At 41.5% G+C, this 241,107-nt stretch overlaps 7 protein-coding genes and 4 non-coding genes across 14 annotated transcripts; 7 read left to right on the forward strand and 4 right to left on the reverse strand.

Moving 5' to 3' along the window:
- Positions 1-2,658: 2,658 nt before the first annotated feature.
- whrna (whirlin a) lies at positions 2,659-137,531 on the forward strand. 2 transcript variants are annotated; one of them, XM_028417797.1, is made up of 13 exons: positions 2,659-3,402; positions 59,605-59,823; positions 70,987-71,112; positions 101,310-101,518; positions 103,927-103,963; positions 119,732-119,944; positions 123,381-123,602; positions 123,964-123,996; positions 127,539-127,613; positions 128,799-129,375; positions 129,708-129,874; positions 132,100-132,222; positions 137,034-137,531. In XM_028417797.1, exons 1-13 carry the CDS (start codon positions 2,659-2,661, stop codon positions 137,214-137,216), a joined length of 2,928 nt encoding a protein of 975 aa, XP_028273598.1. In that variant the 3' UTR covers positions 137,217-137,531. The 2 variants fall into 2 exon arrangements, with proteins under 2 accessions (XP_028273598.1, XP_028273599.1); XM_028417798.1 differs by lacking the exon at positions 123,964-123,996 and having other exon boundaries at positions 137,034-137,216.
- A 7,592-nt stretch (positions 137,532-145,123) lies between these two features.
- On the forward strand, positions 145,124-158,892 carry akna (AT-hook transcription factor). 2 transcript variants are annotated; one of them, XM_028418668.1, is made up of 24 exons: positions 145,124-145,163; positions 145,738-145,823; positions 149,733-150,339; positions 150,424-150,904; positions 150,993-151,296; positions 151,472-151,546; positions 152,849-153,005; positions 153,092-153,192; positions 153,280-153,339; positions 153,420-153,538; positions 153,627-153,798; positions 153,910-154,076; positions 154,152-154,265; positions 154,428-154,578; positions 155,110-155,216; positions 155,379-155,605; positions 155,746-155,896; positions 156,354-156,500; positions 156,604-156,728; positions 156,870-156,989; positions 157,078-157,164; positions 157,316-157,414; positions 157,527-157,671; positions 157,936-158,892. In XM_028418668.1, exons 3-24 carry the CDS (start codon positions 149,976-149,978, stop codon positions 158,180-158,182), a joined length of 3,720 nt encoding a protein of 1,239 aa, XP_028274469.1. In that variant the 5' UTR covers positions 145,124-145,163; positions 145,738-145,823; positions 149,733-149,975; the 3' UTR covers positions 158,183-158,892. The 2 variants fall into 2 exon arrangements, with proteins under 2 accessions (XP_028274469.1, XP_028274468.1); XM_028418667.1 differs by lacking the exon at positions 145,124-145,163 and adding an exon at positions 145,300-145,439.
- Positions 158,893-160,121: 1,229 nt separating this feature from the next.
- stxbp1a (syntaxin binding protein 1a) lies at positions 160,122-183,124 on the reverse strand. Of its 2 annotated transcripts, XM_028418331.1 has the most exons (20): positions 183,020-183,124; positions 173,812-173,861; positions 173,057-173,138; positions 172,900-172,976; positions 172,662-172,740; positions 172,052-172,155; positions 170,981-171,129; positions 170,820-170,904; positions 170,619-170,749; positions 170,432-170,539; positions 170,279-170,339; positions 170,114-170,179; positions 169,948-170,028; positions 169,721-169,859; positions 168,742-168,851; positions 168,524-168,625; positions 168,178-168,263; positions 167,351-167,505; positions 165,938-166,092; positions 160,122-162,059 (listed from the first exon to the last, which is right to left on the reverse strand). In XM_028418331.1, the coding sequence occupies exons 1-19, from the start codon at positions 183,054-183,056 to the stop codon at positions 165,986-165,988; spliced, it is 1,809 nt and encodes a 602-aa protein (XP_028274132.1). In that variant the 5' UTR covers positions 183,057-183,124; the 3' UTR covers positions 160,122-162,059; positions 165,938-165,985. The 2 variants fall into 2 exon arrangements, with proteins under 2 accessions (XP_028274132.1, XP_028274133.1); XM_028418332.1 differs by lacking the exon at positions 165,938-166,092 and having other exon boundaries at positions 161,845-162,059.
- Positions 183,125-184,064: 940 nt separating this feature from the next.
- On the forward strand, positions 184,065-202,250 carry niban2a (niban apoptosis regulator 2a). Its single transcript, XM_028417875.1, has 14 exons — positions 184,065-184,345; positions 188,336-188,466; positions 189,989-190,117; positions 190,191-190,296; positions 190,378-190,545; positions 196,233-196,348; positions 197,550-197,654; positions 197,759-197,921; positions 198,951-199,138; positions 199,267-199,422; positions 199,633-199,746; positions 199,833-199,940; positions 200,058-200,169; positions 200,254-202,250. Exons 1-14 carry the CDS (start codon positions 184,291-184,293, stop codon positions 201,177-201,179), a joined length of 2,577 nt encoding a protein of 858 aa, XP_028273676.1. The 5' UTR covers positions 184,065-184,290; the 3' UTR covers positions 201,180-202,250.
- Positions 202,251-202,303: 53 nt separating this feature from the next.
- On the reverse strand, positions 202,304-207,062 carry slc31a2 (solute carrier family 31 member 2). The gene is made up of 4 exons (XM_028417876.1): positions 206,815-207,062; positions 205,043-205,109; positions 203,876-204,098; positions 202,304-203,781 (listed from the first exon to the last, which is right to left on the reverse strand). The coding sequence occupies exons 1-4, from the start codon at positions 206,821-206,823 to the stop codon at positions 203,616-203,618; spliced, it is 465 nt and encodes a 154-aa protein (XP_028273677.1). The 5' UTR covers positions 206,824-207,062; the 3' UTR covers positions 202,304-203,615.
- A 1,075-nt stretch (positions 207,063-208,137) lies between these two features.
- arrdc1b (arrestin domain containing 1b) lies at positions 208,138-231,164 on the reverse strand. Its single transcript, XM_028418077.1, has 8 exons — positions 230,996-231,164; positions 219,859-219,969; positions 216,277-216,327; positions 214,491-214,645; positions 214,005-214,187; positions 213,645-213,821; positions 210,562-211,018; positions 208,138-210,484 (listed from the first exon to the last, which is right to left on the reverse strand). Exons 1-8 carry the CDS (start codon positions 231,111-231,113, stop codon positions 210,420-210,422), a joined length of 1,317 nt encoding a protein of 438 aa, XP_028273878.1. The 5' UTR covers positions 231,114-231,164; the 3' UTR covers positions 208,138-210,419.
- On the forward strand, positions 211,736-211,807 carry trnag-ucc (transfer RNA glycine (anticodon UCC)). Its single transcript has one exon. It is a non-coding gene; the product is annotated as a tRNA-Gly (tRNA).
- trnas-aga (transfer RNA serine (anticodon AGA)) lies at positions 212,072-212,153 on the forward strand. The gene has a single exon. It is a non-coding gene; the product is annotated as a tRNA-Ser (tRNA).
- On the forward strand, positions 212,467-212,538 carry trnag-ucc (transfer RNA glycine (anticodon UCC)). Its single transcript has one exon. It is a non-coding gene; the product is annotated as a tRNA-Gly (tRNA).
- On the forward strand, positions 212,780-212,861 carry trnas-aga (transfer RNA serine (anticodon AGA)). The gene has a single exon. It is a non-coding gene; the product is annotated as a tRNA-Ser (tRNA).
- A 1,854-nt stretch (positions 231,165-233,018) lies between the features above and the next one.
- On the reverse strand, positions 233,019-237,169 carry LOC114443561 (glutamine synthetase-like). Its single transcript, XM_028417713.1, has 7 exons — positions 237,118-237,169; positions 235,990-236,164; positions 235,194-235,355; positions 234,955-235,101; positions 234,698-234,825; positions 234,417-234,616; positions 233,019-233,654 (listed from the first exon to the last, which is right to left on the reverse strand). The coding sequence occupies exons 2-7, from the start codon at positions 236,156-236,158 to the stop codon at positions 233,354-233,356; spliced, it is 1,107 nt and encodes a 368-aa protein (XP_028273514.1). The 5' UTR covers positions 236,159-236,164; positions 237,118-237,169; the 3' UTR covers positions 233,019-233,353.
- Positions 237,170-241,107: the final 3,938 nt, after the last annotated feature.

Raw genomic sequence — 241,107 nt, forward strand, 5'->3', positions numbered from 1 at the left:
AGTTCTGCTGTGTCACTTTGAGGAAGCAGAGCGCTGACTTCATCTGTGTGATTTCAGTCAGCACCGCTTTAACCTCATTTGCACCTCCTCAACGCATTCACTGTCGCATTGATTCATTTCTCAAAGACCATTTTCAATTTCCAAGTCAATTTTCATTTTCAAGTCTCTTTTTAAACTCGCTAATTGCTATGACATTTCATTCACCTTAGTGTATAATTTCAGATTAAAATGACCACAATAATCCAGGAGAGGAGCCCCGGGTTTTCCTCTGGTGTTGATACCGTCACCATTTTATGTTTGTGATTGGTTACCCTGGGATCTGAGCTCAAGTCCACTATGCTGTTTTTTCCCCAGCAGATACTTAAACTCAACCAAGAGACCTAAGGGCAAAGAGACCTGAAGGCAAAGATCAATGTCTGTCCAGGAGATGAGGAGACAGTGTAAAAAATCTGAGAGTGAAAGATTTAAGAGAATAATAGATAATAATAAAAATGTGCCTGTGCAGAGGTGCTGCTCTGCTCTGTAATTAGCCAGTACCTGTGTCATCATTGCAACCTTTAATTGTATGCTGTTAATGTTTCTATTTTGCCTTTTCAAACACAGACTGCCATTTGAAACTTCCATTCCCGTACTCTTAGTGTTACCATGTGCACCATCACATGTCAAAACTTCACCAAGTAAGCACACCCCTGAACTTTCAGCTTAGAAAAGTTAGGGTTCAAGATGTTCCTCAAAAGCATGAAGGAGGGTATAGTTACAGTATTTTGACAAAAATTGCCACACAGAGGAGGTATTATCGTGGTGCACCTACATTTAAATAAAAAACAAAATACATTATTTTGGATGCCTTCTAGATTTGACATGTGTTTGGGATGCACAATTCTGGATGTTTGCTGATATTATCCAGCTCCATTTGGCTTAAACTCAATATTTTGTAGTGTAGCTGTATACTCCTGAACTGCCCAGCCACCTGAGGGGTTTCAAACCCGGAACCTCTCGCTGTGAGGCAACGATTCTGTGAGGGAACTGTGATGGAAACACCAAATATATGGTGAAGGGTCTTGCCAGGGATGAGAGGTAGACACATTTATTAATACAACTTGATCAGGGAAACATAACTAACCAATCAAATTATGTATTATAATATTTAAATATAAACCAGTTTGGATGACCAATAATGAGCAATCAATGCAAATTCTGCTGTAAGATTTTTTTTTTTTTACATAATCACACAAATATTTGTTGTACAATAAATGCAGTTTGCACACACTGGGATCCGACTGTCATGTTTCATTTTGGTGCAATATCAGTCTTTTGCCAATATGTATTACAGTGTTTGCCCAGTGTGCGTCTTCACGACACTCATGACTTCAATTTGTTTCACTGCATCTTTTTTTGACAGTGGTGCCTGGAACACAGCATTTTTCTTTCAAAATATGTAACTTATCTTCCACCATTTACAGGATGGAATTTCGTGACCCTGCAATGCAGGACAAAGCAGGTTAAGATGATGGATGGATGGATATGGATTGTCTATTTATTAACAAAAATTAGTAATGTGAAATTCATAATTGGGCTGAAGTTTCAATATATTACTGGTCCACTTATTACCAACATTTGTATGAAAGCTGTTTTAAAACATCACAATGAGAGACACAGGCAGGATAATATCTAATGATGCTGAACCCTGGTTAGAGGGGGTCCCCTGTGAATTTTGTGCCCGGGGCTCCAACAGACTCTAGAATCGCCTCTGATAATGTCTAATTAAAGCCCTACTGAGTAACTTATTGGTCGCAGCTGTGTCGGTAACACGGGCGCTTGATGTTGGATACTAAGCAACGTATTAGCTGCGTCATTTCCTGATTGAGGACGGTCAGAGGCGAGAGAGGCGCCAGTCTTCACTCAGTCGCTGTAGTAACGTCTGGAAAGCACTGAGCCGCAGGTCAACCAGGCGGATCATAAAAACAACAAACAGACGGGGCTTGTGTTTTTTTTTACTGTACTCACTTGGAAATATATTTTTTGAGGAACGTTTGGAACGAAAACCTTGACAGGAGGTGTGGATATTGGGCTATAAACTCCTCGGGACGCAGAAAAGGAGCAGGCAAATAACTTTTTTTTTCCAATTCTGTGTTTTCATATTAACGAGGTTCGTGCCGTTTGTTGCGACATTGGATCGAATATGTGCGCGTAATTTTTAAGTTGCCGTGTTGTTTATCTTCCCCCGGTGTGGAGCTGTTGACGGTGAGGCGGACACCAGAGAAGCGGCAGCTCGGCAGCCACCTGACCTCCTGGAAAATAAGACGGCAGCTAATGACACGCAGGCTGGGAGCTTTACGTGGCGCATTACTAAGCTCTCTGTCAGAGCGGGACGACTTTTCCACGAGGCTGTTGCATGTACAGTGTTGACGCACTGTGTTTCGCAAGTTTGCACTTAATTCATTTGCGTCAAAAACTTAATTTCTCATTGAACTTTATACACCGAAGTGTGAGTAATAACCTGGTCTAATTGACAGCTGGACACCATGAGCACAACTAGAGTGCACCGTCTCCAGCGGCCGTGATGCCAAGCGCCGGTGTGATCCCGCGCCTCCAGTCCGTAATGCGCGCTCTCTAAACCGCACCGCTGTGGCGCCGTGTCCCGGTCACACCGCCAGGATGAGCAGCACCGACCTGGAGCGCATGTCGCTCAGCTCCTCGGCAAACTCAGTAGCCTCCAGCGCGCGGACGCTCTCCGCCAACGTGAGGAAGCTGCACAACGCGCTCAACCTCCTGCTCAACGACTTCGAGAGGGAGCAGTTCATCCACTGTCTCAACGTCTACCACTCCAAACGCAACGTGTACGACCTGGTGCAGACACTTAACGTGATCCTCAACGCGCCCAGCAAGCGACAACTTCTGCCCATGCTGCGGCTGGTGATCCCGCGCTCTGACCAGCTTCTCTTCGAGCAGTACACCTCGGAGGGTCTGTATTTAAAATCGGATTTAGTCGCAAGCAATGGCAACGCCGAGCCGCCACCGGGTGACTTCCCCAGCGCAAGCCCGACTCCTCCGGGCCACTACTCGCCAAACAACCCGCCCGAGTACCAGGTGGCGTTGCGGGGCTCTCCGGACAGCTTCAGCACCAGCAGCGACGGGACAGTTCCACTGGTGCCTCTGCTCGGGAGAAACTTCATCCACGAGCCGCCGGGTGAGCTGCGGCAGGTCACCATGAAGCGGCACAAGAGCAACGAGGGCCTGGGCTTCAGCATCCGCGGCGGCTCGGAACACGGGGTCGGTATCTACGTGTCCTTGGTGGAACCGGGGAGCCTGGCGGAGAAGGAGGGTCTCCGGGTCGGCGATCAGATCATGAAAGTCAACGACAAAGTCTTCGAAAAAGTCACCCACGCTGAAGCAGTAAAGGTAAGTGTTGCTTTATTTGCACATTTATACTTTAATCTGAGTGCACTAGAGCTTTGAGTCACAGTATCCTGCTTATTATGCCAACAATGATCCTGATGTGAATTACTTTATTCTGGATTCAGCTTCGGTTGTGTGTAATATCAGAGCTCAAGCAGCAATGGAGTGTAAACTACTACTTCGAGGAAGCTTGTAACTAGACACCTCCAAAGCAGGAGGTAACCATAGATGCGTGTGTGGCAGGAGGATGCCTCTCTCTCTCAGGCACAATACAGCACCATTGTCAATGCCAATGAATGTAAAGAAGGCCTATTAGCAAATGAGGTGATAAAGGAGCATGTCAGATTTGTGTACACTGAGAGATTGATTGTTGTGTTTTATGAGCCACGTGTGAGCTGTCCATGGTGCTGAAAAGCCACCTTTCCCCCCCTACTTCATCCCAATTTTACTCACTGCTGTCCTCTGTGCTTCAGTGATCGATTCTGTGATTGCACTCATTTACACCCATGCTGCTCTCCTATCACACGTCTTTAACAAGGTGCAAGTCAGTTTTTTTAGCAGACTTTTAGTGCACCTTGACAGTTAATAAAGCACCCAATGAGGCAAATATAGTAAAGCAAAGGTGCATTAACTAGTTTCTATACAGCTAAGTTGCTTTAAAATAGTGATTATTTGTCAGTATTGAAATGTCACGGGTATGTTTCCTCCATTGTCTGTGGATTATGGCTCAAATTGAGTCCTTTCTAACCTTCACCGATCTTTAAAAAGTCATCCTCATGTTATCTCCTCTAGTGTGGATTTTTGTAATTCATTTTATGCAGGGCTCAGCCATAAGGCAATCCTTCTACCTGCTTTTAATCCCACGTACTGCACATATAGGCCATTGTGTAATGCCTACAGATGAGAATGTGTTGTGTGTGTATATATATTTTTTTCTCTCTCCACTGGTTAGTTCAGGTGAAATTTCACAGTCAAGGTCCCTAAAAGATTTTGTTCTCCATCAGTTCTGGGTCCACTACTTGGACTGAGTGTGTGTGAGATTCAGTCATTGTGTGCTAAAAGGGTGCCATGTTTTGTCCTACGTTTTCTCTAAAGCTGCTCTGCAGTCTTAATAGTTTTACAAGTCTGCAGGAGAGAATCTCTCCACTTCATTTTGATCTCAGATGGAATACTAATGGCAGAATTGTCCATGTTTACCCAACCATGGCAAGTTGTCTCTCTGCTTTGGAGCTATTGATTGAGTGTTTGCTCATAGAGCGCGCGCTGTTTCTTAAATTAGTTACTGTGTTTCCAAGATGCAAGAAAACACATCCTTTCTGTGTGTTTTCTCCATGTGTCACTGTCATCCGATTTTCCAGAATCCCCTTAAATACTGACTAGACTATGCCTCTTACTTTGTCCACTACTACTTATTCTGCTGCCCGGCTTATTACCTTCATTAGCCTGATAGGGCAGCCAGCAGAGGAGAAGCCTCGTCTGGCCTAAAATCCCCATGGAGGTCATTAATGCTTGACTTTATTCTTTATTTATGCCTTCTCAGTTTATTAGAGGCTTCTTTTAACCTTTAAACTCTGCCTGACCCACCAGTGGGTACATCAACACAAACTCATGTCATGGGGCCACACTGGATAACATCCAAGGTGATGATGTTTTTATCTGCCGTAATGGCACCTTGATATAAGCATTGATTATTAAAACAATTGTCAGGGTACGTTTTGTTCTGAAAGTTTGCACTCACACACAAACTTTGCCAGCTGAGTCTGTAAAAAGCTCAGTTTGGCTAGTTTGACAGATGGAACGTCAGTGCAGAGTAAGCTGCTGTCTGACAACATTTCATTTCATCCAGTCTCCTCACCTTGAACTGAACCCTGCTCAGAATTTTTAATGTTAAAGCTACATAACCAGGACTTTTATTTGAACACCAAGGCTATTATAAAAATGTTACGTAATTATGTAATAAACAGGAGTTGCTCCAGTTCTTCACAGGGAGGCAATGGGCAAGCATATGCACCTATTAAAATCATCTTGTGCATCCTGGTTTTGGGTCCAACTATCTCTCCTCCCTCTTCCTCATTCATGTTGCATATGAATGGACAGTGGTGGAGGATGGAGCATTGTTTTATGCATACAAAGTTACTTACAGATGTCTTTTATATTTAATTCTGTGTGTTCCTGGTCTTATTGTTGCTGAGCAGGCTTGTCATTATAAGGTTGTGGTCTCCACCCCTAGAGTGTCATAATTGCTTTTACTGTCCATATTTCATATTGTTAACTTTGACAATATATGTAGAAAAGTATCCGGACACCCAGCATGTGTTGACTGGTGTCCGTTTTCATGTTCGTCTAGCCTATGAGGGAAGTCTGATGACGGGTGATGAGGCCACGACTGGCAAGTTCTTCCGCACCAGACTGGGAAGATTACTGCTTTGAGTTGTTTTGTGCCTTCTTAAGACAGAAGCTGAAATAGTTATTATCTAAATCCTCATTCTGTGGAACTGGAAGCAGAAACATGTCCATAAAATGTCAGAATACCATGACTGATTAATCATGTACAATCGGGTAGTGATACAAACAACAATCAGCTGCAGATCTAGTATGCTAAAATTTCTTTACTAGCTTGGCAGCTTTTTCCATTTTGTGACATTATAAACCAGTTGTGTGGACATGAAACTCTTCGTAAACATTCCTCTGTTTTCAGGAAATGTGGCTCCATCTGTCCTCACCACAAAAACATCTTATGTTAATATTAATCCTAACAGACAACCTCTGGCTCTATGAATAATAACTGAATTACAAATATGCCTCGGGAGTACAAGCAGAAGTTTTAGAGGAAGACCTAGAGGGAAGTTTAGAACAACTTCATTTCTGTCCTGCTTTAACATCCAATTAAAAAAAAAAGCAGGAACATTACAGAACTAATGATGGCATTACACCAAGTCCTTAAATTGAATCCTGACCCCTGCATAATAACATGCAGAGTAGGTTAAAGAACTGCAAAGCACCCCGCTACAGGTCTGCGTGTGGACAGACGGGCCTCTCTCACAGCCGTGGAATCGCATGCCTCCAAGCTATGAATCAATTAATAGCGTAACAAGATTTCTATCTGCCTCCCATCGTCTAATCAACAGAGCTGCCCTGGGCCACTCCCTTCCTCTAAACTTGTCGCCAAGTCTTTGAATGTCAGTGTCCCTGACAGCTGTTCACAGGTGTCCAACCGGTGAATTCAGACCGGCCAATTCTCTGCCTTGCAGAATGCTGATAGAACCAAGAAAGATAAAAAATATGTTGCAGTCATCCCTCGTCTCCTCACACTTCAACCAATCAAATTAAAAAAAGTCAGTGAGACAGGTGGACGGTGAGAGGACACCACCTGTCTTACTGTCGTGCCTGGCTCCAGAATGACACATTTACATCCTTATCTTTATCCTGTCACATCTCCTGATGGTCCGGAGGAGATGATAATAAAAAATGTAGTGCTGGCTAAATGCTGACTTGGTAGATAACCCTGGCAGTTAGTCCAGAGAGTGGAGCCAAAGCAGGCAGGCAGACGGAAAAGGACTTCAGCTGTAAGCCCTTGACATGTCATCTGGGTGAAATGACAGTGTAGCACTTTGAGACTCTGCAACACATGTTTGCATTACCCAAGTGACGACAAAATGAGACAAAGTGTTGTTGTTTGAGTGTAAATATTGATGCCATTTGTGTGCATGGTTATGGATAGGATTTAATTAGTTGAGCTGCAGCAAGTGCTGCTGATCATCAGTCCTTGATGAATCAGCAGGTGTACACACCTCTATAAAAACAGACGTTTTGGCAGTTTGCTGCTCTGAAGCATTCAGGCGTGTGTTAACACAATAACAAGAGGGAAAGACATACACTGACCCTGCAGGCCTAATTGAGCATGTTAATGTTCTTAAAAGCACAATTAGAAGACTTAACAATTTCAGTTTGTTTGGAAGGGCTTTTTTTTTTGGCACAGGACCTGTGCGCCTTGCAGTCATTGAGTCAACCCCGAACTCCTCTGTATACCAGATTATTCTAGAGACTGACGGATGAAAGAGCCTGACAGCAAGAGCCTGACAGGAAAAAGTTAGAGCATTACTGATTTGTGGGTAGAACTTTCCCAGCAGGACTTGTGTAGATGAGTTTTTTATCCTCTGTTCCCATAACTGTTTCCAGCTCTGACTGCTTGTCATAGTCAGCAGTGCAAAGACACAATGAACTTAAGCTGTTACAGCTGATTAAGAAGTGTACGAAGCAGCCTGGAATAAATGTATTTGAGTGCCTTTAGGCCCGGCCTGTGGCTTTGTATTTACATACTTGTGTATCAAATAGCTCCGAGCAACTCACCCTCCGAGTGCATCATCTTGCCTAAAGGCGCCCTGGAGATCGAGCGCGGTAAACAGCACAGCACAGCAGAGGTGAAACATTTCTCCCTGCACTCACTGCTTGTGACAACACACCCTTGAGCAAGACAATTAACCCCAGCTTGTCAAGCAGCATGCAGTAAAGGACATGCTGCTGTAATACGTGATGAATATAAAGAAGGGCATTACTCAACAAACCTTCGTGGAGGAAAAACATTATTCCTTTTTTTGGCCTCTTTTCGATGTGAATCCATTTATTTCCATCTTTGAAAGCCCATCAGTTTACATAACCGATTCGCTGAGCTTTCAGGTGCCATTTTACATCACAGGAGGCTCATTTGTTGGTGAATGTGTGCACTAATTTATATCCAAGCTTCACAAATTCTGTTGTGTATTTCTGTGATTTGTATGAAATGTGCACTGTTGTAAGTGGCTGGGAGAATGAAGTAGCCACGAGAGACCTCTAGTCACCTCTAACTTGAATATTTTTCACGTGTAAGCTACAGAAATTTTGTGTATGTGTGTGTTTATGGTACAATGGCAGCCTCTCAAAGGTTTCATGGTGAAAAGATTTAGTGAGTTACACAAGGGAATCTCGACATTTACTCAGGACAACTGAAGAACATTTGGTTATTAGTTCCCATTATACATATTATTTTGCTTAATTGAATTTCCCCCATGTATTATTTGTGGGTACTAATGAGTGAATCAGCACAGTGATGGAATTCACAGAAAACATTTTATATTATTTTTATGCTATTATTATTATTAGTTTGTTCAGAAGGGCTGATGTTAGGCAATGGTTCCGATACTCCCCATAATGAAACACAGTGTACTAATTAGCATGTGGAAATGTTATCAGGGACTTTAATAAGTGACAGACCTGGCTGGGATGCTGTATTGGAAGTAGCTACTCATCAACACTACAACTTAATTTCCCCACGGGGATTAATAAAGTAAATATCTATCTCTATCAGTGGGCTTGAAAAAAAACTAATTTTAGTATCTCCTTGGTTACATTATTTCTCAACTTTTTGCTCATTATTAGCCTGTCAATTAACATTAGCTGATGGAATCACACTTTTATAGAATCCTTTCATTATTTTCTTCAAAAACCGCATGTTATTTTAATGATTAGAAATAAATAAATAATAACCGCCATTTTCTTCACCCCTGATTGCTGCACTGATCGGTGTTGATTTAGAGTTGCTGTGTCAAGGTCAAAGACTATATTTTGAATACATAATGGGGCTGTTAAGGATTATTATATTTGGGCAACAGCTCCTGATTTAACAAAATGAATGAGTGCTACTCAAAAAGTACCCCTGTGGTGCCCTTCAGCTTGACACTCAGCACATAGCTGCTCCGCTGGCCAACACTTATTTAGTCTCTGGAATAAACTGGCCGGCTTCCAGCTGTGACTGAGCAGGCTTGTGTTTTCTTCTTCTCCTTCTCCTTCCTCTTCTGCTCCTCCTTCCTCCTGCTATATTTGTCTTTATTATTTTATTATTATTTATTTATTATTTATTTTTTTTGTTCCTCTACTTTACTCCTTCCTTCTCCACCTTCCCCTTCTTCCTAACTCTTCCTTCCTCCTCCTCCTAGTCTTCCATCTTGCTCTTTTTCTTTCATTCTATAATTCTTCTTCCTTCCTTCCCTCTTCTCCTGCCTCAGCATCTGCCCCAACAACAGAGCTAAACCTCAGTGGAACTCAGTCCTGCAGTTTGAGACACTTTACTTATTTACCTCCTCCATCATGTAAGCCAAACAACACTAAAGTTGGCTTTATCCCAAACAAAACCTCCTTTTTTGTTGTTTTTGGCCCATTTGAGAACAGACTGGCGAGGTTTTCTGCAATCTTTCAGAGAAACATTTGCTCAGCCCAGACAGTGAACAAATGTTTGCACGGTACAAAGTGGTTAAGTCCCCCACAACAACAGATGTTCAACTTTGTTAATCAAAACCTGGAGTATTTCCTTCCCTCCCACTAACAGTACCTCTGCATTTTGCTTGCTCACACAAAGGAAGAGAAAAGTGCTTTGTTCGCTTTAAGCTCGTGAGCAGCTACTTAAAGGAGTCTCGGATTTTAATCAAGAGTAGGAGAAGGTTGTATGCTTTGGCTGCTGTGGAAGGAGCTGGCAGAGGGAAAACAGAAATGGAGGGGAAGGAACATAACGGGTGAAAGGAACACTATGTATCCCATATTGTGATGAATATCAACAAACGGTGAAAACATCATTTATGTCAACCCTGTAGCAAAAAAAAAAAAAAATTCTTGTAGCTCTCAGTTCTGTTTGTCTCTATAATTATAATGTGAAATATTTATAAATTGCTTTAATTAAGGCGGGGACTGATCCTTTGTATTGCAGCATGCTGCACTGATGAATATTGAAAATGTTTACTGGCTTCTGAGACTTGATGGTGAAGACTGAGTGGGAGATGATGGAAACACACTGTGAGGGCTTCCTATTGCAAATTATATGCAGTGTAGGACATGATGTCACCTGCAGAAATCTTTTCTTAGAACACTGAACTCCAAACAAATAGATTGAAATGGTTTTATTGGTCTTTCCAGATTCATGTGCAGCAACAGTTGCTTCTCTAACACCATTGTTTATGTATTTCCCTGTTGTCATTGTGTTAACACACACCTGAATGTTCCAGAACAGCAAACTGCCAAAACATCTGTTTATAGAGGTCTGTACACCTGCTGATGATCAATACATCAAGGAGTGATGATCAGCAGCACCTTCTTGCATACCTGTCATACCTGTTGTTTTTGTTTAATACTAAGATCCACTATGATCAGATGATTTTCTATTTCTAAAAAACATAGACCTATGGGGGTATTTTTGAACATAACTGTGAATCAAAGTCTCCTCATCTCTCTCCTCTCTTTTGGTGTCTCATCATTTTTGTCATTCACGAATAGTCATTATATTCTTCCTCTTCTACTCTGGTTGGCCCACCTGGGGTCCCTCAAGACAGATTCCCTGCCAAAGAGACTCTATTGTAACGGTCTAATTGCTTTACAATGGAGCCACCAAATGCTTGAGTTCACAGCGAAGGTGTCCCTAATCCATCACCTGGAATCCGTGGCGCTAAATCACCGGAAGCAGCCATTAATATCCGGTCAATGAGCTGAATCCCTCTCTTTCTAGTCACTTTTGTCTGCTGGAAGGAAATGACTTATTCTATTAGTCCTCAGGGTGCTCTGAGATTTACAGAGATATGATTTTATTAAGGCCCAGCTGAGACCACCACAGTCAAGTACTTGTTTTAGGATTTATCCTGGAATGGTATGAGCTTCCTGGGGGACAGCAACAGGCAATGGAGGTCAAACAACCCAAAGAACATTCTTTTTTTTTTCTAGCCTACACAGAAATAATTCCCAGTTTATCATAGCATGCCGCTGGTAGACAAGCGAGAGTTTATGCGGAACATTTAATCAATAGGTGCAGACCACAATGCCCTTTATTGGACAGACGTCCAACCAATCAGCCATTATGAAAGCATTCTTCCTACAAACAAAACATATGTTCAGTCTAAACATTGTAGAATAAGGGCATTCAAATGCAAATAACAGTATAGGCTGGAAATTAGAGGTGGTGCCGCCTCTGTGCATTCTGATTTCAGGTTGGGTTTATGGCCGAATGGAGTTTGTTGGGTATGATTCTCTGAGGCTCCATGTCAGCCATCGTGGGAGTCATGAGCCTGCAGGAGGACTGCTTTGAATATCAATGAGGATTTGCAAGGTTCTATTGTTACTTTGGGTTTGTCTGTTGCTCTTTGACAGGTATAATTATAAGCTGGAAATAGAGTGTGTATAAATCTACCATACACACACACATACGCCCAGGTGATTATTATCCTGCTCAAAGACTGAATTAGAGGGGAAATACAGTGACCTTTCTTGAAATGACAACTCCATGATTAAAGAAAGATGTCTGTGAAGATTTTTTTTTTTTTTAGTGAGCCAGGCGTTCGTACATATGAAACAACTGGACTGCTTGAGTTTCTTGATTAAAGGAAGTTTTATAGTCCCAACAAATGGGCAGACTTTACCCAGGTGGAAAACTGCAGCTCCCTGCCAGCTGCCTGGAAAAGTGATCCAACCTTATAGCTCTTCATGTTAAAATGTCCAACTTTACAGCAGAAATAAAGATGTTTTCTTAGTTAGTTGTTAGTTAGCAGTGATCTCTTTGCCCTTATTCGGATTATGTGGAAGTTTAGGTGGACTACTAGCTCCCAAAATGTCAGCATAAGGTCAAAACAGACAACAGAATATCTCTAAGGTTGCAGGGTTTGTGTCCCAATTTTAGTCGTCACTATTGTGATTCTATCTGATGTTTGTCTAGAGTTAGGAAAGAAACATGGTTTATGTTTAAAACAGACCCTTTCACGTCATTACACTTATAGTTGCAAGCCACTCTTCTTCATCTCTAACAGGTGGGTGGTACCACAGAATAAAACAGACTTTACAGATTAAATTGCACACCCAGCTTTCCACCTCTTTGTACTTTGATTGACACATTCTGATATTTGCATATTTAATTGCTTGGAAGCTTGTTTCATAGGTTTTTGTAACTTTTTAGTCCCTTTTACTGAAGCTGTCTGGTTTTCTGTGCGGTTTGCGAGTCGTACTAGAATTTGTTTTAGAAACATGCACAGATGTTCTGGCAAGTTTTCCTTCACTGCCTGATGCAAATTGCTCCACTGGAGGAAAAAGGAGAGGAATTTAATAAAGTTATGTAAGCACAACAGAGGGCGCTTTTAATAATCTCCTCCTGAGAAAAGGACTTCCTGGGAGGTTGTGAAGTCCTCTGATGTTTGAGCTGTCAGAACAGAGAGTGGAGTAAAAACACACAGAGTACTGGTTCCTGTATATCACATGGTGGTGAAGATTTTAGTTTTAATCACAAACATACTGAGACCACCGGTGCAAAGCTAAATCCTCTTTTTGTGCATCTGTCAGATTACATTATTCCCTGCGCAGCACGCACTATGACGGCCAGCAGCGATCCGTTAGCTGGCCCAGATGTCTCTTTTATGTGTGGGACAGACGAGAGGAGCCCTGCTTGGTCATCTGATACCACGGAGCTGTCTTACCTATCTTATGCCCACACACACACACACACACACAAAAGACTTCATCCTCCATACCATCTGTTACCTGCCACTCTTTCAACACCTTGAAAAGAGGAGGAATAATAAAAAAAGAGGAGTTATAAACGTGGGAGGAAGTGTGAAGGAAACTCTTAAGCTCAGTTGCCGAAGCACATTTTAAGTGATCCGTGTAATTATGTGGTAAGGTGTAGAGCACAAGTGACACACATAATAGAGGCCGGACTTGTGCTAGTATCTGCTGGAGGCAGGCGAGTCTGACGAGGGTTCCTGAGCCTGAATAATTCAAGAGGGTGTTGTCTTGTTGTGTGTTGTCGATTGACGTCTGTTTTAGTGGTGCGGCTTCAGTCTCAGTGGTCACGTGAGTCATTTGCAGCAGCAGTTAGAATTAATGCAAAAGGCTTCACGCTGATGAGAGCATTTGACCTGCAGAGTTAGTACATAAAATCCTGTTTATTGAGTTGTTAATTCAACTGAATTGGAAAAAAATAGCTTAGTGTTAAGAGAAACAGTTGTGTACTTCTCAACACAATGTTACTGTTATACTAACAAAAAACATAGAGATATTGGCCACTGTCATCCGATCATAGGTTCTGATGTGGGTACAAATGTCTGTGTTAGGAGGTAGGTAGGGGATGGTGAGGCTACAGCCATCATGTTGACCTTTACTCAGAATTTGGGGATTTGTGTCCCCCAACACCATCAGCTGCTTTGTTTTCACTTGTGGTTGGGGTTAATGTTAGGCAGAAAAAAAAACCAACAGTGAACGTGTTTTAAAACACACGATTTCTATAGGGGAAATATACATACCGTATATATATTCTATTTTCAAGGGCTGAAATATTGACCCTATGTTAAGTTTTCCTGGTGAGGACAGGCTGATCACACACACACACACAGATTGATATTAGGTGTGATGACTTTGTAAAACAACCCAAAAATACAGATAATAGCAGCAAGCAAGCTAAGCTTATACGGTCCAACTCATTCTCTTTTCTCAGGCAGGATGCCATTAACACTGAAAGTTTTGAATAATGATAAAAGAAAAGAAAGAAAGAAAGACTTTTAGTGAATTGCTCTTGCTTCCTGCTTTGGCTCTTTGGCTCTGGTTACTCTCTTTGCTTTCTGTGTCTCTCTCCCTGTCAGTCACTGCTCATCTGAGCATGTAAACATGTACACGCACCTACAGAATACAAACAGGGGGATGCTACATGTGCTGCTGTCCTGCATGCAGAAGTACCACAACAGGGGGGATACAGCATGCATTGCAGGCAGAGAGGTTTGATCAGAGCGCTTGAGGGGCTGATGCACTGTAGGAATATTTGTAGCCGAAGGTCAACATTGAATTTTGAACATAGCTCCTTGTCTTAACTGAATGTGCAAATATAAAGGCTACCTTCTGCCATGCACTAATCATTCAGTTCATTCAGTTACATGCGTCTTCATTAGAGTCACCACAATCAACCACAATGGCTGCCACACAGCCGATACCGACCAAGAGTTTAGGTGATGCCAGGCTCATTTGGTTTATATGCTGTAAAAGCTAGTGCAAATACAATAATACATATATGTATATGTATACATATACATATATATATATACATATAATATAATCGCAATTTCCCCATTGTGGGACTAATAAAGGTATTCTTAATCTTAATCTTAAATTTTGTAGGCTGACTCAATCAACATTTTTTAAAATGTTTTTTTTTTAAATCTGCTTTTAAATGAGATTATATATAGAAGTAGATCTTTATTTAGAATAAATACCCTCTCCTGTCCAGACATCATCGACACTTATGTAATTGGATTTTGCATGAAGTAAAGTATGTGTTAAGTTATGTAAGGTAGTTAATTCATTCAAAAACTCCTTCCTTTTCAGACGTTTTAAAACTATAGTATCAGAGCCTGATCTCTGGCTGCACTCCGATACAGGGACAATTACCCCGAGAGAAGAGGATGACTGCAGGATTGAATACTGAAGGACAATACGGGTAGCTTCAAATAATAGACATTAATTCTCCTCTGATATTCCCAGGGTCAGACCAAGCAGCTGCGGGCACGATAAGTGCTGATTCGGCTCAGATTATGATTGCAGACAAGGTGGCATGTTAAAAGACTTAAAACCAGCTGCAGGCGGATAATTGACTCCATGTTGAGGGCGGATGATTATTTCATCTTTGGATTATTTCTGGGTGAGATGCAGTCTGTATTAAAGGATTGTGGCCGCACCGATGAAAAGGACGAGCGGAAAACAGAGAGAGAGATGAGAAGTGGAAGAGAGGGGAGAGACACCGGGAGATTGAGCTGGACCTTTTCATCCGTCCACAGCTGGTGTGTACTGTCAGAATCCAATAGACAATTATCACCGGTGTCCCGCTCAGTCCTCTGTGTGTCCTCTGCTGCGGTGATCTCTAAAGAGGAGAGAATTAAGTGTAAGGGAGAGAGACAGCAGAGAGTTACAGAGCATGCAGCACAAACACATCTCCATTAAACTGTTTATACACAACATTTCCTTTTAATTTAAAATCGGTGTTTCTGCCCCTGCCATTGTCACCTACCATGCCAATGAGCCTCATCTTCAACAATAACATAGGTTACCATGACATGCAGGCAGCAGATATGTGTGGATCCGTGTGAGCTCTGTGATGCTGTCGACTGTTTTCTATCCTTTTAAATTAGAGGTGATTATTATTTACCTTTTTTAATTTATAGAATGTGTATAAAGATGGATGACGGTGTGGCTGTTCCAAGCATTATACAAAAGTGAGACCAAAGTATCTTGCTTCCTTCTTGGAACCAGAGTCTGCACAGTTGAGGTTGAGAGATGAAGCCTCATTATCTCTCTTCCACCTAAACACACATCCACTTCCACTGCGAGCCAGATTTCTGTGTAGCCTGGCTGCCTTTTTTGGCTGCTGACCTAACGTTACTTCCTCCTTTTTAGCCAACAATAACTAATTAAATTAAAAAAAAAAACAAAGAAAACTTTTTTGAACACAGATCAGAATGCTAGCCAACAAGCCAAATATCATATCCAGCAAATTTATGCTTTTAGTTTTTATCTGGGCTCATGCCCTATCTGCTAACATGAATGATCTATCTAGGATTTGGTCCAATAAAAGGCTGCAATTGTTATTTTGTTCAGTGTTACAGACAGATGATGCTGTTGACCTGTTCCTGCTGTGTAACATGCAATTTTTCTGAAAATTGAAAATGAAATAGTTTTGAGAACATTCAAAATACCCATGTAGTCTAGACAGTTTTTTGTGTTTGATAAAAGTCTTTTCTCCGAAATTAGAAAAAAAATCCTCTTAAAATGCAGCTTTATTCTATAATCTAAAGATCAACAGCAAGCATTCATCTGTAATATATCTCAATCTAAGCCCCCTTTTTTCCTCACCTGTCAGTGCAGCACTCTGATCTATAGATCTTATCACAAGGGCTTTCTTCTTTAACAATCCCAGGATCACACTGCAAGTGCCTCTGCCTTTAGTCATTTCACACACAATAACGAGTTGTGTGTGCCACGCTAACATGGCGAGGAGCCCGGGTTGTAATGCAGGCCTTGCCCTCAGCTCGTCACCCCATTAACCTTAGCTAAGTGTGTGAGTCAAGCTTAGTCAGCAGGCTGGAGGGAACCTGCAGTTCTGGAAGGGTGTTATTTGTGTGGATTTTTGAACTGTGTGTGTGGAGGGGAGGAGAGGGGAGGGGAGGGGAGGAAGTCAAGTTAAGGTTCAGAACAGGTCAAGCGTTGGGGAGATGTAACTGTCTCTGTGCCTCCGTCTGAACCGGGTGAGTACTCTTATGCTTTATTACCTTCATTCCCCAAGCCCAAAGCCATCAGCACCCACAGAGTTATTACACCTTATCCAGGCAAGCACACACACGCTCACCATAAGCAATACATTTTGTTTTGAAACACTATTCTTCCTAAAAACTTCCATTTCCGGTCATTTTGCTTGTCTCTGTGGGACATTTTCTCATTTGCGTATGATGCATGGAGTCGGTGCCGTTATGAAAACAGCTGGATATCTGCCTCGCCTGTGGTTTTAATACATAAATGCTTGATATTCAGCTTTGACCTCCGCCGTCTGCCATTAGTGCCAGTGCTTGTCTGAAGAGCCCATCACACTGTGAGAGGCCGGGGCCCCTCTGTCAGCTCTCATTCTTTGCATGAGGAGTTAGAGAGGAGGTTTCATGGGAGCGATTGCTCTCACCGAGCCTCTGATAATAGCTCGGTGGACCTCCGATCATTGGCTCTCTCAGTGGAGCAATTACACTATTCACCGACCCGTTATGCCCTTTCTGCCCTGGCCCTGTATGAGCTGTGGTCTTACACACACACGCGAATATATATGGGCACGCACTGATAAAATCTATGTATGTATTTACAGTAACCTTCATAGTTATAACACCATATAATGCTGCTTATTTCTGTTCTCAGTTATTATCTCCTGTGAGATGTAAAAGTGATCACTTGAAAATGAAGGATGATGGTGTGTGTTTTTGTGTATATATATATATATATATATACATATATATAAAACAGTATTGGAGGTCACCCGTGCCCGCTGATGAGACGCCTGATGGCAGGGTGAACCAACGGCTGAACCGGCGGCACCAGACTGCTGACTGTGGTTTCGCCATCAACAGGAAGAGGGCAGACTTACCTATTATAGATAAGTCCATAGGTTGAGAGACAGGGACTCATTCGAACAGTGACACTCAGAGGTGGCAGTCATGATGGCTGACAGAACATTTTTTCGCCCTGCTAGATGGATCAAGGTTAAAGTTAGCATTGGAATTCAAGGCACTATTTTTGTTTTAACTTTTCTTTATTTCCATGGTAATGGACTGTGGGAAGAAGAGCATGTGAGAATAAGTCACACATCTACTGAAGAATATAACCAGACTTGCTTGGGTCAGCAAGCTAAAGAGCAGCAGAGCATCAACCTGGGCACTCAAGCTGATGCGCCTCTGCATATGGGGATTCGGACTGGGGAGTTCTGAGCATCCTGTGTCTGCTGGGGTACACCACCAATTTACCCCTGATCGTCTGGTTTATTCTGTATGGGAACCTCTTCCCCCAACCAACCCCGAGAGAATCACAGAGAGACTCTCCCGGTCAGGAGAGACAGAGGACAGCTAACGGCCAACGATGGACAAGGGGCATGGAACACATCTATGAGGAGGTCCAGTTCTGACTACACCTTGAGAAAGTACCTTGACGTTGTAAGAAGGAAGTCCCCCGCAACTGCATGCAAGCTTTTTGTCGGAAATAGGTTTTATATAGTTCTATGTTACCATATGTGGAAAAGAGGAAGTGGGCAGAGCGCCCCTCCCACCAGGGGAGGGACCAAGCTGGACTATAACTGAGAGAGCACAAGGGGAAGTGGTCAGTGCAGAGGAGAGAACACACTGCTAGGACGAGAAGAAAATGACGACTGACAACACCAGTGGTACTATGCCTGCAGTAACATCCACTACACCAATGATTATTGGAGTAAGTACAGTTCCTACTTACATCCACAATTGCTCTGAAACTGAGAAACCTGCCATTAACTTTACCCAATATGGCTTTTGGGTATTTGAGGGTACATGGTATCAATTAACTTCTCTCCTTCCTCCGCTGCTTCAGATCTTCAATATAGTCAACCCGCCTAGGTTGACTTTTCTCCACCCCTAGGGGCCACAGCTGTCTTATTGCCCACAGAATCCAGTCCTTTACATCACTCTTCTTTGCCCACGGATTAGGTGATGGCACAACACGGACCTTTATTCGGTTGAGTGTCACTGGGGTCAGGAACTCTCCATCTTCATAGCAGCCTTCATCCACTCTTTGGCCCACCTCCTGCTCAGGGATGGAGGTACAGCGCTCGATTACATGCTGCTGTATCTCTGATTCCCACGTCTCCCAGCCTTTGCCATGGGGGATGATATGGAGAACTGCCCCTGCAGAGATGTGGCCCTCACGGTAAGCCGCTGCTTCACCCTGGAGGTCCGTCGCCAGCTGCTCCCCGTCCGTGTTGCCCTTCTGATGTCCGGAGGGCGAGGAGTCGATATCCTCCTCTTGCCCTGAAGAGCTGGCTGCGCCGTGGTCCCCTGGTGGGTGTCCCGTCGCCATGTCGCTCCCTCGTGGCTCTGTAGGCGAGGGGTCGGTATCCCCCTCTTCCCTCAGAGGTTGGTCTGAGCCATTTTGCAAAATTTTGTGCAAAACAGAGATCCAAACTACAGCAATAACCCCTCCATCCACATCCAAAAAAGAGAGGCCAAAGCTACGGTGGTGGTGGTGAACCCTGGGCTTTCCTTTACAAGTTGGAGCCATCCACAACCAATGGACCTTTGCAGCTTTAAACCACGAAATGGCTGATTCTTGTATATGTGCACGAAAGCAACATCTAGCAAGGAAAATTGCCGATAGCTTGTTGACCTTTAATCAGCTCTAGTTTCCCAGCAGTCATACACGTCTTCCTGTCTAGAATTAATATACGCTTTATTGCTATTTTCCTGCCAATCAAATATTACTTAGGTATCTTGAGCATGATTTCAAGTTAATGTGTTTTTTGAGGTTGATGCACTGTTCCCAGTAAATTCCCTTCTGTGCTAGAACTCATCACAGCTTACTTTGTGTGGGGCTGCATTACCAGAGACCCCACTGTTACCACTGTCCACTACCAGTAACCATCCACAGTGAGCATGTGAGGGTAAAGGCTTGACAATGGGAGTGTGGAATAAGGTGGCCCGCTCTGAACAGTTTTGTGTGTGTGGAGATGGGACAGCAGCAGGGATGCACTATTCAGCCAGTCCTCCTCTGAATCATTCAGATGTTCAGTGGCAAACTTCAAACGGGCCTGTACATGTGCTTTCTTGAGCAGGGGGACCTTGCGGGCACTGCAGGAGTTCAGTCCTTCACTGCGTAGTGTGTTACCAACTGTTTTCTGGGTAACTGTGGTTCCAGCTGCCTTTGACATTATAGACTGATCATTTATTTGTTAGTGGGCCCTACCTGTATTTCAAGCATAAATATATTTTTTAAGGATGACACTTTTTGGCTTGATTTTGGCTTATCAAGTGTTTTATGTATTCAGAACAATCGTAAAACAAAAACAAACATGTACTGCCAATGTTGGTGTAAGAGCTGGCTCATTGGTGACACCGACAATGCATCCAGTTTACAACACAAGTGTTAGAATTAGAGCTCTTAATACCAATAAAAATATATTTAATTGTAATTTATTGCATGATTATTCATATTAACCTCACAGCTAATTGCAAATTAATGACACATTTTTCTAAAACCTTAAAGCCAGCTTATGCAGTTATGTTTTCGCAAGGACCACATAGACTTGTTTTTATTCATATAATTAATACAATAAATTGGAAACTACTAACAGCAGGATAGTATCCAACTTTTATAAACATATTCTTGTTACATTTTCATCACTTGCTGTCATTTACTGTTGTGTTCTTGCCTTTTACTTGTTGTTTGAGCATCTCCCCACACACACACAGTGCACAGCTGACACAAGTGAGGGGAAGATAATTTTTACTGAGGACAGCTCATTAAAGTCAAAACTCATTAAAAAACCAGTGTCTGAAAGTTGGGCCTGAAATGTGTTAGTTTAAGAGGAGGGAAACTACTGCAACACTGCAGTAACACCTGAATGCACCATGTGGGCACGCTTGACTACGTTTCGATGTAGTAGCGCACCCCATTGTTAAAGGTGTAGATAGTGTGGCAGCATCTTGTAGGCCAAGGGTCATAATTACAGAACATGCATCTGTTAATAGTGCATTTAAAAACTTCAACAGTGTGTCAACAAATTAACTTTGGCAGCTGTAGTTAGAGCTATTGAGGCTGAGCAGAGAAGCTTTAGATGAAGAGCTGCTGTGCATAACTAGGCAGCTTTCACAGTCTTCACAGATTTTGAGGAGTGCACGCTAACAGACTGACTTCAGCAGATTTTTGTGTGACAACTAAAAAACTTCGGGTCACACTCTTAACACTGTGCCAACAAACTCACAGAAGGAAGAGGAAAAAGATGAGGTAAACAATCAGTTCACAGATGCGTGGGTTTGGATCAAGTAGTGAAGGAGAAATCAGAAATCAGAATTCCTTTATTTATCCCAGAGGGGAAATTCTTTTTTGTTACAGACAAATAGAAATCAAAGATGCAATTGAAATATATAATAAATCTAAATACCTAGATAGCATTTAAATCCCTGAGTTGTATCTAAAGAAAAAAAAAATAAAGAAGAAGAACATATTTACTATTGTATAAAAAACCTTTACATAGTAAAGAGCATGACATGAATGTACCAGTATCAATGTACAGTGTCTGAGTGGCAGTTCGGAGTTCAGTAGTTTGATTGAGACAGGCAGGAATGACTTCCTGTGTCTCTCAGTGGTGCATCGTGGGAGTCGGAGTCTGTTGCTGAACGAGCTCCTGTTGATAGTTGTTTTGATATTCCTGCTGGTACTTCTTGTCATCTTCTGACTCGAAGCTTCAAACAAGTTTGACTGACTGTGTGAGGTCGGGCGGCTCTGTTCCCCTCAACACACTAGCAGATTAATTTCTTCACCCCCTCACACAATAACCAACAATGTACCCAACTGGTGCAGACTGGTGCAGACTTTGGCTGGCAGGCAAAGAAATCACATAGTGTGTCCCCAGGTACCTCATCAATGGGTGGCCTTGTGTTGCTCTTTGTAGTCTTGTATTGTGTTTCCTGTAGAGATGCTGCTGCTGACCTTTTGTGGGCATGACGAAGAAGACAGCTGTGAAACGAGTGGCAGGAGGACCAGGCAGGCAGCTTCGTATGTGTGTGCATGTGATGGCTGTGGATAGACAGCAGACACACACATACACAAGTCTGAATCACCTGCTGGGAGGCATTTGTAAATGACACCTCTGAGAGAAAGAAAGAGTGAGAGAGAGAGAGAGAGAGAGAGAGAGAGAGAGAGTGAGGGGATGAGGAAACATTTAGCCAGTTTCTCCGTGACATCTCTGGGTGGCTTTTCTTGACTCATAGCTGACCCTGATTACAATCTCTCTCCCTCTTAGTCACTCTTACTCATCCAGTCTGTGTTTTACACTCACCTCGCATTGTAAGACCGATAGCCAGGCAACAGCTTCTTGATGGATAAGGTCTTCAGGAGGGAGGGTGAGTGTAGGAGATGAAAAGAAATAGCCACAATTTCATACTGATCACAGCTCAGGGCTGTGCTGTGCTGTGTTGGGGGAAGAGATTTCGATCTTAGCGAGTGCTGCACGAAGGTTTTAAGCAGATAAAAGGCTGCTTCAAAGATTAGAACTTGTATGGAAGGCAACAGTTCTCTTCATAGTGCCTTGCTAATTAGCATGTAGTAGAGTGTCATCTGTCTATTTATGTAATCCCAGACTGCTCTGTGTGAGTCGTGCCATCTGTTGCGGGGACTCCGTGTGAATTTTCGTGGTTGCTGATGCATTCTTAGTGAATTCGGGGGGACGATCTGACGACACTGCATGATTAATATCAATCTTTGGGGAGTTTGCAGATCAAAAGATGCTAATTGGCATCTAGGTTAGATATAATCTATATAAATCCCATCCTGACATCAATACTTGGCAGCAAAGAGAAGCTAGGGTAAGGACACCCGAGGGCCAGTTTAGACACGCATCATCAGACAAAGAGCAGGGTTTGATCCACAGAGAAAACAATAAAAATATAACCAGAAAGATTTTGAATTAATTTTTTTTTTCATTTTACATGGAAGCTATTAAAGCTATTTCCGTAGCTGGGTGTTATGACATTTTCAATGCTACATCATCAGAAAAAAAACGGTGCTGATCCGCAGAAAGCTGTCGCTGTCTGAGGGATGTAATGCATGCAAAGCAATGCAGTCGTCAGGTTCATTATATCATAAAAGCTCCTTGTTGGCACTCAGCGCCGTCGTCACCCACTTCCAACACTTACTCACGGTGTCAGTCTGCATCCCAGCTATCATGTAACAGTATCACCGGCTTGAAGCTTTCACTGAGAGCGCTTACATGTGAGTCACTAGAGAGGAAGTTGTGGGTGTATTGGTGTCGTGTAAGAAAATGAGCAGCTTCAAGGTAAAAGCATGGATCTGATGGGTTATATTAGAGTGTGTCTTTGCCGGATAATCTGATAACACTGATATTTAAATGTGTGGATGAGTATAGTTTATATAACTGGATGATTGGGGGTTATATTGTGTCAGTATTTCTGGAAACTTTGCTAACACAATGCATGACTTTTAGTTCAGTCTGACAGGGTCACAGTACATCAGGTATTTGCAGCACCTGTACTGCACTGGTACATCAGTAGCTAGCTGTACACCGAAGCAACCGTAGTCATGGAGATATGTATATGTAATAGGTACACAGCTGTAGGGCAACACATCATGCTTGCTAACAGCATATGTCATTTTGACATGATTAGGGATGCACTAGTCTGATATTAATATTAGACATCAGCCCTGTTACTGAGTAAATAGCTAGATAGGCTGATCTATTCACTTAAATTCTATGTTTACAATATACATTAATTCATGCAACATGTGGTGGGATGAGGAGTCAGCTGCTTTACACCTCCTACACTGAGAACCTTCACAGCTATTTGCAATATTTAAACAGGAAAAGGTATTTTACACCCAAAGCCCAGTTATTGGTACTGGGACTACAAAGACCAGTGACATAATGTGTGAGACTACGTATAACACTACGTAGATTACTCAAATTCTGATGGAAAATCTGGAATGCTTAATTCTTCTGTCGGTTTGGTTAGCATTAGCTTAGCTTTTATCTCACAAGTGGAGCCACAAACCACTCCAGTATTACACTATACTGGAATCAAGTTCACATTGAGGCACACATCATAGGTATTTATTGACTGTGTTTATGTAATACCTCTCACTGCCAGAAGGGGAGACACATTTTCTGCATTGTAGCTTCAATCTGACACAAAAGCTCATCGGTTGCTTAAATATCTGATTGTTTGATGTACTGTATTTCTTTATGAAGAAATGATGACATTCTCTCGACCCAATGGTTACATGCTGTATGTACTGTCTGTTTATGAGTCCATTGATAGACAGGATGAGCAACTACAGTCTGTCTCCCTGTATTTCAGCGAAAGGAAGGATGTATATCCTGAGAATAAACTGAGCAGGGATGATGACAGTGATGCACAGGGGTCCTATATATACAGTTCATCGGAGTCTGTGTGTGCTTTTAGTGCATGGTCACTCAAAGTGATAGAGTATGAGACCTCCCTTTCTCTGGCTTCCTGTCTGAATTCCTTTTTGGTGCAGCTGCTCCTCTTCTGGCCAGCACATACACAGAATAGGGATTTGTTAACAGATGAAGAGCCGGCTTGCTGAATAGAGGAACAGAAGGAGCGTGTGGATGTGGAAATGACAGCCTACACATCTGTCTGTTTCTGCACTGCTCCTGCTGCGATAAAATGCTGCAGGACTCAAATTTAATTAAAGTGGATTAGGAACAAACCAGGGAACGGGCTGCTCCTTTATTTTTCTATTTCTGTCTTCTCCCCAAGTCATACACCTGCCCACCTTTTATTATTATGTTTTTTTTTCCCCACAATTTATTTTACTGTAGAAGCTTTTCAAGCTGCCGGATGCTGATAAATCCTGACTTTGTACGTCAATATTTCCTCTGATTTGCTATCTGTAATTACATCAGACTATTTATAGGAGAGTGCACTGAACTTTTCAAGATTTTATTGCTGATAATAAAGGACGTATCCACACTGTCATACACTAAACCACAGTAAATGCCTGCTTTCTTCTTACCTTGACCCTATAAGAGCCTTTTAAAGATCTTTCCCAAAGTGAGTACCAAACTGAAATATCCTTTTTTTCACAAATATCCTCACTCTTGAGATCTAAATCTGCAAATTGTCCTCACTAGGATAGAGTACATACACATGCATTAGTAGCAGCTGGTGGCTAATCAGCTTAACTCCTGAAAAACTGGCTGGAAGCAGCTTTGTCTGGAACAGATTTTGGTGTTTGTTTGTGCAATGATAACAGGAATAAAAATATGTACAAATTAAAAAAACATTTTTTTTACTCCTTTAAGGAATCATAAAGCAAAGACTTTTTAACAGACTTTGGCATCCTTCCTTAAAGATAGTATGTGCTTTATTTTTCACAGTGTGTAAGCATATGGAGACTTGGATTAATGGGATTAAGCCCTAATCCCATGTGCAAACACATGCATAATGTTCATATGGAGAATTCACAGATATCTGTGTATCTGTAATGTTGACCTCGCCCTGACTAATAAAAGCATCTGTTGGTGTGAAGTTTGTAACAAGTCCTCAAAGTCAGGGATGCTTCAGGACTTGATGGAGACCAAACAATGCAGGATTCACCTAGTAAACCCCACTAGAATAGAAATACATTTATTTTTAAGAAAAACATGAACAGGTTATTTCATTCTTTCTCAGATTTGCACTTTAAATGCCTTGAGTGAAGTCACTCTCAGAGACGACTGAAGAGTCATGTTTAGCATCACTGGGTGTCTCAGGTTTTTATCATAATGTGGCCTCAGCAGCCCGCTGTGACCCGGATGGTTCGTCCCTACACGGTCTCTTGGCAGCACAGGCACTATCTCCTCTTTTCAGCCACAGCTGCCACTGTCAAGTGCTTCCATTGCCTTCCCATGGGCCCACCCTCTGACTCCCACTGCCCTGCTGGGGTCTCCTGTGAAACTCACCTCCTGGATCCTCTGCTTCTGTTAGGAGGTCAGCATATTGCAGCTTTTATGTTAGTGTGCTCCACCCACAGCATCTCTCAGGGTGTTAGATCGGTCACAGGTTAGTCGATGTAGCTTTGGAAGAGACAGCGAGCTTCTGGCTTAGGTTGATACACATTTCCTGATCTAAATGTGAAGATTGTTCCCCAGATTGACTGTTTCCGGGTTCGTCACCCTTGTCTGGACTTTGAAACTCTACTTACTCTTCAGTTCTTGCAGTTTATTTTCAACTATATTTTAATTAGACTTACAATAGTTAAAAAACACAAATAAATCTTGTAAAGACCTGAGTATATGAAGTTTATTAATTTAAGGATTGCCTTCAATTTGGCAATTTAATTAGGCTCAGATCAAAATGGCCATCTATTTTAATACCTTTCCATAAACCAGTTTGAACAACAAAAAAATAATTACCACATTACATATTTTAATTATTTCATAAGATGTGTTTCATATTGTGCTGGATTTTTGTGTGCATAAAAGGACAGGTAATGAGCAGTGCCTGGTTTTCTCCACACATACTGCTTAGAATTAAGGCCAAAAAGGTTCTGTCTTTGTTCCCATCAGACCAGAGAATCTTATTTCTCACCATCTTGGAGTTTTTTTAGTAAACTCCATGTGGACTTTCATGTGTCTTGCACTGAGAAGCTTCCGATCAGGCCACTCTGCCATAAAGCCCCGACTGGTGGAGGCTGCAGTGATGGTTGACTTTCTACAACTTTCTCCCATCTCCTGACTGCATCTCTGGAGCTCAGCCACAGTGATGTTTGGGTTCTTCTTCACCTCTCTCACCAAGGCTCTTCCCCCCCAATAGCTCAGTTTGACCGGATGGCCCTCACCTCTAGGAACGGTTCTGGTTGTCCCAAACATCTTACATTAAGGGATTATGGAGGCCACTGTGCTCTTAGGAACCTTAGGTGTAGCAGAATGTCTTTGTAACCTTGGCCAGATCTGTGCCACAATTCTGTCTCTGAGCTCTTCAGGCAGTTCCTCTGACCTCATGATCCTCATGTGCTCTAACATGCACTGTGAGCTGTAAGGTCTTATACAGACAGGTGTGTGTCTTTCCTCATCAAGTCCAATCAGCATCATCAAACACAGCTGGACTCAGATGAAGGTGTAGAACCATCTGAAGGATGATCAGAAGAAATGGACGCACCTGAGTTCAATATATGACACACAGCAAAGGCTCTGATACTTAGGACCATGTCACATTTCACTATTTCTTTTTTAATACATCTGCAAAAATGTCAACAGTTCTGTGAAGAGTGAAACATTTAAGGGGGTCTGAATACTTTCCATAGCCACTGTATGTAACACCAATGAAGCTCTATGCTCCCTCTGGGGTTTGGTGGGAGTAGATTTTACCTTGTTGGCTCCACATCTACTACATCTTGACATTTGGACTGCTGATTTTTTTGTTTAGCTCTGCTGCGAGTCCATCACCTCCCCTGTTGCTATATTTGAGGTCACACCCCTGTGCTTTTTTCCATCCTTGCTTTGGCACATTTGTATTTCTCCACCAGGCAGACAAATTGGCAGCTAGTGACCCGAGTTCCTGTAAAAATCTTTTGCTTATGCTGAGGTATCTCCAAAACTTCACACTACTCAGGACCCAAATGTTAACGCCTTGCATATAAACTTGCAGCTGTGTGTCTGGAGGAGTGGTATTGTGTAGCAACGGCTTGTCCTGACAGACTTCGAGAACCGAGTGGAGGAATCTGGCACAAGTAGCTGCAATTATGTTGCATCTGTCCTCTTTGTACTAGTGCACTTTGCCTATTGACTTTCATCAAGGTCCCACTTCACTCCACCACTGAAGCACTCACTGTCCAGATCTGTGTCGCTTTACTGTCTTCTGCTTGACAAATATGGAATGCAGTATTATCTAAAAATTGTGTTCATCAATCAAAGTGCTGCTGTTTATTTTTTTTTCTCCTGACGGGGACAGTGACGTTGCGTCTGCTCTTGTGAATAAATTCCCGTCATGGGGATGGAGGAGGAACATATGGTGGCAGATAGCAAGCAGGAGTATTTAGAGCAGCTCAGTCACTGCATCAGTATGTATTTTAATCAGTGGAAAAGGTGCTGCAGCCAAGGCTCTTTAATGGAGATGCTGCGACTCTTTATTTTTAGTTCCGGACTTTAACATACAAATAGGTGTTTTTGAGATACTATTATTACAATGTTAATTAATAGATGATGAATTAATTTCCGATCTATAAAAAAAAAAAAAAAAGACAGCTACACATGTATATTAATGTGTGTTCGGCTCGGGCCCCCCTGCCCCCGAGCCTTTCTCTAAATGCACCCAGGAGATCTAGGCCATGCGCTGAGCCTGCACAGTCGATGAAGTCGATATCTGTGCTGGGCCGGGAACATGCCCCCCCCATCCTGGTCACCCACCCAGTGTTGGGCCATTAGGATCCACCAGCGCGGCGAGAAATGGATTAGGCTGTAGCAATGTGGGCCATAAAATCATCATCACCTCACCGTGCAGAGGCCCCCCCCACTGTCAATACGGACAAATGCTCACGTGTCCATGGGGGGCTGCGCGGAAAGGTCACGTTCATATATATAAATGTACACAGTCCTGTAAGATGTACTCTCATGCTCCATAAATGATTCTGTCTGGAGCTTTTTTCTTTGTGCCACTGAGCTGTTATATTGGGCTGCGGTGCAGTGTCAGTCAGTGGAGTGTGGTCAAAGCTTAATTAACTTTAGATAATCACTGTTACCAAACAGAATGGATGAGAGGGCAGCAGAGAGAGGAGCACACAGACAAGAGGGATCAATCGGATGCAGTTATTCTGATCAGATCTTGGTGGTGTCCTCATGCACTTTAATGTAAAAATAGCATTAGCACAACATTGAACGTGTCACTCATAAATAAATGAGAGATCCAGTACATGACGGTATTTTTGATTTCTCAGAGGACTCAACCTCTGTGTGTCTGTCCTTATCATCTTCATTACATGAATGAGCATCCAAAGCACTTGATGGTTTTTTTGTTGTTATTTCACACATTTCTTCGCAATCTGCCGAGCTAGTGTGATGTGCCCTCCTCGATCCCACCATGCAGGCAAGAAACCGATCTCACAAGGGGTCAGGAAACATACCTCTATTTTAACAGAACGTATCGGCTAAACGGACAAAACCTCAACTTCACATCCAGAATACAGCTGTTCCTTCTTGTACTGTAGATATATTTATTGAAGTGGCAGGCAAGACATCAAGCATGCTTATTTACCATCTGAGAAAATAGATGTTTATATAACATGGATCACTACGACACCCTTAATACACTGTACTTGCTTCATTTGTGAGGGTTTTATATAATGGTTTTAGGTATAAAAACACCTAGAGCAACAAGTAGCTCCCATTGTAATACTGTTGTTTTCCACTAGAGGGCACGCAGGAGAACTCAGATTATGAGGCAGGAGAGGGAATTTGATAGCCCAGGAGTCCCCTTTATGGCACCATCACTTTATTGTGGTAATGATTTATGTCATTTTACACAAAACAACACATTAAGTGATGTCGCTGTTGAACAGAAAAATTTGCGATGAAGGCATGAAACACTATTCAAATTCATTTTTACTTTGAATGTGTCCTACTTGTTATGTAAAAAAAAAAAGGAAAATGCTTGTCTTGTACTAAAGAATATGATGAAAACTACACATTTTATGTATGTATACAGCCCTAAATATCATCCACATAATGTGAAAGCAAGCTTCAGTGTAACTTCTTTGCCTTGTGACTCCCTCTGTATTACATATGTGTTGCAACATCTTGCAAGGCTCATGGTGATAATAGCCTTTTTCGGATTTTGGCCAGCCTGCTTTCCTCTTTATATGGGTCATTGAAGGTTTATTTTCTGGGTAAAAACTGCCAGATTGATACAGAAGACACATAGGTGGGACGACATAATATTACTGTATCACACACGTGACTTTTGAAGGTCTATAAAAACCTCTTTGTGGGAAGCTACATTGACATCTGTCAGACTGTTTTCAGTAAATTGTGCTGGTGTTCATGAGGTTTATTGATGTACAAATACAGACGTCTCTCTTCAGCTAATTAACATAACAATAAGCTCCAAGTTGATAAGAGAGCTGGGTTACAACACACAGAGTAACACAGGGATATGTTTATGTGTTTTGTTTTGGTTGGGGGGGGGGTCGTTTTATTTGCTTATTATTACATCATTTTGACCTAATTATTTTGCACTGAAATTAATTACACACTTGAGTTTTGCATCACGTGCATCTGCATATATAATATATAATATAATATACCCTCATCTTGTGATATCAGCACAAAACCTGTTGAGGGATATTTAGGCAATTGTTTTTCCATCCATTATCTGCAAGAAGTGTTTGCCAGCAATTAAGATGCTGTCGACATCTAAACAGTCCACGTCTAATTTGATGACGCATCCAAGGGTATTTAGCCTACACATCAACATCCACATTTAGACTATACAGCTGTGGAGGTGTTAGAGGCCTGTCTGTTAACTGCTGACCTCTCACTTCAGTAAAATGAGATACTGAAGTTCAGTCTGTGTTTTTATTATTGTGTTAGACTAAGTTAGGTAGGCTACTGCTGAATAGTTAACACTGCCACATTCTGACAGAAAAAGACAGAATTGTCGACATTTTTGCAGATGTATTAAAGAAGAAAAAGTGAAATATGGCATGGTCCTAAGTATCAGAGCCTTTGCTGTGACTCTCATATATTGAACTCAGGTGCGTCCATTTCTTCTGATCATCTTCAGATGGTTCTACTTCATCTGAGTCCAGCTGTGTTTGATGATACTGATTGGACTTGATTAGGAAAGACACACACCTGTCTGTATAAGACCTTACAGCTCACAGTGCATGTTAGAGCACATGAGGATCATGAGGTCAGAGGAACTGCCTGAAGAAGCAAAGACTTATTTATGTTTGGTGCTTTTATTGTTTAGTTCTCACTGCATGTTGTTATTATAATGCAGTGTTACAAGAAGCCCTAATATATTCCCATACATAAAGTACGTTTGAGCTCAAGATTTAACTGACAGACAGTACGGGCACCCTCAGCACCCCTCCTTCCCACGGCCTTGGATATATATATTGTATAAAAATAATAATATTAATGTTTTTTGTTTTCATTTTTAATCAAGCATTATACCAAATGATCTATCTTGATGTCCACACACTTATTATAGGCTATATTTGATATATTCTTTACAGACAGGTTTAAAAATTGTTGCAACCATATCTGCTGCCTTTAAAAAAATATAATATACCTGAGCAAGTTCTAAATTCTAGTGAAACAGGAAAAGCATGGAAGTGAATGGTAATGAGAATCAGGAGGATCTCTTGGTGTTGTGTAAGTTTGAGGTGTCAGCTCCATTGCAAATCACTGCAGTGAATCTGTGTCACATCACTGTGCTGCCCTGTGGTTTGTCTTGAAGAAGTTGTAGCATTGATCTGCAGGCAGGTGTGGTGATTCAATAAAAACCCTGCTGTCTGAAAGCCAGTCAATTAAGGGTGTCATTTGTTATTGAGAACACCTGAAATGTATTACATCACCTATATACTTTCTTTTTATATAAGATTTTTTGTTCCCCATTATTGCATATACAATAACACTGTCTGTAGTAAGCCAAGTGTGAATGAACTGATTTGCCTTTTTCACTCTATGAAATCAGCACACTATGGCTAGAAGCAAAGAAAACACTATACATTAGATTTTATTTATTTATTATGTGTCAGCCATGACTTTTTAATTTCCTGAAAAGTAGTATATTATATATATATATATATTATATTTCTTTTTGTATTTTACACATTTTTGTTAGTGAACTTTTATCTGGATAAAAAAAGTGGTTGAGATGAAATGTCATGATTTAAAGCTTGAAGCTGGGTTGTATTTTTGCCACTTAACACACATTGGGAATTCAAATGACAATTGGAAAACTCAAATTCTGTCAGTTCTGATTGTCTATTTATTAGGATGAATGATATCAATTTTTCGTATTCAAAGGGTTTTGGGGGTTCTATATAGAATACCTCATATTAATAATCCAAATAGATATGCAGTTACAGTAATGATTGCTGATATGTGAATTGGTTCTGGTCCTGCACATGTACCTTAGGGCTACGATAACTGTCATAGTTAAAACTGAGCCAGTATTTCATATAATGGGTTCTTCTTCTGCAGTTACACAGGTGTAGCTTTTACTAGCCTGGCCCACATGCTTATTGAATTTTAAAATGCCCATTGGAAACAGTTCGTTAAAATGGACATGAATGACGCCCAATTTGTAGACTCATAAAACTGCTGGGCCACTCTGCTCCACTCCGCTTTATTAGTTGATTAGAAGATCAACATAAAGACTGTAACGTGCGAGCCTGGTTTGTTGTATAAAGCAGTCATGTGGTTGTGTTTCCCCTTTAAGGAAAGGCTCTATCATTAAAAACACTGTCAGAAGCTTTTTTGCCAATTATTTCAAATGTTCACACTACATGGTCTAATGTTCTCATAAATGAAAATCAAACTGTCATATTCACACATTGATTTTCCACAGGATGGAGAGGATGCCCATTTTTCTCCCTCCAGTGAGCTAACGCTGGAATAAGCATTTCAGGAGATGTCAGGAAATAAATTGAAATGTCTGAAAGAGGCATTCAAGACTGCCACAGGGCATAAAAAGCAGCTTTGAACTAGCTTTATGTGTTCTATTATGCTTACTTAAATATTCTTGTTTTATTTGACTCACTTTTTTTGTCTCTTGGCTCCTTGTTTCTTTGTTCCAGTGGTCATATTCTCACATTCAAAGATAAATGTGTAAGAGTCACACTGCTGGCTGGTACGTTCTGTGATTTACAGATTACCTTAGAGAGTAATTGGGTTTTTGCAGAGGTGGCTGGGTGTGATTTGATTGGCTGTGATCATCCGTGTGGTGAGTCACACAGGATGACATGTGTCCTGTTGAGTCACATCAGTCTTTAAACTTATTTCAAAAGGCCACCGCTGACTGAGGAGCAGCTCTGAGGATAAAGTTAGGGTTTTGTATGGAGGCTCTGCTGAACTGCAGCACACACTGTACACGATCCTCAAGACCTAATTTCACACAGATTCAGTAAATATGAATATCTTAACTGTTACGAAAAACGTTTTTTGAACATCATCACACGTTGTCCTAGCCTAGGAAAGATATCATGACAACCCTGTCACAACCCTAATATAATAACCTTCATATCTTTTGTTTGATTTAAGTAAGTAGGTATTTCAACAGTATACTAGCCCAAACTCATAAAGGACAGAATGTGCATGCACCTTGTTACTGTTGTCCATCCATCAATCCATGCATCCATCTTCTGAACCCACTTTGTCCCCCTAGTACAGGGTCACAGGAGGCTGGATGTCACTGCCTTTTCTAATGATAATGTTCATGTACTTTTTTAAACATTTTGTACAGATGTGTACACTATAGTTAATACAGGGTAGCATGAAAGGAGTTTGCTCCTTCCTGGTACTGTAGGAGACTCTGAATTGGCTGTAGGTGTGAAGGCAAAAGGTTGCATGGCTCTGACCTATGCCATGTTGGCAGCATCATAGTCCGCCTAAACTCTTGGTTAATCCAAATACAGACAAAGAGATGAAGCATCAGCAGACCTCAGGTAGGCGGGAGCGTGTGTATTACATGTGTATTTCTGCTCTAAAGTTGGTATTGGATGTCACTGGGATCGATCCACTTATGGGCCCAGCCCAGGGAACCTGACTGTTACCTCATGTTCCGCCCTCGTCATTTACTGACCATTTGGGCTAACTTCATTTAGCCCACAGGCCGATCAGTTTTGACCAATCAGCAGTGGGCAGGCGCTAACAGCCCACTCAAATGGATTAAGTCTACGAAGTAAAATAGGACAGGACAGACTAAACACTCTGGGTATGCTGTTATCGAGTGGGAGTTCATCAGAACACCAGATTTTAATGACATGGTCATTAAAATCTTTGCCTCCCAGACTGGCCCGCAGGAGTGAGTTTCTTTTCAAATGAGGTAGGCCCAACTTAGAAACAGTTTAAAGGACAGAAACCATCCTGTCTGACCTCTGTTGTGCTGTTGTTCATTGTTTTATTCATTATATGCAGTCATATATGCAGTCATTCAACCAGTGGAAATTTGTCAAACAGGGTGTATGTGTGTGTACATACACGTGTGCATGCATGCAATATACTGTATATATGTATGGAGCAAGAGAGACAAAGAGTGAGAATGTTACTTTTACTTTAACTAGCTATTGTATGGCTAGAATCTATGTGTTATCCTAGCAATCGAATTCACCACAAGCTGTCACTGGCCATGGGTGTGAATGGTCTCCAAGGTGCTCCCTTTAGCACCTGCAAAAGTCTGTGTTAGAAGGTTGGATAGGCAATAACCATGCTTCGGACTCTCACCCAGGAGTTGGAGGCTCCTGTTTCTCCCTATACTGTTGCTTTCTTTACCAGCTTTTCTTAGCAACTATGGTGACAGGACCAGGACCCAATAACAGATTTGACATATACTACAGATTATTGGTATGACCACAAGTGGGTGGCAGACCCTCTCACCCAGTGGTTGTTTTGAAGGTCTGGACATGTCAACTTCATTGTCCTCACCCAATATACTGTTTGCATGGTGATGATGGTAGACCTGGCAACTGTCCTTAGTGACAGCTTGGACAGGCTTCAGCTTTCCCTGCATAGCTGTACAGGATAAAATGGGTAAAGAGAGGAGAGAATGGATGGTTGACAATTTTCATGTCAAGGTCATTGCTGATCTTTTCTTATCTTCTCTTTTTGTGCCAAACTGTTCTCAACATGTTCCTAAACAGAAACTTCTGTATAATTTCTGTGATGCTTATAATGTTAAATGACACCTGTAGCACACAGTACAATTTAGAAATCCATCAATGATGTAACTCTCTCAGTAAGTAGACTGTACACTGCCAGGACTTGAAACTGAAGCAGCTAAACGGAACTGAGCTATTGTAATAGTATTATCTTGGTACAATATCTGCTGTGAAAAGGGTCCACAAGGAGCTCTACGACTGCTTAATGCTTTGCAGTATTGAAGTGTAATGATCTGATTTAAATTAACCACACACACTGTGAATGTAATTAAATCTCTATAAACTGAGCTGAGTAGGTGATAGCCTTGCTTTGGTTTTCCCAAGGTTTTGGTCAAAATAAAAAAATATTTATTAAGTTTTAAACATGCCTGATGAAAGTCTGATCACTTTCCTTATGTGGTCTGTCTCATCACTGAATTAAGAGGAAATCGTAGAGAAGATTGAAGCAAGGCGTCTGGACTTGTAGAGTTTTTCTAGAAGACGTTTCGCTGCTCATCCAAGCAGCTTTGAGGTGGAGGTGAACAGCTGAGTCTTGTCCTGAGGAGGTGGCTCTCCTGTGCTGAGCCATTCTTCTGTGGAGTGGTTGTTTAGTTTCTAAACTTCTCTACGTATGATGACCTGGATGACTGAGAATCTTCATCAACATAAGAGGAAATCAAATATTTCATGTGAAGTGTTAAGAAACACAATCAGACGACGTAGCGCCCACATGATCCCGTTTGTTCACAGTAAACACTGTGATGATGAATGATGAATAAGAACATGAATCAGAAGATTTCTTAATCATACGAAATATCAATGTTTGGTTTATGATCCAGTGTCTTCTCCTCTGCTCTCCTCTTCTGTATTTCCTGCTGTATACTGTTGTTTTAGTTCTTTTAATTGTGCGTTGGTTAATTAGGCGTCCTCACTTGGTTGCATCCTCTGATCTCATGAAACAGTGTGTGTATATTTTGTATGTTTTATGTGTGGAGTTGTGTTAGGGTTTCTATTACTCTATTACTCTGTACTGTAATCAAAGGTAATTATATGACTGCTGCTGAAGGTGTGTGTGTGTGTAGAAGTTTACGAACTTACACAACTGCACACTCGAGGGCAGAGACTTCTGTAAATCACATTGAAGTTGTGCAGCAGTTCTGGCAGTCTGACTGTGTTTAGGCAACGGGACATTTCATTTCTAAATCCGTGTTTTCGCTCCTGGCCAGTTGAGCGGTATCAGCTCCAGATGGGACCTGTCCCTTTCCTGTCCCTCTTCGGGCCCATTACTGTCAAAGTCTGGGTTTTCAGGCTGGTGCCAGCACCCATCTGTTTCTACATCCCCTGTCCTCCTACGTCTTTTTAGGCTTGCCACTGCCACTTGTGTGTCTGTGTCTGTGTGTGTGTATGTGTGGAGGAGGAAAGAAGGAGCTCACAGCGACAGACACAGCCGACAGCAGAATGAATGTGTGTGCGCTGTGTGTATGTGTGTGTTTGCCCACTCTGTCAGTGAAGGCCCGCTGGCATCACTTCCACTGCTGAGGTAAACTGTATGAGAGATGATGTTCATGCTTTGGAAGAGATCCTGGTCCTGTGACCCAACTAACCGGCATGGTACCATGTTGAACGTGATGAGCTGGTGGTCTGTGTAATTATTTATTCCTATTTCCCATTTAATGAATACACCCTCTGTTGTACGAATTCAGATTTATTCATAGCTTCTGCCTCGTTACACCACAGCAGAAAAAAACTGCTCTCTATGTATTTGTAACACTTGTTTTTTCATTCATTCATGGCTGCTGGAGAGGTGACAAGAAAAGGGGTTCAACATGAAGTTCTCTGGACCAAAAATAGTCAAATAAGTTTTCATAAAAAACAATTAAGAATGCACAATATGCCAATATTTATATTTTTGATACCAGTATATTCACCTAATTATCCACAAAGAACATGAAGTTATGGAATCAATATATTGATCATTCAGTGTCAGGAGGACTTAAACCTTGGACTCACGAATGGAGGTCTGTGATGTTGCCTCCTATCATGCCGACATGACTTGTATGATATAGGCTAATATGTTCATGTGTTCTGTTGACATAAACATAACCATGTGTGTAACCTCGGACGCCTGCCATGTTGCACATACCCCCACCATCCCCGACCTACTGCGGTCCCATAATCGGATATGATCGTATGTTTGCATAAATGTGAAGTGAAGTGCATCCATACAAATATCTGATTAACAATGAACTTGTTTAAGAGAGGGAAAAGGATGATACTCAAGTTGCAGTATTGGACATGCAAATTGTTATGGAGCCATCCTAATTTCAAGCACCAAATTCACCTCTCCACCACATTCCAGACATACTTTACTGATCCCTGTTTTGCACTAATTGCCATGACTTTGTGTCGATATTGTTGTTTATCTCTACTCATTATAACATATTTCCATCTCCTCAGTGTCTTCTCACATTGCAAAACTTGCTGGAAGTAATGACGGTGTTTTCATTAGTCTTATTTTCTTTTAATTTATACGAGTAGAAGTGTGCATGTGCGTAGGTGCGTGTGTGTGTGGTACAAACTCGGTGTGGGTGTCTGGAAAGCACTTTGTGTTGCAACGTTATGTAGGAACGGTGCTATATAAGAGTTTGATTTGATTTGAGTTTTATACAAATATCTGGCAACTTTATGAATTTAGCATATTTAAAGCAATCGTAGTTGCCCAATTTGTTACTAAATGATTAAATGTAATGCATCCACACTGATAGAGCATAAGTGTGGGGCAAAGGTTCACAAAGGTTTGTACAGTTTTGTTCAGTGGACATTCAGTACTAGCAGATCTATAGTTACAATTCTAAGGTGTGCATCATACAAATGGTGCCATTCCATTTAACACCTTGAAAACCCACAGGCTTTTTATTGGGCAACAATCTGAACTGGAAAAAACATGGTCAAAACTAACCTGTAAGTGTGGTGTGTGGATAACTCCTGGGGGATACACAACTCTGCAGAATGGGGGCATCTTCCAGGCTCTCGCTGCCACAGTGTGATAAGCCTTTGGGTCTGAGGTTGCAGATCAGATGTTGTCAGTTTTCTCGGACAGTGTTTATATGCAGTCAGAGGACTTAAAGCACCACATATGTTTTTGACTCATTAAATTTATTAGTTATTACTCAAATTCATTTGGCTTAAATCTGCAGCATTGTTTAGGGAAATGAAAACAGTGAATTCCAGCTTAAAAACCTTATCCCATGTGTGAAACATGACAGTGGTAGTATCATGGTTTGACCCTGTGTTGTTGCATCTGGAACTAAGAATTCTGATCAATACCATCAAATTCTGAAGGACATCTGTCATTGATAGTATTAAATGATTGCTGTGTTGACGTGGTGATGAGGACAACAAAAAAGAAATATAGAGACATCATCTGAATTGGTGACATTTAAGGAGGCTTATGAATATTCAGAGAGAGACTGACTGCCACTGATGTGGAGGAAACATCATCCTGATCGTGTATGCGAGAGAGAAGGAGGGTGTGAGGTTGATAGTGAAATGGATAGAGGTAGAGGCTGTGTTTAGATTGGTTCGTGGGGATGTGCTGTAGCCGCTGGAGTTAATTTTCTGCATAGCTGAGCACTGAAAGCATGAAAAACAGCTGGGTAGATAGCCGCTCGTGTAAGACAGAGCGGCACCGCAGGATGCTGGGAGGGCTGTTTGATGGGGGTGTGGACGTCCTCAGGAGGTTACTGCAGTGAGGTCTCGGAGGGCTTTGAATGGGGTGCGCAGAGGTACAAAGCACAGTGAGAGGTGGAATTTTTTGAGTTTCACTCTGTGATTCCAATACGACAGAAAGTGTCCCACAGAGCATTAAATGTACAGTCTAATTCACAAAATAAATAGCTCGCAGGGTTTTGCAAGCACTGTCTTTGTAAACAAGCAAAAATACTGTGCCACATGTATTTCTCTCACAGCAGCTTGTTATGTGAATGCAGGGTACAGTGTTGATACTTGGCATCTTGGCTTTGACCTTGTCAACCCCCGTCAGAGTACAGTGAGCTGAGCTGAGCAGAGCAGAGCAGAGCAGAGCAGAGACGTGGGGTTTGAAAATAACTTCCCTCCCAGGGTAAGCCATTCTGAGAGCCTACAGGTGGATGCTGGGGTGCTAATGAAATGCAAAATGTGGCAGCAGTGAGAGTTCTCTGGAGTTCAGTGGGGTGTATTTCAGAGCACAGAAGGACGATGGCAGGCTGATATTCAGCCTCAAAGGAAAAGGTAACATGAGGTTGATATTTCAGACCTTTAAAACAAAGCATGTGTGCATATTTCTCCGGCCGCATCTCATGTGTTTATGGTCCCTCATGGACCTATGGACTCGTCACCTTGGTAACAGCAGAAGGTAAAAGTTTTAAACATTATGAATTTGTGTGTTTTTAATGCCTTAACCAATAGTTTCTGATATCATACACCAACCATGAGTGAAAACAAAACGTAACCAGGAGTAAAAATGAAATTAGACAGTGAGAACAAAATTAATTGCAGTGAGTTAAAACTCATATCTGATCAGTGACTTTTTAAACCACTTGCCTGCATCACTTAATTAGTATAAATTCAGGTGGTCTTCGAATGAATTACAAATTTGACAGCATTTGTTGGACTGTGATAGTAAAAAGAATCTGCAGCTGATGGAACAGTTTTGCCCGTATGAAATGAATCCTTCAGCTATTGGAGCCTTCTTACTGTAGTTAACCACCTTGCATCACAACTGATCACTGTGCCGAGTGCAGCAGGTGTGTAGAAAAACATTGGTGACAGGTCAAGGTAATATACTGCATGAATTTGGCTGCAATAGATGATAAAAGTGTATAATTTTTGGCTTTGAGAGAGGATTAATCAGACAGGAGGAGGTGGGTAAGAAATATTAAGTGCACTCCTCAGCATTTTAACTCATTACAGGCAGCGTTTCAAACCATGATCCTACTGGGAAAAAAAAAAACACCAACGTGGTGTGACCAAAGGCTCCAGTGTCATGTCAGAGAATTACACGTTTATTCGGGCTTAGTTTAGTTTAGACTTCAGTTGATAAGGACTGGGAAGAGACAGGAAATGAGACGATGATGGAACATCTCACATCTGAGAGTGCTGTGCTGGTTGCAGGGAGCATCACGCTCTCTGTTGTGCTTGATTGGCTGAGAGATAGAAGGCTTGCAGTCTAGATGGAACGGTTCAGATCAGAATTTGAAACCACTGAGGGCTTAAACAGCTCCTAATGGAAGGGCAGAGGAGTTAATTACTTCACAGTGACAAATGAGGAGCATGAAGGCAAAATCTCAAGCGCTCTCATATAGGTCTGTGTTGTATTCAGACATATTTGCAACAATGACAGATTGAGAGCTATTTCCTCTTTAATTAGGACGATACAGTGTAGCTGCTGATGTCCAACTCATTCCACATTCCTCTGAATAGTGACTATTCTTCCAAGAAAAAACAAAACAAAACAAAATGAAAAAACAACAAATCTGGTGATTTGTAATGAGTACAGCCAACATCAAGTTGAACACTGGTTGTGTAACAGGATGCAGGGCCTCTAGAAAAAAAATGTCCTTGGCCACAAGACCAGTACGGATGCTGGAAGGCCGACTCAAGCACTGCAAGGTGATGCACATAATGTCATCAGAGGGGTAGATGTCTGAATGTTGCATTTATTTGCTTTTTTTATGTGCTTGTCCAAAAATTTTTTTTGGTAACTACACTCAACAAAAATATAAACGCAACACTTTTGTTTTTGCTCCCATGTTTCATGAGATGGACTTGAAGATCTAAACTTCATTCCAGATACACAATATTACCATTCCTCTCAAACATTGTTCACAAATCTGTCTAAATGTGTGATAGTGAGCACTTGTGCTTTGCTGAGATAATCCATCCCACCTCACAGGTGTGCCACATCAAGATGCTGATCTGACATCATGATTAGTGCACAGGTGTACCTCAAACTGCCCACAATAAAAGGCCACCCTGAAATGTGCAGTTTTGTCTCACAGCAAAATGCCACAGATGCCACAAGCATTGAGGGAGCGTGCAATTGGCATGCTGACAGCAGGAATGTCAACCAGATCTGTTGCTCGTGCATTGAATGTTCATTTCTCCACCATAAGCCGTCTCCAAAGGCGTTTCAGAGAATATGGCAGTACATCCAACTGGCCTCACAACCGCAGACCACGAGTAACCACACCAGCCCAGGACCTCCACATCCAGCAGGTTCACCTCCGAGATCGTCTGAGACCAGCCACTCAGACAGCTGCTGAAACAATTGGTTTGCATAACCAAACAATTTCTGCACAAACTGTCAGAAACCGTCTCAGGGAAGCTCAACTGCATGCTCGTCGTCCTCATCGGGGTCTTAACCTGACTCCAGATCGTCGCCGTAACAGACTTGAGTGGGCAAATGCTCACATTCGATGGCGTCTAGCACGTTGGAGAGGTGTTCTCTTCACGGATGAATCTCGGTTTACATTGTTCAGGGCAGATGGCAGACAGCGTGTGTGGCGTCGTGTGGGTGAGCGCTTTGCTGATGTCAATGTTGTGGATCGAGTGGCCCATGGTGGTGGTGGGGTCATGGTATGGGCAGGCATCTGTTATGGACGAAGAACACAGGTGCATTTTATTGATGGCATTTTGAATGCACAGAGATACCGTGATGAGATCCTGAGGCCCATTGTTGTGCCATACATCCATGAACATCACCTCATGTTTCAGCAAGATAATGCACGGCCCCATGTTGCAAGGATCTGTACACAATTCTTGGAAGCTGAAAATGTCCCAGTTCTTGCATGGCCAGCATACTCACCGGACATGTCACCCATTGAACATGTTTGGGATGTGCTTGACCGGCGTATACGACAGCGTGCACCAGTTCCCACTAATATCCAGCAACTTCGCACAGCCATTGAAGAGGAGTGGACCAACATTCCACAGGCCACAATAGACAATCTGATAAACTCTATGCGAAGAAGATGTGTTGCACTGCATGAGGCAAATGGTGGTCACACCAGATACTGACTGGTTCTGAGTCCCCAGACCGCCAATAAAGCAGAAACAAAATGCACATTTCAGGGTGGCCTTTTATTGTGGGCAGTTTAAGGTACACCTGTGCACTAATCATGATGTCAGATCAGCATCTTGATGTGGCACACCTGTGAGGTGGGATGGATTATCTCAGCAAAGCACAAGTGCTCACTATCACACATTTAGACAGATTTGTGAACAATGTTTGAGAGGAATGGTAATATTGTGTATCTGGAATGAAGTTTAGATCTTCAAGTCCATCTCATGAAACATGGGAGCAAAAACAAAAGTGTTGCGTTTATATTTTTGTTGAGTGTATAATCCAACAGAATCTGTCACAGTTAATTTGAAGAGCAAATTAGAGTGCAGCCATTCAGAGGTGGACGTATCATTAACATGACTTTGTGGAATTGTAACAACAAAATAGATTTCTCTCTTGACACTTGATGTGAGGTGTTCTGTACAGAAGAATGGGCTAAGATCCCTCCAAGCTGTTGTGGATGACTGATAAACAGTTACAGACAGGTTTAGTAGTCCAATTTGCTTGATTGTGTCCTTTTTGTCTATTCTCAAAAATTGCATGAAAACTCTTAATGTTCCGGGCAATATTTATGCAGAAATGTAGAAAATTCTAAAGGATCCACTGTGGTTAATTTAGCGTTTGTGTCTGTGTGTACTTAATTATGAGTATATATTATGTATGCTTTTTGGATACACTCAAATTGCTTTGGAGCCACAACCAAATAGTGTTAGGACCAGCTGTAGTTGTACCAGCAAAATAATTGAGAATATGCACAGCTACTTTTGAAAAAAAAATAAAAAACTATATTTATAACTGTGCCTCTATCATCCTTTAATAAAAAGTCACTGACAGGGATGATCACTTGGTGTGTGTGCAGTCTATTTATCCCTACTGCAGCAGCTTTAAGAGTGCAGGTGAACACAGGTGGGAAACCTGTGCAAACTACTAAAAGATTCACTGGTTTGTGCAGCATTATTCATGACCACCTGTCCTGCTCAGCTGTACATTGTAATTGGCTGCGACCCTTAAGTGTCCACGGACCCGCGTGGCATCCTTTACCTCTCGGTCCCTGAGTGCTGCCTATTTATTAGTGCTGACTGCGGGATTCTTATTGCTTCCCTAGTCAACTAGTGGCTCCATTTAAAAAAAACACAGTCAGTATGTCCATAAAGTCATATTGAATAAAATCTCTAAATGGCTTTTAACTTGCAAGGCACGTGGGGAACAGGGGGAGCTCGTAAAGAAGGTGTGTTGAGAGGAGGAAGGTGCGGCTCTGCTTTAAAACGTTTTACCCAATGAGATTCGTCAGCTAGAAAATAAGCTGTGATTGCAGTTTTGGCCATGGATGATCTGGTTTATTACCTTGTGTAATGTTTTGCTGCACCTGCTTGTGTTTATCTTGAACTAAGTGATTCCTCTGGAAATGGGCTAAAACGATAAACATGGCGTTAGCTATCATTTTCCCATCAGTCACTGGGTATAGACAAACTGTTGCAGGGACGACTGACATTTCAATTTGTTACAGTGAGAGTCACGTGTGTTATGCCCACCACACACCAATGATTTTATGAAATCAATATACAAACAAATGTGATTTTTCCTGTGATTGACTACTTATACATACAGTTAAGCTCTTCTGCTGCGCAGCTTCTATCTGGAAACGATACAGAGGCTTACTGCTGTGAGTCCTCCGTGTGCCTTGTCATTTTTTTCCATAACAAAAGACATGCAAGACTTCATGGGAGTGCAGAATGAAGCTGTTTTCACCCCTCTTTCATCCCTCTGGTACTCATTTGCATCCCCTCAGTCTCCTTGCTCTTCCCTGCTGTATGGGCCTAAATCAAACACGCAGCAAAGCAGAACACTAAATCAAATACTCGAAGTACGAAGCTACAGAGGTTCGTGTGCCCTTGTGTTATGGTATGCTTTCTGAAATCATATTTGCTCAGTATGATGGCAACCAAGACTTTTGTATGTTATAGATATTGGTTTCACCTTTGTTTTATGAACCAGCTGCTACTGTAAACAGAAGCCTCGTGGTAAGGGTAACACATAATTTCACTTTAGGTCACAAAAAATGAAAAAAAAAGTTGTTTATTACACTGTAAAAAATGACATATTGCCAATTACTCTTTTTTTAGCAATTCCAATGTTCTGGTCTGTGTGAGATATATATTTTATGGTTCTAACTGGATGAATCCAACAGATGTTACAGCAGGGAAATATTGACTTTTACTAATACTAGAAATATATCTACCTTGCTTAAAAATGTACGACTTACAATTTTATCATTTTGAGTGTCATTTGCGTCACCTGTGAAAGTTCAAGTTGAAACATCTCTCCACATGCACACACACACAGGTACAGTGGTACAGGTTCAGTTTTGTTAAAAAAAGAAAAAAAAAAAAAGAAAAGCAAATCCCAAGTGTCTAAAAGCTATAGTGCAGATATTAACTTTACCATGGTGACAATTTAATAACTTTTCATGAGAATTGCAAGTATATATTTTATCTCATGTTTGTAACGCCACCTCATTATAAACTGTGAATGGACATTTCTCCATTGAGTTATCTCAGGTGTACAGAAGAACTGTCCATTACGTCACTGGTAGGTTTTTCCCTAAGGGAGACTCCAACCACTGTCATAGGCAGCCTGAACTCCTCTTTAGTCCAAATACAGAGTTTGTAAAGTTTTTGTGACAAACTGTCACAAAAAGGAACTAATCAAACCAATTCTGTTGGACATTTTAACATGGAGGTCTATGGGGTTTGACTCAAATTTTGGAGCAAGCCCCCAAAGGCCACAGTGGGAACTGCACTGGTCTAGTTCAACATCATTGGCACTTTGCATGTTAGCATGTTAGCATGCTTAAAATTGTGTCCTTGAGGGCAGCAGTGTGGTTACACTGACAAGTAGGGCAATCGCAGTGCACTATGAGTACCTGGGCTGTTTACTCATAAAAGTCTAAGTTCAACATGAATGATGGATGGACATAAAGTTATGTTGGTGGTGTAGTCACAATCAAACATGGGTCTCGGTGCTCCTACAAAAGTAGTAAACATTTGGGTTTACGTTATTTAGTAAGCTAGCCACCCATCCTTAAATATGATGCTCATGATAATAGTCCATATCCAGGACTGTCTGGTTATTTCATTGTTCAGTGGCTTGTTGCATTTTAGTAATTGTCTGTTGTGGTTTCATGTTTTCATTATGACATGGCAACACATCTGTGCACATCAAAGGTGACCTAGGACAAAGGCTGCATGAAGGATGTAGGAGTAGCGTGTGTGTGTGTGTTTGCATAAATGAATAATATGAAGCAGATCTTTTATGCTTGTGTGTAGTGTGTGTGTTTGTGACTCTCACTCTTCCCACTGATGTCAGACCTCAGGGACCTCCTTGGAGGAGGGGGGAGACAGACATGTTGATGAGAAGCCTGCAGCCGCTTATTTCCTCTCTGCTCTGCTGGATAAAGTTGACCCTTTGGCACCTGTTTGAAAATGAGAAAATTCATATCGTGCTGACTGAAGTTATAAAAGTAAAGTCTTCCTCTGGTCATCGATCATGAAAAACTGTTTTACTTAATGTTTAAAGATGCTTAAAAAAAGTACTCAATGCTCCAAGCTTTGACCTGCGATGGGCTGGCGAGTTGTCCAGGGTAGATACCATAGGCTCCAGCCGACCTGCGACTCTGTACTATACAGGACAAAGCAGGTTCAGAAGACGGATGGATGAACTCAAGCTGCTGAGAGGGTGGATTCCTACTTATTGGCAGCTGAGTTAGCAGGGGCACAGAAGCCCAATATTAACACTCTTGCATTGTACCTCAGAAGAAACAACAACACAACTGTTGTGTAACCAGTAGTATTGTAGAATTAGCACCACGTAAAGTGGAGGATGCTGACATTCTCAGACAAGCTGCTGATTGTGCTGCAGCTGAGCACTCATTCACTGCATTGATATACTGTATGCTCAGAGAGGGTGCAGGTTGGATTTAGTTGGTTGGGCACTTAAAAGCCTGTTTCTAGTTCCTGTTTTGCTTTCTCATCTGCGCCCATTATTTGCTGATGTTCACAGGATCAGACATATACATACACGCTTTTTGTTCCTTGAAAGATTGTTATTGTTACCCTTATGTGCTCTACTTTCTCAATTTTTCTCCCATATGTCGTTCTGGTTGGTATTTGTGATTTTGATTCCTTGTCTTTCTTGTACTTGTACCCGGGCCTGATAGTCACTGATTCTGGACTTTGGCCGGCTTTGATTGGATAAATGATTCTTTGCCTTGCCCCTGTCTTTGCCGTTTCCTACATTCATGTACTGTATTTTTGGTGTCTGAACCCTGCCTGTCCTCTGTATTGAAGTATCAGACTTTTACTTAGCCTTGTGTGTTTACACTCCCTGCAACTGTTAACAGTGTTAACTGTTAAAACAGGGTGAGGTTATGTTACACATTATAGTCTGGGTTGAAACACTAAAGACAGATTACAAGGCAAAAGATTCTTATCTGCAGATGCCATTTTGAGAAGTCCCATGTTTTTCTGGTAATGTCCAGCTGCAAGGTTCCTCTGAATTGTTTGATTTTAAATCAGCATACAGCTTCATTAGGAGCCTGATACCAGGATTTTAAAACTCCTGGTTTAATCAGTCAGAATCCTGCCAATCCTAATTTTTTTTTTTTGGATTTGAATGATTACTTGTTTTTGCATGTACGCTACTCTGTCTCTTTGGTAAAATTAAGGCTTACTTCTGACCATCCATTTTGCTGTTACACAACTGTGCCTCTTCTCTTTGGAGAATAAGTGTTGTTTAATTTGCCATGAATAAGGCAGACAGCCGATTATTATGCTCATCATATTTTCGTTTTATTCTTTACTTTTTTTTTCTACTTTTGATGCAGTAATTATCCTTCATCTTGGACTCATATTATATTGGTCATTAGGCTGAGAGCCAGCTCTAGACTCATATTTTGTAGCAGAAAGGAATAAAAAATTCTGTGAAGCAACATCGGTTCACAGTGCCAAAAGAAATCACAGAGAACATGCATGCATGCATACGATGCACAATGTGACTGCCTACACTTGTTAGTAATGCTCTTCAGGCATGAAAAAGTTCCTATCCCAGGTATCACGGTAGCAACTTTCCTTCCTTCGCAGCCTTTTGATCTTCCCACATGCCTGAAAACAAAGATAAACACACACAGGCTCAACTGCTCACGCACACTTGCAGACGCTCACAGTTTAGTGGTGCGTAATGAGACCACCTTATACTGTATTCAGACTAGCTGCAGCCTGTAGTCGCTGTTTTTCATAATTCATGGCTCTTGCCTGCAGACGTGTCTTTTAAGGAAATGAGGGCAGATGAATAAAACCTTCAGACTGACAAGATGTTGGTACATTTGTGGGCCTGCTGGTTAAAAACACCGCCCACTGACAGTGATGTCATTTGTTTGACCGCTGATGTGTGCGTTCATCGTCGGTGACAGCGTCGTCAATATGTCCTTCTTCTGATGCACAGCACAGTATTTTTTAACCTCATTACATCAACATTAATATACCTGCAGAAAAAAAAATCTACAAATATAGACACAGCCTGCCTCTGCAGGTAGATTCATCTTATGGATTTATATATATTTTTAAATAATAATGTGGTTCAGAAATGTCAGCCTGCATCTAAATCTAGAGGTGCATTAAAATACAGGTAATTATAATCATGCTGACTGGTTGCCATGGTGAGAGTGCCTGAGAATATTTGGGCTTAGCAAAGAGGGACTGTTAAATATTTCCAGCAACTCGGGCTCATGATCACCGAGGTACAGCCATTTGAATTCGTCATGCTGCTATTGTGACACCTGTAAAAATGTCACAGTGGATTGGGGTGCAAAGAAGTATGTTTAAAGGTTTGACATTGCATTCATACAAATGTGTGGCGATTAAAAGCTGTTTTATTACACAAGTGCGAAGAGGAAAAGCCATTTATCGGGCTGTTTTTTTTTTGTAATTTCTTTTCAAATCTGGCGTCGGCTGACACCTCAGCATATTAAGCTGATTAATAGGCAGGCACATCTGGAGGGAGCCTCATACTGAAAAACCTTGTTCTCTGATATATATATATATATATATATATCGCATTATGCACATCCTCTGTTTTACCAGTGATGATAGTGAAAAATGAAGAAGCGGGGATTGCACTGCTGTAAAGCAATAGGAATAAGTTTTGTGTGTGTCTTGATGATCTACACCTAACACCTTACCTTTTTTTTTTTTTTTAACCTTATCCAGTATTTTTTTATTTTTTTTATTTTTTTTCACATCAAATATAGCCATAGCACAGCTGGTAAAAACAACCCTTAACTACATGCCTCCTATATGTTAAGATGTTCCATTAGCATAACCATAAGCATGTGTCATATCTGGCCGACATTTAATCAACCAAATATTGCGTTTTTTCATAAGGACGTGTTGTTTAAAAATGGTGCTTTATTTTCTCATCCAAACAGACATTATTTGACAAATGTTAGGTTTTGATGACCTCAATTTCAAGTTTATTCATTATTTGTAATTAATAGGCCTAATATATAGGCTCGCCTCGCCTCCCTGTCTGATCCACAGGGAAGGTCATGTCAAATCAAGCTTATTTCAATTTATTACTGATTTCTAGAGCTGTATAATAAGCATGTTACTTGCAATGACCTGTCTATGGCTTATTATTTCATGTCCAATAATGTATGCTGAATTTAACCAAGTCGTCGTTGCACTTATGAAAAAGGCTATGCACCTCAACTCCATGCAAAGACAATTATGTTACATGAGCAGCTGCTACTTAGACTATTACTGTAAACATCTATATATATTTAAACAAAATGCCAAGACAGACGCTTTATATGTGTAAACACGCACGTATATGCCTTTTTCTGATTCTGATTGTCTGCTTTGGTACATGCCGCTCGACAAACACATTGAGCATCTTATGAGTCATTCTTCAGATGAGAAAATGAGGCATGACACCATATGCTTCACACGAAATGTTTATCATGTCCTCCATGTACACATTCTCACTCACTATCTCTAAATTCACTGCTGTAACTCCATTTGTCTTAGTAAGGCTCCTGGCTCAAGACGGTGATAATTATTCAGAAACATCCCATTTGATGTGTCAGACACTTTTCTGATGGCTGCGGGCGGAGTTCTCGTCTAAAGCGCGAACGGTACGTCGATGCGCCTGCGAGTGTTTTAATTGATTCAGTGGGAGCAGGCGGAAACAGAAGCAATTCACCTGCAGGCACAAAAGCAGCTTTTGTACGGCTCAGGACAAAAGAAGGTCCTTCAACATAACGCCAAGCTGGATGCAAAGAGTGGCACCTACTGAAATATCAGTAACAAACAGGCTGTTTTGTTTATGTTGATATTTCTGTGATGTCTATTGCTTTAGAAATCATTTATCCTGTTAATAATGTAACAGATGTATGAAAGCTGATACAGAAGGATGATGGATTCAGCCAGTCTTTGTTGTACAGTACGACACATGAAGAAATTCAAGAACACCGGCTGAGCATTGGATTGGCTGCTCTTGATAATCTGTCCTGTCTCTCTTTTCTTGCTCTACCTCTCAGTCTGTGTAAATATCATTGACAGATGTCGGTGGAGGCATCGTAAATAAAAGCCACTGAGAGATATGGCGCTCAATACAGGAGATATGAGAGGGAGGAGAGGAGCTATAGGTGGCGAGTTTGATTAATGAGGTGGTGTGGATGGGGCGTGGGTGGGGGGGTAGATTCACCCAGAGTCATTTTAGCCATTTTTTTTTCTCTTCAATTTCAAATTGAATTACATACAGAGGATGTAATAGTTCATTTATGCATCCTCACTTTTACAATTGACTTACTAGAAATAAGAGCAGCGGTTTGATCCGAGTGCATGTCTACCATGGGAATTTGTGTCGTCATAAGCAGAAACTGTGTGCATGTTGGACCTAAGCATCAACTTTCAGGGCTGAGAAATGAAGCCTATGAGGAAGTCGCCCTTTTGGAGATCAGTCCCCGACACAAAATTTCCTAACTGCCTGAGTTTCATAAATGGCAAAGAGTGTTTCTACTCCGAACTATGTGTGAATTTGTTTAAATCTTAATTCAGAAGATTGAAGCAAGGCGTCTGGACTTGTAGAGTTTTCTTTAAGACGTTTCGCTGCTCATCCAAGCAGCTTCATCAGTTCTAACTGTTTGGTGGGGAAACATGGTTTATATGTGGTTACAGACCTCAGTGGGTGGGTCTGGGTGAAACTTACAAAAAATAGCTCTAAAGGTTTCCATAATAACCTGTGTTGGTCTGACTGACTGTGTCGCGTGTGTCTAATGAATGGCTATGACTATGAGATTACAGAAGGGGGACAGGTTGACAACCCATTGTTCTTGAGGGACACATGTTGTAAGTAACTAAAGGTGAGCTCTATTCAAAAGCCAAGGTCAAAACTCAACACAAACTACAACAAAAGGCTAGAAACTAAGCTAAGACTGAGAATAAGACTTCGATGAAAGCACAAAAATAAAATGATGAAATAAATAACAAACCTAACAATGAATAAATCCAAAAGGAGGAACAGGAGGACGAAATGACAAGGAGGACACAACGACATGTAAACCACAAAGCAGGTAAGATAAACAATGATCCGACGAGGACAAAGGGGAGCACAGGACTTAAGGAGGGAGACAAGACACAGGTGGAAACAATCAGGAAGGAGCTTGTAATCAGGAGAGGCGGGAAACAGGAGGAAGTAAAGACACTGAGAACATACAGGGAGGACAGGACTACAAAATAAGACAGGAAGACGAGGGAACACTGAGGCAAAGCACAGGGAAAGGCAGGCAGAGAGAACAGACTGCAAAAGGAAGATGAACATATCAGGAGGGAGAGGAGAAGGAGGAACAAGTAGGTTGGAGGGCAAGGAAGGAAAAGGCTAATGAAAGAGGACAGGAGGAAGGAAGAAAGGCGAAGAGGAAGGGAGATACTAAATAATCTCAAAATAATAACAACAGGAAGGATAAACAATAAGAATACAAAACAAGGATCATGACACATGTGACTTGGAGGGAAACTTCCTGGGAATGGATGGAAGCTGCACTGTATGTGTTGGAAAGATGATGTCTGATTTTCCAGCTTAACATAGGTGGCTTCCTTGACTCCTCTTTCAAACCATCTGTCCTTCCTGTCTAAATTGTGTCCTTTCTCGTTGAGGTGAAGGTGAAGATTGGATGAGCAGCGAAACGTCTTCAAGAAAACTCCAGATGCCTCGCTTCAACCTTCTGAATAAATATGTCCTGGATGACTGAGAATCTTCATCAACATGTTTAAATCTTAATAGCATTTTAATGGGTAATTCATCTCAAGAGGTAATTCAAGAGTCCAAGATTTCATCGGTACACATGTTTATTTCTCCTGATATGTTGGGCTTTTTTTTTTTTTTTACCATTGATATCTATGGCTCGTTCTGTAGCTATTTTAGGAACTGCTTTTTTTTTTTTGGCATTTGCACATTAATTTTTCTGCCCTGAAGGCTGCTGTTGCCCACTAAATTCTTAAGCTTTTAAAACCCCTAGAATCCAGAACCCTGAGTCAAGTTGATTGTGCAGCTCATTATGCCTAAATGGCCCCAGCACAGACTTCATCAAGAGAAGGTACTCGGGAATAAAAACCATTAGCCCTAGAGTGCAAAATATAAAAAGAAACATTTACAGAGGCATGTTTTAGGTCCTCAGACGGCCTAGTAGGATTTAAATGTTATGACAGAAAAACGCTTGTTTTGAATTGAATCTTATTTCCCCACTTGCTAGCATTTTACAGCCATAACGATTATTTTTTTTTTATCCATACTGTTGTGTCTAAAGCACGCATCTATCTTTCACTCCTTTCACTTTAAAATGATAAACGGCAGTATTGTAGGCAGTATGATATATATTTTATAGCATGACATCCTGTGAGTGTGAGTGTGTGTGTGTGATGGAAGGACACGCTCCACAGCAGAATATGAGACAGGCAGAAAAAAAACGTAGTGTAGATACAGTGTTTACTGATCTTAACTGCTATATTTGGACTTTTTCCATGCATATTTACTGTCAGACTTGTTTTTGTCCTGTCCTTGTGTCCTACATGTACGCACACAAACTTGTGTTTGTTGCAGGTTGTCAAGGCCATTTATTTAAATTAAGAGACAAACAGGGAGTATGAGATAGATTGGGGGAATGGGAGGATTAGTGGAGATGGCTTGGGCAGAGCATTGTGGATGTTTTTCCTGTGCCTAATCCCTTTTGATTGATGATTCAGCTCCATTAAGTCTCTGTGTTTGTGGCCTTGTCAATTACTCATTAATCCTTCTGAGCATTTACTTCATTTGGGGCCTAAACTGCTCTACTACGTCCAACAAATGTGTGTGAGGAGGCTCACACGTGTGGCAAAAAAACTGTACTCAGAACAAAGACCTGTGTGTGTAAGTCATTATACTGTAGAGTTTTAAAGACATTTATTGTCTATCCTCTGTGTCCACTTGTTTTGGTGGTCACTTTTGTAGAAGATGGCGTACTTTAGAAAGTGTCCACAGCAGTGACGATGACAACTGAGCTCCTTCTACATGAAAAGGTAGTAAAATCAGGTGAATATGGCAGATGTTGGATGAGTTTAGATCCAAATGTTTGGATCACCTGTATAGTCATGTAAGCTGGAGCATTTTCCTTGTGAAAAGAGGTTAAATAGTGTAGTTAGTGTAGCAATGGTGAAAAGTTTAAAGCAAGCCAACTTGGACTTGTTCGTGTGGCTCACCATACAGCTGACTTGCTCAATTGTTGTTGCCTGATCTGTGTTTTGAAAGTCTACCAGCATGCTGTGTGTGCTGCAGATACCTAGTCTAAGCCATTAGTCTAGCCATCAGGGCCAAGCAGTGCATCCCTAGCTGAAAGAACTCACCAATTGTGTCCAAGCCCCCAAACCTTTAACCATGGTTACAAATTGATGGCGAAATCTCTCAGGCTCAGGACATTTGGATTTGGATTGATTTTGGATAACTGTATGGACACCTGCCTGGAAGATACCTGTCTCCATGGCAGTGCTGTACTTTTGTGCTATTCACTGATCTGTCAGGGATCTTGCCCATATGTGCCCTGTTTGTTGACAAGAACAACATTCTACTAGGACATTCTTAAATTATTAGTTCTTATATAATAGGATGGTTTTTGTGAACTTGCAAGGAACAGAAGCTAAGGTATGACCCTGGAGTTATTAGCTGTTACAGCAAACTCTGCTTTAGAATAAGCAGGAAAACATGTTGCATGTTTTCACTCCCTACCTGTTTTGGGTTCCTTTCTCCACACAGCTTTATATCTGTGACTACTGACCTGCTGCATCAGACTATGATTGATTGACTATGATAACTGAATTGCATTTTAGTCTTAGAATATAACAATAAAACTGAAGAAAATCATATTTTCATTATATATCTGACTCACTCGAGCCCTATAAAATAATAGTGTACTGTATACTGATTGCCCTGTGTGCCTTGACAATGACACATTGTGAGTTTTACCTGTCAGAGTGACACATGCACGCTCCGACTGATGTGGAAATGAGGGTGCGTTATTCCCGCGTTGGTTCTTTTGGCTCCTGCATGCTATTCGCCGGTCTCCTTTTCTCCCAAAGGCACAAACATGCGGATAGATGGATCGGACTTTGAAAATTGTGCCAACGCTGCACAGCTTCGATGGCTATGATCCATTCACGCCGCTGACACATCCGCTTTCCTCCCAGCTGCACTCAGATTTCCAACAAGCCATCAAACAAACACATTCCAGTTTTGTTACAGCTCGCTTGTTCTCTCTGCGGGCCTGCCATCGCTGCTGGTTGTTGTAATTGAACAAACACACTATGAACTCGCAACACAGCATTGCCAGCAAAGAGTAATCTGTCATTTTAATCTCCTAACCCTTTTCCAGGATAATATAAGAACCGAAATACTGATTTTGTTTGTCTTGTTTGTGTCAGGAGGATGTCACTGTTCTCTCATGTTTCCTGTACATCAAACTCAATCTCTCTCTGGCTGAGCTGCAGGATGCCTTTTTTTTAGTTTGTGAGTAGTGCCAGGCTGCACCACAGGTCTTCAAGGTTGAACTCACAATGAATTACATCCAGTAGCGTCTTCTGAATTTGACTCTGTACGTGTGAACAGGGAATTAGAAAATATGCATTTCAGCAGTATTCAGCGGTGACGGTAGCTGTCGGGGGTATCAGCATGTGTTTGTATGTTAGTAAGGATTTTTGCCACTTTGTGTGTGTGTGGGTTGTGTGGTCACAGCAAAATGTGGTCTTGGAGATATACTGTGAGTACTTCTGCAGGTGTCTTTTGATGGATTTTGTCAATGTGGTATCAATGTGTGAGTAAATGGCTGTAGTCTGAGGACTCACTGTGTACACATTGGTATGAATGTTGACAGGCAGACGGCCTCTAGTGTCAACTGTGCAAAATCCAAGCACAAGACATTTGACACAGCAGCACACCTCTATATTCACATTGTACACATGCTGTTTTGTGGACTGGCAGGCAGAGGGTAGGATATAGGATGTGTGTATATATGTCTGTGTGTATGTGCAGGTTCATCCTTAATACTAATCTAAAATAACTAGAAAAGTAAAAGCAGCCAGCAACTGAATATGAAACTTGTCATTTTGATTTTTCCTTTAACCAATTAGCAATAACATTCCTGATGGCTAGCAGGTGAAGTGACAACACTGATTATATGGTAACCATGGCAACCCTGTCAGTGGGTGGGACACATTAGGCAAGTAAGAGTAAAGAAAAGAGCTGAACTGGTAGCCAAGGCTCACTGATGCAATGGAAGGTGAAGTTAATGGTTGCAAGTTGTCATTGTCAGTTGTCAGTCCATTGCTGAAATTGACTAGAAGTGGATCATGCAGCTAAGGATGTTGACATCATGTTGACAGGATAGTAGGATGTGTCCACCTGGGGAACACATGGTACCAGGATGCACTATGGGAAGAGGTAGTGGTACGCTTTGGGAAAGATTCCGGTGTGACACCTACCTAAACTTTTATAGAAACAGTATTCCCTGATGGCAGTAGCCTCTGTGATAATGGCCCCTGTCATAATGCAACAGTGGTTCAGGAATGGTATAAGGAACACAAGTTCAAAATTCCCCAGATCATAATCAAGAGGAGCATCTGTGGAATGCCGTGTCTCGCAATTCATGGACATCCCCCTCCAAAACGTTTAAGACTTCAAGGATCTGCTAATATCAAATATGACAGCATACCTTCAGAGGTCTAGTGCAGTCTTTGTCTCCAGGGGTCAATTTTGATAGGAAAAGAGTGATATATGCACTATTAAACATTATATGGTCATAATGTTACAGCTGACAGTTTAAGTGTGTATGTGTAAATCAGATCCTGTATTGCTGACAGGTCTTCTCTGACTGCAGTAAATAAACATGGTGAAAGGCAATTTACCTTTCTGTGTGTTCTACCTGCACTGTCTGTATCACTTTCATGGATCTGATCATTTTGTGTTTACAGATTTGCGTTTTTTTGTTTGTTTGAGTGCATATTCTGATGGCACGCTTCGGTGCACTGGAGTTAGCCTGTGCTTGCGTTAGTGTGCATACACGACAAGTAATCAAACGTTTGAAATTATTAGGGACAATTAGCATTGAGTGGTTTCAGCTCTGCAGCCAAATTATCTGCCAGCACCAGAAGAAGAAATGCTTTTAACAGAGGACCTGTGGAGCAATTTCTTTAACTGTCATAAATCCACCTGTCCCAACCCGAAAACCTCATTTGAACTCCTGGACAGCCCTTGTGTTTTTGAAAAGGACACCAAGATGAGCAATGGGGCACAAAATTGCTAACTATGCTCATCAGGTTTTATCTAAATCATAATTAATGAATAATGTCAGATATTAACTTTATTATCAATAAATCGTTTTTATTATATAACATGAACTGTACTAAGGTAAAGTTAGGTGAGCCGTTGTTTTTTTGTCCGAAGTCTTTAATGTATTACTAATAGTTTTATACTCTTATACTCTGTACTTAACCGCATTTAATGAAACTTGATACCTCTGGCACAAGAATTTCCTTCGGGATTAATAAAGTTTTATCTTATCTTATCTTAAACTTTAATAGTATTAACAATTCTAAAATATTTTTATCCCCTTATTCCCTCCACTGGGGGACTTCCACATCACAACTTCCGCATCACAACATAACATATTTGGTATTTAGTGTAAAGAAATGCCTTAAATACTGCTATAAATATTGGGTTATTATTTCATGGGATCTACATTATTGTACGTCTGAAACAACTGTGTCAAGCCTCTTGTCTCAGATGGGCCTATGCAGCAGGTAGAAAAAAAAATAATTTATTTAAAAACTTTTTACTATCTGTACTATTTTCACCACACACTTTGATGTGCACTTTGCTTATGACAAAACTTAATTAATTCTGTATTTACTATAGTTTTGGAGCTTTAGGACTCCCAATTGAAAAGAAAAAAAAATTGCAATCCCTCCGTGGCAGTTTAATAGAGACTCTTTATATAACCAGGCTTTATGGTTTAATCCTTCAGGGCTCATAAGTAATTTCTTACTCTGTAATTTTCCTGACATCAGGTGCCTTTAAAGCTCTGCAGTATATGAGCGTGCATTTCTGATGTGATGGAATTGGATGGTGTTTTGGCTTTGTGCAGTCAGCTTTTGCGTACCAAATGGATTGCTTGGACTCTTTTCTTTCTATAGCATTGTCTGAAAGCAGTTTACCTGCCATTACTATTTACCATTATATTCCGCTGCATATTCCATTATTTTTTTCCTAGCACTGTTTGTTCTGCTTGTGGAGTCATGGTGAGCTTCATCTAACTCTGTGTCACAATCAGCACTTTCTCTCCCAGGGGTTGTGGTGTGTGTGTGTGTGTGTGGGGGGGGGGGGCATTTGGACCAGTGTACCACATCTGCTCTGTTGATTACTACTGTTTGTTATTCACAGGAATGGAAAGGAGGCGGCCTCAGCACCTCAACACCTCCATTACCTTCCATCTTTTCTTTTCTCCTCGTGTGTCACGTTGCCCGAACTCACTGTACTTCAGGTTGTTTCGCCTTCTACTTCCATTTCCTTTAAATGCAGTGAAGTTCCTTAGACCTGTTCCTTAGGCCTGTTTGGAGCTATGAATAAAAAAAAACTGTGATGCTCCAAAGAGAAAACGGTGTTCTTGGACCAAGCTTCAGATTGTGGGTGCTGTAGGGCATCTGGAAACCACAGTTTTGAATACTCATTGTCATTACATAGAATGTACCCTCCCTTAAAACAACTAATTTTGAACATAATTATAGCTGTATAGCTAGTATGTCCTACATATTCTGCCTTTCTTGTGTTTGACAATGGATGTCGAGAGCAATCTTAGAAGGCTGCAATTATTTTTTTCTTTTTTGTATTCTTCCTTATATTTTCCATCTTTAAAAAAACAAAAAAACAAATCCTGCCCCTTCTTTTTGGCTCTATCTTCTTTAACCACAGTAACTTATCAATGCAGGAGAAGGTGATGAGAGGTCTTTTGGCACAATCAGGGTTTTGTTGCCTCAGAATTGAAGTTGTTATCTTGCAGCACAAATCAAGATTGTGAAATTGATTCAGCCGGATCATTGCGTTCATTGAGATGGGCCTTCTTTTCAATCCGCTGCGCTCTGACAAGTAATAATTTTCGTTGTAGCTTGGAGCATATGTTAATAGGCTTTTCAACAGGAGCATTTAATGGTTGTTTGTAAGAGGGGTAAGGACTGCTTTGTTTATGGATTTGGTGACACATTTTTTTATTTTTTGGATTCTTGACATTTGAGGCTAAATTTGTTTTATGACACACGACTGCAGCACCATCCTGCATCCAGGGGAACTGTGGATACCACAAACATGTGGGTGTGTGAAAAAACAGGCGCAGTGAAAAGACGAAGAATACTATATTGTTCTCTATCTGGAGTTTAGCAAGTCTTAAAGTGAGGTAAACATATTACCTGTTACTGCTCGCGTTTGTTTTTGCATCTCTCTCTCTCTCTCTCTATGTGTGTGTGTCCCAAGAGGAGCGTTCGCCTCCGCACTGAAATGCATTGCCACAAAGTATAAATACTTCGTCCATCCCCAAACTGGGACATTTCACAAATGATCCTCCCGGTCTTGAACCCAGGACCTCTCACACCCAAAGCAACAATCATACACCTAGACAACACGCATTGTTGATAGCCCTAAATACATATATATTCGAGTACTGATCGGGAAGTAACGTCCGATTCTGATTCTGAGTCGGAATCCATGAAATTGGCCCGATTTCCAATCATGTGATCAGATCTGGACATCCCTGGTGAGTGGGGACTCACCATGATGGTAGCCAAAAATGGTGTCTACGCAACAGGGGTGGTTATCCTTACAAAATGTGTTTATTGTTATGAATCTGTGTCTTTTAAGAGGATTTTTTTACCCAGTTTTTAATGCCTAACTTTAACCAGCAGTTGTTTTTTATGCCAAATTCAACTGCTGTTAAGAACAAAGCCCACAAATCTCAGCAGTCCTTTGTTTCCCGATGCAAGGATTGGTGTTTGGCTGATGACTTGGGTTCCTCGCACTCACTGTGAGTCCACCATCAGTCGAATATGAGGCCGTCTGTCCCACAGAAGCTTGGCTGAAACTGGGTCATGCAGTAGTACAATGATCCCAAACACAGCAGCACATCTATGCAGCACAACAGAATGGCTGAAAAAGAAAAGAATCAAGGTGCTGCAGTGACACAGTCAGAGTCCAAACCTCAACCTGATTTGAAATGCTGTGTGAGAGCTGTGCATGAAGGAACGGCTGCAAACTTCAATGAACTGAAGCAATGCTGTAAAGAATACTGATAACGTCATACAGAAAATCATTACCAAACTTCCTGCTGCTAAAAGTGCTTCTACAAGCTCACATGCTTTGTTATGATCCAAACCATTTGATCAGCAGCACCTGGCTGCTACTTCCACTTTTAATTCCAACAAAAGGTGTAAGGGTGGGTTGAGTTTTTTTACACATGGCTTCTGTTTTTACAGCCTGTTCTTGCTAGAAAAAAGGAACATAAGATCAATATTTCAGTCTTTGAAAATCTAACGTTAGCTTGTATTTCTCCAGCTTCATCTTTACACATTAAAGGGGATGGTAGCTGAATATTACAACCATTTTGCCTTCTAAAATGTGTTTACTGTTATGAATGTGTGTGTTTTAACATGATATTTACCTGAACCCTTACCTAGTTTTTAATTTAGAATTTAAAGTAAGTCTACTTTCTTTTTACTATGACTCTAGTTGGCTTTCTGTTGGATTGTCTCAGGATACTCTCAAGATGAGATTCCTGCACACTCTAACCTCAGTCTATCTCAGTCAGAGGAAACCTGGAGACAGCCACAATATCTGCTTCCAAATCAGCAGTGTTAGTGATTATTTTTAGTCTGAAATGAAAGTAGCGAGTCCTGTTTGGGTTGGCGGTGCACAAGGGTAGTTTGATCATTAAGAGCTTCAAGCCTTTTTCGCTAGACCTCCAGGCACACGGGAATACATTGATCTGCAGAGGGACTGCAAGCTATCAGAGGGCAATGAGGCACAGCCTACAGCAATTTTCAGTAGAAATGTGTTAGAAATGTTGTGTGTGTGTGTCTCTGTGTGTGTGTATTCGTATATATATGTGGGATGGACGTAGAAAAAATTGGATGCCTCTTTCTGTAATTGTTAATTTTCTACCAAAAACCCCTTCTAGCCTGTCTCTAGACCGTATTTGTGTCCATGGATGTTAGCGTGTTGGTGTGTTATGGTCTTATTAAAACAAATTAAATTGACTGAATTGTTGCTGTGTGTGTGTATTTTTGTACTTTTGACTTGCACCCATGTAAGACATACTCATTTGTCCCTCTCCCCTCTTTCAGGTGCTGAAGGGCAGTAAGAAGCTCTCTCTCTCAGTGCGTTCAGTCGGGCGGATTCCAGGCGGCTATGTCACTAACCATGTTTACACCTGGGTCGACCCCCAGGGACGGAGCGTGTCGCCCCCTCCTGACCTCACCGAACATCGGAGCGCCACTCTGAGGAGAACCGACAGCCAGCGGCGCAGCAACATGCAGCTGCTGCAGGAAGGAGATGAGAAGAAGGTGAATGTTTTTTCTTTTTCATTTTCTTAAAAGTATAAAAAATATCAATATGTAAAAAGGCAAGTTAAATGAATATGAGCTAAAATAAGCAGTGTTTGATCTATAAACACTGTAACAAATATTTCCTCAAATCTAATCCCGTTTCCTCTGTTGGAGCATCGACTAATAATTTTGCTTTAGGAGTAGGCGTCACACTGTGAAACCAAACTTCAGACTAAGACAAGTCACATTCAGGAGAGTTTTTTTTTTTTTTTTGCTCCACTGATGAAGTTTTTGCAGCGCCCTGGCTCTGATCTCCACTCTGTTTCACTCCCTCTCTCATGTATCTCCTTGCACTCACAGCTCAGCTTGATGTTTTATTTTATAAAGAGAACTTCTTCTTCAATGAATTCAGCTTTGAATTTATTGGGAAACAGAACTTGTACCTGATTGGACAAGTTTTTTATTTAACATGGAGATGTATAAAGTTTTACTTACTTTTAGAGCAAGCCTCAAGTGGTCATGCAAGGAATTGCAGTTTTTCTCTCAGAACAGTAATTGACTCCCACAATACCTCACCCCGTCATCACCTTATGACCTGAAGGAGTCGTCAGAGCTGTTTAAAAGATTTATTACACTAGAACTTTCAATTTTTCATCAGCTGACAAAGTTGTACATTAATCTTTACTGCTTAACTGCAGTCAGTACAATGCAGATAAGATTTGGACATTTTGACAACTCATTATTGTAAGACCACTTCCTATTGGAATCGGCTCCATCAGCTCTGTGGTTTAGGGATGATTAATAGCTCTGCATTAAGCTAACTGGCACGCAGTGTTTTTAATACACAGCTGGTCTGGCAATGACAGAAGAGAGAGCCACAAAAGGAGGTTAATATTTTATTCAAGCCAACTGTTTACAAACTCACATTGTCTGTATTGGCGTTAATAAGAACTACAAAAGTAATTGTGAGATGTCTGTTAGTTGATAAATGTACTATGTGTTATGCTTTGTATTTTTCTCCAGACAAGTTCTCATTAATACACTTACATGCTGCAAAAATGTAAATCTATAGAATGTGTTGTCGCATTCAGGGTTGGGCTGATGGACATGACTGACATTATAATTGGGAGCCACCATCACCATGCCACACCTCCACCCTGACAGACATGCACTAACGATATAGTCTCTGCAATAGTTAACGTAAGAAAACTTTGCATGATTTGAGCACAGAACTGATGGATATGCAGGGTGCTTATCCAAAGACAGCCAGTGTCAGCCAGAGAGTGCAAAAATAAGGACGTAGTAGTCTATGTGAAACTGCCATCTTACACAGATAAGTCCTAATCATGTGTTGTGTGTGTGATGTGTCTCACAGTGTACTTGGTTTAAGCATAGTTTGTCCTAATCAGGATGACATAATAGAAGGTTGAGTATTGAGTCCTGGGAAACCCACATCACTCATTACATTACTTTCCAGCAGGGTAATGACAAATGGGGGTGGAAATTGTCACCATAGTACCCGAAAATAGCAGCAGCAGAAGAGAATATTTTTCTTAGAACATGTGTTTAATATCATAAATAATTTGTTTTTGTAACTTTAATCATGATGTTTACCTATATACTGACCTCCTTGTCTAAAGCCTAACTTTAACCAGTCATTTATAATGCCTAATTCCAACTGCAGCTGAAACACATTCAACTAGGAGTGTAAAGTAAACCAATGGTGTCAGCTGAGACTCTCCCCCACAGCGCTCTCTGATATCATCATGTTACAATCTTTTACTAAACACATCATCAAATATTATCATTCATCCACATACAGTAAAATATAGGCAGCTAAGAATACATCTTATCAAGTCTAAAGGGCTACAAAATCAGTGTAACATGAGAATGTGGTTTAATAATGTAAGCAAGGGTGCTGCTTAAAATTCAGGTTTATTCCTACTAATTCATGGGAAGTAATTGGTGGATTAGTATTAGTAGTATCAATCAAATGGTAGGCAGGCATGGTATTATATCAGTATCCGCAGATATTGGTAGCCAATAAGATAAAGATGTTTTTAAGTGTCACAAGTCACGAGTCACTAGTTTCAGCAGTTCTTATAAATAGAGCTGAGCACATTGGCAGTGTGTAGTTTACACTGAGCAACGTGCAGGTGCACAAGTGATTCAGTTTCCATACTTGTAGCAGTCAATTTATGTGTGCGGTGTAAGTCACAAATCCCTCCTTGGATTAAATTTTTTTTTGTGTCTGGAAGAAAGGCTGTATAAATGCTGCCTTATTTCCATTTCCTATAAAAGAGAGACGTTTACACCAATAGGACTCTTTACATATATTTCTTTAGAGAGTAACAGAATTGACAGCCCATGCCCGGAAATGCAGTAAGCCTTAAAGAGCTGCTATGCAGTGCCAATAAAAGTAGGATGCTGGTAATTAAACTATTCTCTATGTCCTGCATAAATGTCACAGAGAACAGGAATGCTTCCATATTCCTAAAGGTGAGCAAAGGTGTCTGGCTTACCTCCAATATGCAGACAATTGTTATTAAAGAACGGCTGGGAAATATGCAGTGAATAAAAGTAAGATTTCAGTGCCAGAGGCCAAGTCTACGCCAACGGGTGTATAAGAGGGATGAAGCTGACATTGTTTAATAGAGATATTTGCATATGTGCCATCATGTAGCTGCCAGAGTGCAACTGATTCCCCTTTTCAATCTTGGCAAGAGACAGCCGCATTAGGATCGAACCAAGTAATCAGGAGCCCTATTGTTATGGAGGAAAAGTACAACATTAAAGTCTGGCACAGCTAAGCCATTTGAAAACCTCTCAGAGTGGACAGTGTAAAATTTAACGGGCTCTATTTGCTTTCCAAATGTACATACAGTATTTTGGTGAATTGAGTTTGTTTGAGTAGCCAATAGTGAAAGATAACAGGAATTTTTATGTAGCCAATATATTACTGTCGCCATCTGGGTAAAAACAAAAGTTCCTGAAAATCTCGGACCAGACCCAAATATTGTCTGGATATTGGGTTTTCAATTTGCATACAAACATATACGAACAACAAATAGATTCAACTGCTGCAATAAAAGAGAAATGTCTGAAATACAAACCTGTTATGTGACGTGTGGGGTTTTAATAGGACCCAGGCGCAGACAAGAATAATGTTCAACAAAGGAGCTTTATTCAAAGCTAAATAACAAAAGCAGTCCAGAGGAGCAGGTAAACGAAAGGAGGGCTACTGGAAACAGTGCCAAACAAAAGGTAAAAAGTACAAAATAAACACAAAAGAATAAACCAAACCAAACCTGAAGATGATCGGGGAAACATGAGGAAACACGGAGGAAGAAGAAGGACGAAGAGGTGAATCACGAGGGAGTACACATGGGGGTGCACACGAGGAATCACAAGGGAAGAACTGACAAAGACAAAGGGAAGGCACAGGGCTTAAGAGGAGAGACGACACAGGTGAACACAATTAGGGAGGAGCTGATAATCAGGGAGGAGGCTAGAGGAGGAGAGAGGGAAGGACTGAGGAGCAGAGAACAGGAGGGAGGAGGAACAGAAGGAGAGAGGGAAGGACTGAGGAGGAGCAGAGAAAGAGGAGGGAGGAAGAGAAGAAGAGAGGGAAGGACTGAGGAGGAGCAGAGAAAGAGGACAAACACTGAAAACTAAATAACAAAATAAACAATATAATAAAAGACAAGGAGCCAAGACCCTGGCTCATGACAGTACCCCCCCCTCAAGGGACGGCTCCCAGACGTCCCTGAAGGAAAAATACAACAAGAGTCCAAAACTGAGCCGGGAGGGTGGGGGGAGGTCCGGAGGAGGGACCAAAACAAAATTACAAGGCCAGAGTTCAACACAAGGTGACCCAATGGGCAAAAGTTCGGGAAGAAGACAAAGTTCATAAATGGCCAGGGGGCCAAAACAGAGTCAAACTGGCCAGAGGGCCCAAACAGAGTCAAAAATGGCCAGGGGGCCAAAACAGTCAGGGGTTTGGGGCCTTCTGGGTCCTGGCAGCTGCCCAACAGAGGCAAGGAAAAGGGCAAAAGGGCCAGTGGGGGCAGAGTCACGGGCCCTCCAGGGTCCGGTCGGAAGCCCAGCATGGACAGGGGTGAGGACCCTCCGGGGTCCGGGTGGCAGCACAGCAGGGACATGGCTGAGGGCTCTCTGGGGTCCGGGCAGAAGACCGCCAGCGATGGAGACGCGGACCCTCCAGGGTCCGGGCGGAAGACCACCAGCGATGGAGACGCGGACCCTCCAGGGTCCGGGCGGAAGACCACCAGCGATGAAGGCGAGACGGACCCACCTGGGTCCAGGCTGAAGACCAGCAAGGACGAGACGACAAACCCTCCTGGGTCCGGGATGAAGACCAGCGAGGACGAGATGACGGACCCTCCTGGGTCCGGGCTGAAGACCAGCGAGGAAGGCGAGACGGACCCTCCTGGGTCCGGGCAGAAGACCAGCGAGGACGAGACGACAAACCCTCCTGGGTCCGGGCTGAAGACCAGCGAGGACGAGACGACAAACCCTCCTGGGTCCGGGCTGAAGACCAGCGGAGACGATGAGGCTGACCCACCAGGGTCAGGGCAGAAGGTCGGCGGAGACGATGAGGCTGACCCACCAGGGTCCGGGCAGAAGGTCGGCGGAGACGATGAGTCTGACCCACCAGGTTCAGGGCAGACAGTCAGCAGAGATGAGGAGGCTGACCCACCAGACGAGGAGGCTGACCCTCCAGGGTCAGGGCAGAAGGTTGGCAGAGACGAGGCTGCGGACCCTCCAGGGTCCCGGCAGAAGGTCAGCGTAGACGGTGAGGCTGACCCACCAGGGTCAGGGCAGAACACCAGCGAAGACGAGGCAGCGGACCCTCCAGGGTCCGGGCAGAACACCAGCGAAGTCGAGGCAGCGGACCCTCCAGGGTCCGGGCAGAACACCAGCGCCGAAGACGAAGCAGAAGACCCTCCAGGATCCCGACAGGAAGCCAGAGACGAAGACGAAGCAGAAGACCCTCCAGGGTCCGGACAGGAAGCCAAGGCAGGGGACCCTCCGGGGTCCGGACAGGAAGCCAAGGCAGGGGACCCTCCGGGGTCCGGACAGGAAGCCAAGGCAGGGGACCCTCCGGGGTCCGGACAGGAAGCCAGAACCGAAGACGAGGCAGGGGACCCTCCGGGGTCCGGACAGGAAGCCAAGGCAGGGGACCCTCCGGGGTCCGGACAGGAAGCCAAGGCAGGGGACCCTCCGGGGTCCGGACAGGAAGCCAAGGCAGGGGACCCTCCGGGGTCCGGACAGGAAGCCAAGGCAGGGGACCCTCCGGGGTCCGGACAGGAAACCAGAGACGGGGACCCTCCAGGGTCCCGACAGGAAACCAGAGACGAGAACCCTCCGGGGGCCGGACAGGAAACCAGAGACGAGGAAACTTCAGTGACTAGACCGGTCACAACGGCTGAAGGTTCTACTGGGTCAGGACTGTGACCCAGGACCGAACAGGAGGCTGAGGCTGAAAGTCCAACATAATCCGAATAGACTATCCCCAGAGTCAACGTCAAAGCCACAGCTGTTCCACAAAATAAAAAATCCATTGTCTCGTTAGACAGTTCACAAGGGGCAGCACAGGGAAGACCACCCTCGGGTGGCTCGGGAGGAAGTGACGTCGCCAGGAGTCCACCCTCTGAAGGAGCGGGGAGGAGCTCTGACGGAGCGGGGAGGAGCGACGTCATCTGGAGTCCGCCCTCTGAAGGAGCGGGGAGGAGCTCTGACGGAGCGGGGAGGAGCGACGTCGTCTGGAGTCCGCCCTCTGAAGGAGCGGGGAGGAGCTCTGACGGAGCGGGGAGGAGCGACGTCGTCTGGAGTCCGCCCTCTGAAGGAGCGGGGAGGAGCTCTGACGGAGCGGGGAGGAGCGACGTCGTCTGGAGTCCGCCCTCTGAAGGAGCGGGGAGGAGCTCTGACGGAGCGGGGAGGAGCGACGTCGTCTGGAGTCCGCCCTCTGACGGAGCGGGGAGGAGCGACGCCGTCTGGAGTCCGCCCTCTGACGGAGCGGGGAGGAGCGACGCCGTCTGGAGTCCGCCCTCTGACGGAGCGGGGAGGAGCGACGCCGAGCGGGGAGGAGCGACGCCGTCTGGAGTCCGCCCTCTGACGGAGCGGGGAGGAGCGACGCCGTCTGGAGTCCGCCCTCTGACGGAGCGGGGAGGAGCGACGCCGTCTGGAGTCCGCCCTCTGACGGAGCGGGGAGGAGCGACGCCGTCTGGAGTCCGCCCTCTGACGGAGCGGGGAGGAGCGACGTCGTCTGGAGTCCGCCCTCTGGCCGAGACGGGAGGAGCGACGACGTCTGGAGTCCGCCCTCTGACGGAGCGGGGAGGAGCGGCGTCGTCTGGAGTCCGCCCTCTGGCCGAGACGGGAGGAGCGACGACGTCTGGAGTCCGCCCTCTGACGGAGTGGGAAGGAGCGACGACGTCTGGAGTCCGCCCTCTGACGGAGTGGGGAGGAGCGACGTCGTCTGGAGTCCGCCCTCTGGCCGAGACGGGAGGAGCGACGTCGTCTGGAGTCCGCCCTCTGGCCGAGACGGGAGGAGCGACGACGTCTGGAGTCCGCCCTCTGACGGAGCGGGGAGGAGCGGCGTCGTCTGGAGTCCGCCCTCTGACGGAGCGGGGAGGAGCGACGACGTCTGGAGTCCGCCCTCTGACGGAGTGGGAAGGAGCGACGATGTCTGGAGTCCGCCCTCTGACGGAGCGGGGAGGAGCGATGTCCTCAGAAGCCCACCTCCGGGCGGAACCGGAAGTGGTGACGTCGTCGGGAGCCCGCCTCCGGGCGGAACCTGAGGTGATGACATCAACTGAACCCCACCTTCGGAAGGAAACTTGAAGGCCAGCCGAGTCCCTTCGAACAATGGCTCGAATTTAGATAGAAGGGCATAGTCCCATATAAACTCCCAATAATCCAGAAAAAACTGTCTACGCTCCTCTGCCCCCTTCAGGGCAGCAATGAAATCAAATAAAACGTCTGCTGGGTCCATTTTGGTCAGTTCTTCTGTTATGTGACGTGTGGGGTTTTAATAGGACCCAGGCGCAGACAAGAATAATGTTCAACAAAGGAGCTTTATTCAAAGCTAAATAACAAAAGCAGTCCAGAGGAGCAGGTAAACGAAAGGAGGGCTACTGGAAACAGTGCCAAACAAAAGGTAAAAAGTACAAAATAAACACAAAAGAATAAACCAAACCAAACCTGAAGATGATCGGGGAAACATGAGGAAACACGGAGGAAGAAGAAGGACGAAGAGGTGAATCACGAGGGAGTACACACGGGGGTGCACACGAGGAATCACAAGGGAAGAACTGACAAAGACAAAGGGAAGGCACAGGGCTTAAAAAGAGGAGAGACGACACAGGTGAACACAATTAGGGAGGAGCTGATAATCAGGGAGGAGGCTAGAGGAGGAGAGAGGGAAGGACTGAGGAGCAGAGAACAGGAGGGAGGAGGAACAGAAGGAGAGAGGGAAGGACTGAGGAGGAGCAGAGAAAGAGGAGGGAGGAAGAGAAGGAGAGAGGGAAGGACTGAGGAGGAGCAGAGAAAGAGGACAAACACTGAAAACTAAATAACAAAATAAACAATATAATAAAAGACAAGGAGCCAAGACCCTGGCTCATGACAAAACCTTTACAGTACAGAAAAAACACTTCATGCCTGTGATCAGCCTCTGAGTGTGGCCATGTTGGCATGTCACAGTCTGCCTAAACTTCTAATTCAGGCAAAGAGGTGGACACAAGCGTGGCTGAGGCAGTCGTAGAAGCAGTAAGCGCACTGCTGAGAGACAGCACCCAGCTGTCAGTCAAAGCAGCCATGCCCATAATTTTCTGCTATATTAAGTGCATGTATTCAAAACAAATTGTATATAAACATGTTTATTTCTCCTTTAAAGTAAAATTTGTAACTTGCAGGTCTATGGGGATTGATGAGGTGAACACTCACATGTGCTTTATAACAACATATATTTGTTATAGTCAGCACATAAAATGTGTTCGGCCCCCTTTTGTGTGTTTGTTTGGGTACCAGGGACAGATAATGCCACACAGTGGATTTTCCTGATGGTTTGTGGGAAGCCTGTGCCACTGTTGCTTGGTTTCCAGTTAGTGACTGTAGGACAAAAACACAAAATAAAAATGAACCCTTTCATGAAAGACAAAGTTTCAGTTTGAGCATCTATTTTTGGCATCAAACATTTTCCTGACTTTCGCCTAACAGGTGACACACACTGCTCTTACATGTCCTTAAAGGTTAATAACATAATGCCAAATGCCTCTTAAAGGTACAAACACACACAAATCTGACAGCTAATAATCAGTCCAAATAGGTGGCCATGACAAGGCATTTGAGTATTAAAAAAGAAGAAAACAAACTGACAGTAAAGGAGTACCATAGACCCGTGAGGGACATTTTCTTATTTATGTTTCTGACTCTTTTGGAAAATCATCAGCATGTATAATGTGTGTCGTGAAAAATAGGCTGTGACTTTCAATGATGACTTAATTAAGTGATCTAAAGGCTCATGGGGCAAAGCAAATAGCTGCAGAGTTAAGGGACACCCATGATGAGATGACCTACAGGCACCAAACAAAGAAAGCTGATTATGCTGCCACTGGGCCACTATAAAGCACTTTTATCAGACAAATGAACCTTTCATCAAACCGTGTAGCCTCCAGCACAGACTGCAAATAGGACCACCTCAGTCTTTCAAAGTCTCTCGTAGTTTAAGGCGTGGGGACTGCAGCTTAGAATTGACCTTTGGACAAGCAGATGGATGGTTTCCTAATGCACTGATCTGGTGTTTCAGGCCCAAAAAACTATACCTATAGCTGCGCTTTGCATCTCAGCCGATACTGATCCGCCACCATTTCATTTGTAGATACGAGGCTGACTCTTGGCTCACTCAGTAATGTGACTGCGTGAGTGCGTTTGTACGAGTCTTCTGAAATGCTCCTGGTACATGACATAGCATGCATTGCAAACATGAAGTTTCAGCTTCAGTTTTAGATACCTGATCTAGCTATTTAGCCAATATCTGATATTAATAATGGATGGTCGCATCCTTACTTTGATAGGCTTTAGTAGAAGTCTTGCATGTCTATGCTGGTAACCTCACTTTTAAGTTCGAAGGCTCCTGTCAGCTTGGCAACTGAGAAAAGGGAGAAGGTGTTTTGTAAAACACCAGGGATGATTTTTCCAGTAATAGCCTGCCTGTCTTAGTATAAATACAGTGCATGTAAATGTTTTGTTAAAAGACTCCATCACCATAGTAACTAAAAAATGGCAGATACGTTTATTCAGAGAATAAATAAGAATATTTCTAAGGGCACACAAACCCCAGCCTCCTAGGGAAAAATCTAGACCAGCCATCATCCACCTTCAATTACAGACTTATTCAGGCCAGATTTATCGCCCTCATGACTATCATGACTATTTGTTAGAGTAGATAGAGTAGTGCGACATCCTGTGACAGCCTGATCGTCCCCTAAACCTAACCAAGTATTTATGCTGCCTGGACCTCAGTGACTGCTCCAATCAATTAGCCTCTTTCTAAAGAAAGACATGAATATATGTTAATAATAATGGGCAGAGAGAGGAGCTCTGACGACCATGAAGAATTCTGAGGTGATTTATTTAGCCTGGGTCATTTCCACCTGTGCATGTCAAATACTGCTCCAGCTCCTTGTTAGAGAGATTCATGGTGAGATGTGTCAGGTCTGCGCTGCTGTGAAATGCATCATACTTAACTAGAGTTATGTCTAATTTGTGCAGGGGGAAGACTCACATGTGGGTGTGCTCATAATATCTTCACTTTTTAATCTAATAGATTGATTATCAAGTGATCTTGACCTTGCAGAGGTAACTAGTAGGCTACAGTATGGGATATATTATAGTGATTTAGAAATGGTGGAAAGGTTCTAAATCATGATATATAATCACTAATATTGGAATGTAGACTATGACCAGTGTTAGCGAATAACATGATCACATGTACCATTACGTAATAAGAATAATAATATCTCTATTGGTAGAATACAGTTACATTGGTGAAGTCAGTGGATTACACAGTGGTTCTTTCACACGTATTTTCACTCACCAGTTTCTCCTGATTGATTGCCTCATGTGTTTATGTTTGTGTGTATGAGGGTGAATAATCATTGGAATGAGAGCTCTAACTGTCAATACAAAATCTTTGATCAATGCTCAAATTTTCGAGCCATGTCAACAAACCTGACAGAAAGCTAAATTCTGCCAGCCGACCTTGTACGGTCCATGGGGCCGACAGTTAGGACTGTGCTGCCGGACTGCTTGTAGTTCAGAGTCTGAGGATGAGGATGAAGAGTGAATGTGTTGCGTTGCATACTTATAATGCCCCTCAATCATGATGCCGGTACACTGGCTTGTTAGCTTCACTTAAATGAATGAACTACTTAGCTATTAGCTGCTAACATAAGTCTATTCATTTAAAATGTGAACATTTCGCTTGCAGTCACAGGTAGTTTAAATACATGGTTCAACATTGACATTTTGGTTTTATTACTGCATGTCTCTGTTGTTACGTTACGTAAGGTAGTAAGGTTTGGTTGACAATGGAAAATATATTGATATTATATTGCACTTTATGGAACACTTGGGCCTAACACATTCAGAGGAAACATGAAACAGAAGAACACACCAGAATAATGTCTAGTAAGCAGAGGGTGATAGCTATATTCAATCACTTAAAATGCAATTCAATGTGTAGACAAGCCAAGTATTCAGATTATGTTGCTCAGATCAACTCGGGCAATGGGATACTTTTTAAAAGTATCCATCCCAACACCTTCTGTGTGATATTCATGCTGCTTATCTGGAAAATGACATGAATGATACTTAACAAACTGATTGACCAATTCATACAGTAATCCCTCCAATCTAAATATTCAGCCTTCCCATTACTGACCCCAACATCTAAGTAGCTCCTATAACTCTTTTATTTTGTCGCCAGCAAAACCCAGAGCAGGGCTGTTGTTCCCCTGTGCATTATGTTTGACCCATTTCTATGCAAGCAGCCTGACACCACAAGCAAATCCAGCAGCCTGTCAGGCGAAACAATCGAGACTCTAAAATGTCATTTAAAATGTTGCAGATGTTTATCTTTTCTCTGTCTGTCTTAAATAGGTCAACTTGGTTTTGGATGATGGCCGATCTCTGGGTCTGATGATCAGAGGGGGAGCAGAATATGCTTTGGGTATTTACATCACAGGAGTGGACCAAGGATCGGCAGCAGAGTGTGGAGGACTCAAGGTACCACTTTAATTTTACACATAGTATCCTACGTGTTTGTCATTTTCAGCAATAATATACCCATGTTTTGTTACATTGTCCGGTTGATGCTTTTTAGCATGCTCTATCAGCTCTCACTGTTTTCGTGCCAATGCACATTTCAAAGTCAATTTATTATATTGCTTCTGGCTGCATGTCACGGTATAACTAGCTTGTTTATTTTGGCCCCTGGATAACATTGCAAATCCAAAATGCACACAGTCATGTTCAGAGACATGTCACACAAGTCCAGAAGTTGAACTGAATTTTATATTTAGTCAGAAATAATAGTTTTGTGTTTGTTTGTTAGTTTTTCCTATTAACATCAGCAATGCAGACAATCTGCTGGAGGAAAGATAAACAATATTGTACCGTCAGCTACATGTTATGGGCAGGCAGTGTTTAGAGAGTAAGGAGCACAGCAGCTGTTTTGCAGTTTTAGTAGAAGATAACTTTCACTAAACCCAAAGGTACATTTAGGCTGTTGAAGTGTAACTTTTCTCAAGCTTGGATCCTAGGAGCTTCAGGGATCTGCGCAGTTTGTTGATTTTTCTAGTATTGCGCTCTTCTGGACTGAGAGATCTGATGTCTTTCCAGGGACTGTTGAGTGCCCCAATGAACACAGGCACCACTGTTGCCTTCACGCTTTCTAAAGTTCCTACCTTGGTATTTCTCTAGCTTCTCATGTTCCTTCTTGTAGTGGTGGATCTCTATTGCTCTGGTCTTCGGGGACCTGTTCCTGTGCTGCCATGATAAGTGCCTCAGGCTGTCTTTGAGCTCAGCCTTTGCTAGCCATTGGTAGGATTTCTCTATTTCAGACAATTCTGATATCTGTCGGTGGTACATCCCATGTAAAGGTTTGTCCTCCCATTGAAGGTTCGTCCTGGTCCCACCCGTCCGGTAGCTGGATAGGATAGGTCTGGAAGAGTGAAATCAATAATGAGTGGTCTAAAAGGGCAGGATTTTGAGACGAGATTAGCAGGTTCTCAGTTTGTAAGCCGTAGGTAAGAACCAGATGGAGGGTGTGTTCATGACAGTGTGTGGATTCATTTACTCGGAGAGAACACTACTGAATCTAAGAGTTAATCATTGTGAGAAATGTCATGTGTGGCGTGTGAGCATGTGAACTTGTTGAAATGCGTGTGTCTTGCTCAGTGCGTGAGATTTGAGTGCCCTGCTGTAAGCCAAATGCAATTATGTAAAGTATTATTGAACGCATGTCATTCAAACAAGTATGCCTCTCAAGGTAAAACACTAAATTAATTGAAAAAGGTCAAATAAAATGCAAACTTAGGTAACTAAGATTATCTCTTAAAGCTCAATGCGATTCATAGGAATCATCACATCTTTTGCAAGGAAAAATGGAACGGCCTCAACCACCTCTTTCCACCCTTTGCTGGTCTCATATGGAGTGCCTTTATCAAATGCCTGTGTTATAGTTGCTATAGTTGCTGTTGTACAATCTGGGAAATTTCAGTTTGCTGCCTCTTTTGGTGGTTGACAGCGGATGTACAAACCATGTCTGCGCAAACTTTACAGATGATCATTGTTTGCACCTGCTGTTCGGAGAGAAGCAAAAATGTGGAGTTTGTTTCTTAAGCTGGATTTACACCGGCCAGGTAACAGAGGTATAACGTAAGCGTAGCGACCCCCTGTGAAGCACTTCCTGCAACACATTGAATCTAACAGGGAGGTTAGTAAAAAATTCCACAGCACTGCCCGTAGTTTATTATAATTTGGTTGGTCATGTTGACATGAAGCTCACAGTGAGTTGGCTGAAAAACAAACTCATGCGTCTGTGCCCAAGCATGGAACTGCAGTTAATAGAATGTGTCATACGATCTTTCTGCTCTGGTTGATTGTCATACACGTCATAATCCTTCACTACCCTTCTATTATCGTCATATCACACACCCGTATTAGCAAATAAAGACTTCTGCTGTGTTCTGTCCTTTCAAAGGGGTCAGACTCAGGGTCTGAACAGATTATAGGAATTTAATGTCATGCATTAAAAGCGCCAGCAGCCATCAGAGGCTGGGATGAAACAGCACAGAGCTTCATCTCTCTGTCTCTCTAACTGATGGGCCAGCACTGATTTTTTAGAAGAATCTGATTTGCTCCTCAGGCATCTGTGACCCGTGGCGACATCTCCCTTAAGAGATTTTTCAGTGATTCTCTTCCAGAAATATGACAACATGTTTTTGCCTCACACCACTCTCTGCTTACATTTCCTCCTGCTTCCTTCACCATACGGCCTGTGGACAATAATGGCTTTGAGTAGTGCAGTAATATAGTATTATAGCAGTGACAACAAAACAGCATATTTTCTATGATAGAAGGAGCAACACTGTTTTTGGTTTCACTAACATAATACATCTGATATATAGTGCTTTGTTTACCACATCAAAGTGGGTACACCCTGACCTTTTGTTTCTCAGGTATAAAGCATGCGTCCTCAGAGCGTACGCCTTTGCTCGATTTTCCTGCATTTTCGGTGACATAGCAACAGAAGGAGAGCGAGGATGGACGTCCTCTCCCCTGAGCCCTTCATCTCATGCTTGTTAGTGATCAGCCTGTCAACCAGCCAATTACACAGACACCTATTAGAAGGGACCACACTCAGCATAGCATCTTGTTTTGAATACTAGATTGATCAGACAAGGCTCAAAGAGCTATTTCTTTATGACACTGTGACGAGGAAGTCCCGTCACGAGTGTTCTCTCCACCCACACACACCTGTTTAGACTCTATTTCATTTGCCCAGTAGGAGGGGCTAGGGATATATATATGAGACTTCACCAGTGAGGAGGGGGGGTTTTTTTTTTTTTTTTTTCTTCCAGCGGAGTTGAGAGCTGAGTAGGCTCGTGTGCTAAAGGTCTGAGACGGAGTCAGAACCGCGTCCTTAACTGGTTATTTAATTGCTTCTAAACATCAGTATCATTTTTTTTTTGATACTCGCTTTGTTTTTACATTTGCATTTTTCCCAATTTTTGTTTATTGTTTTGTGAATAAATTTTGAATCACCACAACGAACGACTGCGCCTGAGTGTGTTGGGAAAATTGATCCCACCTGTGGCCTCGGAACGAGGTGAACCACGCCACATATGGTGTCAGGAGTGGGATGGCCAGTCGTAGGAAGACAAAGCACCTGCCAAGACAGCGGAGTGGGCTGCGTTCTCAGACACGGGCACGGCAGACCGAGATGGAGGCAGCTGCTGATCAGGCCGAAGCAGCATGGGAGACAGTGTTGTCTGCGTCCACTTACTCAGCGGAGGAGGAAGAGACCCATCTCCGACTTGGCCCTGTCTCGTCGGGTGCACCTGGAGGAGAGCTTATGGTGATGATGAGAGACTTTTTATTGGCACAACAGCGGAGAGAGGACAGCCTGCTACAGGAACTTCGCAGCTTGAGGGAGTCACTCCAGCCGACAGAGCAGCCAATCCAAGGCACAGAGGGCGTCACTCCGAGTACAAGGACAGCCGACAGCCCGAGGCTGGGATTGCCTACCCCAGCACGTCAGCGCAGGGAAATGAACACCTCAGGTTGGTCGTCACCTCCTTCAGCTGGTAGTAGCCAACCAAACCAGATGGGCTTTAACCAGCCACCCACAGACTGGAGACCTTATTCTGACCCTAAATGGCAAGGTCCTTTCGAGGTGACACGCAGGATGAGTCCGGTCACCTATGAGGTCCACCATCCTGATCGGAAGAGGAAAAGACAGGTCTATCACATCAACTTACTGAAGGAGTGGAAGACGCCATTGGTCGCGTCAAAGCCGGTTGCTTTGGCGGTAGGAACACCTGATCTATGGGAGGAAGCAGAGACGGAGGAAGAAGAAACGACAACAACGAATGATCTGGCACTTGAACACCTCACAGAGTCCCAAGTGTCTGACATCTTACAGGTGTTTCAGGCAGTACCGACACTGTTTTCAGGCAACCCGGGGAGGACAACGCTCATGGAGCACGTCATCCGCCTAAGGGGGGGGCTACCGTGTCGTCAACGACCTTACCGGATACCACAATAGCTAGTAGGAAGGCTCCGGGAGGAAGTCGAGAGCATGCTGAAGCTGGGGGTAATCGAACCCTCGAAATCAGAATGGTGCAGTCCTGTAGTCATAGTTGTGAAAAAAGGTGGTTCGTTACGGGTCTGTATTGATTTTAGAAAACTAAATTCCATGTCGGAGTTTGACACATATCCTATGCCCAGAATAGATGAACTGTTAGAGAAAATTGGGTCAGCCAAATACATCACCACATTAGATTTGTGTAAAGGATATTGGCAGGTACCCCTTGACCCAGCCTGTAGACCTTATACGGCTTTTCAGACACCCAGTGGCCTGTATCAGTTTACAGTGATGCCATTCGGCCTACACGGAGCGCCAGCAACTTTTCAGAGACTGATGGACAAAGTTCTACAAGGCTGTGAAGAGTTCAGTGCAGCCTACTTGGATGATGTAGTGATCTCCAGCCATAGTTGGGAAGAGCACCTACAACATCTGAGGAGAGTCTTGGAGAAGATCCGAGCAGCAGGTCTGACCTTGAATGTTGGCAAGTGTGAGTGGGCGAAGGAAGAAACTCGCTACCTAGGATACCAGCTGGGACGAGGAGAAATCCGTCCACAGGTGGATAAGGTAGAGTCCATCATGAACTGTCCGCGACCTAGAACCAAGAAGGAGGTTCGCTCTTTCCTAGGTTTAGCAGGTTGGTACAGACGGTTTGTGCCAGAATTTGCTACCATAGCAGCCCCACTCACCGCACTAACGACAAAAGGTCAGAAAAATCCAATAGAATGGACGAAACAGTGTGATGAAGCCTTTCGTGCCCTGAAGATCTGTTTATGTTCTGACCCTGTTCTTAAAAGTCCTGATTTTAACGAACGATTTCTCGTCCAAGTAGATGCTTCTGCAGTAGGACTGGGCGCAGTTTTAACTCAAGGAGAACCAGGTAAAGAAAGACCAGTGATGTACCTGAGCCGGAAGCTGTCACCACGGGAGACGAGGTATTCAGTGGTAGAGAAAGAGGGCCTGGCAATCAAGTGGGCGTTGGAAAGTTTGCGTTACTACCTGTTAGGGAGGGAGTTTGACCTAGAGACTGATCATCGTGCCCTTACCTGGATAAATTCCATGAAGGATCAGAACAGCCGGCTTACCCGTTGGTATCTGTCCTTGCAACCGTTCAAGTTCGTCATACGACATAGAGCAGGCAAGGCGAATGTTGTAGCCGACTATTTGTCCAGGTTGCCGTACATCGTCAACCTCCGTGAGGAGGGGGGTAATGTGACGAGGAAGTCCCGTCACGAGTGTTCTCTCCACCCACACACACCTGTTTAGACTCTATTTCATTTGCCCAGTAGGAGGGGCTAGGGATATATATATGAGACTTCACCAGTGAGGAGGGGGGGTTTTTTTTTTTTTTTTTCTTCCAGCGGAGTTGAGAGCTGAGTAGGCTCGTGTGCTAAAGGTCTGAGACGGAGTCAGAACCGCGTCCTTAACTGGTTATTTAATTGCTTCTAAACATCAGTATCATTTTTTTTTTGATACTCGCTTTGTTTTTACATTTGCATTTTTCCCAATTTTTGTTTATTGTTTTGTGAATAAATTTTGAATCACCACAACGAACGACTGCGCCTGAGTGTGTTGGGAAAATTGATCCCACCTGTGGCCTCGGAACGAGGTGAACCACGCCACAGACACACTTGAATAAATACAAGGTACCACAAGCACATTCACACTAGAATCCAGAGCACATATTTCCTGCCGGGTGGGATGTGATTCAGTGTGATGCTCCAGTGGACACCTGGATTTACCTGCAGGGTCAAAAGCCTGGTGCCGTTTTGACAGATTGAGAGTGGAGGTCAAGTATAGAGCAGAAAAGGCAGAAAAAGCACTTCGCCGATACATTGTGAGTGCACTCAGATAGTCATAGAATAGCTTAGGCATTAAAAACAATTATATTCAGGTCATGATATTTAGCTATTATAATGAGTCATTTCTGTACTATTAAGTGCCATCCATATGTTTCCTCCTTAATTATGATATCAAAATGTTGAGTCACTTTATTCTAAAAATAAAACATGAAGGAGACTCTAATGTATGTTTTTGGGCTGGCACAAGCAGTGCTGTTAATATGTGGAGGATGAGCTTCCTGCAGTCTCCAGGGTGCCACGCTCAGCAGGGGGGGGACTGCACAGCTCTCACATAAGACACACAGAGCTTCTTGTATAGAAACATATTTTGTGCTATTTTTTATAGAGAAAATGTTAAGATAAGGAAAAAAAAACACTTGTTTTCACAGTCACATGAAATGTGTTTTCTGGATTTTGCTTTTGCTGAAGTTGTTCTTTAAAGGATAAACAGCTGACCAGTGTATCGCCAATTCAGATTCATCATTCAGAATCAGAATGTCGCTGTGTGGGGTCCGATCTCTCCTAAAAGGACATCAGATTGTGTAGCGAGGGGTGATTTATCATGCCTGCCCATGCTGAACTGTACTCTTTGTGTACAGTATAAGGACCCTGTAGCTTTGATTAAGTGTCTTAATGTCTGTGAGTTTGTCTCTGGGCATGAATTAAAAAGTGTATACTTCACTCAAAGGCACCTTCACAGATGAATCAAATTTGATCTTCTTTGTAGAAGTGTCATTGAAAATGACTTTCCATCATTGTGGTAGACTGATGACATGCTGGCTCGGACCTTGTTTGAGTTTATTTTTGCAGAAGGCTGCATCTCACTATGAAGTCATTTCTTTTGTTGATTATTTGAGCTTTAGAGGGAATCTACTTTTTTCAGGAACATGTCTTGATATTTGCGTATTCTGTAAAATATTTTATATTTTTTTAATACAATAATAATTTGTATTTTAAAAAAATTATCTTAATCTTTATACATTTACCAAATCCATTTTAGCATCATCCATGACTGATCAATAAGAGCTAGGTGGAAGTATCCAAACTGCAGTCCCCCCACTGGCTCCAAAAGTGAGTCATCCTCCACAGAACTCCATGTAAAAACTTTACATCATAACATGTCCTAGACAAAACACCAAATTTTGGTCGATAATATATCCCCCAGCTTAGACACTGGCAGCTTATGCTGGTTGGCTACCATGGATTTTATTGCCTGACGTCATCCAATCTTGGTACTGATGTAGCAAAAAATGTCCAAATTAGGAAGCAGGTTAGTTTAGGTGGTAGCACAGCAGCCCTTCACTCAGAATTCCAGGGTTTGTGTCCCCCTGACACTGCTGACACATTTTCTGATTTCAAGTGCTAAAAAATGGACCTCATGTTATGTATGTCCTGTTCTTCTGGTGAGGATGAAGATTGTGTAGACTATGACACTTCCAACATGGCGGCAGTCAGAGGCTTGCACAAGCACTCAAAATAGCAAAACTTGTGAAAAACCCATAGAAATGAAAATGTAGCAACTTCATCAAATACATTGTGTTACTCCATGCGACACGTTCTGAACTTTCTAACTGGTTGATGAGTGGCTTTCACATCCTGCAAAGTCTGTTATTATGGCTCTGTATAATTGTCTATGATCCATGCAACAGGAAATTACATAGAAGGTGGCAGACATCTGCACTGCTATTGGCTCGCTTCCTTGTTGTATGTCAAAACAGTGTGAAGAGTTTGATGTCTGATTGTGTAAACCTTCAGGACTTTGAAGCAAGAATCTCTTCTGGCATGTACTCCTTGACAATGGTGGGCCTTTAAAATTTAATAGCATGATGACCACAAATTAAATAAGTGTAATTTTTTAATATAAACAACTTTTCTAAGCCAAGTGTGTGACTCAGACTTGATGTGCTTTTCATGTGATAAATCCAACTGAGCGTTACAAACATCCTCGAGACATAGACTCGAACAAACTGAAGATGTCTCTGATTGTCGGTGCTCAGCAGGGGGAAGATGCTTTCTCATAACTGTCCACGATGCTGGTGCTTACGCTTCAGCTCCTCACCCTGCAGCTATCTCTGTGTCTGTGCGATGGATCTCATCTGGCTAGTATGACTATGATGGATGACTTATATTGCTGCCAGGCTTCTAAAATCATCACACCACCACGATGTCACTGCCTCGGCCTTCAGTCTCGGTGAGAATGAAAGCTCAGCTGTGTAAACGTTACTACATAACCACTGCCTGGTCTCTTGATGGAAAGCCTTGTAAAATGGTACCTTGGTGTGGCTATGCAGTGACAAGGGATGCTTAAAATGATTGCAAAAAATAAACTATGGTAAAGAGGTTATATTAGTGGGAGTGGCTGTGAAGCTTTATATTAGACTCAGGTCTTCCATAGCACGCTTCTGCCCACTCTAAAGGAGACGAAAGGTCAGCCTTGACATCTGCCTGGTTCGGCTTAATTGAATTAAAGCCCTGGGAAAAAGGTCATGCCTAGCATGATGTCAACTTGTGGAGGTAACCAAATGAACACAATTTAAATTAAGCATTTGGTAAACACGAAGCATTATCAACTTCGTTCCTTTCAAGTTTTGTTAAGTCTCCGCCTACATGAACGTGTAGAGATGCAGCTAGAGAAGCGCTCCTGCTCCATTTACAACTGAAATGTGAAATATTAACCTAATGTTCTGTTTTTGTCTGGTGTACAGTAGTAACTGTTACGCTACCTTACATGGGGTGTGCTCCTGGCTGAAGTTGATTGTGATACTGAGCAGCTTTTGATGTTTAAGGGAGCTCTTCTTTTACAAATTAAAAAAAACAAAACACTCAGCAAGCATTTTAAGCTACAGAGCATAAGGAGAAAATTCAATTTGACTCAGTTTACTTCAGGGTTCATAGAAAAAGATAAAAAGGGTATACAATAGAATCTGAAATAGCAGCTTGTGGGCTGTCTTGGTAGGTTTGATATAAAAGGTTTGAAATTGACCGGGATCCTTTTGTTGCTTTGTTACGTTTTCTTATACTCATCTTTTGTAACTCTTTTCACTGTGGATGGTCAAATACAGCAGAAAATAATATAAAAGTAATCTTTAAAAAATTGTTTCTCCATAAATGGTGTTCAGTGTTTCAGACCCTTCAGCTGATCATTTGAGATGAATTGGGGTCTCAGGCATTTTCATTCCTTTATCCTTTTTTTTCAGTGGGGAAATATAACAGAGCTGCATTTTTCAGCTCCAGCCAAAGGTAGCTGGTGATCTAATCTTAAAACTACTGGGACAAAACGAAATGCAACATGTTGCTGAACAACCGAAAAAGAACAAAATCTCTGCACTATTTTCTGAAGAGCATTGTGGTATTAATATTAGTCAGTTCGATTACACACTCTGTCTTATCACAGAAGATGCGTCTCATGAGTCTCATCTGGAGTGAAAATAGTGTAGTTGTTGCCCGCGCCACGATGTCCAAATATACACTGCTCAAAAAAATAAAAGGAACACTAATGAAATGTTCCAGTTGAAAATCTTCCTTCATTACATAGTGGGATATGTTGAGAACAACATAAAAATGATCAATGTAAGTCAAAATTATTAACCCATGGAGGTCTGGATTTGGAGCCATACTCAAAATAAAAGTGGAAAATCACATTACAGGCTGATCCAACTTGAGAGGAAGTTCCTCAAGACAAGTCAAAATGAGGCTCAGTAGTGTGTGTGGCCTCCACGTGCCTGTATGACCTCCCTACAATGCCTAGGCATGCTCCTGATGGCGGATGTTCTCCTAAAGGATCTCCTCCCTGACCTGGAGCATCAGTCAACTCCTGGGCAGTCTGCGGTGCAACGTTGGTGGATGGAATGAGACATGATGTCCCACATGTGGTCAATTAGATTCAGGTCTGGGGAACGGGCAGGCATCCATAGCATCATTGCCTTCATCATGCAGGAACTGCTGACACACATTCGCTTAACATCTGTTCCTCCTTGCACAAAGGAGGAGGTAGCGATCCTGCTGCTGGATTGTTGCCCTCCTACGGCCCCCTCCACGTCTTCTGGTGTATTGGCCTGTCTCCTGGTATCTCCTCCATGCTCTGGACACTGTGGCAAACCTTCTTGCCACAGCTCACATCGATGTGCCATCCTGGATGAGCTGCACTATCTGAGCAACTTGTGTGGGTTGTAGACACCGCCTCATGCTACCTCTAGGGGTGAGCGCACCGACAAAAAGCAAAAGTGATCAAACATCAGTCAGAAAGGATGAGAGCAGAGAAATGGTCTGTGGTCAGCACCTGCAGAACCTCTCCTTTATAGGGCTGTCTTGATAACTGCCTCTCATTTCCACCTGTTGTCTGTTCCATTTGCACAACAGCAGCTGAAACTGATTCACAATCAGTGTTGATCCGAACTGGACAGGCTGATTTCACAGAAGTGTGACTGACTTGGAGTTACATTGTGTTGTTTAAGTGTTCCCTTTTATTTATTTTTTTGAGCAGTGATCCAGCCCAAATCTTGTTTTATAAATGTAAGATTTTCACTTTTCATATAAATTTGAACTAAACACAATATTTCACTGAATAAAACCAGTCATACCAACAAAAATGATTTATTTTGTGCAGCGGAAATAACGGCAAAGATCAAAGGTAGACACTCCTATTCAGGCGATTGTTGGTGAGAGAGCGCAGCTCAGAAGCTTTATTTGTTGTACGGCTTTGACCAATAAAGGTATAAAGAGGAAAAACTAAATAAGGAGGAGACTTTTTTAGAAATTGGATGTCAAACTGCTGCTATTAAGGACTGATGCAACATCTCTAACGTTTACGAGGACAAAAGGTATATTGTCGCTGCAGGGTATATTGTTCTGCAGCTGCTGTTAAATGAAACATCAAAACAGCATTTAGCACACTACAGAGAAGTTAAATAATTCAGCAGTGGTATTGCCTTGGGGTGTTTTATTGTTTTTTAAGAGTTATAATAAGACTAAACATGCTAACTCTTACAGCTATTATGCAATTTAGATAGTCATGAATGTGTTAAATGCATGCAATAACATTATGCTGCATGTAAACATGGGTAAATGTGTTAAGAAAATGCATCCATTGTCCCTGACAGCTTTGTAAAAGAGTACGCACAGCTAATTTAATGCCAGACACCCCATGTGTTTGTGTACCCGCTAGCTCCAAGGACGGGCCTTAACAACAGGCTGACTTCAGCTAAAAATAATTTAAAACAGTGCAACAGGAAATTGATCTCTGCAGCATCTATATACAGTATCAAGGTCCTGTGCTTCAGTGTTGGCGGTACAGTAGGAACTGTGCCTGCCTGTGTATGCCGTGTGAAGTGGAAATGCTGCTCCACATTAGACTATTTCTGGCTGCACAGCTGGAAAGCACTTTAAAGGCGAAACATGCCATTTATTTCCACTTATTATAGACATATGGCAGTGTGTGTGCCCACACCGCTGTGCAGTGGAGAACAGAGACGGCAGGTTCTTGTTTCCCGCTTTAATAAACATGAGATTCAAATACAAAATGCACCCACAGCAGACTATAGAGACAACAGAAAAGTGTGATTGTTACCCAAAGGCCCATTGATCAAAGCCTGGCCTGTTGACAGGCACCTGGGCTTCCTCATTTTCCCAATTCACCAGGGACCATTGAGGAGTAAATAACAACTGCCGCTCTTCACGCAAACAGTGTGCTGGTTTGCCCACGCTCTGTTTTCCCTCCTTTTTTCACTAATGTTTTTCAAGTTTTTACTTATTTTTTTGAGAATAATATTGTATTTTTTAACCAATTTTTTTTTTTAATCCTTGAATTTACAGGACAGATTGACACTCCTATCACATTTACAGCTTGGCAAGCTTGCCTTTTTGTGGCAACTGAGAGGTGAATTTTTACTCCTTTTAATTATATTAAGGCTTAATTTTGCATAACTGTGGCTTTGAGTGACAGGCAGGTTAATTTGCATTAACTGCTTGAAGTGCCCTTAATAATAAAAAGTAGACAATACAATATCTTCTTTTTGTATCTCTAATCAGAGGCAGTTCTAGAGGTGGGCTCCTAGGCCAAAGTTAGTCCTTAGCCTGCGTTCATCATGTTATATATAATGTCACATGCAAAAATGCTATTCATTTTCTTTGGTTATTGTTGTCATTACAAATGCAAGATATTTCCCATGGAGTGAGTAAGTGGAGGTGGGGCCTTCTTAGGAAGGTATTCTACTCTCATTGCAACCTTTGTCATTAGCAATGCTGTAGTTTAAAGTTGGTTGGACCTCAGGCGGCACCCCTGACAGGCCTGGGGTCCCAGGCAGTTGAGTTCAACACGATTTGTTCTGCAAAAGTCTTTCTATGTCTTATTTTGCACATTTTTTTTGCACCAGTCACATAAGCCAGCATCATGGATAGTTTGTCCATAGTTATATACAGTCTGTGGTGTGGACCATAGAACGTAAATAAGGATGAGCAAACTTTCTGCAACATCTTACACAGTCTTTCTGTACAGTAGTTTTGAGGCTCAGTGTGTGAGGACCTAGCAGTTGCCATCTCAGTAGTGCATTGGTCCACCTAACACCTGATTATTTCAAATACAAGTAAAAAGATGGAGTGCTGAGGTTGGTGTGTAGCCACATTAGCAAGCAGCTACAGGCAGCTATAGATAAAACATAACTATGGGTAACACTTCTTGGGTCTATGTTGGCAGCATCATAGTCCACCTAAACTCCAAATGTGGAAGGAAGCTTACACTGTGAATCAGCACCTATCTGTCAGCAAAGGCGATCACACCCAAAATTGTAATTTTAAGTCCTCCTTAAAAGAAAATGAGAAAAAAATATTCACTGCCCATATTTTAACATGAGGATTGACTCATTTTTGTCTTTTTGGAGACAGCCACTAGAGGCTGCAGGGTGAACTGCACTTATGCATGGTTGCCACTTGTAAACAATGCCAACCTGTCACTCAAAGCAACCATGCCTTTAATTATGTAGAACTTTAATACCTTAAAAATGATTGGCATGGAAAACATGGAGGTCTATGGGGATTGCCTCACTTTTGGAGGCAGGAAGTTGCAGTTCTGAGCTTTGTTTTTCAGCCTCTTTGGCTGGATCTTATTGGCATTGAACCTTTCACACATGTATGTTTCTGGTAGTTTGTTACAAAAAGTTTCCCTCCTTTATGTTCTCATTGCTGTACACACACCTGCCTGAGTGTTATGAATACACACTGTGATGTTCTCTCACATTAGGAGTCAGACTAAGGGAGCGGCAGGAATACAGCCCATCTGTTTCTCTGTGATGTGGCTCCTGCAGAGCTCTCTCCACATTATCAATCGCCCCACTGAGCCAAGTACTGGTAATTGTGTCATATCTGTTGGCACAGACTACAAAGAGGTAGCAACTGTTCTGTTATACAAATGGCACAGAGGACAACTGGAAAAGGCTCTGTGGGCTTTGACAAGGTGTCGCTTATAAATGCAAAGCTGAACATTTTCTGTGAAAAGTGGTTTTCAGTTAATGTGCTCAGATCATCATGTTTGGCAACTAAATGATATACAAACTCATTTTACACTGAAGTGACCAACAACAGATGGAATGAATGCACGTGCAGATATCTCTTTTTTCTTTGTCACAGTTTCTGGCACAATGAGAACACACACTTCTTTTCATGTTCAGCTCTGAGGGCTGGCTTTCCAATTTCAAATCTATCTTTTCTATACCTAACACACACAAACTGTCCACTTTTTTCTCACTTTTTTTCATGCACACACTCAAATTTACCCTGTTTTTCCTGCAATGGTATATATTCACGGAAATCCATGTCTGGAAGAAGAAGGAATGTTTAGTGGCTTTAACCAGCAGCAGGCCTTAAAATGACTGAATATGAGTGAAATTATGCTTTATGGAATAGAATAGAATATAGAATAGAATTTATTTGTCACATGTACAAGTACAGACATACTAGTACACAGTGAAATTGTGAAAGGAGTACGCCTCCAAGCCGCAGCCATCCGGCGCCGCCACACGCGCTCCTGAAAGTTAGATTGCGCTATATAGAAACATTCGGTCATTACAGCAGCAAACAGCAACAAAAGGACAAAATATTATATAAAAAAATCAAAAATCAAAAATATAATATTAAAAAATATGACATAAAAGCAAAAAGATCATATGAAAAAAAATATACAATTGAGGAGAGCTTTATTATTTACATATCTAAGTAATTAATCATGGCATAAAGAAAAAAAGAAAAACAAGCACATAAGAATGCAAGTAAATTAATGTAGAATTTGAATATTTACAGTTAAAATAACTATTCAAAAACAAAATTGTAAAACTGTATTATAGACACAGAATGAGCTACCTATAAGGTCCCCACTGTTTCATACAGAGTACAGAGAGTTCAGGATGTTTGTCAGCTTAGCCCACATCCACTATACTCACCCTCTGAGAGCAAAAGGATAGGCAGGACAGAGCTTGCCTTCTTTATCAGCTTGCTGACGCCTAAAGCGAATAAATGTGGGACTTATCAGTAAATAAAAGGGCACTGCCTTTCACTCTTTGACTCTTTATTAGTGTAAGTTCTTAACTACAAACACAGTGTCTGCTGTTTATTCTTTAAGCTCCAACTGTCAATCATGACTGTCAATCAGCATGAGAAATGAAAGTCTGCTGTAATATATTATACCTTATTGAGGGAGAAATGATTTCCAAAATGACTGCCAGCCTGAGTATAAAGTTCAAAAGAAGTCAACTTTATATGGTCATTTATGTATATAGATTTGTATTTGTAACAGAGCAATTTGGTGTAGAAAACGAACTGATTCAATACTTTGTAAAAATTTACTTGACTGTTATTTTACTTCTCACTTGTTAGTGATTAGTTTGGTGTTTCTCTCTTTCTAATCAGTTTCTTCTTCTCACTCCCTACTCTACCACAGCATAGAAAGTTGCTGATGCAACCACAGTGTCATAATACAGTTCTTAGCAAAACATATTCTGCATGTCTCATGAGTATTTGCATCACATGTTTCATTCAATTGCTGCAGTTTTTTGTCTGTTTGCATGCCGTTTTCCACCATGCCCATCCCTGACCTTTAACCAACTTGTGTGAAGCACTTCAGCCAGTATACTGTGCGTATTGTGCTGTCACCCTTGCAGAGAATTGTGTGTGGGATTGTTTACAGCTGAGGACACAGTACACGATTTTTACCCATGATTCCTAGTTGGGCAAAGTCTGCACTAGTTGAGGACAGTCAGCATGGGTAGCTGTCACAAAAATCTGTAAGTGCGACCTCATTCGCAGTCAATCAAACATGTTGCCGGCTAGTGTAAACTGATTACCCTCCCAACTCCAAACACACGTTGCCAACAGCCAATGAAAGAGAGATAGATATAGATGAAATAGCGTCAGAAGACGATGGGAATAAGTGAGAACATCATGTAATTATGTATAAATCTAATTTTTCCAAGTAAATAGCTGTGCAGATAATAACAGCAGCAACCGATTGACATCCATGTTTCTTTACTTCTTCTTCTTCTTCTTCGAGTTTGCTGGCAGTTGGCAACAAACTGATGCATTACCGCCACCAACTGGATTGTGTGTTTACCCTTTAAACTGTCACCCCTGCAAGAGTTTGCATGAGAGTTTGATGTGTTCAGTTTGCTTTAGTTGGTTTGACAAATCATCTTAAGTAGTCTTAAGTAAGTCTTAAGTAACTCATCAGTTCCCCAGTTTTTTCAGTCATCATACAAAAATGTGCTTAAGCCAGTCTGTTAGTGTGTACTCTTAGTCAAAATCTGTAAAGACTGTGAAAGCTGTGTAGTGTGTCCCCAGTTTAAGCAGCACTGGTCTCTCTGCTTAATGGATTTTAAAGACCACATCTGGTAGTTTAGGAAACCTGAACTGTAAACAGATGATGCAAGTTTACAGCTGAGTTTAGTAGAAGAATGGCAGAATGCAGATACACAGATGCCATTTGTGTAGCTTAGCTCTGACATAAACCTGGTTTTATATTATTCTGAATATATTACACGTCTTTTGTGTGTTTGCATGTGTGTTGTTACCTTTCACTGGATAAGTAAGTCATCTTCAGGAAACCCTCAGCTGTTTTGATTCTTTATAATCCTGGGAATATGTTTTGGAAAACAACCCACAGGAACAAGAATATTCCAAAAACACATTTTTTAACAGGATTACAAGCATAAAAATGTGATTAGCATACACGTATATGATCTTATTATATTAGGCCCAAACAAAACCTCACATTGAGAATATGTCTGAGGATTATAAGGCCTTAGTCATGCTCAGGAAAAAAAGAAATTTAGCTAAGAAACTTTCATTCAGGCCTGAATTTCTTTGATCAAATTGAGAGTGGTGAGCTGAATTGTAAAACCTGAAGGCCAATACCTCTGTTGCTCTATATTAATAACTCCTGGCTCTTGACCTGTGTCCTTGCTAAAACCCTTTGTGGTGAGGAAATGTAGTTATTTTTACAGGTTTTGTGCTCATTTCAACAGCTTTCAGAAGAGCTGTCTGTCCTGTTTCTGTGAGAAAATATGCATGAACTGCAAGGCTGGAAAAAAATATGAATTTATATTAGCTAATTTCAAAGCCGTACCTTGTGTTAGTATATATAGTTAGGAAAAAATGAGTTTAACCACTAACAAAGAAATAATCAGTCAGTGTTCATTTTAGTGGTAGATTTATTTGAAAATTTTTTTTTAAAGAGAAAGATTTTTAAAAAATTATAAATTAATTAGCATTTTTATAAATTAAATAATTATTTAGCTTTAGTTCTTGGTGGCAAAACCTTTGTTTCAGTCACAGAGGTCAGATGTTTCTTGCACTTGGTTACATGGTTTGCACACATCTCAGGGGGGTTTGTCCCACTCCTCTTTGCAGATCCTCTCAGAGTCATTAATGTTTTGTGGCTGATGTTTGGAAACTCCAACCTTCAGCTCCCTCCACAGATTTTCTATGGGATTAAGGTCTGGAGACTGACTAGGCCACTCCAAGACCTTAATATGCTTCTTCTTGATCAATCCTTTGTTGCCTTGGCCGTGTGTTTTGAATCATTGTCATGCTGGAATGTGGATTGATTGATAGCTTCTGTGGACAGGTGTCTTTCATACAGGTAACGGGCTGAGAGGGCTCCCGATGTCAGCTCCTTACCTGTATAAAATACACCTTGGAGCCAGAAATCTTGCTGATTGATAGATCAAATACTTGTTTCATCCATGCAGCAAGTGGGGTAATCACCTGTCCTGGGGAAAATGCTAGTTGCGGCCCCCATGTGATAACAAAGGGCTGACAAATTTTGAACTACAGCAGTATACAAAGTTTGCATTCTTAGTTTTGGAATAAACACAAATTTGTGTTGGTGGTGTTTGGGCACCAACAGATTCTAGAAGAGCCACTGGATATTTTGGCTTGTGTGAGAAGGGGGCTGGATGAGATCTGTTACCAAGGCACCCCAAAAATTTTTTTTTTTATCAACACATCAAAAACACAAAATGAGTAGAAAGAAGATGCAGAATGTGCTGTTGGTGCGCTGATACCATACCAAGTACATGATTCATCAGGGATCATCGATATCTTCACCAAACATCTGTTATGTTCTGCGTGGCTCTTATTTGAATAACCATGTCCAACGTCAAACTTTTTATAACAGACTGATAGCAAGAAGTATAAAGAGTTCCTGCTGGTTAATGCGCACAGCCAGACTGAGCTTTTGACCACAGTTTAACACTTCCCTGTGTGGTGGAGGGATTATTTGATCTCTGGATGAATGAGGATATTAGTATGCTGAGACAGATCAGTCAGTGGGCTTTATACCCTCAGATTTCACACTGATGTCTTGCAGTGTTGAGATTCACTGTGGTCAGAGTTGCATCATGTTCTCTGCTGATCAGATAAATGAACATGAAAGAACAGACCAAAGTGAAGTCCTGAATGTGACTGATAAAATCTGTTGTGTTTACATTAAGCAGCCTATTTCCTGATATAGAAATTGACTGATTAAATTTGAAATTGGTTTGTATAATCCACGTCCCAGGGGAATAAATAATAATAATAATTTAGTAGCTACAACTGAATATAGGAACCCCCAAATTAAAAGTACATTTCCAATTCCCAGTTCTATATAATTCTTGCCCCAGAAAGTATTCATTTTGCCCAGAGCAGGCATGGAAACAACTACCCTTCTGCTGCAGGAGCCTGATTTTGGAAATATAATATCTGGTTTAACACTTCCTGCCTGTGTATTTTTCACTTTTTCAAACAAATAAAATTCACATTGCTAAACCTAATCTCAGCTTCTGAGTCTGGGATGTACCAGTAGGCAACTGCCAGTGTAGATCATCAAGCATGGTGCAGGAATGTCTACTATAATCCCTCATACCTTATTAACAGAAGAAATCATTTCCAAAATGACTGCCACTGTAGTAGTTCTACAGTAGATCTGTATTAAAAAAATAGATTATATTAAGAGACCTGAACTAATTCAGGTTCAGGTGACTTTGTTAGTAGGTGGATTTGTTGTGTCATAAAATACAAGATTCAACCCTGTTACCTAAAATCTCTTCTCTTTCTGTCTAAACAATACTACAAAGTTAGTTGAAGCTCACTCACGTCCAGTATGTTTTGACCAAGTATCACATCTTTACTAAACTAATTATCCTCATACAGCACACTTCTTTTGTGTTACTCAGCGTGCCTAGACTTTAAACCTTTAAAAAAGCTGACATATACATACAGATGGTTGGATTCATTCATTTTTACTTTCATTCTACCAGTATTTATATAAAAATGTAAAGAACGAGATGTTAATGACAGAAGTGACTTCAGAGGATTCTGCTTGGATACAGTTATCTGCTTTTCTTGTCTTGCATTTGTCAGCTTGAAAAATGTGGTGACCTTTTTAATAAAGCATCCTAGCCTGAGGATCATGGCTGCAATTCAGCACAAAACTGAAAAGGATCAATGTCGGCTTTTTCACTCTTTACTGTTCTCTGTACTGTAAGTGCATGAACTCAACCAAAGATAGCATTGTTTAAGGCTTTTTAATAATTTCTTGTGACTCTCAATAACTCTTATCTATTCTGCTGATACCTGTCCAAATGAGGAGAATACCTCTAATGTGCTGCACACACACACACACACACACACACACATAGATTTCCTCTGGGTTGGAGTCAATGACAGAAAAAAAAAAAAAACATCCCACGCTGAAATTTGTGGCAGGACAATGATTCTGTTTTGGTTGGAGCACAGTTTGAGCAAAGGACTGAGAGGAATCCCTGATGGTGGGTGACTGCTAGTGGAGCATGGGAGAGGACAGAGGAGACAACATGTAATGAGAAAAGTTAGTTAGAAAAAAAAACTTTCTGTAAAATAACTGACTAAAATGATAAAGACTCAAGAAATTACTTGTTAAAAGCTGCACAGATAATGGGAAATACAAAGAAAGGTAAGGAAGCCAAAGGGTCTAATTAAAGTTTAATCATTTCCAGCAAAGGTCTCCAACTTTAGATAAACGTGATGTCTAGACTTTGGCCCATTCTGTCTGTCCCCCTTTCACTGCGACTCAATATCTCTCTTCCCTCTGCGGTGGGGTGGGGGTGGGGGTGACAGGAAGCAGAGAGAAGTAAATGTCAGGAGAGCTGAAGAGACAGGCAGCCCACGCGCTGTCTCCGCTTCGTCTAGAAAAAGCACACATTAGATGATTGAATACAGCTGGAGATACGTACACTGAGGAGGTGATCTCAGAGCTGGTAACATGTGTCCTCCATGCAAGGCTGAGAAACCAAGACCATGCAAAAGCTGCAGTTAGCCCCGTGGCCTCCTCTGGAGAGCTCCAAGTGAGTCAATCCTCATTGACCTCCATGTTAAAATTAGTGATGGGACTTACTGCATCGGAGCTTCGGAGCATGTGCCGAGTAATATAGGAAGTATTTTGGGAAGTGTGTATTGAAGCTTGTATCAATGATGTATGTGATGATGTCCGAAGCCAATCTTCGATCTCCAAAATAGACAGAGCTCCAAAATAGTAAATTGTAAACAACATGGAATTAGAAGACTACCTGCCAGCGTTAGCGCCATGCTCCACCTCTTTGCGTGTATTTGGGGTTAATGCAGTGCTAACATGAGGGGCCTCCCACAGGGACTTAACGTGGCTCTTCAGAAACGTATGGGTGACTTCACGGTTGTTTCTCAGGAATGTGCATAAAAAGAAGTCGTTCAATCAGTATTTAGCAAATGCTGTTATTTCCCTGGATATATATGGACAGCTGGAAATGGTAACATATGTCTACATTGTTGTCTTGTTTGTTGAACAGAGAGCAAAAAAAACAAGTGAACAAAACGACAGAGAGAGATGTGAGATGTGGGAGACGGCCCAAGAGAAGCATTTAAGTGAAAGGCGGCCGGGAGGAGCTGATAAAACTGCTTCCCTCTTCTTAATGTAGCTTTAGGGATCAGTAGTCTGGAGCTGCCACTTTATCCCTGTGTGTGTGCGTCCACCACCATCCAGCCCTAAGCCTATTTGACCCAGACTGTTCTAACACAGAGCTCTGATAATGTCAGGCCGATCTTCGACAGTAGTCCTGATCAAGCGGCTCGAGTAGGACAATTCAAAGGCTATGTAATGGTCTGTCCTCTTGTCTCGTCAGTCACTGCTCTCTGCGGCTGCTGCGCCACACCGGTGCTGTGAAGGTGATACAGAAATACATGTAGAAGGTTTCACTTGATTGAAAATAAATTCCTCTATGTGATTGCTTTTCTTGAAGTATTTCATGTAGGATTTTGAGGTATGGCTCATTGTTTGGATGTCCTGAGCTGACTTGTTACCTGATACCCTGCCATTGCACAGGCAATTGTGAAAAAAGTCTCACACTGTCACTGACAGATCGCTCTGTTAGAAAATAAAACTTCTGTAGATTCTGCAAGCAGGATATGAGGATTACATTCAGACATCTTTAGGCAATATGCCACTTCTCCTATATTATTAGAAAAATAAACACTTGTTACGTTAATTTTAAATTACATATATTCCAGTATTTCCAACCTCACCATTCTAAAAATCCTCTAACTCTGGGTTTCTCAACCTTTTGCAAGCAAGGGGACATGAACCATATTCCCCATATACCTCAGAACTGTGACTTTTGTGGGTGTAGTGGTCACATGATCAGACAATACAATGTATTCATACATGTATTCATACAATACATTGATATGATCCTGGGTTCCCCAGTCATCACAGAAGCCCTCCTGGTCGAGCTGATGCAGTCCAAAGGAATGCAGAGCATAACATCTAGCACCAGCTTGGTTGCAAGAGTTGCCAAAATAGTGTTAGCCTATACCATTGGCCTGCCTTTGTCCTGTGGTGTTAGTGTGAACATCACTCCCACCAGCTGAGATGATTTACTTTGGTGTGGTGTCCTCCTTTATGAGCCAGGTCTTTCCCATTAAAGGGGAGTTTTTCCTTCCCACTGTTTGCCTTCAAGCACTAGAGGGTCAGGGTATGGATCTCTGTAAAGCACCTAGATGCAATTGTAATTAAAAGATGGTGTACAAATAAAATTGAATTTGACTGGTGCTTGGACCCAGCATGTTAGATTTAAGGAGATGGATAGGGGTAGCTGCAAGGCAAGAGGCAATCTATTCAGAGCCCCCACATGTGCAAAAATATGATACAGAAATAAATAATAAATGCACAGTGCAAAGAAAAAATAAGTTATTAATGAAAGGTAAATAGTTATTTGAGTTGCATTACTTTTTTCCTCCATATTCTGGTGCCTAATTCCCTTAAAGCTCAATTTTAACCTGATCCGTCTATGACACTTTGAAATGACTTACTTTGCAGACTTCAGGCTGTGATTGGTTTCCTTCGGTTGTATAGGCAGTTTGTATAGCTCTGTTAGCGTCTGTGCTCCATTATGGTGATTTTGCAAGACTATATTTCTTGGACTGACAGTCCCCTGCCATTTCTTAATGAGAAAATTGTAAGCTTTTATATCTTTTTATAGCTGTCCCCATGCTCTGTAGGCATCAATTAGCTTCCATTTCTGATCTCAGCTGGTTGCTTCAAGGAGTCTACGACTGTTGAGTGTTGCTATTGTGTTTGACCGGAAAAAGGATGAAATAGTGAAAATATCATTAGCCTCCTAATGGCAATTCCTGCACATAATATTTGATATTTCATCATTTTTGTTTATCTTTTGAGCTGAGTAATGGAATATGTAAGACTTCATTGGGTTCCTGTGTTATAACGGGAGAAGGAGCATGGATAGATTTTTTTGTGTGAGCAAGAGAACACAAGTGATATAATTCATCACTGTACTTGCCAAGTGATGCACTTTGATTTGCATTTAAATCTGTCTACAAATTGATGGAATCCTTTGCAAAGTGTAGGATGAGAGAGAGAGAGAGAGAGGAATTGTTCAGGGCTCCAGATTATAATTTTTTGCTTTTAATCTTTTTTAATTTGTTAGTCATCTATATTACAGTGTTGGTTTTATTATTGCAGATTATGCTGCACGGTTTATCTGCCAGTGCATTAATGTGATGCTGACGTTATACTGCAGTGGCATAATGCAGGTTCACTGACATTATGATGTAGATGGCTGAATTGATTATGCTCTGCAGCCATCCTCTGTGATCAATAAAAGCCAGTGCAATGGCAGTCACATGATGCAATATGAGGTTTTACTTGGTATTTTTGTGTAAATTGCATGACTATGTTCTCTATATCTAAATATATACTATTACTTATGACACATATTTAAGTAAAACATGCTAAAATCGTCGACATATAAAGAGAAACGTTCTCCCTATGCGCACACATCTTTCTGTGTGGTCCTCTCAGTCACATGCATGCTGTGGGGAATCATGTAGCGCGTACTCATGCCGCCTGACTCGATTTTCCTCTCTCTGTATGAGGACCGTGTCATTACTAAACAGCAGCATTGATTAGAACCTGAACCGTAAACATCATTGCTGCCGCTTGTTGGTTAATTGCCCTGAATGCAACATTGTGATGGCTCCTGGCGGCATGACGTAGAGATCGATCACATAAAAAATGAACTGCTTGTAACTTAGGACAGGCCCCATCCACTCTCAAATAGAAGTATAATGAGGGAGAGGAGGGGAGCATGGAGGTGCAGAATGAGAAGGAAAAGAGAGAGACGCCAGCGGTGGTTTAATGACAAGCGATTCAACCACATTCGTGCAGAGCAGTTTTTTGGTCAGTCGCCTAAATTACCCAAGAGAATGCCGAAAAAATAACTTGAAGGTGTTCATGTTCTGAAAAATCGATTAGTCTGTCCAGAATAATAAAGAGATTGATGGAGTGATTAATTCTGTGTATTGGATCTCTCTAATTTGCTCCTTTGTAATTAACGGTGAGGCTCACAGGGTCATAAAATTTAATCTGCACCTAATTTGAGTCAGAATCAAAGTTGTATTCATTTGTCAAATTACAACAAGTGAGAATAATCTGGCTTGATGAAGTGTGGCTGACATACAACTGATACAGGATTTGTCGCTTTCCATATGTTTTTATTCAGGTTTTACAGCTGCCTGTTCTGACATGTCATATTAGAGATAGCACATGTGGCATCCATGATGACTTCCCACTATAAGCTATCAAAGAGAGAAAGTGAATTTTTTCTTTCGTTATTTGCTTAACCTGTTTAACCCGATGGGCCCGCCGAAGGGCCGAAAACATACAGGCACTATTACTTCAAATTCTGATCAAATTCTGCCACGGTTGCGGCCATGTTTGTAGTCCAATGAAAGAGGACAAGCTACTGAATCGAATGGTACAAAAAAATCTAATGGACTACAATACCCAGCTGACGTAAAATCCCTGTGTAAAGACTAGACGCAACAACACTAACGCTAGCTAACTACGCGTATGTGTTTGTGGAGGTTGTAGTTGCTTTAGTGTGCTTCAGTGACTTTCGGTGAATTTCAGTGAGTTTCAGTAAGTGTCAGAGGGTTTTTTTAGGTTGTTAGCTAGCGTATCTCTTCATGATACCGTGACGAGAGGGGCATGGAGCAGAATTTCAACGGCAGGAATTTCCGGATTCGTTCGACCCCGTTGCCAGCAACGTTGAACGTTGGAAAAGATAGACCCAGTTTGAGTAAATTGAGTAAGTTTTGTACATTTATTTTGAAGTGTAAACTGTTTGTTGCTAATATCCGTGTTGATCGATAAAATGATTTATTATATATATACGTGTACACAATATAGTAGACAGCAGGGTGGTAGTTGGGGTGAGAGAGGAGGATGCAGAGGATAGTGGTGACGATTGACTGTGGCAACCCCTAAGGGAACAGCTGAACAGAGATGAAGAAGGATGATTCAATCCTATTCAATACTGTCTTTACATATTATTTACATAATATGTGTATTTCAATATGTATGCAATTACAGATAATAATAATTGTTATTATTTTCACAGCCAAGAGGGAAGAGAAGAGGAAAGTGAGGTTCCAGGCCCATCTGGGCTCAACACTGAGGCATCACCTCTCCTTGTTGTTATTTTTATTTTCTTTACCTAATATTTGGTTGGACTTTCATTAATGTACATTAGTTATTAGTTATTATAATAAAAACTACTCTATTTGGAGACAAAATCATACATTTTGATGTTTTTTTCTATTGATTTGACACTGTGCATAATGGTAGAAGTTGATGAAGTGCAAGGTAAATTCATACCCAAAAGCTCCAGTAGATGGCAATAGACTAGTGAAATGGATATAAATTGTATTTTCCAGCCAGTTTCCACTGGAAATGAGTAAGCTAGCTATAGCTATAGTAACCTATTTGGCAATGTGGTGCCAAATTGTGCCAAACTGAGTGTCCGCCTGGTGATATCCTTACTAAAACCTTTGTGAAGGCTTTGCTCTTTGTTCAAATTCTATCAAATTTGGTATATTTGTAGCCAAGGAATAGCTGAATGTGATCAATGGCATCTGTGTACATAGAATCATTGTTAGCATAATGTTTTCCTCTGTCAAATAGGAAACAAACTCAGGCGAGGATAAAATTGTTACATTTCTCCTGTAGTTTTTTCTAATTTACTCAGGCATACTAATAGACACAATATTTTAAACACTGGAAATGCATTCTCTGAGGTCCCTAGATGTCCCTAGACACCAAGAACATGCATATGCACATTATTATTGTGGTGCATTTCCTCATTTTCTTCGGGAATGTCTTTTTAGGTGATTTTTTCTTTTAATATGGCCAGGGTTTAAAGGGTTAAGTGTTTTTCCTACTATGACATGTCAAGCAGTATCTTAAGTCTTATTTCACAGCACTGTCTTTCATTCTTCGTAGCTGATCCTCTCAGGCTCTGTCAGATTGGATGTGTCTGAGAACATCCTCAGGTGCCACTGCAGAATCTACGTGTTACTCAAATCCTGTGCCCTCCAGGGACTTTTAGATATGTATCCTGGGAGAACTGCAGCATTATGATGGCTATGATTTGCTTGAAAAGCAATTTTCATTTTCAGTCTGAAGATGGTGAATGTTTTCTTCAATTCTTAAAATTGAAATTATATTTCCATTTATTACATTTATTTTATTGATATATTTCCAAAAGACAACAGGACATAGCTATGTACACTGTGAACATTCAGTAAATTGCATGTGATGTGTTGCGGTATGATTCGGATGGCACGGATGGATGGATCAGTATTGTTGGTGGGGTGGAGGAGATGCAGGTTGATACCTGGAGTAAATCAATATACAGTAAATACATTAGTAATAATGGTAACATGGTACCAGCAGCACTACTGACTGCAAAATGAACAACAAAATGGAAACACTAGAGCTGTGTTGGTAGAAGTGGTGTTAGTACACTTAACACATATTTAACTATGATAACTAATCTTAACATAATAGAAATTATAAGAATAGAACTGTGTATTTTATAATGATATTACTGACATTAATACTGGGGAGGGATGTCGTTGTGAGAGTAATGCTCCCAAGGTTTTTTGTGACTGTGACCTTTCGGTGAGTTTCTTTTTCAGGTAATGAATCATCAAGACAAAGAAGGGATGGGAATTGTAACCATGGTAATGGAGAACCAAACATTGAAGCATAGTTTTTATGTATGTTTATGTATCTAAAGTAATTACTTTTTAAGTTAAGAGTGAAAATTAGGTATAAAAATATTGGGACTATAATCCTACTCTTCTTAAGGTTGTAAATCCAGGGTGGTTCTAACACTTATGTGCAATGCTTTCCTCAGTGTGGAGGTCCATGGCTAAAAATTCCACTCGTGTTTATTCATTTATTATGTATAATATACCCTAAGGCTTGGAAAATAATACTCCTATATGGATGCACATACGAGGTTGTGTACCTGCCCAGTGTACATGCATGTATAGGACTCTAGTCCATACGTACACACACTTTTCTAGTCTATTTCCCTTGTACATTTGGAGGCACTGATGTTTGATCTCACACACTCTCTGTGTATTTTGGTCTATGTCCTTGCAGTGAGTGGCCTCTGTTAACAAGAGGTTGTGTCTACTCTACTAATTTGTATTCTCTCTGCTCAAGCGTGGGAATTTTAGAAGCTCTGATTTCACAGTCAGTCCTCTGACTCATCTGAGATTGTTGACAGTAAATACAGCATCCATGAAAAGAAGCTCACCCTCTTTGATGTTTTCCTCTTTTATTGCTTTTATAAGTGGAGTGGTGGTCATTTTAAATTGGCTTTTGGGGCATGAATTTACAAAAAAAAGTAAAAACAGATTTGATTGTCAATTAATTAAACATATAGAATGTGAAATGAGTCGTTGCATAAATATTTACCTCTTTGTACATCTGCACACAGCAATTTTAATCTATTCTTTCCAAAACAAAAGCAGCTCAAACTCTGTCAGGGTGAATGAGGATCAGGCATGAAGAGTTCTCCTGCAGACTGAATTAAATTATCCTCTAGTATTTCCCAATATTTTGCTGCATTCATTTGAACCTCTACCTTTACAAACCTTTCAGGACCTGCTGCTGAGAAGTATCCCCACAGCTTGACACTACCACCACTGTGCATTATGGTAGGGGATGCAAAGCCAGGCAAACTCTGGTCCAGTTTGAATCTTTCTTTGCTACTTTTCCCTAGAGATTTAACCCAGACAGTACTTTACTGGGCCTTTGTTTACTTGTTCTTGTAAATTGTTGTCCAAAAAGCCATAAAAGAGAGAGAAAATTATCTCTCTAAGGGGTGAATTACAGGGCACTGTGTAGTGTACTATACAAAGGAATCTTACTAAGACACTGAAGCAGAGCAGAGACTTAAGTATCATCAGTAAAATCTGAAGAAAAGCTAATCTGATGCACCTGAGATGATGATAGAAATCTCCTTCACAATCGTGACAAAGATACTGACAACAGCGTGCGCCTCTTTGTGCCTTTTGTGTCAGAGTAAACTGCGACTCCAGGGCTGTCAAACACACCTCAAAGTCTATAAGAATCAGATAGTTGACTCCTTTAAGTGTGTTTTTTCTAATGCAAACAGCTTGTAATCTTTGATAAAAATCTGTCTTCTGTCCCCGAGGCTTCAGGCTGACAGCTCAAATAAGACGCGTTTGCCGTGCCTTCGTTGTCTGCATGCTACTCCTGCAGCTCCGCTTGTTAGCTTTGCTGATTAATTGCTTTAGTAAATACAGTTTGGATTGTGCCTCCTTTGCATATGCAATCATACAGACCCACTAAAAAGCGTTAGTAAGAGGCGCCGCCGAGGCCTGATAGGGATGGAGGTTTACATCCTCTGTTTGCGCCGCTGTGCATTAGCACTGACAGATAAGGTGCTGGGTGACCTCAGGTTGTTGGAAAACACCCAAGAAGCATATGAGATTATGAATGTGTTTAATCTCCACTTTGCATTGGTCCCTGCTCCTGGAAAACATTAAAATGATTGCGAGGTTTGGTTGGCTGATCAGGGAAAAGAGTAGGAATAAAACAGAAAGACAGAAAGTGACATTTGCCCACTTTAAAAAAAAAATGCATCAAGTGTAAATGCCAGACAAAGCAATTTACAAGACCAGCGACTCTGTGCTGTTTTGTAAGTGTTGAGCCTGTCCACTGGGAGTAATTCATTACTCAGTTTCAGTGACAGGTAAAGTTAACCTGTTCTACCCCAGAGTCCTCCAATTTGGATATCTGGAGTCACTCCACAATAAAAATCCTAAAACACTGCACTAGTCATGCAAAAAAATGCATACGAAATTTAACAGGGGCCATATTTACACACACCAAACACAACCGCATCATCAAGCAAATTAATGATCAAATATCAAAATCAAAGCCACACGTCAACCCACATTTTTATTGTTAGCCCCCTGATACTTCATGATACACAAACGAACAAGGATTCATATGAAAGCTGAGACGATGACAATTCCAGCCATTTGTTTACATTTATTGGAAAAACTTGGCAAACTAGCAACCAGAGAACACGAAGGTAAACAATTGCTAGTTTACAATAAATGCTTGCTTTGGATAGACCAACATGTCTGTGTTTGTTCAAGACTAAAGACATTATTATTTGACATAATAAGGCACTAAATGTCCACCTGGATTACATTTGTCTTGTACAATTCAGATGAAATAAGGTCAGCTCTTATAATCGATCATTTCAGAAGGTTAACTTTGTGCTTCTTAACCATTCTTTTGTGTGTTTGTTGTTGTCTTACTGCATGAACCACTTTGTGTTGAGCTCACAGACAGATGTCTGTGATGTCACATTTACTGATATCAGGCAGAATTCATTGTTCCATCAATGCTGGTGAGTCATCCTGGTTCAGATGCTCTAAAACAGGCCCAACCCATCATACTACCTACCATCATGTTCAACAGATGGGATGGGTTCATATGCGGGACTGCAGTGTCATTCTTTCTCCAATCATTAGGCTTCCTAATTAAGCCAAAACATTTCACTCTGGTCCCATCTGTCTACAGAACATTTTCCCAGCAGCCCTCTGGTTTTGTCCACATCATCTTCAAACTGCAGACAGGCAGCAGTGTTCTTTTTGGAGAGAGGTGATGTCCTCCTTGCAGCTCAGCTCTGCCATGAACTCCATGGTTGTTCGGTGTTCTTCTGATGGTGGATTCATGAACACTAACATCAGCCAATGTGAGAGAGGCGCTTAGCAGCTTAAAGGTTACCCCAGGTTCATTCACATGACTTGTTTTTGGAGTAATCATTGATAGACCGCTTCTGTGGAGGGTAACAATGGAGTGCAAACTCTTTCGAGATGGTTGTGTAACCTTTGCCAGCCTGATGAGCAGCAACAACTGTTTGTATGAAGTCCTCAGAAACGTCCTTTGATTATGATATTATACACTATCACATATACATGCTGTGTGTCAGACTTTGATAGATAACTGTTAAGTGAAACAGGGCACTCGCTCATCTTCCATTAATTGAAAACACCTCTGAACAGATGGGTTGTAATTTGACCTTCAGATAAACTGCTTATCCTTCATCACCTACTTTTGCAACGTACACATAAAGTAATAATGGATCATTTTCATGAATTAATAAGTGACAAAGTGGAATATTTTATTTGATTGATTAGGTTCTCTTTTTCCACTTATGCGTGAATAGCAGCTGATGTTTTGGGTCATATTTATGCAGAATAGAAGTTTATGCAACACTCTTTATCTCTTTATCCTTATATTTGATGAGCTGGTTTCTAGTCTCGCAGGTTCTGTTTCTGTGGCTCAAGCGCAGCATAGGACTACCCATCATGTTAAAAACAGGCACTATTCTGAGCAAGGTGGCTGCACAGATCAAGAGGTTCAGCACTATGCTTCAGGAGGTTTTCTGATACGCCGCTGAGGGTTAAAGTTACAATACATCAGCTCATTATAAGAGACAGCAGGAACGGGCCAAGGTGGTGTTTAGTATGGACATCATTATTCCCCTTCTACTGCTGCCTCCAGGCAGAGACCTCTGATAGAACCTGAAATTACATATGAAAGCTGTTTCAATTACATATTAAACAGTTTTAGTCTCCAACCTGTCAGTGAGCAGAGGGCACTTTAGTCTTTGTGTAATTATTTCTACTCAACCTGAGAGGCACAACTTTTAACAAGACACCTACTATCTCACCCTGATCCATTAAACATTATACACACCTCCATCTTCACCTTTATCCTTCCAACCGTGAACCTTTGCATGTGACAGCCTCTGCCCAATCCGCCCTCACCGCCTTGCTCGGTCCCCACAGCCACGCCTCTCTGTCCCGTTCCTCCCCTGCAGGTTGGCGACCAGATCCTGGAGGTGAACGGCCGCAGCTTCCTGAGCATCCCGCACGACGAAGCTGTCAGGGTTCTCAAGTCGTCGCGGCACCTGATGATGACTGTGAAAGACGTGGGCCGCCTGCCTCACGCCAGGACGGTGGTGGGTGAGACCAAGTGGATCCCCAGCTCACAGATAGCGGAGAGTTCGGCCAACAGCAGCGTGGCAGGGTGAGTGTTGGGCAGACGTTGCGTCAGTTCATTGAGGTTTGCCCTATCATAAAAATCTTAACCTTTTCTCCAAAATGGGGCAGGCTGTATGTGATGACTAGCTGCTGCCTTGTTCAAAAATAATCATAGAATTGCTAATAACACCTAAAATGTTCAAGTTTTTATAGAAAAACCAACAATTCACTGGCATACTCCTCCAAACACCATTTGAGATGTTTTTAGTTGATGAGCTTCAACTGAAGCCTAGAGAGATTTAGCTTTGCATGGTCTGACTTCAACATAATTTGCTGGGATGTGCACTGCACTCCTCTGTTCTAATGTTCCTCTCTGTAGAATGAAGGTCTTCGTAATGTTTGGAAATGGCCTTAGATCATTGCTGATGCCAGTGTGTATACACACCTGAAGCTGCAGAGCAGCAAACTTACAAAACCTGTGCAGTTACTGATCATCACTTAACCGTTTGATTATCATCATGTGTGTTAATCTGAGGTTGTATTATTTAGACCTATGTCCTGATATGTAAAGCCACAGAATTCAAGGAGTGTGTCCTTTCTTTCCATCACTGTACTTGCTTAAATGACAGACAGTTGTAAGCTCCTGTAACATGAGGACATGTGTCACATAAAGTCTGCAAGTCAAATTTAAGTCCTGGCAGGATTTTCTTGTAACTTTTCTGTCTGATTATATATTTTTTAACCATGGGCTAGTTTCAGTGATTAAAACTGGCACAAGAAATGTGCTTAAACGCACTGCAGGGAAAAAAGATAATGAAGAGCACGTGGAGTAAAACATCCTGTTCTGCTTTGACTGAAGTCTTTAACCATCTGATCTGGTCTGACTTTTACTCGGTGTATGGGACAAAAAACACATGCAACATACAACACTACTCTTTGTAAATGCCACACTTTAACAATGCATCTGCCTGAAATTAACCTCTGATGTAAATGCCAATGAGTCATTTTCTAATCAACTCAATAGCACAGTGCACATCGACCCAACAACTCCTCTCTGAGCCAAAACAGGACAGGGCCATAAAAGGTATTTAATGTTAACATACCTAATGAATGTCTGGCCTACTTAATTCATATCTCTGTGTAAGAATCTGAAGCTGTAAAAACAACATCTACATGGAGGCAATAAATAAATTTGCATAATTTCCATTTCAGTTTAAAAGTAATATTTATGTAATTTTATATATTAATAATAAAAAAGTTATTAACGTATGACATGGAATATTCAGTGGCAGTAGGCAATAAATACATATATAAAACCTTTTTATTGATACATTTTCATAAATTCTAGTGTTGAATTTTGCTGAAAATAAAAACTATTATTATTACTAAAAAGATAATAAGTGTGACATTTTAATGTGGGTCTTTTTCTGCTTGTGCTATGATCAAAAATTTGTACATCAGTGACAGCTTTTCATCAAATGTCTTGTCCTTAAAAGCCTGACAATTATCTGGTGTTACACAGAGGGCAGCTGGGGAGGAGACTTGAAAAATCAGCAATAAGAGAACAAAGGGTTGAGTCAGTCTGAAGTCAACAGGGTTAATTGAATATGACTCCCAAAACAAAATCTACATCCTGAAATTAGTTTTTTTTCAAATACATATCTTCTCTTGCGTGTGGCACTTGTATTTTTCTGACTCTGGTTTCATTCTTTGTTATTTCCAGCCCCTTACGCAGCGCTTTGAGTTGTCACGTTCAGGCGTGCATGTGTAGCCTTTTTATTTCATGGGCACTTGAGGGTGTGGAGACATCTATCTGAGTCATTTCACTCGGGCTGGAAAAAAAACATGACACAAAATCCTTCCATTTATGCAGACGGAGATGAGAGCGCCGGTGTGTGTATGTGCAACATGCATTTCAGCGTGTTGAAAAGCCTGCAAACTTTCCGCACAGCGGTTTCTGGCACATTTCGAAGCACCACAAAAGCCATGACGAAGACTTATAAATCTGTAGTACTGTGTGTTTATCAGCCTGTGTATTCACAAAGATGAAAAGCTGTCAGTCAAGATAGTTTCAAATCCTGTTTTTCAAGCTTCGAATGTATGTGTATGAGAGGGGGACAGAACTTTAGTGAAATAAGCCCCTCATATGAACGGGTTAGTTTTAAAGTTTGTTTCTTAGAATGCATTAAAGCTCAGCCAGTCACTGTAGGTGTGTGTGTGTGATACAGTATAAGGAAATCATCTTTACTCTAATTATATTGACAAATCCTTATTAACTAGCCTTCTATTAGTCTTTAAATTATAATTACATTATTAAACGTATCATTTTTTTGCTTCCTGCATGGTGCAGATAGATGCAGGAGGGGTCAAATATGTTGCCACTATTTGTTTGTGCAGTCTATCAATATAATCCATATCACGTGATTCATCTCTCCTCTTCATCTTTCTCTGCAGATTCCCCATGGACCAAGGAGCATCGGCAGCAGGGAAGGTAAGATTTACAAGTTCCTCTTTGCACGTGCATGCGCTCAACACAGGGATCTATATGTGCTGGTGGAGTGTCCCCCGGATGCTCAATTTGCCGTCAGTGGTGCAGAAATCTGTAGCTGGAGTACAGTAGGGAAGAGAGATAATTTTGATGTTTTTGAATTTTGATGATCACGCCTTGTATCTGTCAGATATATGAAAGCCTTGGGATTACGTACACAACCGGTCAGAACCGATCAAACACCCAGATTTTTCTTATTGAAAATTATATAGTTTGTCTTATTGTACTCGGCATAAAACAACTGTGCTGGCCACTCAGTGTTTTCAGGCTCACCATCTTCTTATTTTTTAAGGTAGTTCTGTCATAGCTTGGACCTATGTTTAAGGTCATTATCTTGCTGTACAATAAACCCCCTGACCAACTAAATGCATACCAGAGGGCACCGCATGGTGCTGTAGACTGCTGTGGTAGACGTTCTGGCTCAGGGTGCCTCTCACTCTTCGACCATCACTCTTCCTCCTCCATGTTTGACAGTTGAGGTCACAAACTGACGAACCTCATTTCGCCTAAAAAACAGAAAGAAAAACAAGGGCCACATAGACCAAAGATTTCAAATTTTGATCAGTCCATAAAACCTTCTTCCAGTTTTCAATAGTCCATTGGTGTTGTTTCATGGCCTGGGCAGGCCTCTTTTTTTCTAATTCTGACATTTTAGCTAAGGCTTTCTTGTTGCAAGTCAAACTGTCAAACCAAAGTCTTCTCTTCACAGTTGAAGCTGAGACCAGCTTACTACAACCATTATTAAACTGTGCTTTAAGCTGTTGCCCTGCAAACTTTTGACTCTCAGAAACTTGTCCTCTGATTTTGTTGTGTCTTTGGGTTCTGCCAGACCTCTTCCTGTCAGTTTCCCTCAGTTTCTTAGTGCCTTTAGAAGGTAATTACTTTCTGCAGTACAATACTGCAGGAACTGCAACTTTGAAGGCTTGATCAACCTCCATTGCTGCAGAACAGCTTCCAGTTGTTAACCTATTAATTGTTCACTTAAAAGGGCCTTTTTATATTATTCTGAAATGTAGCCTACATTACATTTCTCAGTTTTGGGTAACCTCACCTTTACTGAAGTGTAACTGGAACTGAGTGTGGCCATTCATTGGTACATGAAGGTCACATTATTATGACAAATTAAAGTTAAATATAATTTAGATGAGTGAGTTATAGAAATCACAGTTAGCATAAAGACCCAGCAGTCAATAAAGGTGTGTGTTGTGAAGTTGGACATTTTAACATGAAGATCTATGGGAATTAATTTGCTTTTGGAGGCAGCCCCCAGAGGTCGTGGGAGGAACTGCAGTTTTTGACACTTGAGCTTAATTTTTCCGCCTCGGGGGTTTGCCCTTGGCTCTTAGAATTTTATATAGTGTAAAGTTATAATGTAAATGTATTGACAGTTCATTTATGAGTGAAAAGAAATTGCTACATTTAGTCATTTATTGCAAAACTAATCACTATTATCACTATATAGTTCTACCAAAGTACTCCAACAGGCCTCACTGCTGACTTTGACTGTGACTTTGCAGAATACCCAATCTATCCTGTCTAAATTTTAAGTCCGTCCTCGTTGAAGTGATGCTGGATGGCTGTCCATAACGTTAAAAGGACTTCATTTTAAAAGCCAACCCGCACATAAAAAGCCTCATCAGGTGTCAGACATTACTCTGACAATTCATTGAGAAATCTGTAAGAGCTCTGGATCTTCCTGACAGGACTCTCAGATACGTCCAGGCCAGCAGTAAAAAGGAACACTACCGCAGTCATTTGCATGTATTTGGCTGGAAGCTGCAATGTGCAGATTTAGGCTAATAAGACCACTTGGGATTTTACACAATGGATTGTATTAATTGGATGTCATGTTTAAGCTTTTTTATATTCTCAGTGTGGTGTTAAACATTTAACAATTAAAAACAAAAACACAAATTGGAACCAGATACTGTGTTTTTTTTACCAATGTAGCTGTCCAGTCACCACAAATCTACACCTACTGTCTTTCCTGTTGACTTTGAGTTTGACTTTGCAAAGCAAGAGAGAGTGCACTGGAATGTGTAAGAGGGAAAGTTGGAAGAGATAGCAGCTGACGGCAGGGAAAGAGGGAGGAGAGGAAGGTGAGAGGAAGAGCTCGCTTTTCATTAACGGAGCTCTGATGGACAGTCTTTTCCTGACAGAGCAAGGAGGGCATGCAGCAACACAGCAAGAGAGCGAAGACAAAGTAATGGAGGCAGGAATTGTTTGGAAAGGAGGAGGAACACATTTCTTCCAGGCTTGAGCCCAAAGAGGGTTTAAAAGTAATTTATAGACTTTGTTTTGACCTGTTAGCTACACTACACACACCAGCAGCGTGCCCCAGCAGTGGCTGCGATTATTTAGTTTGGTCAAAGGTTTCTTGCTCTGATAGAAAAGCTAAAATTGATTGTGCAAGATCAGGGGCACGGTTTTCTGATCAGAAACAGTGAGGTCTGAGGGGTTTTTACTACAATATTCCTGCCATCTTTCCACTGTATTTGAATAAGTGCTGCAAGCATTAGCATCATCTGCATGGTAATCTACAGTTACATTTAAGCAGGAAAGTTGGAAGAGAGTTTAAAGGAAACAAAAAGTAATTTGTGCTTTTCACAGATGAATTTAATTATCACAGAGGTAATTCATCTTTGACATATCACTTCACCCCATTTCTGGGCCTCGAAACGAATGTGAGGCTAATTGGATAACTGAAAACTGCCAGCCAGAGACGTATAATCCTTTGGATTATATAGGGAGACACCTGCAGAAGAGCAATTAGCGCAGAAGTACCACATGCACATGAATAAATGGCACAGTTATATTTATCATCTGATCACAGGACCAATATAGCTGCAAAAGTCCATGTAAGGAGGTTGGACAGATGATGCTTATCATGCAGACATTCACCCAGGAGTCTGGAGTTCAAGGTTTACAACCCTCACAGCGCGCTCCATGCATGCATCATATCTGTGTTTGATGCAAGGATGGTACGATGATTCCGGTCGCTCAGCATTGACTTTCAATGTTAGGCGTTAGTCATTTGATCTTTACTGTCATCTCTATTATACAACATTATGGGACATAACTGGACCACAAAGAAAGAACTCTCCGCCCAGATAATAATGTTATTATTTTTACCTAGGCTAATTCTCTGACACTCAGACCTGGTATTTACCTGGTAAAGAAAGTTTTGAGTAATTTGCAGCATTCGAAGGTTTGTTTTTCTGTGGAGGACATCATTATTATCAGCTAACCGATGCTTCATTAGTGACACAAAACAGCACCAACCAATAATGTGTGTATCCTGTGTACTTGCCACACTACAGACTCCCATGTGTGAAAAGCTTTCTGCAGCCTCCATCTACAGAATTTACAACCGCTTTCATTTTCTCTAAGAATTTACAGGACACTTGCCATCCTGTCCAGTCTCTCCTCCAGTGTGTGTTGACAAATAACACCTCTGGGTCTAAAACAAAAAAAAGAAGAGTTTGGACAAGACTTACAGCGCTAAGGACTAGAAGACATAAGAGTTTACACGATTTTTAATGTTTCATAAAACCACGCTTCAAAGAATGTTATGCATAGGACATTTTCTATTTCTCTTACAGTTTATTTGGTATGTCAGATATATTTGTCTGTGAAATTGAGCTGACATGACAAAAGCCCCAGGTTAATTCAGGGCCTTTGATGTTGCAGTTAAATGACTTGTGTCTTTACAAACTGACCTAGAAGAACACATCTCCCTGCCTAACCAGAAGAGCGAAGAATATATTTAAAGGCTGTTTCTGAGCTGATGTGTATCATCCCTCATCCATTATTATAAGGAAAGCTCTGTGCTTTTCCCTTGTTGCTGTGAAAGAAGCATCTGATTTTACCCACATAATTGTTTTCACTTCGCTATGTGGCCCTTGTTTTTATTTTTTATTTATTTCTGTTTTATTTCTGTTTTTTTTTATCTGCAGCAGAGCAGGGAAATAGACACAGATAGTGTTTTTATTACCTTTATTACAACTTCTGTAAACAATACATGCTTTGTGCCAGCAAACAGACACTGCTCTGGCTATACACAACTTATTCATACTCTAACCACTAGCTGCTCTTTGAAATACTGGTATGTTTTTTTCTGCCATACCGTATATAAGCTGACATCTCCCTAGCCACCTCCTAACATTAGCATGCTATCATACTACAAAGGCTACAGCCTGGTTCTAAATTGATGTTACACAGTGTTAAACCTGCGCATTTACCTGCTGTTGCTATATTTTGCCACAAGGACGAAGTGTCGAAATGCAGCAATAAGCCATAACATTATTACAAACATGGCTGACATTGATACAAAGGTGTCAGTATATCACTGTTTTTGTTGCCTGTTTTATTTTAGCACTTTGAGCTACAGTACCACCTCTGTTGCCACAGGCTAGCCTGGAAAGCCTTGGCCACCCAAAGAAGTGATCTAAAGATAGATCACCTTCGTTGGCGGCCAAGGCTTTCCATTCTTGGACCACTTTTAATTTGTGGATGGATGGTTCTGACCACAGCTAACTGGGAACATGCCACAAAGAACTGCAGTTATCACAATATGCTCCCTATCAAAGTTGTGCATATAACTTTGAGGACAAATGTTAACTTCTTGCCTGATATATCCCACCCACTGATAGTTGCCATGGTAACCAGGTATTCAGCGTTATTAACTTCACCTGTCACTGATCATCATGTTATAGCTAATAGTTGTATGTGTAACAGCCAGCACTGTAGACTGCCGCAACACATACAGTGTGAAACAGTGTTGTAGTGGGGTTTTTTGTGGTGACTTTCTTGGCTTACGTTTTTTTAGAGTAAGGTCCCCTGGGTAAAGTGCCTCTATACTAGTGTGAGCTTGTCCATATAGTATTAATACAGAGCAGTGAGAGCAATAGCTGTAAACCAGCAGTTTATACCCTCTTTCCTGCACTTTACATGCACTCAAGCTTATATATATATATAAGTTGATCCTTATACTGTTATTAAAGTATCAACAGTGTGATATTTTCATGCTGTTTCAGCCATGCTGTGCACATTGTCCTATAGACTGACCTTGATGAAATATATGTTGTTGGATGGGAGTGGTACATTTTGATCTTCTAGATCAGGGGTTCTCAACCTTTTGCAAGCTGCCCCCCCCCCCCAATAGCTGGTTCAATGCAGCTCGGAATGTCTAGATTTGCTGTGCTGTTGCTCTGTCAGGCTCTTAATTTGGTTTCTGCTCTTCTTACTCTGAGAAGCATAAATAGGTAGTTTATTGCAAATGAGAAATTGTTATCTGTTGGGTTTTCACACATATGGGTGCTTGTTAGTTGATGAAATGTGTTTTGGTGTGGGTAATGATGTGCTAAATTAAAGGGTTTCCATCTTTCTTGCAGCATTGATCTTGAGGTAAGAGCAATGTGAAGACTGCGACTTGTAGCATGCATTCTTATTGGTGAAAAGTGACAGTTTGTAAATTGTTTAGCTAGCAAAATTGTCTGGTACATATGAAAAAACTTTGTTTTGATTGGTTAGATTGTGACACTCAGTAACTAACAGATATTCATGAGGCATTGCCCTCCACATAAACATTTCCCAGTTTGGTGTGAGTTTAGTCCCATAGGGCACAATGTAACCTTCTGGGATTGCAGCCATTTATTTTAAAGTTTCTCATTTGACTTTTTTTTTAATATCTCTCTTACACGTGTAGAGACTTCAGCAATTAAAACAAAACATCACTTATTCTGATCATCCTTTTATGGGTTTGTTAATCCATTAATGAAACATGGCATTATTTTTAGACATGTTGATGTTGGTGTTTTTAGTCATAAAGGAGGACATGATGACCTGATGAAGCCAATGATTGTTTGTATTATTGATTGATTCGCTGTGATCAACCAATTTATATTTTATGGGCAAACCAGTGGGAAATATCCTGAAAATGTTCCTGTTCCCACACTATTAGTTCCAAACTTGCATTAATTGATCAATTGTTGGCAGCTTTAGAGCATATAATGACGATTTAGATCCTGACTTTGCATCTTTGTTGTCTTCTTTGTTGTCTTCTTCTTTCAACATGGTGAGCTTAAAGTAATCTTTCCAGTCTGTTGTGGAAGAACTTGCCTGTCCTGACATCACATTCTTCGGTCTTCACAAATGCTTTTTGGACTGGAAAGGGAACCAGAAAAAATTGAGGCGAGCAAATATTTATGGTGGCTGGGTGCTTATATAGTGTATTTAGGTATGTTTAGAGCGCTTAGATGCAAGTAAAGTCGAGAAACCAGTGTTTAGTTGCTATGCACCTTTCTGCAGTCATGTATGAAATTATTTGCAGATAGTACATTATTACATCGCAACAAGTGTTCATATAAATCTACACCTAACAAGTTAGTGTTTTCATGCCTAGGCCTAACCAGATGGCAACTCTAAAAATGGTCCAAGACAGGTTTAAAGTTTGCTGGGTAAAAGTCTGGATTTGGGTTATTCTCTCCTTTTTCTTCAGGCTTTGTCGATCTCTTCACCAATATGCTCAAACAACGACGCATTTTAGGCTGTCAGTTGTGTTATTTTAATATTATTGCAATATCTTTTGGTCTGCAACCCCTCTCGAAGCTCCCAGGAAGATTGTAAGAACACCAAGTGCTCTCTGTTTAGGGACCGAATAAATGTTGGAAATAAAACTATTATTTCCTTGCAGAGTTTATAAGCTTAAAATAAGCCAAAACAGCTCAAGTACATGCCAGCAGAGTAGCTGCTCTGTATCAAATACTGTATGTATGATAGAGTGTCTAAGAGAGACACACAAAGAGAAGGAAGGGGTGTGGTGCAATAAGAAGGTAAGATATATAGCAGCAGGGCTTTAGGGCTCAGCAGAAGGGAGGAAGGTGATAATTCACAGCTCTGCGGTTCCTCTGTGTGAGCTGGGCCGCCTCTGTTAGAGTCAAAACACCCACTGCTAACCTCACACTGTGTCAACACATCCTGGGCATAAATATTAAATCTCCACTTCAATGATCTGCTGGTGACTGTGCTGCTTAAACAAGCAAGAGTGGTTTGTGTTCATCTTAATAATTTCCCTGCATCCTGCTGGTTGCCTGCAGAGTCCGTTTATCCCAGCAGTCACGTCATCTGTCCTTCCATACACAGCAACCCCTCCCTGCGTCCCTGCCTGCACTCACTCCCTTCCATCCTGTAATTGCAGCCCAAAGGCCAAACCAGACCGATAAGCTAATTAATTAAGGATAGGTCACACAGCAATTCTCAATCATTAATTCTACCCTGACCCCATTTGGGTCTTGATCTAGAGCAAATGAATGTTGTTTGAGAGACAACAAAATGTATTACAGGGTAAATATTGCATTAGGTGTGTTGAACACAATGTCCTTGACGATAACTTAAATTTAAGGATACATATAGGCTGAGAGGTCTGCTGAGCAATGGAAACAATTGAAAATAAGCGAAAACATACATGGCCGCTTAATAACTTGATTATTTTTTTTTATCCAGAAAACACTCAAAACCAAACTTCTTCCATGACTATGAAAGGTAAAAAATGACCATTTTCATCCTCCATACACATCAACTTAAATTTAAAAACTTGTCTGTTGGAGAACAACAAATGTATTTGTCAATCCTTTGTTGTTTTTACCGCTGCAGGGTACTTTTGCCCCCCCCCCCCTCAAATAATATCCACCTGCTACCATGCAGAATTTGTGATTGATTCTCAATGGACAGCTGTGACCAGCAAGGGGAGGATCACATGCCTGACCGATGCAGCCGAAGGCAACCATAGGCTTATGGACTAGCAGCCAGAAAAAATGACAGAAAATACATTGATCCAAAGAGTTTTGACAAGAAGCTGTTTTTTCGGGAGGCTGTTGTTGGGACAGTGAAAGAAGGTTTATTTATTATTTATATATTGTAAACCATGATCTTTTTCTAAGCTGCAAACAATAGAAAAGCCAGAGACAATACCATAGATGAAAGTGTGTCCTGATCCTCTAACATCTCTCCAACCTTCCAATCTGGACTTTTGTCTCCGGAACTGCTGCCTTTAACACTGTGCTTCATTGTAGCCATTACACAATTTGACTTTTTTGGAATTGGCTTAATGATTTCCCACTACAGCATAGTTATAGCATCAGTTTATGGGGCACTACCTCATGCTGACTTATCACAGCACCCCACTCAGAAGGATTTTACAATAAAATCAATGATTGTGTGCAGATTTTTCAATGTGTAAGTAGTGCCCAAAAAAATGCAATCCCATTGTAATTGGATTTAGGCATAAAATTCCATGGTTAGGGCTGCGAAAAAGCATCACCATGTAGGTCTTTCTTTCAGTTACCATCCTCCATCCATTTGACAACATGATTTGCTGACTGAATAGGAATTACTGTGGTTGGCTTATCTCATCTACCACCTGCCGTTACGGGATTTCCATTGAAGTCTTACTGTTCTGGTGACTAAATGTGATGGCATCCATATGTAGCATGGATGGTAACTATGTTATTTTAGTTGTCTTATACCTCAGACAATGCTAATGAATAGCATGACTGCTGTTTGAATAGCATTGCTCTAATTATGGCAACACAGCAGCCATGTCTGATGGCCGGGTTGCGTAACTGGTGTAAAAACTGACATGCAGACACACCTACAGCTTACAGTCTGTTTTTTTTTAATAGAAATAATATCAACATTTTTGCCCCTGCCAGTCGTAAGTAGCGACTGTGCTTGACTGAGCACAGTGCTTTGGAAAGCAGCAGATCCTGCCTGTCAGCTGGTCTCTCTTCTGCACTGATGCACACTGATACGTTCAAGACAACTGCAGCGACAATCTAAAGATTACTTCTGAAATATGTCTGCGCACGGCTCATTATAGACTCCGCCAAAGAGCAGAAAACTGTTGAGAGAGAGCTTAGGAGCAATTTAAATACTCTGACAGTGACTGTGATGAAGATTTATAGAGCTTGTAAAAGTCTCTCAAGAGATGTGGGTTCACTTGGTCGCCATCTATATCCAAGCCTGTAAGTCCAAAGTTATGAACGTTATCATTTTAAACAATGACCTACAATAGTCCTGGCATGTTTACCACCTGTAAAAAGCCTCATTATATATCCCTAACCCAGCTTTAAGTTATGCGAGTGGTACAGCTCGAACAATGGTTCTGCCAGTTTGATGCCGATTGGCCAGACTAAAGCACCTCAGTAACTCTTTGATGTATTGGTATAAAATGTTGTACAGACATTCATAATCCTCGCACAGTGAATCCTTAGTATGGGCATGTGCTTCACAATATAGCACCAACATGAGGCTTGAATTAATGGATGTTATGATACTGATAATTATCTAGCATTTACAACTACAATATACAAAACATGCCTTGACACAGTACCTTCTGCTCAGCTGTGAGGTCTCCAGTGCTGACCGCAGTCAGACACACGATCTGCAAAAAAATATAAAAATGATAAATACATACATATAGCTAAGCTCTACTTTTTCTTATTCTGTTTAATTATTGCAAGCGTAGTGAGGATCGCTCTTGTAAACACAGCAAAAACAAAACAGAGTTGTAACCCTTGAAATATTGGTTCACATAAACAAAAACATTTGCTTCTCTGCCTGCACATAAAATGAACAGAGCTGCCCGGCTAAACATACCCACTTAACAGACATCAGAAGTCCATCTGTCTGTTGCTCACACTGGTATTGATCGTATTACGGAGACACAGGGCAGGTAGCAACACGTTAAAAATGTAGCAGCAGCTGGGAGAAGATACAAGGTTTCCAAGTGTGCAGTTAGTTCCTTGGTCTGTATGGAACAAACAAAGCTAGTCATAGTAAGCTATCAATTCTGTGACTTGGTCATTAATTGCTTAGCTTTTGGGGCATTTCTGTCAAAATTTGATTAATACATTTGGCATCATGAAAATAAGTCTCACGAAATAAATAAATCCATAGATGTTTGTTTTTTTATTTATATATTTTTGCCATTTTTTTATTTTTGTCGGGTTTATTTATTACCCATTATTTGTTATTTGTTTATTTGTGTGTGTGTCATGATTTGTGTGCCAAATGTTTTCTATTGGTGAAAGGTCTGGAATGCAGGCAGCCAGTTCGACACCTTGACTCTTCTCCTACAAAGCCATGCTGTTGTGATGGATGTACAAGGCCTTTCCTGAAAGAGACATTTGTCTGGATGGGAGCATGTGTTGCTCTAAAACCTCTCTGTACTGTTCAGTATTGATGGTGTCTTTACAGATGTGTCAGCTGCCCACACCAAATGCACTAATGCCACCCCATAACCCACCTCATGTCAGAGATGCAGGCCTTCAAACTGTCCGTTGATAACAAGCTGGATGTTCCCTCTCCTCTGTAGCAGCAGGATACGGTGTCCATGGTTTCCAAAAAGAATTTTACATTTTCCATTGTTCCTCAGAATATTTTAGACAAGGTCTGAGCCAGAGACAGCAGCACTGTTCACATATGGCTTCTACTTTTCATTATACAGATTTTACTTGCATTTGTGGACTGCACGATGAACTGTGTTCACAGAATCATGCAAGATCATGCACCTCTAGGTTTGACCTTTGGCCTTCAGAATCTTTTGATGATATTATGTACTGTAGATGGTGGGATGTTTGAAGTTTTGTAATTTTATAATGAGGAACATTTTTTTGCGTAAACTGTTAAACCGTTTGCCACACATTAGTGAACCTCTGCTTATCTTTACATCCGTCTGCCTCTCAGAAATGTTCTTAGTCATGTTACTCAACTGTTGCCAGTTAACCTAATTATTTGTCAAATGCTCCTCCATTTTTTTTCTTTTGGATTTGCACTAATTACTTTCCAGCCTTTTGTTGCTGTTCTAACTTTTTTGAGATGTGCTGCCATCCAATTCAAAATGAGCTCATATTTTCCATGAAATGGTCAAAAGTCTGTTTCAACATCTGATATGTTCTTTATGTTCTGTTGGGAATACAATATGGGTTTATGAGATTTACCAATTATTACATTCCCTTTTTACTTATGTTCTACACAGCGTCCCAAACTTTGTGCCTAGTTTTTATCAGCTATAACTTGTGTGTCTGTGCAACAAAAAAAAATCCTATTAAGAATCAGTAATTACATTCTTAAACACAAGCCTAAATAGCAAGCAGACGTGTAACCAAAAAGGGTCCAGTTGGTCTCTTCTGGCTGTCTTGGACATGTGAACGAAGCTGTGTGGAGCATCAGCTTAAGACGGGGACGGGGCTCTGCATAGATACAGGGAGCTGCTTTAGTCAAAGTCAAAGTCAGCTTTATTGTCAAAACTGCGATATGTGCTGGACATACAGAGAATCAAAATTGTGTTACTCTCAACTCCACAACATAAAACAGATAACTAAAAACTTAAGAATAAACAAGTGTTCATTGGATTAATATTATCTATGCTATATCACCATCTCCCTTAGCTGACACACATGTATTGTAAGTGTCATAAATAGCACATTATTCTCTTCATAGACTCTAAAGGTGATAAGATGATCAAGATACTGTATCGCTTTTAGGAAGACATTTTTTGAACACCAAATCTTGTCTTAGAAAATATTTTTTTATAGAGAAATCATCATCATATAGCATAATTCTCATATTCTGTGATGGACTGGTGACCTGTCCAGGGTGTACCCCGCCTCTCACCCATAGACAGTTTAGTCATATTGGATTTATGGTATTCTAGATGTATTTTGGAACCACGTTCCATTAATCAGTCAGTCATTTCTGGTCTGGTAACAGATATTGATTTGAGCGCATAATATTTTATTTTCTGGTGCATTAAACAATTTAGCTGACCTGGCAGCTTTCTAACACAAACACACACACACACACTCACAGAATTACACCACACTGGGTTGATAGAAAGCCTTGCAGTGCGACCACTACCTATCCCACTAATGAAGCTGATTAGCAGCTCTAAATTGAGATAAGAGCATATTGATTTTTACTTCCTGGTGTGTGTGCAGAAAGAAGCTAGTCATTGAGTTGTTGACATGGTCCGACTCAAGCAGTTGAAGGTCTTTTATAGGTGCTGTTAACAGTCATGGAGCGGTAATGTGATTAAAATCATACACAGTCACCCTGGGAAGCCTCACTGTAGAACAGTGCCGGTGGTTGTGCAGTAGTAAGTCGTTATAGGTACCTGCTTTTTCAAAAACCCTTTTAGAGTTAACAACCTGTCAGGTAAAGAGCCAGCGATGGAGTGGAATGGCAGAGGTATCTGTAAGGCCTCCCTATTTAATACCAACATCTGCCCTGCATGCGAGGTCAGACCCAGTTGTAGATTCTTACGGCGTTGGCATGGCAATCTCTCCCCTTATTTCTTTCCAGTCATTTTCGAGGAAAGAGTCTAAGCTCCCCATGAAAAAATAATGGCAAAACACAGGCAGAGAGGAGAGATATCATAGAAATCTTAACTTCACAATTGTGGATCAAGATGTCTGACTTTTTTTTTTTAGTTTTAATAAAAAAAGACACACAAACTAGAGGTGCATAATAAAGTTGCCTGAACATTATATACAGTTATAACAGTATACACTATAACAGTTCTATGTATTTGAGTTAGTCTGACTGCGAAATAAATGTCAGTATATCTGTAGATTGTTATGCTATATCCGTTGATTAATGTCAGTATAATAACACATAGTTGTGTAGTGCAGCTGAGGGACAGACAGCTGAGGTGACTGCTGAAATCATCAGCCCTCCACCACTGACTGACAGTTGGTACGAGGTGTTGATGTGCTTGATGTGGTGTGTTTATGTGATGCTGTGCATGATGGGATTTTTATTGTTCCAGTCAAGTCTTTTTTAGGAACAGTTTTACAAATAGAACAGACATACCAGGCATATCAATCTAGATGTACAGAGATGTTACAACAGTATGTCAGGAACCCAGGGCCCAAGATTGCCCACGCTTCTTGGCCCTGATTATGCCCCCCACCCCACAGGCCTGACCAGACAAACAGACACAACAAATAGCCATCACACAGCACCCACCCATACACACATAGCCAAAAAAAACCCAAAAATATCAAAATGAGGGTCAATACACAAGTAGGCAGGTAATCCGTTCCAGTCAAGTCTTACGGTTTGTTCAGGCCATGTTCTTTTTAGAGAGAAGAGGCTCTCTGCTGCCAACCCTTCCAAACAAACCATACTTGTTTAATTTTCACTTGTTAATAATTTTTCTGTATCTAAAATGATGGACTTTAGGACCTAGAAACTGCCAGGAGCTCGCACTTACTGAGTAATGATTGACTGATCAATTAATCATGTGATTGGCAGCACCTGGCTGCTACTTACCTTCGTAAGTCCTAATGAAGCAGAATGGTGGACTTGAGTTTGGGCACATGGCTTCTCCTGTTTAGCTTCATTTTTGTTGAATACATTTGCAGATTGTTGTGTAGGGGGCTTTGTAACTGCAAAGCAGTCAGGGTTTATTGTCATTATGCCATGCCTGATATGATATAATTGCCAGTTACTAGTCCACAATAAGCCAATCAGAATCAGTCATTCAGTTTTATACTTAAAATAACCCACATTACATGTGTATACACAACAGGTGTGGAGCATTAACTACAAAACATAATGAGAACTGGGTTATGTCTTTATAAGATAAGATATACCTATATGTCTGTATCTTAAATATGGAAAAACCTTGTAATAGATCATCTCCATTTCTAGGAGGCAGGATGAACTTTCTGAACATTTTACATTGTTATTTTCAATTGCCGCAGACTGTTTTTAGATCCACATTGCGTCCGCTCTTAAGTGTCATTTGTGGATTTTTTTTCTAACCTCCTCGAACCCAGCATCAGTTAGTCATCTCTGTTTTTGCTTGTTGAGATTTCCTGCCACTATGCTGCCTTATTATACCATGCAGGAAGTCTTTGCATAAGTCATTATCAGCCATTCTGAGCTTTGTTAGTTATAGATAAGTAAAGGTGCAGTGGACGTGTGATATGATGCACAGATCAGTGTGTCCCCGATGCCAGCAGTGTGTGGATAAAAAGAGGATTTTTTTGTGTGTGTAGAAGTTAATTTACCAAACAACATGAATTGTCCTGTGTCTGAGGCCCGTGACATTTAACCGAGCCGGTTTTTGATCCGACTTTGTCTCATTCATCGATCGGATGCCGGCTCATGGTCATCTGCTGTCTTGTTTGTCACTGCGATAAAAGGACCAATCAGCTTATCTGGCATTTAACAATCCCAGCCAATGAATGACCTCATACATGGACCGGGTCCAACAGACTGTACTGGCCGTTACCGGCTGTCCATTAACTGTCAAACGACGCGGCCTTACAGTAAGCGTGCCGTCTCTCTCCCTCTCTCTCTCTCTCTCTCTCCACGTCCTTGCTCTCCAGCAGAGCTCATTAGCAGGAGACTGCAGGTGTTCCACTCCAGTTGAGTGACGAGCGATTTCATCAGTTCCCTCAAGTGCCAATCTGCCCTCTAATACAAGAGACACACTGACTGCTCACATGCCTTGTGTGGTCTCGTCGGTTCACTCTGCGACGCCCTTGAGTTAAGTAACCGGGACACGCAGGGCTGTTGAGAAATTCTTGTGGTAAGCATCGCAGTGATTAAGATTCGGACAGGGTAGACACTACAGTTCACCTTGGGCATTATACAGTGGTTGGCTCTGCCCAGACTGGGACAACTACACAGGGTGGGCAAGAGTTGAGGATGAGGTTGAAGAAGGAGAGGAGGAGGAGGAGGAGGAGGAGGAGGAGGACATACTTGTTTCCACGCAGTCAGACCCAGAAGCTGTGACTTTGAAGTAGTGTCTTTGATTAAGGAGTTAATTAAATAGAGGCTGCATGCAGGCGGGCAGATAACTGAGAAAGCAAAAGGAACAAGCAGCGGAAAAAAAAAAAAAAAAAAATGAGCAGCAGAAATGATATTGGCAGCTCACAAGTTTCTGAAGTGCCAGAGTTGTCTGTCTGTCTGAGTAGCTGAAAAGCCAGCTGGCACAGAAAAACAAAAAAAACACAAAAGCCTACCACGCACATGTGTGAACAGCACAGCTGCTGCAAGCTGTGGTGTTAACGGCACAAAGCATTATTGGTAATGGATGACGGTAGGACAGCAGGAACAAGGAAGTAGGTTGATAATTTATACATTTGGGATAAAAAGACTGATGGTTTTGTTGGACGGATGTGGGTGTAATTTATGTTCTTCTTCACTTTCTGTCCGCCCTGATCGGTTTCCTGCCTTTGTTTCCCCTCTAACCCTCCACCAGCTCCTCTGTCACCTCTGAGTCTCTGCTGTAACCCCCCTCCCCCTTCTGCCTCCCCTCTCTCCCTATCTATCCATCACTTCTTCTCCTCCTCCTTCATCAAGCAGTTTTTACCTCATGCTGTGCTGAACAGCCACCTCTCTCCTTTCCTCTGTCTTCTCTCAATCCAGCTCATTTCCATCTTCATTTATCCTTCGCTACTGTCCCTCCTTTGGCTCTCTTCTGCACTCCTACTCCATTTTCTTTTCTTTATTAACAACCTCAATTTAGTTTCATTCCTCCTTTCATCATTTCATTTTTTCCTAAAACTACCACGACTTCTCTCCTTGACCCGCCCCTTACCTCCTTCGCTTTCTTCCTTATTCCATCATCCAAATTTTAAATCCAAATTTTTAAAAATAAAATGATCTCCATCTTTTCTTGTCTCCCTTCTCCAGCCTGGGTTCTATAAGGGCGTGGCAGGCTCTCAGGTGACCCTCTCCAGCCTGGTGAACCAGTCCCGGGCCATGCTGGAGGAGCAGGCGAGACACCTGCTGACCGAGACAGAGCGTCAGACCATGGGCTACTACGTGGAGGAGTATCGGGAAGGACACATCGGCGTGGAGCAGCTGGTCATGGCTCTGTTTGAGCTGCTGAACACGCACGCAAAGGTGAGCCGCCATGAGGTTTGTGTATGTGCCAACAGAATCTGTAAAGATCTGCTCAGCCTCTGATTGCTGTGAGGTTTATATTGAAGTTTCCTGCAGCACCTCTGAGCTTTATGCTCAGAGTCCTTTTTGCCGATGCTTACAGTTCTATGTTGTTTTTCCCTTCCTCTTCCTGCTCTTAAAAGTCTCTTGATTTTCTCACAGTCTGCAAAAGTTCGCCTTATAAAACAAACACAATAAATCACGGGTTTATTTCCAATTTCCCAAGTACACTGCTGTATTATGGCTCTTCTAGCTGCCTCGTACGGCACAATGTCTCAATACATGGGTTGTTTTTGGTTTTTACTTTAGTGTGACAAGAATTCATCTAAAATGTGTATTTTTTTTATTTTTGTAAGTACAGTTCAGGCCCGGGGGAATGATGTAATAGCAAGCACACACTTATAAAAAAACATTTCTTCCGTATATATAAATTTGTTTTTGGTTTTTTGGGATCACTGACTACTGAATACTATCAATCCATGCAGAATTTTACTGTTAAATACTATTATTTTCCTTTTTTTACTGCTTATTACTTTGAATTGAGATTGAAATGAATGAAGATCCTTCAACTGTGACCTTCAAATACTTTCACATACTTTAGCTACTGAACCCATTTAACCATCATTCTGTTCAGCTCTTTAATTTAAATCCCAGAGTTAGAAAATCATTGTTGCAACAGTTCACCTTTAGTAGTGGACTTACTCTACCGAACTGTCAGTTTTACTAGTCAGCTCGCATTCATAACTTATATTGGCTTCACTCACCTAACTTGTTGTGGTTTAGGCTAATAGAATCTCAGTCATGCCTCTCATCATCCTTGGCAACTCCACTCACTGCCCCTTTACCCATTTTTGGGTCCTGTTTCTTAAGATCACCTGTTCCCACCATCTAATACAGACACTGCTTATGTGCTATCAACAGATTTTAACCTCCCTAACACACACTTATTTCATTACTTCCAGGTCAGACACTGTGCTTCATCAATGTTTTCTGGGATACCCCTCTTTACTTCCTAAACAGCTATGGAAGGAATGTTTCACTTCAAAGCCTCACAAGGAATCTCTACTTTCTTTAATATATAGACAGTTTATCCAGCTAGAGGACTGCTCAACGGTTAAGGTCAGGAACGCTTGGGAGGAGGAACTAGGGATAAAGTTATCAGAGCAATAGATCAATGCGATAGATGCAGTGCCTCACCCACGTTCTAAAATATTGGAGACCCAAGTTAAAGTGGATGCATTTTTAGCTGTGTTTGGACTTGCAACAGGCTGCAGAGTGCATAGTCCAACACAGCCAGAGTGGCCATCCTTCACTTCCCCCCTAGCAAGGCGTCACATCCCCCTCCACTGGAAAAACTCCAAACCACCTTCTGTGTCTATGTGGCAGCAAATATTGCATTCTGAGTGTATACACATACACTTTTAGTCATTGGCAATTAACTCAAAGTTGGCACTTAATGATGCATTTAATTTGTTTTTGACTGTGCCTGCACACAAACACACCAAAGTGGTTTATTGCATTTGTAGTTAGTGAGACAAAGAAGGAAGGAGGCTGTCTGTAAACCGCTGCTTTGTCCTCACATTCTCCCAACAGGCATATAGGTATATTACTAGCAGTATTGAATACTTGGATCTGATATTACTACAAAGGACGCTAATATTTACTGCAATGAAAATGTCGTTTTGATTGTTTCAGCTGACAGCATTCACATCAGTGTTATTATAATGTTTGAATATGTACATTAAACAGCCTGTTTTGGACAGAGTTAGCTAGCAGCTAATACCTAACTAAGTCACTCATTCAAGTGATGCTAACAGTGTACCTGATGTGCCAAAAAGTGATTGTCAGCCAAAGACTGATCTTGTCTACCGTTAAAATTGTTGTTTTCCACCTGTCAAAAGTGATTAAGGCCTTAACAGAGTGCCTGAGTGGTTATGTCTGCCTCACAATTGAGGTCATTCTTGTTAACCAGATTATCATCCAACCAGCCCCTTTATACCCATAAAGCCCCCTTTAGTCAATAAACCTTAAAATTGTTGTTTTCTACCTTCCAAAAAGTGATTGTGGTCCCCACAGTGAGCCCAGGGGCTTATTTCTGCCTCGGAACTACTTGGTTTCATTCTTGAGTGGTCATTTCTGCCTGAAAACTACTTCAAGTCTGTGATATTTTACAGATTATCATCCAACCAGCCCCTTTATTCCCATGAAGCAGACACAACCACACAACGCACTCTGTGCGTGAGGGTATAAAGAGGTTGGTTGAATTATAATTTATAATTTCTTATACATGATAACCAAGAATGAATTCAAGTCATTTGGAGACAGAACTAACCTCAGGAGCACACTTTATGGGCAGTAATATTTTTTTGGCTGGATAACAATCAAATCTTTACAGGGTTTACTGGCAGTTTTATTGCATTTCTATTCATACCGTGCACAAAACTACAAGGAGAACTCGTAGACATCTAATGACATAAAGGATCATAGGTCATAGGTCGGCCTGATGAGAAGAGAGGAGGTGGGGGAATAGAGATGGTGGTGGTGTGTTCCATAAAGTTTGTTTCCCCTGAACATAACATAAACATAAGCACATGGCTACATAATATGCGTGAAGTTCATCATCATCAAATGAGACATGTTAGGCACAGCAGGTAAAGGGTTGCAGGTCAGAGCTAACAGGTCTCGTTCTTTTATTCCACTGACTGAATATTTTTCTGTTATTTATCTTATTTACACAATGCCACATCATTTCTGTCTCTACATGGTTGTGCGTTTACAACTCTCCTCTGACATGACATGACACATAACACAAAAATGTTTGCCAACTTATCTAACTTCATGGGAGACCATGATGAAGACGGAGGTTGCTGCACTTCTATGACATTTCAATCGTTCACTTGCACCGCTTGAATCTGAAAAGACAAAAGATCCACGGTGCACTACCCCCCCCCCCCCCCCATTGTCCTGGTGAGGAGAGGCATTTGTAACTGGATTAAATGAGAAGCCCAAACTATATCTTAAGCGTTGACTGAAACAGTAGACCTTAAAACCACGGTGGAGCTGAACTATGAACATTCAGAGATAAGACAAGTAACGTCTCACTTGGCATTTTCAGTGTACTGTATGTTGACTGCACATCTCAAGTTTTCTTATCCATTGTGATACCAGGCTGTCATATCGCACATTGAGTTCGTACACACATATTCTAAGCCTCGATTATAGTGAGCTCAGGGAAACCATGATAAGTAAATAAACAGCTCAGTACATAATCACAGAGACACAGTTATTCAGTCCTGTTTCTAATGTCAATCTCGATTTTTGCATCCCACCCAAGTCTGTTACATCATACCTCCGTCTCCCCTCTTGTGTCTTCCCATCTGAACCTTCCACCCCTCAGTTCTCTCTGCTGTCAGAGGTTCGAGGCCTGGTCACCCCACAGGACCTGGAACGTTTTGACGGGTTGGTGCTACGGCGTGAAATCCAGGCTCTGAAAGCGCGACAGGGCACAGCCGGTGCCACCGCCCTGCAGCCAGATTCCCTGTCCATGGTGTCGTACCCAGACACCCTGACATCATCTTCGGCCAGCTTCATGACCAACACCACCCTCAGCTCTGCACGGGTAGGCTGGGTTTTTACTTTTGTTGGTGTGTGCTGTCTTTAGAGGGATTTCCTACTTTCCTATTTGAAGGTGAAGTCTGGTTTGTGTGGATTGGTTCCTTCACTGTTTGGCTGTCTGCTCACTCGTCTCTCTCTGCTGGCTGAGAGTGAGAGAAGCAGAGTGGGCGGTGTGATATATTTCCATGGATTATGACAGATTCTTCTGTAGAAAAGATTCTGGTCTGAATCTGTTGGACTGAACAATAACACATTTTGCCGCCTGCCTGTTGAAATAGAAAAAGTCTTTCGGCTGATTTTTTTCTTCCACCTCAATAACCCCCTCGCACTTCCACCTCGCCCCTTCTCCCCCCCCCCTCCTGTAGGAGAGGCTGCTCTGGCTGATAGATATGATGGAGGTAGGAATTACTGATGAATGCTTCCTATCACAGTCCCACATATACAGAATACACACACAGAGATGTAAAGCTCCCTGAAGGTAGATGTGTACCAGACACACATGCAACACTCTCACCTTGGTTTGTGGATCTGCAGTGGATTTGTCTGCAGTTCTTTTAATGCTGTCTTTGCTTGTTTCTTGGTGTGACACTATAGTAAAACGGTGCATGTTGTTGATGAGTAGGGCTCTGCGTCTGTTCACACCTGGCAGGTGATCCATGGACTGCTTTTAGTACATCCAATCAAACCCAGCATTGAGATCCATCTCTAAATATGTCTCTAGTGGCCACTCACGGTTATATCTTACTTCCTCACTCTATAATCCACACCTACATCAAGTGGGAAGCCTCCATATGCACAAAGATATGAGCCTCTGGGTGGCTGCTCTGTAATACATGATTAAAGTGTAACATTCGGTTCGTGGCCAACTCCACCCACAGGATAAAGGGAGGAGTTGTCCATTGGTTTGCTTCTGTCCTTGTCTCGATTCTTCTCATATGAGAAATGAAGCCCATGTAGAGTTAAAGGTAGGGTAGGAGATTTTCCTTCCGATGCACTTTTTGTTAAATTAGTGTACTTCTCTTTACAATCCGATAGCAACCAATTAGTTCGGCAGTTTCGCTTTAAAACGAAGAATATGAATCATCTGTGGAAGCTATAAAACACTAAAAACATCAGCCAATCCTACGAGGCGCACCTACGCGGAGTATTGGCTGGTTGTCACTCTCTTCCTGCTCTGTGCACACCAGAGTGGTACGTGCACGATGGCCGAAGTCACAGACTGGTTGGGAGGCGTGACTTCGGGGTAAGCTCTGTGTGTTTACTTTTAAAATCTGGCTGACTCTCACTGAGTTTTCAAAATCTCCTACCCTACCTTTAAAAACTACAGTTCCCCTCCATTGGCCACTAGGGGTTTGGCTCCAAGAGTCCATCCCCATAGACCTCCCGAACTTTACAGCAGAAATAAAGTTGTTTACAGCCTGGTAGAAAATTAGCTTATCTCTCAGTTTATACGCACCCATACCGTAACACTTTGTATAGACGTGCATCTAAACAACATAATTTATGACAATTTGGCTATGTTTACATGTAGCATTATGAAATCTCTGACCCAGAACATATTTGTGGACACAGTAATAAAACAATGTCACCAAAACACCATACATATTTTACATTTCCTGTGTGTGTTCATACCATATAGGTGTCCACTTGTGATTAGTTTGTCCTTGCCAGGTATGAAGAGGGCCAAAAGATATTTTGTGTGGATGAGATCTCTTTTCTTTTTATTTACACAGAATTTTGGGTACCTATCTGTACCATTTTTCACAATAATGTTAGTACTGAAAGTCATTACTGTACATAATTTAAGAGAGGCTTCACCTAATGAGCTTAATATTTTCTGTGACACACCAAAGCTGTTGTTCCTGCCAAACTTCAAGGCTTCTTCAACAGAGTAAAACACATTTTTAACTTTGGCTTGCTAAGGGTGAAATGTAATTTTTACATTTGCTTTTGATCACGGTTTATTTCTAATGAGTCAACAATCCTCCTTGTCTGTTGGAAAGCCTTTAGGTCAGTTTAGTTTGCATGCCAGCATCTCAAACACAACTGTGTTAGCATGTATGTGCCAGCATCCGAGTGTTTGGATGGATGAAGACAAACAATTTCATACACATAGACACACACACACATAAACACACACATAAACACAGTGACTAAGCTGACAGCAGAGATAAGCTGTTGCCTGTCTGCACATTTATCCTCCAAACAGTCCTTCTCATTCAGATGCCTCAGATGGGGTTTGCCTGCCTTTCTATTCTCCCCCTCTGAGAAGCGACATTTACATGTGCGCGAGAAATTGTGTGTGTGTGGTGGTATGTTTTCTTCTTGTGTGTCTGTTTATACAGTTTTTGGACCCATGGGTGACTGCTACCAATGCTGTGTAAAGCAGATTAGAGAGCTGGGTAGGTTTGGGAGGATAAAAACATTGGATTCCTGAATCACACTAAAAGCCAGGTATAAAGTCAAGTGATTTTCCACCCCCTTACCCACTTAAGTCTTGATCTTAACCTTAGGCCAGGTCTTAACTCTCGAACAACCAATAGATTATAGGTGTGAATGTGTCCATGTCAAAACTACACTTATTGAAATAGAGAGGAACTGTGAAAAAAATCACTTAAAACCTCTCCAATGAGCCTTGAATGCACCATGTAATACAGCCATGTGTAAGCACCACAAAAGTTAGGTATGCATGAGATTGTTGGCCGATATTGAAATGAAATATCTGTTATCATTGTCTTATTTAGCATGTAGCACGTATAGGAAAAGCTAAAAATGAGTGCATATATCATATATATATATGTCAGAGTTCAATATCAGATGCTGGCAAAAGTCAGTTATCATGCATCCATACTTAATATCGTGATATGGCTCCAGCCCCCCTGGTGACCCTGTAGTACAAGACAAAATAGCTAAGAAAGTGATAGGATGGATTGTGTTGTACTGCACAAACACGTTTGAGTTCTCTCTCTTTTTCTTGGCATGATTGTGTTTCCATAGAGGCGCCATAACAAATGTGCACACATTGACTAAGGATGACTCTTGTGTCACAACTTGGCCATGGGTGACATGTTAGACTACAAGTCGAAACCGATCAGAGCATGCAGTCTGTCCACAGGGAAAACAGGGGCAGACCTCTGAGTGTCATGTCAACAGCAGTGGTGGCATTTGAAAGGAGCACGATGCGGATGCTATCGGGCGATGGCACGCAAACATGCTTGCTTTTCTGCTTGCTGTTTTGTGTTCCACAGTATAAGGACCCACAATCCCCACATATTCCCGCGGCGAGCGTTAGCATCATATCACAGTTTACTGCTTACAGTGCAGAGCAGCATGTCTGCATCTAAAAAGTCGATTGACTCTTGTGATAAATAAATTGTTTGTAAGTGCTCCACATGCTGCATCGAGGGGTAATTAAGCTGAATAGATGGGGCTTTTGTTTTGGTTTAGAGTTAAATGAAGGGCAGCGTTTCTCTGAACTCAGTTCCTCCACTCACGGATCTGCCACAAATTACCTCCTCTCAACCACGTCAGAGGGATTGAGCCTGCAAATCCTACTTTGAACCGAGCTGATGGTTCTTTATCGATTTCACAGCATCTGTGTTTTGCTTGTGAAAGAAGACATTACAGCCTGAGTGTGCGTGTGCGTGGGTGTGTTTGTGCGTATCTCTCATTTGCTTGCCATCCTCAGCCTCTGAGACTGGCAAGAAAATGCGAACCAGAGTGACGTATTTCCCTTTTTTTTTCCAGGAGAAGTGGAACATCCACCAAATTCAATTTGTTTTGCGATAAACACACATCTGTGTCAAACATCTGCTCACAGGCCTTCTCCTGCTTATGTTAATCGCACCAAACCCCCCCCCCCCTTCTCTTTTTCTGTCTTTTCTGTCTGTCACCACCCTCCATCATTGCCATCCCTCTTCTGTCCTTCTGCATCTTTCAGAATGACAGCGTGGTGGAGAGCAATGAGGAGGAGCCTCCGGAGAGCCTGAACACACTGCTGACCGACATCTCTCTGGTGAGCTTGGCAGATATAGGCAGGGCAGTTAGACGGGCCCTGCTTTGTGCCTGATAGAGATGGATACCGCACAAGGGAGGAGGGGGTGGGCGAAGAATGGAGGTCCCTGAGACACGGCTTACCTGCAGGCTTTGTTGTTATAGTGTTAGAGTTAAACAAATGTTTGCACCACAAAGGAAAAAAGTCACTTTCTCTCCAGAGGAAACAAGATTGCATGGCAACCACCGTCTCCAAAGCACGTATCGTGAGGTCTCATTTGTTTTCTATGAACAGCAGGAGACACGTCAGACTTTGAGGAGAAAGCTTTTAACCTGCTGTCATCCAAGGCTGCCTGCCACTCAAATCATACCTTACTTTTGTTAAACCTTTTTTTTATGCTCATTGTATGTCACCCTCCATAATGTTCTCATGTCTCGGTGATCGTTTCACTGTTCCGTTTGTGAGCAGTTTTACCCAGAAACACAGGACAACAGCGGCCTCAAAACCAGCGAGCAGCGACTTTGTTCAACCTGGTTTGGTTTGGCATTTATTGTCTCTAAGTTGTACTAAAGCTAATGCTGAAATATGGACAATTTGACTCATACTGTGTTCTCTATTTTTTTAACTGTTTATTAGGGGTGTAACAAAGTTACAGTAGTTAAATATTCACCTATATATCATATATCATATATCATTATATTTATCATTTGTACCTGAATGTGTACAAACAAAATGAGTTATTATGCCATTTAAATGTATTTATTTTTTATTTTTATCTACCTTTAAATTAAATTGCATTGTTGGAAAATTACATTTTCCAAATATTTTATTTATTATTTTTTTTATCTGTACCTAAATTGGCATAATAGAGTGATTTTTTTTAAAGCTGTGCAAGTATATAATATAATTGGTCAAATAGTCATTTAATTTAAATTACCAAAAAAAATTCCATCCTCTAGTTTTTTTTTATTGAAATATTACATTTAAAAATATATCTTTAACAAATAATAATTTCAAAAAATACCTCGCCTGTCACTCATTGATATAATATATAGAAATATTTCTGATGCATTTTAATGTCAGGTGTGTTAAAATTCAAAAGACAGAACTTTTGTCGTATTTTCCAAACACTTATTTCTCCTATCGCTCTATATTGTATTTGTTACGCCCCTAATCAATGATGATGAATATATTCTCTCACTTCAGGATGATGTTCAGTCCACCCCAGCAGAGTCTCCCCCCTCCTTCAAGCCTCCGCCCCCGCCAGGGGTGCAGAGGCGCCCAAGTAGACGAGATCTGCTCAACAAGTGCCCCTCGTCCGAGTCCTCCCACTCAGGCTTGTACTTCACAGCCCCGTCCTCTTACAACCACAGCAAAGAGCCTGGACACGCCCCCGCCTCGCCCTCACTGCACCACAAACGTCCCAGGGACCCATCTCGGGAGTACGCAGCCATCAGAAAAAGAGACCCCCATGTGCCGGCCAAGAAAGAGCCAATAACATGTGTTCAGTTAGCCACAGTTGCTCAGCACAACATCGGCCCTTTCCCCAGAGTACAGTCCCCTAACAGAGGCACTAAACCCGCTCCCCCGTCCCCTTCACCACCGCCTCCGCCGCCACTCCCTGCTCCTCCTCCGCCACCCCCTTCTCTGCCACTTAAGCCAGTGTCCAAAGCCTCCTCTGCCACCTCTCCTGGCACTAAACAGCAGTTTGTCACAGTGGAGGTGCACAGGCCCAACGCAGAACCTGATTTCAATGAGGTGCGGCCGCTGCCTCAAGCTCGAGGTATGGAGCAGAGATTTTATACGTCTGACTGTGAAACGAATTATTTTTAATTAGTATATTTGTTAATTATTTTAATAATTTCTTCTAAAATGAGCAGGATTATGTATTAAAGACTTTGAAAATATTTGGGATTAATTTCCCAATGTACATACTTACTGCTTAATCTGTTAAAATGAATATTACCCAGAACATTCTGTATGATGGCTACTGTATGCAAGAAATACTAATCCTAATAAGCTTTTCATTTAAAATCTCTTTATTTATATCATTTCAAAGTCATTTCAAAGCGGAGACTACGTGACGTCACTTGTGCCTGCTTCCACCCCCTCCAGGTGGCGCCCTGTCTCATCTGTCAGACAGCGGCCAAACCCTCAGCGAGGACAGCGGGGTGGACATAGCTGAGTCAGGACACGTCAGCAAAGACAGTAGTCCCCATTCCTCACGCACACGTCTCCCCCGAGACACCCCGGGGGGCGGGGGGGACAACCCCTCCAAACCGGTGAGGGGGTGATGCAGAACAGCTGTGAGCTAAACGTGGATGGATGAGTGAAATAATTGCCAAACTGCAGGGGAATAATCAGGAATGTAATGAATTTAGCAGTGAGTGCTTTCTGTCTTTGTGAGGACCCGTTTCACTTGTATACATAGAGAGTGACACTATTGGACACTTTAGAAAGGACACGTTATAAGACCTTCATTAGATTATTTGAAATGCTTTCATTTCCACTCAATACAAAGATAACATTTTTGGCAAAAATCTGGAATTTTTTTATCATTTTAGAAAGTGAGCATAATGTGGAGATGAGGACATATTTAAACAGTAACACAATATTATTTTTTAGATGCTGTTATAGTGGCATCATTTTTCCTCCTGTGGCCTCTCCTGTAGTGAGATGAAACGTATTCAATTAGATAAGCTTGTAATGTTTAACGACTGCCAATACGGAGCTATCAGAAGCAGACCACAACTTTGCAAACAGGTTCTGCAGCTGGATCTCTCCAGGAATGGGCATGATCTCCTGTTTTAGATAACACCTAATCTTAACCAGTAGTTTGTAATGCTTAACCCCAACAGTGGGTGAAAATGAAACTTAACCATGGGTGAAAACAAAAAAGCTGGCGGCGTCACGGGGACTCGAACTGCTGACTCTCCTGTGAAGGACCACCACATTGCCTATCCATAACATAATCAGATAACTTTGGGCAATACAGCCCATATTATTTCATTTTAAGGCCAATAACCTATTTAAAGTTACATCTTAACTTCTTTAAGTGGTTTTAAGATGTCCATGCTAAACTAAAAACAAACTGCCCTAACCCTAACAGCTGATCGGCTCTCCTGTTAATCCAGACTCTTTAATGTTTGCTTATGAGTCCAAGAAGTTTTATTCATTGATTTCCTGTGTGTCAACTTGATTGAGAGGAGATTAAAATTTTAAGCTGTTAAGTAGAATGTGAACAGCAAAGCTTCTTCATCTCATGTTGAACAGAGGAAAGACTACACTACACTTCAAAGTGGTATAAATTGAAGGTACAGGCTCATGCTAGCTGTTTAGCAATACACACCCACTCTCTTTTATTTTTGAATGATTGCACCTTAAGGTGAAGGGTATCACTAACAGAGGTTTAAAGTATGCCTCCACTGTGGGTCCTTACAAGTACAAAAAAGTGTGTGTGTGTGTGTGTGTGTGTGTGTGCGCCAAAGCAAGCCAAAAGTTAGAGGTTGATAAATCAATGTGCTTTATTGTTAATCCTCCTTCAGAGCCTGTTCTTAATCCTAACTGTGATCTCTTCTCTCCTCCCTCTGTTTGCTCACACAGTCTGTTTCCTTTGTTTCACTCATCTCTTTATTTCTCTCTCATGTCATTCATTCAGCCACACACTCCATCATTTATTTAATCACTCACTGCACTGTAGCGTAATGAAACCCTCAAATCGCTCTCTGGTTCTTATTGATTGATGGAAGGAATAACAAGTAAGGACGGGAGTAGTCTGAATGTTTACGAATGAGAAGGCTGTTAGATTCTGTTGTGTCTTTTTTTCAATGAGAATTATTAGGCTGCAGAATTGATAGCAGAGCGGGCGGGCCATGGATCATATCAGGAAACGCAGCATTTACCTTCTGTTTGTTCTCGAGTATCACGCAATAGGTTGCAAAGTTATGTACTCATAAATACTTGCCTATAAGGAAGTGCCTTTTTTATAGTCTACTCATCTTTATGTCAGACAAAACAAGAATTGTGAGAGGACAAAATGAGGAAAAGCCATAGCAATTCTATGCATTTGACTGACTGCACCACCAGGACGCCTTTAATTGGTACTGCATGTCAAACCCCAGGAACATGTTTCATTTTAATTTTCAGAGGAAAAAGACATGCTGACATAAAGATGGCCAAATAATGGGAATATGATGGAAATTAAAAACGGATTATTTTTCTCGTCCTGTAACTTGTGGAGCTGTTATCTTGATTGCTCGTTCTAGAATATACATATACAAGCGGGATTGACTGTTTATATTTTAATGTAGAGTTAATGTCTTGTTCCATTTACACTCTGAAGCATTTATGTTCACAGAAAGTAAACAAAAGGCAGGGAAATGTTTGCATAGTGCTGAAATGTGGAGACAAATAAGAAAGCCTGTGTAATGTTATGAATATATTTATGCTTATGAATGCCTCCTCCGCATATTAACACACGCTCTTCTCTCTCTCTCGCTTACTATAGCCGGGGCTGTTGGAGCCCACCTCTACGCTAGTGAGAGTGGCAAAGAGTGCCAGCACCTTAGGTATTGCCATCGAAGGCGGAGCCAACACTCGTCAGCCGCTGCCACGAATCGTCACAATACAGGTGAGTCGGGAAGAGAATGATACTTGAAATAATAAAGGTTATTCATCAAAATTACATAATAAAATAAGGTACTATGACAAACAATGCAGGACATACTGTATGGGAAGAAACGTGGAGTTATTTTTGACTTTTTATGGTATCTGGCACACACCAGCATCCTAATATGGTGGGCTGCTATGAAAAAAAAATAAAAAATTCAGTGCCAAGCTGTAAACATGTTCCTCTTGTGAAGCTGGATGTTTGGAGCCAGCCTCGAGTGGTCATGTGACACACTGGAATTTCTGTCACTTGGAGTTGCCAGCTGGCAATGATACACTCATGATAGCATCATTCTGTAATACTGTATTCCATTCCTCCTGATACACCATCTACACTCCCGGCTCCTTTAAGGCTCTGCTTAGGTTCACACTGCAGCTGAACTCACACTGAGATTTCTGCTAATTCTGTCTTTATTGGGGGTGATTACAACATTAATGACCTTGCATGAAAAGGCTTTAACTGCCTGGAGATTTAGGCAATTACTTGTTCACTATGAGGAAGTTGGTATAATGTGTATGTGTTGTGATGTTTAAAGATTATGGCAGAAGGCAAAAGCAGCAGATTATATAGCATCTCTTTGTGTAAAACATAAGGCTAAACCTCACATGAAATATGATGGGGCCAAACCATTGCATTGTTGTTATTTTTCCAGCTGAGATTTTACAACATGTCTGTGACTGTGGCTGTGGCATATGTCTGTCCGTCAAGTCAACACAGGCTGTATTAGCTCTGTGGCGCTAATCATTTCCTAAACACAGGCAGCTACATTTTTAAGATCAGAGCAGTGACCATGCCACAGACTGCAGAATCCACACCCCCATTCAAAGCTGTCTCTCAGCCTCCCACTCCACAGAGGTGGTGATTGAAGTAAAAAAAAAAAAGGGGGGGGGGGGGTCGCTGATTGCAAAGGGATGGATAAAAAGGATTGGAAATCAGCACATTGAAAATCAAATAGCACACTAGAGGAACAGACAGTGAGGGAGAGTGAAGGATGCAAAAGAAGTGAGAGCATACAGATGTTAATAAGGAGACGTGGATATGAGAAAGCGGAGGATTTGGTGTAGTGGGTGGATGCAGCATTTACGTATTAAAGGTCAAAACAAATGCAAGAAAATTGGAAAAACTTTTTTTTCCTGTGATGTGTGTGTGTCCTTGGCAAATTTTACATGTAAGCTGTGTATTTGATTGCTTGATTTTTCTTAAAACAACAATATGCATGCTTCCAATTTATGCACTAGCTAATTTAGAAATTCATGTGCACATTTCAGCTGCCACCCTATCAGGAAACCTCACTATAGCCCGGTAATGTGTGTAATATTGAAGGTGTCATAAGCACAAAGAGCTTAAGAGATGAAAAGAGTGAAAGTGTGTGACCTGTGACCGGTCTCAGCCTCACTTCACCGCGAGACTAATAAAAATAGTCACTCACTTCATTGGATTGGATAATAGCATAGCAAATGGTGCTTTTTCACTGCAGCAGAGGCATGAAGAGGGCCTGATGCGGCCACCTGAGACAAGGTTAGAACTCATTTAATGCTTTGGTCTTATATAGCACTTTTTTTTTGCTGGACACTCAAAGCGCTTTACATTGAAATGCATTATTCATTCATGTGGTGGTAAACTACAGATGTAGCCACAGCTCCCCAGGGGGTAGACTGACAGAGACGTGGCTGCCAAGGTGCGCCTATATGGCCTCTCCGACCACCGTCGATTCATTCATACATGTTAATGCACCAAGTGACTGTGCTGGAGGCCATGGGGGTATGGTGCCTTACGCAAGGACATGCAACAACAACTAGGGGTTTGAACCGCCATCCTTCATGTTATTGGACTACCCGCTCTACCACTAAGCTGCCGCCACCCATTTCAGGGTTCATTAAAAAAAAAAAAATTAATTGTTGTTTTAAAATTTTAAATTTCCCCATTTTTGGAATTTATCAAAACCGGTTATGGAAGCACTGACATGCTAGAAAAAAATTGATCTGTATCATGTTGTAATGTAAGTTTTTTGTTATAACAAAATGTTTTCGATCTTATACACAATAGTTTGATGTTATAACAATAGTTTATATGCTGTGATAACATGAAAATATATTTTTACGATATAAGGTAATATTGATCCCTTTTTTCTTCCTATTATATCCAGTACTTCCATAATGGTTTGTGAGTTTCAAGCAGGGTAAAGCTACAAGCTAACGCTACATTCTGGATTAACAACAATATGGGTGTAATGGGTAATGGGTGAGTGCAGGCCCGGAGTGGCTAATCAGGAGATTCGCGAGGATTCCTGATGGCAAATACGTCGCTACCAATCCAACCAATCATAGCGATGCAGTCTGTGTGGCCTTGATGCACAGTTACAATTTCTTAGAGGTGCGTTTCATGCCAACGTGTAGGGCTCTGCATCACCACAGAGGGCTACGTGGGGGTACACCATCGACACCAGAACTATAAATCAGCTTTTAGGCTAATAAGGCCAATAGCATAGCCTTTCCCTGAAGTCAGCGGGTGTATTCATATCAAAGTCCTTCAGCTGGATGATGGCAGGTCACCTTAGTCCTGGGGGGACCTAATGTTGCAGGCGTGTTATAAACATGTGAGAGTCTAGACCTGAAACACAAAAATGACCCTAATGTTTCTGATGTGTTTTCAAGAAGAAAAAACATTCAGAGCAATGCAGTGTTTAAAATGACTGCATGCATAATGCATCATGTGTATTGTAGCGACAAAAATGGCCACAACATTGCAAAGTTTCCTGATTAGAAGATACTTTTACTCACTTTTTAAGCATGATTTAGTTGCAGCCAAGACTAAAGGAAGGAATCTATCTGCACACAAGTCTGTGAAAAGTTTCCTCTGCCATCTTGGGAATGCTAACTCCATGTAAAGGCCCTTGAGCAAGGCACGCAACCTCCGTTGTTTTGTACCTGCTTTAATAAAAAAAAAGTTTTTGCCTTCCCATGGGGCATTGGTTTTATCCGTGGGACAGATGATGGCATCACATCAAAGCCTTGTACAATGTAGTCTCTGTGCTGTATTAAAAGTAAGCACAGTGGTGATACAGCGAAACCCTTGGATTCTGCGTTTCCTATCTCTCAGAGTTCTCAATCTTGACAGCTCACTTAAAGATAGAGACAAGAATGCTGCAGCTGCTGCTGCTGCCCGTCAGCTGGCAGATATCTCTTCCCATCACCCCTTCCTGAAGCGACAGCTCCTTATCACTGCCGTCTGCACATTATGACGGCCAACCGCTCCGCTAGCTCTGGGTAATCGTAGCTGCCTGAATAACAAATGTGATGATGCGGCTCCCACTGTGGGATGCATCACTGTGTTTTTAGTCATCTCATGTAATGAGGTCAGCTCTGAGGAGGAAGTGTTCTATGTTTGTTTTTTTAATATTATGTTATATATTATTATTTTAACTGGCTGCAATTTAAAAAACTGTGTTGTCCTGGTTTTATTTTCTATAAAAAACAACAACATCATTTTAGCAATTATGTTTTCGACAAAAATCCAAAATGACGTATAATAAAAAAAAAAAAAGAACTTTCACAAAAACTACTTTTCTAAATTCACCATCTGTGGGTACTCAAAGCACTCAAATGTTTTTTTTTTTATTCAGGTTTATTGAAGAGAAACAACAGCTTTGTACTTTAATTAATTAAGAAACTTTTATTAGTCCCACAATGGGGAAATTGCTTAAGGCAGCCCATACACCAGTGAGTACACTGGAGCCTTGCCCAAGGACACACAACAGTGACTAGGGAGGAGTTGGGATTGAACCACCAACCTTCTGGTTATTGGACAACCCTGCTATACCACTGAGCCACTGCTGCCCCACTTTGATAACAACATCTTGTTTTGTGCATGTGTTTTATAAGAGCTAGGAATGGTGATGGTCGGGTTTTATTTTGTTGATCACACACTTTCTGAAGGCATGAGGCTGCATACATTAAGTGCAGCGCTGTCATGGTGTGTGCTCTGAGAGCCAAACTGCAAGGGAGTGTGGGTACGACTGCCAGATACGCAACACATAGGATTGTCTTTAATATTAAATACTGGCCAACAAGATAGAAATAAGTTGACAATAATACGTTAATTTCACTATTGGAAATATTGCCCATAGGTGTAAGTGTGAGTGTGAATGGTTGTCTGTCTGTGTGTTGCCCTGTGGTGGACTGGTGACCTGTCCAGGGTGTACCCTGCCTCTCACCCATAGTTAGCTGGGATAGGCTCCAGCCCCCCGTGACCCTGCACTGCAGGATGAGGCCGGTTCATATGATGGATAGATGGATGGATGTTAGTGTTGTTCACCATCAAGCAGGTGGAGCTGCATTTACTAAGGGGGGATTTACTGTCTGTATGCTATGTGGTGTTCGATTGCACTCATTTTGATTACATTTCCAGACAGCACCCCCATCTGGTAATATGAAAAATACTCTGACAACTTTGTTTTTTCAAAATAACAAATATTATTTTCTTGTTCATATTTATGTTGCTCATGTTCCAAGTCAGCAAATTGCACATTTTTGTGAGTACACATGGGATCAGATGTATAAACAACACCCTCATGTTCCCATGTATACACTAACGCTGCCAGATCTGCTCCAAGCTTCATTCACAAAAATATCAACAGAGGAGCTTCACACTGCAGCTACAAGTCCTGCTGTTTTATATATGGACTTCTTTAGTGTTTTGGTACAAGTGGTTCCCACAGCAGGCTGTTTAATGTGAATTTTATCACTAAATTAACTCTTTTTCTTCGTTCTCAGAGGGGTGGTTCAGCTCACAACTGCGGCCAGCTGAAGGTGGGTCAGATCATCCTCGAGGTAAACGGGGTTTCCCTGAGGGGCCGCGAGCACAGGGACGCTGCACGCCTCATCGCCGAGGCCTTCAAGACCAAAGAGAGGGACTACGTGGACTTCCTAGTGACTGACTTCAATGTGGCACTATAGCTGTGAGTGGAAGATCACGACAACGGATCAGTGAGGTGATGATTCCAGCGTCTGTTGATTTAAATGGCACAACTCACTTATCGAAACGAACCACCCGCCTGATCTCTGAGCCCTCCTTCTTCTTTCTCATGAACCCAACCCCGAGCCTCACATTTTACAAGGCGCTACTGTCACTGTGGACTTCCCTCCAGGATTCTCCTCAACGTGTTACCTCCCCACTGTGAGACCATATGCATTGCAGTGGACAATAGTGAAGCCTGTACCTTTCGTTTCTTCTCTCACTGTCTCACCTGTGGATTTCTGACTTCTCATAGCGCTCCCTCTCTCTCTCTCGGTTTATTTTACTTAATTTTGCTTCTATCCCGAAAGACAACTGCACATCTGTGACTGATTGAAGCTTGACTTTACAAGTTTGGATTTGTATATGTAAAAATGGACAAATGTAGATACAGATGCATATATACTGTACACATAAAGATACTCCTATATGAATAAAAATAAACCTGTAACCTCTGTTGCATCGTCATATGTGAAAGACAAGAGTAATTCAGGCTCCACTGGTGCTTTTGGATCTTATATAGGCTCTTGTATATTATATATACACAATACATGACATGTGAATCGGTCAAACACACTGCTTTCCCTCTTATACATTTGTATCTTCACCATCTTGGCTACACTTCTGTCCACCTAACTCCCAGTATTCCATCAACATGCGCAAAGGTGGGCACCAAAAACAGCTTTTGCCACTAATGATGTGTGACAGTATACTGCCATACATACATATATATAAATACATAATACATAAACCCTGCCCCTCTATGCTAATTAATGGGATTGTTAAGCATTGTTACATTGAAGGAAGGGGTTGTGCTTGTCATTGAAGTGTATAGGTGCTTGGGTGGAGCAGCAACTATGTGGTCTCACCTCTCGAGCTCAGGTTCCAGAATGGCATCTATTTAACATGGCACCTGTAAGTGAGATATACTGAGCAGTTGGTGGAAACACATTATATACAATCAATGTTATGTCAACATGATACGAAACATTGTAGACTAAACTCTTTTTTTTTCTAATTCCAGGATGTAAGCATATGGTGTTAAAGTTGGACGTTTTAGCACGAAGGTGTGAAAATTGACTCACTTTTGCAGCCAGCCTCAAGTGGCCACTCAAGGAATGGCAGTTTTTGGTATTTCTTGTCCCTTGGATGGTAAGCCTACTGCCTTCTTCAAGCTTCTCTACATGTTTTGGCTACTGTTGTGACAGATTATACATGCACTTATTCAGACTACCGCAGTCGTAACTGTGTAAAAACTGGTCATTTCTAATGACTTGTTATCGGTGTCCTGGTGAGGATGGTATTGCCTTTTGGATGCTTTTAATTTAAAACATCAGATGGAGGAAATGCACAATTTCCATTATAGCTGCTCTGTGTCAAGCTCATCTTTCTATTATACAATACTCAAAAACAGAGATTTGATTTAATAAAAGTCTAAACTTTATTGGCCTACTTTGCAAAACACGACAAACTGTGATATTCTAAAATGCTGGATCAAAGATGTGTTTTTTCAGATATGGCCAGCCTAGTGTGGAGTTACTCTTGCAGGTTCCCCAGCTTTTTTTCCTCCAGCAGTCCTATATATTTTATTTCATACTTTTAATTATATTCACCCTGGGGGGGCAATGCTGAAGTCATGCTTGGTGCGGCAATTACACCCAAGAAGGGAGTAATGAGACATTTAGAGGACGACACTGCCAAAGATTTTTGAAACACTTCTCCACACATATGGAAAGTGTGTGTGTGTGTGCGGTCACATTCTTGTCCATTTATAGAAAAGCAATTAGGAGATAAGCGATGAGGTAGAGTGAGAGATGGAACGAGAATGAAAGGAAGAGAGAGAATGACAATGAGACGGTGATTAACGTAACAAATGAGAGGTGATTGTTTGCGTGGAGATGCTTTGCTTCCTCACAGGAAAGAGCAGAGAGAGGATGCACAGGAAAAAAAAACATCCTCCGCGTGTCACTCCTGAGACTCACATTAGGCTGCAGGTGGAAATATGAAGTAATTAGAGTAATTAATCTAAGCTGCCTGTGTGTATTCTGTATGTGTCTTATGTATCCGGTTAATGGATGAAAAGCAGAAAAATAATATGCTGAAAACAGGGAGACACCAAATAAAGATGAATGTAAATGTCATCATGGGAGCTGTTGTGTGAGACACAAACGAGGAAGAGGCAGTCTGGTGCAGTCGGGGCTTTTTGAAGAATGCCATCGGTGCAGCTCTGTGAGAAATTGCTATTAAAGAGCCCTGAATCATTCTGGTGACAAGAGGAGAGAGTGTTGCAGTCATGCTTTGTGTTTATCCCTGCTGCCAAAATGTCACCCTGTAATGAATAAGAAAACAAGTGTTAAGGACGCAGTAATAAGGTTGTCTAAAGGTTATAGTTTGTATCTGTAATACGCAATTATCAGCCCAGATGTATATTTTTGATCTGTAATTCTTTTCTCTAGCGAGCATAAATTCTTTTAAAGCTGTGTGAGCTGATTCAAGCCACTAGAGGGCAGAAGAGTGCAAAAGAAACAGTTAAGGGATGAAGCTAAGACCTGTTTTTGTTTGGCAAAGGTGTTTATTGACTCTTAAGTAGTCCTATATTTCATTATTCTTTTTTCAAACTGTTGCAAATTTTGTCTGTTCTCTTCGTATGTGCTGGACAGATTGCGAGCATTGGGTTGCCTGCTACAGTATTATGAAAATCTGACCGTGGATCTTGAATATATATAAAAAATAACACAAATATTGGCTATTTTTTCCATTACAAGCTGCATTGGAGGTCCTAGAGAGTGGATGGAGAGGATGGACGCTGCACTGAGACTTGAGTGTATCCATTAGTTTGATTGGAATAATGGTTAAACTTTCTGGAAAATATTATAAGTGATGCAATTACTTCTGAGCGTTTAGCACAGTTGCCCCTTCACATATAAAAAGATGATCTGAAATCCTCCCAGTATGTCCCATATCATTTTCATGAATAATGTAAGCCATAAACTTTTGCCATGTTTGGCTAATTTATAAGCAAATAAGTAAAGAAACTCATGCTTCTCTGTAGCTGCCCTCTGATCTATGTAGGTTCCTGGCTGCTTAAATGAGCCAGAGTCCTGCTTCGTAAGCGCCTGCTGGCATGAAAGATTTATCCTCCAACAGAATCCAAAAAGGCAATTCTGTGGGACAAACCTGCAAGTGTGCCAAAGTGCTTGGCACATGTTCGGCATACAATTTTCCTGGGTTAAGCCGAGGAGTGTAAAATAATACTCTATTGTCGCATCAGAAAATATTCAGATGTGTTATGGTGTTGTGGATTCTGGATTGTGTCATTTGCAGTGTTTGGACCCTTTGCTGTGGCTGCAGACTGCGGTTAGTTGCACCTACTGGAATCCACCTGTGCATGGCAAGTTATGGGCACTTGAAAAAACACGTTCAGACTGCATGACAGGACTCTCCCTGTCCAACTCTTCATGCCCAGCTCTGAAGAAGAAGACCAGCCAGTAGATATAATCCTTTCAGCGTGTACTGGATCTGTCCTGGGGGCCTCCTCCTGTTTGGACAGGGGAGCCCTGGGGCCATCCTAACCAGATGAACTCAACTGGCTCTTCTCAATGTTGGAGGTGCAGCAACTGTATTCCAAGCTCCTTAAGGATGACTGACCTCCACACCTATCTCTAAGGGAGAGTCCAGCCGTGTAACCTGATAAGGCGCTGTAGCTCTGAGGACAAAATTGCAAGTTTATTCATTTATTATTTATTAAATGTTGGGCTGAGAGAGGACATGAAGTCAGCTGCTGTGAGAGAAGAGGATGCCGAGGATAGAGGTAGGCAAGAAACTGGTGGGGACAGATTATTTCATTAGATTATTTATTATCAGTTAAATGTACAAGTAAATTGTTGTAACACTCGTTATATTATGAGTCTAGTCTAGTCTTTTCCTCAATTCCACTTTAATTCATCCAAAGAGAACCAAGAAACTGTTTCCTGGACTCAGGTTTCTGCATTCCAGTGGCTCCAGCAGGATTTACAGTAAATTCACAATTTATTGGCAAATAAAACAAAATAGCATGAAAAGCAGTCTGGAGAGGATTTGCTTTATAATAGAATTTATTCTCAACAGGAATTCTCCTGTTTCCTATAAAGCCATTTTAACTTGTGCTATGTTTTTCCATAGAAGCCTTTTTAAAGGGTTAGACATTACTCCAGCTTTCTAATTTCTTATTCTCAACAAATCCAGACTTAGACCTTTCTGCTCCTACTGCAGATATAGATCTTTAGGGGGTCACCAATTTCTCTTATCTGGACACTTGTTTGTGGCAGTTGTTTTAGTGGCATTACTCTCCATTGTGGACACACACATATGGACACAGAGTTGCCCTTTCTAGTCTACAATCCATATACAAGAGGGAGGGACTATGCAGGGCTGCACTCAGGCTCCTGTCAGCCTCTTTCATCTGCTGTCACACACTTTTTTCTTTACACATTTTTACACAGTTTCTTTCTCCTTTTGATCATTTTTTTATATCATTTTAATCATAAGCAACAGTAAACATATCTGTTGATGCACAAATTCAGTGCTCGTTAAGTCTGATTTTCCAATCTGTGTGGAACTGGCATGCGTGTAAGACCAACAGCTGAAGCAGGTGCAACGCATTCCAACAAGCGATCATTAGCTACAAGGACAGAAACCTGAATGGTCACTAAATCTGGAGAAATATGACATGACATGGACCTGTCCAGGGTGTACCGCCTCTGGATAGGCTCCAGCCCCCCATGACAAAGCAGGTTCAGATGATGGATGGATGACATGACATCATAATATATACTGAAATATACGTTAGATCTCTTGTTATTTTGTATTATTAACAGCTATTGTGTATCATTAAAACACAGAATGGCTTCTTCCCTGCTCAGGTTACACCTCATTGGCCATGATTACCTGAAACAAACATATTTTGTTATGACATTTGTTAACCTTATTCTAAAAATCACAATCTTTCCTCTGATCACATAACATTTCCGTGACTTTACTCCATAATGACCCCATCTGGCAGACACATGTCGATAGCGACTCAGCCTCCTCTTTGGCCTGATATTAAAGAGGGCCATCCAGGAGGGAGGGATGATGGAGAGAAACGATGGCAGCACCTGACAGCCTCATTAATCAAACACCGAGACACAGAGGTGTTGGCCTTGGCTCCGACACCAGACACACCACAGCTCACACACTTGACTTGTTGCTTGGTGTTGTAGCGTTATGCTCCTTCCACTTAGCATCTCTGCAAATGTCAGTCATGAACTGAGCAGCACCTGCCGCCTCCCGCTGTATTGGTTGCACAGGTTGATGTTGTTGGTGTTCATTTGATCCTTTTTCATTCATTTTTTTTGTCAGTGCATGTTAATGGGGAGGATATTTATGCAAAGTGCGTTTCATTTTTCAACAAAGATAAGTGGGCTAGAGCTAGCAGGTGTCCTGCTCCTATTTTAATTTTAACTGCGAGATTGAAAATGGGACAGTTTCACTTAACCCAGTCCAACACCTGGAACACTGACTGTGAGCCATGCAGGCCTCATTAGTGCTGTAGGACCTCCCTTGATGCCCATGTGGCTGAATGTAGCAAATCCCTGGAGGCAGGTTCCAGAGGTATCAGTGGAAGCTGTCGTCGCTCCACGCTCTCAGTTAATGCTCATGGTTTTTGAGCGACATTTTTGCAAATTGGTGTTCTGCTTGTGCACCGGGAGTTTAAGAAGGGGATCTCGTTTATTGAATGGACTCATATCTTTCATTTACTCTGTGCACATGTGCATGCATCACCCTATATTAGCAGCTTCTGATTGAATTAATTTCCAACCTTCGTTCTTGTTCCTCGTCTACTTATGTTCAAAATGTTCACCCGCTCAGCCCTCTTCTCTCTCTGTTTCTCATACTTACCATATATTTGGTGACCCATTTCAGAATTTAGCATTGTATTTATTTTACCATGCCAGAGAACATTTCAGTTGGTCATTTTCTTAAAGAAGTAGTCTTAGTAGTCCAGTACACAGCTGACAATAAATAGGCTGAACCTTCTAAGAGATGCATCTCCTCCTAAATTAACAAGATGGGAGTTATATGTCATGATTTCAGTGTGATAAATTTGGTCTCAAGGTGCTTTACAGAAACCCCGGAGCCTGATCCCCCTCAGGAGCAACAGTGGCAAGAAAAACAGGACTTGGCTCACGAGGGAGAACCTTCCTGCTGTCGGCCGGGTGAAGGAAGAGAAGAAGAGGCAGACAGCACAGAGAGGATGAAGGAGGAGAGAGAGGGGGGGGCAAACATGCAGCAAATGGACAAAAGATGGACAACAGGGACTATAGTGCAATGCAGGCGATAAGCACTGGTTTGGTCAGGGGCCAGCATGCAGGTCTGGAGGCAGAGAGAGAAAGAGAGAACTACGACGAAGACGGTGAACACAGTTAATCACATGAATTACTGGTATGAATGAGGCTGATGAGAAAAGAGGAGAGGTAAGAGGGGTTGAGGGGCTGGGTGAACCGTTTGTCTCCCCCGGCCTATAGCAGCAAAGCTATGCTGAAGGCTGAGGGTTTATCTGGCCTATTCTACCTGACACAACTGTTAAACATTTTCTCTGAAATTAGAATTAAAGATAGATTACTGTGAAATAATTTCGGCTGATAGTGGCTAACCTGTGTAAATACACACATAAAAAGGATGTTCCTCACTCTGTGATGTTTAAATGAACTGAGCAAGATCTGACATATTTTTCTGGTGTCTTATGTTTGAAGGCATTGCGTGCCGGTGTAAACAGAGGCACTCAAAATACTTTAAATATTTTATTTCCAGCTTCCGTCTGATGTGCTCAAACCCAATATCCTGAAAAGTACAGCATCAGTTCCAGCTCCAGGTACAGCACACAAACATGAAGACAGACTTCTCTCTACTTCACTGTCTGCACACGCTTTAATACTATCTGGTCACAACCTGTGTGACAGGCGTCCTCACACAATGCCCACATGCAGAGAACCACAGACTGTTGACTTATAGAACTGTAGTGATTTTCATCTTTTCACCACAAGAGGGCACCGTTCACTGAGTGACAATGAGAAATACACTGTTTAAGATTAGAATTAGGGCGTTATGGTTTTAATAAGTCATAGAAGATGAACAGGAAGACATTGTTGTTAAATGTTCTGCCTATTTACAGTCATTTGTCTTACATTTGTCTGTAATGATTACAATAAGGGAATTCAACCAGAGGGTATGTGCAGGAGGTCCTGAGGGTCCCTCATAGCTGTGACCCTTGTTACTCCTGTCTTCGAGCTGGTTTAATGGCACCATGGATGGTCTTTAGAGAGGTGACAGCGGTACAGGTTTCTATTATAGTTTGGACTAAACTAACATCTCCAACATCTGATCAAGTCAAGAGTTTGTAGACTTGTAAATTTGCATATTTGCATAATGGCTTTGCCTCTTTGTGTTCAGGCATATAGAAACATAATGTATCTATAATCTGCAAAATGTAGAAAATACTACAGTTTTAGTCTATATATTATTTTTATTCTATTATTTTGGTTTTATTCTAAAAAAATATGCTGTGTAATGCTGGACAATAATAAAGATTACATTTGTTCTTCCTCTGAAAATGTATGGAGACAAAAATAAAAGGTGCCGGAATGCTGATTATAAAAATGTTGTGAAATGGCGCCCTCTTGTGTTGTCAGCTTTGAACCAAATCTCCTATGGACGTCAATCTAAGCTACGTCCCGCCCCTGAACAGCATCTTAACCAACCACCGTTCAGGCTTTAGTTTCAAGTCTTCAGGGGCGTCCCTTAAAATTTTAGCCCTCAGTTTTGCCTGTCGGGTAGCTTTACCAGCCACAAACTCCGCGAATGTAATATCTGTAAGTAAAATAAGATCAGAAAAGATTTAGTATTTTAGCCAGGGACATTCTTTAGATAATGTCAACATCTGCTTGTGTCAGTGAGAACGTAAATATTGCCCTGAAATGCAAAACTCAGGACGAGATTTGCTCCATGTTCTGCCTGGGTTAACCAGTCTGCCAGCTAAATCAGTGCCACACACTACATGACTTATAATTAGCCTCGTAAATGTTACAAACGCAAGCTTTTTGAAGTTTTTTTGAGGACTGACCCTGTACAACAACAGAAAAAGCAAGGTACCAAAAAAAGTTGTGTTAACGTGAAATTGTTTTGATGTGAGGAGTACGAGCTAACTAACTTTTGAAACTGGCACAGCTGCCTGGGAGCTAGCTAACAGTTAGTAACCCTTTACTCCTTCACTGCGCAACATAGATCACAGATATAACTAGTCAAACTGAATACATTAAAAGTTCGTCAGTGCCTCAGAGAGCCTGTGTTTGTTGTTCTCGGACAGCGGTTTGTTGTGGTGTGTGTGTCATGGTGACAAAGGGGTGGGTCTTTTTATTCTGTCTTTTCTGTTTTGCGGTTATCAAGGCAACCGGCCCATGTTGTGAAATCTCTACAGTCTAATGCCCATCCTGACGTCGCTGGAAATACACGCACGTGTAATATACCATAAGGTAAGATATAATTTCACTGGCTTGGTGCATGTAGTTTTTATTATTTCTGTGTGCACCCTCTTATATAGTCAGCAGTGTTATTTCCTTTGCTGTGAGAGCCTCAGCCCACCAGCCTGACTGGTAGGACTTGATGTAAACAGTTGTTGTTCAGCAAGTTCCTTGTTGCAAAGCAGGATGAGTACAGTATAGCCTACTTGCATAAATCATATTCCTGCAGCTTCCTGTAGGAAGCCATCATTATAAAACTTTGTTTTTGTTATTAAGATGTGTGCAAGAAACAGACCACATCAGCTCAGAAAATCCCCTTTTTACTGTCAGCCCTGATGGCCAATTCATTACCAACAGAAATGGGCCACAACCCAAGTCTAAATGTAATTACATTTAGCAGAGGAGAATTCCCCTCTAACAATGAATGCTTGTTTTATTTCAATTTGTCCTAGCACAATATAAATAAGATCTAAGCACTCATTACTCATGGAGGTGTGTTATTCTCCTTGCATGGTGCGTCCTGTGTCCTCAGCTCTTCTTGTCCTAAGTAGATTAACTGTCATACTTTAGTCTCTGCGCTATCCTGAACAGATCGTTGTAGGTCTCTGGGGGCAGCTTCAGCTATGCTTCTCTTTACTGTAGTCAAAATTCAACCAGTGTCATCCTGTGAAAATTCATGCGGTGTCCCCTGTTGACCCAGCCTCGCTGGTTTTGTGACAGCTTTGGCGGGACTTTGAAAGCAGATGCTGGCAGAAAATCTTTTTTTTTTTTTTTAAACCTGTCTCTCATGCTCTTTTATTATTTATTTATTTGTTCATTCTGTCATCGCTTGCGTCTCTGGTTTCTAAACCTCAACCCCACCTGTCCATCGTAGATGCGGTCCCAGCTTGCAGCTTGACAGTCAGGTGATTAAAGTCCTGCTGTCTGTATGTCTGCTGCAAGGAGCTGGGCCAGCTCTCCTGCTCTAGGACTATGATTATTGTCTGTTTACAATCGGCGAAACCCCCAGTAAGGGATTTAGGGCAGCTTACCCCCCCCCCCCCCAGTCTGGCTGCTGAGATAAGTCCTTAGTTCTACTGGGAATGAACAAGGAGTATATGTGGAGCAACAGGTGAGTTGTGTCTTTGTTTTATCAAAGAGAAGCTCAGGCAGAAGTATCTGACTTTAGCAGTTTGTCACTGTTAGCTGTGGCCATGCATAAAACTGGGGTTAGGGTTAGGTTATGTTGCAGGACCTCCATTTTTCTGACCATTGTCCTATGGAATTGAATGAATTTTACTTTGCACCCAGATTCAGTTGATAATTATTAATTATTGTCTCTTTATTCACGTGCTGCCACGCAAAACCAGAGCTTCCACCTTCTTTCTTAACAGTTAGCAGGGTGCTATCGTTGTCAAATGCTGCTTAGCCTACTCTCCTTACCTTCATCTCTTCATAGTGCATGTTTGCAAAATGACTTGGAAACAGATGGATAACATGCTGCTGTACACTTCCACTGTTGACATTTTCAACAAGGTGACATCATTCCCACCATCCTTCAGTTTTCAGTGCTCTTCCTTTCTTTTTAGTTCCACCTGAAAATTTCTTCATTTAACAGCTTCTGCCTCGACTCCCACAGTTCTTCTAAATGATCATTTGAACGGTGGTGCTAGAAGCCACTTGATATCTCTTTTTTAGTACAAGGTTGCTGTGTGTTGACAAACAGTTTTGGGAGAAGTAATCAAGCTGTGGAAGTTATTATTATTAGCCAACAATCCCAATTCCTGACCTACAATGACTAAAAAGCCTAAGCAGTTCATAGAAAAAGACTTAACACAACATTGTGGATACCAGAAAATTGTTGGTCCCTTCTCAGTTACAAAAGAAGCTTATGTTTAAACTTTTAGTGTTTACTTTCTTTTCTTTCAAATCAACAAAATGTCCAATTCCTGTTCATCCTTGGAGGCAGTAGAAAATATGGAAGCAAACTCTTAATTATGTTGCACACTCTAAATTGATCCGTTTTAAAGTAGGTGTTTTTCTAAAGTTGCTCCTCTTTAAGCTGTGCACTTTATTTCCCTGTGGTTTAGTTTAAATGCACGGTAGCCCTGTCTTGTTGGCCAGAGTGGTGACTCCCTCCAAGTGCCTACACTCTTGAGTCTTGTATTTGTCTCACACGGTCACAACAAAAAGTTTACAGACGAATGTGTGTGTGTGTATTTCTGTAATTCTCTTAATGGGTGTGTGTAGGACTTGTGTGTCCAATAAGAGATGCTCCAGACTAATAATCTTCTTGCAGTAATCTGGGATATGGATGAAAGAAGCAAAGAGCTATGGTGGGCACTTTTCTAAATGAGAATCTGAGTTGTTCTGCACTCAATTCTTCTCTCTTTGTTGTGTTTTATGCTGATTTCTTTGAATTAAATTGGCAAAAAATGTACATTTATTATAGCATTTTCATTTACTTCTTATCAGTCCTGAATCAAAATGTAAGTATTCTATGATAAAGCTTTGTAACACAGAAACTTAACATTTGTCTGAGGTCGTTTGTTGCAGGCAGTAAAAGCACAGCTTGAGTTTAATGTTGTGGTGTTGCCATAGTGAGTGCTGCAGCTCCTGGCAAATACTTAGGAGACTCCATATTACACTGGGAAGGAGCAGTCAAATCTAGGCTTGATTATATGTACAGTTATAAAAAGGATCTATGGTGAGGATGCTTGAGTATGAAACACGCTGTTGGTAAATTTAGCTGGTAAGTGGTGTGCACAGATAGGACATGATTTAAGAAGGGGGTAATAAAATCAGAATCAGTCGTGCAGGCAGAGTTCATGTCACCTTGGAAACAAGTGCTGCACCTCACGTAAGATGCAAGACAAAGACTACTTTAGGACAATCAGGCTAAATGGCCCCAATCTCTGTATGGACGCAAATCAGATCATCAATCCTAAATTTTTGACTTGGACTTGAATCACATCAGGATGTGGTCCTAACCTGATATATGTGCTTCATGACTGTGCAAAATGGATGTGAAGTGGGCAAATCTGTGCAAACAATCTGAACACAATGAGACTTTTAATGTGAACATCATTTATTCATGATGAATAAAGTAAAATAAACCCAAAAGTAAATAAACCCAAATCAACATAAATAATCATTGAAAACAACAATAATTTCAAGGACACTACAGTAGTTCTGTCATCTGTAATTACTCAGTACCATATACACACAGACACCATCATTTTCATAGAGTGCTCTTCTATCTTCTACAACTGCATATGATCACTCAACTTTAACAGCTCTGGCTTAATATCTATCTTTACATATTAATCTGAAAATGACAAATACTTGTGTTTTGATGGCTCTTTATATTTTAACTAGATTTGTCTATCAGCCCATATTTGTTGCTAATTCTTTTTCCCTCCAAAAGCTTTACCTGATTTCTCATTGATGACTTTTCTATAAATGGAACAGTCAAGCTGACCTAAAGACTTCCTAAGTCAAAATGACTTGTGTTTTTAATAGGCCACACCTCAACTTGTTTTGAAAACATTAATGTGGCTTTTTCTGAATTATTTTGGTTGTTCTGTCTACATTATGACAAGGTTGTTGATTGCTTTAAATTAATTTGGTTAATTTTAACCAAATTAACTTTTGGTTAAAATGATTGCCATGTATTAAAATAGTCTTTAATCTTGTGTATTGCCCCCTAAGGACTCTACACAGCAGCTTTGCTTTTCCTCCCTGGCAAATTATTTACATATTGTTTATGAGAGATGGTGTGTGTGTGTTCGAAGGGGCACATACTTAAGAAGTGTTTAACAATATAAAGATTGTTCAGAGAGGAAAACAGCAGTGTAAGAATAAAGACAGACTGGCCTGCTGTTGTTTATCTTTTAAGCACCAAACAAATGTCACTATATACATTTCCATGTTCTGTTTCAGGTACTTCATCCTAAGACTTCCTGTTCTTCAACACCACTGACTGATTGATGAGTCTGTAGCTGTACCTTTGGATTTTCCTCAACTTAATGTCATGCACTGAAATCTGCAAACCTCCATCATGGCTTTGAAAGAGGCCCTTACTGCAGAGCCAGGGAAACCACCAAAGACCCAAATGATTTCTGTGCCTGGCTGAGACGGTCAGAACTAAGACTTTAAAGAGCAGCAATCCACTGAAAAAGGTGAATGGAGCAAAGGAGGAACACCACAGCAGGAGTTCTGTACTGGACCCCTGCCCCGTTCTGCGAATCACCCACTAGCACTGACTATGAGGATGAAGAAGAGGCAGAGATGGAGGATGACTTCGCCAGCCAGATGGATGAGAACGGCATCATTGGACTTTCAGAGGCATTGGAGGATATTGGATTAAGGGAATCTTGGTGTGGTGGAGAGGCAGAATTTAATCCAGCTGCGTCTAGTGGACACCGCACCCCAGAGGATGTGGAACCTAGTGGTTGTGAGGGGGAGAGATCACCTGAGGAGCAGAGCCACAACCTGACAGGACATCTGGTCAGTGAAATAGCAGAAGGTGCACACGTTCTGTCATCAGGTAAGTGTTTTTCCTCTTCCTTTTTTACACCATCATTTAATATACTGAAGGGTGAACTTTGACATGTTAATGTTTGTTTTCCAGATGTAGAACCTGCTGCGGTCTCTAACCGTCCTGTATCCCTGTCTGCCTCAGCGTTCTCCCACTTTCTGCCCTTTTCTGATAAGGAATTAGGAATTGAAGCTCAGACATTCCCAAAAATGGGCTTCACAGATAGTCTTCCTGACTCACATTGCAGCCAGTCAAGCGTCAGGTCTAGTCCCCGTTTCCCAGAGATAGAGCTCAAGGCTTCTCTTCAACCACTAGCAACATTTTCTGAACAGGGTGCATCAGATGATTGTAATAGAGTAAGTAAGGCCTCCCCAGAGCCAAACAAGCTATGCAAGCAGCCTGTTCCCTTACCAAGGAAGACAAGGAAGCCCTCTCCTGAAGCCACGTTAAAGGAACATCCCCTCATCCCAGTCAGGATAAACTCTTCAAAACCAAAACAGCAAAGCACAAGTCACGACCGGGAGCCAAGGACACAAAAAGCCAGGAATGATGCTACTGAAGTGTATGAATTCAGGTAAGCCACATTCTTTCAACTGCTTCATTATGCAGTGTTACACTGTACCTTTATCTCTTGGCCTTCTTTTAATGTTTTCCATTTACAGACACGAACCTCTGAGTTATCGGATACCAGACTTTTCCAAGGTGGAACACAAGGTTCATTTCCCCAAAGGTGGTTACAAGCCTCCTAAGAGCAAAATCTCACTGACGAGGACGTCCCTATCACCTGAACCCCCCTTGATGTTTAAATCCCCGGCTGACATTGTGAAAGAAGTGTTACTGAATCCCGATGATGGTCCTTTTGACCCATCAGACTGTGACAGATCACCTAGCAGTGCCCCCAGGTCTACTGTGCCACAAGAGTTCAGATGCCCCAGGGAGGCAACCACACTGCTCTATCAGCTGCAGGTAGGGGGCCTTCCTCTGAACATGTGATAGCACAGGACAAGAGAGTTCAATCATTCAGTCCTTGCCACCCTCTCTTTGCGTTTTCCCTTTCTTTTTCATTCTTCTCTTTTTTCCTCCTCATCTCAATCTCCCTTTGCTTCACTTTGTCTTACTTTCTTATTTCCTCCGGCTGCAGGAAGAATTCAACAGTCTGCTGACGAAGCACGCTGAGGCGAGGAACACCATTGATCGTCTGCGTCTAGAAGCCAAGGTAGTTAATCTAGTGATCTGCCTTTAATTTATCACTTTTTAATGGTGTGCTTTGGTGCAGGATTTAAAAAAAAAACAGTACAATATTGGTGCTATACAGATTTATAGTTGGTCTCACTTTTAAGTCACTATAAGTCCAAGTTAATGGAAAAATTCAAAATGATGGACAGTGTGTTTTCTTCAGGTGTGGTATTTTTATAGAATTATTAATTTCAGAGAAAAATTGTAAAATGAAAAAGTTGAACTTTGTCAAGCCTCTAATAACCCACAGCAATTGTATCAGTGTTGGAGGGATCTTAGGGTACAGTGTCAAAAGAAAACTTTTTTTTAACATTTTGACAGGACAGTCCTATAGAGAGTCAACCTGCTGACAGGTTCACACAGTGTCAGCACAGGGGTGACAGTGCAGTATGTGAGAACCAATGATTAGAAGTTGGATGATAAATCAATGGAGGAGAGGCAAGGGGAATGTTGAAGTGCCGTAAAGTAGTCCCTTTAAAGGATGGATGGCCCATTTCTGTGCTCCACAATCAACGCCAATTAAAATCAGCTTACTGAGCTCCTCGCCTCTCCTTCATCACAAACACTGAAACACCATCTGTCTCCTCCCTCTGCTCATTACATTACACAGGCAGGGTGGGAGGAGCAGCTTTATAATGAAATGTATAATTAAATTTCTCTAAACAAAATTTTTTAGTAGACTTTATTTTGTAACATTAGTTTTTTTGTGGCTCAGCGTATACCTGGTAAAATCAGAGATCTAATCAGTTCCAGTCAGTTTCGTGATCTGTATTCAAGTGATCATATATCTTTATGATCCCTTTCTCTTAACTGTATAATAAATGGCCACTCTGGGATGTATCACAACACGAGACCTTTTCCTTTGCCCTGTACCAGAGGAGTCTTGAGGTCAGTTTAAGGGCACCATGATTTATTGCTTGTAAGGTGCTTGGAGGGGAGGGACATTCATTCAGTCTCATTGTCATTCATTGTGCGTGTATGCTAACAGGAAGGGTAGAGCGACCCCCCTCACTAAAATAACCGCAAGAGCCTTCTCCTGTGTTAAGCAGAATGGTTGTGGCTACAGAAAAACACAGTGACAGGCAGTGAAAACATACGTCTTAAGGACACTAGATGGGGATGTTTTCCCAGGATATTAGTCTTCATGTGTGACAGTTAAAATCACTATCATGTTGATAACATATGTCTCAGAATATTACAAAAACATTGGAACTATAAACAGATGAACTGATGGTAATTATTGACATCATTAAGTATGCTCTTACACATGTTTTTCCCCCAGGTGAACCTGTACTCTGACCCTCCAAAGCCTGGTCACTTTGCACAGTGGGGACTGAACTCTGGTATTTCAAAACTCATAAAGCTGGACTTTCCTCAGTCTCAGAGAGCAGAGTTTAACTCTGCTTCTCTTTGTGCAAATGGGAACAGCACTCAACAAGGTAAGTTCATCCAAAATGAACCAGTCCTACTAGGGTTCATCATTTTGTGTATCTCATGTCCTCCAACTTGCCTGTCCATTAAATAGGAAGTTCAGCTGCTCATTCATTACCCAGAAGCACAGGACCTCAGCTGGAACAGCAGCTGACCAATATCCTCATCAATCAGACTGAGAGGTTTCTCCAGCAGGTAACATAATAAAATAAAAATGCATGATAAAACATAATAAACCTGATAAAAATGAATCAAATATAATCAAAACATTTTTCCATCCAGATGCAGACTTTTGAGGATCTCCTAAAGAGCGGGAAACTCAAACCTTTTCAACAAGAAGAGGTGAGAGCAACTAAGACAGATTAAGACACTGGTTAAATTCCTCTTCTTATTCAGTATTTTAAACTGTTTTATTTTTGCAGGGTCTGTCTGAACTTACTCAGGGGCTCAAATCTTTAGAAAGAGGCTACCTCCTAACAAAAGATGACTACAAACTATTGCAGCAACAAGGAGTCGAAATCAGCGACTTTGACCCTGAACGGTAAAAGTGATGTTCACAGAGTTTAGATTTAGACTATTCTGGGCTGTTCATTCGTTTTAATAGTTCCTGTGTACGTTTGTGCATGCAGGGAGTTGGATGAGCTGATCTTTCAGTGTGGGACACGTATGGAGGAGCTGGAGGAGCAGGTGGCACAGATGAGACGGGAGCAGCCCACCTGCGAAGCTCCTCCCTCTCCACCTCCTCAACCCAACTCTTCATGTGCCCCCTCTGATGGTGAAGAAACCCTGACTCCTCCACAGGTATCCACACTGTCAAGTCATTGAACTCTTTATTTATTCGATTTTTTGCATGTCTGAAGATTATTTTGTGCATCGATTATTTTTGGTTCATTTCACTTGATGTCCTTCCAGAGCCCACCTGTGCCGTTGCTGGTTGATCCTGGTGAGGCCGCAGACGTGGAGGTGAGCTCAGCCAGCGACGAAGAGGAGGATGAACAAACTCTCAGTTCTCTCTACCTTAATCCTCAGAATGGCAAACACAGATGTGATGAACATGATTTTGCCATGCAATTGCATCAGTAAGTGCTAGTGCTTGTCAATTCATCACGAATAAGAAAAAAAAAATTAATTTCAATGTTTTTCCTCGTTCTAAGCTACCAAAGCTTCAAGGAGCTTCCCACCGTTCTTGATCAGAATTTGAGGGGAAGGCTTCCGCTCTCTGCTGAGTCAGAAACTGGAAAGGATAAAGTCCAGGAAACTCCACAGAGGTTAGTCTGAGGTTGCAGGTTCATCAGCAGGACAGATTGTTCTTCTTTTCTGCAGCTCTAAGATGTTGACGTGTCTTGTCTAAATACTTTTATTCTGATCCTAAATATGATAAATATATAAGGTATACATTTCATTTACTGATGTGTGTATTTCTGTGATAGGAAAATCCAATCGAACCATCCTCCTAGTAGCAAAGGGAAGGTAGAGGTGGGGAAGTCCCACAGCAGCAGCTTGAGCAGCCTGGGAGAGGTCCCCGCATCAGAGAAGAGGAGCTCCAAAACTCAAGCTGGGACCAGGATAGTGCTTTCTCAGGTCAGTTATGTTTTAGTTGAATACATCAGATACACATCCAGATATCTGGTCTGATGAGGGCTAGGACAGGCACATTTTCCATACAAAACTAGGAAGATTCTTTCTTTAACTTTTTTTTGTCCAATGCTGAAACAGGAAGGAACAAAATCCTCATTATATGCTCTAAAGCTGAATTTTGAACTATTTATTTAGGGACAATCATCAATAATGCATTCATCCACTGCAGCTCTAGTAGACTGCAGCATTAAGGTTTTTCAGCTGTATAACTATAAAGGGGGCAGCAGTACACTAAAATTCCACATGGTGTCCCTGAAATTCTTAAAAATGTACCCATTCACATCACATTATTCTAAAAACAAATTAAACAAAGCTTTTCATTATGACTTGTGGTAATGATATTGAATTGTTAATATACACACTAAAAGGTTGATTCCTTCCATCTATTTGTCTACACCAAATAATCTTTATTATTAAATCTGCATCAAGCATGTGTATATACATATGTATGTATGATCTATCTTCTATGTCCAGGATGGGATCATCTCTCCAGAGACGGACAGTGGGTTCATTGGCTCAGAGAGCAGCCATCTGACTCCACTAGCAGCTTCCAGTCCTCTCCACCAGAGGGCACCAGAGAGGTGAGTCCAACACTATCTCTCTGCCTCATCACACATTTACTGCACCATAAATGTAACCCTGTGTGCCATCCCCCATCCTTGCCACACACAGCTCAGAAAGGATTTTTTCTTTACCACTGATTGGTTGTTATTTTCTGCTTTTGTGTTTTTGAATAACAACAGTTGTTTAGGGCCTCCAGAGGAAAACACAGGGAGGACCCAGACAGGCCCATTCTGTGCATCACCTCCTTTTTCCTCACCGTCACTCAGTCCCATGACTGAAGAGCCCATTATGGGCTCGCAACGAAGCCCTGACCATTCAAGAAGAACCAGGCGGGGGTACAGGAGACGCACCTTCTCCTGCTCTCCACAGCATTGGACCGATCATAGAGAACAAACCAGTGGAGCTGGTGAGTTTGGGATAGAGAGAGAATGCACAGAGCCTCTCCAGCTTAGGTCCAATGTCTTCTTGAAGCTCTGCTCTATTCTTTTATTAATCAGCGTGTTTTTTTTCGTACCCTGCTGCCCCCCTCCCCTCTTGTCTCTCCAGCTTACACTGGATCTGAAAGTGAACAGAGTGACCACTTAACTAAATCCATTGACTCCCGTCACAGCTCCTACTTAAGCTCCACCTCAGTTTCACACGCTCACCATGGCGATTCCCTCGGCGCACGTCGCCCCAGTCAGGTGGCAGGTTATAAGTGAGTGTGTGTGTGTTTGTGTGTGTTTATGTGTAGCAGCTGCTGCCATGGCAATAACTGTACAAACAGGGTCTCCCTGCAGGGACTACTGAAGAGATACCATGCAGTATGTGTAGAGAATACACAACCACTTCCTGTTTAACAGTGTAGCTTTAAATCAGACACACGGTGATTTTAATGCTTATTTTACATATTCTTTTATGTATTTTATTACAGAATTGGCTGCTATTGATTGAGGTTGCATATTAGGAGGTACCCCTTGTTGTTTCCTGCATGGTGTGGTGTTGCATGATATTGACCATTATTGTCACCTTGTATTTGGTTTGTTTGGATATTCCCAGTGCCACACTTGAATGAGCACATTTCCTGCCTGTATATCACATTGAACGTTGGTGTGATGGGGATTAAGCTGGAGTGTATATCTAAATCCAAACCTGACCTGTTTCTCTTTCTGTAGGGATGCAATACAGTCGGTGCAGACAGAAGTAACTAGACTTAAGGAAAAAGTAGAAAGCTGTCTGGCAAATAAGGAGACTCGTGGCGCTGTCAGAGCAGCTCCTCCAGTTCAGGAGACCTTCTCTCACCGTGAACAACCTCGGCTTAGGTTGGTTTTTTCTAACACAATCATCTCTTTGCAGATGTTACTGCGGGCTTTTGTTTGTCCACAAAAAAAGAGAAAGCTTATTTGGTCTTTTCTCACCGCTCAGGTCTGGCAGTGGGGGACGCAGAGAAACACGGGCAGTTGATGAAGTTGAGGAGGATTTAATAATGAGGCGCACCACCAGGAAGAGGACAGCCTCTGCACGCAAACACAAACCACAGCGTGATACCTGTAAGTTCATCTGGATTAATACATGACTGTAATCTTAGAAAATAAAACCCAAATTGCTGTGCAATAGACACATGTCCACTTTGACTTTGTGGCTGATAGAGATTAGTCTACGCTTAATGCATTTGACCTTTTTGTTTTCAGTAACAAGGTCCTCCTCAACACAACACAAACCTCAAGTGTCCAGATTTACCCAGACATCCACAACATCAGGCAGCTACTGTTCACAAGCAGCTACGGTCCGCAGCAGGAGAACACAGACACGTAAGAACTTCACTGTAGACATTTTGCTGATTATGACTGAAATTGACAACCCTGTCTTATACCTTGGCCGTGTTTGTATCTGTAACAGGGCAGAATCCTGCTGCATCACAAACAGCAGATGAACCTGACAGCAGAAGAAGTCAAACTCCTCTTTGTCCTCAGTGTAGATTTGAACGTAAGTAAGGCCCTTCCATTTATATACCAGTTTACAAAAATCTAAATCCTGTTTCTTCTTCAGTGTTTTTGAAAGCAGTGTTGCAGCTCTGTCTGCATTGTTTGTACTGCTACACTGTCTAAACCCTCCTCGCTTGTGTGTGTACCATTAGGACCAGGTGGTGGCAACAATGAGCAGACCCATTCCTCCACTCACTGTCCTCTCTGTCATCTCTGTGGACACCTTAAACCACACAGATGCACTCAAGAAGGTGAACCATGTGTTAAGCTAGTGTTGCATGTTAAACAGCCTGTACAGCCTATAAGCTGAGTTCAGTCTTTATCTGAAATGTTAATGGAGCTCCTGATCTCTTTAAATCGCAGACTGTCGCAGACTGTTGGACTCCCCCACACATATACACCTCCAACCAGCCAAATCACCTAGCAAAGCTGCAGGAAGCAGATACGTTGCAGCTGCACCTCCACCTGCACTGCTGCAGTACGTGCCAGTGTGTCCATCACAGCTACTGTAAGTACGCTCTAAGCACACACACATTACACATATGATGAAGTGCCCATTAGAGGGATTTCATTTACAGGCCCTTTACAAGTATGTAAAGCCTCTCCCCTTCTTCCAGGGTTCAAGCCCCTGCATGCCCTTGGCAAGACACTTAGCCCGAAGTTGCTAGAAATAATGTGCATTTTTTTCAACAACTAAAAACAGTTTAGTTTGTTCATGTGTGATACACGAGTATTTCCAAAGTGTTTGTCATTAACTTTACTGTCTCTGCAGGTTGTACCCATCCACCCTCTACAACAACAACACCCCTGGCACATCATCAGGGGTCAGAGGTCACAAGGAGGAGAGAGGGAGGACAAGACGCACTCCTTCTGTTGACATGCACCGCTCCATGGATCACTCTCTGGACAGAGCCATCAGGGCAGCCCGACACATGAAACACACCACCAGACACATGGCTCACTCTTTGTCCAGTGGGGTGCAGTACCAGGAGATGCTGACTCAGTCCTGCAGCTACTAGTGTGGAAGTCACAGGCACTCAGACTGGGAACTATTGACTCAGTAACTTCAGACTGAATGAAGTTACTTATATGTTACTTGAATTAATTTATTGACAAACTCTGAAATGATGGAATACTATAGATCATATTGATTTTTCAACACAAAAAGTACTGTGAAGAAACATATTTACTTGAAATGAGAATTTACCCACAATGTAGTGCTCTGTGATTTGTTTTCTAATTAAGAGAAATGTGATAACGTTTAGTGTCTTTTTAATGGCTGTGTAAAGATTTTTGTTGTAGATACAGTCTTATGTTATTCTATAAATGAAATGCACTCACTTAGTGTTGTGATGAGCTCAATCTTTGAACGGTTATACTTCACTACAGGCGTTCAGGAGGTCATAGGGACACCGAGGGCCTGATATGCAGGATTTTTAGTTATTAGCAAGATAAAACGTCATTTTTTGGATAAAATTTTTTACAGCATTTTATGATCAAGCAAGTCCCATGTATAGTAGTATGCAGTATAGTATGTTGATATTTAGTATACTTTTACTAGGCCTGGTGTAATTCTAGATGGGAAACACAAGTTAGAGGAATGCATGGTAAAACATGACACCTAGTTGAGAGATTTTTTAATTTTGCATCATTGTTTCGAACTATATGTCCTTTTCATATTTATATTTTTTCTATTCTCTAATGAGTCAAATAAAGGGAAAAAAAATAATACGTTTGTGTTTTTGGTTATTACTACATAGGTAATAGTATATTGTCATTTGATATCATTTGGTTTCATATTGTGTACTAAATACAGTTGTTTTTCTATGCTATCAAACACAAGGGCAGACCCCTATGTTTTTGTTAAGCATATATCAGAATAACAGGAAAAAAACAAATTACATGGTACAATTTATGCAAAAACAATTTAAAACTGCCATATTATAGATGGTCCGAAATTTGAAAAAAAAAACACATACCCTTATGTTTTTTCTGCCTCAGGTTCATGGTCCACTATAGCTGTTTTTCTACTTTTTACCTAGAAGTATAACAGATGAATAGCAAGAACCACGTTAGATATTCCAATACATGCAAAAAGAATATAACACTGCCATATTATAGACGGTCCAAAACTTGAAAAAAACACAAGGGTATACCCTTTATGTTTTTTCAGCATCAGGGCCATATTCAAATATGGCTTTTTTCTTTTTTTTTAACTAGAATATATCAGAATAATAGGAAAAACACATTACATGGTCCAATTTATCTAACAAGAAGAAAAAAAAGCCATATTATACATTGTCTACCATTGGAAAAAACATAAGGGTATACCCTATATATATATACATATATATATATACACATGTATATATATACATATATATATACATGTATATATATACATATATATAGATATATATATATATATATATACACATATATACATACATATATATACACATATATACATATATATATATACATACATATATATACACATATGTACATATATATATATATATATATATATATATATATACACATATGTACATATATATATATATCCTGCATATCAGGTCCTTGGTATCACATGACCTCATATGTTAGATGGTGATTTGCCTGTAGTTTGATGTGATATGATATATTGGTATGTCATTTTTTTCCCTACCAACAGTCATATCATATCAAACTACAGGCAAATCACCGTCTAACATATGAGGTCATGTGATACCAAGGATATGCAGGATATATTGTTTGTAAATTATAAAGATGAAAAGACAATTTTGGAAAACAAACAATTTTAGCATTTGAAATACAAAACTAAAAAAGTGCTTTTAATTGAATGAATGAAGTCTTACATATAATGGAAGCCAATTTATTAGACAGCCTTAGTACATATTAGGTACACATGGAAGTATTGTTTGTGCTTCAACACTCGCAAACATACAATCCCAATAAGTTAAACAGTTTTAGGACGGACTAATGTTTCAATATTTTTTTCTCTGATAAATAATTTTGATATAAATCAATTGATTTGACAGAATAAACCCTATACAACAGCAAATCATAACAGGAAAAATAAATAAATAAACACAAACTCAAGCGTTTGCATCACAGAAAACGCATTATAGTGCAATATACAACTTGTTTGGCCAGAAAAGATGGAGGCAAGGGAAGAGGACATTTTTGTTTCTTTGCAAAGCCATTCACCATTGAAGGGTTTTACATTGCACCAGAGGAGGAAACAGACAAAGAAAATATAGATAGTAGTTCTTTTTTTGTCCCCCAGTTTTGACCACTAACAGCTACAGCTAAAACATCACAAACACGGCGGCTTCACATTGGCATTTTTTTTTGTTTTGTTTTAAAGGAAATGTATCACTACTTCACAGTCAGGAAAAAATCACCAGTCAACAGTGAGACGCTAAAACAGCAACATATGGCATATACACAACACTACTCAGTGCATGGCCCGATTAAACATCGTTACTAACCAAAGACTTAATCTGACAAGATACAATACTGAAATACAACTGGCCCTTAGTAGGATTATTCTTAAATATCAGCAAGCAACGGCCTTTTCGACATTAAAACGTGAAGTCTCTCTGCGGAGAAAGGAAAAAAAAAAAAAAAAAAAAAGAATAGTGGCAAGTAAATACTTTACAGTCTCGGCAGCCGGAGGAGGGATGATTAATAGAGCTCTTTCTCTTTTCTGCCCAAGCAGGTGAATGCTTAAAGCTACAGTCTGGAAGCTTTGTCTCCCTCTTCAGGCAGCCAGAATCATTACAGAACGTTAGCTGTTGGCTAACCCGTCAATGCTGGTTTTCGGAGCAACAGTTCTACACTATAGCTTTAACACTGAAAACTTGTTTTGAGTATCACGTATACAGTAAGTGTTGCATAGGGCAGCAGCTGAGGGTGAAAATAATCTCCCTTTGGCTAAAGAAATAGCTTTTCCTTATTGCTAGATTAGATTAGAGCTCAGATTGAGGGTTAGTTATAACTGAACATACAAAAATAAAATAAAAAAATCTCCTAAATTTTTACTCAAATGTTCAGATTTCCTCTCACCGCTGTCTTCAATAAGACATTACGCAATATTACGAAGGGTTAATTGTTGAAGTCAAAGTCTGTCAATAATACTCAAAACAAAGGTTTTCAGTAGCGTATTCAACAACCGCCATCTTTGCTAAGCGCTAACTCTGCGGCTCTCGGAACATCCACGCGGGATACAAACACAGTAACAGTCCACACAGGTCCAAGCATGCTACTGAATACGAACATCTCACATGGGTGTGGGTGTGGGTGTGGGTGTGGGGGGGAATCGGGCGTGGGGGTGGGGGCGCACTCCTCTCTGATGATATATACTTATATTGCATGGTGACGGACATTAATTTACAATATGAACCTCTCGGACTGCACGTCCCTCCATCTCCTGCGTCTAATAAAACTCACACCGAGGAGGTAAAACCAAAGGAACAAACAAGAGAACACATTCTAGCAGGTTTTCATAGCATACAATATTACATTTTGGTATTATCCGTTTTTAAATGGCCTTCTGTTCTGATATTTAAACCTTTTTAAATAAGTTTATTTAGTTGCATCCATTGTAAAACATGAGAATACTTGCAACAGTTTTATTCTATTTTTTATACATTTTTTTTTAATCATCTAATATGTCTTTTTTTTTCTTCTCAAGCAAGATGCATACACAATGAATGGATGGGATTTAGTTGAGGGGGAGGGGAGGAGGGTGATGGCGAGGGTTTTAGGGAGAGAGAGAGAGAGAGAGAGAGATGTGATTGGAGGATTTTTAGCTCGTCACTTCCTCATCTGGTTTGTTCATAGCCTTGAGCTGCTCCAGCAGGCTGGTGGGAGTGAAGATGTGGGTCGATCCTGGACACATGTAGAAAACACACACACACACACACACACACACACAGAGTGTTAAATCTGGACGTTTGGAAAGGAGCAGTTAAAAAAATGTGTTTTCAGCTCTTGCTATGGATGCCTACTGTAGATGAGGACAGCCTTACATAATATGGAAATAAGAAGCACTGAGGAACCCAACGTCATGGAATCATAGTCGGTTAGTCAGCAGGTTAAATGGGTCGATGCTAAATGCGGGAAGTATTAATGTACTTAAGCGGAAGTGATGTAGGCGGATACTGTGCAGGCTCTACATCATAAATACAGTAAATATTGTTTTATTAAAGGGAAAATGCAGCAATCACTTCACACACTTCACAGAAAAATGTACAAATATTTATATAAAATGCTGTGTAAATAGTTAAATAATTAGATCGTTTTAACCCTATATTTGACTGAACAAAGTACAAGACACATAACATAATCAGTATATGGGAAAAAGTACTGCTGGTCTGTTTTTACTTGTAAAAGTCAGAAAGCTTAATGCTACAGTCTACTAGATGTGATTGTATTTGTGATTGATTGTCCATGATTTATTCATCAATATATTCTAACATTTTATAGAAGAACGTGTAAAATGTGTTGAAAACATTCCTGTTTCTAAGCAAACTTCTAGTCATTAACATTAAGAAAAGCCCTTATTTGTCCTGCAATGGGGAAATTGCATTATTGCAACAGCAGAGGTAAGATATAACATAAAAATATGAATATATACACTAATATAAATTACAATAGACCATGCAGAGTTATGGTAGCATTCTTGCACCTTTAGAATTTAGATAACTTTGTGTGTTTGTTGGCTTCCTCTGTCTACATACTTTTGTCCATAGTATATATTTTTTTAATTATAAATGATTATTATTGAATTTTCTTAGCAACAAAAATCTATAGTTTTATTTACATTTCATACATCATCTCATTTTATGAGTTACACCAGATTAATAGCAGGACACATGTGAGAGTGTTTTAGCCACAAATATATTGATCTTATGTTTGCATTGTACTGTTTTAAAGTGGTGGAAAACTTTATCACCATGAATCACATGCAGCTAAACTTTATATAAATACACACATCTTACCACTCTGTGAGCTAAAAGCAGTAGACGGCTGATTTAATAAACAACATGCAGTTCAGTCTATTGCAAAAATAAAGTCTCTACATGTCATTGAATTCAAATTCATAGCCAGAGACTTGAGTCTGCTGTTACGTGTCAATATGGATGGAAATATGACACTCTAATATAACCCTAATGAGACAGGGATGAACTCTAGTGACAGCTGAAGACACATTTCAGACATTGTAAAGGTGCTGGACTGGAGTAAAGCAAACAGTTTGCCAGATTTGTGTGTCCACTACCTTACCAGATTTGACCTATAAAGAGGCAAACAGAGCATTTGATTTACTCCTCACACCTGTTCAACATTATCAACAGAACCTGCCCTACGCCGGTTTGTTTCTGTTGCAAAGCTGCGTGTTTCTTCCAGTTTTTTTTTTTCCTTCTTTTTTTTTTAGCTAAAAACCGGAACGTACGAGGGGCCAGAACAGGAAGTGGAAGAAAGGTAAGACAGAAGAGAAAGAGGCAAGTCCGTCGTGGTGGTGTCGGGGATCGTGAGTGGAGGTTTAGTGTGTGAGTTTGATGTCGGACTGGCCTCGCCTGCTTCTCTGCTGTTACCAAAAAACACACAGCTTCGTGGGCCTTCACAGCCCCCCAGAAACACAACACCGTGATGTTGGTCGCCAACACCACCACCAATCATTGTGTATGACTCGGTTTAGACCAAAATAGCAGAGCGAAAAACAAGACTTGTTTTAGTAAGTGACGGCCATTTTGCTCAGGAAGTGCTGGATGCAGCAGTATGTGGGGGGGGGCAGTCATACTGCTTATGGTGACAGCTGCTTACAGTAAAAGTTAGACTGTCGAGGATAGTGCTTTAGCAGATTAGTCATGAATGAGATGCAATAGAGATCAATTGGAATATATGTAAAATTCCCTGGGACGAGTGAATAGGCATGAACATTCATATAAATATGAATATTAATGTATTTATTTTCCTTTATTGAATTCTGAGTGAACTGCCTTATAATAATATGTCATATTCAGACGACTCCTAAAAGTGACTCATTCTTGCTGCTACAATATTTGATTGAGCGATCAGGGGATATCACTTGATACATCTGCAATGTGGAGGTTTTTAAAATGTCAAGAACTGCTAATGCAATTTTAAATTATAATTCAGATACTGCTGCTCAGAGTGGACCTGGTCTGTGAACAATGGTCCTATAAAGTCTACCTGGTCTTGGCCTGGAGTGAAGTCCCCTCTCGGTGACACGGTGAATGAAGCTCTGATTAGCAGATTAGCAGAGTTGCTGCTTGCCAGGAATAAAGACAGGCAACTTGCTAGGGGCACCCAGGCCAGTTTGAGCCTCTCTTAGCCAAAGACATTTAAACTGCAGCAGTGGCAATGAACTAATTTTACACTGGCGGTGGCCTTCTGAATTTGGACTCGACTCAATTGAAAGTTTTGTGCATTTGTAAAGACAACAAAAGCCAAAGAATATAAAGGAAGCTTTTGTTGGTGTTAGTGATTATTTATAACACTGGTTTGTGGGGCCCACTGTGATATTTTGCCCAGGGCCCTAGCAGACTCTAGAGGCACCTCTGCTGACTAACACCTCGTAGAACTATGTGAATCTACCCTTCACATTGCAATATAGTGGCTTTATGTGTATGACCTGATGTCCCCCTGCATTATCCTTACACAACTTGTGCTTTGTGACACAGCACTACGGCACAAAAGCACACCAGAATGAGTACTTACGCAAATTAAAACATTTTGCATTACACAAATGAGCTGTTCAAATTTGATGGAAACGTCTTAGGTTATGTGCTCCTGCACCTACAATCTCATAATGTCCTACTGACTGATACAATGTCTCCGATACATCAAATGAAGGAGGATTAGTGGTTATTTGTCATGTGTGGGGTCTGCGGTTCGGTTGCTAAAGCATATCAGGTGGAGCGATGCTACATCCTCAGGCTGTCAGCAAAGAGGCGTCGTGGAGGCAGTGATACAGAGGGCGCACTTAAGGCCCTGAGTGTCAGCATCCTGAAAGTATTTACCAGCAGCACTTTCTGCGGACCAGCCATGAGCCATGTGAGCATGTGGTGGTGGGCTGAGTGGACAAAAGCAAAGGACCGGGAGTCAAAAAAAAAAAAATTTAAAATAAAGAAGAATACACAAGGAGAAACTGAGAAAATGCTTCTTTGAATTAACTCAAGAACCCGTCCTTAAAGAAACCATCTTTGCAAAGGTCTTACTGGAAAAAATAATCAAGACGGTAAAAACTGAATATAGATGTCGGGGTAGATTAAATCTGGGGTGTCAATGTGGCTCAAAGGGCCTTTGGGTGGCCATCGAGGGGCGATTTAATCCACCCGGCTGAGATGATGGGAGGAGGCAGCAGGGATGGGGTCACGACCTCCTCAGGCATGGCTGCTGATCAGCACAGACTCACCAAGATGGACATTTTGTTTCAACGATTGCATCGGTGCTGCAAAGAACTATGGGGAATTTCATCTGTCCATGTGAGCCCTAGACTTTCCTTGAGGACACGTCTGTGAAGGACATTTTGTTTCCTGTTCTGATTGGTCATAAAAGGGCCTGATGAAGCGGTCCATGCGGTGAGGAGAGGTCGGGCGTGTCCATCCCTGAGGGACACGGGGAGGAGGAGGAGGAGGAGGAGGGTGGAGTTACATAAAACAGTACTGAGTGTTCAAAGAAGGAGGAGGAAGCCCTTGTGCTGTGAAGGTTCAGAAAGGGCTTCTTTGTGCGGCTGCCTTTACTTTTTTCTGTGTGATTTCTCTCTCCCTCCCTCCCAATCTGTCTCTGCCTCACTCGGAGGGGTCTGCGTCCTCAAAGGACACTCTAGTGGACTCTCGGAAGTCGGGGTGCTGCAGGTCCGATAAGAATTTGGTGGGGGTGAGCATGTGGGTGGAACCTGCGGAGGAACAGAAGTGGCTTCACCACTCGTCTCACAGCACATTCCACACCCCCCTACCTTTCCCACTCTCTCGCTCTCTTTCACTCTTTCTCTCTGCCTGACGCTCAAACACACACACACACACATAGAGAGAGACACACACACTCGCTGACACACACCACGTCGCACAAAACACAACAAAAAGGTGGGGACGCACAGACACAGAAAAAGACATGACGTGGCTGCAATTTAAAGACAACAGTTGAAGCAGAGCACAACAAAAAGACACTTTCCCATTTATGACACAGACTGGCTGGCAAAGCTTTAAGACATCAAATCAACAGTACAGAGGGGCATTAAACATAAAGGGCTATTGTAAAAGAACACTTTGCACACAATAGGCAGGTTGGACCTTTCAGAAATGCCTCAGTGGGGATAGTATGAAGTTGTGGATATGATGTGGGATTATGATCTGAGGGCATCAACACCTGGAGGGAAATTATAAATTATACTATGTGGGCTCTTCTTGAAGAGTTTTGTATGCAAAGGGAAGTTTTAGAAGTTTCTTTATATTCAAACTATAACATTGGTTATTATTATATTACAAAAGATTATTAAAAATAAAAAGCATTAAAAATTGTATTGTTTATCGGTGCAGGTAATATATTTTTTTAATTAATATACAATAATTAAAGCAATCAATGTCCAAATATTAGAGCTTCCAAATCCATAATTTACCCAAAAAAAAGTGGATGTCCCACACTGCTGTTAGTGGACTAATTTCTGGATTAAATATGTGGCGACAGACAGAATTTACACATATGATGTCAACATGTCAATTTAAAAGGTATCACAAGTCCTGTGGAACCCACTGCACAAAGGAAGGAGGAAAAAGTATTTGGCAATTCAAGAAAACCATCCATAATATGGACCCATGTGTTCCACTGAAAGGGGCGGGCCTTATCTCCTTATATGCACTGAATTCTCCTTTATACCTCCTTATTCAGCTCCTATTGGTGGTTGACTCCTAATAATCCACTCCCCTCCCTCTATGTATTATTTTTTTCCAGCGGAGTCCTTGTTTAGAATCTTCAGAGAACCTAGAGGTCAGACTGCATGTGGCTGCAGGATGTCCACTCAGAGACACGCCCACTTTGTCTTTATGTTTTGTGGTAGGCGTGTCTTTGAGTGACCATACCAACGGCCCATGTTCTTTTTTTGTTGTTTGTTTATCAGCTCCATAGCAGCCCCCTTTCCCCGCAATTGCTCTACTCACCAATGACGGCTTCCCACTTCCCGTTGGCCTGCGTGACTTCGTAGGCGCAGCGCATCTCGCTGAAGGACACGCCGCCGATGATGAAGACCATCACGCGCGGCCCGGTGCGGTACTCTCCGGGTGTCTTGTTCTTGTGCCAGTGGCCGTAACGAGCACTGCCATAGAGGGAACCAGGATCACATATGTTATTAGTGACTTTTCATTCTTATCTTGTATCCTACATGAGTTGTCTATGCACACGTTTACTCCACACAGTTCAGGGAAACTGTGTATACAATGATAATGAAGATCTATTCCATTCTATTACAGCAGCTGAGAACTAAAGCACAATAACCTGACTCCAATATAAGAGAAGGTTTGATCGGCCTCGCCTATATGTATCCTAAAAAGATACTCAGAGCAGGGTGTGTCTGTATCTGTGGGAGGGGGAGGGATAGCAAATGAGGCAGATCTGTTTGGAGCAGGAAAGGATGAGAATCAATACACATCAAGCAGCCTCCAAACAGACTGGAGCGAAGGATCAGCAAATACTGATGACTTGTATTCAGGTCAACTCACCCACAATCTGGTCGAGAGATCCCATTTCTTGTACCTTCTTAAAAACTTTTTTACTCAATGAGGCCCAATTGTCTTTCTATCTACGCCTGTCATGCAAATACTGTAAATATTCCCTGTTTTCAATGCTTCTCAAGTATTGATCCATGACACTCATCTTTCTTCCTAAATTACTATTGATCCTATGCCACCGTTCTGTCTTTGTAATTTAAAAAGCTACTACCGTGACATAAGATGAAACACAGTGTGCAAGTGTATGTGTGTGTGTGTACCTGACTGCAGTGGTGCTGAAAGAGGCAGAGGAGCGGGTGGAGATGTAAGGGTAGTGCTTGGTGTCCAGCTTATCATCAATAGCATCCTGCATGAAAATAAAGAAAACAAAACAGATCTTTGTCAGCAACATGTTCTTCCTTCACACACATTTGAATAGGGTCTTTACACTTTGTGTCACATCTCTTAGCAACCACGTGTGCCTCCATCAAGAAGGTCCACTGGAGAATTAGGTCTGCAAAAATAAGGGGCTATATATATAGTTGATGACAACAAGGCTAGGAAAGAAAAACTGATATAGCTAGAGTGCTATGTAAGGTGGATTTACAGTGAGCCCTACAAACACACCTCCATGATATCCTTGACCAGTGGTGTCCAACGGGACAGCTGATAGGTCTGCTCGCTCACACGCTCCTTCCTGTCCAACTTCTTTCCTCTGCGGAGGGTGGACTGATGGAGAAAAGACGATAAATAAGTCCAAGATTATTCACCTGACATTCAAGATTAATATGCCAGAGGGTAAAGAGAAGTAAAAAAAAAAAACTTAAAAAAAAAAAAAGCTTTACATCTGTGATAATTGGGACACCCAGGTGAGCCATGTTGGTGATGATCTCGCTGTCCTCAGGGGGAATCTGAGCATGTTGGATCAGCTTGTTCAGGTTCTCCTCCGTAATGCCTGAACACACACACACAATCATCTTATAAAACTGTCAATGTATGACTGTCATGTTTACATTTAATATATTCAGCCTGTTCTGGGAGGAAGAATCATATTACTTCATAGCAGAAAAATCATTTTATTAAAGCCCACTTTTCGTTTAGTTGGGTATGTCTGCACCTTCTGTACTATATTACTTATAGTCAACACCTTAGCAACTGTATCTTGACATTTTAGTGGCGTCATTTCCTGGAAATAGAAAGCCATAAACCATCGTCATGATCATCTGGAAATAACCAAAATAACAACTGGCTGAAATAAGTCAGACATGCTTACAGACTGCATTCAAGGCTACACTTGGTTGGGATTTTTTTCAACATCACAAAAGTACCAGCTCCTTTGATTGATGATGATTGATAGAACATTGATGCCCAAACATGTCATTAACATAGGGTTTCAATCAATCTCACAGCTTATTCCAACACTATACCAACTCACACAACCTTAAATTGGTGTAGTGCACCTTTAATGAGTTGAAGTTAGAACTTTCAGGCATTGATCTCTGGGATTAAGGAAAAGTCTGGGCATGGCTGGCCGAGCTGGGATATAATCTGGTTGGGATGCTCCAGGAGGAGCTGGAGGAAGTTGCTGGACACAAGAAGGCCTGGGTGCTGTGCTGCCATGTTGGTACTGTGTTACAGATGGACTGAGCCATTTAGAAATATTGTTTTCTGAGATGGATTCAACTAAAAATTCTAGAAGTTTCAGCTGTCTGTGTGCTTTCTACAGTGTATTAACAGGAGGTTTTCTGTGCACTTTGACAGCCATGTGTAGTAAAGAGATGCTAATACTCACAATCACTGTTACAAACTGTCACCTGTCCTTACCGTTCTTGAGGAAGATGTACAGCAAGATGATGCGGATCTTGTCGTATGTGCTGACGTTGGCATCCAGCAGGATGGGCACGATGGCCCTCATGGGGTCCTTGATCTTCTCTCCCTCAGCGTCTGTGCCCATAGCCAAATCCTAGAAAAACAAAAACACTAAAGACTCAGCTCTGATACAATGTCTGTCAGAACAAAACTGTTCCCTCTCTCACCCTCTGCTGTCTCACCTGTTCCACACGGCACAGCTTGTCCACTGTTCCCTGGTAGTGCTTCATGCAGTCCTCAGCTAGCTGCAGGTGAGTGGAGTACTGAGGATAACCAAAAAAACACACACACACACATGGTTAGCACAAACACACACACAAAAAATAGACTGATAATATAGACACACACCTTGCTGAGCTCCTTCTGGTACTGAGGCATCTTCTTCAGCATCTGGGACAGATCCCTCATTGTGGTCTGTTAAAATAAATGTAATATTGAATGATAATGCACAATTTAAAAAAAAAGTGAGAATACATCTACAACTAAAGTTATTAGAAATCCTCTCAGCTTAACCTTCTCTCCGGTGTTCATCCTCTTGCTGGAAGAAAACTCCTTCAGCTGGCGTGTCACCTCCCTGATGATAAAGGAAAAAGCGATTCGTACAATCCCGTAAGAGATAGAATGTCCTATTGTGAAGAAGAAGAGAAAGAGAAGAGAAGTACTCACTGGGACACCTCAGCTATGTGTTTGTGTCTCAGGCTAACCCACAGGTCATCGTCTTCATGAAGAAGAACCTCCTTCTCACGTGAGTCTCCGATGCCGCTCGTCTCATACCTGAAGAATCCCACAAAGAAATATTAAAAAAAAAAAATCATGTGAAATCCAAATCATAGCTTTTTCTTGTTTTGTGTACTTGTAGACGTCGTTTTCAATGGGCAGCAGGTCGTAGCCCATGGCCTGGAAGGTGAGCTCATGAAGGACAGGTGAGACTGGATCAAATGCCCGGTCCAGGATGATCAGCTGTGAGCGGGCCTTATCTGGACCCTAGAGAGAAACAAACAGATCTCAGTGACTTCATAGGCAAAAAAAAAATACTAAAAGAAATAACATTCACCTCTCCCATGGTGGGGTCATCAGCCTTGTAGGCATCCAGTTTGTCCTGCACCAGCTGGGCCAGGGTGGCATTGTCCTTGTACTCCCTGACAGATGGACATATTTTGTTATGAAAAATATAATAAATTACTTTTATTCTTTTGGGCGCCCCCTGTTGCTCACCCTCGGTATCTGACGGCAGGGTACTCTTTCAGGGTGGCACAGAGAGTGGCCAGCTGCTCAGCCAGCCTCTCCATCACTGGGTTCTTCAGCTGGGTCTTGTGGGGGCTGTAGAAACTGTGGAAGGCATCTGGATTGTCCAGAGAGTACACCTGCACACACACACACACACACACACACACACACACTTTGTTTCAACACAATTTCCTCCTCTCCTCTTTCACCACGACTCTCTCCTCCCACCCCATCTGTCCACACAGTCACATGACTGCACTCCTGTGCTGCAGAAGGGTCCTTGCTTTAGCCTGCCAACAATTGGCTGACAGCCTTATCTGTGGATCCTGCCTCCTCCAATAGGGTGAAAGCATCGTTCAATGGGCGAGGGCTGTGAGGTAGCATTTTGCCCGAAGCAGAAAACCACTGACTCTGAATTAATCACTGTAGACAGGAGGGGAAGCAAAGCATTGTGGGCTAAGCAGCGTCTTTATACAGGGAGACAGCCAAGGATGGATAGAAAGGGAGATAAATGGGAAAAAAAAGCTTGATGCAGAGGAGAGAGCAGAGAGAGCGACGTGCAAATGCTGGGATGGAAAAATGGTGGGAGAGAAACATGATGGGGGAAGGATTTTGGAAATTTGACAAGGTTGTGGAGGCAGGTGGGAGGGGGAGGACTGGATGTGAGAAATGTGAGTCTTTCTGGAACAGTCTGGCAGTAAACAGATTAACTAGTGAGTCAGCAGCATTGTGCCAAGTCACCACCTGAGCGTATATTTGTGTTGCTTTTTATCCGTCCCTGATTCAACAACCAATAACCTCGCTGTTACTATTTCTGTGTGTGTCCTTTACAGCATCTCCCTCCTCCCACCCGTCTCAATCGATCTCTTGCTGCTCTTGCTCAGGCTTTCTATCTCTGGATCTTTGTTCCTCTCTCTGGTTTTCACTTTAAGCCGCTAACAAACAATAAACCTGGTTGCATTCATCAGTGCTTTAAGGAGGTACTCCAGGCAGGGATAAGAGGCAACATTTGCCTGTATTTAGGCTTATATAAGAGATTCTCATGGCACAGAGGCTCACCTGAGACTCATAGGGCAGGAAGGCGATGTTGATCTCCGTCAGAGTCTTGGTGACTTTGGAAGTGCGGCTCTTCACCAGCTCATTGAAGAGAGGATCAGGGCAGGCTGAGAAGGAATGAAGGCTTTATCAGTACTAAGAATATGTCATTTATGCACATAAGAGTAAAAAAGCAAAGACAAAGAGAAACTGACTAAAGCTCACTGTGTCCTCAGTGAGTGCACCAGTGAGCATGTGAGTCTGCGACATGAATGATCTCAAAGTGTCAAAAAGTGTCACTGCAAGTTTAATTACACAATTTAATAAGGTCATAATTTCATTATAGGAAGGACTTAATGTTCTCTGCAGTAAGATGGAAGAAGTATTAAAATATGTCAGTATTGCCAAAAGGAGTTCCATGATATATATATTTTTTCCAGTATTTCTTTTTAAAATAAACTAGTTTGGCCCTTAGGAGCACTCTAGTTAATCCTGCCCTGGGTCATGAACTTATCAATCACTCTTTGTTGATTTGCTTTGTATAGAGAAATGAGAGAAAAGCACCATCTTCTAATGCTGTTACCTTACAAAAGATGAAGAAAGAGAAGACAAACAAGCCTTTGTGTGTACTCACAGTCAGTGAAGAAAACATGCGCAGCCTTGTATTTTGATGTATGAGCGTCTTTGAAGTCTCCGATTAGGGTGTGAACAGACTGAAGAGAGGGGAACACAGGATGAGGAGGGTCAAAAGGTTTGCATTATGTACTGTACAAGGGTACGCAATAACAAAAACAAACTAAAAAAATAATCTAAGTAAGTGTGTGTGTGATCTACCCCAACTGAGTCAACAGCTGCTGAACAAGAAAGAGTACCTTCTCTGTTGGCGTGATCAGGTAAATGGCCTCCAGGCTAGGGAGAGGCTCTCGTCGCTTGTTGATATCCTCCACAACTAGAGAAGCAGACAGAAAACATACAGTCGCACCCAAACTTTTACAGTTAAGACAAACTAAGGATGTGATCATATCTTACTGGTGATTCCCTCTGTCATGATGTCTGTCATCTTGCAGCAGGAGGACAGCATCCTCATGCTCAGCTGGTCCACAATCAGCGCCTGGCAACATAAGAGAAGACAATGAGACACATATTACATGCTGCTGACCCTGATAGTGTCCCTTTCAAATACAGCATTTAAAGATGTCATGTCCTGCATGTAAATTATGCACGAGTATGGCTGATTTGATTGACAGGTGGGTGCTAAGGGTTGCTACACACTGGCGTCCTCAGGGCAGATTCATCCCTTTTATGTCACTTTTGGCTATAAAATCCAAAGATGGTGACCAAGGTGAAGCAGCCAAAATGGTGGTGCACACAGCAGCAACCAACCACAGTATTGTCGCTTTCCCCAGCTTATATCATCAAATCTGCCAATATCTGCTGCCTGGAAACTCTTCTGTCCACAGGGACCCTGTTTTTTTAAAGTTATTCATGTGTATGTTGTCTGTTTGGTCTATTTAAAAGTCTGAAAATAATTTAACAAAATACTTCGCAAATGCCATTTTTAGACATATTCTAAAATAGTTTATTCTAGAAGTCTGGGAAACCAGTAAACATTCAGATTTAAGCAAAAATCGAAAAACTAGAGGGCTATAAAATCTTTTTATTTGATTGACTAAATGAATATGCAACTTGTTTCCTGTGGAGTTACTTGAAACTAAAAAATTTGCTCAAATGCAAAACTACTACAAACACCATAGACAGACACCATATTAGTTTTCCTTTCTCACCTTCCATTCTCCCTTCTTCTTCACCTTCTTGATGACATCATTCATAATCTCTGTAAAAGAAAACATGAATAGGATTTGTTAGAAAATCAAATCATAGTGATCAGATAAGCAGTGATGCTGCAAATAGAATACACAGACAGCACACACCACACAGACACACACAGGTGTTATTACCTAACAGTAATCCGATCTCCACCCTCAGAGTATAAATTCCGATATGAGAATGTGCCTATAGTGTAACAAGGATCGTTTGGTTGCTCTGATTATGTGTGTGTCTCAATTACATACAGCCCTGTCTTTATATGTGCTCCATTCATTTAAAGGTCCATCACACTGACAGGTGACCACATTTTCCTTTTTTCCCCCCAGTTGCCAGTGAACATAATTACAGACAAAATTACTGTATATTTTCAGTATACACTATATTTCTTTGTAATCAAAGAAGTACACAATAATCACAAATCAATCCAAAATGTTTCAATCACCTGTTACAGCATATATATACACCAAATCTTCACTCCACTCACCACCAGTTGATTTGTTCTATTTGGCACTCTCCAGTAAGAGACATGTTCATATCACCTCATTTAAACTATAAACTGTAAATAAATCCCTGCTCCTTTTACTTACTCCTGCATTTGGTTTCTACTCTGTAGACACGTTTGTCATGTTTTCAGGACACTGATGCGTTTTGCTGTGAACTATATAGATATATAAATTGTGGCATTACAATACAATGTGATCTCCTTTTAACTACAAGTTGAAAAATACATTTGTAGTCTATAAATAATCCAAAACTATCACAACACATCTCCTGTACTGCAACAATTATACTTGGAATCAGTTAACACCGATGCACGTACACTGCAGTTGTACCCCCACCTGTATAGATAAAATTCCCATGATGCAATTCCTAGAGTGGAGGAGAACAAACATGTAAAAGGCAGATATGGCCTGCAACAAGGTCACTGACCACAGACGTACACCAGCAGAATAAATCCTGCTGATTCTGCTATCTGTGAGGTCATGACCACATCCATGATGGCACTGTACTGATATTGGCCTGATCGCTGCCTACACCGTCTGCCAGCTGTATCAGGAATAATCCATTTAGGGTGAATTACTTTTTAACATCAGGCTGGATCATGGTGAATATAAAACCGCTAAACCCTCCGGCCCCTCGACCACACAGATGGATTACCACAGATTAAAAAGTGGCTCATACAGAAAAGATTACACAGATCAGGGATCTGCTCATGTCAACATGTGATGGCTGCAAACAATCAGCAATGATGCTACTTTCAGACAGAAACACTAAGACCTGGGAGTGAACAGGTTAATTACATGGATTATTTTTGCAGTTCCGTGCACTATAAATGGCTGAAACTTGAGTGAATCTAGACAGACCCCAGCCTGCAGCTCCTGTGAGCCAGACGAACTTTATGTGACCTCCTGAGGGACAGATGATCTTGAAATAGTACGAATATTATTCTCTCTAAATGGCAAAGAGATTCCCCGACTCAGCTTCAGTCTATTTCCAGCACTGGTCTGCTCTGTGAGCTGCTGTGTGTGCAAAGAAGAAGCAGAGCCAAGTACTGTCACTGTGGAGCTGACAAATAGCTGCTAAATCCTCAAAGCAGGTTTTTTTCTGAACTTTTATGGAACTTCCAGGTTTCATCCAGCAGCGACTGCAGGCCACAGGAAGACACACTTCTACAAACACAGCAGGAGTAAGGAGGATATCCTCGTTTTTTTCTCTTTTCCTCTGCTACAGCTGATGTGTTTCCTCTTTTTCTGATAAAGGTTCTCAGATAGAAGCAGCTTCACTCACTGGGCTGTGAAGTCATTTTAATGCATTTTAAGAAGATGACGGAAAATAAAACCACACATTTTGTGTACAAAAATCTGTCTAAACACTCCACTCCTAAGAACTTTAGTTATTTTTGCATTGCTGCATGTCACCCCACTTTTGCTCCATTTTATAATTATTATTTATTAATAATTTTATTTTATTCCCATGTCTGATAGTCTGTCAGCTAACAGAGCTGAAGGGACCTGGGTGCTTTTGCCTAAAGGAGACCTATAGTGCAAAATAAATGTGGTTCTTTCTCTATTAAATGCACTAAAGGGACTTCACAGCTGTCAAAAGGCAAGAGGCGAGGTACACGCTGGACAGGTCACCAGTCTATCATACTAAACAAAATACTGGTAAATATGAGGCTAATGTAATATCAAGACTCTCCTTAGCTTTGTTTATATGGGACAACAAACAGGTGAAACAGTCACCAGCAACAGTCAAGCTACTAAATTCATATTTCTGGAAAGACTGTCTAATATAAAATATTTTGGGGGGGGTTGAATGTGATCCAAAGTACATGAATCCACCATATTCCAATCACACTCCTCTATCTCATCCTGAGGAGGAGGCTGCAGTGTGGATTTTTCCTTTCTGACCGCCTCCTAATAGAAGCACAACAATACAAGACACGCACCAGACAGAAGGGAAGGGACCTGAACAAACACACTGCAACAGCTGTGTCAACCAAACAGGCAGAGTGACACACAAACACTCACACACTCTCTCCACAGAAACCTCATAAGCTCGCTGACATCCAGTTTAACAGGATAGGACATCCTCATGTGCGGTTAGAAAGCTGAGAGGGATTATCTTGTAAAACCTCGAACACATGTTAATCAACAAAGGAGTCGCATATTGAAATTATAAAATGTTTATTAATATGTATATTTGTAAATGCATCAGGCTGGTTTCCAAATCAGACAATAAAAAAAAACAATAAAGTGAGGAGAAGGTCAATAAAATAAACAAATAGTTCCAAAAATATAACGTCCAGACGAATCAAAACAGTCCAGCTGAACACTATTTTCTACCATAGCAACAATAAGCTCCATCAAGAAGCAGTGTGATTTGCTGCAATACGTGATTCAGCTGAATAAAGGCTGATGTAATCTCCTCCACACGGCCTTGACTCTACTGTATATGCATCAATGAGAAACTGACAGTATCTCACTCTGCCTTGTGGTTCTTGCCCTCCTTCAGGGACTTTCACCTATGAGTACATGACCCATTTTTTTTCTCTGGATCTCAGCTTCACAGCAGCATCACTCCCGAGAGAATCTGACGCCCCTGATCTTAAAGAGACAGTACAGCCTTCAGTGCTCTTCAGCTCAAATGGAGACAATAAATAAGAAAAACATTGAGGACGAGGAGACAATAACAGGAAAAATAGAGGCAAAGGTTACTCTACATAAAACTGATTATCCCTAAAATACTCTGAATTGATAAAATAGTAAAATGTGTTTTTAAATCTATTGAATAATGACAAAAAAATGTTTAGTTAGTAGTCTGACAGCAGTTCAACAACCAACACAAATCTAGGCTGTGAGACAGGCAGCAGAGAAGAAGTTACCATCCAGCATATATCTAGAGATCATAAAGAGCACAGGTCACCCAGCCAAAACAGAAAAGAGTTGCTCTGTGCCCTCTTCCATGGCCTGTGCTCATTGGTTATGGGAGACTATCTGCAGGAGACACTCTAATAGCAGAACCACTGAGAAACCTTCCTGGCATCTCTGGTGATAGTATGTGGGTATGAAGTCCATTCATTCTAATGGAGTCTACTACAAGTTCCTCATGGAGCTGTCTGTCTCCCTTTGTTCACCTGGCTGTGAGAAGCTTCACCGGGGGAAAACTCAGCAGCATTTAACCTAAGAGTTTCACTGTGTTACCATGTAAAGGTGAGGTATTTGGCACATCTAATACCCTGTCTACACTTTTAAGGCTTTCCATGTGTCATTCTACATTATTAAGTGGCACATTAGATGGTTAAGGGGTAGAGGGTAAGAGCATGTCAGTAGATTATTATACTCAAATCAACAGCATACCCACACGTAGCCTTCAAAATTGCATTTAAGTGTTGGGTTCATGTGCACCTCCAAAAAATTATACCTACGCACTGATGCAATGCAGACTACAACTGTTGTGATTGCTGTGGTCGGTTGGCTTGGTAGGGGTGGCGACGTATTTTTTCTATTTCGGACTAGGAGCTCCTGTCGGCATTTTGAAAACTTCTTGTTGACTACGGACGTGGTTATGGACAATAAGCAAAAAAGCTACACGATTGTAACCGACTTGGTCTAATTTCAGTAACTAGTCTGAAATAAAGTGTCAAAAAAAGCCCAGTTTATATTATCAATAAAAACTATTGATAATCTTCGATTTAACTCAAATGACAGGTCGTCATGTGCTGTTTATTATAGATTATTTAAACTCTGAAGCACCAATAGTTCTTCAGAGGTGACATAAAACAATGATTTATTACTGTACTGATCTTTAAAAAACTATGTTTGTAGATTCAATATTTTGTCATAGCAAGTTGACTTTTGGACCTCTATTCTAAACTCCTGTCTAGGGCCATAAGTGGCCTTATATCAAGGATGTGAAACCACACAAACATGCTAAAAGAGGATACCGGGCTGGATTAACTGATTCTTAGATGTGTGATCAACTGCAAAGTCTCCTCAGTTTGTGTGGATCACAGTAGCATTAACAGTGTGTGTTTGGTCATATATTCATTTCTCCATTGTACTCCTCCTGCTGATCTAAAATCATGATGGGTGAGGAAGGTCTGGGGGGAGGACAGCTGCGATCTACAGCTCTAAATGACACTCCCCAGAGACCTAGTGCTCACTAAGGCATCTATTAACAACTAATCAGTAGCAAATCCCCCTGTAATTATACCAGAAAACTACGTTGTAATGTGAAACCCATCACGTTCAGATGTAAAACATATTCTAACTACTGACTTTGTTGCTTGAATAGTGGATTTGGTCTGACACATTAAGTTCTTTTTTGTTTTTCAAGAGGTGAAGAATAAACTGTTACTGCAGGCTGCAATGACTTCACTGAAAGTCTGTCTGCAGTCGATTCATCTAGCATCAAAGCCAAAATCAATAGCATTTTAAATATCAAATCCTCTTATTGTGTGATACATCACTGCCATGCTGTCCTTTCTTTCCCTTTTTTTCTCCTCAATCTGCATTTTTCTTCCTTGTCGCTGCAGGATGAGAGCATCTTGGCTGGCACGTCTTGGCTCCAGCAATATGCTATAATATTTCTGTAACACTGTGTTAAATATGTCTGCGCTGTGTATATGTGTGCATGCAGGAGGAGGAGAGAGAGAGAGAGAGAGAGAGAGAGAGAGAGCAGTCACGTGCTGCTGAGAGGAGTGGGAGGAAGAGCACGTCTGCCAGCTCTGACACAGCACTCTACCTCGGTGAAAGAGAAGGGGAATTCATTAAGACCGTGAGCCACTGTAACCCTGCATTAGAGCTCCAATTCAGCCAATTCAGTCTTCATGCGCTGTAACCACAGTGACGCGACATTTTAGCGTGGATTTGTTTGTGTGTATTTACTGTGTGCGTGACTGTGCGTGTGTGGCCCAGAGGCTGCAGTCACTGCGTCAGAGACTGAACCCAGACGAGTGTTTGATGCTCTGGTTCAGTGAAGCTTCCAAGGTCAGTGGAGGGCCTGTGTGTGTGTGTATACGTGTCCTACTTAACATCATTTTGACAAAACAAAAATAGACAATGGGAGATAGGAGCATCCACACACTTATCTTTTAGTTCATCTTCACGAGAGACAACATTCACACATGCTAAACCTGTCCCCTTCCAGCATCATGTCTCAGTGCTAATTTCTTGTGTCTTGACAAAGTACTACACTATGAAGCGTACAGTTCACACTAACAGCAAATAATGCAACAGAAAAAAACGGATGTCTGTGACATCATCCGCATTATCCAGTCTAGCTCTATACGTTCTATATACGCTCTGCGTTCATAAATTCATCCGTCAGCTGTGAAAACTACAAACGATCAGTGTTGTCGTTGCATCTTTACGACACGCTGCTTTCACAATGAAATTCAAGAAAGGTGCTTGTCCTCACCAGGAAAATGACCACAGCAGTGATGATGAATTTTTAACGCTGCACTCGATAATGTACGCACCTAATAAAATGATAGAGAAGCTTGTTGCAGATGTGTTTGACACATCTTCACACGGGTAAAAACAAAAGCAGCTCACAGTGTCAGGGGAATTTCAACCCCGGACTCCTGACTGAAAATCTGCTGCACTATGCCAAATGTGGCGTTCTTGAATTTGTTGTATTTCAACCTATGTTTTGCATATTGGGTGATATCAATATCTATACACACCATTTCTATTTCCAGCTGTCAAGCTAGTCATTGTAGTAACTGTAAAATATCTCCATGTCTCCATTTGGCTTGCTCCATGCTATCACTTTTTGTGATTGCTGTGAGTCACGTGTACTGGCAAATGTAGAATTGAAGTCAACAAACTGGGCCTCACTCTCGTTATCTGATACCAGATCTAGTTATTTAGTCAGTACTGAAGCTAATATTCAATCAGATCTATATCAGAATGGTGCAGAGGTGGAAGACTTGTTATATTGTGGTTAGGGTTACAATTTAACTTGTTAAGATTAGGTGTTGGCTAAGGTCATGTTTTACCTTACACTTCATTTGCTTTCATGTGGACATTTCGCATGGAAAGAAAGAATTATCCCATCTACAGTCGCCATTTTTGGCTACTATGACACCAGATCACGCACCTAACACTCGTATGACATGTGCGCACCAGATACATACAGAGAGGTGGTTTTCAAGAATATCAACATCATACTACACGTTCCTGGTGATGGCAGAAAGCCATTGCATGCGACCTTCCTCACTTTTTCATTGTATCAGTTTGTCAGTGTTGCTAAACCTTGGCTCAGATCAAGCTGCTATTACGTCACACTCCCTCACTTCAAAAATCACTTGTGATGAATACGAATGCTGATGGCTGGGTGTCGATTTAACAGCAATCCACGTGCAGTATGAACCTCATGACCTGAACAGCAATAGGGAGTTAAAGACGATGAGAAATACAAAGATTCAGACAGATGGATTTGACGGTACTGTGTAGCTTTATGACAAGCCTCTAAATGAATGAATGAATAGAAGCAAGAAGCAATAGATCAACTTTAAATCCTGCAAAACAACAGCTCTGTCTGCATCACACAGTAAAGGCAAATAAAGAGTGTTGTCTTTTAACCACTGTGCTCCATCAACGTGTCGCACCATCTATAAAAGGCAGATAAGATCTTCCTTATTCAACCATATTTCCCCTCTTCTCCTTGCTCTCTGGGATTGATGCTCATACACAGGCCTGAAAGGGGAGGGAGAAGCTCAGCTTGCTGCCCATCCCCCTTACACACACACACACACACACTCGCTCCTTCATCCTGGCTTCTACATCCACTGCTGCAGAGAACCCATGATGGTGTCACCCTCCCTCCCTCCTCACAACCCCCCCCAACCTAACAACTCCACCAATCTCATTCCAGCTCCACCTCAGCCAAATAGAGTGCAGGTGTCGCCTGCTGCGTCTACAGGGAAACACGCACGCAGTGTTTACATTGTTCTGGAAAGGATGAGCACGCCGAGGGCCTGCATGCACGCCCGCCTGTACTTTTACAAACTGGGTTATGTAATTGTCAGTTACAAGGCTTAAATAATTAAAGAAGGATGATCATAGGAGGATATTTGGAATGTGATGCTGTACTGTATAAACAGATGATACAATGATAACTACTGGCTCACAAGGTGATCAAAATTCTGCCAAACATCATGTCCTTAACACATGTTGTATGGATGCAATCTTAATGCATTATCAGAGGAATATAATCAGATATGTTTGGCATACCCTGCAACCCTGGTAGAAATGAGACCCACACGGACCTTTCCACCCAAAATAGCAGAACAGAAACACTGTAACTCTGTATGACTGAGGGGTGTGAGTGGATGTGTGTAATAGGAAGGGGTGTGGGCCACTATTTTGCAGCAGGGCCTGTGCCAAATATGATACACATGGGATGCAATTTGATAAATGCTTAGATTCAGCTGTCTTGCGAACTGAAAGTGAGACATTGTAGCCTACAACAGAGCGACCATGTGGATGTGTGTTGGTGTAATGTGAAACCGAATCAATATGCTCGACTACAGACGCCAAATGGAGCAAATCCTGCACCAGGGGAAGGGCGCAAAAAAAGAAAAGAGAAAAACAGAAGAGAACGCGCATCCGTAGTCATTTATTTGACACCTGGTTATTAAATGATGCACCCAGTTGACCCTATATCAGGAAGAAGGTGCGCCTCCCCTTCAGGCCTGTATCAGCGCCACACAGCGATGCTGCTGGAGCAGAAATAAATTAGTCTTAATGACACATCGGATGCTGAGCGGTCGAGTTCACTGTGTCCTAATGATGCAGGATTACACACGGCGGGGTTTGATCCGTGCCGCACATCCAGTAAAGGGCACGATGAGGAGGATGGAGGACGGAGGCGTTACGGGATGATGGCTCGTGATCATGATAAAGCGTTTTAGGCAACTTCCACGACTTTGTATAGAATCCGCCATTAAGGTGAAACGGAGCAAGCAGCAGCAGCAGCAGCCTATTCCAGCTCTGGTCGGGAAAGGGTGTTTTACGCAACCGATTCCTGCTCCATCAGAGGGGTGAGGCACTGCTGAAATCAGGGAATCCCACGTATGAAGAGTGTAAACCTGCATTCATTTTATAATTAGCAGCATTAGGTTAGACTGGTGGTTATTGTTAAGCCAAGTGTGAGAAGCGTGAAGCATTTTAGAACACAATTCAGGCAAAAACCAGTTAATGATGCAGCTTCCAATGCAGCGCAGATTATTCCTGAAATAAACGCTGATTGGGGCTAAAAGGGCGTATGTGGGGCTACATCTGCCTCCAGGCTTTCCTCGTCCTGTTGGACAAGGACGCTTAGATTTACTATTGGTAGGCTGGTAGGCAGCGATCGTTAGAGCCATTTTAAGGTCTCCGTTGCGTGAATTGCAATTGCGCATCCGCACCGCAGTGGAGCCCAGAGAGACGAGCCTCTGCAGGGTATCTACAGCTCCCTCACTACGCGGTCGTAGTTTACAATGACATACAATGGAACGGCACTGCCTTCATCATCATCATCACCACCACCACCACCAACACAGATGCACAAGCAGGCATCCGCATCTTGCAAACACACGCACAGCCTATACTCTCTGACGCACACAGCATGCGGGCGCACCAAATCCTGATCCAAATGAATACAAAGAAATCTTACTTTCGCCGACCACCGCCTTTAATCCGATAGGTGCCATGATGCTGCTGAGTGTTGGATCCGACTGATCACCCTCTGCTTCCTCCCTCCTCTCTGATCATCTCACGGCGCTGCGGAGTTGGAAACGTCACTGCGTATCCTTCCGCATCTTCCCCATTGGTGGTGTTTGGATGCGACTGCGCCTTATTAGCTCAAACTACTACAGCTTTGTACTTGTTAATTAGCCTATGTATATACATGTATAATTAAAGATATAGCATTGTGTAATTGTATGCAAGCTGAAAGAGCCATATGTTTGGTTATAATGACATTTTTTGGCGATTTTCAGTTAAGGTTACACATTTTTTAGGCTCCTTATTTTGCATAAAAATCCAGATGTTTTATATTTCATTACAAAAAACACCTAGAATAAGCAAATAATCACATTTGCAAAGCTGAAATCACATTGTTTTGAGTATTTTGATGGAATGTTGGGCCTAAATTCAATAAATAAGAAGGCATAGGGACACCCAAAGGGTATTTAGAAGTTGAATTTATTATTTATTAGTACTATTGAAATATGTAGTAGCTTATACACCTAGTGCTTGAAATGTTGCAATATATAGTGTGTCATATCTCTGCTGTGATGGTTGATGCAGGGGAGTTTGTCTGCAGTGGCTTCAATATTAGTCAAGGAACCTACTTTCCACAAGGGGGCAGCATTGATCTGTTTTGGTGGGAAAAGGGTTTCTTCTCATGGCGCAAAAATTCGTGAATAAATCTCAGCACAATTAATATTACTGTGGAGAAAATTTTGGAAAAGGGTTATTACTAAACTCAGTGATTGGGTGCGTATAATTATGTTAAAGTTTATTAAGTTTAAGGAGGGCTGTATTGACAACAACACTCATACAGTTGGTTCAATATTGAATATGCTTCTCTATTAAGCTCCTTTTTCTGGCCACACCCTTGGCAGGGCTGACTGAACACGTTGGACCAGTAATGACTCCCAGAGGGTGTGTCCAGCTTCTGGTGAAACAGCGCAGTGTTCACCACCTCCTCACCGGTATTGAGTTGTTACCAGCTCGCCTCCGTGATACACCTCCTCCGCCCTCCTCCTCCTTCAAGGGAGGAGAACAGACTGCAGCTGTGCCAGAGCCGTACGCTTCTCAGGAGGGGGGAAAGTGAAGTGTTTTCCCGGCGGGTTTTACGCAGAGAGACTTTCTGGGAATATCACCAAAGGAAGTTTTTCACCTGATAGATAGGATTTTTTTTTTGCAGGATCTCCTGTAACCATGGGGGACGTGGTTTCCTCTCACCTGGATGAGAGCAGGCGGGAGATGATTGCAGGTAAGAGGGGACTGCAACAAGTCACCAGCTCTCCACAAGATCCTGTTTAAGGAATGTTATTTATAACAACTTTAGTGAGGTTTTGTTTCCCACTGTTGCTCGCTCTGTCACACCATTATTACAGCATGTGTGGTTTTGCATTAGAAAGAAAAGTTCCCTCTAATGTATACTTGCAAAAAGTTTCTCTTTTCTGTAACAGTCCCAACTCTGCTGCAGGCATATTTCTCTGGGATAATAAGTAGGTTTCCCCATGGGAAGCATGTTTGTATAAGTTTGAGACTGCCTGCTATTTAAGGCTCAGATTGCTCAGGCGTCACACTGTGAACTGTGCAGGTCTGTCCCCATTATTTCCACAAAGCAAGGGAGCAGAGGAGAACGCGGATCTGCATGATTACTGTCTTTTGAAGTCCTTTTGATGATGCATTCAGGGACCAAAACAAAACTGCTTGTTTTCTTTCCGTCTGCCTTTTGTGGTTCCCAAAAAATGTTCATGTTCCACGAGGATTGTAACTGTGTTTGGGTGTGTATGCTGGCAGACAGACTTGCATAAGGAAACCAAAGATTGTGTTCCTGAGGTCTAGACACTCATTTTGTTTGTTGCTTTTGCTGCTGTTTTGTGAACCAGACAGAGGCCAAATAGCTTAAAATAGGAAGAACTGGCCTTTTTTCAAAGTGCCAAAGTGGTTTCAAAGTGGTTTTTCTGTTGTGTTGCCATTTAAAATGAACAGGGAATAATGTTTCTTATTTGTTTAGGTTACTTTTAAAGGCTAAAATGTCAAATCTAGCTTCTCAAACATGAGATTTTGTCTCATTTTTTCTGTTTTATATTATTATTAAAGGTAAAATCTTTGGCTTTTAAACAAAACAAACAATATAAAAACATCATTAGGTCACTAGTCTTAAAAATTCACACAAAGTGAAAACAGTTTAGTGTAGCTTTAGTGTTGTTAGAGTAGACGTCTTGTCAGAAAACCTTATTTTGTGCAAATTCATTCAGTGTTATTGCCACTGCAAGTAATGTTATTACTGTAGAAGGCTATAGGGGGACTTTGAGTCATCATTTTAAGATTTTTAAATGAAATACTTCACATTTTCTGTTTACAAACCAGCTGGGGAGTAGAAGAGACGAGTCAGAGAGGGGGAGGATAATTAGTGAAGCTGCTGGAGTAAAGCGGGTAGGAACATGTCACAGGGTTAATAGCTGAAACTGCTGTCTGGCTCACACACACACACACTCTGTGTCTTCTCGACCAAAAACTCTGTGCAAATCTACAGAAAAATACCAGAAGTGGACATCAATGAGTGTACATCTAAAAAAAGATGTGATTCATCCAGTTCTGAATTTTCACAGGGTGTGTACTTTGTGTGTGTGTGAGAGAGGACTAGTCAGCATTTCTACATCAGGAGTGTTGTTTGGCATGTGTAACTCCCAATGAGATGCTTTCTCTTCATCCTCACTGCCTGAACACATTCTCAGTAAAAGTTCTCCTCCCTCATATCAGCCCAACATAAGAGACAAGCAATATACTACACACACACACACACGTACACACACACACACACACACGTACACACACACGTGCAAAGCGACTGTTCATCTTCATCCACTGCTAACAGATGATGTAGTGGTTTGTTTGTCTACACTGGAGGAAGGAAAAGCAGGGAGTGAAGGACGCTGGCACAGTGACATAATATTTAGTACAAATATTTAAGATCAACAGAGAATAAAGCCAAGATGATGATAGCATTAGACAGTAGCCTACAAACTACCTGCATGGTACAAATGCAATTAGCAGTATTCAGGCTAGATGCTATTTAGGTCAATTCGCTGCACATCCTCATTAGAAAAACAACATCAGAGCTTTCATTCTAAAGCAATTGAAAAATGAATAGCTAAAAATTGAAAATGGCAGAGAAGCTTGTTTGCAGCATAATATGCTTTTGTTGTAAAAAGGTTTAATATTCCCCCTAAACCTATTAAACAGCAACAGAAAATGAAAGTAAAGTGTCTAAACCGGACACAACCCCCAGTCTCCTGGTAAAAGCCTGATGTTAGTGCTTATATCTACCCGAGATCCTCTACAAGTGGATTTTGTCTTCATCCCTAATCCCTGACAATGATCCTATTCTGACATTTGTGTGTATATATGACCAAACTGCAGAAAAAACAGGCAAGAAACTCACGTCCTAGCAGCTCATTAAAATGACCTCAATGCCAAAAATCCTCCGCCTGTAACTGAAGGTGAAGCAGACACAGACACGTAATCCATATTCATATAGTGTCAATGGTTAAATGCACTGGATCAGTGATTCGTCATTTTTCTGAAAAGGACACACATTCAGAATGCGCTGTGTCTAATGATCCATCCAAAACCTTTTCTTTACCCAACAATTCTCCCATTTATGATTCCAGTAATTAGTTATTAGTCATGGAATTAAGTGGAACAATAAAACAAATGTGGACTTGAATGTTATTAATACATCACTGAGTTTATAATAGTGAGGTTATTGGATCAGTATTTTCAGGTGCAACGTCTCACTGATTTACAACAAGAGATGAAAAACAAAAGGTAACAAGTGCCTAGGGTGGATGAAAGGATATAACCGGAGGGTTTGGCATGTCTGTACAGGCTGACACAGAGCACTGAGTGTGTGTTTTATGATGTGGTCTTTGTTTCCAAGTTCCAATTTCCAAGTGTGCCGTCTACGTCCATTTACAGTTTCCCAGTTTCTGCTGACTTTGGCAAGGCAAGGCAACCGGTGGAAAGTACCAACTCTGCATAGCTGAGGTGGAAGCCACATTAACCAGCACTAATGTTGTGAAGATTTCCACAGAAAGAGAGAGTTTCTGTCCAAAATCAGACAACAAATGGATTTGATTGGAGACAATCATCAGTTTTCCGACACCTCATGCAGTGACGCCAACAGGCTGAACACACTGATAAGGGAGGCTGGCTCTGTCATTGGCTGCAGACAGGAGGACATTGAACAAACTGTTATCAGTCATGAAAACCCCTGACCACCCTCTCTCCACCCTGTACTGGACAGGCAAATGAGCGCCTTTTCCAAAAGGCTCAGACAGCTTCGCTGTCTTAAGGACTGTTACAGGAAATCTTTCCTCCCAGTATAACTCCCCATCTCTGTGCCAGAGATAACACTCTGACCCATTGTTGTAAATGACATATTTTTCACATGGTTTAGCTTTTCAATTGCACACTATTCGTTAGAGATCTATGCTTAGTATGCTGAGTGCCTGTATATTGCTCCTGTAACAGTGAAATATCCAAGCTCCAATACTTCTATTGTGTTCTGTTGTATTCTAAAACACAACAACAATCATGGGGCCCCTAAAGAGGCTAAACCAATCAGAATGCTGGTGCGCTTCTATTTAGAAGGTCCTGCCCTCTCACACTCATTCAGTCCTCTGACCAGTACTCCTCTCTCCTCCTGGAATGACATGGTGTTTTTTTTAATAAGTACATGTGTCCCTGTCCCCATGTCTCCTCCACATTCTGTCCTTGTCTATCCTGTCCTGTCAGCTCTTTCCTTCCTGCTCTCCCACTGCAGTCTGACTCCCTCCTTCCTGTGTTGTTCCTTCCATAAACAGATCATACTTAACACTGTCTGCTGCTGACTGAGCCAAAAACATTGATCGGGACACACACTGATCCTTTCCTTCTAGCGTTAGGACATGGGAACATCTCAGAAGGTTATAGGATGCCAACTTATACTTCAACTCCCGGACTTACATCTTCACTAGAGAGCCATTATACAGACTGCTTTGTGTTGATAACACGAGACTCACATGGCCATTTTGAATTTTATTATATGGTTTTCATAAAGAGCTGATAGCAGCAGTGAAGGCTGTGGCCTATGCAAAGCATAGGTCAACTGATGGCCTAGTGTTACAGCCTTTTTTGTGTTTCAGAGGGTTTCAGCATTGGAGATTTTGATCTTGTGTCTGTCTGTCTGTCTGTCTGTCTCCTGCAGCTCGGACCAAAGATGTGATAAAACAGTACAGCGATGTGTATGAGCAGCAGTACGCAGTCGCTCTCTTCAACAGCGTCCGCTTTGAGATAGAAGGAGGAGGAGGAACGCAGTCGCAGCTGCTTCACAGAAAGGCAAGTGAGATTCAAAACTTTGGTTAGAACGAGGAGAACCAAACTGTCTTAATGCAACATTAAATATTAATGAATCTCCCTGCCATGTTTCAGGTATGAACGGATACTGTTTATGATTTTTGCACAACACAAACCTGCATAAATGTGCTCTTTGTCAGGCCAACAGAGCTTGATGTTATGCACAATGCATGAAACGAGGTCATCCCTGGGGTCTCTGTAGCAGGACATAACCTAATGAGCAAACCCTCTGCTTTAACTCTCAACGGCTTTTTGTGTTCCTCTCATCTTTGAATGTACTGGAGGTTTTCAGTCACTGCAGGGAAAGTGGAGCACATTTGATGCATGAACAGAGGCACAGTGTCTGTTATGGCAGTTCATAAACTCTGGTCATCATGCAGGGGACAGCTGCTCATGAAAACAACTGAAACAAATTGTACTATGTGAACAAAATGTACAATAATCTCAACACAAGTTGGGCTAAATGTGCAACGGTAAAAAAATCCATTGTACTACAATGCCAGATACAAACATTGCCATGACATCGCTATGTTATAAATGTTATGTGGCTTCCCTCAAGTCATCCTTACATAAAGAATAGGCTGTTTTTAGAATAGAATATGCTTTTAATGTCATTGTAACATGCCACATGTACAATGAAACCTAAACACTACTTTAGGCCCAACAAAACTCAAGACTGTTGCTAGTTTGGCCTTTACATGAAAAGCAGAGCTGGTGCTAACAGAGTGAGCCTTCGATGAATAATTCAGTCAGAACAACTGTGGTTTACACCTTAGGAATAAACTGACAACACTTAGCTTCCATTTTAAGACATAGGCTACTATACTATGTAGCTATTGTAGCTAGAAATTGAAATAAATGTCTACAGTGCAATATGGCTATCAAGTGGCTTAAACCAGTTGACATTTTTGGTCAATATTTTGATGTACAGTGCAGCATGTTGCACTACATAAGGTCGTCTTCAAGAACATAGCTGCCAGTAGTGAAGTAGAGAACAACTGACAAGAAAAGCAAAGACAGAAACACTTTCCTCAGATTTACCAGATCAGATCAGATTTCCAACTTTTTCATTGATAAGTAAATGCATTTCTGGGCTGATCAAACACCTCTATGTGTCCAAACTCACATGAAAAATGACCCCTAAGACCCTACCACTCATGTTACCAGTCATGTTAACATGTTAACAATTTCCCCCCACGGGATCTATAAAGTGTATCTATCTATAATCACACAGTTCAGTGAAACGAACAAATCTGCTCTCCAACATACTGCACACTTTTATATTTCAACTCCAGACCCTTCTGTCGCCCCGTTTCTTCCCCTTCTGAGAATGGATTACTTGATCCTAGTCAGGAAATCTAAAAACAAAGTGGTTGGTGTGTATCCTTATGTAAACATCGTTGGGTAAAAATCCCCACCCCCGCATGTTTGGAAACACCAAGAAGGTCTCACAAGTTAAAATGCTTTACATCATACTGAGTGTGTTTCTGTGTGTGATTTCTAGGACCCTCTGGCAGGTCGCTCCATCTTCTCAGGGAGTTTGTTTCAGTACCTGGAGGAGAACCGGAAGTGGAGGAATCGCTTCGTATCTGTGCCAAACACCTACACCATCAACCTCTATGAGAACAAAACAGTGAGTGGATGGACTAAATTGAGTCAGATTTGACCGTTAAAACAGTTTAACCTCATTGGTGTCTCTCAAACAGGCACATGAACGGGGGCTGCACCCAAAGCTGACCATTAACTGCGCGGGTTACAGGGCCCTGACCTCATTGGAGGAGTACGTAGAGCTGATTAACACCAGCCTACCAGGTCAGAAAATAACAACAATACCACCAATAACCATAAGTACTGAAAATATACATGACACAAACATGTCATGACTCACTGCAGGTATCAAGGCAAAAGCGAGCAGCAGTCCATTCATCAAGTGTGCGACCCAGTTCCCCCTCATCCTGTGGCACCCGTACGCTCGCCACCACTACTTCTGTGTAATGACCGAGAAGGAGCAAAAGAAGTGGCACGCCGTGCTGCAGGACTGCGTCAGACACTGCAACAACGGTAAGGATACACACACAAGATAGGCAGTGGAAGTTTGGATGTCAATGGGATTGAATTAGACTATTCTCATAAGAAACGTGGTGAAGTATTACAAATCAATCGATTCATTCAGTTGTTAGGACCTTACACAGTGTTTCTCTCAGAGCTCCACCTTGCACAATTAGCGCCTTTCTTTGCCTCTCTACCTTTGTTGCTAGTTTCAGAAAAAGGTGTGTGTAAAGTGTGTGAAGCCTTTACATGCCATGTGAGTGAGCTGGTTAAACTGAGCATGAGGTGCAGCAGGAATGAGGTGTCAGACACTGACGTGTGGCCAGATGAGAGTTCCAAATGAATGGAGAGGAATTAGCATCAAAAGGTCATAGGCATTGTACTGTTTTAGTACTGTCGTAATATTCTTCTAACAAGCAATGCTAACCTGTAACAAATAATTGGTTGCTAAGGCAATTTTAGTCATCTATATGGTTGTAACTACTGTTTATTCATATTGCAAAGCATAAATGTTTTGCATACCTCTTAGGATTGAGCATAAGCCACCAGGATGGTTAGTTCAAATACATCAAGCTAATTTATATTATTTACTTATACGCTATTTACATTCATAGTCAACTGTATGTCCGAGAGTTAGTAAGTTATGCTTTTGAGTCAACTATTGGGTCAGTTTAGAAAAAAAAGTCTTTCCCACTTTGATACAACACCACATTCTACTGAAACCTGATGTCCCATTTTTATACAGGCCCACAAACGCAGCATGTTTGTGTATTAGTGTGAAGCTGAGATGGTGTGAAAATAAGTGCATATAATGCTATTTCTCCATGCACTTTTTATAATAATATATCCTTTTAAAAAAAGTCAACAATCTTTACACAAATTTGTAAAAGTGAAAATTATCTTTTAAGTTCAAAAAAGATTGATATAATTGTTGATACTAATTAGAAAAAAATGATAAATTACATTACTTTACATCGTCAAACAAGTACGCTACCAAATATAATCAAATTTACACATTACATTGAGAACCATGTTATGACCGCATGTGTGTGATATCACATTTTTTTATTATTTCTGTGCTCTATTTCGTAAACAAATTGCCATCATTTGTATTCCTTTACCTTATTTGACCCGAGTTTTCATAGTCGTGGGTGTGCACACACTTATAATTGGAACGCTTTTAGGCTTTGACCTCATATGAAAGCTCCTGTAATGTGTTGGTGTATTATGTGTGATTGAGCTTTAAGTCAGGACGGATCATAGAGCACGAGGAGTCACTGTAATCATCCAGTCAGCCATATCAAATCAGTCAGCACCTGCAGACACATGCAAATGACTTGTGCGGTATAGTTTGTACAAATGCCTCCACTGTAAGTCGAAGAGATATAATAAGGAACGCTTCATGCCACCTATTGAATGAAACAGCGCTCATCGGCAAAGTTGCTCGACCTGATCCAGCCCTGTTTTGCTCCTATTATGCCGACCGAGCATGTTGCATGAATTCACGCATGCACGACTTATGCTAGCAGCTGTCTGATATCAGTTTGAAAACATCCATGCTTATTACTAGTATGTCTAAAAACGTGCAAATTAAACCAGCCTGTCTTGCTCACAAAACGCTACCTGTCTGGGCATGCTCAGTGCAAACCCTAGAGTCCCTGCCATACATTCCAGCTGTGAGGTTAGGCTCTGGGAATATGTCATAAAGAAACAGAGCCTGTCACTGGAGCTGGTGGAGTTAACCTGTGTGTGGCTTTCAGTGTGGACTGATACTCTGTTTCACCTCAGTCACATCAGTGTTGTTCTTGAGGAAATCCAGACTTCAGGATGCATTGAAAAAGGTGCCCAGGTCAGCACTTCTTCTTCGCCATTGTACAAAATGTGATGCAGTAAAGTATCAGCAACAGAGAAGTTATATGCAAAGCAGTTCTTTTGCCAGACACTGACACTGTTCAGCTGGTGATGATAAGTAAAAGCCACAAGTTAAATGTTGACACTGACACACTGAAGGCTTATTTGAATCCTCTAAAGCCGTTTCATCCTCAGTAATTATCCAATAAAACATCTGTTTTGCATCATCCTAACTGGATGATTTGCATGGAGCCATGTCCGTCACTGCAGTTGGAAGGTTATATTAACACCTGTGTTACCAAACATAACCAAACATAAAACTTAACCAATCAGTAAAGTTCTGTGTGTTACAACACCGTGCAGCCTATTAATGTGCGCGATTACAGTGTGCGTACTGTTTACCGCCATCATCTGCTACAGACGTATGTACATCAGATCAAACCATGTTGACGGGCTGCCTCTGCCTCAAAGTTGTCTGATCTTCTGGAAACGGTGAGGATGCATAATTGAATGACAACTAATGTAAAGCTGCAGAAACAACTGCCATTCATCTTAAAGCTATAGATTATTATCTTAAATATTCAAATCATGCGTTGATCAGACAACAGCAACAAATCTTCACCTTATCAGGATGTGTTCAAATGTCTTTTTTATTGTCTGACTGCTGGGATGCTTATGTCTGATGCTATAATTAAGTAAAATGCTCTAATGACTGGAAATGGACCTAGTAGTCTCCAGTGATGTCATGGTCTGGGTAAGCCAAATGAATCCTGAAACTTCATCCACTTTTCCTTTTTTTTTACTAAGCTGCTAACATTGGCTTTGGTTCCCATACTTAATTGCTATTTCCTATGATCATTAGTTGCAGCCTTAATGATCGGTTCAGTTTTGTGCTATTTGACCAGCAGGCAGCTGTTCCGTTTCAAGCTGCAGATCATAACAGTAGCACAGTCAAAGGCTATTCTCCAAGCTGTTGCTAGCCTCCTGGAGAACCATCAATCACGGCTGACTCCCCACACCCACAGCCTCATAAACCAAGTCTCCAGCCCTCTGCTCTGATCCACAGACCTCAGACTAATTCATCTCACCAAGAAGACGGGCAAATTCAGAGGGCGATAAATCCAACCCAGGCTTATAGATTGAGCAGCAGCATACAGTACAGTACGATTTTACAGTGTACACCAATATCAGGTCTCTGGAGTTTGCTCCTAGACACTCAGAATTGCACGTTAGGCCTTAGCTGATTGTGGTTATGATGTCTGCAGCTGATGGTGTGTTTCACGGAGTGTTTACTGTACTGTGGGTTTGGCTGGATCCATAGGGCTCCACCATATGGGGAAATCCTACTCATGCGTGTCAGGGGGGAGCAGCACGAGTTAAAAGAGGTTAAAGATGTCTTTGAAATGCTGCTTCAGTAATGCAGGTGGCCCAAAGCTGAGGTCTCATCAAACCGTGTTTGACTTTCAAACATGTCAAACACAAACAAAAAAAACTGAAAAACATTCATAGATGTGAGGGCCTGGGAACTCATCCCTGGCTGCTGCTAGAAATCCCACCAACCAGAGCGCGGAAGAAATGCAGGGAGGGAAATGCCTTAAATAAAAAAGACCGTGGTAAGTGCTGCCACATGTGCTGCTCACACACAGAGAATGCAAAGGAACTGGAATCTCTCCTTGATCTAGCTGGGTTCGGACACACAGAGAACATGTAGTGGTTTGCAAGCTTGGCAGATTGTCAAAAATATCTACTTTTTTCTGTTGGAGAACCAAAAGAAAATTTGCCTTCAAAATAGCAACATACAATGTGCTCCTAATGTGTGCCTAAAATAATTCTGGTAAACACAACCATTTGCATTTTAAGTTTGAGAAATAATGAAAACAGCTGTCCAAACACATAAGACAGAAACAAAGCCATATGTGCACATGGCCAGGCCACAGGTAAGAAGCTTAATAAAAACATTTAAGAATTTCTTGTTGCCTCAGGATAATTAACATTAAATTCATGTAGTTCGGCTTTACTATAAGGAGATTTTAAATTACAGTAGGTTCATAATCCTTTATTGTATGCACGTCCTTATTACAGGCCTTTCAATCTAGGGTGTTTTTTGTTGTTGTTGTTTTGTTGTGGGGGGGGTTAGTTAGTTTTATTTTAAAAAGCAGATTACAGGGTTCTGACATAATTGGATATAATTGGCAAAATATGCCCAGATGTCAGCTGATGCATATTATTATTTAAATGGCCCAAAATTACAAAGTAAAGTCTAAAGTTCTCTCACATAGTCATAGGAGTCAGACATATAAGAAAACATCTACAAAGAGGCGTTTCAGTTTGGAACAGCTAAGCACATATTTTGGCATGTTTGTTAATGGTGATCAAGCAATCGCAGGTCGTGTGTCTGTGTCTTGTGTTGTTGAAGACATTTAACTGTGCATCTGTGGAAAACCTATTTAACTCATTCAAAGTAAAATTGCAGAGGATGTACAATATAATTTCATCAGCAAAGTCGAACCATGTTGACGGTACTTATCAATGGATAAAGGATAAATGATAGATTCACTGCATTTGACCTGTTCTGTTAATTTCCCATTGTGCCTCTGACTCCAGTGAATTCCCATGAAAACACGTGCCAAGACAAGCTAACAGCCTGACCCTGTGCCTTTCAGCAGAGTCAGAGCACTGGGAGCAGAGACTGCTTCCTGTCTGGCTCTGCCCCCCCCTTCCATACTTCACTCCTTGGTAACTTCCTGTCTTTGTCAGAATCCCTCTGACTCACCTAACTTACAGCCACAGACGCAACAACTCACACATTGCATGTTTGGTATTTTATGCATGACAGACTTCACATACAGCATTATCAGCTCTCAGGCATGCAGTGGCTAACCAAACATTGCATGCATTAGGAGAACAGGCAGCTCCAATGGGTGAATCAGCTTCACAAAACAGCAAGAATGGAGACACTGTAAAATCCATAATAGGCTTTCTGTTAAAAAGTAGTACAATTAGAGAAGTAATAAAGCCTTCCCATTGTTGTTAGGGCCCAATTTTAACCATGTGTGTTTGTCAGTGGTTATAAAGCCTCTACTAGTATAATTCTACATCATAAACCTTAGTGTATTACTATAAAGATTTAGAAGTAATGGAAACAGTGGGATAATGTGCCTTTCAAATTATACAATTAGGCCGATCTACACTGTTTTAATCATTACAATGATGGTTTTAATTACAAATGTGCGCATGACAGGGACAGTTGACACATGAGCAAAATACAACCAAGCATCGGTCTCTTTCATTTAAGCAAGGTCAAACAGCTAATTATAGGCATGCCCTATTCCATACACCTGTTTATACTTCTTTGTGAGGGCTGGCCTTGAGAGAGCCTCTTGACTTCAGCGGTGTATTTTCATCACCTACTGTAAACACACAACCACATGATAAGACCAAACTTCCTAAAAACACGCGCGTGTGGCCCTTTTGAGCCGCTCCTATTGTCCTATCAACTGGGAGGGGCTGTAGCCATGGCAACCAAATGAAATCTGTCCTCCCAACGAGCCAACAAACTTCCTGTTTTGAGGGATGACACAGATGTGTGTGATAGGGGGCCACCGCTGTGCATGCGTCATCTCCACACAGGCCGAAATTACACTCAGACTGTCCCGCAGAAGTGACTTAGGTTTATGGGAAGTGTGTGGGATTCTGCCAAATGTAATAACATGGCTAACCACACTTCAAAACAAAGATATCATGCAATATAAAAACACTGTCATCTGTGTCTCCTTTTAAAATAGAGGGAGCATTTCTTGCTTCTTACTCTTAAATCTCTGCTTTCTCTTTCTCTGCTGCCCCAACAGGTCTGTCGGAGGACTCCACTGTTCAGACGCCAGCCTTCACCGACTCCGTGAGGCTCTACAGGCAAGCTAAAGGACACTACGGGACCTGGGACATGATGTGTGGAGCTCCACCACAGGTCAGGAACTGGTCATCATGGCACACACCCTGACTCAGAGGATATAATAGCAGGTTTGATGCAGCTTATAGTCAAAAGGTGTTTCCAGGAAAAAAAAAATTACAAAGTTCAGGTCAAAGCTGGAGCTCAGCCTATTAGGAGGCCACGATGAATGAATGAATGACGTGCAATGTTAGATTCTACGAAAGCACTACGAGCCCCCTCCTCACCTACGTAAAACCTTTAAAGAAAACATCAGCAACAAGACCCCAACATAAATACCAGCTTTCAGAAGAACACACACACTGTTGATTGGAATCTCCCTTCTGAATAAGTCCCTTTCAGTGTCTGCGGTGTGTTTACAGCAGACACCTCTCCTTCATTAACCTCCATATTTCCTGCCCCTATTTCAGTTTATCCCAGTTTAACCTACAATAACCAATATTAAATTCAATTAAATTAAGTATATTAAGTATACCTGCATTTGTACTGAGCCCAAAGCAAATGGTTAAAAATATAAATAGACCAAAATAGAACATTCAAATATTACAAATATTAGTCATACTATTCACAGAAGAAAAATCTTGTTATGCACCTGCCAATCAAAAGCAAAAAATAGCTGTGTCAAAACAAAAAGAAATATGCTAACAATGCTAATGGAAAACAATAGAAAGCAATGTGAAACACAAGCAAATGGGCTAGTAATGCATGCTCTTTGTCAGTTTTAAAAATGTGTTTGGGGTCTGTTGATGACCTGTTTTGACACAAAAGACATTTTATCAGCTAGGTAACACGTGTCACAGCCACTAAAAAGCAAATAATAGTGAAAATAAACAATATATCTATTATTTGTCCTCCGTGTGTAAAAACATACAGTGCCCTTTGTCACAGCCGTTCATCACCCAGCAGGATGCAAATATTTATTTTAGCCTAGTTAAGAGCTCATTGATGGTGTTTGAGAGGGCAGTGCCACTGAAAACAGCCTTCCTGCCTCACTGCATCCAGCTGCGTAGCATCTCAATCGGCCCACTGTGTCCATGCAACCGCACAGGAAAGAGTGGCAGCAGGGTTATTTTTGTTTTCCTTTGGCTGGAGGATATGAGTTGTTTTGGTTTTTATTTTAACTATAAAAAGAACAACGTTTAAAGAAAGAAACTTTGCAGGCTGCCAAGAGAATTAAAAAAAACTATCTGCATTAATACCACATGTTTTTTGTGTACAGATTCTGGCTAATCTGGTGATGGAGACCCTCCACCCTGAGCTGAGAAATGTTATTGGGCCCCGCCTGAAGGGGAAGATGCAGCAGAGGCAGAGGAACTGGATGCTGGTGAGTTCCTGTCGGTTTGCACAGTGCAAACACACAGGATCGGGTCAAACAAACAGGTTCAGACCACTTACAGCTATTCTCTAACAACTTTCCCCCGCCCCCAGATCTCTGATGCGGTGTACAAGCAGGTGTTGTCTCAGACCACGGGTCAGTACAAAGCACTGGTGGAAGCCTGCGAGGCCCACAGAGCTCCGCTAGATGCCAGACTGCGGACCGACATGGACCAGATCATAACGTCTAAAGAACATGTCAGCAACAAGATACGAGGTGACAGCAAGCCTGTTCTTCATGAATGGTTTCAACCACTAGAACAAAAACGCCAGTTTGACATTTATTGTAAATAGGAAGACGTAGTAGAGGAAGTTGAGGGCATGGGTGTATGAACAGATTTATATGCGGAAATCCCCGAAGCTATAATTAGGGACATAATAAAATGTGCATTTTATTTTGAAAAATATTAACAGCACATTTGCATCTAATGTGGAATTTTTGGTAAATTCCTCAGTGTGCTTCCTACATCCAGACAGAGCGCCATGCAAAACGACTTGCTTCACTTGGTGCTCACTGCGCCGTGTAACATAATCTTCTTGACCTCAAGTGCACACTCCATTGTTGGCGCACTGTTTGCCTGTTTTGCGATGTGGCTGTGGTTTCTCTAGTTCAGGGATAACTGGCAGAGCAAAGCGATCAGTCTGGTCGCTGAGTAACGCCACAGTCCTCAGGTTCCTGATGACTTTGTTGGCACATTTTGGCACCTAATGGGCAAAATTACCTGTAATTAAACCTCACCCTGTATGTGACATTGTCACCTCTTTGTTTACACAATCTGTTCTCCTGCACATTCCGTTTGCTTTGTAGCACCAGAGCATCCAGCCCTTTTTGCAGTGAGCCTCACTGAAAAGTTAACTTGGCACACGCTGCTCACTTCTTTCATGTGTACAGTTTCCCATTGAGCTAAAGTGGAAGAACTGCATTCCACCATTGTGTGAGCCATTTCTGACTTTATCCCACAGATCAGATTTAAAAGCACAAGTCAGCTGTACAAAACAATGCAGGGTCATTTTACATAAGGCTATGCAGAAGCTCAACGGGTTATGATTTTGCTTTTGAGGATCTGGTTGTGTTGCAAAAAAAAAAATGGAGTAAATTTGTGAAAGTGAAAAATGAAACTTTAAGTGCTTCCATGAAAACAGCAAAAAAAATACAGGACACTGCAGTGACTCCACTGAGTGTTACCTGACTATTGTTACCTTTGTTTTCTTCTTCCATGCGTCATGTTTCACTGTTGGCCTGCAGCTCTTGTGTTGCCCAAGGCAGAGCAGCTCCTACGGACCAGCATCCAGCCCTACATCAGCTCCATCCTGGAGGCCCTGATGGAGCCCACTAGCCGGGGCTTCTCCGAGGTCAGGGATATTTTCTTCAGGGAGCTGGTGGAGCTCAGCAAGAACTCACTGAACGGAGGGGACAAAGAAAAAATGGGAGACGTGAGTTGTTTTGTTAATTATAGGAACATTATTAAAGTGCAGGTTTAAAGCATCAAGGAGCATCATCAACACACCCCCCCCCCCCCCCCCCCCCAAACTTTTTCTTACCATCTCTCCCGTCCCCTCAGCACATGGAGAGGCTCTCCATGCTCGCCTTCCATCCGGTGAAGATGCAGAGCTGCTATGAGAAGGTGGAGCAGCTCAACCTGGAGGGGCTGCAGCAGAGGTTCGACGTGTCCAGCCCGTCCGTGTTCATCAGCAGGGCTCAGATCCTCATGAGGGGGGTAGGGTGCCGTCTCTCTTCTTTCTACTATAATAGAAAGTGACAAAAAGCATCACAGCAAAAAGTCAGAACTATCTCAGAAACCTACCATACATGTGGAAAGGGCTCTACTTCCCCCTGGTGGACAAAAAGTGCATCAGCATCTAACAAAAACTGCTAGCAACTAGCAGCTGCTTTACATGCTTATGTGCAATATACTATGTTTTGACAGCAAATGGACAATGCAATGTACACATTTGAACAACTGCTCCACCAGTCCTTAGAGGCTCAGGGAGACGACAACATATGCAAGACCATACAGCGATGCCAGGACAGAGTTCTGAAGGTAAAATGCGAATGATTAAGGGAAATATTGTTAAAGCAATGTTCCTTTTATGTTATTTTATTAATTTTTGTGGTATTCCCTGTCAGAAATACGATTACGACAGCAGCACGGTGCGCAAGAAGTTCTTCAGAGAGGCTCTGCTGCAGATTATCATCCCCTACATGCTGCAGCAGCTCTCATCATCCTGTTCACCTGTGAGTAGCTGCCATAATAAATGACTTCTCCACATGTGTGACAATTTTCAGTTTGGCTTCTGTATCTACCCTTTTCTTTTCTCTCTTTTTTTTTTTTTTTTTTTTTTTTTTTTAAAGGAGCTGCCTCGTTTTAAGGAGCTAATCTTTGAGGACTTCTCCCGTTTTCTCCTGGTGGAGAATATGTTTGAGGAGGTGGTGCTGCAGTCTGTAACCAAAGACATCATGATGGGTGAGGAGCCACAAAGATGGCAGCGGTTTGAATATCTAAATTACATGCTAACAAATTTTGACATTTTTTTTTTCCTGTGTCCAGCTGTGAAGGAGGCCGCTGTGCAGAGGAGACATAATCTCTACAGAGACAGCATCATTTTGACCAACAGTGACCCCAACCTGCACCTTCTGGAGGAAGCACCCTCCGTAGACTGGGCTAACAAATTTGGCGTTGATGAGCCAGAGGGTTCTCAAGGTAGCGGGGTTGAAGGAAGGATTGGGGGGAGTGGGCGAAGACGAAAGCAGGTGGTGTCTATGATACAACTGGATGGGGTGCCTCTGCCCTACGAGTCCTGCCTGGAGGTCCCAGGGGTGGAGCTCATCCCAGAGGAGGATGCTGAGGTGTCTGAGTGCAAAGAGCAAGGAGAGGAGGATGAGAAGGAGGTGGAGCTTAGCCAGCCTGAATGTCCCAAATCTCCAGATAGTGTGGATGAAATCAGGGATTTGATTAATCCAATGGTGGAGATGGTGTTGCCAGTGCCAGAGGGGAACCATAGTGACCTGACAAACGGCACGGCACCGACCACCGGCACCATCATCGCAGAGGATGGGGTACAGGAGGAGGTGACACATGTCACAACCCTTGTGGAGGACGTCCCCAGGAAATCTCTGCGAGACAAGGCGTCCCCACAGACAATCCTCCGGCAGCTGGTAGGAAGCAAGAAGCAGGAAGCTGATAAGGAGCGGCAGGAGGAAGCGGCCATCAAGAGCGCCATCGAGGAACTAGAGATTGCGGTACAGGAAGAGGACAGCGAACAGATTGCAGAGGCCTCTGCACCAGAATCAGATTATGATTCTTCACCACCGCCACCACTTCTGCTGGCAGACTCCAGCTCGCATGAGGACAGCGGCTTCCAGTCACCGGTGAATGAAGGTCTGGACGACAGCGAGACGCAGCCATTTACAAATGGTCTGAATGGAGGTAACAAAGTAATTGACCCAGTGGAAGTGGAGGTGCTTTTAGTGTAGGATACCAGTCATGTGCAGTGGGTGCTTCACACTAAATGAGAGAAAGTAAATAATTATATAGATTATATTTAAGATTAAATATGCTTTATCAATGTTATTTTTGCATAGCAGCTCTTTGCCGATCGGTCAATTCTGCAGCTCAGAGTGCATATTGCCGTGAATTCAGCACATTTGATTTATCATCTTCCCTCTTAAGGTGTAGCTAACAGTGTAAGCGATCTAACTTTCAAATAAGGGTTATTGATGGTTTTAATGTTATGACTTGTTTACATCTGTTTTGCAACAGTAGAAAGTCACTACCATTTGTGGTGTAATGGATACAACTGGTCTTATTCTGTACTGCAGCCTGTATATGGACAGCAGGGGGAGCTATAGGAAAACTTTGAATGCTTCTGTAATTAACGAATGCATCTTTCAAATTATTTTTGTGAAATGTTACATTATGTTATTTGTTTACTTTCTTGTATGTGTAAATGGCCTTTATGTTTCAACACAAACAGTCAGGTAAGGATGAATACATCCACGGTGGTTTTAAAAAGATAGACGTCGTTATTTTTTATATTTTAAAGGGAAATAACCAAAACGTTGTCGTTTCTTGTGACTACGCCTTTAATTCTAGAGATGACCAAGAAACAATAATAGCTTTCAGGTGAAGGAATTCGATACATCAAAGGGAATCCTCTTATTTATGCTGGCTTTTTCTCTGCTTCATCTTAAGTACATTCACTCACTATTTGTTATTTAATTAAGCTATTCTAATCTGTCTTGCAGTGTCAGTTTACCCAGGATGCTACCAACTGCTACAGTAGCATCGAGCTGTACACATGACTCCGGTTTTCCCTTCATATTTATCCTTTGTGTTGAGTTGTGTCAAGTAATGCAAACTTCTGTAAAAATCAACAAAGGGAGTGTAAATATTAGACTTAAATTCTGAACATACACACTGTTTCTTGGGAGGTTTTCCTAGAAAGAAAGAACTATTTAATTTGGTACCAAGTATAAGTTCAATTCTTTGCTGGCTGTAAACAAATTTCATATTTCTGCATCTGCTACCAAGTAATTCACTTTTTTTTTCTTTTCTTTTTTTAAACACACAATTTAATAAATTTGACCAGCAAGAGAAGTTACAACTTTCAATCAGTGCTTTATTTTGTACAACAGATGATACCATCTGCTGAGAAAATACATAAATACATGGATGTACCAGGATAGGAGTTACGTTACAATTAGGCATTCATTTATAATAAGTGCTTTACCTGTAACAAAAAGAGTGCTAGCACTTAACAGAATGGGTGAGTTATTCAACCATTCACTACCAACAAAGTAAGCTGTAGGTTTGAATCTAAGCAGAGGGTTGTGTTTTCGTGCTGTCCACATTGCCACTGTATGTAAGGCACATTAATCAGGAATCACCCTGTAGTTCCACTAGAGGCCACCCTCTCCTGTTTATTTATTATTAAACCTGTGATATTGTGAACAGCTGTTTTTTTGTATGTATAGAACTTCTCAAAACATTCAGTGCTTAATGATTGATGAATAAAAATATTTGGTGAACTTTATTTTTTTGTCAAGCGTCAAAAGAAATTTATTAGTGTAAAGTGCCAAGACATTGATCTAGTGTCAAAATGTGTTATAAAAATAAATTTATATACTCTCTCAAATGAGACAAAGTAGGTCTGAAATGTCAGCTGCAAGGCACCGTTTCATTTCCATATTTTCTTGGTTTGTGGTTTGTGGTCAAAAGATTGCCACTAATGTGTAAAAAGAGACGCATCATGTTTGCAAATCAAGATCATGACCTGTGACAGGAGTTCAAAAACCACATGAGTCGCTTCCTCAATCATATCGTCTTATGACTTCTGACTGTTAATCTCCGTCAAGAGTTCAAGTCCACTTATAGGTTTCACTTCAAAACACAGCAGTAACAGACACAAAACTTAATTTAGAAATATATGTTGCTAGCTTTGCTTGCAAAAAAAGACATGTGGATTTACAATAGCAGTGAGCTGTACTCAGTTTATAAATCATCTCTAGCGTCATTACGTTTTACGGTAAACAGTCTGGACTGTGCAAGGTATGGCTGCCGTTCCATCTCAGGGTTGAGTAGTAAGTTAAAGCAAGCAGCACTCGTTCCACTGGAGACTAAACACTACTTTCACCAAGTCTCAGAACAGGATGTAGCGTCCCTTCAGCATTTTGTCCTCACAACCCAAGAACAAAATTGTAAAACAAGAGATTTCCCATCAAAAATCCATATCCACTTTTATGCCACAGTTAGTGTTGTGCAGCTCATTCTTCAGCATGTAGTGAAATCCCCTTTTGTGACACATTCATTCGACAAGTGGTTTTCCCATTAAGCATCCAAAGCACGTGATCCAAAGAAGAAACAAGGAGCTGTCCCATGTCATGATTTCAGTATGTGAACTGTCCATACCGTCATTTACGATGCAGGAGAGGAAATGAGATGAAGTAACCGAGGCCGGAGCCCACGATGACCCCGAGGAAGATCCAGGTGTTGTAGGACATGACGCACAGCATCAGCATGTAGCCCAGCGTCACCTGCAGTATCTGGAGGACCGTCTGGATAGCATGCAACAACCACCTGGACAAAATGAAAGATGATACTTTATTCAGCTGAACACAGCAGCTTCCAGTCACCACAACATGTTACAGATAAATTCGAAAAAGCCCCCAACCTGTTTCTGGGACTTGGAGCTGCAGGGTTTATCGAGGTCAGCGAGGTTTCAGAAGGGATGCTGTCCAGCACAGAGATGTTGTCACTGCGGCAGGACGGAGAGGCCGCGTATGGCGACTGAGCTTGGCTCAGCTCGGACCTACTCCCCAGCCACACCCTCCACACTTTGAGCACCTCGTAAAATACTGTCAGCAAAAAGACTACGAACACTGACAGCACCATCCCTTCGGACACAAAAATAATTATTATTATTATTAACCCAGACACTAGAGATGCACTGATCAGCTGATCTTTATTTTATTACATTAGTTAGTACTGTACGGCGACTCTCAGCGAATCAAAAACAATTGTAACAAAATTGGACAAATAAGAGCATCACTAAGGAGGACAATCCAACAAATCTGTTCTAAACAGTGGGATTTTCAATGTAGACATGTATGTATGTATACATTCAGTCTAATGCTAGACTAAACTGACAGCCATCTTTAGGATGGCAGTGTAGTCAGCAATAAAAATGGATAAGACTATTTTCATAGTCTATTATCATACAACACAACATGTAGTATAGAGTGTAAATACGTTCTGCCAAAAACAGTGGGGGAGAACATTTATTGCTCTCCACTGAATTTGCCTGGGCCTTCATGTCGGTTTTATCTTTAAGCTTGTGGACCAACTTGACTAAGTTTGTTATATAGTTCTATTTTTGTTAGTGCAACATTGACAGAGACGCTGAGTTACCTTTAAGTAATAGCTTATCCTTGTAAGCGACAAATTATTATACATTATTCTGGTATGATGTCAACTCCATGGTCTGGGCCTACAGTAATACTGAACACACTGAAAGGTCAATATCCTGGGGTAGTTTGACAGGTTTTCTGTGAACCTATTGTAACTGCTGTGAACTTCCACAAAGGAACCGTTCTTTTTCTTTTCTTTTTTTAACCCACTTCTAGCCAACAGGCCTGGAACACACACAATAAGGTTTGCAAACACACTAACTAAAGTTTGTACAGTCACACAAACCACTTCTGAGAAGTGAGCAGATAGAAATACCTATTGACAAGATATATTGCTTTAACCTGATGAATTGGTTTCCATACTGCTGTGTCAGATCTCTCCACTACAACTATACTGAACCAGGGATGCTGTTTAAGACTGTGCAGATCACCTGCAGGGCCGTGCACGTTCCAGAAGTCAAACAGCAGGGTCACGCTGTCCGACACCTCAAAGGTCATCTATAGGGAAAATAAGAAAAGGTATAAAAAGACATGAACATTGTGTGCCGTTTAGTGGCGTTACTGCTCTGCTCTGTGACCATTCTTTTAATTGCTGGTGCAATAACACACCTTTAAATAGGGATCTAGGTGACCTTCACTCTTTAAACCTCTTCTTACAAACCTCATAATCTCCTGCAGCAGGACCATTATCTTGTCTTTGTTATATTTTTATTATCCTTTACGCAGGGCATGAAGATTCCTATAATTCTTTTATTTTTTAATAAAACAAACAATGAATTCTGTTTTGAACAGTGTCAGCAGATCTGACTCCATAGTTTCAGGGCATATTGTCCCACAAAAGCACACTTTGTGCTGCCTTGCTGCTGTGGATGTGTGACTGACAGAGGAATGCACTGTTGGTGCGTGTATGTGTGTGTGTGTATATGTGTGTGTCTGTTACTCGGTCACCAGTCCAGCTCGCTCCGTATCTTCACTGCTAATTTCCCAAACGGCCCTTTTATGACTCTATGTCTCTCACCAGCTGCTCACTGGTGATGGTATGAATGTGCTGCGGTGCGTGTATAATGCTGTTTGTCCCAGGCATGTTGGAAATATAAAGACAACACAAAGCACGAGAAGTGTGTGAAACTTGGGTCTTATTTCATACAGCCATGATAACAATTTGTGCGTGATCACAGTTTTATTGTTAATCTACTAATAAAAGGGACATTATGACAAGTCCAACAAGGCAAGAACAACAATAAGATAATGAGGCTGATACAAAATAAGGAAACAGTTCAGATAATCAGATAATCAGCTTATTTGAAATGTTGCTTACAGTTACAACAAGCTGAATTTGACCAGGAAGTCAGTATATAAATACTGATGAATGGTAATTGTGACTAGTTTAGGTACAACTTTAACAATTCCTCTATATTTTCTCATCCTAAATTCATCTGATTGGCTTAAAAATGCCATCTCTGGCTTCAGGTATTGATGTCAACTTGTCCCTGAAACCTCAAATAATACAAATACATTCTTGGTGATGTCAAGACAGTGTCAAAAGTCACCAGTTTATCACAGGGCAGGGATGATGATTCAGACTAAAATCAGTTCTAATTTGGAAACTGATTTATTTCACTTCACTTTTTTTCCATGAGGGAAATGTTTAAATGTTCTTACTGAAGCAAATTTATGATTAGCTTTAACAATTATGTTAAAAAAGTCCAACATGTCTTTACAATGTAATACTGACACAGGGATACTTGAGACACTGAAAACATCTTGAAAGCAAGTCAAATATATCTTGAGTCAACAGTCTGCCTGAGCAAAGTGATCATTGGGAGCTTATCTTTCAAACCGCTTGGGAAAACCAGGTGTTTTTGTTGCCAGGTGTGAGACAACATTACATAAGAGCCTAGACTACAAACAGAAGGTTTTAGCATGCAGGCTGCTGTGCACGGTCACACTCAGAGAACTGCGTGGGTTTTAATCTGCAGCAACAGTCCCTCTGGTACTCAGCTAAGTTTGTGTCGGGATGGACCGGCTGTGAGTTTAATGTCTGCTCCCTATGGTGCATACAGCACGTGTTCCTTACACAATAAATAGCTCCACACCACACTTTAACCTGTTTTTTTTACATTTCTAAAGCCAGAAACACTCATTTAAGCGACACCTATGAAGTAACTGTACGATAGTGGCGTAGTATAACAGCACAACTTACCGACATCATGGTGAATTTGCAGAATGTACGCTAACACCACAGTTTCACAGGTTAATGGACGCAGTTCCCATCACAGAAGACCCGGTCCCGGACCACGGTTCTGGTTTGAGTGCAGTCAACAACGAGTCGGTCCTCGAACACGGCAAAGAAACAGCTGTGGCGGCAACAATACGCCAGTAACCCCCCTGCTTAGCGCAGCGGAATGAGGCCACAGAAATCACCGCGTGACTCCAAAACAATGAGCACAGGCTGATGGGTAATGAAGTTTTTAAAGTAACTAAGGGACAAAGAACGGAAACAGTGTGCAATACCCGTGGTCCACAGCACCGCATGCTATCGTGGGCATCGACCAACGTGGATACAACGGAAAATATTAGAAATCAACCGCTAACTAGCTATATAACTTTAGTAAGAGATGCAGCTTTTAGACGCTACGCATGCGCACGCAGAATTGTGCGTTTACTATGGGTCACGTGACGAGCGTTGGTAAAAACTGATTTCCTTCGCGGGAGCGCGCACGAAGCCTTAAAGCTGCCTCGTCGACCTACAGCTGCTTTGTCTCATCCATACTGTTGCAGCGCATGCGTACTCCTAACTTGTGTCTACGGCTATAGCAGACGAATTACTTTGTGAAACGGAAAGCTACAGACACTCGGCGATGCAGCTCGCTCCGTGCGCGCTCCCGCGATGGAAATCAATTGACGATCACTTTTTTGACACAACACCGGCTTAGTGCTCTGTAATAATGCTGCTGCAGCTGATTCAGCAGAGAAAATGACCAGGCAACTTGTTATCTGGCATTTAAGCATTTATTTCAATTATCAGTTCAACGTATTTTTCAGAATCAGAATCAGAAATACTTTATTAATCCCAGGGGGAAATTGCTTGCATTCCAGGTGCCCCATGCATGTACTCAAAAACAGGTTAGAAATATAAAATAAGGTAAATAAGAATAGAATAAAAATAAAAAAACTAAATAAAATTCTAAACAATAATAAACATTCAAGTAATATCCAGGCAAGTCAAAACTGGTAGTCACATATACAGTAATACAACCTATACTGTGTGCAGTAAAATCGGACAGTGTCTACAATAAATCCAATATGGATGTAATGTGTGTTAGATCAGACTGTCTGATCTCAGAGGGAGGAGTTGTACAGTTTGATGGCCAGGATTATTCTTATTATTAGTAGTATTTTTATTATTTTAATACGTTTTCGTTTTCAACTGAAATGGTGGATTATAGCCATGTATCAATGAAGTCTTTCAGGGAAAAAAAAGAAAAAAATGATTTGAGGACTCTAATAATACAAACGACAGAAACATGTGTCATAATTTTATTGTTATACTGTACAGTACAACTTTGATTCTGTAAGTTGAAACATTACATGTACTGGTCAAGGTGCTACTATTAGTATATGCATACTGCACCTGTAAACAGTTTACAAGTAGAAAAATACAAAACCAGACACCACTCATCAATATGTGAGAGGAAAGGGATGAAAAAAAAACTGGTGGGTTTCATAAAGCTATAGTACCTTTTGGTGAAGAAGAAGAGAATGAGGGCTGATAAAGGCAGCATAAAATAACTTCAGGGAGCTGCTGCTGCTGCATTCTTGAAGAGGAATTGCACATATTTTCTAAAACAAAAATAAGACAAAGTCTGACACATTGAAGGTCCAGTGTCTCACTGTTTTTTTTTTCGCTACACATCAAGTGCACTTTGCACAGTCCACAGGAGGCTAAAACAGGAGGAGCACATCCTTCCAGAAAGGAAGAAAGTCCATCATGTAAGTGGTGGTCCAGATTTAAGGCATGCATTCACAAAAATGTAGATCAACAGCATTGTTGTTTGAGTGACAGCAAAATCAGCTTGCCTGTAGACAGCTCACAGCAGAAAATACAAACTCCTGAAGACATGTGGCAACAGGACCTGGGCAGGAGATGACAGAAGCCAACAACAGCACTGGGATTTTTGTTTTCTAATTTTACAGAATTTAAATTGGGCTGATGAACATTCTACTCAAATTAAACATTGACACGCACATTCAGCACAGCAGTTGTCCTTAAGAGCTTCAGTGGCATTAGTTCTCTCACAGTAAGGTTACATTGAACACATGTTGATGCCCATTGAGGTTGAAATCAACCATTGATCATGATATAAATAAGGATATTTTCTGTCATCAAGCTATGACACACGTTAAACTGGTCCAAAGACATTATATGTGCAAAACAAAACATGATGTAATCATATTAGATCATAACTAACTTTGAAAGAGTTTTGTAGACATGCTAAGATCATGCCATGACATCATTATGCTCAGATGTAAAATGTCTCATAAAGACAATTTAACACAGATGATGAATCAGGAATTAGGTGAAAACCCAAACATTCACACACACACACACACACGAGCAGTAGGCATGCACGCTCAGAAATGTAAAAGTGTCAAAAAGTGCTGTGTTGTGCAGATGTATGTTATGATCTGCAGACTGATATAACACTACATGAAAGTTAAGGCAGGAAAAAAATGAGACTCCAAAGAAGACGCAACCAAATAACATGTATCCTAAATCCTGTATAGGAGGCTGAAAGAAAGATGTTGACATACAACAGACCTCAGCTGGTGCGCCACAGCAGCAGGGACTCAGTTAAGCAGTTCAGTTTGATTATGTCAAGCTCCACTTTTGAAAACCTAAAGGTTGTACCAGTGTTGGCCACAGGAGGGCACCAGAAGACTGTCAGTACTGCAGTCCTCACAGTTTAAAGAAGCTCATCTGCAGATAAACTGTCCTCTGAATACAAAAGCGAAAATCTCTGTTATGTGAGCTACAGGGTGACAGCTCTGAGACAAAAAAAATGGATTTCCAGAACTGCTTATTGTAAATGTACTACAGTTGCCTAATGCCAAAAATACGTAAATAAAAACATTTATAAATATCTTAGTTCAGGTGCAATAAAAATTAAGAAATTTTGTATTGGTAAAATACCTTCACGTGCAAGACACTCCCAAAAATCCTGAATTTGTTATAGGAAGATGCAGTAACGGCATCCCAGACACAGAGGCTTTACCTCTATGCTTTTTGTTCCCCTCTTGATATCCAGCATGAAGACAGCTCTGCCTAGCTGATGACAAGGGCCGATGAGACACAGACTGCAGTGAACCACACAGACAAGCACATATTTGGAACAACACCACAAAAAAAAGGCCAGACTGAAAGGTCAGGTCACACTCCAGCCTTTCAAGGCATCACAGATGCAAAAGTTTGTTGACATATAAAACAAAAGACATTTTACCCTCTTCCCATCAGTAAATGTTCTAAATGCTGATCCAAATACTTCCTTTAGGCACAGTGATGTTCACCTGCTCTGTCTGACATTACCTGCTGGGACATGAGGTGAAATTCTACTCATTATACGATATGATCCCTTTTTTACTCATCAGAGAACAAAGAAACAATCTTTGGGGTGTGTGGAGGAGTAGACCTATGGAGGTTAAGTCCATCCACATTCATCCTGTGTATCTCCCTCCAGATGTGTTGAGAGGCAGTGGAGACAGATGTGGATAGGGTGTGGTTATGATGGTTCGCCACCTGTCTCTTCTCTACTGTCTACTGTTGAAACTGGAGTTGGCGCTACTGCAGCTTTCCTCATAAGTGGGTGGAGGTTCTGTGACACACAAAGACAAGAGTGTAAATGCTGCAGACACCACATTGCAAATCAAGTATCATTGTGTACGAACTAACCATGAGGGTAGTCCCAACTGTACTCTGGAGGGAGAATGAGTGAACAGGAAGTGGGGACTGGAGTTACATTCCCTTCAGTAAAGAAAGGTATAGTGGCTCCAGTGGACACACAGAACAGTGGAGCGGATGCGCCTGGTCTGTGACTGGGAGGCAGCGCTGCACCCGGTGCATGGCTGAAGGCGCTGGGAGACATGGTGATTGGTTGGCCTGAAGGGTCCTGCTGAGAGTGGCTCTTTGTGGGAATCTCCTCATTGGCATTGCCCCCTGTGCACAGCTCAGGATCTGGCTCCTCCTCCGCCGGTGGGGCACTGGGCATCACCCCTGCTGCGCTAGGGGCCGCCATCGCACCACAGTGGTCCGGACTATTGGGCATGGGCCTCGACGGAGACAAGTTCACAGCGATGTTTCCGATGTAGATGGGTAGAGTAACAACGGCTTCTGGAGATTTTAGTGATACCTGTAAACACAAACGGTGAGTCATGAGGGGCCACAACTACAACATGGTTGCAAGTTAGTAATTAAAGAAACCTTATGTAGGCATTTTGGATAAAGATTTGGAGAAGTCAATAAGTAAAAGTAAAAGTACGAGGAAACAGTCTTTGGCAGAGCACAGACACTGACTCACAGCGTGGTCACTGCCAGTTTTGAGATGGAATATTTTATTAAGGATGACAAAAACAAGTTGTTGTGGCCAAGTTGATGAACCTGAAATCCACTGGGTTTCCCTCACAGGTTTGAATCTTGCCAGCAATGACAACTTTAGTAGGTCAGACACATGAACAGATGTATGAGGTGTGAATTTTCACACATGGATTGTTGATAATCACTGAGGCTGGACACCATGATCAGTGAATGAAAGCCAAAAAGCAAACTGTGTGAAATATCAAATATATACCAGATTGTACTTTCAGCAAAAAAACACATTTAATATGGTCATGGTGTGGCAGCACATTTATTCACTCTGCTTTTATGACTCAGAAAAGAGAGACATAAGAGTTGTGTGTGCACACACACAACTGCAGCACTGTTTCTTTGACTTTAACCACTAAACTGTATAATCACAGATGTTTCCTGCTGATGCACCTCCCCATCCACTCCCCTGCTCCTCCCTCTTTTTTCCCTCTAAATTCCTGAGCACACAGTTGAGTTTTGTGCAGAGAGCACCCTTTTTGTAGCGATGGTGGTATAGTGGTAAGCATAGCTGCCTTCCAAGCAGTTGACCCGGGTTCGATTCCCGGCCATCGCATCAGCTCTTTTTTTCCCTCCCTCTCTGGTTTCACACAAATCTGGTTTTATACAAAAGAACAGCAAAAACTTAAAAATAAACCACAGCAGGCAATTACATTTTCCCACTTGAATCACTAAAGCCTTTGCAGTATTTGGTAAACTATACTGCCATCAGTGAATGACAGAATAAATCCAGCTGCAGAATAAATCTGCACACAGCACTGAAACTGAACTGAACCAACTATAGATTCTCAATATTCACTGTCATCAGTGAGCAGCATGAGTTGTCGTGGCCGAGTGGTTAAGGCGATGGACTAGAAATCCATTGGGGTCTCCCCGCGCAGGTTCGAATCCTGCCGACAACGCAATCTTTAACACCCTGTAGATACAGCAGTAGACGTACACTTAAATGAACATATGAGGTATGGGTTTTACACATGGATCACTGACAATCACTAAGACTAATCACAATTATAAAATCATCAGCTCATGCACAGTAAAAAAGTATGTGATCCTGAAAACAAGCATCAAGCTACTAGTGTTCTACACTCTGATGTGAGTAATCACAGATGGTTCCTGCTGATCTCCTCCCTACCTACTACACTGCTCCTCCCTCTTTTTTCCCTCTAAATTCCTGAGCTTACGATTCAGTTTTGTGCAGGGCAGCCCTTTTTCACAGCGATGGTGGTATAGTGGTAAGCATAGCTGCCTTCCAAGCAGTTGACCCGGGTTCGATTCCCGGCCATCGCATCTTTTTTTTTTTTTGTGCAGCAGGAACATTCATATTGTGTAGTTTTACAACACAAACCAACAAAGATTTTGCAATGCCTGCCAAATCCAGATGCAGATTCGATACAAATAAAGTTCAGCGTTCCCTTTAGTTTATCTTTACTATCTACCATACACACACTCCAATATCCAACAGCAACCAAAACATTTTCTCCCTTTCTTTCTCTCGTTTTTGTTTAGGCCTAAAAGAACACAGAACAAGGTTGTCGTGGCCGAGTGGTTAAGGCGATGGACTAGAAATCCATTGGGGTCTCCCCGCGCAGGTTCGAATCCTGCCGACAACGACCGCATGTTTTAAACTTTTCCTAAAATAAGGAATGGAGGTGCAAGCTCAAATGTTGCCAACCACAGTAACTCTTGTCCAGAACTAGTATTTAAGGCATCCTGCAGCCAGCTTTGTGCTGCTACCAGTCTAAGTACAAAATGTGAGTTGGATGAAGTATGATAAATCTTTTGTAGGTCATACCAAGTGGATACTTTACACTTTCCAATGAGATTTAAATTTAAAAACTTAGATTAAAAAGATACAAGCTATTGAATGTGTCTAGTGGCACAGCATTATTAACACAGGTAAAAATAGATTAAAAAAAACACATTTAAGAGGCATGTTATGTTATTTGTATATTTCGAAACAATATAACATGCACAGTATTTGGACGTACCGTCACTGAAAATGTGCAAATTAACATGTTTGGCTGAGAGGCTAAGACGACAGATGATCTGTGTGCAAAAAGCTGGCTATAAAAAAATCCCAATAATGTTCCCATACTAACAGACTGACAGACAGTACCCTAGTGTGGGATTAATGAGTCTGTATCATCAATAATTCAGTGGTTTTGATGCGGAAACGATTAATACTGTATCAAACGATGTGATATGCCAGCTAAGAGAGCAGAAGCAGATGAGAATATGATATGTGTACCTCACATGAAGGCACTGACACCATTTACTGACAACAGCCACTAAATGGTGTTGCTTCACCACTTAGTGTGGCAACAACAAGCAAGAAGTACTGATAATAAGACAGGCAAACACAACATCAACTTAATAACAAGACTTTCTCTGACCTGTATAAAATAGTCGATGTCTATGAGGCTGCAGCCGGCCAGTGCTGACTGAGGAAGAGGAGGCACGATGATCTGCTCCCTCCACTCAGCGTGTTTTCCTGCTTTTACTCCGGCTCCTTCCACCTCTGCGATGGTCCGCAGGTCAAACACTGGCCGCTTAGTCTTATAGGTCACTTTCTGGCATGACAAACAAACAAAGATGTAAAAAAGATGTGACAGGGTTTAAAGGAAAAGTATTGTTAAGAAATGGATGCTACTGTTGCTGTAGAGCTGTTACCAGCATTCCAAAGATAAAAGCTCATAATGGTTTTTGGTATAGGACAAGAGAGACATAATCATTCCTGATATTAATTAACCTACCTGTATGAGACTGGCCAGTACACATCCTGTGTCCTTCCCAGACTTATTGTGGATCTCAGTGGCTAACTTGATGACCTGACCAGGTATATAACCCCTCAGGTCGCTGTGAGCTTTCAGCATCAGTGTCCCCGTCTTCACTAGGAGGTAGCTGAACTTCTTAGTGGTCACAGCGTAACTTACATTCTGCAGGGACCATTACAGAATAATTACTTTTCTTATTCCTGATAAGTTCAACAGTCTGACAGATTCAACAATAACAGGAAGCTCTAAGAGTCATGATGGGAAGAGAATAAAGGAGTTAGAGATACATTACATCCTGCTCTGCCTTGTAATCCAATAAGCTTTGACCAAGACAAAGACTGATTAAATAAATAAAGATTAACACTCAAATTCTCCCACCTTTTTAGGGTTACTCTGTCACTCTTTTAGTCTCCACATATATAAAACTAAAAAGAATGACATGAAAAGGAAAATCTGTGAACTTACTTCAATGTCAGGGACCTCATTGAGGTTGAGCAGGTTGAGTAGATAGAAGGGCCGGTGGGCTTTGTAGTCTTTGGAGAAGCGGGGCGTGTCGATGGATGCCCTCACACGGTAAACAATCTTCCCAAAGGGTCCTTCGAAGGAGGTCGGAACAGCAACTGAAGAGAAATTGTGAACAAAAAGAGAGGTAAAAAATAAATAAAATAAAACTGAAAGACCTATCTATCTATATTTCATATAATATATAGACAAACTATGTTTTCATTTATGTGCACATTTAATACATATTTTCTTTAAGGAGAGGACTGAACTGAAAACCTGTATCAGAGAATTTAGACATTTAGGCAAGGAAAAGAGCGAAGAAGAGAAAACAGAGAGGCAAATGGCTGGAGGGTAGGAAATTTAAGTAGTGGATAAAAATAACTATTTGGAGAGAAGGCAGCCAGACAGACAGAAGGAGAGGGATATTCAGAGGCAGGCAGCAGAGAGGAAAAACACAACAGGTTCAACACCTGCTCGGATATTGTCATCTAAACAAACACTCTGCATAGAAATTTCCAAGCAGGATGTGTAAAAGGCTGATGAATGTATTGTCAAAATAAAAGCTGAGCCACTCAGTTACCCTCACTCTTCTAATGTGTTTCCTGCATTCAGATGTTAATGTCAGTGAGGATAGCGACCGCTCAGGCGACAATCTGCTGCTGCTGTCAATAAGAATTAACCAGGAGAGGCGGGTTGTTGTTGTTTTGTTGCAGACAGCTTGGCAACTAAAACAGAGCCGCTGGATGAACTGACAAGAGGACAGAGAAAAGCACAAAGCTGACTTTCTCTGGAGACAGGCCAGACTGGGCTGCTGAAAGTGGCTGAGTGGCACAGCCTGACATGCTCCCCTGAGCCTGAATAAAACCTTTCTGCTGTATGATACAGAGAGCAGGAAAATGGATTATTTGACTTATTGAAAATTATACTCATAATTCTCAAAACCTCTGAGACAATTTTTGACCTTAAAATCACCTAATCAAAAGTTTATTTGAATTTTCAGCCAAGACAATCTAAGTACTTTTTTTTAGTGTTCTGTAATGCTAACAATGCTTCAAAGTGTCAAAAATAGGAACTCCTATTAGTCATCATGAAGAAGCAATGAAGTGCTGCAGACTGGCCCACCTATATCACCTCCTCACTAATCAGGTCAGTATTACATACACAGTTGTTTTTGCCACACCAGCAGGGGGCAGTAGAAGATACTTAATACACAAAACAGCCACTTATCACCAAGTCAGCATGCCCTGTGCTGATGTTCTCAAGTCTGGGGGGCCTGAAAGTAGGGGAGGATGAAGCACAGAGGCATGAAGACCAATTAAACAGTGACTGCACAACAGGAGAGGGAACTAAAAATAAACCAACCCCCTTGTGCTTCAGCCTACGCCTTAGAGAGTGTAAGATACCAGACAGACACTGCACAGTGTGTGCCCTGACAAGTATGTTCAGCCGATCTCCTTGTTATTTGCATAGTTATAGTCAGCATAAATAATTCAACAGCATTAAAAGTGTGTTCCTGGGAAATAATATGCATTATCACACTGTGGGGTTTCTCCCAAATCTTAACCGGTGCTGTGTTAGTGTAACCGCCTTATTACAGCTGCAGGTAAACATTTTTTCAGAGTTTATCACACCTGCATTCTCTTTCCACTGACGTCACATGAATCTCTGATAAAACAAGCCCATGAGAAAACAATTATGGGAACTGAGGGCGTTTTCAAAACCTGAAGGAATAAAGTTAAACACTCACCTGGAATGACAAACTGGAAAGGGAAGCTGTGTTCACCTGCCGCTAGAATTCCTGTAAAAGAGGAAGGTTTATCAGAATGGAAAAAAATATGCAAATGACACAGTTAGAAATGCTGTGATATCTTCATGGTTTGCTTGTATCATACCTCACATATTCCTTTGTATATACTTATTTTTCAGAAAGGCAGCGTGACTGTGGGGCTGACCTAGTTTCCCAGTGGGATGAAGTTTCTGACACAAACAAGCTTTGTTTTTCAAAGAGAGTTGACCTGAGTTGTCTTTTGTGTTAAAGGAAGCAAGTGAAACCAATCGGCATGCGTTACAGGAAGTGGTGAGCGGCTGGGTGTGGAACAATAGACAGAAGTCACTACCAAAGTTCGAGGCTCTCTCAGTAGTTAAACAATCGTTAACAAGTAGAGGCCATCAGTGATGAAGCTAAGGCTTTGTTGCAACATCCACTGGTCAGCATCAGGATCAGACCTATAACTATAAGACCAATGTGAGCTAATGGTGTTTTCATTTACCATCAGATCCAATGGAGAAACCTAAAACAATACCTCTGCATCCACATCCTGTTTGTAAGCCTTTGGTCAAAGATGTAATTTATAATGTTTGATAAAGCTGCTCACAAATGAAGCTAGTTTCCTCAAAAAGGAACTGGGACTATTTTAAGTGGCAGCTTAACACTCATTTACTGGTCTACTGGTCATCTATAGCAGCAGTATGTCATATGTCATACCATATGCCACAAAGTGCTACATTGTGGCTCACTGATGGCTTTTTAATAGTAACTGGACTATAATGGAGCTCTATGGCACAGGCTGCACAACAAATCTCCAGCCACAGAATTATTAGCAGATACTCAGAAAATGCAAAGAAAAACGGCACATGCTACGTTCCGAGGATCCCACCTGTGTTTTGGAATCAAACTGTAAGTATTTTTTACTGAAAAAGAGTTCTTTACTCATGAAAGAGAAACCTTTGTATCTCAGCTGTTCACACAGTGTTCAATCATTGCCATGCTTGCAGTATTCAGACAGGACACCAGCTACAGTGACTCACCCAGAAGGCAGTTTTACAGTGTTGACTTTGGACGATTATGTGGTCTTTTCAAAGTTTACACGGAAACCATATCCCATTTTTTCCATTAGGATTTGTAATCACTTCGCAGATAGTGCAAAGAAGCAGACATGTTATCTACAAGGGCCTAGAAATGGCCGCAGACCTTCTCATCACATGACTTTCAACAACTCAATCATTTTTCCATTTCATAAAGTGCAGCTGTAAATCAACTCATTTTCAAATATTTCTTTCTGCATCAATTACATGCTTTGTTTACTTCGCAAGCTCAGCTAAATTAATAACCAGAGCATAAGGAACCAATGAGGACCTTTCCGTCCTCGTCACATAAGAGCACCTTAAGCCAACCAGCTTATTAATTTTCTAGATGAGCTGACAGCCCAATTAAATTCTTCCAGACAGCAACGTGTCTCACCTCATTGGGTACTGGCACTTTTTCCATTAGTCTAAGTTTCCCGGGGGTTGGGGGTGGGGAGTGCTGAGACGTTGCATCATGTTTACAGCTACAGGAAGCAGTCATGCACTAAACTAGCACTGTACTGCTACAGCAGGTGCTCAGCTGCAAAGAACCAAGCTAACTGTTGCAGATAAGAACACATCATTGTGCTGTTTCCATAGAAGAGTGGGACTTTATTTTGAAGTAAATGTGGATAGACTGAAAATGAGAAAAAAAAAAGTAAAAATCAAAACCACTCAATAATTGTGAGGGCTTGAGATGGTTCACAACCAAAATATCACACTTACTTCTTTTGATTCACTGTCTGTGCAGAGATGTGATACTAACAACATAAAAAATAAAATCTGTGAAAACCTTACAGTACATGTGCTTTAAGGATGGTCTAAATATCAAGCTGTCAGTTTCTAAAACCTGCACTGAAACCATGGTCACGGTGCAGCAGTGGGAGGGAGATCCCCATTTCCTGAAGGTCATTAACTGGGAACAGTGACAGGATGAAGAACGGACGGTGACATCACTGGCCCTCGCCTCTCTAACCGTCAAGCATCTGTGGCATACCACATTATCAGTCAGCCACAGCGAGCGTCGCTTGCTTTGTGTAAGTGTGTGTGTGTGCGTTGATCCTCTGTCACCCTTCCCATCTAGCTGTCTGCTGTTTCTCTGACCTTACGGGGAAAGAAGCCCATTTTCGGAAGAAAATGGGATACAGAAAAATGGCAGAGATAAAGGGCTGCAGAGAGCGTGCGTCATGAATTATTCATGTCCTCCTCCGTTTGAGTCTGCCTGGTGTATTACACTACACTATGTGGGTAGTGAGGTGTTGAATAAGTTTTACCTTTGCTTCAAGGACCCTCCTGTCATTAGTATGTTGCAAATCTGAGAAGACCATTTTTCTGTAGAGGATCCTAAACTAAAGTACTAAAACGATCTATAGGTTTTAACATTAACATTCCAAATATCAGGCAGACTGAATTAACAACTATGTAAACGATTACATTGCATAATCCTCTCATAAATATCTATGTACGAGAAGATCAACTGGTCTCCCTGCTATGTAAAAAGTGGGTGTGTTCATGTTGTGCATGTAACTTTGTCAGTACTGCAGTGTGGTGTACTGTTATTATATAGTAATATCACAAAATCCTGGTTGCTCTATTTATGCAAGTTTACAGTCTACAACATATCACTGTTACAAAATGTATTAAGCATAAAGAACAACTTTGGTTAAAGATTTATTTAAAGGATACAAACATCAACATTATACTTAACTGAGTAACTAAACTTTCATGTGGTATTCATTTACATCCCATGTTAAGGTTAGGGTCCTAAGACCTAAACATTAACCTGCTTAGTGGTCTTTTATCCATGGTGTATGCCATTATCTTTCACTGTGTGTTTACAACACATTCCTTGCATAGCACATTTTACCTTCTGGCTATAGGCGGCACCAACATGAATACAAAAGATGGAAGATCAAACTGAAGACAAAAGGTCCTATAATATAATTATATATATAATATATAAATATAATTAATGGAAACAAGTAGAATATCTGTTCAATTGGACAGTGGAATAATAAAATGAAAATGTGGAGCATGTCCAACCTTCTCATCATACACTCCTGGACACTGATGACTGTGTCTCACCTCAGAAAGGCAGCATGCAGTGAGGCAGGCTGGAACATCCCTGCAGGGAACTGTTACTCTGACTGATTGAGGCTTTAACTCTTCACTACAGGCTGCAAAAACCTGCTGCTGCCATTGTGAGATTAAGCCTGTTCCAACAGATTTCCCATAAACTAAATGAGGTGAAAGGCAGGGGCCTTCAGTCACGTCATACAGTGTTGTTATGACAGGGATATGGAGGTTATGAAATTAAAGTGCTTTCAGAAGATGGCGATAAATCTTTTTCTAATACAGGATGTCTCTGCACAGTCACATGGTGTAGTGAGGTGATATAAAAAGAGCATACCAGTGCTTTTTAGAGTTTTCTGAAAGTTCCAGACATGCCTGCGTGTTATATTCTTATAAAAATATAAATGCTTACCTTTGTCAGCAACAGACAATGTGCTATTGACGTACTGCTCCTCCAAAGTCCATGTGGGGTCGTTCATTTTGGTGGAGATTCCACATGAGCCCTGACAGTTCACCTTGATGGCTGGGAATTAAGAAGACAAAACAAAAGCGTAGTTACTGAACGAAAAATACAAGAAACATACATTGGATTCATTCAAACTTTCCAGAGTCCTCATTTTATTTTTATATAGTTATTTTAATTCTCTATGCTGTCCTTAGGAAGCTGAAGAGGTTGGTGCGAATAAAACATGGAAGCTTCAGGTTTAACTGGTTTGGACCAACAGTTGTGTCAAGTTTAGAATTGCAGTATGCTAGAGATTGGTGAAGATACACCAGGTTAAGCTCCAGTCTTATCAAGACTGATGACTGTGGTTGTAACAGAGGGCATGAGTGGATCTGTGCAAAGAGCATGTTCTGGTTTTTTTCAAATAATTCCAGTGTAAACACAACAAAAGGTGAGCTGTTCTCCTGTGCAGCTGCACAGGAAGTGATGTTATCTTCTTCTCACGCTCATCTCAGCCTCTGACAGGATTATATCACAATAAGTCTGCACAAAAATGTTCACACTGTTGCTGCAGCTCTGCTAACCATGAGAAAAATGTTCAAGTGAGCATCAACAGGGATAGCACCACGGCTCTGTCCCTCACTTGCTGCATCAGCCCTCCTTCCTTTATCCACTTGATCTGTCAGCAAGGAAATGAAAACCCTCTAAAACATGCACGCACACACAAACACCAAAACTGTGACACAGGCCAGAGGATTAAACAGAAGGATAGCGCCGCCTCAGTATTATCTCTTGATGATCAGACAGACAGACAGATAGAGCTAATAGTACTGTGAATGTTTTGCTACTAGTTTAATTGTGACTCCCGTCTTTCTTTGCTTTCCTCCCTTTCAATTTCATTACATCTTCCACTTCTTAAGTGTTTTTTTCCCAATACTGAGATCCTGGTTCTGCCTGTACTTGAGAATGAATTACTTTTAATGCCCTCTGCTGTCAAAATTATTTGGTTTGATGAGGGAAAAACATCAACTCTCAGGCACTGATATAAATGCCACAGACTGTTTGACCAACACCCACACAGGATTCTGTGCTGGCATCACAGAATACTCTCTCTCTCTCACACACACACACACACACACACACTGAGAGTGGCAGATGGCTGAGCTGTCCACACCGGCAGGGCTGCTGGCAGAGTTTTGAGTAGGAAGAGGGACCTTTTCTGCCGGTTAAAAAAAAATCTGCATTTCACAAAATGAGGCAGTGCCCTTCAGCCATGCAGACTAATGCCCATTTATTTGGTCATTAATTTAACGCTCCAATCTGCTAGTCCAGCCATCTGCCTCATTCATGGAAGAAAATAATACCTTTTATGTTCCAAAATAACACACAGTGTGGCTTTCTAAGGGTGTAACACATCGCCAAGCCAACAGTGTAATTGTAAAGTACACAAATATGACAGAAAAGAGAGACATCACACAGCCAAATGATATTGTTTTCTATTGTGGGGAAGTGCAGAGCAGAGCCCATGAAAGGTCATTGCAGGGGTAATCTGTTAATATCCCTAGCAGCAGCACCAGGAAGAGCGGCCGCAGCACAGCTGAATGGCGACTAGCTCTGTCATGAGAGGAGCTGCTTTGGTACAGACTGGCTGTCTGCTACTGAATAACGAGCCGGCTTCACAGACACACAGAGCCAGATGGACCAGGAGTGGTGATGATACACACATCCACACATAAAGACCATAAAACCTCCATTGCCTGCTCCTAATATAATCTCATAAGGTTTGAGAAATCATCAGGACAGGACAGGAAAATGTGGCATGTATTATCAGAAACATCAGATTCAGATTATCAGACAACCTCTTATACATCTATATATATATATATATATATATATATATATATATATATAGATGTATCAGACTCTCCAATCTGGAGTCAACATGGCTGTGAAGAATTGATGCCAAACAGCAGACAGTTCTTAAAAGTCATTACAGATTATAAATGAAATTATGTGTAACTTTCACAAAAGATTATTCTTTTGCATATATACTCTTAGGGTAAAAAAAAAGCTTTGCAGCACCACACGGCTAACACAAAAATGTCACCTTGTGGCTTGGCAAGAATTAAGAGGCATCGAGTTAGATCAGGCAGCAGTCCAAATAGGTCATTTCACAGGTGATTTGAATTAACTTACCATCCACTCTTACTTTCTTTCTTAATTTCTAAACACCACTGTCTGTTTATAGGCTGTAAAGGCCTGACAAACAGAAGTTTAAATACTGAAATCCCACAAAGCAAGCTCCCTTTTGTGAAGCCAACTATCTTAGAGCTGCCAGTACAGCAATCTACAATATGCGCCAGTTCTCTGCAGAATGAACCACAGCCTGGAGCCTGAAGGAAAGTGACACTCAGTAGTAAGAGGGAAGCCGACAGCAGAGCATGCTCTGACTCAGCAGCTGCCTGGATTTGTTTCCAACACTGGAGTCTGTCCAGATCCTCTCAGTGGTTCAATCAAAGAGTCTGTAGGCGGAGGTGATCCAGGTGCTACTACTCATTGGACTGTGTGAATAAAGAAGGTGTGAGCAGACCGATCCAAGAAAGCAATCGATGTGTTTGTAGATCTTGCTGCCAAAACATGACTGCCGTGGTTTTATTGTGTTCTCTGATCTCTAGGTAACACAGGGTAGTGTGGTGGGGGCATGGGGTTAGTCAGAGGGTGTGGTAAGGAAGAGTGAGTGTATAAAACTTAGAAAGGTGAACAGAGATTACTTTCTATTTAATCCTATTATGCACTATGGCTCTGTCTGGCAGAAACAGCGTATGAACCACAGGACAATAAAATTGTACCAATTTTCCACAGCAACCTAATCCTACATTTTTTGACCAGCAATCAGCGTTTCTCCTCCACCCTCTCACTTTGTAGGAATTTGTTCTTCAGGACATACATTCCTGAGTAAATATGAACCAGTTATGTAGTGCTGTTGTCTGCATCCTTTCATCTGTGGCATTTACAAAAATTAACATACACAAAACAAGATCATGTAGTAAGTAAGAGTATTTTTTCAGCCTGTCTTTGGCACCAGAACATGGCAGGGCTGGGCAATAAATTCATTTTATTGATTAATTTGCTCTTTAGGACAATTGGGTGCTTTTTTGGAAAGCGGGAAAATTATCAACTAAAAACGTAATCGGGTTTCTTGTGAAAAGTATGCTGTGAGATGGGAAACATTAGTCACTGGCAGTTAGTGGGGAAGCATGTGGGGAAGTTATAATGGTAATTTACTTAACTTATTTAAATCCACTTCCAGCTAACTGTGTGAAGCACAAAGGAGTCTCAGAGCATGTGTAAGGTCTGAACTTTACCACAACAAAAAGACCTTAGCCTGTCAAGCAGCAAAAGAGACTGGAGATGAGTTATGTTTTCACAGAGGCTAAGGTTTCATTCTGAAGTGGGTCAGTAGTGTGAATGAACTGTTTGAAAAAATTCCTCACATGCCTTAAAATGCTTGTTTGACGTCATAAAGGTGCGTTCCAGCATAATGAGGTTTGGAAACCATATGTCAGAAACTGTAGAAAGGTTTAACTACAGGTTATTTTTTTGATGTCCACGTATAACTTTTCATGCTTAATTTGGTGGCACATCAATCATGCAAACACATGGATGCTCACTTTCATTTCATTCATTGGTTCTACTAACCCCAGAGGTCACAGCCTCTCTCCACGGGACAGCCAAGTAATCCGACGCTACACTTACTACCCTCATTAAATCTTTAAGCGCTGGAAACAATTAGTCCCTCTCACTTTTCCTACGTCTCCCCTAGTCTCCTTTCTAATGCCTCTCAGAGGGACATGTCAAACACAGCCACCTGATCTTATGATCTATCACTCCTGACTGTAAGGGAATCCCCCACAGCAGAACAGAGCCTGGGCTGTTCGTACAGACATGTCCTGAGTTACCTCTCTGTGAGCTGGCAGGAAAGGGCAGAAACATAGCACCGAGAGCTGCTTCAACTCATCACTTCATAATGTCTGTGTCTGAATTTAGTTGCATTTGTACACCAATCCCTGTACACATGCATGCATGTATAAGAGGCTTATCCCTGTGGAAGTTACATCATGAAACCAGAAGACATGTAATCTGTGCTCTGCACACTGGCTCCTACATTTTTGCATTTCACACACACATACTGCTTCTGTGTACAGATATTCAATAGAACAATTAAGCAGTTTATCCTCTGTGTTTTTTTCTTTTATGTGATTGTCTTAATAGCTGTCAGGAACTAAGGTATGTAAACACTGTGCCAGCTGAATCTGTTTTGAGAGTATCTATGTCAGCAGAGGAATGCTTTTAAGGAACCCTTATGATAATCAGCAGTGTCCTTAGTTGACCCGATTTTGCTGCATGCTTTCAGACACAATGCACTTCTCTCAGATCTTGTCTTGGATCAATCTAAAACCAGCATTATGAGATCAACATATTTAGGATTATGTTCCCCTCCACACACACTGTCAGATGAAGGCCAAGATCTGACTGCAGTACAGACATTTACCCTGCTGTCACCTGAAAACACAGGTTTCAATTGTGTGATTAGTTATTCAGTATCAGCTGAGGCTATCAGTGACCTTCAGACCTCAGATCCCTCCTGTGACTGTAACTATCAGAGATAAATCACTGCTGACAACTATGGTCCTGTTTGAGCTGCCTCAGTCGTCATTTCCACATCTACAGAGACAACAGAGGCGTGCAGCAAGTACTGATATCATCAGCCCTATTCAAAAGTCCAGAGGTATTTGTGCCAGTAGAGACCTTTAAAGAGGCAGCTCTCAGCCTGTTGTTGTAGAGCGGACAGACATGTCAGCTAACTCTGTGTGTTATGGACACACATATTTCCAAGGGCTTCTCAGCTGTCATGGGTGACCTTTCCTCTGTAGGTGATGCAGCTTCAACAATAACAGATGCTGATAGCCTGGGGCTTTAAGAAACCCATGTCAGAGCAGCAGACCTGACATGCTGTTATCTCACCTTGGCAAGAGGTTAAAACTGACAAGAAAGAAGAAGCAACTACAAATGCCAATGCAGATTCAAGTCACGCCCATTTCCCCAGTTAAAAGTCCTTTAACTAAATGGAAGCTCAGCAATTAGTAAATAAATAAGTAGATTTTGTTAAGAAAAACGATTAAACCGCCCGGAGCACAGGACCATGTGTCCCGTTTTATTTTATACCAAAATCCAAAGCTATTCTATTTTGTCTGCCATCTGGTACCACAAACAACGCAACAGCAAACTTTAGAAAAGAGGCTTATTAACTGCTATCTTTTCCATTTTTCTGCACGTGCTATTTACCTGTTGTTTAGAGCAGGAAAAGGTGAAAAAACAAATTCAGTTGCATCCACGCATGAATAGATAGTAAAATAAGGCTGCAGCTTTATTGTTTTACTCCGTACTGTACATTTAATTCCTGCCGCTAACAAACAACTCGCCACTAACAGGCACATGACCTCTCTCGGTCACAGTACACACACACTCGCACACACTCATGCATGCTTAACCCCTCCCAGGTACAAGCACCCACACACACTCACTGCCCTGTTTCTGAAAGGAGATATGCCACTCTTATAACATCTGTTTCATTAAGATGGGCTATCGGAAAAACTTTCCTGAGAAAAACAAAAAAAACGTCTATGTAATAAGTATACCCAATATAATAAAACTATTTTCAGACTATATCACTAATATGTAATAACACATACCAACAAGGTATTGGTTCCTTAGGAAAATATACAAGCTTCTGTTTTAACTATAACAAAGGGCTACAGACTTTAGAGAGTCAGATGACCCATGTGGACGTAACATTTCACTGATAACATACCAGTACAGCCCTAAAAAACCTCTTATCTACCAGCTGACAAGTGTTCTATCTTTAGTTTCTTTGTTATCCTGCACCAATCAACGTTTTGTTCCACTTCTACAAACGAGTGACATTGCTGTCTGCAAACTCCTTTTGCTCTTTTCCTCATTTCACAGCACAGGAAGTGGGACAGCTTTGTGCAGAGAGGAAAGAGGGGGTAGTGATCACAGGGTGGGACAGTGCTTATCAGGGGGAATGACACAGAATCCTCTTACAATAGACCTAAAAAAACAGCTGTGGGGGTTAGACAGTGTTCTGGTTATGGAGGTCAAGGGATAGTTATAATTAACATGACTAACTCCAAGGGGAGAGGGAGCAGCTGGTGCCAAGACTTCCAGCTGACAACATCGCATCTATGGGCACAGTATACTGACTGATGCAGTACATGTGGATCGATGCCACCCGCCCACACTGAAGGGCAGCAATGTGAATGGAGTCACTGATATGCTCACTGAGTAATCATGCGTCACGTTTCTCATTTTAGGACAAAAGACCTCCAAAGTCAGAGGGATTAAAAAGTCAAAACTTTTATAGAACTTCATGTGTTCAGTTCTATATGTAGCGGACCTCTACATGTACATGTAACAAGTGCAAACTCTATAGAAAGTGTGTTAACAGCACATATATGACAACTAAAACTTATATGATAAAAACTTTAAAAAACAAAAAGAAAAATCCCATGAATACATTCCTTTTATTTTATAATCCTTTGCTCTATGAGTCGTGTAAAGGGTGCTGTGTAATAATGTGTGTTTATAACCCTTGAATCCTCTGACTTTCAGACAAAGCTCTTATCAGTCACCCTCGGGGAAGTGATGTCAAAGATGTGATCGTGGTCCTGAGTCTAGACAGTCATACTGCAAGCTAAGAAAAAAGGCACCAACAGATAGAATCATCAACAATAAGCTTGTGAAGATCCAGGTCATGCCACACATTGGAGGTTTAAGGCATTAGAAATGTATTAATGGATCCTTTAAGAATTCAGGATATGTTGCCCCCTGTTGTTTCCATAATATCTTTGCCTTGATTTCTTCATTAATAAGAACTCCTTGCATAATTTCCAGCCCAACACCTTTCCAGCCCAACCCGCATCTGCTGAATATGCATTACACGCCCCCTCACTTGTCTTAGATGATCCTTTCCTTAATAAATTCTTGGCTGGACTGACTGCAGCAACATGAACAAGTGAGGACTTGTCCAGAGGTTTGTAACGCTCCAACCTAAAGCTCTGAAAGTAACACAGAATTATCTAGAATGAAACAAGGAGTAATGCCTAATGTTATTGATTGTGCTAACTGGATCTCCACAGTTATCACTTTGAAAGAATTTGTGGGGATAAGTAAGCATCATAGTTGCTGAAAGTTTTCATAGCAGCAAGTCTTGCTGGATGCCTCAGATCATATGTCTCTGAAGACTTTCATTCATCTAGGTCATGGGATCTCAAAAAGTTTAAAATCAAGGCAACCTGACTAAAACCATACGAGTTAGATTTGGACAATATAATGTAAGCCTCAACCTTGTCCAAGATGAGAAGTCATCCTAAAATTCAGAAGTCAAAGTGTTTTGTCATAAACCAGTGACTCTCACCATGTGATCAGGAAACCACAGGTCTATACAAATATATATATGTGTGTGTGTGTGTGTGTGTGTGTTTCTAGCCTTGTTTACATAAAGGTGGTGGTTTGTATTACCACAGAGGGTGACTGGGTTACAATGAATGTTTCTGTTTTGCTGAAAACTTAGAGCCACCACTGTCATCTGATATACAAAGGAATTCAACACTCATTTACACTTTTAGGGTGTCTACAAAGATATACAGTGACAAGCCTCAAAAGATAAATACAGCATTGCAGTTCCTCTTTCTTTTGTTACTCTGTAGTCACAGAACTCTTTTCTGTTTTTCTTCTGTGCTGGAGCCTAAAGGAAACTGTCAACACAGAGGTATGTCCCACATGAGATAGAATGTCCACAAAAGCCAATATATTCTGTATCATGTGACCATACAGTAGGCTGTTAAGGGGGGTTAGTGGGGAGACTGACTAAATTGAAAAAAGGAGGCTAAACCTTACAGACATGCTGACTCTGCTCTCTCCTCCAGATCTATTGTTACACAAAGAGGGATCATCTGAGAAAATAGTTTGTATCTGAGGACTGACATAGGCCTGTTCACTACAAATAAAGTGCCAATTTTGATATAAAAAAACACTTCAAAGAGGTATAATTACTGCAAAATAAAATTCAGATAAGGGGTGTTTTTTATTATTAATTAAGGGCTTTTAAAACTAAATAAACAAGCGAAGATGTGCAAATAAAATCCAGGATCTTCTTAAAGCTACTGACTGCACTTCCTTGTTTTTCTTGGTTCTTCCTGGTTAATCCTGTCCAATCAGAACAGCCAAGACAGAAGAGCAACCTGCTACTTGTAGGATTTTGCACAGCACTTTCTCTCAGATAATACATTTCCCCTTAAATAATAATTGCACCATGCTGACTACACCGTTCCCCTTAGAAATACATTTTGATCTGCATCACTAAATGTTAGTCGCACACTCCAATATTATCAAATGTTGTGTCTGTGGGTGCTGGAAGAGGTTGTGCATGTTCAACATTATGTGTAAATAATGTGTGCATGTGGCTTATTCATGTACTTTCATTCACACATCATTGACTGCCATAGAGGCTGTGTTTGTAAGGAAGCTGATCAATAGAAATGCTATCTAATGGACACTATCATCAATAATAGAGTGAGGCTGAGAATTTGGCCTTCACAACATTCAGCACTTTGGAAAGCTTGTATTTGTTTATTAATATCCTTCTGTATTTATTTCACCATACTGCTTGGTAACACAGCAGACTCTGCAGTATAACTAAAGGACTAAACAAGCATCCACACGGATCAAATGGTGCCACAATCTATGTCAGTGATAGCTTGTGTGGCCCAGCCGTACTTAAAAACATAAAACATCAATTTCATATATAGATGATCCTGCTCTGACAAACAAGTCAAGGAAAAGGGCAAAATATCCCATAAGACTCATGATGTAATCAAAAGCCCTAATCGGATAAATACAGGAAATGTATTCAACCAAGAACCGACTCTGACATCCATACAATACCTCTATTTACTGCAACGATACTGTATTCTCTTTTCAGTACCTAAAAACAGGAAATTGGCACACTCATACAAAAGCAGCCATGCACACATTTCCCTTCCTCAGCACGATTCAAGGTGCCTGATTGATGGAATCATGAGCAGCCATAGTTGTGAGGGGTGATGTCACTGGATACATAATGCAGCCTCAACATTTACAGTACATTAACAGACACGGTGAAAGACTGGGGTGGAGTCTCGTCAGCTGCAGAGGAGTCACTGGAGGACTCTAACTAAACCAACAAAACAAAAAAAACAATTTTTACAGGCTACTTTCAGTGTCAAGCTGTGAGGGGATAAAGGAAGTATCACAATGAATGGAAGTAACAAATGTTTTGATTTTTAGTCTTTTTAATGTTGACTTTATCCTGTTAGAGATTTTAAAGACACTTTGCTTTAAAATACTTACTGACCTACTGACTTTTTTGTTGTATCTTTAGTTATTGTGCAACTGACGACTGAAAGCACAGTGTGGTCTCACACTTTGCTGCAGGCGTGAAATCTGTTTTTCCAGCTTATTGCAGAGAATTGAAACTGGTAAGGGAGACAAGTAAAACACAACTGCCTTCTTAATTTACATCGAAGAGCTGTCCGTATACTGTCTACCACTGCTCCATGCCACCAAAAGAGGGGTTTAATTTGGGAATAACGCCGGGTGTCAGATACAGACGAGCCACAGGCGGGACACCTAACAGAGCTCAGCAGGAGTTTTGACCTCTGCTGTAATGCCATCTGCTACAGGTCAGCCCGTGCATTATGGCAAATTAATCTCACTGTGTCAGGCAGGCATGCAGCTGTAAGGGAAGTAGAATAACTTCATAAAAATCTTAGATATACTAAGAGAAGTATGAAAAAGTGTAGGTTTTGGTTTTAAAAGACAACTCTTCCAACATTCTGCTGTACTCCTATATATTTGGAATAAGAAAATAGTAGTTTAACCAGGAACTAATGACACTACTGATCGCATTAAAAACCTATTTGGTAAAGTTTACGCACAGATAATTGCCTCGTAAATCCAATGTGCCGCCCCATCTACACTGCTGTAAAGAAACATCACACTACTACTTAACAGTTAACAGTTACTTTTAAAGTAACAGTATTGGAGCTATTGAAAACGATCCGATGTGAGCTGTGTGCCTGGTGCGCAATGCATCCTGGTATATGTAGGCATTGCAATAACAGCTGTATTACCATGCCATAACCTAATATTGCTTGCACAGTTGAGTTTATTGACTGTATATTCATAAAAGTTGCCACATTCTCTTCAAAACTGTAAATAAAGCTGGGTTTTCAAATTGTATAATATAATTACTACAAACTAGGAAAAGTTGCTGTTGTTGAACTGAAAGTATTTTACAGAATCTTCCTTCAGTTCCTGACCATAACACAGCCCTGTGCCAGAGTCCCGTTGGAAAAGTGCTTTAGTTAAAGATGATAGAAGCCCTTTATGATCACAGAAGAATCCCCACAAGGATCACTCACACACAATGGATTCTTTGTGTACTCCCATGACAACTGCACCAGCTGCTCTCCACCTTGCTGAACTACTTTACCCTTCATCAACTCCACATTTGTCTGAGGCATTATTTCACCTATGAAGGAGTGAAGCAATAACACCTGTTGTTCTGTGTTTGTCGACCACAAACAATTTCAGGGGTTCGTCAAAGACATAACAAGGAAGCAACAAAACGCAGGATGTGATCCAGGATGTGGGCTTTCAAGAGCCTGACTATTACCAACTAGGCGGAGTGGTGCAGCCTGTAGCCCGCGGCGGCTGTTCGTGTCATGTGCACGGTGGAAAATGTCCACTCCCAGCGTACCCCCCCCCCCCCCCCCCCCCCCAAAAAAAAAAAAAAAAACACAAAACGACCGTATTCATTCCACATAGCAGCTGAGAAACAAACACAAAGCGGACACGGTGTCGTCTTTTCTTCCACTATCACGGAGGAAAAGTTTATTTACCCCGAGCCTCGCTGCGCGCTTCATTAACCCAGGCGGTGCAACGCAACACTTCCTCACCCAAACAGTACTGGAGGCTTTACCTTTGTAATGCAGCGAGTTGGCGGTTCGTATCTTCACGGTCCCGCTTATAGACTCTCCCGGACCGTAAACCACCTTGTTGTTGGTAAAAGTGATGTCGAATTCTTGAAGCTTCCCCATGGCTCCTCTCTGCTCCGCTCCTCCGCCGCTCTGCGCCTCTGATGCTGCGCTCTCACCTGCTGCCGCCGCGCCCCCCCCTTCCCTTTGCCAGAAGTGACGTCACTCTTACCATAGAAAGTAATAGAGGAGTTAACACATGGTTTGTGGGTTTTGCATGTTTTTATGTAATCAAGTTGCCACAAATATCAAAATTATAGATGTAATAAAAGACAAAAATATTTTCAACTGTTTTGTTTAAATACATTTTTTTGACTTTTATAAACAGCACATTCCACCATTCCCTCAAATTTGATCAAATTATTATCTCATTGCATTATTAGGCTGTTTTCTTTGTGCTAGGCTTCATGCTTCCAAAGTGTCAAATAAAAAGTTAAACTAATACACCAAAAGAATGACGCATAGACTTCAAACATGAGAACAAACCAACAGAAAAAGGCGTACTAAAGAATCCTTATGCTGAATGTCGCAATGCAGTTTCATGTCTGAGAGCATGGTACTTTCCAGAGAGGATGTTCATTCACACTTCATGATTTTATCTGTAAGCACAGCGTAACAACACAGAAGAAGAAGTTTAAGTTCAAATGCTTATCTCTCTTGCAAGTATGTTATTTGAAAAAATACAACAAACCTAAACACTAAAAGGGAAATAATACTGAAACCAAAAACACACTTCTGGGGGGGGGGTGAACTCAATTTGCACAGACCCAAGCCTATGCACTTCACCAGGCTTAATCTTCCTCTACTCATTACTCTACTGATTCAAATAACATAATAGTCACATCTTCTAAAAAATGGTAAACAAATGTTTAGTATTAAGAGGAAATAACGCATGTTCGGGTGTTTTCCAGCTGCCTCTTTATTTCCTGTTGGCACCGTGCCCTTTAATGGCATTCTTGAGTATTGTTTTTTTCCCAGGCAAAGTTTAAAAGAAAGAAAAAACATCAATTATGAAATAACCTTAAGTTCTTCCCATACCTCAAACTTCCCATTTTTGTAAATACTTCTTGCCTCTAAAAGCACTTCCTGTCTGTGACTGTACTTCCTATCTAAATGCGCAGCATCAGTGGTTGGAGCTGCAGTTCTGTGGTGTATGAAAACACAATGAAACATTAGGGTTTGATTGCATCACCTTCAATTATTATGCAAAGTTTACCATAAAATATCAGAAACAGACATGTTCTCATCATCTCACGGGCTGCTAATATTCACAAGTGTAAAAAAATAATAATAAAAAAGCAGATGTTTCCATGACGACAGACAAAACACCACAGTTGCCAAGTTACTGCTTGTATCCATGGAAATCTTGTATGTGGTGGCATCCGATCTGGTCAAAAGAAGCAATTTGTGTGTGTGTCTGTGTGTGTGTGTTATTTACTCATGTTACAAAATGCTACCCTCAAACAGCTTGAATAGTGAGTCATTCTGACACAAATTAGAAGACCAACAGGGTAAGATGGTAACGCCATATGTCAGGTGTGCCATACATAAGGCTGATGTAGATTCATGCCAGCACTGTGGTTGTAATAAATGGTCATTCCCATTTATTTTCATTCAGTTTTTGCCTGCTTACATCAATTCTAATGTATTTGTCTTCATTTCTTTCTTGTTATTAACCATATATCACACATGCCTATATAAAGAGGAGCTTTAATGGTCTTTTACCTTACTTTACTGTGGAGTCATGGTGAGATGCAAAAATACTAACTATTCCACTGGCTCCACCTGGTGGACTGCTGCAGGAAGACTTTCCATCTGTAACTGTATCTGTACAGAGGTCCTGATACTGTTCCTTACATCTCCAGGTCTGCCTAAATACAGTTATTTATAATAAATAATATTACTTTATTATACAGTTTTCTTCTCTATGTTACATCATTTTGAAAAAATATAATCATGAGACCACTACAATGCCATTACCATTTTATTTTACTTTTCAAACTAAGGCATGAACAATATGTAAAAACGAAACAATGACCAATAATGCTGCATCATATTCAAATCTATTTTCAGGTTTTTAAAAGCTGCTGTCATAATGTAGGTACTTTTAATTTCTTTATTTCTAAGGACAATCACTCCAAAAGCACTGCACTTAAATAAACTCAGCAAACACACCAATAACAGTTCACTTCCAGTTCATGTAAACGCATAGAAAGATACATGTATATTACTACATATATTATATAACTACTAGCAGCAGTAGACACCTGCAACTTTCTCCTACCTGCTTTCTTCTTCTACTACTAATTTTCTTCTTCCAAATCCAGCAGGCAGGTGCTTGCAATGGCATCTGTCACTGCATATGGGTCGCAGTTGGCTGCAGGACGGCGGTCCTCAAAGTAACCTCTCTTCTCTTTGCCCACGTGCCTTGGGATGCGGATGCTGGCGGCTCGGTTGGCCACTCCGGCTGAAAAGTCATTGATGTTGGAGGTTTCATGGTGACCAGTGAGACGCCTCATGTTGTCCTGGCCTCCACGCGGGTCATACATGCGAATGTGCTCTGCGTGCCTTTTGCTCAGTTTGTCAATGGCCTTCTCGATATGCCTGACAGAAAACATCATGAGAGCCAAGTCAGAGGGTGAAGTTACTTTCACAAGAGTGAGACGAGAAGCCATATAAGATATGTAGACAGCTACATGGAGTCCCAAGATGTTGGGAGCACACACGGCTCCACCCACTCTCCCTTTAGTGACCGACAGATGATTTACATGGACGGGAGATTTTTTTCTACCAGGTGTTGCAGTTGCTCATTCACTCACTGCAGCTCAGTCTGATCTCTCAACTTTAACTATGCTTATTAGGTTACCTTGGCAACCATGCTCTAATTAGCTGCAATTTCTGCTCAGGAAGCATAAATGTGCAACAAAACGTTGCTTAAGGAGCAACTGTATGTCTCAATCAACACATTCATGTATATTCTTTGGGTGATGCTATAGTGTTGCTCGATCTCACTCAGGACACGTTTAACGTATAGGCTACTACACTTAAGGACACTACTAGCTCTGCTAATGCAGAACAGATTGCCAGCCAGTTGCATTTCTGAAAAAATAACCTTTAAATGGCTTGAAGCTGAAAGCACACAAAACAGTTTAAATAAGTGATGTAGCTTGAGTCCTTTTTGGGTGAAGCCTAGGAGTTTAACATTTTGAGTCTATTAGCTTCAATCACACATCAGTCTAATTGAATTCGATGGCACTGTGAGTAATGTTGGCACCTAGGTTTGATAAGGTAAAGGAATGTGTTGAAAAATATGAGCTGCAGAATATTTTGAGTTCAAATAACACGTCCCAGATATGGTTTACTTACTGCAGTCCTCCTTCTTCCCTCATCTGCTTGGTGCTGACGTTAGTGTGACAACCAGCACCGTTCCAGTTTCCCTTTATTGGTTTGGGGTCCAGGGTCGCTACAATCCCAAAATCTTCACAAACTCGGTGCAACAGGAAACGGGCAACCCACAGGTGATCGCCCATGTCAATGCCTTCACAGGGGCCAACCTGGAACTCCCACTGTGGGAAGACGAAACAGATGTTTTTTTTAAAGTTAAACCAAAGAAAAGAGTATTTATTTCCACTGAGGCTGACACTCACCTGAGATGGCATGACTTCAGCATTGGTGCCACAGATGTTAACCCCAGCATAGAGGCAAGCCTTGTAGTGGCACTCCACAATGTCTCGGCCATAAGCATTGTCTGCCCCCACCGCACAGTAGTAAGGGCCTAAAAGTGGGGACAAGATGGGATGCTTCTCATAACATATAAGACATTTTTTTACTAAGACATTGGTAATCAAATATAATTTGACCCAACCACCAAAGTGTGAGTCACGTGGGCTTCATTTGGACTTACCCTGGGGTCTCGGAAATCCGTTCGGAGGCCAGCTGAAAGGATGTCCATCTATTCCCAGCAGGGTGTACTCCTGCTCCATACCAAACCATATGGAGTGCTCTTTGACCTTCTCCATAACTTCCTTGCAAGCGGCCCTGTGGTTAGTTTCTGTTTTTGTAACAACAAAAGCCAGCACAACTTGTTTGTCCTGACCTTACTAAACCAGGTCTCAAAAGGAAAACATAATGTGAAAAACGTACCGGCAGGTATGTGGTTGTAATTAAGAACCTCACAGAGGACTAATTTGTTTGGGTCAAGCGTGAACGGATCCCTGAACATGCAGACTGGGATGAGGTACATGTCGCTGTTGGACCCTTCTGCCTGGTAAGTGCTGGAGCCATCAAAGTTCCACTCAGGAATGTCTGAAAAGACAAAAGTATCCAAACACTCAGCACTTCTTATGTCAGAACAGGATCTGTGGCAGGCTGAGGCGGTTAGCAACGTCATCCAAACAAATTCCATTCACTGAAGGAAGAAACACCTCGAAGGGAAATCATCTATTACTATATTAGCGCTGGGCTAAAGTGTAGCTGCTGAGGAATTTTGTCGGAGATTATCACAGAAGGGCAGTTAGAGAGACAGAAGAAAGAGCATGGATTTAACAACTACTACATTATTGCCACAGCCGACATGAGAGTCCAACATAAATCCAAGTAAATAAGCACACATGATTGAATATTTGTCCAGAATCCAAGCAGAATTATCAACTCTGAACTGAAGATTATGAAATATAATATTTGCTCTCCTGCTTAAAGGTTACACCTCCATTGTGTACATTGTGGGTGTGCATGTGTAAAGCCTTTGAGAAACTTTCACATATCAAAATCAAACCTGATGTGCCAGAAGGGGAACAAATCATTTTGTTGGTATTCTTAATAGTAAAATGATGCCTATTCAGATTATTGGAGCTGACCAATCAGAACACAAGGCTTAGCTGTTTGTTTCATGGAAACCCTACATTACTCTCAGTGTGGTCACACCATAATGATCCTTTACCTTCTATGCTAGCTGGCTCTTGGTCCAGAGTCCTTGTCTTGTTGCGAAGCCCCTCTCCGGTGCCGTCGATCCAGATGTAGGTGACCTGGCACTTCCCTCCCTGGGGCAGGCTCATGTACTGCTGGCGCACAGCCTTGTTGAGCCGGGAGCTGCATGACATGGATGCCATGTTCACCTCAAGCCAAACAAAGAGACAAGATTGTCATTAGTGGTGATGTTTTTATTAGTTTCTTTGACGTAAGCTTTTGCTCATCGCTGCCAGCTGGTCATATATTTAGAGAAAACGTCAGGCTTTAAACTTATTTGAACTTTTAAACACATTCCTGAAAAATCTATTTATCTCTATTCTCTTTTTGTATGTTGCAACTTTTGTGTCAGATAATCTACATATCTCCAAACATGTACCACAACACAATGTGCAGTTAAAGGAATGTGCAGCAAAACATGATTGCAACTGAAACACACCCTGCTTTTAGTACTTTAAAGGTTGCCCTGAAGGAAACAGCTTTATGGTCAACCTTGGCCTGACACGTATGTTGTTGTTGTTTTTCTAGGACTCCCTCTAAGAAGAGATTGGTTTTTTTTGGCAAAATGAAACTAATTAAATCAAAATCATGATTACTGCAACACAATCTTTAGACTTTCACATGTGCTATGCAGATTTATAAACAAAAATAGTCACACAGGATTCTAAAGGGTCTGCTCTCACCTTTTATTCAACTCTGTTATTAGATTGTTATTTAAATTGCTAATATATATCACAAGAAAGTCCAATATTTATTGTAAAAATAAAGAAATTCTCTCATTTGCACCACATCAATCCTTATATAAAAATATATATATATAAAAATATATATATATAAAATCCCCCGTATTTTTTTACATTTAATGTTTTGTAGTCGGTAGAAAGACAATAAATACATGTGTTTTAAAATTAATTATCAAAGAAAGTTTCCTTTTTTTCCTGGTTGGTTAGGTTTCAGTTTAGATTATATATAGATATAAAGATTTAAATAATATGAAATAAATCTGCTCTGGTTATTATTGTATCACTTTAAAGCTATTACAAGATTAATAAGTTTAAAGAGATGAGCTTGAGCCAAAATAAAACACAGTGTTTGGACTTACTCTGTTCCAGGCGACTTCACGTGCAGTGTACTGTCTACAACACAGCTGAGGATATGAGGTGCCTAAACCTGTCTGTGGTATTTAACGAGTAGTGACTAACAATGCTGATGACACGTGTCCTTCACGTCATGTGACATTTTAAATGCAGGCGTTGTTATTCCTTCACGCAATGTGATGATGTTATGACGCCATTCACATTTTTTTTAACTGAAATCTAACACATCAATAATATATTCTCCTGTAGTGGTATACATATGGTATAAATATTAACAACAACAAACAATTGTATCAAGTTAGCCCTGCACAGGTACAGTTGAGGTGGCCATTAAATCCCACAGGAATTAGTAATGAACACCCACCTGTGTCAGAGGGAGGCCATCTGCTGATAGTGACTGACTTGCTGTTTGCTGAGCTGAGAGTCCTGCAGCTCGCTGAACACAATTAGAGGCTACACGCTGCTGGTCAGATGAGTTTCCATCAGATGAGCTGTGTGAGATCAGGCAGGGGGGCAGAAATTCAACAACTCCTACAGAAAAAAAAAGGATCACACGGGACACTGTGAGGGTGGATTTTAAGCGTGTTAACAAGATAAAACAAAAGACTCTTCACACTACAACCACATCTGTTATTGTTTTTGTGGGTTGTTGTAGACTAAACATTAAGGTTTAAGCAGGGTCAGTTGACCCAGTTTAACCTGCAGGTGTTTGTGAATGCTTAGAAACTCGCAACGGATGTGACAGGTTTTACAAGAAATGTATTTATTTCAGGAAATGAATTCATGATTACTGTAAATGACAAGGTAATATTACCCGGGGTTGATCAGACAGAGATTTAAGAAATGATATGACTGATTCTTTTAATTATATTTATCCATCTTTACCTAGCTCAGCATCTTCAGCTGAGCTGAAGTATAAAATTCTGCTTAGGGCCCCATAAAGGCTTGGGCCGGCCCTGGTTCCATGGACCTTGTGTTAGCATTTAGCTTCTTGAATTGAAAGCTTAATTTTATGCTGTATCTTATGTGGTCCAGAATCAGAATCAGGAATTGCTTGGTCCAACAATAATATATAAGCAATTCTGTCCTCATTAAGAATTTAGAGTTTGTCCTCTTACTATAACAAATTTTAAAACATGACGATTTGTCCATCACTCAGAGGTGTATAATTATTTAGCACCCACTTTCTTTTATTTTGACAGAGGTTTTAACGTTAACACAGGCTTGCATTTTATGAATGTCATTGTGTGAACACTACACATCCGGTACTCTTTGTTTGTGTGTGTGTGTGTGTGTGTGTACACAGCCGTACCAGGAACTGGTCAGGAAATTTAAAGACATGAGGACCTTAACTTGAGGTCTTCATCCTCAGCAATCTACCTTTGATTGTAAACAAGTGTATAGACGCTGATGCTGGTAAAATTCAGCCCATACAGATTTCATCAAACTTGATACACAGCATTCTTTTGCAACTCATCTAAAGAAACTGGGACGAAATCCAAAAGCTGCAATTATTGCCTGAAGCAGTTTATAGTCTCCATGTTTCTCCAGTGAGACATAGTGATGAATTGAATAAAATAATTGTATAACCTTCTAAAAGTTAAAGGCATGAAGAAAAATGCTCCTTTAAGTTCAATGGTTATTTTTGTGGCTTTTATTTGACATTTGGCAGAACTGACACAGAATGACAAGACAAAACTGGTGTTACTTAGCCTTTAGCAAATGGTGCTTACACAGCCTGTCTGTCTTAGACAAACAACATGGCAAATAAAGGCAGCAAAGGAACAGGATGCTCCTGCCTGTCCTTGCAGCAATACAAGCAAATAAAAACATCAACAAGGTGAGACTTAAATGGCCTACATGGCACACACAATACTGTTTTTTTTATTTATCTTGGACATTTGTACATCTGCATCATGAATTAAGTCAGACAGGAATTCCTTTAAAATGACCAGAAACAGCCACAGTCACATTACAGGTGTGGTGATTATAGGGAACTGGGAACCAGTTACGTCCATAAATGTCTGTCTTCTGTCTCTTTTTAGGCCTTTCTCACGATACGTCCGCTCTTCCTCAGGTCCCTCCCGGCTCTGCTGGTCTGCACTGACAGGCTGCTCGCCCTCCAGGCTCCCTGACACACCTGGGCACTGGAGGAGGAAGAACAGGGTGGATTTAAAGGGAAAGCCTGTAACTAATACAAATATTTGTAAAGTAATGATAATACAGAGAATACAATGTTGAATCAAATTTACTGCTACAACAGTGACCGTCAACCTGTGTGTGTCCATTAGATAGAGAGATGTGTGACACATTCTGCTTTCCTTTTTTAAAAACAGTATCAAGTGTGTGTTGATAATAGGTGTGATAATAGGTGTGGAGGATGCAGATGATGATGATGTATCAAATCAAACAATAAGCCACGCAAACACACATTCAGCCCCACATTTACCCGACTCCTCCACACACGAATGGCCAATTAGATGTTGGTTTAAATCAGAGGTACACACATTATCAAGGAGCCCAGCTCCATGGCAACTGGCAACATAATCACTTGATTGATCCTATTTTAATGCTCTTAATAGTCTTATTGAGTTTTATGGAGGGAGAAAATGAGTTTAGTCAAATGTTACCAAGAACTTTGATGAACAGGTGGTTGATGGGTGAGATGTGAAGAAGCCCCAAAAGCTCTGGAATACAAGAAATCAACTTGTTTTGATTTTTTTAAATAACATTATTGTATGGCCCTGCCTTTGTATTTTATTTGGCTGCTTCCAATGGGCATTAGTATATAGCAGAAATGAAATGGCTCCTATGATAAATTAACAGGCTACATAAAAATATTTTCCAATCTATCCTTTTAACAATCAATATATTTTCATAAGAAACAGTCTATCTATTGTTCACGCACCTTGAACGCAGCACGGGTCCCGCCGCACGTTTGCGGGGCTTGGCGCTCTGTCTCCGGTACTGCATCCAGCCGCAGACAAGCTCGTGCGCGATCATCACATACAGCAGGAAGATCAGCACGGCGGGATCCATGGAGGCGCACGCGCCGCCGGCTGATCCAAATGTGAACGGTCCAGATGTGAATGGACCTGCAGCACGTTCGCGGTCAAGGAGGAGAGATGATGACTGATGATGACGTGGCGGCCTCGCGCCCAAGTTTCCCAGTGTCTACTCTAACTTCAAGTCGAGAGACACAAACCGGCGGCTGCTGCTGCTGCGGTGGTCGCTCGCGTTCTCCACCCATGACAGCACAGCATTCTCCAAAACCATCAGTTCATCCTTGTGGAGCGGTGATTGTGTTTCATTTAGAGTCACGGTGACAACAGCGTGAAAGGGGACATCGGAGGATGTTGCCGTAGAGACGCGACCGTTGCTAAGGGCATGATGTCGTCATCCCCTCTACCCAAGGAGGCAATTGAGCAGATCGAAGTCATGCAGGGAGCATATACCAATCAAGCGCGCGCACGAACGTGGCCGCGGGCAGGATTTGCATTCATCCTCTGACACAGGCTATGGCACTATTGATCGCGGTTTCTCTATCAAGTGGTAGAAATTGACAATATGTCAAGAACATAGTCTGTGTCAGCTGAAAAGTCTAATCAATTCCGAATGGTTATTTTTACTGTGTAATTAACAGCATAACAAATATGCGCTCATTTTTAGCAAACAGTTCACCATTCAGTGTAATCCACCAAGACAAGCTTTAAAAATTATCATTAGCCCGAGCACGAAACGTGCCAGAGCCCTATTGAAACCCTAGGGATTATTATTATAATGCCCCCCCCCCCGCCTTAACATGCCCCAAAACTCCAAAACTCACCAAACTTGGTAGAAAAATCCATTCTGCTGAAAAACTTGTGACTTTTGAAACGCACATCTATAGCGCCCCCTGTAGCCCATTTGTTTTAGCTTGGTACGCTGCCATGTCAACAGTCCACTGATCATCAAAGGAGACGAGACAAAAAACGCATTCAAAACCCTTTAAAAGT

The sequence above is a fragment of the Parambassis ranga genome, chromosome 12 (assembly GCF_900634625.1).
Source record: "Parambassis ranga chromosome 12, fParRan2.1, whole genome shotgun sequence".
NCBI classification, from domain to species: Eukaryota; Metazoa; Chordata; class Actinopteri; family Ambassidae; genus Parambassis; species Parambassis ranga.

Bases quoted from the DNA above. Each gene is read 5' to 3' on its own strand.
- whrna (XM_028417797.1), top strand. From the start codon at position 2,659: ATGAGCAGCACCGACCTGGAGCGCATGTCGCTCAGCTCCTCGGCAAAC. The intron at 71,113-101,309 runs GTACCACTTTAA...CCTCCCCTGCAG, and splicing joins CAGAGTGTGGAGGACTCAAG to GTTGGCGACCAGATCCTGGA. The intron at 123,997-127,538 runs GTAGGAATTACT...TGCATCTTTCAG, and splicing joins GGCTGATAGATATGATGGAG to AATGACAGCGTGGTGGAGAG.
- niban2a (XM_028417875.1), top strand. From the start codon at position 184,291: ATGGGGGACGTGGTTTCCTCTCACCTGGATGAGAGCAGGCGGGAGATG. The intron at 188,467-189,988 runs GCAAGTGAGATT...TGTGATTTCTAG, and splicing joins CGCAGCTGCTTCACAGAAAG to GACCCTCTGGCAGGTCGCTC. The intron at 200,170-200,253 runs GTGAGGAGCCAC...TCCTGTGTCCAG, and splicing joins AACCAAAGACATCATGATGG to CTGTGAAGGAGGCCGCTGTG.
- slc31a2 (XM_028417876.1), bottom strand. The intron at 204,099-205,042 runs GTGATCTGCACA...TTGTGTCCGAAG, and splicing joins GAACGTGCACGGCCCTGCAG to GGATGGTGCTGTCAGTGTTC. The intron at 203,782-203,875 runs GTTGGGGGCTTT...CATTTTGTCCAG, and splicing joins GCTCCAAGTCCCAGAAACAG to GTGGTTGTTGCATGCTATCC.
- stxbp1a (XM_028418331.1), bottom strand. From the start codon at position 183,056: ATGGCACCTATCGGATTAAAGGCGGTGGTCGGCGAAA. The intron at 173,139-173,811 runs GTGAGAAAGGAA...TTATGTTGCCAG, and splicing joins AGAAGAAGGGAGAATGGAAG to GCGCTGATTGTGGACCAGCT. The intron at 168,852-169,720 runs GTAAGGACAGGT...GTGTGTGTTCAG, and splicing joins GTACATCTTCCTCAAGAACG to GCATTACGGAGGAGAACCTG.
- LOC114443561 (XM_028417713.1), bottom strand. From the start codon at position 236,158: ATGGCATCCATGTCATGCAGCTCCCGGCTCAACAAGGCTGTGCGCCAG. The intron at 235,356-235,989 runs GTAAAGGATCAT...TTGTCTTTTCAG, and splicing joins AGAGCCAGCTAGCATAGAAG to ACATTCCTGAGTGGAACTTT. The intron at 234,826-234,954 runs GTAAGTCCAAAT...CCCCACTTTTAG, and splicing joins CGGATTTCCGAGACCCCAGG to GCCCTTACTACTGTGCGGTG.
- akna (XM_028418668.1), top strand. From the start codon at position 149,976: ATGGAGCAAAGGAGGAACACCACAGCAGGAGTTCTGTACTGGACCCCT. The intron at 154,266-154,427 runs GTTAGTCTGAGG...TTTCTGTGATAG, and splicing joins GTCCAGGAAACTCCACAGAG to GAAAATCCAATCGAACCATC. The intron at 156,501-156,603 runs GTTGGTTTTTTC...CTCACCGCTCAG, and splicing joins CGTGAACAACCTCGGCTTAG to GTCTGGCAGTGGGGGACGCA.
- arrdc1b (XM_028418077.1), bottom strand. From the start codon at position 231,113: ATGGGGAAGCTTCAAGAATTCGACATCACTTTTACCAACAACAAGGTG. The intron at 213,822-214,004 runs GTAGGTTAATTA...TTGTCATGCCAG, and splicing joins TACTGGCCAGTCTCATACAG to AAAGTGACCTATAAGACTAA. The intron at 211,019-213,644 runs GTCAGAGAAAGT...TTGTGTTTACAG, and splicing joins ACATCGACTATTTTATACAG to GTATCACTAAAATCTCCAGA.